Source organism: Microcaecilia unicolor, chromosome 3 (assembly GCF_901765095.1).
Source record: "Microcaecilia unicolor chromosome 3, aMicUni1.1, whole genome shotgun sequence".
Classification (NCBI taxonomy): Eukaryota; Metazoa; Chordata; class Amphibia; order Gymnophiona; family Siphonopidae; genus Microcaecilia; species Microcaecilia unicolor.
The window spans coordinates 19905518-20193875 of NC_044033.1; positions in this window are offsets into that span (position 1 = coordinate 19905518).

Sequence of the window (288358 nt, forward strand, 5' to 3'; positions counted from 1 at the left end):
AACTAGTTGAAGGATAGGAAACAGAGAGTGGGGTTAAATGGGCAGTATTCACAATGGAGAAGGGTAGTTAGTGGGGTTCCTCAGGGGTCCGTGCTAGGACCGCTGCTTTTTATATATTTATAAATGATTTAGAGATGGGAGTAACTAGCGAGGTAATTAAATTTGCTGATGACACAAAGTTATTCAAAGTCGTTAAATCGCGACAGGATTGTGAAAAATTACAAGAGGACCTTACGAGACTGGGGAGACTGGGCGGCTAAATGGCAGATGATGTTTAATGTGAGCAAGTGCAAGGTGATGCATGTGGGAAAAAAGAACCCGAATTATAGCTACGTCATGCAAGGTTCCACGTTAGGAGTTACGGACCAAGAAAGGGATCTGGGTGTCGTCGTCGATAACACACTGAAACCTTCTGCTCAGTGTGCTGCTGCGGCTAAGAAAGCGAATAGAATGTTGGGTATTATTAGGAAAGATATGGAAAACAGGTGTGAGGATGTTATAATGCCGTTGTATCGCTCCATGGTGCGACCGCACCTTGAGTATTGTGTTCAATTCTGGTCGCCGCATCTCAAGAAAGATATAGTAGAATTGGAAAAGGTGCAGCGAAGGGCGACTAAAATGATAGCGGGGATGGGACGACTTCCCTATGAAGAAAGACTAAGGAGGCTAGGGCTATACAGCTTGGAGAAGAGACGGCTGAGGGGAGACATGATAGAGGTATATAAAATAATGAGTGGAGTGGAACAGGTGGATGTGAAGTGTCTGTTCACGCTTTCCAAAAATACTAGGACTAGGGGGCATGCGATGAAACTACAGTGTAGTAAATTTAAAACAAATCGGAGAAAATTTTTCTTTACCCAACGTGTAATTAAACTCTGGAATTCGTGGTGAAGGCGGTTAGCTTAGCAGAGTTTAAAAAGGGGTTGGACGGTTTCCTAAAGGACAAGTCCATAAACCGCTACTAAACGAACTTGGAAAAATCCAAAATTCCAGGAATAACATGTATAGAATGTTTGTACGTTGGGAAGCTTGCCAGGTGCCCTTGGCCTGGATTGGCCGCTGTCGTGGACAGGATGCTGGGCTCGATGGACCCTTGGTCTTTTCCCAGTATGGCATTACTTATGTACTTATGTAAGTATGGCATGGTATACTACTTGCAATGTCAACACAATACGTAATAGAACATTTTAATTGACAGTGTAGGGTATTAGCAAAGATAGAACATATAGATGGGTGAGAGAGTAAGAGGAGTTAGAAAGTAAGGTGACTAATTTAAAAAAAGTTGCACATGAGGTCAGAGAGATAAGTACATAAGTACATAAGTAATGCCACACTGGGAAAAGACCAAGGGTCCATCGAGCCCAGCATCTTGTCCACGACAGCGGCCAATCCAAGATGGTTGACATATAGATAGGTAAGACCCCAATGTTATACTCAATCCCTCCTCTTCTTCCCTCCATCCTTTACCATTTCCCTCCCATTCTCCTTCCCTTTCACCTATCATATCCTTGTCTACCTTCCCTATTCTACTTCATTACGTCCTTTGTAATGCCTTTCATAATGTAAGTAGTTATGATCATCACAGTTTATAATACTGTTCCTACATTTCCTTGTTTTTACTGTATTCTTTACCATGTAAGATGCTTTCTTTTACTATGTAAGCCGCACTGGACCTGCTGTATGTGGGAAAGAGCGGGGTACGAATGTAATAAATAAATAAATAAGAGAGTAAGAAAAGTTAGAAAATAAAGTGACTAATTTATGCAAGGAACAATAGTCATCCAACGGAGCCCAAACCTTCCGGAATGCAGCCTCGCTCGACCGCAGCAACGTCTTCGTACTTGCGCTCAAAGACAGATTTTTGAAAGATGCTCGTTTCAGCTAGGCTACAGGGGCCATACACCAACCTCTATTTTGGCCAAAACAGCCTTAGCAACTCGAAACCTGTAGAACAGGGCATGGTTAGTTTGGCTCTGCCGACCAATCAGAAAGATGTTATCCTGCCCCCACAGTGAAAAGAGGGAAACAGTGTCGTGAATACCCTAGAGGGGGTTCAGAGATTTTGGATAAGGCGGCTGGAACCTTTCACTGGTTGTGGCTGGTGTGTGCCTTTTCCTATCAGCATATGAGGGAAATGAGCTCTCACTCTGGCAGCTTGGTAATAGATGAGACATGCTACTTGCTGCTGAAGTAAGAGCTGGGGCTGCTGTATTTGTATGGATCCACGTGACTAGAGCACTTGGTACTACATAATAACATAGTAGATGACGGCAGAAAAAAGACCTGCACGGTCCATCCAGTGTGCCCAAGAAATGTGCCACTTTTTTGTGTATACCTTACCTTGATTTGTACCTGTCTTTTTCAGGGCACAGACTATACAAGTCTGCCCAGCACTATCCCCGCCTCCCACCATCGGCTCTGGCACAGACCGTATAAGTCTGCCCAGCACTGTCCCCGCCTCCCAACCACCAGCCCCGCCTCCCACTATCCAATCTCGGCTAAGCTGCTTCGTCCTCCAATTCAGCCCAGACCTCCTCCAGCAAGTCCCATCAATACAGCTGCAGAAATCTGGCGCTGTTCTTCATATCTTCAATCTACGCAGAGAGGAAAAGGGGGGGGGGGGGGGAGAGAGAGTGATCATACCACTGAATGTAAGAGGTCCCTTTTGCCACCTTGCAAGGCCCATTGTAGACTCTGGTGAATGAATGGTGGCACGTCCCTTCAGAGCATGTGTGTATGCTCAGTATCATAATGATGGCTTCTGGGATTTCAATGTGCATATCAGACAGCAGGATGGCTCTGGTAGCTGGTACATGGGCCTTTCCCTTTGTGGTAGCACCATGAACTGCTACACATCATCCACTGGCATTTCCTTTTCCATCGCCTTCAGTGTGATGTTATCTGATCAGGGCCGCCGAGAGGGGGGGACAGGGGGGGGCAAACTTCCCCGGGCCTGGGCCTCCAGGGGGGGCCCGGCACCGCCGCCGCAGTCCGGCCGGCCGGCCCGCCCTCCGTCACTCCCTGGCATTGAACTTAAGCGCCTCACCTTCGAAAGTGCAGCAAGCAGCGGCAGACCACTCCTTCCTTCCGTGTCCCGCCCTCGCCTGATGTAACTTCCACGAGGGCGGGACACGGAAGGAAGGAGTGGTCTGCAGCTGCTTGTTGCTGTGCTTTCGAAGGTGAGGTGCTTAAGGTCAGTGCAGAGGGCCCGGGGGTGGAGAGAGGGCCCGGCGACCTTGGGTGGGGGGGGGGCCCGGGGGCGGCCTTGTCCCGGGCCTGGCCCAGTCTCTCGGCGGCCCTGGATGTGGTCCCTGGGTAAGACTCCTACATAGCGGTGGGCGCAGAGGGTCTGCCAATGCCTGATTCAGGTTGGCAGCTGGTCCCGTCATGGAGCAGCTGCATTGCTATTTTTAACTTGTTTCATTCCTGTGAACATGTGTGCCCCCCCCCCCCCCTTCACCTACCCTCCTCTGCATCTCCAGGATGCATTTCCTCAGAGTTGGAGAATGGCACTTATTAGAAGCTTAGTGACCTTCCTCCCACTCTTACCTATAGCTCTTTAATAGCGGGATCACAGACTATGAATGCACTAGTCTCACCATCGTTTCTTGGCATTACTATCCCTTCCACTCCTGAAATTGTCGGTGCTTGTCCCATGCTTTCTTGAATTGTGATAGTTTTGCTTCAGCCGCTTCCACGAGGAAGCCCTTCCATATATCCATCACCCTCCCTGTGAAGAAATATTTCCTTGCAGTCAGTTTTCAAAAGGTCCATGCCATGAACTTTGCACAAGTGTGCACAATGAGCCAGCGAGTTGGTACTGCCAATGAGCAGTGCCTGGGGCTCTATTCCATGGTTTAATAAATGCCACTCCAAAAACATCCCAAGCTGTTGCCAAGAATGGAATTCCAGGTCCAGAAATCAAACCTGGATGTCCTGCATGATAGCACACAGCACTGCCATTGGGCTATCAGGCCTCAGCAAGCCTACCCAAACGATCCAGATTAATTCCCACAAACCCATCTATTCATCACATATCCAGGAGACAATGACAACGACCTCGACTACATCTCCTGCCACATTATCCCCTGTTCTATCCCCTTTCGCCTCATCGACCCCTCCCCAATGCTCACCTACCCTTACTCACACCTCTCCTACTCCCTTCACTCTTGCCCATTCCCCTCCACCTCATCTACCCTCCAATTGCTCACTTACCATTGCTCATACTTCACCTACTCCCCTCATCCCTGCATTCCTACATTCCTATTTCTTGTATTACTCCGATAATACTCAACTTCTTTCTCTCCACCAATACTTTGTAATCCCAATTACTATGCAAGCCGCATCGAACCTGCTTTGAGTGGGAAAGCGCGGGGTACAAATGTAATAAATAATAAATAAATGTACATACGTCCCTTATTCCATTCCCCAAAGACAAAGCAGATTTTTTTTTGTTTTAGAAAAACAGGATTCAAAATTCAAAAGCTTTATTGTAGAGCAATCACACGGGCAAAACGTGGCCATGACAGGTGTCTGTGTGGTTACTCTGCAATAAAGTTTTTGAAACATGAATCCTGGTGCTTTGGCGTGCTTTAACTTTGGCCACTGCCGCTACGGATCATCGCCTCTGTTTCTTTGTCTCCTTATTCCTTCCCCAACATCTTCAACACGCTTTTGAAAGCTGGCTTCTCTAGCAAAGAACATTAGTTTCCGCTTGACCGGGGATGCCTGAAAGAAGGTTGCTAGAGGTCACTAGACAGGAAAAAGATGAGTTCTTCTGTTCAATGATTTTAGGGGGGAAAAGGCTACGAAACTTTGGCAATGGTATTGTGGCCTGTTGAAATGCCTCTTCATCCTTCAATGAACAAACACTGTACTGCTTTTGTGCAAATGTTTTCCTTTCCATTTTATCCTTTCCGCCTCTTATTCTTGCACTTTAATTTGATAAACCCACTCCAAAGCTTCATTACCTCAGACATAATTTATTTTAATCATCTACGGTCCCATAACCTTGCCTCACACCATATGGGCCACCGTGTAATTAATATTCCGGCTTTTGTTCAATTGGAGCTTGATTAAACGAAAGCTCCATCTGTGAGTTGAAACTGACAGTGTGACACCAGTTACATTTTGTGGGTTTTAGCAATGCTAATGTAATCCCCTGTTAGGCTGGGGATTACTAGGAGAGTAAGTCCCTGTGGAGAGTTACTGAGGGGGGGGGGGGGGGGGGGGGAGAGAGAGCCCTGGGTGGGTGGAAGCCCAGCCCAAGGGGAATAGTTTTGAAATAAAAAAGCAAAGAAATAGTGCCCTGGGACTGAAGAGGGACAGAGGAAAGGAGATTGGAATGAGATAATGAGGAGTGTTTACCCTTTAGGGGGTCTTTGGATGCCTGAAGGTCCCCTGTCACTGACCTGGAGGAGTAAAGGGGAATCCCAAGTAGGAGAAGTAAAAACCATTGGCTGTAAAGGGAAGTTGTAGATCAGCAAAGCGACAACTGTGAATCAGGAGAGCTACAGGTGGGCAGAGGAGAGACCCAGCCCAGGAGCGTGGGATCGGAGCCAGGGATCCAAAGTAATCCTTCCTGGAGAGGGGTCAAGTCAAAGGGGGTCTGGACCTGAAAAACTGAGAGGAGCACACTATTCTCTGGGATAGGCATGGACAAGAGTCTGTAAAAAGTATACATAGGCCTGCTGAAAAGTACCTCAGGATCTTGCCGGGTATTTGTGACCTGGATTGGCCACTGTTGGAAACAGGATGCTGGGCTTGATGGACCTTTGGTCTTTCCCAGTATGGCAATACTTATGTACTTATGTACCTTTAAATATATCCAAGGAAGGAGAATATAGGAATTCCCCTGCAGAACACCAGAAGGATTGGGGTTTCAGAAATGTTGGAGAGTTGGAATGGATTGATGTTCCTGCTGTTGCAGAGTTGAAGAATAAACAGTTTGAGTTTGCATGAGCTACCGAATCCAGTGTGTTCATTGGACTTGAGAGAATATAAGTGTCTACCAAGCTTCTAATTTTACAATCAGTTTTATTTCCTACAGTATTATATGGAGTTTGTATTTTTAGGAGGTTTTCCTGGGGGAGAAGCGGGTAATCCCACTCACTAATACTTCTTTCCCCAGGTGGAGGCACCAAGTGCCAAGCAGAGACCAACACAGACTGCCCTCAGGAGGCTCCAACCGGGTCGAGCCCCAAATCCAAGAGCACCCAGGTCAGGGACGTTATACTAATAAATTAGAGACGGGAAAAAATATTGAGGGGAGGGGAGCATACCAATGATGTAAAACATAGAAACAGAGAAAAACGTAAGCAAATAAAGACTATCAGGCTTATTTTCGAAAGAGAAGGACGCCCATCTTTCGAAACAAATCGCAAGATAGGTGTCCTTCTCACAGGGTTGCCCAAATCGGTACAATGGAAAGCCGATTTTGGGCGTCCCCAACTGCTTTCCGTCGCGGGGATGACCAAAGTTCCCGGGGGCATGTCGGAGGCGTAGCAAAGGCGGGACTTGGGCGTGCCTAACACATGGGCATCCTCGACCCATAATGGAAAAAAAAAGGGCGTCCCCGACGAACACTTGGATGACTTTACCTGGTTCTTTTTTTCTTACGACCAAGCCACAAAAATGTGCCCTAAATGACCAGATGACCACCGGAGGGAATCGGGGATTACCTCCCCTTACTCCCCCAGTGGTCATTAACCTTCTCCCACCCTAAAACATTTTTTTTTTATATTTTTTCCAGCCTCTATGCCAGCCTCAAATGTCATACCCAGCTCCATGACAGCAGTATGCAGGTCCCTGGAGCAGTTTTAGTGGGTGCAGTGCACTTCAGGCAGGCGGACCCAAGCCCATCCTCCCCTACTTGTTACACTGTGGTGGCAAATGGGAGCCCTCCAAACCCCACTCAAAACCCACTGTACCCACATGTAAGTGCCCCCCTTCACCCATAAGGGCTATGGTAGTGGTGTACAGTTGTGGGTAGTGGGGTTTGGGGGGGCTCAGCACACAAGGTAAGGGAGCTATGTACCTGGGAGCTTTCTCTGAAGTACACTGCAGTGCCCCCTAGGGTGCCCGGTTGGTGTCCTGGCATGTCAGGGGGACCAGTGCACTACGAATACTGGCTCCTCCCATGACCAGAGGCATTTGGTCACTTCTGAGATGGACGTCCTTAGTTTCCATTATTGCCGAAAATCAGAAACGTCCAAGTTTAAGGATGACCATCTCTAGGGATGACCTAAATGTCAAGATTTGGGCGTCCCCGACCGTATTATCGAAATGAAAGATGGACACCCATCTTGTTTCGATAATATGGGTTTCCCCGCCCCTTCGCTGGGATGTCCTGCGAGGACGTCATCAGGAAAACTTGGGCTCTCTTTTCGATTATGCCCCTCCACATGGCCTATCCAGTCTGCCCATCCATTCCATCTACTCTAACAAATAACGGCAACCCAGTGCCACAGCGACAAACCATCTTATCGACCCCAAGAACTGGTGAAACTGTCTCTAGAGGGTCAGAAGCAGAGTAGTGAGGGAGGGAGTTAGATCTCACCAACAGGAGCCCTGCGGTAGTTTTTGTTTTTGCCGTGCGCTGTTTCCCATGCCAAAAAATATTGTTCTATTTCTAGCGCGGGGCCACGATGTAGGCGTGCCCGGCAGTAATCGGGCAGTGCCACGTGCTGTCCAATTACCGCTGGGTTAGCAAGTGAGCCCTTACCACCTACTACATAGATTGTGATAAGGGCTCAGGCAGTAAAAGGCCAAGCGCCAATATTTTTTTATCAACACAGCCATTTACTGCTTCCATTTTAAAAAAAGGGGGGGGGGTTATGGCCGTTGTAAACAGTGGCCTCGGCGCCCAGCAATTCCACACGCCCACACTACCGCAGGCCACATTTTACCGCAGCTTTGTAAAAGGGCCCCTAAGTACACTGAAATTCATAGTTAGTGTCAAACGCAAAGCCTGCTACCTTGGGGGCAGAGTCAGCACTTAAGTGCTGATAATCGGCCCTTAAGCAACCAGGTTTACTGCATAAATGGAACCGCATAAAAGTGTGTTTTATTTTCATGCATTAACCCATAAGCTCTTAAGTAATGAATATCGACAAACAGCTGTATGTTAGCTGACCAGGGGCGTAGTTATGTGGGGCCACGGGGGCATGGGCCCCCATAGATTTGGCCCTGGCTCCCTCCACCGCCAACCCCTTCGACCCCCCCTCCTGCCACCAACCCTCCCCCACCACCGTCAGGTACCTTTGCTGGTGGGGGGGTCCCCAACCCCACGTGCAGGACGTCAGACTCACAGAAACAAAAGCCTGCCCTTGCAGATCAGCAACGCGGCCGCGCAGGCTTCTGTTTCTGTGAGTCTGATGTCCTGCACATCAGACTACATGATAAGCACTTTATGACCTTATATATCAGAGATGGCAGAGCTCTCTCTTAGCCAGTACATGCAGGACGTCAGACTCACGAAACAGAAGCCTACCCTTGCAGATCAGCAACGCGGCCACGCCGGAGAAGAGGACTTCGGCTGGCAGGGGTTGGGGAGGCGGGGGGGAAGGGGGGGGCAAAAGGGTTGGCGCCGGGGGGGTCAAAGGTGGTGGTGGCGGTCGGGGGGGGGGGTCAAAAATGGCAGCGGGGTAAAAATGGCGGGCGGGGGGGTCGGTGGCACCGAGGGGAGCTAAAATGTACCCCCTCACCTTGGGCTCTGGATCCCCCTCCCGCCGAAGTCTAGCTACGCCCCTGTAGCTGACATAAAAATAACTGGATATTCAAAGTAGAGAATAACATGGGGACAAAGTTTGTCCCCATCCCTGCCCGTCTCCATGGGTTCTGTCTCCGTTCCCACCCCATCCCCGCAGGCCCTGTCTCCGTCCCCGCAGGTTCTGTCTCCATCCCTGCCCTATCCCCACAGGCTCTGTCCTCATCTGTAGAAGCCTCGAACGCTTATGATTTTATATTTAAGTATAAAAAGGAACAATAGGCTGTGCAACTTGTTTATAAATCACAAATACATAGTAACATAGTAACATAGTAGATGACGGCAGAAAAAGACCTGCATGGTCCATCCAGTCTGCCCAAGACAAACTCATATGTGTATTCCTTACCTTGAATTTGTACCTGTCCTTTTCAGGGCACAGACCGTATAAGTCTGCCCAGCAGTATTTCCCGCCTCCCAACCACCAGTCCCGCCTCCCATCATCGGCTCTGGTGCAGTCCGTATAAGTCTGCCCTCCCCTATCCTAGCCTCCCAACCACCAACCCCTCTTCCCCCCACCTGCTCCGCCACCCAATTTCAGCTAAGCTCAAGCAGCTATAATAACCCTCCCACCACCACCCTCTACCCTTCCAACCCCAACACCAAGGAATCCTAATTCACACTGTTAAAATGTCCAGGGGTACAAAATACAACCCGTTCTGTATGCCTTAGCGGGGCAGAAACATGCCCTGTTACGATTTTTTAATCTGTAGATGAATAAGAAATCATCAACAATCTCAGGATTCAGTCTAGCTCTCCTGTCTTCCACAGTCCTTCCTGGAATAGAAGTTGTCTTCTTAGAAGATGTGCTGGTAGCAGGATGTACAGGATCCCCCATGCAAATTTTGCTAGTTGTGGCCAGTATGTTTGCTTGTTTTTCCCAAAAATCAAAATATCTTTGTAGGCATCAGTTAAACATAAATAACAGTCCAGTTCATTAACAGGCTTCAAAGTAGAAAATGACACGGGGACAAAGTTTGTCCCTGTCCCCATGGACTCTGTCCCCATCCCCGCGGGATCTGTCCCTGCCTCATCCCTGCAGGCTCTGTCCCTGTCCTAGCGGTTACTACGCATCCCCGTCCCCGTGTCACTCTCTAATTCAAAGCCAAAGCCCGAACGGGTCCTCACTTTGAATATCTGGGAATAAATGCCGTCGGTGGTGACCCCATCACTTTTAACACCAGCGGAAAGAACAGGCTGATTTTGATGAGGAATTATATGAACTTGCTAAAAATGCTGCTGGTTCACTGTCTACAGAGACTATTCCCCTGACTTGTTCACTGATCTCAGCCCGTAACCTTCGATCATAATGGGAGTCATTTTACAAAATATTTCCTGCAGGTTGAGTATGTTTGAGACATAGAAAATTGCTCTTATAAAACTGCATGGTCAAATACGCATGTATTTTGTGTGCTGGGCTGCTGAGAGGCGAGCAGGGGGACAAAATTTCCCAGGCCCGGCCTCCAAGGGGGCGGCCCGTAGCCGGCAAGGTTTCGTGGGAGCAGTTTCTTCCTGCCTACCTGCTTCTGGGTCTTTCTCTGTCCTGCTCCTGTATGCCAGAACCCGGATGACTGCGTTAACGTGATAACCCGGGTTCCGACACACAGGAGCAGGAGACGACAGACCATGGGAGGAACAGACACAGAAAGGTAAGGGGCAGGGGCAGCAGCCTAAGTGTGTGTGGGGAGGGGGGGGGTGGACTGTGCGGAGGGGTGCGCGGTGCAGTGACAGCCAAGGTGGGAGGAGGCGTTCCTGCCCCAGGCCCAGCTGTGTCTCTCGGCAACCCTGTCTTTGTGTGCCATGTTTAGGATTTACATACAGAGTAAATGACAGTAGACAAAGACCTGTACAGTCCATCCAGTCTGCCCAACAAGATAAACTCATTATACATGGTATGTGATACTTTATATGTATACCCGAGTTTGATTTGTCCTTGCCGTTCTCAGGGCACAGACCGTAGAAGTCTGCCCAGCACTCTTCTTGTACTAAACGTTCTGAAACTAATGTCAAAGCCCCTTAAAATTTACACTCCAGCCCAACCATATCTATTCAGTCACGATCTGGGCACAGACCACAGAAGTCTGCCCAGCACTGGTTTTGCTTCCCAATAACCAGTGTTGCCACCCAATCTCCGCTAGGATTCATTCCTTCTAAACAGGATTCCTTTGTGTCTATTCCATGCATATTTGAATTCTGGTACCGTTTTCCATCTCCACCACCTCCCGCGGGAGGGCGTTCCACGTATCCACTACCCTCTCCTTGAAAAAATACTTCCTGACATTAGTCCAGAGTCTTCCCCCCTTCAACTTCAAATTCATGTCCTCTAGTTCTACCGCCATCCCGTCTCCGGAAAAGGTTTGTTTGCGGATTAATACCTTTCAAATGTTTAAACATCTGTATCGTGTCACCCCTGTTTCTCCTTTCCTCCAAGGTATACATGTTCAGGTCGGCAAGCCTCTCCTCGTATGGTTTGCAACGCAAATCCCATACCATTTTTGTAGCTTTTCTTTGCACCTCTTCCAGTCTTTTTACATCTTTAGCAAGATACAGCCTCCAAAACTGAACACAATATACCGGGACGCAGAGCAGAGAGAGAGTTGCAGTACATGTGAATATTTTATAAACTACACCAGTACAGACATATAGCCAGATACTATAAATGGCGTTCAAAACTGGGTGCCAGAAAGATCAGCGCCAAGCATGATTCTACAAAGAGCAGACACCCTTTATAGTGTTAGAAAATTTGTTTATACCTTACTAGGCATTACCTGAATATCCTCTTAATACTATGCTTTATATAAGCGAGAGGTGCTCAGTGAATACAACTTTGCTTGGGAATTAAAGTATGTCTTTATTTGACTCAGATTAATAGATACACAGGTTAATTAACGATTTTAATTAAGGTCTGATTAAAGAAATATGTATCAACTTACAATCTCTGTGTTTCAATAAGATGTCATGTTTAATGTTCCACAAAGAGGCATTACCACATATTTACTCCAGCTTACTCCCTGTTTGCTCGAATGGGCTTAGACTGTGCTATCTGCTGTCAGGTTAGTACTGTTCCAGAAGGAGCCTGATTTAAAAATGGAATTTCACTGAAGCAGAATTTCTGATGTTTGTTTGATTTGTAGATTGTAAGCTCTTTGAGCAGGGACTGTCTTTCTTCTATGTTTGTGCAGCGCTGCGTACGCCTTGTAGCGCTATAGAAATGCTAATAGTAGTAGTAGTAGTAGATTTGAATAGGAATTTCTCACCTCTTTCCAGGGAGAGATCCCCCTTTGGTGAGACATCTTTCTCTGCTCTCTCTCTTCCCTCCCCCCTACCCAAGGACACATGCAGACATGCAGACACCAGGGGCGTAGCCAAGGGTGGGCCTGGACGGGCCCAGGCCCACCCATTTTCCCTCCAGGCCCGCCCATCCACAAGCTTCGCGCGCTGTCGCTGCCCTTTTGTCCCGCGGAGGCAGCGTTCAGTGTTTCCATCCTGCCCTGTCTTTTCCCCAAGCTCCGCTGCATCGTCCCTACAAGTGGAATCGTTTTCCTTTTCGGCCGTCGCGCTGCCATTCACTCAGGCAGCTTCGCTCCTCCCTGCCGCGTCCATACTGGCCCTCTATGATGCACTTCCTGTTTTGGGCCGGATGAACGCGGTGGGGGAGAGCGAAGCTGCCTGTGTGAATGGCAGCGCAGTGCGACGGCCGAAAAGGAAAAGGATTCCACTTGCAGGGACGATGCAGCGGAGCCTGGGGAGAAGACAGGGCAGGAAGGAAATGCTGAACGCTGTCTCCGCGGGACAAAAGGGCAGCAACAGCGTGCGAAGGATGGGCGGGCCTGGAGGGAAAAGTGGCTGAGCTGCTGGGACATGGGAGGGAGAGGAGGAAGGGACTTGAGGGAAGGGAGGGAGAGGAAGAAGGACTGGAGGGAAGGGAGAGAGCTGCTGGGACATGGGAAGGGAGAGGAAGAAGGGACTTGAGGGAAGGGAGAGAGAGCTACTGGACATGGGAAGGGAGAAGAAGAAGGGACTGGAGGGAAGGGAGAGAGAGCTACTGGACATGGGAAGGGAGAGGAAGAAGGGACTGGATGGAAGGGAGAGAGCTGCTGGGACATGGGAAGGGAGAGGAAGAAGGGACTTGAGGGAAGGGAGAGAGAGCTACTGGACATGGGAAGGGAGAGGAAGAAGGGGACTGGAGGAAGGGAGAGAGAGCTACTGGACATGGGAAAGGGGAGATGAAGAAGGTACTTGAGGAATGGGAGAGAGCTACTGGGACATGGGAGGGAGAGGAAGAAGGGACTGGATGGAAGGAGAGGGCTACTGGGACATGGAGGGAGAGGAAGAAGGGTAACTGGAGGGAATGGAGGGAGAGGATGAAGTGACTGGAAGGAAGGAAAGAGCTGCTGGACATTGGAGGGAGAGGAAGAAGTGACTGGCGGGAAGGGAGAGAGCTACTGGACATGGGAGGGAGAGGAGGAAGGGCTGGAGATCTGCTGGACAGGGAGAAAGAGGAAGAAGGGACTGGAGGGGAGAGAGCTGCTGTGACATGGAGGATAGGGAGAGAAAGAGGGGATATGGATGAAAGGATGCAGAGAGAAAGGGTAGAGACTGGAAGGATGTGGAGAGAGAGGGGAGACTGAACAGAAAAGGGTAGAAAGATAGAGAGACACTGGATATAAGGAGAGGGGAGATAGAGACACCAGATGGAAGGATCAGGAGAGAGGGTAGATGGGTGGAAGGATGAGGAGAGAAAGAGGGAAGACACTGGATGGAAGGGTAGGGAGAAAAAGGAGACGCTGGATGCAAAAGAAAGAGGGAGTTGCTGGATGGAAAGAGGGAGAGGACAGAGTAGGGAAAGACTGGAGAATAAGGAAGGGGCATGTGGCGAACAAGGTTGAGGAAAAGATGAAAAGCCATAGGTGATGAATGGACAGGAAACTCTGGCAAGAGAAAGACAAAGGAAAGCAGAATCTAGAGACTGGGAGCAACACAATGAGAAAAAGTAAATGGCCATACAAGAAAGGTAAAGAAAATAATTTTATTTTTAATTTAGGATAAAGTAATATGGTACCTGTGTTAATAAAGTTTCGGAGACCAATACTTCCTTCCTTAGGTCAGGAGAGGATACCATAACAGCATTATACTGACCTGAGGCAGGAGGTTTTGGCCTCTGAAAGCTCACTGAAAAGGATTAGGCTATTAAATAAATTGTCTGAATCTGATGCACTGAAAAGCAGCACTTTACCCCTGTGCAACAAATGCATCTGATTAGTGTGACTACATTTTGCTGGGGAAGGGGGGTAGAGAGAAAATTTTGTGCCCACCCACTTTGGGTTCAGGCCCATCCAAAATTGGCAGTCTGGCTACGCCACTGGCAGACACAGCCCCAGAATTACAACTCTCCCTTCCTCCTGGCCCCCCACCTTACCCCAGGTCCTCTGTCACAAAGATAAGAGGGTCTCTAGCTAACTCAGCCAATGCACATTGAGACGCAAAGAATGGAAAATCAGTGCCAGAGCAGATGAGGCTTCTGCAGGAGCCCTGTATAACAGGTAACCAACCCACCACCACATCCTATAGAAGGAAATTAAGGATGGAGTAATTGAAGAATCTGAAGAAGATACATAAGATCCAGACCTGAAAAGGAGGCGGGAACAAGAATCTGCCAAGATAAAAACAATTCAGCAGGGGTGACATGAAGGATGATGCAGAACAAACATGGTCCAATGGACTAAAAAATTCACATCAGGAATAGAAGCAAAATCGCGACTTTCAGGCTCATTTTCGAAAGAGAAGGATGCCCATCTTTCGACACAAATCGGCATAATCGAAAGCCGATTTTTCGGCGTCCCTAACTGCTTCTGTCGCAGGGACGACCAAAGTTCACGGGGGCATATCGGAGGCATAGCGAAGGCGGGACTTGGCATGCCTAACACATGGGCGTCCTCAACCCATAAGCCATAATGGAAAAAAAAAGGGCGTCCCCGACAAGCACTTGGACGACTTACCTGGACCTCCCCGAACTGACCAGATGGCCACCGGAGATAATCGGGGATGACCTCCCCTTACTCCCCAGTGGTCACTAACCCCCTCCCACCCTCAAAAAACATCTTAAAAATATTTTGTGCCAGCCTCTATTCCAGACTCAAATGTCATACTCAGTCCATCACAGCAGCATGCGGTCCCTGGAGCAGTTTTAGTGGGTGCAGTGCACTTCAGGCAGGCAGACCCAGGCCCATCCCCCCTACCTGTTACACTTGTGGTGGTAAATGTGAGCCTTCCAAAACCCACCACAAACCCACTGTACCCACATCTATGTACCCCCCTTCACCTGCAAGGGATATGGTAGTGGTGTACAGTTGTGGGTAGTGGGTTTGGGGAGGGTTTGGGGGGGGCTCAGCACACTAGGTAAGGGAGCTATGTACCTAGGAGCTTTTCTGAAGTACACTACAGTGCCCCCTAGGGTGCTGGGTTGGTATCCTAGCATGTGAGGGGGACCAGTGCACTACAAATGCTGGCTACTCCCACAACCAAAGGACTTGCATTTGGTCGTTTCTGAGATGGGCGTCCTTGGTTTCCATTATCGCCGAAAATCAGAAACGACCAAGTCTAGGGACGACCATCTCTAAGGACGACCTAAATGTAAAGATTTGGGCATCCCCAACCTTATTATCGAAACGAAAGATGGACGTCCATCTTGTTTCGATAATACGGGTTTCCCCACTCCTCCACCGGGACGTTTTGCGAGGACATCCTCAGCAAAACTTGGGTGTCCCTTTCAATTATGCCCCTCCACGTGTAACAGCGCTCCTGCATTTTTGTATACTTTGCTGAGGACTTTTGCTTTTGTGATTTACAGAACGCTGTCTAGCCATACAACTACAGTTTACAGGGAATCCTGAAGCAGGCCTTTGCGACCGAAACACGATTCGTGTCGAGTCCATTTTACTTTGAATCAAGCACCTGATATGAACTTTTAGTCCACTGGATGTGTTGGTTCTGCATCATCCTTCGTGTCACCCCCGCTGTGTTTGCCTACCTGGTGGATTTTGTGCGGAGGACTCTTGTTCTTCTGTGGTTGTCGTTTCGAAGATTAAAAAAATTCTACACAGAAGTTCCCTCTGGAGAAGGAGCAATCCTAAGAGAACGAGAACTGTACCTGGACTTTCATCAGGAGTCTCCACACAAGGCAAGAGGACCCTGAAGAACTTTTACAAGAGAATAAGTGTGGAAAACTGGTTTTCCTTACCTCCGCCTGCAAATAGAGCTGTTATTTAGAAGTTGTTCATCTTTGCTTAAATATTTCAGTAAACTCATTAGTTCAGAACACCAAATTCTGGCCTGCCTCTTGTTGTGTGATAGAAGAGTACAGTGCATATTTTCTATCAAAAAAGGTGCCGGTACTACAAATGCAAGGCCACCCTTCAGGGGGTGGGGTGATCACTAAGGGACCCACCCCACAATAGCCAGGCCCCCTGCAACCAGTCACAGAATCTATGACAAGGCAGAATTGGTGTGTTGAGCCTGAGCTCTTTCATTAAAACTTGTGGTCCATGGGTCAATTTTGGCAGGCAATGGAAAAGGTGCTGGTACTCCAGTACCCCCTGAAAAAAAGCCCTGGAAACGTATAAAGTGAATGGATTGGTAGTACCAATAGCCTCCCAGTGCAAATCAGTCCTGGTCCTGACTTCCCTATAAACTGTGAATCTTTATTAAAATAACCCACCTGATGCTTACCTGGGCAAAATAGAGTTATATTTATATAGCCTTATATTTACTGATACAATGGCTTTTCATTGGTCAAATCTCCCTCTCCACTCCAGTTTCCTGTTACAGCCATGTGGTTTAGGGCAGTGGTTCCCAAACCTGATCCTGGAGGCACCCGAGCCAGTCAGGTTTTCCGGATTCCCATAATGAATATTCAGGAGAGAGATTTGTATGCACTGCCTCCATTGCACACAAATCTATCTCATGAATATTCATTGCGGATATACAGAAAACCTGACTGGCTGGGGTGCCTCCAGGATCAGGTTTGGAAACTGCTGGTTTAGGATAAAGTGCAATCCCTTAAAGCCAAAAGTTTGAGTCTTTTTCCCAATTTTTAGTGGGTGGGTTTTTCTGTTCATTTCACTGATTTTTTATTTTGAATTTTTAAACTTGTGCTATAGATTTTTAAATGCATTCATCGACAGCAAAACAACACTCTCGGCATCACCTTAATTCATCAGTTAATACAAATTAAATCAAGTTACAGTGCACTAACATTTTTACGGCACACTAACAAGCCAAATGTACTCTAAAGAATATACAACCCTATGAAGGCCACAGCTGAATTAGTGCCACTTCTTACAAGCACTAGCTGTATCTTGATGATAGTACAAAAGCACAGAGTGACTGCCCAGAGCTCAGAGTTAGAGAGTGCTACATGTAAGTTACATCTGACCATCTCTGATTCCAGGAACATGGAGCCATCTCTCTAAAGGATGTGGAGCTATCATTAAAATGCTAGCAATCTGCTGACTGCTGGACTCCTTAGAACCAGCTATTCCTCACCAGCACCATCACTGAACTCTGGAGGCCACCCCTAACTCCACTCTTGTCTCCAGATGTCTCCTTGACTTCGTGTTCTGCTCGTTCAATCAATGCACTCTACCACTTCTATTTCATTGTACCCCTAATGGATCAACTCTCCTTATTGTGTTTCTGGGAGCTATGAGAAAGTGGTAGCACACACACACACACACACACATAATGCAAACAGAAAGCCAATGCAAGAGAAGAGAGCTGAACTACTATGAATATTGTCCATGCATATGTTGGGCTTTGTTTTATTTATTTATTTGTTATATTTGTATCCCACATTTTCCCACCTATTTGCAGGCTGAATGTGGCTTACATAGTACCGTATTGGCGTTCCCTCTGCCCCGGAACAAATACAAGGTGATATTGTGATGGAATAAGGTTTATGTGTGATAGACACATTGGGGGATCTTAGAGAGGAAGAGTTAAGTATGTCCATTATGAGCTTTGGTTTCGTTGTGTTGCAGGTATTCAGGCTTTTATGTTGGGTCGGTGGGATATGCCTTTTTGAACAGGTTTGTTTTTAGTGATTTCCGGAAATTTAGGTGATCATACGTTGTTTTTACGACTTTTGGTAGTGCGTTCCATAGTTGTGCGCTTAAATAGGAAAAGCTGGCTGCATAAGTTGATTTGTATTTCAGTCCTTTGCAGCTTGGGTAATGGAGATTTAGGTATGTTCCATACTTACTCACATCTTGACAACATTCTCTCCTAATTGTCAAGTCATGCTAGGGAGAGAACTGGGTTGTGTTGTGGCAGAATCCAACGTTCAGGTAGGAGGTACAAGGTGGGTGCAAAGGGATGAGAAGCAAGTTGAAGGAACCAACAACCATGGGAGAGGTGTTTAAAAAAGACCAACATATGTGGTGGTGTTTGAGGGAGACAGGAGACCAATATTTTTTATGGCCTCAAATTTGCAACTCAGCATCATTTGCAGTCTTTCTCTAGACTGCCTGGGCCTTTCTCACCTTGGACTCATTTCCCGGGTAGGCAGGAAACCCAAAGAATTCACAGCATCACAGTTTCCACGCTGAACCTGTTTGTTGGACATTGGAGGCCACACACAGGTATAAATAGCAGCTTTTTCCAAAAACCTAGCTTAAGAACCTAAGGAGGCCATTTTAAAATGGCCTCCTTAGGTTCTTAAGCTAGGTGTCTAATGCTGAAAATCAGTGCCAGGTACCTAACTTTTTTCCCTTCCCTAACTTCACCCCCATGGCCTCACACTTAGTAATCTACCATAAATAGACATCTAAATTTAGGAATTCTTTCTTTAAGTTCTCCTTCTGTCTCATTAATCAACGGTGTTCTGGTCCCCTTTTCTAATGATTTTGAAATTGTATGTACACCACTTTGCTTTGCACTGCATGGAAGGCAATAAATTAAGTCACCACAAATGATACGTCATAAACAATTTAGCCTAAAATTAAGATAGGTCTCCACCTTTGAAAACGAATCACTACTCTACCCTCGCTCTGAATGTCTTCTTTCGATTACGATCTGCTTAACTCTTTTTTGTCATCCTTAATCTATTTGTAACACCAATTGTATCTTTTACCCTGTAATGGTGATGCCATAACAGATCTTTGTAAGCCACACAGTGGCGTTCCTAGGGGGGCTGACACCCGCGGCGGATCGCTGATGCGCCCCCCCCCCCGGTGCAGCGCGACCCCCCCCCCCCGGCGAAAGAACACCCCCCACACACACCGGCGAAAGAACCCCCCACCACGATGAAAGAACCCCCCCCCCCGGGTGCACGCCGCTTGGGGGTGCCGCGCGCCGCTCAGCTTCGTTTGTTTCCATGCTCCCTCTGCCCCGGAACAGGAAGTAACCTGTTCCGGGGCAGAGGGAGCATGGAAATGAACGAAGCTGACTGGCGCGCAGCACCCCCCCAGCGGCGTGCACCCGGGCGGACCGTCCCCACCGCCCCCCCCCCCTTGGTACGCCACTGAAGCCATTGAGCCTGCAAATAGGTGGGAAAATGTGGGATACAAGTGCAATAAATAAATAATAAATACAATAAATCCCTTAGAAACAGGATTGGGTCTATCTTTCAGAATGGTTTATCCTTCATGTACTGCTTAGATATTTTCTTGAGCAATGTATAGAAGGAAAGAATATCATTCTACAAACCATAACTACAAGACTCAGCCAAGGTAAACCTTACTCGTTGTACTATGACAGCTTTACCTGTCGTCTCTCGTTAATTAACTATCCCACTTTGAGAAATAATATGCACATATCAATGACTTCTACTTTATTGAAAACCCTTCCAACAAAACATGTCAAAGCATCCTTCACGTCTGTGTAATTGCTACCTACCGCGAAGACAATTATTCCATGGTAAGCTATCATTAATTATGAGTGTTGCACCTGGTTTAATACTAACGCTGCAATTTGCAACACTGTGTATAAAGGACCCCACCGGGAATAAAGAATGGAGCTTGTATGCGTCGTGCTGGGCCCCTGTTCAAATCCACAAACTTGGAAGCACCTCGGCATGCGTGTATTTGCTGTTATGTGTTTCATATAAAGAAATGTGTGTTCCACTGTTACTAAATCAGGTGTGGACGCTGTATTTGTATAAAACAGCTTTCAGATGGGAATATATTGTACCTGCTGAAGTTTGTCTGCAATCTCTTGGTTTGCAGCAGGGGTGTAGCCAGACTTCGGTGGGAGGGGGGTCCAGAGCCTGAGGTGAGGGGCACATTTTAGCCTCTCCCCCCCCCCCCCCCCGTCATTTTTAACCCCACCGCCACCACCACCTTTGACCCCCCCCGGTGCCAACCCCTTCGACCCCCCCCCTCCCGCCGCCAACCCTCCGCCGCTGCTGCCGTCGCTGTTGGTACCTTTGCAGAACTGCAAGGCTTCTGTTTCTGTGAGTCTGACGTCCTGCACTCACAGAAACAGAAGCCTTGCAGATCAGCAACGCGGCTCCACCGGAGAGGAAGACTTTAGCTGGCGGGGGTTGGGGACCCCTGCCAGCAAAGGTACCCGATGGCGACGGAGGCAGCAGGGGAGGGTTGGCAGCAGGAGGGGGGGGGTCAAAGGAGTTGGCGGCGGGGGGGGCAGGGCCAAATCTACGGGGACCCATGCCTCCGTGGCCCCACGTAGCTACGCCCCTGATTTGCAGTAGTCCACCGGAGGCTTGAGAAATCATTGGTAAATCTTAGATCTGAAATTAAAAAAAAAAAAAAAAACAATTGGGGGAGACCAATGTAATTCCAACTAGGGGAAACAATTTATTGATAATACTAAAAATATATATAAGATACAAAGACTTTTAATTCCAAAATATCAAGGAGACATTATGGACTTGACACAGCCCTGCGTTTTAGCATGGCAAGCAACTGGCTCAGGAGTCAAAGCTATTCCAGCCTAGTTGACAATGCAAAATTGTTAGCCAGTGAATGGCAGTACAGGGATATCAGCCAATAAGTCATAGAATAACACAAAGCTGTAACACCAACAACATGTAGAAATTAAATTACGTTATTGACACATCAATGATTTAATTTCTACATGCTGTTATTTTATCATTTTGATGGTGTTACAGTTTTTTTTTTTTTTTTGTTACATTTGTACCCCACACTTGCCCACTCAGGACAGGCTCAATGCAGCTTACATGGGGCAACGGAGGGTTAAGTGACTTGCCCAGAGTCACAAGGAGCTGCCTGTGCCTGAAGTGGGAATTGAACTCAGTTCCTCAGGACCAAAGTCCACCACCCTAACCACTAGGCTACTCCTCCACTGTTGCTACTATTTGAGATTCTACATGGAATGTTGCTATTCCACCAATGTGGCCACGCAGGCTTCTGCTTCTGTGAGTCTGATGTCCTGCACGTACATGCAGGACGTCAGACTCACAGAAACAGAAGCCTGCGCAGCCTTCTACATGGAATGTTGCTAGTGGAATAGCTGAAACCACTCAAAATCTCCTAAATAAGAATCTTTGGTAAATTCAACTTGTCATAACACCAAACCAAAGACAAAGAACTAATGATAAACACCCCCTATACCTATGGGAATTCTTCTATATTTTCTATTGGATCTAGAAGATCTCTATACTTTTAAAGTAACATAAGCCCAAACATCTGAAGATTCAATAACATGAATATGTTCTAGAATATGTTTGGGAGTCCTCAGAAGACACCACTTCCGGCACATTCAATAAAGATTTTTAGCCTAGTGGCATAGCGTCTCCTCATCGGACAATCCCTTAGGTAACTATTAATAGTGCTATTGCAAACACATATACTACAAAAGGTGCTCAAAGCTATATGTGCTCGATGCTATAAGTGCTCTAAATCAAAAATTGTTTAAAGGACTTATCTTAAGTTCCTCTCCGTGTATTATACTGTTGGAGTCCTCTTTGGCTTTCCCTAGATAACGCCCGACACCGCGGGTTTCAACATTTTCGTCAGGGACTCGGGTTAACACTTGCCCATCTCCCCTTCACAACAGTCTGTACTTCCGGACATCAATAATTCTCCCAGATGCACTCGATTGTTCTTTACTGGCGCTTTTTAAAGGCTGCACGATGCTGTCTCGTTATCATGACGTCACTGTGTCAACAAAAATACAGCCTTAGTAATGGTTTTTTTCAGAACCTGTTGGAAACCCCAGGAGTAACATTAAATAAATAAATAAATTCAGTTACGTCTTACTTAGTCTAACCTATCATGAACAAATTCAAAAAATACACAAAAAACCTAACAAATGCGGCAATGGAGGGTTAAGTGACTTGCCCAGAGTCACAAGGAGCTGCCTGTGCCTGAAGTGGGAATCGAACTCAGTTCCTCAGAACCAAAGTCCATCAGCCTAACCACTAGGCCACTCCATGTTATAGTGTGACTTATTGGCTGATATCCCTGTACTGCCATTCAATGGCTTACAATCTTTGGCTCCTGTGGCAGCCACTTGCCGCACCAAAACACAGGACTGGGTTGAGTCCATTCAGTCTCTTTGATATTTTGGAACTATTACTCTTTGTCTCTTATATATTTTTAGTATTATCATAGTAACATAGTAGATGACGGCAGAAAAAGACCTGCACGGTCCACCCAGTCTGCCCAACAAGAAAAACTCACATGTGCCATTTTTTGTGTATACCGTACCTTGATTTGTACCTGTCTTTTTCAGGGCACAGACCTTATAAGTCTGCCCAGCACTATCCCCGCCTCCCAACCACCAGCCCCGCCTCCCACCACCGGCTCTGGCACAGACCGTATAAGTCTGCCAGCACTATCCCCGCCCCCCCCCCCAACCACAAGACGTATGAGGAGAGACTTGCGGACCTGAACATGTATACCCTGGAGGAAAGGAGGAACAGGGGTGATATGATACAGACGTTCAAATATTTGAAAGGTATTAATCCGCAAACGAACCTTTTCCGGAGATGCGAAGGCGGTAGAACGAGAGGACATGAAATGAGATTGAAGGGGGGCAGACTCAAGAAAAATGCCAGGAAGTATTTTTTCACGGAGAGAGTAGTGGATGCTTGGAATGCCTTCCCGCGGGAGGTGGTGGAGAGGAAAACGGTAACGGAATTCAAGCATGCGTGGGATAAACATAAAGGAATCCTTCTCAGAAGGAATGGATCCTAAAGAGCATAGCCAAGATTGGGAGGCGGGGCTGGTGTTTGGGTGGTGGGGCTAGTTCTGGGCAAGACTTCTACGGTCTGTGTCCTGAAAATGGCAGACACAAATCAAGGTAAGGTATACAGAAGAGTAGCACATATGAGTTTATCTTGTTGGGCAGATTAGATGGACCGTGCAGGTCTTTTTCTGCCGTCATCTACTATGTTACTATTGTTTCCCCTGGTTGGAATTATATTGGTCTCTCCCCCCCCCCCCCCCCCCCCCCCCACGTGGGCTTGTTTTGTTTTTGTTCTTCTTCTTCTTCTTCTGTTGTGCTTTGGGAACAGTCTTGTTCTTTCTTTTTCCATTAAACCTTAGATCTGAACAAGGAAACCATGCATGCATGGACAATACATAAGAGCATAAGAGCAGCCATACTGGGTCAGACCAATGGTCCATCTAGCCCAATATCCTATATTTCAAACAATGGCCAAGCCAGGTCACAAGTACCTGGCAGAAACCCAAATCGTGGCAATACAAGATAGAGCCCTGGAAATCAACTGGCCAACAATCGGCCTCGAGATCCTTAAGAACTCGAACCAAATCTTGCTATTGAGACAGACATGGGGAAGCCACTGCTTGTTCTGGGATTGGTAGCATGGAATGTTGCTACTTATTACCTGGATTACCTCTCTGAGCACACCACCCGAACTCTCATCCACGCTCTCATTACATCTCGGCTTGACTACTGCAACCTACTCTTCACTGGCCTCCCACTTAACCATCTATCCCCCCTTCAATCCGTTCAGAACTCTGCTGCACGTCTTATATTCCGCCTGAACCGATATACTCATATCACCCCTCTCCTCAGGTCACTTCACTGGCTTCCAATCAAATACTGCATACAGTTCAAGCTTCTCCTTCTTACCTACAAATGCACTCAGTCTGCAGCCCCTCATTACCTCTCTACCCTCATTTCCCCTTACGTTCCCGCCCGAAACCTCCGCTCACAGGACAAATCCCTCCTCTCAGTACCCTTCTCCACCACCGCCAAATCCAGGCTCCGCCCATTCTGCCTCGTCTCACCCTATGCTTGGAATAAACTTCCTGAGCCCTTATGCCAAGCCCCCTCCCTACCCATCTTCAAATCCTTGCTCAAAGCCCACCTCTTCAATGTTGCTTTCGGCACCTAACCTTTATACATTTCAGGAAACCTGGACTGCCCCAATTTGACTGCCCCTATTTGACTGACTGTACATTTGTCCTTTAGATTGTAAGCTCTCTGAGCAGGGACTGTCCTTCTATGTTAAATTGTACAGCGCTGCGTAACCCTAGCTGTTTTGTCTACAAAGGCATTTTCTAAAGAAATGGGATCTATACATCTAGTATGGACTATACATTTACAAATAGCTATCTTCCTAGGAAGGAAGGCAGCGTCCAGCATATTCAGAAAATTAGAAACCAAACATTTTCCTGTATGTCTTGTCTATAGACAGACCAGTAGCATTTTAAAAATAAAACAACACATAGCTTATTATGTGAACAGAAACAATATCATACATGAAACAATCAATGGCTTCAGTAGTGTTAAAGCGGATGATGCTAACTAAATAAAGGAATCCACACAGTGGCGTAGGAAGGGGGGGCGGGAGGGGCGGTCCGCCCCGGGTGCACGCGCTTGGGGGGTGCCGGCCCCGCTGGTTCCCTGCTCCCTCTGCCCCGGAACAGGTTACTTCCTGTTCCAGGGCAGAGAGAGCAGGGAACCAGCGGGGCCGACGCAGCTCCGAGTGATGTGCACTCGGGGCGGAACGGCCCTCCCGCAGATAAGAATGCTGTCTGGGGGGGGGGGGGTTGCGCTCCGGGGGGGGGGGTTCACTCCGGAGGGGGGGGTGCGCCGCAGAGGGGGGGTTGCGCCATGCTGCACCCGGGGGGGGGGGTGCGCAGCGGCGACCCGCCCCGGGTGTCATTAGCCCTCGCTACGGCACTGAATCCACATATGAGTTGACACCTAGTAAGCAGGAAAAAAATCATTATAACTCAAAATTTATCATTATTTAAGATTATGCAAAAAGTAATATTCCTGCAACTATTCTGTTATTATTTATTTTTTTTTTTTAATTTAGGTGTATGGCAATTTCCTACATTTACCATCCTCTCCTGTTGTGTGCAGATGCACACCTTATGGCAATTGGCCAATTTTCCTATCAGTACTGCGTGCACCTTGCGTGCAGTTAGTCACATAACAACTAATACATATTACAATCTCTCTCCTGCACCTTGAAATATAAATGTAAATTTTATTTTTATTTGGAAGGCTTATATTAAGTACAGAAAACAAGTGCCATTGTGCGCTTACACTTTCAGGTTTACCTCTGACTCGTGCACACTTCTTTCTCAGTACTGGCACTTGCACGCTTCCACGGGCTTTCTTCCGCTTCAAAAAGAAATCAAAAATGGCAGATTTTAAACTGAAAATCAAGAGATACTCTTCAAACTCCCCTGCTCCCAGCAGTAAGACTGGAGTTTGTGCCTTGTTCTCCAATCATTACAAGCTAATCACCTCATTAACATCCGTCTGACTATATTTAAATACAATTTGCGGCCCTCTCTGGCACACATGTTGATTCCTGCATTAAAGCTCTCTGTATATTCTGTGAGATAAGAAATATGGTAGGATGGTGCTGACTTTTGAGGAAGGGTTGGCGCAATGTGAAGTTTGGGGCTTCGGCTCTGGATAAAGGAATTGTAGCCATTTTTGACCCGCTATATTTCTGAGGTCCGCCATAGTGAAAAAAAATAAGTAAAAGAAAAAGGAGTACAATGGATAAGACATATGGAATTTAGAATTATTTTATTATCAGTGACAGAAGTTGAATGGGAATCATAACTGACATTTGAGTGCGCTGGGCAGGCTACGTTACTCTGCAGCATGGAGCTTTCTTCTCCAAACGTACAGCAGAGAATATTGGGAGGGGTGCTCAGCTACCCACAGAGCGGGTGCCTAGGGTCAAACAGTGGACAGAATTGAGGTGGAGTCCGTTAATGAGAGTATAAGTGTTCCACTTCCTGCATGGCCTGAAAACATTAAAACACAGCAAATAGCGGCCAGATACCTCCTTTTACAACAGTGGAAGCTAAAGTTCAAGGTGAATAGACCCTTTATGGATGGTTCCCTAGAATGGGACGCATGCCTTAAAGAGATTTCACTGCAAAATTCATCTTACAGATTAAAAAAAAAAAAATCAGAAAAGCTGAGGGCTAGGTCTAGAGTAATGATGGCACAGAGGCAGCATTCTGACCTAGAACCTATGAGGTCATAGCTGTTGTCCAGGGAGACTCAGCTTGTCCTGCTGCTCATTCCATTTATTGGTTTCAGAGCGAGAGTAGGATCTGTATCTTTCTCTAGCTATAGTCGGCATTGAGTGCCTGTGATTTTTTACATTTTAGTCCAGCAGAGATAGTTCTCTGAGGACACCCTGGAAAGGGAATATTACCATATATAAGACCCGAATTCAATTGAATCTCTCTGGGTAAGTGAACGTTTGCTCTGTTCTTTGGTGACTTAAAACATTGGGATAGAAGATAATTTGTACATTTATTGAGAAAAACAGTTTGAATTTCTTAAAAAAAACAAACTTTATTAACTTGTTTAAATAATGTAAACCTCTTTTCCCCATAGTTTTAAACCTACTACTAGTACTACTACTACTTAGCATTTCTATAGCGCTGCCAGGGTTACGCAGCTCTGTACAAGTTTAACATGGGGAAGGACCGTCCCTGCTCAAAACAGCTTACAATCTAAAGGTTACAAACTATGTAGTCAGTGTAGGTATCATGAGTGGGGAAGATGGTTATGCGCCAAAAGCAAGGGAGAAGAGATGGGCTTTGAGTAAGGACTTGAAGATGGGCAGGGAGGGCGCATGACATATGGGCTCGGGAAGGCTGTTCCAGGCATATGGTGATGCGAGGCAGAAGGGGCGGAGTCTGGAGTTAGCGGTGGTGGAGAAGGGTACAGATAGGAGTGATTTGTCCTGAGAGCGGAGGTTACGGGTGGGAACATACGGGGAGAGGAGTGTAGAGAGGTACTGGGGGGCTGCAGATTGAGTGCATTTGAAGGTTAAAAGGAGAAGCTTGAACTGTATACGGTAGCGGATCGGGAGCCAGTGAAGTGACTTGAGAAGAGGGGTGATATGAGAGTATCGGTTCACGCGGTAGATAAGACGTGCGGCAGAATTTTGGACAGATTGAAGGGGGGATAGATGGTTAAGCGGGAGGCCAGTGAGAAGAAGGTTGCAATAGTCAAGACGAGAGGTGACAAGCGAGTGGACGAGGGTTCGGGTGGTCTGTTCAGAGAGGAATGGGCGAATTTTGCTAATATTATAGAGGAAGAAGCGACAGGTCTTAGCTGTCTGCTGGATATGGGCAGAGAAGGAGAGGGAGGAGTCGAAGATGACTCCGAGATTACGGGCTGAAGAGACGGGGAGGATGAGGGCGTTGTCAACAGAGACGGAAAGTGAGGGAAGAGGAGAGAGGGTTTGGGTGGAAAGACAAGGAGCTCAGTCTTTGCCATGTTCAGTTTCAGATTCCGGTTGGACATCCAGGCAGCGATGTCTGAAAGGCAGGCCGAAACTTTGGCCTGGGTTTCAACCATGATGTCGGGAGTGGAGAGATAGAGCTGGGTGTCATCAGCATAGAGATGGTACTGGAAACCATGTGATGAGATCAGCGAGCCCAGGGAAGAGGTGTAGATCGAGAAAAGAAGCGGTCCAAGGACAGAACCTTGAGGAACCCCAACAGAGAGCAGGATGGGGGTGGAAGAAGAGCCATTAGAATATACTCTGAAGGTGCGTTGGGAAAGATACGAAGAGAACCAGGAGAAGACGGAGCCCTGGAACTCGAATGAGGACAGTGTGTCAAGAAGTAAATTATGATTGACAGTGTCAAAGGCGGCAGATAGGTCGAGGAGGATGAGGATGGAATAGTGACCTTTGGATTTGGCAAGGAACAAGTCATTACAGACTTTAGAGAGTGCTGTTTCTGTCGAGTGTAGTGGGTGAAAGCCGGATTGGAACGGATCGAGGACGGCCTGAGAGGAGAGGAAATCAAGGCAGCGGCTGTGGACAGCGCGTTCAAGTAATTTGGAGAGGAAGGGTAGAAGAGAGATGGGATGGTAGTTGGAGGGACAGGTGGGGTCTAGTGATGGTTTTTGAGAAGTGGTGTGACTACAGCGTGCTTGAAGGTGTCAGGGACAGTAGCAGTGGAGAGAGAAAGGTTGAGGATGTGACAGATTGAGGGGTTGACTGTAGGAGAGATGTTGTTAAGCAGATTGGTGGGAATGGGATCAGAGGAACAGGTGGTGCACTTAGAGGAAGAGAGAAGGCGAGCAGTTTCCTCTTCGGTGATCTCAGGGAAGGAGGAGAAGGAGGAGGAGGCCAGGCTAGGTTGGTTGGGGGAGTGGGTTAAGAAGTCACAGGGAGGAGAAGGCTTGGAAGTGAATTCAAGGTTTATCTTCTGCACCTTATCGCGGAAGTAGTCAGCTAGTGTTTGAGGAGAGAGTAAGGGGGGGGTTGGGAGCGGAGGGTACTTTAAGTAGGGAGTTGAGGATGGCGAAGAGGCGATGAGGGTTGGAGCCAAGAGAATTAGTTAATTGAGAATAATATTCCTGTTTGGCAAGGAATAGGGAGGACTGGAAGGAGGATAGCATGAATTTGTAATGGGTGAAGTCTGACAGGGTGCGAGATTTCCTCCAGAGTCGTTCAGCAGATCAGGTGCAGGAGCGAAGGTAACGGATGCAAGGGGTTAACCAGGGCTGAGGATTAGTGCGCTTAGTGGGTCGAGAGAAAGATGGTGCTAGGGTATCCTAAGACTTTCTTTCTTCCAGAGGCTTGTGTTCTGTCCTCTTGACAGCCTCGCACTAGTTTATAACAAGGTCCTAAAATGTGTGTAATGTTTTTACTATTATTCTCATTACAGTAGCTTTGAACCATTTCTACCTGTTCAACTATCTTTCTCCGCTGCAATAAAGCTGCCTCTCCTCAGATCTCCACCTCCAACAGCTCCCAGAACTGCGGAGTCTCTGTGCCCTGAGGCAGCACATCTGACCATCTGACTGTGAGTAAATTATCTGTGATTTATTCAAATAAAAGAGGCTTCATAAAAAAAATAGAGACTCCAGGTGTGACTGGTGTACCAAGGTTATACTCTAAGACATCATGACTTTACAGTATGAGACTATGAGAGTCTTAACAGCTTACAGTCACTGGTCAGTTATCAGCAATCAATCTTCCACTACGAACTCACAGGTCACATTAGGAACAGAGATTCCAGAAACTTCCATATTATATCAAATAGGGCAAGGGTTTGGTGTTCTACTATCTAATACTTTCAGGTTCAGGGAGAATATATAAGCATAAATAAATACAATTATATCAATTATAGAAGATCAGGTATCTTATGTGATTTATTTAGCATTTGCTTCTCAGCAACTATAAAGCCAATCATTCAGAACTCCCTCTGGTTCTCTTAATTGGATTAATTTGCTACAAATTAAGTGTTTTGCAGACAAGTCCTAAACTTCTCTTTCCTTTTCAGGAGCAGAGGAAGCATAAGGCGTGGGTAATTATAATAAATTTTTAAATTACCGGAAAAGTTTTTTTTTTAAAACTGTGAGACTACTGCTAGGAGTTATCACTGGCATTTTTGAACCCCAAGCCAGAAGGGGGCAGGAGCCTAGGGGGACAACTCTCACCATAGCCCACTAGATACTAGGAATCACCTCTTCGGGGGGGTTGGGAAACAGAGTAGGGGGGGGTTAGCATCAGGGATCCAGGAGGATTAGAACTGGGGAGGTTGCAGCAGCAGGTACCCACAGAGATAAATCAGCCTTCTGTATAGTTCTATCTGGACACAAAGGTGCCAGCTTCTCCTCGACTCAGCTTGTACGATCTGAGCCGATATTCTGTAGCACTGCCCGGTTAACTGCTGCTAGATATCAGCAGCCAGCCTGCTCAGTGGAGTGTAAGTGAGTGCAAAATACATTTAACTGCTGTATAAAATCTCTCTAATATTTTATCCAGCAATATATATTTCTAACAAACATTTCATTTCCTGGGCTATATGTGACCATTTCTGGGAAAACATGATGAAAGACTGGTGACTTTACTCATTCATGTTATCCCAGAAGAGGTCACATATTTCATTTTAAAAGATGTAAGTACTTAAGGCTTCATCTACATCTATTTACCCGAAAAAGCTTGAAATAATGTTTGTAATCTGTTTTATTATATACAGAATAAGAAGATTATGCAGAGAAATACGCTCCTGCTTTAGATGTTGTTCTAGCGAGACATCCACTTAATGAGCCCTGCACCATCTGTTCCATTGAGACATCCTCTTCATGAGGCCTGCATCATCTGTTCCATCGAGACATCCTCTTCATGAGCCCTGCACCATCTATTCCATCGAGACATGATGAGCCCTGCACCATCTGTTCCATCGAGACATCCTCTTCATGAGCCCTGCACCATCTATTCCATCGAGACATGATGAGCCCTGCACTATCTGTTCCATCAAGACATCCTCTTCATGAGCCCTGCACCATCTGTTCCATCGAGACATCATGAGCCCTGCACCATCTGTTCCATCGAGACATCCTCTTCATGAGCCCTGCCCCATCTATTCCATCGAGACATCATGAGCCCTGCATCACCTGTTCCTTCAAGACATCCTCTTCGTTAGCCCTGCACCATCTGTTCCATCGAGACATCCTCTTCATGAGGTCTGCATCATCTGTTCCATCAAGACATCATGAGCCCTGCACCATCTGTTCCATCGAGACATCCTCTTCATGAGCCCTGCACCATCTGTTCCATCAAGACATCCTCTTCATGAGCCCTGCCCCATCTATTCCATCGAGACATCATGAGCCCTGCACCACCTGTTCCTTCAAGAGATCCTCTTCGTTAGCCCTGCACCATCTGTTCCATCGAGACATCCTCTACATGAGCCCTGCACCATCTGTTCCATCGAGACATCATGAGCCCTGCACCATCTGTTCCATCAACACATCCTCTTCATGAGCCCTGCACCATCTGTTTCATTGAGACATCATGAGCCCTGCACCACCTGTTCCTTCAAGACATCCTCTTCATGAGCCCTGCACCATCTGTTCCATCGAGACATCATGAGCCCTGCACCATCTGTTCCATCAAGATATCATGAGCCCTGCACCATCTGTTCAATCAAGACATCCTCTTTGTAAGCCCTGCACAATCTGTTCCATCCAGACATCCTCTTCATAAGCCCTGCACCATCTGTTCCATCGAGACATCATAAGCCCTGCACCATCTGTTCTATTGAGATATCATGACCCCTGCACCATCTGTTCCATCAAGACATCCTCTTCATGAGCCCTGCACCATCTGTTCCATCGAGACATCCTCTACATGAGCCCTGCACCATCTGTTCCATCGAGACATCCTCTTCATGAGCCCTGCACCATCTGTTCCATCGAGACATCCTCTTCATGAGCCCTGCACCATCTGTTCCATCGAGACATCCTCTTCATGAGCCCTGCCCCATCTATTCCATCGAGACATCATGAGCCCTGCACCACCTGTTCCTTCAAGAGATCCTCTTCGTTAGCCCTGCACCATCTGTTCCATCGAGACATCCTCTACATGAGCCCTGCACCATCTGTTCCATCGAGACATCATGAGCCCTGCACCATCTGTTCCATCAACACATCCTCTTCATGAGCCCTGCACCATCTGTTTCATTGAGACATCATGAGCCCTGCACCACCTGTTCCTTCAAGACATCCTCTTCATGAGCCCTGCACCATCTGTTCCATCGAGACATCATGAGCCCTGCACCATCTGTTCCATCAAGATATCATGAGCCCTGCACCATCTGTTCAATCAAGACATCCTCTTTGTAAGCCCTGCACAATCTGTTCCATCCAGACATCCTCTTCATAAGCCCTGCACCATCTGTTCCATCGAGACATCATAAGCCCTGCACCATCTGTTCTATTGAGATATCATGACCCCTGCACCATCTGTTCCATCAAGACATCCTCTTCATGAGCCCTGCACCATCTGTTCCATCGAGACATGGTCAGGGTCAGGGTTAGGGTCAGGGTTAGGGTTAGAGTCAGGGTCAGGGTTAGGGTTAGGGTTAAGGTTAGGGGTTAGGGTTAGGGTCAGGGTCGGGTTGGGGTAGGGGTAGGGTATAGGGTTAGGGTTTAGGGTTTGGGTTAGGGTTAGGGGTGGGGGTAGGGTTAGGGGTTAGGGATTAGGGGTAGGGTTGGGGTTAGGGTCAGGGTTAGGGTTAAGGTTAGGGTTAAGGTTAGGGGTAGGGTTAGAGGTAGGGTTAGGTGTAGGGTTAGGGGTGGGGGTAGGGTTAGGGTTAGGGTTAGGGTTGGGGTTTAGTAGGTTAGGGGTTAGGGTTAGGGGTTAAGGTTAGGGTAGGGGTTAGGGTAAGGGGTTAGGGGTAGGGTTAGGGTTTAAGGTTTGGGTTAGGGTTAGGGTTAGGGTTAGGGTTAGGGTTAGGGTTAGGGTTAGGGTTAGGGTTAGGGTTAGGGTTAGGGTTAGGGTTAGGGTTAGGGTTAGGGTTAGGGTTAGGGTTAGGGTTAGGGTTAGGGTTAGGGTTAGGGTTAGGGTTAGGGTTAGGGTTAGGGTTAGGGTTAGGGTTAGGGTTAGGGTTAGGGTTAGGGTTAGGGTTAGGGTTAGGGTTAGGGTTAGGGTTAGGGTTAGGGTTAGGGTTAGGGTTAGGGTTAGGGTTAGGGTTAGGGTTAGGGTTAGGGTTAGGGTTAGGGTTAGGGTTAGGGTTAGGGTTAGGGTTAGGGTTAGGGTTAGGGTTAGGGTTAGGGTTAGGGTTAGGGTTAGGGTTAGGGTTAGGGTTAGGGTTAGGGTTAGGGTTAGGGTTAGGGTTAGGGTTAGGGTTAGGGTTAGGGTTAGGGTTAGGGTTAGGGTTAGGGTTAGGGTTAGGGTTAGGGTTAGGGTTAGGGTTAGGTTTATGGGTTAAGGGTTAGTGTTAGATTTAGGGGTAGGGGTTAGGGTTATGGGTTAGGGTTAGAGGGCAAGGGTTAGGGTTAGAGGGTTAGGTTTAGAGGGTTATGGTCAGGGCTAGGGGTTAGTGGTTAGGGGTAGGGTTAGAGGTAGGGTTAGGGTCAGGGTTAGGGTTAGTGTTAGGGTCAGGGTTTAGGTTTTGGGTTTAGGGGTAGGGTTAGGAGTAGGAGTAGGGTTAGCAGTAGGGTTAGGGGTGGGGGTAGGGTTAGGGGTTAGGGTTAGGGTTAGGGTAGGGGTTCGTGTTAGGGGTTAGGGTTCGGGGTAGGGTTAGGGTTTGGGTTAGGGTTAAGGTTAGGGGTGGGGGTAGGGTTAGGGGTTAGGGTTAGAGGGTTAGGTTTAGAGGGTTAGGGATTAGGGGTAGGGTTAGGGTTAGGGTTGGGGTAGTAGGTTAGGGTTAGGGGTAGGGTTAGAGGTAGGGTAAGGTCAGGGTTAGGGTCAGGGTTAGGGTTTAGGGTTTCGGTTAGGGTTAGGGGTAGGGTTAGTGGTGGGGTAGGGTTAGGGTTAGGGGTGGGGGTAGGGTTAGGGGGTAAGGGTTAGGGTTAGAGGGTTAGGTTTAGAGGGTTAGGGATTAGGGGTAGGGTTAGGGTTGGGGGGTTAGTAGGTTAGGGTTAGGGGTTAGGGCTAGGGTTAGGGGTTAAGGTTAGGGTTAGGGTAGGGTTTAGTGTTAGGTTTAGTGTTAGATTTAGGGGTTAGAGGTAGGGGTTAGGGTAAGGGTTAGGGTTATGGGTTAGGGTTAGAGGGCAAGGGTTAGGGTTAGAGGGTTAGGTTTAGAGGGTTATGGTCAGGGTTAGGGGTTAGTGGTTAGGGGTAGGGTTAGAGGTAGGGTTAGTGTCAGGGTTAGGGTCAGGGTTAGTGTTAGGGTCAGGGTTAGGGTTAGGTTCAGGGTTAGGGTCAGGGTCAGGCCCCATTCCCCCTCTGCGACCCCCCCCCCCCCCTCTGTGACCCCCCCTCCCCCAAATTGCAGTGCTGGCTATAGCCGGGGAGAGAGCCTGGGGGGTGGCGGCAATGCATTAGTCCTGGGGAAAAAAATTAAATGATCCCAGGTTCCAATCTAATTCATGTTTAATGTGCCATAAAATGCCATATATAAGTAAATAAATATAAACTTTTAATGTTGAGCACCTGATTCTCAAAGTGAACATATTCCAAACACTATAATTAAAATAAAATGATTTTTTTTCTACCTTTGTTTTCTGGTGACTGTTTTTCTGATCATGCTGGCCCAGTATCCGATTCTGCTGCTATCTGTCCTCTTTAACTACGTTTCCTTTCCATTTATTTCTTTCCTTTCCTCCTTTCTTCTTCATTTCTGGTCCTCAGCTTCTGCCTATTTTCTTCATCCATGTGCAGTTTTTCTCCTTTCTTCCTTTTCCCTAATCTCATCTCCTTCCTCACTCTTCCCTCCCCTCCATCCATGTCCAGCATTTCTTCTCTCTCCCCTCCTCTCCCCTGCCCTGCATGCACCCATGTCCAGCGACCCTTCTCTCCCCCTGCCCTCCATCCACCCATGTCCAGCGACCCTTCTCTCCCCCTGCCCTGCATGCACCCATACCCAGCAACTCTCCTCTCCCCTGCCCTCCTTGCACCCATACCCAGCGATCCTCCTCTCCCCTGCCCTGCATGCACCCATACCCAGTGACCCTCCTCTCCCCTGCATGCACCCATACCCAGTGACCCTCCTCTCCCCTGCTGATCATGCACCCAAACCCAGCGACTCTCCTCTCCCCTGCCCTGCATGCACCCATACCCAGTGACCGTCCTTTCCCTTGTCCTCCATCCACCCATGTCCAGCAGTGACCCTCCTCTCCCCTGCCCTGCATGCACCCATACCCAGTAACCCTCCTCGCCCCTGCCCTGCATTCACCCATACCCAGTGACCCTCCTTTCCCCTGCCCTCCATCCACCCATGTCCAGCGACCCTTCTCTCCCCCTGCCCTCCATCCACCCATGTCCAGCGACGCTTCTCTCCCCCTGCCCTGCTTGCACCCATACCCAGCGACCTCCTCTCCCCTGCCCTGCATGCACCCATACCCAGTGACCCTCCTTTCCCCTGCCCTCCATCCACCCATGTCCAGCGACCCTTCTCTCCCGCTGCCCTCCATCTACCCATGTCCAGCGACCCTTCTCTCCCTCTGCCCTGCATGCACCCATACCCAGTGACCCTCCTCTCCCCTGCATGTACCCATACCCAGTGATCCTCCTCTCCCCTGCCCTGCATGCACCTATACCCAGTGACCCTCCTTTCACCTGCCCTCCATCCACCCATGTCCAGTGACCCTCCTCTCCCCTGCCCTGCATGCACCCATACCCAGCAACCCTCCTCTCCCCTGCCCTGCATGCCCTGCCCTCCATCTCCCCTGCCCTGTATGCACCCATACCCAGTGACCCTCCTTTCCCCAGCCCTCCATCCACCCATGTCCAGCGACCCTTCTCTCCCCCTGCCCTACATGCACCCATACCCAGCGACCATCCTCTCCCCTGCCCTCCATGCACCCATACCCAACAACCCTCCTCTCCCCTGCCCTGCATGCACCCATACCCAGTGACCCTACTCTCCCCTGCCCTCCATGCACCCATACCCAGCGACCCTCCTCTCCCCTGCCCTCCATCCACCCATGTCCAGTGACCCTCCTCTCCCCTGCCCTGCGTGCACCCAAACCCAGCGACCCTTCTCTCCCCTCCCTCCATCCACCCATGCCCAGTGACTCCCTTCTCTCCCCTGCCACCCCCTCCTGAGTTGTTCAGCAAATTCTCCCTCCCTCCTTCCTCCAGATCCGGTCCCTCACCAACCTGACTCTGTCACCCTGCCTTGTCCTCCGAATTCTTCGGGGCAGGCTTTCTTGCCTGCCTGCTGCCAGCGCTGACTCTCTCCCACCGCCAGATCGCACTTCAAAATGGCCGCCGAGACTTACAAGGGCGGCCTCCAAGACTTCAGCAGAAGTCTCGTGAGACTGCCTCTAGAAGTCTCGGTGGCCATTTTTAAAGCACGAACCGGCAGCAGGGGAGAGAATTTTACCTGATAGCCCTACCAAGCTCTGCAAGAGATGGCTGTGCAAACTGATTCATAATGCTGCACAAAACAGATGAACATGGTGAACCAATACCAATAGGAGATATTTAGTCCTTAAGGGAGGCTTGTCCATCGTCCTCATCATCATGCTCTTCATGCTGGTGCATAGTCTTAGTCAGGGTTGCATCATTAGTCTTTGGAGTAGGCCACGAATCCAAAGAATGCAGCAACATTCACATGTTACCAACATGTCCACAGCAACAGAGGTCAATGTTGAAGTAATCAGGCCGCTCCAACTTCCAAACCAATCTTCCATCCATTTAGTGAATGGGTCGTTAAGCCAGAATTTTCCACCAGTTCCTTTGACAAGGCTGTCAGTCTGTCCAATGCCTTGGTGATACTTCCATCGAGAGCAGTACAACAAAACTCTCCGAACATCTGGCAGACTCCGTCCTTCGTCAGAGGCATATCCAGTGCCAGTTGATTCTGCCATGCCATCATGGAAGTGGCATCAAGTTGCTCAGCGATTCCTCTCATGGCATTTTGGGTGTAGTTGACAAATCTCTGCTGATTATAATAGATATAGTTGATTCAGTCTACATTCTCATTAATTGTTACCCACCAGAAGAGCAATGACTCAAATCCAGCAGTAACCTGGTTCCATCCTCCAGGTGTCACTGCCTTCTTCATTCTATGTGGACTTGATTGTAGTAATTCCAGTGTTTATATGGGCAACATATTAAAAGCATGACAACTTGAATTAGTGCACACTCCCCATGCCATACTTGCGGGAGATGGGGTTAAAGAAGGAGATCCCCACACATCCACCAGACATCAGCTCTTCCTTGGTCCCGATTCTAGAACCAGTTGAGATGATATTTATGGTTCTGTTTTCCCGTCAACCCGATGATTGCAGTATGAGTCTGGGAGTGGCTTTAGATTTTGTTGCTTTCCCCTTTTCCAGTTGTCCAAGGGGACTCCAACTGTAGTCTCAATCAATTGCTCACTGGGTTTAAAGTGAGGGTTCCTATTGAAGCACCCCCTTTTGCATCCAGGCTTACCCTTGCAAGAAGTTGGTTGTACAAGCAGAATAAGAGAAACCGGACTGGAACTAAAGCTGTAGACGAACAGGCAGAAATAAGCAGAACTGGAAACCCCCTCCTTCACCTGCGCTGACCACCGTTCCCCAGAGGTTGAGCCCCTAGGTGCGGGCGGCCTGCAGGACTTACTGGACGGAGCTGGTAGACAAGTAATGCTGGAACAGACAGACTGGAACAACGGGATACAGTCACAACCATGACATTGGTCTACTCTGGTTGCCTAATCTCAGCTCCGGGTTCTGCTACCTTCTTGCAGTGTGATAGGTGTACCCAGGTACTTGGTTCAGCTATTTTACAGCTGTGGGGGGTACTCAGGAGCATTTGGTATGGACCTTCCCAGCGGGGTGAAGCCCAATTTTTATTTTTTTCTTGATGACCTTGATTAGGTCTCCTGCTTGAACCTTTCCAGTTCAGTATGTTCAGGATCTTTAAAATGATCTGGAATCACATTAGACTGAGAAACATCTTTGTTAGTTAACATTTTTTTCATATGTGTCACCAGTGATTCCTCAGCCTCCTCATGACTTTTCTCCGATGAGGCAAACTGAGGGATCACATACTGACTTTCAAACAAAATTTCAAAAGGAGTCTATCCTGTCTTCCCTGCCGGTGTTATATGCATATACAAGGTGGCTAAGGGAAGGCAGTATATCCAATCTTTTTCAATTTGCTTTTGAAGATTCCATTGTCTTTCCACCAGTCCTGCCGATGGGGGGGGGGGGGGGGGGTGGTAGGCACAATGGTTCCTCAGATCAATGGCCAATTGTTTCTCTAACAGAGAAATGATGGAGTTTACAAAATGGGGTTTATTGTCACTATAAATTCTTTCTGGAATGTATGGCATAACTTCTTTTACCAAGGCCTTAGCCACTGTCAGGACCTCTGCTGTTTTCCATGGGAACGTTCCTACCCATTTAGAAAACATATCAATGATTATTAAGCAATATTTCTTGTTTTCACATTTATTAAATTCAATAAAATCCATGCATAAGTACTAAAATGGGTTTTGCTTAGCACAGAACATGCATTGGGAACAGAAACGTTTACAGTATTGTGAAAACCCGTATGCTGTGAATATTCTTGTTACTATAGTTACCATACCCCCCTCCTGTTGAGACATGGCTTGGCCCATGGCTCACTACTATATTTATGTTTAGTAGATAGGTAGATGTCATCTACAAGGGTGACTCCTTTATCTATCCAAGCTGAAAAGAATGTCACATAAAGGAGCAAATAGTACAGCTTCTTTGGCTGTTTTAACATAGTAACATAGTAGATGACGGCAGAAAAAGACCTGCACGGTCCACCCAGTCTGCCCAACAAGATAAACTCACGTGTCATTTTTTGTGTATACCTTACCTTGATTTGTACCTGTCTTTTTCAGGGCACAGAGCGTATAAGTCTGCCCAGCACTATTTCCACCTCCCAACCACCCGCCCCGCCTCCCACCACCGGCTCTGGCACAGACCATATAAGTCTGCCCAGCACTATCCCCACCTCCCAACCACCAGCCCTGCCTCCCACCGCTGGCTAAACTTCTGGGGATCCCTTCCTTCTGAGGAGGATTCCTTTATGTTTATCCCACGCGTTTGAATTCCGTTACCGTTTTCCTCTCCACCACCTCCCGCAGGAGGGCATTCCAAGCATCCACCATTCTCTCTGTGAAAAAATACTTCCTGACATTTTTCTTGAGTCTGCCCCCCCCTTCAATCTCATTTCATGTCCTCTAGTTCTACCGCCTTCCCCTCTCCGGAAAAGGTTCGTTTGCAGATTAATACCTTTCAAATATTTGAACGTCTGTATCATATCACCCCTGTTTCTCCTTTCCTCCAGGGTATACATGTTCAGGTCCGCAAGTCTCTCCTCATACATTTTGTAACGCAAATCCCATACCATTCTCATAGCTTTTCTTTGCACCCCTTCCATTTTTTTCACATCCTTCACAAGATACGGCCTCCAAAACTGAACACAATACTCCAGGTGGGGCCTCACCAACGTCTTATACAGGGGTATTAAAACCTCTTTTCTTCTGCTGGTCACACCTCTCTCTATACAGCCTAGCAATCTTCTAGCTATGGCCACCGCCTTGTCACACTGTTTCGTCGCCTTCAGGTCCTCAGATACTATCACCCCAAGATCCCTCTCCTCGTCCGTACCTATCAGACTCTCACCACCTAACGCATACATCTCTCATGGATTTCTACTCCCTAAGTGCATCACTTTGCATTTCTTCGCATTGAATTTTAATTGCCAAACGTTAGACCATTCTTCTACCTTCCGCAGATCTTTTCTCATGCTTTCCACCCTCCTGGGTGTCCACTCTGTTGCAAATCTTAGTGTCATCCGAAAAAAGGCAAACTTTACCTTCTAACCTCCTCCGAGCAAACTCCATTTACCACCACCCTCTGGCGATGAGCCCGTCAACCAGTTCCTAATCCAGTTCACCACTTCGGGTCCTATCTTCAGCCCTTCTAGTTTATTCAAGAGCCTCCTGTGGGGAACCGTGTCAAAAGCTTTGCTGAAATCTAAGTAGATTACGTCCATAGCACGTCCTTGATTTAATTCTCCGGTCACCCAGTCAAAGAATTCAATGAGATTCGTTTGGCACGATTTCCCTTTGGTAAAACCATGTTGTCTCGGATCTTGCAACTTATTTGTTTCCAGGAAATTCACTATCCTTTCCTTCAGCATGGCTTCCATTACTTTTCCAATAATCAAAGTGAGGCTTACCGGCCTGTAGTTTCCAGCTTCTTCCCTATCACCACTTTTGTGAAGAGGGACCACCTCCGCCGTTCTCTAATCCCATGGAACCTGTCCCATCTCCAAGGATTTATTAAACAAATCTTTAAGAGGACCCACCAGAACCTCTCTGAGTTCCCTCAATATCCTGGGGTGGATCCCATCCGGTCCCACTGCTTTGTCCACCTTTAGATTTTTAAGTTGTTCATACACACTGTCTTCCGTGAACGGTGCTATATCCATTCCATTCTCACATGTACTTTTGCCAGTCCATCGCGGTCCTGCTCCAGGATTTTCTTCTGTGAAAACAGAACAAAAGTATCTATTTAGCATATTAGCTTTTTCTTCATCATTATCTATATATCGGTTCTCAGCATCTTTCAGTCTCACAATTCACTTTTTAGTCATTCTCCTTTCACTAATATACCCGAAGAAATTTTTGTCACCCCTCCTTACATTTCTAGCCATTTGTTCTTCCGCTCGCGCTTTCGCCAGACGTATCTCTCTCTTGGCTTTTTTCAGTTTCATCCGGTATTCCTCCCCTTCTTCCTCTTCTTGAGTCTTTCTGCATTTCAGGAATGCCAACTCTTTAGCCTTTATTTTCTCAGCCACTTGTTTGGAGAACCATATCGGTTTCCTTTTTCTCTTGCTTTTATTTACTCTCTTTACATAAAGGTTTGTGGCCCTATTTATAGCTTCTTTCAGCTTGGACCACTGTCATAAGTACATAAGCACTGCCACTCTGGGAAAAGACCAAAGGTCCTTCAAGCCCAGCACTCTGTCTCCGACAGCGGCCAATCCACTTCTCGTTCATCCTCCCATCCCATCAGCTCCTTCCTCAGGTATTCCCCCATTTTACTAAACTCAGCATGCTTGAAATCCAGGACTTTGAGTTTTGAGTGGCCGCCTTCCACTTCAGCAGTCATATCAAACCAAACCGTTTGATGGTCACTGCCGCCCAGGTGGGCACCCACTCGGACATATGACAAACTATCCCCATTTGTGAGCACCAGATCCAGCGTCGCTCCCTCCCTCGTGGGTTCCGTCACCATTTGTCTGAGCAGAGCACTTTGAAAAGCATCCACGATCTCTCTACTTCTTTCCGATTCCGCAGACGGAACTTTCCAATCTACATCTGGCAGATTGAAATCTCCCAGCAACAGCACCTCTCTCTTCTTTCCCAACTTATGGATATCTGCGACCAGATCTTTATCTAGATCCTCCAATTGTGTCGGAGATCTGTAGACAACACCCATGTGTACAAAGGTTTTATCATCTCTTTTTAAGGTGATCCATATCACTTCTTCCTTTCCCCAGGTCCCTGACATTTCAGTTGCCTCGATATCATTTCTCACATACAGAGCTACCCCTCCACCTTTTCGACCCTCTCTATCCTTCCTAAATAGATTATAGCCCGGTATGTTTGCATCCCATTCATGGGAACCATTTAGCCACGTCTCCGTGATTGCAACAATGTCTAAGTCTGCCTCCAACATCAGGGCTTGAAGGTCATGAACTTTATTGCTTAGACTGCGAGCATTTGTGGTCATCGCTTTCCATCTACATTTTCTGGTATGTGTTTTAACATTTGTGATTTGGTGTTGTTTTTTGTCTTTGGGTACCTTCATATCTTTTTGTTTCACCTCCATTGCTTGTTCTTCCGCGTCAGTTCTATTATGAGGAACATCACAGTGCTGTAATGGAGCAAAAGAATTCTGTAGGGGCAACACTTGTGAGGGTGTCACATAACGAAGTCTGCCTGAGCCTACGGTGAACCATCTATTCTTAGGTGGTTTTATCCTTTGAGGTAGTGGTGTGAATTTGGGTTGATTCTGTGCATTATGATGTTGTGCAGTCTTAGAAGTTGCTTTAAGTGCATCTAATTCCTGCTTTACTTTACTGAGCTCCTGTTTTAAACTAGTGAGCTGATGACAGATAGGACAAGCCTTAAGGCTCCAGATGATTGGCCTTGAAACTAAAGCACCACGATTGACATTTCGTACTTTAGATTGTAAGCTCTTTTGAGCAGGGACTGTCCTTCGTTGTTAAATTGTACAGCGCTGCGTAACCCTAGTAGCGCTTTAGAAATGTTAAGTAGTAGTAATTATTACAGAGAATAAAAGTCATCCTGATTTGTTGGAATGGGTATGGGTATGAACAGGTATGCTATGATGGGGTTTAACTGTGTGCAAGATTAATTTTGCTCCTCAGCAATCTGAGATAGTTGTAATTAGGGTGGAGTTAAATTTGTGATAAGTAGTTATTCAGAAAAGCTATTTAGGAAGTGTCAGTCTTGGGGTGGGTGGGATGAGGGGAAGGGGAAGGTGTTTGGGTGGTGGAGCAAGTTCTGGGCAACACTTCTACGGTCTGTGTCCTGAAAATGGCAGATACAAATCAAGGTAAGGTATACACAAGAAGTAGCACATATGAGTTTATCTTGTTGGGCAGACTAGATGGACCGTGCAGGTCTTTTTCTGCCATCATCTACTATGTTACTATGTTAAATAGTAGTAGTAGTAGTGGATTGGCCACTGTTGGAAACAGGATACTGGGCTAGACGGACCATTGGTCTGACCAAGTATACCTATTCTTATGTTATGTTCTGAGATCCATCCCAATGCCCACAGATAAACGCACAAAATGAGGCCTCTTGATTCCAGCCGTAGCTAAGGCAAGTCACTGAGTGAAGGCTCTGTCCATCGGAATAAGTCTGCATGCAAAATGTAGGCTACCCAAAAGAGATTGGACAGTATTATAAGAAGGCTTTCTTAACACTAAGAATGGATATAATTAGTTCTGTAACTGCATCACCTTGTCCCTCAGCAATCTTGTAAACATCCGTACTAAATCAATCTCAGTGTCCCATTAGGGTTGCCGACCAGCTCCAGATTTGCCCTATAGACCAATCCAAGGGCACAGTCAAAGGAAGTACACTGCACTGTCACAGTTCCTTCTGTATTCCATCACTGACCAACTGAACAGACGGATGAGAGAGGTTATGAATCAATATAAACTATCCAGGCTCTTTCTTAGGGTCACTGCCAAAGAAGACAGCACGAGCACCAGTAAAGGCCTATAATCAAAACGGCCAACAATCCGGCCCAAAAGAAGCTCTTCTCCTAATTTTTTCATCACCACCTCCCTCAACCGCTTAGTGAATGGTGAATTGCAAACCACATTTATGCTTATCCCACGCATGAATGAAAACGGTAACGGAATTCAAACATGCGTGGGATAAGCATAAAGGAATCCTGTGCCGAAGGAATGGATCCTCAGGAGCTTAGTCAAGATCGGGAGGCGGGGCTGGAGGTTGGGAGGCGGGGATAGGGCTGGGCAGACTTATACGGTCTGTGCCAGAGCCGGTGGTGGGAAGCGGGACTGGTGGTTGGGATGCGGGGATAATGCTGGACAGACTTGTACGGTCTGTGCCAGAGCCTGGGTTGGGAGGCAGGGCTGGGGAGGTGAGGATAGTGCTGGGCAGACTTATACGGTCTGTGCCTGTGCCAGAGCCGGTGGTTGGGAGGTGGGACTGGTGGTTGGGAGGCGGGGGTAGTGCTGGGCAGACTTATACTGTCTGTGCCCTGAAGAGCACAGGTACAAATCAAAGTAGCTCAATTATGAAAGGTCACCTTATACAACTATCCTTATCACTACCTTCCTTGTCCCTCTTCCCGTCCTTGATTGTCACACATCACTAATTGTATCTGATATATTGTTACGATAATGTCAACAAATCTATGTAAGCCACATTGAGCCTGCAAATAGGTGGGGTGATGTGGGATGCAAATGCAATAAATAAATAAATGGCCTACGGTGGTGTAGGCTCGGGTTTTGGCAACTTGCAGGTCCATTTTTCAGCGTGCACCTAAAAAAGGCCTTTTTAAAATTTTTGCCGAAAATGGATGCGCGGCAAAAAGAAAATTGCTGCGCGTCTATTTTGGGTCTGAAACCTTACCGCCAGCCATTGACGTAGCGGTAAATTCTCACGCCGTAACCTTGCGGTAATGACCTACGCGTGTCAAATGCCACTTGGCGCACGTCCGAAAATAAAAATTATTTTTCGGATGCGTGTGTCGGACGCGCACCAAAATTGAAATTACCGCAAGAGCCACACGGTAGCCGGGTGGTAACTCCATTTTGGCGCACATTGGGTGCGCTTAGACGCTTACGCAGCTTAGTAAAAGGGCTGCTCAATACCTGAAGAACGATAGCAGAAAAAGAGAACCAGCAATCCTTCATCAAAACTGAAGGAATGCTATCAACCAATGACAGTTTCACTGGTTGAACTTGAAAAAGCTTACACAGCTGAAACTCTTGACAGCGGTGTAAAACAAGAGAAGGAGCTTTTTTTTGTGTCCCTGTCACTGGAAAAGCATGCGAAACCAGCAAAGGAAGCGGAAAGAAATCTACCTTAACTGCTCGTGAGAGACCATGTAGATTTAAAACCTGTGCTGTGGAGATAATGAATTGATCTGGTACCATATCTGTAGAGTAAACTGATGTTCTTTAGAGGAGAATTTAAAAAGCACACTAAATGGTTGTTTAGGGTAATTCTCCCCGGAATGTATTAACTGTGAAATATGCTTTCATTTTGCCTGTTTTATAGCTGATAAGTACAATAAAAATGATAAGTAGTGGTTACTTGGCTAGATCCATGTGAATCTTATTCTCAGACTGACCTTTAGCAGAGTCTGATAGAAAAGTCACAATGGAGGACTGGCCTAATGGTTAGTGTAGTGGGTTGTGGAACCGGGGTTCAATTCCTGCTGCTACCTACGGTCTGCAGTGGGTTGAAATCCTGCGTTCAATTCCCTTTGCAGCTCCGTGCGACCTTGGTCAAGTTACTTAGCCCTTCGTTGCCCCAGGTACAATAAATAACTTACATAAGTACATAAGTAATGCCACACTGGGAAAAGACCAAGGGTCCATCGAGCCCAGCATCCTGTCCACGACACCGGCCAATCCAGGCCAAGGGCACCTGGCAAGCTACCCAAATGTACAAACATTTTATACAAGTTATTCCCGAAATTGTGGATTTTTCCCAAGTCCATTTACTAGCGGTTTATGGACTTGTCCTTTAGGAAACCGTCTAACCCCTTTTTAAACTCTGCTAAGCTAACCGCCTTCACTACATTCTCCGGCAACGAATTCCAGAGTTTAATTATGCGTTGGGTGAAAAAAACTTTTCTCTGATTTGTTTTAAATTTACTACACTGTAGTTTCATCGCATGCCCCCTAGTCCTAGTATTTTTGGAAAGCGAGAACAGACGCTTCACATCCACCTGTTCCATTCCACTCATTATTTTATATACCTCTATCATGTCTCCCCTCAGCCGTCTCTTCTCCAAGCTGAATAGCCCTAGCCTCCTTAGTCTTTCTTCATAGGGAAGTCGTCCCATCCCCGCTATCATTTTAGTCGCCCTTCGCTGCACCTTTTCCAATTCTACTATATCTTTCTTGAGATGCGGCGACCAGAATTGAACACAGTACTCAAGCTGTGGTTGCACCATGGAGCGATACAACGGCATTATAACATCCTCACACCTGTTTTCCATACCTTTCCTAATAATACCCAACATTCTATTCGCTTTCCTAGCCGCAGCAGCACACTGAGCAGAAGGTTTCAGTGTGTTATCGATCAGTGGTTCCCAAACCTGGTCCTGGAGGCACCCCAGCCAGTCAGGTTTTCAGGATATTCACCATGAATATTCATTGTGGGCATCCTGAAAACCTGACTGGCTGGGGTACCTCCAGAACCAGGTCTGGGAACCACCGACTAAGACTGTGAGTCCATTAGAGACAGTGCAAAACACCTGTAATAGAAATTGTAAACTGCAGAGTCCCCTCAGGGATCACTTGCAGTATATCAAGTGCTGAAAATAAATAAATTAAATCTGTAGATAAATCTTTTTATATCATACTATAAGGGCTGGGGTGGGGTGGGGTGGGGGTGGGGGTGGGGATCGATTCTCAGTTGTATTTTTCTTCTTCCAATGTAGATGGTCATATCGGAATTAGGTAATTGAACCTTTACAAATTTCAGTCAATAACAACTGTAATCCTGTTATTCAGGATCCCTCGGAAGATTTCCTTTGACATTAAAGGCTGATCTGAGTACCCTGATATTTCTCAGTTTATTACTAAAAGTCTTGCTCTGTTTCTGTAAAAGGATATTTTCCCAAATTAAAGAATTAAAGAAGCCAAGAGAGAGGTACGTCTGGCAAAGGCGCAAGCGGAAGAACAAATGGCTAGAAATGTAAGAAGGGGAGACAAAAACTTCTTCAGGTATATTAGTGAAAGGAGAAAGACAAAAAAGGGAATTGTAAGACTAAAAGATACAGTGACACGCTATGTAGATAATGATGAAGAAAAGGCCAATTTGCTAAATAGATACTTTTGTTCTGTTTTCACTGAAGAAAATCCTGGAGAAGGACCGTGAGGGACTGGCAAAAGTACACCTGAGAATGGAGTGGATAAAGCACCGTTCACGGAAGAGAGTGTGTATCAACAACTTGGAAAGCTAAAGGTGGATAAAGCCATGGGACCGGACGGGATCCACCCCAGAATACTGAGGGAGCTCAGAGAGGTTCTGGCGGGTCCTCTAAAAGATTTGTTTAATAAATCCTTGGAGACAGGAGAGGTTCCGAGGGATTGGAGAATGGCGGAGGTGGTCCCTCTTCACACTACTACTACTACTATTTAGCATTTCTATAGCGCTACAAGGCATACGCAGCGCTGCACAAACATAGAAGAAAGACAGTCCCTGCTCAAAGAGCTTACAATCTAATAGACAAAAAATAAAAAATAAGCAAATCAAATCAATTAATGTGAACGGGAAGGAAGAGAGGAGGGTAGGTGGAGGCGAGTGGTTACAAGTGGTTACGAGTCAAAGGCAATGTTAAAGAGGTGGGCTTTCAGTCTAGATTTAAAGGTGGCCAAGGATGGGGCAAGACGTAGGGGCTCAGGAAGTTTATTCCAGGCGTAGGGTGCAGCGAGACAGAAGGCGCGAAGTCTGGAGTTGGCAGTAGTGGAGAAGGGAACAGATAAGAAGGATTTATCCATGGAGCGGAGTGCACGGGAAGGGGTGTAGGGAAGGACGAGTGTGGAGAGATACTGGGGAGCAGCAGAGTGAATACATTTATAGGTTAGTAGAAGAAGTTTGAACAGGATGCGAAAATGGATAGGGAGCCAGTGAAGGGTCTTGAGGAGAGGGGTAGTATGAGTAAAGCGACCCTGGCGGAAGATGAGACGGGCAGCAGAGTTTTGAACCGACTGGAGAGGGGAGAGGTGACTAAGTGGGAGGCCAGTAAGAAGCAGATTGCAGTAGTCTAAACGAGAGGTGACAAGGGTGTGGATGAGGGTTTTGGTAGAGTGCTCGGAAAGAAAGGGGCGGATTTTACGGATGTTGTAAAGAAAGAAACGACAGGTCTTGGCGGTCTGCTGGATATGAGCAGAGAAGGAGAGAGAAGAGTCAAAGATGACCCCAAGGTTTCGAGCTGAGGAGACAGGGAGAATGAGAGAGCCATCAACAGAAATAGAAAACGGGGGGAGCGGGGAGGTGGGTTTGGGGGGGAAAATGAGAAGCTCGGTTTTGGTCATATTTAATTTCAGGTGGCGTTGAGACATCCAGGCAGCAATGTCAGACAAGCACGCTGAAACTTTGGTTTGGATGCAAGGTGAGATATCAGGGGTAGAAAGGTAGATTTGGGAGTCATCAGCATAGAGATGGTAGGAAAAGCCATGGGATGAGATTAATGAACCAAGGGAAGAAGTGTAGATAGAAAAGAGGAGGGGACCAAGAACAGAACCCTGAGGTACGCCGACAGGCAGAGGGATAGAAGTAGAAGAGGATCCACCAGAGTGAACACTAAAGGTGCGGAGGGAGAGGTAGGAAGAGAACCAGGAAAGGACAGAGCCAAGTGAGGACACGGTATCGAGAAGTATGCTGTGATCGACAGTGTCAAAAGCAGCGGAAAGATCAAGAAGAATGAGGATGGAATATTGACCACAAAAGTGGTGATAGGGAAGAAGCTGGAAACTACAGGCCGGTAAGCCTCACTTCGGTTATTGGAAAAGTAATGGAAGCGATGCTGAAGGAAAGGATAGTGAATTTCCTGGAAGCCAATAAGTTGCAAGATCCGAGACAACATGGTTTCACCAAAGGGAAATCGTGCCAAACGAATCTCATTGAATTCTTTGACTGGGTGACAGGAGAATTAAATCAAGGACATGCTATGGACGTAATCTACCTAGATTTCAGCAAGGCTTTTGACACAGTTCCCCACAGGAGGCTCTTGAATAAACTAGATGGGCTGAAGATAGGACCCGAAGTGGTAAACTGGATTAGGAACTGGTTGACGGGCAGACGCCAGAGGGTGGTGGTGAATGGAGTTTGCTCGGAGGAGGGAAAGGTGAGTAGTGGAGTGCCTCAGGGATCGGTGCTGGGGCCGATTCTGTTCAATATATTTGTGAGTGACATTACCGAAGGGTTACAAGGTAAAGTTTGCCTTTTTGTGGATGACACCAAGATTTGCAACAGAGTGGACACCCAGGAGGGAGTGGAAAACATGAAAAAAGATCTGAAGAAGCTAGAAGAATGGTCTAACGTTTGGCAATTAAAATTCAATGCGAAGAAATGCAAAGTGATGCACTTAGGGAGTAGAAATCCAAGGGAGACGTATGTGTTAGGCGAGGAGAGTCTGATAGGCATGGACGGGGAGAGGGATCTTGGGGTGATAGTATCTGAGGACCTGAAGGCGACGAAACAGAGCGACAAGGCGGTGGCCGTAGCTAGAAGATTGCTAGGCTGTATAGAGAGAAGTGTGACCAGCAGAAAAAAGGAGGTTTTAATGCCCCTGTATAAGACGTTGGTGAGGCCCCACCTGGAGTATTGTGTTCAGTTTTGGAGGCCGTACCTTGCGAAGGATGTTAAAAAAATGGAAGTGGTGCAAAGAAAGCAAAGAAAGCTTGATCTATGAGCTGGTGTTCTGTTTCTTCTAAAGCAACGATTAGTGAAACAGGGGGCCCCTGTCAGGAAAGCTTAAACTTTTAATCTTGAGAAAGAGTATTATTATATTTTCAGATAAGTTGCAAATTTACTTTTTCGACTTAATTCTGCTATATAAGAGACTGTTGGCTCACCTTTCCTTCATCATTTTACAAGTTGTTTTGATTTCTATTCACTTTTCAAAACTGTAATGTAACAGTGGAGTTTTTTTTTCTGACCAGTGATTATCTAAAGGAGCTACTTTGGACGTCATTGGCATATTTGAAGCTCCATTTCTGAGGTCTTTTTCTCCATTGTGTTTTTTTGATAATTATTATGAATATTTGAGTTGATCAAGGGGAACAAAATCTTGCAATTTATATCACAGAAGATTTAATTAGATTTTCCAGTGTACACACATAGTTTTGGCCCCATTCTTCCACCTGTACAAATAATAGATATAAAGGGGGGAATGAGGCTTGATATACTGGTGTTCTGTGGTTACAATCAAAGCAGTGTACATATTACATACAGGTACTTACTTTGTACCTGGGGCAATGGAGGGTTGACTTGCCCAGAGTCACAATGAACTGCAGTGGAAATTGAACCCACCTCCCCTGGTTCTTAGGCTACTGCACTAGCCCATTAGGCTACTCCTCCACTTGGGTAGGCATTTTTTTTTGTTTGCTTTTTTTTTTACTACTACTACTACTTAACATTTCTAAAGCACTACTAGGGTTACGCAGCGCTGTACAATTTAACATAGAAAGACAGTCCCTGCTTAAAGAGCTTACAATCTAAAGGACACGTGAACAGTCAGTCTGATAGGGGCAGTCAAATTGGGGCAGTCTGGATTTCCTGAAAGGTAAGAGTTAGGTGCCGAACGCAGCATTGAAGAGGTGGGCTTTAAGCAAAGACTTGAAGATGGGCAGGGAGGGGGCTTGGCGTAAGGGCTCAGGAAGGTTGTTCCAAGCATAGGGTGAGGTGAGGCAGAATGGGCGGAGCCTGGAGTAGGCGGTGGTGGAGATTTGTCCTGTGAACGGAGGTTTCGGGTGGGAACGTAAGGGGAGATGAGGGTAGAGAGGTAGTGAGGGGCAGCAGACTGAGTGCATTTGTAGGTAAGAAGGAGAAGCTTGAACTGAATGCGGTATCTGATTGGAAGCCAGTGAAATTGAACCCACCTTCCCTGGTTCTTAGGCTACTGCACTAGCCCATTAGGCTACTCCTCCACTTGGGTAGGCATTTTTTTGTTTGCTTTTTTTTTTACCCCCCGTTATCATGAAGTTCGTTTTCAAAAATTTCACTTCCCACAATTTCATCTCATGATCCTTTGTTTCTATACTGCATAAATTACAAATCAAAAATTAAAATGGATTATGCACAAGATTCACTGATCCAGACGTAGTCTCACATATGGCTCCCAGGCCTTAGGTTGACTTCCACAGACTTAAGTTAACAATTTAGTGAAATCATTGATAGAATAGCTGCTGCATGCATGAGTTTCCATGTGAAAAAATATGCTGGAAAATGTCTTTTATTTACAGTTTGATTCATTGTCTAGACGATAACCTTGGCACTTACAAGTCATTCCGGCAGTGCTCAATCATCTACAAATACTGGAGTACAAAATTCTCTTTTCCTACTGAACTTTCTTTAGTGAGCTTTGTCTCTGTGCTTTCAACGTTACTCTGGTGTCCTTGCAACAGCAATGGGAAGGACTACGGTCGTTGGCTGATCATGATAAACACTTTTTTACAAGAACAAAACGACCAACTAGAACCTGGTGACCTCCGAGCGTTCTTGCAAACAGGGCACTCATAGGTTCTGTCGATACTTTAAGAATGAACCACTTATTCTCTCAAGTTAATGCTTGAGAACAAAAATTGCTACTTCCCTTCAACAAATCCAATCACTTAACTGAAAGCTGCTATTAAAAAAAAAAGCTTAAGGTAACCGTAGCAAAATTGTGCAAATTACACTTATTCTCTGCTTTCTGTATTTTAATTTAGATTTTCTTTTTCTCTCCAGTCTATTGGCTTCAGAGAGAGTCGGCTTGGTAATAAAGGACATAATTTTTGGTATACAATGCTTCAGTTATTGCAGAGCAACCTCAGTCCTCGCGGACTGCAATCCAGTCAGGCTTTCCGGATTTCTTCATTGAATATGCATGAGATCAATGTCCATGCACTGCCTCCATTATATGCAAATATATCTCCTGTATATTTATTGCATCACAAAGTAGTAACTCTTCATTATATTGTCTTTGCAAACTTCGTTTTATTAATCAATTCTCTGAACTTTTAAAACTTCTTCTCACAATCTACTCATGAACTCCCCTCATTCACACCTAAAATGTGGAGGAGTGGCCTAGTGGTTAGGGTGGTGGACTTTGGTCCTGAGGAACTGAGTTTGATTTTCACTTCAAGCACAGGCAGCTCCTTGTAACTCTGGGCAAGTCACTTAACCCTCCATTGCCCCATGTAAGCCGCATTGAGCCTGCCATGAGTGGGAAAGCGCAGGGTACAAATGTAACAAAAATAAAATAGATACTATTGGACATTCTACATGGAATGTTGCTACTATTGGAGATTCTACATGGAATGTTGCCATACCACTAGCCTGAAACCACTTCAGATCTCCTTCATGCACGAAACTCTTTGGTGACTTAAATACTCTTCACATATCCAAAGATAAGAACTATGTGAATGTCCACAGCCTACTTGCAGGGAATAAATTTGCCTTAATTATTGCAAAACCCAAACATCCGTGTATCTTGTTTCAATACATGTATAAATTAACTCGTTTTTGGGAACCCTCGGACGATACCACTAAAAGGCAACCTCATAAATTTCTGCCTAGTGGCTCAGCATCTCTTCATAGGGTCTTCCCTCAATTAACTATTAGTGCTGTTTATAATGCTGTGACAAACAAACTCAAAAAGTGCCAAAATTATATACGTGTTATAAATAAAGAACTCATAAAAAACTTATCTTGAGTTCTAGTCCGTGTCTCTCGCTGTTGTAATCCACTTAGGCTTCCCCTAAATTACGCCCGACGCCGCGGGTTTCAAAACTTGCATCAGGGACTCGGGTTAAAAACCGCCTTAGATTCACAACAGTATATGAGCGCAGACATCCGGAAACCATACTGCACTCGAATGTTCTTAGAAGGCGCTATTTGAAGGCTGTAAAATGATGACGCATCATAGTGACGTCTCTGTGAAAGAAGTAAGAGCAAAAATCTGGCGCTAGTTAATAAGTTCACTTCAATGCCCTTAACAAATGGAAAAAACAGTTTGTGTCCTAGGTTTTTCTACCCTGGCTTCTGAGGTATCCCACTTAATTTTTAAACATTGGCAAGTGCTCACTTTTCATCCAGTGTTCCAGGAACAACCCTGTATTGCTTATACCAGGGGTAGAAACCTCAGAGACCAGTTAGTGCATACACATTTTCCCCCGCGGCTCCCAATAAAGGGAACAGGGTGCCATCGACCGTGCTGTCAATGTCAGTTTTGTACAATGACCAGCACGATGACTCAATGGTTCTATGCTAGTACTCAACACATGTACAATATGGAACAACAGACTACTTGTCTTTCATCCTATGTGGTATATATTATATATTGTCCATGTTCCCTATATTATGTAGGGCGCACGATTAGAACTATGAGAGTATGGCTGATTGAACATAAAAGCAGGCTGAACACAAAAACGCTATCGGCTCCTCTAGTACCGCACTGTTTGCAACATCACCACATATTTACGGACCTTAGATGGTTTATAATAGAACAGGTTTCAGAATCTAGAGGAGGATGGGATCACACTACAGCCCTGATTAGGAGAGAACAGTGGTGGATACATAAGTTACACACAACTAACCCTCATGGGTTGAATGAATCGGTGGAATGGAATTCTATGATTTAATCCACTTTTTCCTTTTTTCCTTTTTTCCTTTGTTTTATACTTTTTTCAATTTACAATATGAAGACATCACTATCATTAATGTGTAGCTGAATTTACATATGAATTGGGAAATATGTATATTTTCAGTATATCTCTTCTTCCTGCAAAAATGTTTTGTTAAGGGCATTGAAGTGAACGTATTAACTAGCGCCAGATTTTTGCTCTTACTTCTTTCACAGAGACGTCACTATGATGCGTCATCATTTTACAGCCTTCAAATAGCGCCTTCTAAGAACATTCGAGTGCAGTATGGTTTCCGGATGTCTGCGCTCATATACTGTTGTGAATCTAAGGCGGTTTTTAACCCGAGTCCCTGATGCAAGTTTTGAAACCCGCGGCGTCGGGCGTAATTTAGGGGAAGCCTAAGTGGATTACAACAGCGAGAGACACGGACTAGAACTCAAGATAAGTTTTTTATGAGTTCTTTATTTATAACACGTATATAATTTTGGCACTTTTTGAGTTTGTTTGTCACAGCATTATAAACAGCACTAATAGTTAATTGAGGGAAGACCCTATGAAGAGATGCTGAGCCACTAGGCAGAAATTTATGAGGTTGCCTTTTAGTGGTATCGTCCGAGGGTTCCCAAAAACGAGTTAATTTATACATGTATTGAAACAAGATACACGGATGTTTGGGTTTTGCAATAATTAAGGCAAATTTATTCCCTGCAAGTAGGCTGTGGACATTCACATAGCTATACCACTAGCAACATTCCATGTAGAAGGCTGCGCAGGCTTCTGTTTCTGTGAGTCTGACGTCCTGCACGTATGTGCAGGACGTCAGACTCACAGAAGCAGAAGCCTGCGTGGCCACATTGGTGATCTGCAAGGGCCGACTTCTACATGGAATGTTGCTAGTGGAATAGCAACATTCTATGTAGAATCTCAAATAGTAGCAACAGTGGAGGAGGAGTGGTCTAGTGGTTAGGGTGGTGGACTTTGGTCCTGAGGAATTGAGTTCAATTCCCACTTCAGGCACAGGCAGGTCCTTGTGACTCTGGGCAAGTCACTTAACCCTCCAAAGCCGCATTGAGCCTGCCATGAGTGGGAAAGTGCAGGGTACAAATGTAACAAAAAATAATATTTTTGAAAAATAATACAGTCTCTCTATCCCCAGAGTTTTCATACTCTGTCTTGATGACCTGATCATATAACAGCTATAACCGCTCTCTGAATATTTTTTTCAAATTAATTTATCCATATAGAAGATTATTATCCACGATTCCTCTTCCTCTTAATGTTCTGTACCAACAACTTCCATACTATATATTCTCATGGCTCCTCATCATCAACTCCAGCTGATGACAGTGTACTATCTCACAGTTACAACATCATCCATAGGATCCTTGAAGCTCCTCCACTTATGTTGAAACGTTTTTCATAAATCCACTTAACCGCAGAAACATCAATGTTCTCGTTTGGCAGTTTCTCTTCTCTCCACGAAAGCCGACAGAGTTACCGCATTTCTCAAAAGCGTTGTCAGGGGTTCAACTACAAACAATTGCACTTTTTTTATCAACTGTCTAACCAGCATGGACTTCCCGGTGCTGGGAGAAAAATGGCGTCTGTCTTCTTGAGACGCCTGTCCCAGCATTCAGAAACCTGGTGAGCACTTATAAATACTTATAAAAATATGGAAAAAATATTGTCAAAGTTTTTGTGGTCTAATAAACCTCCTCGTATTGCACTGAAATATCTTAAATTCCCCAAACACAATGGTGGTGTTAATTTTCCTAATTTTTTGGACTACCATAAGGCTTTCTTACTAAGACAAAGTTCTTTATGGATAACTTCAAAAGAAGAACATACTGACCCACTTTGGATAAAATGGGAAGCAAAGATCTTTAAACCAACCCCAACACCTCTCTTACCATGGTCTTCAGTACACAATTCGGATTATAATCCCATCATATTCGCTTCTCAATCATCTTTCAACACATTGGACTCATGTGTTAAAATCTCTATCCATTCGACCACTAAGATACAACTTTGGAATAATCCAAAACTAAAAATTAATGGAATGTGTTTTGCTTGGCCTAAATGGATTGAAGCAAAAATATGGTTTCTACATCAACTATTGGATAATCACAAGTGGCTACCTTTTTCTACACTACAGGCAAAGTATAATTTACATAATCACTGCTACAACTAAAACACTGCATTTCTGCAAACTTCGATATTAACTCATTAAAGGATGAAACTCCAAGTTGTCTAACATTATGTCATCAGTTGTCTAATGGGAAGAAAACGGCATCTAAATGGTACAAAATCTTCCAAGAACACTCTTCTCACTCTCCTTCAGCCTTACAAAACATTTGGAACAAAGAACTCAATTCTCAAATAACTGCAGAACAATGGGAAAAAATCTGGACATTTACTATATAAATCCTCAAAATCATCTGCTCTTACCCAATCATCATTCTACATCTTGCATAGAGCTATGTGGACACCTTACAAACTTTCCAAAATATCTAAAGAAGTCTCAAATAGATGCTGGTCTTGTAACAACCATGTAGGTACTTTAGACCACCTAATTTACCATTGTCCTATACTGGATGAGTATTGGTCTCGTATAGAGGACACTATTTCCCATATTCTAGATTTTAAGATCTCTCTAACATACAAAATCATAATCACAGGAGAATTTGGTTTAAACACGGTAATACAACCTCAAATAGCCAAATTATTACGTATATTGATTCAAGTCATTTTAAAACTGATATGTCAAAATTGGAAGGTCTTTACGAAGTTATCTTATGATATGTGGTGGAATACAGTATGTCTTTACGCTAAATATGAAAAAGCTGCTGCAGAGAAATGCGGCTCCCTTTTAGCATTAAATAAAACCTGGTCTCCTATACTCGATTACTCATCCAGTTAATATTAATTATTATAATCTATGCAAATATAAATGGGTACTAATTACATATATATGTATAATTTCTTATCTCCACCTCTAACATTTAGTAATATGCTTATTCCTATAGATATACAATACCTGTAATGAAACAGAATCAGGGATCCTAGAGTTGATATAAACACTGTCTATAATTCTTCTACAAGTCAGTGTACATAATCAAACTTGTTAAACTATTATTAAGTCTCTGGTACTTAATTTCCTTTCTTTTTGTTATTTAAAAATTAATAAAAATGATTGAACAAAAAAAAAAAGAAACCTGGTGAGCATTAGAACAACCACTTAAAACCAACGTCATAAAGCAACGTCATTTGCATCTTCGAACCCAGGAAATTATCCAGAACATACCCTGCCATGTAGCCACATATGCAGACACACAGGGGGAAATTCCATAAATGGCACTCACAATTAGTTGCCAGGAAAATCTGTGCTAAACTGGTATTCTGCAAAGGGAGCTGAGTCACACGCGAAGACAGTGTGAAGCGCCGCTCGCCTTCACTATGGACGCCGCACCCCAAGGTAAGAATTTTTAAAATACAGCCAGCACTTAGGAAGGCGAGGGGCTGCCGGAGGACAGGTTGTGCTTGGAGGGCAGAACTTGAAGGGGAGTTCAATCACAGACATCTCTTAAATATAAATGTAGATAAATTATACGTTTGCAAATCCTGTGATTTAATTTATCTTATTTTCATTTATGTTGTAAATTTTTTTTTGCATTCATGTCACTACATATTTTTTAATGTATTTATGTCACATGTATTTTATATAAAATTTCATATTTTATATAAAATTTCTTCTTTTATATAAAATTTCTTCTTTTAAATGTTTTTTTAGACTCCTGAGGCAGGCCTGTGGCTGAAACACAGTACTGTGTTGCGTCTACAATAAAGTTTATTCTACTTCATATCACTTTAGTCTCGGCGTCCTGAAGTCATTGTTCCACTTCCCACTTTGTTTTTCTGTATCTGTACCCCGTGGGATTTTGTGTTCATCCACTCTGTGGAGAGCCTTCTTCGATACAGAGTGTAGGCAGAGTCACAAAGTTATGTGTGTACTTTATGAAAATACGGACTCATGCAGATTGTATGCATGTTAAATGTCCATGGCTTCAATCTAGCCACAATTATACAGTAACATAGTAGATGATGGCAGATAAATGGCAGATAATGACCTGTACGGTACATCAAGTCTGCCCAACAAGTTAAACTCATAGCATAAGTTGAGTCTTCACTTGTTGTATAACACATCAAAAATTTGAAAGAGTAAATGGGTACAACTTATCACACTTGCCACTACTTGAAGGAAAAATCGCATATGGGGAAACTACCACCAGCGTTCTCACCAACAAACTCAGCAGTTGACTCCTGATGAAGAAGGCTTTTTTAGCAGAAACACAGACTGTGTTGAGTTGACATGACTGGGACTTGTTGATTAAACTGTATACTTCTGGAATTGAGGTCTCTTGATACTTCATTTTCTTCCAGTCTTGTGGTTGTTTCATACTACATATGTATACTTGATCTCGATTTGCCCTTGCCATTTTCCGGGCACAGACTGTAGACGTTTTCCCGGCACTGGCCATGTTCTCCAGCTAATGAAGCTGAACCTGTCCAGCCATGATCAGAGCACAGACCACAGAAGTCTGCCTGGCACTGGCCTTGTTCTGCAACTACTGAAACTGTCATAGAAGCCCCACTCCAGCCCATCCAAATATGTCCAACCATGATCAGGGCACAGACAGTAGAAGTCTACTCCGGCACTGGCTTTACTTCCCAATTCCTGGAATTTGCCATCTAAACACTGCTAAATTTGTTTGGTTCCATTCTTTCCATATAATAATCACTTGTATTGAGTCATTTGGACTATTGTAACTCCATCTATGCCGGATGTAAAGCCCAAATTATTAAGAGACTCCAGACAGCCCAAAATACTGCAGCCAGACTCGTATTTGAAAAAGCGAAATATGAAAGTGCCAGACCCCTCAGGAAAAAATTACATTGGCTCCCACTAACAGACCGCATTACATTCAAGATTTGCACCTTGGCTCATAAAATCATCCCCATTTATATGTCAGACCTTATAGACCTACCAGCAAGAAACACAAAAAGGTTCTTCACGTACTTTCTTAACCCTCCATTACCCTATTTGTAAAGGATTTAAATACAAATCATTATATGCATCCAGCTTCTCCTACATCTGCGCGCAACGTTGGAATGCACTGCCAAATGCCTTGAAAACAACACATGATCTGACAGCCTTTCGGAGGTCACTGAAAACAAACTTATTCAATGAGACTTATAATAATAATTCTTCATAAAAGACTCATTTCACATCTGTATCAGAACTCATCAGTACTGAATTCCTTAAATTGGTTACTTTCATCACACTGTTATTAATTATTCGCTATACTCTACCCTACTTTTTGCATATCTGGAATGTATTAATTATTTCTTTACTCTAATTTTCTTGTTATCTCATGTACCTTAATTGAAATTATGCTCTGTTCTTCTCATTCCGTTAATGACGATTGTCATGGCGGCATAACGTAAGCCACATTGAGCCTTCAAAGAGGTGGGAAAATGTGGGATACAAATGCAGCAAATAAATAAATAAATAAATATAGGATTCCTTTGTGTTTATCTCATGCATTTTTGAATGTATTAATCCGCAAACAAACCTTTTCCGGAGATGGGAAGGCGGTAGAACGAGAGGGCATGAAATGAGATTGAAGGTGGCCAGACTCAGGAAGAATGTCAGGAAGTATTTTTTCACGGAGAGGGTGGTGGATGCTTGGAATGCCCTCCCGCGGGAGGTGGTGGAGATGACAACGGTAACGGAATTCAAACATGCGTGGGATAAACATAAAGGAATCCTGTGCAGAAGGAAGGGATCCTCAGGAGCTTAGCCTAGAATCGGTGGCAGAGCTGGTGGTTGGGAGGCGGGGCTAGTGCTTTGCAGACTTATACAGTCTGTGCTTGGGCTGGTGGTTGGGAGGCGGGGCTAGTGCTGGGCAGACTTATACGGTCTGTGCTAGGGCTGGTGGTTGGGAGGCGGGACTAGTGCTGGGCAGACATACGGTCTGTGCCGGGGCTGGTGGTTGGGCGGCGGGGATAGTGCTGGGCAGACTTATACGGTCTGTGCCAGAGCCGGTGGTGGGAGGCAGGGATAGTGCTGGGCAGACTTATACGGTCTGTGCCAGAGCTGGTGGTGGGAGGTGGGACTGGTAGTTGGGAGGCGGGGATAGTGCTGGGCAGACTTATAGGGTCTGGGCCAGAGCTGGTGGTGGGAGGTGGGACTGGTAGTTGGGAGGCGGGGATAGTGCTGGGCAGACTTATAGGGTCTGTGCCAGAGCTGGTGGTTGGGTTGCGGGGATAGGGCTGGCCAGACTTATATGGTCTGTGCACTGAAGAGGACAGTACAAATAAAAAAGTAGCACATATGAATTTATCTTCTTGGGCAGACTGGATGGACCATGCAGGTCTTTTTCTGCCGTCATCTACTATGGTTACTATGTTTATTTTCATCTCAACCATCTCCCATGGAAGGACATTCCAGGTATCTGCCACACTCTCTGTGAAAATGTAGTTCCTGATGTTATTCCTGAGTCCACCCCCCCCCCCCCAACCTAAATTCAGCGCTGTGTGCGTCTGGTAGCACTATACAAATGCTAATAATAATAATAATAATGTCCTTTAGTTCTACTGCCTTCCTGTCTCTGGAAAAGGTTTGTTTGTATACTAATGCCTTTCAAATATTTGAATTTCTAAGGCACATATTTGTACACCTGTGTGACTGCATAAAATAGGCTAAAAATATGCTCCTTCACTGCCAAACCTAGGCAACTTTTATGAACTTACCCTCTTAATGCATTGCTGCTTTCCTTTTTACTAAAAGGGCGTGGCTATGTCTGTGTCACTCAGGGGCCAACGTAACAAGCAATTATTAGAATTAGCTGTTGAGCTTCCTAAAACATGTTCTAAAAAAGTTTTATTCCTGATGCTGGAAACTAATAGCATGCAGGTTTATTGCAGCCAGAGGCATAGCTACGTGGGGGCATGGGCCCCCACAGATTACGCCCTGGCCCCCTCTATATTTGACACACACACCCCCTGCTGTCGCCGCCCGTCCCGCCGCCGCATCAGGTACCTTGTTTGCTGGCAGGGGTCCCCAATCCCCGCCAGGCAAAGAGTTTTCTTCAGCGCCAGTCAACTCCGGCTTCTTCGTTATGAGATCATCTGTTTCCAACGCCTTACGTCCTGCACCGTGCATGTAGCCCCATGCAGGACGTAAGGCGTCAGAAACAGATGATCCCACAACGAAGGCGCCAGAGTCAACCGGCGCTGAAGAAAATTCTTCGGCTGGTGGGGATTGGGGACCCCTGCCAGCAGACAAGGTACCTGATGCGGCGGCGGGGCAGGCGGCGGCGGGGGGGTTGTGGTTGCGGCGGCAGTCCAAAGTGGCGGGGGGGGGTTGCGGTTGCAGCGGCGGGGGGCCCAAAGTGGCGGGGGGTCAGCGGTGGCAAGGGGGGGTCGGTGGCGGGGGGAGGCGGCTAAACAGTGCTCCCCACCTCGGGCTCTATCCTCCCCTCCCGCCAAAGTCTGGCTACGCTCCTGATTGCTGCATTTAAAAAAATGTGTACAAACAAAAAACTGCAATAACATTTTTCTTTCTCCTTTCTTCTCAGTGTATAAGCCACTCCCCCTCCAGTGCATTATGGAGCCCACAGCACTGAATTCTGTAGGTTCAGGAAGAAACTACCAAGGAGGTTTAATTGACAGGAGACGGTTTCACGTGATAAGTCAACCTTCGAAAGCTAATCAAGAAATGTATTAAGCTATGTCCAATAAAAAAGGTATCATCTTATTTTCTTTTCCATGTTTTATTTTGTTTGATTTCTATTGATAACCTTTAAGAGTGGACTAACATGGCTACCACACCTCTCTACGTGATAAGTCTGAAGCCATAGTCACCATCTTGATACACTCAAAGCAAAGCGAACTATTGGTCCACGCCAAGTCACTTATAAGCAGTCATTTCTAATAAGCAGTTGCTATTGTTTTGGATGACTCAGTATGGTGGCAAGCTCCGCCTACTGGCTTCAGGCCAGATAATGGGCCAAGCACGCTCCTGCTGTCTCCTGTCAATTAAAACTCATTGGGAACTACAAATCCCACAGTGCTTTGAGATGTAAGTTTAAAACTAGCCCTGGAGCTGAATAACTTGGCAGCTTTATGCTGCTAGGTCCATCTATTTAGCAACAGTAGAAGAGTTCATGATAGCTACACATCTCCCATTTGCCACCAGGGGTCAGGGATTGCTGACATCAGTGCCCTGCTACTACATAATAATATGGGTCTTCCCACCAGCAGGGGCAGTCAGAGCTCTTCTAGACAAGAAAAATCAAAACCTGGTTGAATCAAAAACATAAAAGGCAATTCTATAAGTGGGTGCATGAAAGTGCATGTGCCTTGCATTTGCAACTGTGCCAATTCATGCTATATATGTATCCAAATGCATTACACAATATTCTATAGGGTAGGGCATAACTGCCATGGCTTGTAGATTTGAGGGGAGTGTACATGTTGGTGGAGCATGGAAGGGCTGTGGACACAGTGCCAACTTTTTCACATACGGTAGCTATAGAATACTATGCTATACATACTGCATGGTGCACCATGGATCTGGTGGCACCTGGTCAAAAGAAACCAGACAAAAAAGTTCCAAACAAAAAAAGTTCCCGACATAAAAGTCCCTGACAAAATAGACTCCCGACAAAAGGGCCTGATGAAATAGATTTATTTTTGAATGGTACAAAGAAGTGGAGGAGCCATAAATTACTGAGAAAGTCCACGGCTTGTCACTTGAAAGTCTTGGCACCTGCCTACGGCTTGACTTCACTATCCACACTTGGTATCTAGTGAGAATCATAAATCTGCTTGAAAACATAATCCAGCTTGATTAAGAGTCTAATTTGTTTTGTTACATTTGTACCCCGCGCTTTCCCACTCATGACAGGCTCAATGCGGCTTACATGGGGCAATGGAGGGTTAAGTGACTTGCCCAGAGTCACAAGGAGCTGCCTGTGCCTGAAGTGGGAATTGAACTCAGTTCCTCAGGGCCAAAGTCCACCACCCTAACCACTAGGCCACTCCTCCACTGTTGCTACTATTTGAGATTCCACTAGCACCATTCCATGTAGAGGTCGGCCCTTGCAGATCACCAATGTGGCCGCGCAGGCTTCTGCTTCTGTGAGTCTGACGTCCTGCACGTACGTGCAGGACGTCAGACTCACAGAAACAGAAGCCTGCGCAGCCTTCTACATGGAATGTTGCTGCTAGTGGAATAGCAACATTCCATATAGAATCTCCAATAGTAGCAACATTCCATGTAGAATCTCCAATAGTATCTATTTTATTTTTGTTACATTTGTACCCTGTTTCCCACTCATGACAGGCTCAATGCGGCTTACATGGGGCAATGGAGGGTTAAGTGACTTGTCCAGAGTCACAAGTTGCTGCCTGTGCCTGAAGTGGGAATCGAACTCAGTTCCGCAGTTCCCCAGGACCAAAGTCCACCACCCTAACCACTAGGAGGTTGTTTTGTTGTGGGGGGGGGGGGGGGGGTTTGGGAGGGTTTTTTTGTCATGGTCTGTTTTGGTTTTAGTCTGTTATGTTGGGGGGGGGGGGGGGGGTTGTTGGTTGTTTTTTTTGTATGGTCTATTATGTCGGGGTGCCGGATCTGGTATACCTGGTTGCACCTAAATATAGGTGGTGAAGGGATCTTTAGAGGTACTTATATCTTAGAACACTGCTAAACAGTTATCCTGAACTCGTGTCTAGGGGTGTACCTCTGAAGCCCAGTGAAAAGCTAGCTGTTAGAGAAAAATGAAACCATAGGCACAGCTGGAATATATTATTATATTAGATAAAGAAATATATATATAAATAATTCTGAAGCAAAGTGCCAAGCAAAATTCAAAAATAACTTGCTATAAAAATAGATTATCACCACAATAGATAATACAGTCTGATTATCCTAAGACTAACTAAAGAGTGATTACACAACCTAGTACAATCATGAATTCCTAATGATTGTTATAAGAACATATCACACGTCTTATGCAAATACAGTTATCAGCTGAATACACAGACCAAAAGTCCTGCCTTAAACCTATCTTTCTCAGACAACTAAGGACTAATTTTCCCCGTCTATAGGTAATAAATCCTGATCTCACCTTGCCGTCTGTGACAGACTCCCAATGGTAGAGAAGCAGATTTTTCCTCTGACTCAAGCTGAGGTCTCAGCGAGTCTCAGTTCAGAGATAAGTCCCAGGGTATATCTGAATGTAGATTACACAGTCTTAGATAAGGCCTGAGGTTGTAGCTGAGCAGACACTGTGAGTTTGTTACGAGGCACACAGTTCACTGGTGTTAGGAAAATCAGTTTCTGGTTCTTCCGAGCATTCTGTTCACCTGCAAATCTTCCGGTGTGTCTCTTTTCTGGTGAACTTCTTCCAACCCTTTCTTCAGTCCAAACCTTTGGTATCCAAGCGTCAGATGATATCTGTGGACCAATCACATACGATGACCTAATGTCCAGCCAGCTGCATGGTCAAGGACAGAGCCTTCGTTATAGATGGTATGCAAACTCCCTGCCTGGCTATACTCTTCAAAAGTTCCCAGGAGATAACGGCTAGTTTGCACCAAAGTATATGTCCTTGGGTGAAGTAATCTTGAAATGCTCAGCAGTAACTGGTCTTGGCAAGAAAGCCGGATTCTGGTAGTTACTGATGTATTCAGGGCACAGGCTGAAGAATCCATATTGTTATAAGAATGGTTCAGGCTTGTATAGGCCCAGACCAGCAAAGGTGAGATCTCAGGTAAATACCCCTACAGTGGGTAGGAGTGTGCTTGGCCCATTATCAGGCCTGAAGCCAGTGGGCAGAGCTTGCCGCCATATTGAGTCACCCAAAACTATAGCAAACGCTTATTAGAAATAAGGACTGCCTTGGCATGGACCAATAGTTTGCTTTGGTTTCAGTGTATTAAGATGGCGGCTACGGCTTCAGCCTTATCATGTGATGCCATCTCCTGTCAATTAAACCTCCTTGGTCCATGCTGTCAACACTGGGGCCAGCAGTGCAGACATGCTCACGTTCTCATGTATGCTCAACTCATGCTTAAGAACCAAGCTTGTGTTAAGGTGACAGCATTGGTGGATCAGATCGCCAGTGCTGACTGCCATGGTTTTCTGATGGGAGTTCAGCACTTTGGTGGACTGTGGATATCTTCAGCTGGTGGGGCCTGGAGATACCAGCGAAGGTATTTAATTTATAAGTTTGGTGTGGGAGTGGAGGGGATGTGAGTGAGTAGAGGAAATGTAAGCCTACCCATTCTACCCCTTGGTCGACATAAAAATTGTCTTCTGGTTCTGGTTTATAGTTCACTTTTTTCTATTCATTTCTTTGTTTGTTTGTTTGTGACATTTATATCCCACATTATCTCAAACAAGTTTGAGTTCAATGTGGCTTACAATAAACAGTACAGGATACATAACAAAGAATTATGCATAAGAAAGTAATTTGTTGTAAGAATCCAATTTTACAATACATGGAGGGGCATAATTGAACGAAAACGCCTATCTCCATGGGCGTTTATCTCCAAGAACGGGTCCGTGAAGGGGCGGACCGAACCGTATTTTTGGAAAAAATAGACGCCCATGTTTTATTCAACAATGTGTGAGCTGGGCGTTTTTGTTTTTCAGCGATAATGGAAAATGAAAGCGCCCAGCTCAAAAACGAATAAATCCAAGGCATTTGTTCGTGGGAGGGGCCAGGATTCGTAGTGCACTGGTCCCCCTCACATGCCAGGACATCAACCGGGCACCCTAGGGGGCACTTTTACAAAAACAAAAAAAAAGGTAAAAGAGCTCCCAGGTGCATAGCACCCTTCCCTTGTGTGTTGAGCCCCCCAAATCCCCCTCAAAACCCACTGCCCACAAGTCTACACCATTACTATAGCCCTAAGGGGTGAAGGGGGGCACCTTCATGTGGGTACAGTGGGTTTGGGGGGGTTGGACGACTAAGCATTAAGCAGCACAATTGTAACAGGTAGGGGGGATGGGCCTGGGTCCACCTGCCTGAAGTCCACTGCACCCCCTAACAACTCCTCCAGTGACCTGCATACTGCTGTCAGGGAGCTGGGTATGACATTTGAGGGTGAAAATAAAAAGTTGAGAAACTTCATTTTTTGTGCTGGGAGGGGGTTAGTGACCACTGGGGGAGTCAGGGGAGATCATCCCCGATTCCCTCCAGTGGTCATCTGGTCATTTAGGGCACTTTTTGGGGCCTTATTCGTGAAAAAACAGGGTCCAGGAAAAGTGTCCTAAATTCTAGCTAAAAACGCATACTTTTTTCCCATTATCAGTGAAATGCGCCCATCTCTGTTCGGCAGATAACCACGCCCCAGTTCCGCCTTTGCCACACCTCTGACACGCCCCCATCAACTTTGTCCGCATCCGCGACGGATTGCAGTTGAAAACGTCCAAAAATCGGCTTTCGATTATACCGCTTTATTCGTTTTTGTGAGATAAACGTCCATCTCCCGATTTAGGTCGGAACTTGGGCGTTTTTCTCGTTCGATTATAAGCAGGATAGTAACATAGTAGATGACAGCAGAAAAAGACCTGCAAGATAAACTCATATGTGCTACTGTTTGTGTAAACCCTACCTTGATTTGTACCTGTCCTCTTCAGGGCACAGACCGTATAAGTCTGCCCAGCACCATCCCCGCCTCCCAACCATCAGCCCCACCTCCCAACCACCGGCTCTGGCACAGGCACAGACCGTATAAGTCTGCCCAGCACTGTCCCCGCCTCCCAACCACCAGTCCCGCCCCCCACCACCAGCTCTGGCACAGACCGTATAAGTCTGCCCAGCATTATCCCCGCCTCCCAACCACCAGCCCCGCCTCCCACCACCACCGGCTCTGCCACCCAATCTCGGCTAAGCTCCTGAGTATCATAAACATACTGGGATAGCTATGGATATGGATATGGATAGCTATGGATGTTTAACATTTAGAAAATCTATTATGAATGAGAAATTGTACATAAGGTAAAGTACATTTCTGATTTGATACACAGATCATTTCTTTCTTTTTGTTTTTTTTTTTAGGTTTTTATTCTCAAAATTCAGACTGCAGTAATGGTTTGCCAATCAATAAACTAACATTTCATTTTTTTTTAAATGTCAAGTTTTATTAGATATAAAAACATTTATAGTAGCTAAAATAATGGCCCTTCTAATAGGTCTGTATATTTTTATACATGATCTTATGGCTAAAGGACCATAAAGCGCAGGCATTCTTTTCAGAAGAGAAATAAAGACCATTAAAAAACATGATTGTGCTTGGGAGGGGGGGGGGGGGGGTTGGCCTCACAGTTTTCTCATGCTCCTATTTTGCACATCCAGTTGAATCAGAACCTACCTTGCATGGATTGCGGCACAATGAAGAGTTTTACTGAATTTTTCTACCTTCCCCCTCCCATAATTCAGCCCATGCCCTTAGCCAGCGACCATAGACCATTGCTTTCTCTGAAAGTGGCCAGCAAGCACAAACCGCTTTGAGTTGAACTTTATTGAGTGGAAGGCAGTATATACATGTAACATAGCATAGCATGAACTCTGGTTGGCCATACTACACCATTTGCACCAGCTCAGCTTTTACGTTCGATGAATAATCATCGCCTGGTTATCCCCTCCTTGTCTAGAGCCCACTGGGAATCCACCCGGTCGAGTGCTTTTTTGGCCCCCCACTATCTGTGAGTTGAATTGTCCCTTAAGAATTTTAAAAGTGGTCTTAAGACCCATCTCTTCTCAAAGGCTTTTGATAAATCTCTTGATCACTGGGAAATGGGATGAGAGCTGCGATCTCTTACATCATTGGTTGTTTGCTTTGGCTTCGAGTGTGTTTGTGACACCTTTTCCTATCTGAAAATGGAGTTCCTTTCTCTTAAAATGTTTTATTTTGATTTTAAATTGTACATCACTTGGTTTTGGCAGGTCCACGTTTTTGCAATAAACATAAACATTAGGGCCACTGGGGGGGGGGGGAGGGGGGTAATTCTATAACTGAGCACCCGATGGTGTACAATAGAAGCCTATTCTATAATGGAACCAAAGTACCTAGGTCCATTATGGAATATAGGTGTAACTGGCTATCAATGTGCCAAAAATTTTATTTATTTATTTATTTAAAATTTTTATTTATAAGATTTTCATTAAACATTCAAGTATTCAACTTGTACAGAAAAGTAAAGTTCTGGTACATCATAAAGAGGAAAAGAGGAAAACAAAGAGAAAAGGAAAAAACTTTTCCACCATCTTTACTCAAGTCCACAATTGGGGGATCAAGATTAACTAAAAGGAATTTTCTAAATAACAACAATTTTGTAAGGAATTACTTGGTTTAACCTATCACAGTGCCAGTAAATATTTTTTCCTAGCTGTTATAAAGGCTGTTAGTTGGGACGGTTCAAAGAAGACAAATTTATTAGACTGATAATTAACCAGACACTTACAGGGGTACCTTAAAAAAAAAGGTAACCCCTAATTGTAAAACCCCCGGTTTCATCATTAAAAACTACTGACGTCTCTTCTGAGTTTCTTTGGAGACGTCAGGGAAAATTTGTATACGCTGACCCAAAAAGGTCTTATCTTTATTTTTGAAAAAGAGTTTCATTAACCGTTCTTTGTCAGGTAATAAAGTTACCGTTGCTATTACAGTTGCTGGTATCATATCACTAATATCAGAAGTTTCAAGTTGAAACATTTATGTCCACTACGGATCAAAGTCCACCTATAAGTTGGAGCCCCGCCTATATCCCACCATGCTGTGTCCCTGTATACGCCCCTCTTAAAAATATGTTCTATGTAAGTTTAGTAGTGATTTGCAGAGTAGCACTTAAGCCCCGTTCAATTTTGAAGTTGAATTGCTTGGTGTTCTTAATTCTAGATGGCCAAGCTCCACGGTATATGGCAACTTTAGGGCCCCTTTCGCCAAGCTGTGGCAAAAGGAGGCCAGCGCTACCGTCGGCTCGTGTTTTACAAACGTGCCGAGGCCCCCTTTTACCCCGCAGCTGGTAAAAGGGAAGTCTCGCTTTCCTACAGGAAATGATTGGGTGGCAAGTAAAGCACTTGCAGGGCAGGCCATTCCGGAGGGGAATTGAGGTTGCGGTAAGGGCTCCCATGTTAACCCGGCGGTAACCGGGCAGTGAGCAGCACTGCCCAATTACCGCCGGGTACACTCCGGCGCTGCAAAAATAAATACAGCTAGGTGTGGGAAGTACCACCGGGCTGCTGCAGTAGCTCGGAAGAAGTACCCGGCGGTACTTGCTGTATAGCGAGCGGTAAGCCTGTGTTGGGCTTCCGCCACTTAGTAAAAGGAGCCCTTAATTATCATGCACAGGAAGAACTATGTAAGCAGTTCGAGACACTATCCAGCTTATTTTAGAAGGAGATGGCCGGCCATCTTCCGACACAAATTGGGAGATGGCCGGCCATCTCTTGAAGCCAGCGAAATCGGTATAATGGAAAGCCGAATTTGGCCGGCTCCAACTGCTTTCAGTCGCAGAGCCGGCCAAAGTTCCCAGGGGCATGTCGGAAGGGTAGCGAAGGCAGGACAGGGGCTTGCTGGGGCGTGATTAAGAGATGGGCACCCTCGGCCAATAATGGCAAAAAGAAAGGCATCCCTGGTGAGAATTTGGTCCACTTTATTTGGTCCCTTTTTTTTCAGGTCCAAGTCCCAAAAAAGTGCCCGAACTGACCAGATGACCACTGGAGGGAATCGGGAATCACCTCCCCTGACTCCCCCAGTAGTCACTAACCCCCTCCCACCCTCAAAAAACAACTTTAAAAACTTTTTTTGCCAGCCTCTATGCCAGCCTCAAATGTCATACCCAGGTCCATCGCAGCAGTATACAGGTCCCTGGAGCAGTTTTAGTGGGTGCAGTGCACTTCAGGCAGGCGGACCCAGGCCCATCCCCCCCCCCCTACCTGTTACACTTGTGGTGGAAAATGGGAGCCCTTCAAAACCCACCAGAAACCCACTGTACCCACATGTAGGTGCCCCCTTCACCCCTTAGGGCTTTGGTAGTGGTGTATAGTTGTGGGGAGTGGATGTGGGGGTTGGGGGGCTCAGCACCCAAGGTAAGGAAGCTATGCACCTGGGACCAATTTGCGAAGTCCACTGTAGTGCCCCCTAGGGTGCCCGGTTGGTGCCCTGGCATGTGACGGGGACCAGTGCACTATGAACCCTGGCTCCTCCCACGACCAAATGCCTTGGATTTGTTCGTTTTTGAGATGGGCGCCATTGGTTTCTGTTATCGGCGAAAAACGAGGGCGCCCATCTCTACTACTACTACTACTTATCATTTCTATAGCGCTATTAAATCTGGCGATCTCAGCATTTAGGTTGACCATCTTTAATGTTGACTTAAATGTTGAGATTTGGGCGCCCCCAACCGTATTATCAAAACGAAAGATGGACGCCCATCTCGTTCGATAATACGGTCGGCCCCGCCCCTTCGCAGCGCCGTCCTCGGAGATGGGCACCCTTAGAGATGGCCGTCCCCGGTCGAAAATGCCCCTCCACTTGTCACTTCAATTTCCTTCACCCCAGGGTATTATTTCTTGCTTGTTTTCTTGCTTGTATTCATATTAGACAGCAAAATGGTGGAATAACCTACCTTTGAATGTACATTTCAAAGTATTATGAATAAGGCTTAACGTTTGTGTCAGTATGTTGTATGATCTAGGGTTTCCCTATTCTTGGTATGTAAGCCACATTGAACTCATTTTTTGAAGTGCGGCCTACAAATGTTAACAGTAATGTAACATAATATTGGCTTTTGCATGCTTATGTCCACTTGTACGCATGTATATGTCTTAGTCTACTCGTTTATGCACGCAGGCTTGGTTTATAGAGCTGCCCTTCACATGTCAAACGTTGAATCTCTCAGGGGTGAGAGTCTTTGGCGTGTGGCCTCCTCAGGAGTATCATCCTCCTGCCAGTCTGTGGCCTCTGACGGGTTTTCTGGGATCACGTTCCCAATCATTTCAACCATCTCTTCCAGTACAATGTCGTACTCTACTTAAGTCACGTCTACCACTGAGCTACTTTCACTTGTGTTCTCATGCTTGACAAGAGAGTCAGCAATATATATTTTTGGTATGGCCAGGGCAACAACTTTACACGACTTCTGTGAACAACTTTTAAGGTCATTTGATTTGGACTTTACTTTGACTCTATTTGGATAGAATTTTTCTACCCAGGGATCGCGAATGCTTCTTCCACACCATCCTCATTCCCAGCTAGCCCGGGAAGGGAAAAGAAGACCTGGAAATCGAACTAAGGTCTTCTACATGGCAGTACACGGCCGTGCTGCTGTCCCACTGGGCCAGCCTCTGCTGACGGTATTCTAAGAATTCAAGACCTAGGGTCCTGGGGATGGATGGCAACCTGCATGAATTGACAGTTACCACCCTTAACATTTCTAGCGGGCAAACTAGAAGGCCACTTTTATCTGTTGTTTTGTATTGTTATTGTTATCAAGAGCCAGGAAACAAGGCATCCTATATACTGTTTCAGGTATGCATTATTTATCTGGTCCACTCATTTTTCATACATAAATGATATAGTCTGCAGATGCAGGCTTAAACACAATAATAGCTTATGAATAATTATAGATGAACACCTGGACTTTATTTGGCAATGAATATTCATTAAGAAGCCTCCATTTGCCTGAAACCAGATGAGCTGTACTGACGGGTACCACTGCAGTCATTAGGGAATAGAGTAGGATATTTAATGTTAGTAATAACTAATTTCTTGCTGTAAGCAGTGGTGCAAGACCATTATAAATGCATAATTAACAGATCTGCATCATTCAGTGCGGTTTTATTTTCCTGGAAAATTTACTGCTTATGTAACCCTCCACTTATCCTAAGATAGATGCCTCATGGGAACAGCAGTGAAAATGGCTCCCACTCTACTCTGCCTATGTAATGTGTTTCCACCCTGTTTCGGAGATTATCATCTCGGTGTGCAGAAGAATTTAATTTTCTTTGCTCCTTTGATCTTCAGATCTTCCTGCTCCATTTTCCAATTGGTGTTAAATCGTCAGTTGAGAGAAACAGAGAAAATGAAGGCAGATAAAGACAATGGTAACATGGTAGATGATGGCAGATAAAGACCTGAGCGTCTGCCCAACAGTCACACTCGTTATCAATTCATGATTAAACCAACAATGAATGTAATATAAAATACTTGATCCTGATCTTTCTCTGGTATTTCTGGGACACAGATTTGAAAAGTCCACCCTGCACTAACCTTACATTCCAACCACTGCAGCTACCGTCAAAGCCCAATCCAGCTCATCCCAAACTGTCTTGCCATATACGGGACACAAACTGTACAAGTGTGCCTGGCACTGAAGTCACCATCGAAGCACCATTTTCTAATTAACGATTCTCTACATTGATACCCCAACCTTTTTGAATTTCATCAGTGTTTTTGTCTCCACTACCTCCCTCGGGAGTGCATTCCAGGTATCAATTACCGTCTCCATGAAAAAGAATTTCCTGATATTACTCCTACCAGGGGCGTATCTGGACTCCGGCGGTAGGGGGGGCCAGAGCCAGAGGGAGGGGGCACATTTTAGCACCCCCCCCCCCGCCGCCGCCGCCACCGCCACCAATGACTCTCTCCACCCCCTCCCGCCGCCAACCCTCCCCCGCTGCCGTTCTTACTTTTGCTGGCGGGGGACCCCAACCCCCGCCAGCCGAGGTCTGCTTCCACCTGCCGCTGCCGTAAAAACTTCTTCTTCAGCCGGCGGGGGACCCCAAACCCCCGCCAGCCGCCCCGCGGTGTTTAAAATTCATCTTCGGCCTCCGTGGCCGTGCTGCTGTGATAGGCGCTGTTGAAATCCACTTCGGAGTCTGACGTCGCAGCACGTACAACGTACAACGACGTCAGACTCCGAAGTGGATTTCAACAGCGCCTATCACAGCAGCATGGCCACGGAGGCCGAAGATGAATTTTAAACACCGCGGGGCGGCTGGCAGGGGTTTGGGGTCCCCCGCCGGCTGAAGAAGAAGTTTTTACGGCAGCGGCAGGTGGAAGCAGACCTCGGCTGGCGGGGGTTGGGGTCCCCCGCCAGCAAAAGTAAGAACGGCAGCGGGGGAGGGTTGGTGGCGGTAGGGGGGTCCAGGGCAAAATCTGCGGGGGCCCAGGCCCCTGAGGCCCCACGCAGATACGCCCCTGACTCCTACGTCTACCACCCCACAACCTCAATTCATGTCCTCCAGTTTTACCATTTCTCCTTCTATGAAAATTATTTATTTCTATATTAATACCTTTCAATTTTTATTTTTTTTTTAGTTCAATCAGTTTTTTATTGATTTTATAACATATTGTAAATTTAGTACCAATGACAATAACAGTTAACAGAAAGGTCAATGTACTCTGACTATATATATTGTGATAAGTAAGAGGGTGTCCTATGCGGTGTAGGCCACTAGAGGGCGCTAGAAGAAGATGGAGGTCGCTAGGACCGGGGAGAGCCCTGGGAGGTCCACAGGTGCAGGCGGTTATGGGCGGGGTCCTGTGTAGCTAATTAACCACTGTCTACCCCACCTGAGTTGTGAAATGAAGGGAAGTGAGCTAGTAAGAGAAGAGATAGCCCCTGAAAGATACTGGCTAACCTTATGGACTTGGGGTGGACTGGGTGTCCAAAGGAGATCAGCAGGCTGAAAATCCTGGGGTAAGAAGTCCCTAAAGCATTAGTGTTTGACTGGGTGTCATCAGTACTTATAGGAACTGGGTGTTCAGTGGAGGGCCTGTGTGTCCAAAGAAGAAAAGACTGTATGTCCGGAACTGTGTGTTCAAAAAGGGGACTGTGTGTCCAAAGAAGAAAAGACTGTGTGTCCAGAACTGTGGGTTCAAAGGGGGGGGGCTGTGTGTCCAAAGTACTGAGAGAAGCAGGCTGCAAAGCCTGGGGTTGAGAGTCCCCAAAGTATTGGTGTAGTACTGAGCCCATGTATCTGCGTATGCTTTGTAGCGCTATAGAAATGCTAAATAGTAGTAGTAGTAGTAGTAGGCTCAGTGTGAAGACCTATAAATGTATAAAGTATTAAGCTAGAAGAAGTGTGCCCAGGGGCTGGAATAAAGAGTTGCCTGAGAAATATGCAGTTGGTAAGACCTGTTTAATTTGCTTAGTGGGAACCAGGTCACCCTGATCGAGAAGGGGTAGCACACTAATTTGCATATGATCTGCATATTGAGAACCAGGTCACCCTGAGTGAGAAGAGCGATATCACAATATATATACATATATGTATATTTGTATGAAGTATGCATGCATATCAGATGTTATAGTATTAATGCCAATGTTTAAATATTCATCCAGCTAAGTAATTAATTTACAGGTACTTTTCAATCACCGGAGACCAAATTTTATTATATGCCATAAAGGAACCACATTTCTCTGCTGCTACTTTTTCGTATTTAGCTGTTAGACATACTGAGTTCCACCACATTTCGTAGGTTAACTTTGTAAAATCTTTCCAGTTTTAACATATCAATTTTATAGCCACTTGGATCAATATACGTAGTAGTTTAATTACATGTGGTGGTAATGTATTGTTAATGCCGAAATCTCCTGCTATTATCGTTTTGTAAGTTAAAGAAATCTTTAAATTTAGTATAAGAGAAATTGTTTTCTCTATTTGAGACCAATATTCATCCAGTAATGGGCAATGATATATTAAATGGTCCAAGGTTCCTATATTGTTGCAGCAGGACCAGCAACGATTGGAAGCATCTTTTGATATCTTAGATAGTTTATATGGTGTCCACATAGCTCTATGTAATATATAAAATGACGATTGTGTAAGAGCTGATGATTTTGACGATTTATATAGAGATGACCAAATTTCTTCCCATTGATCTTCTGATAGTTGAGAGTTGATTTCTCTGTTCCAAATGTTTAAATGTCTGTACCATATCTCCCCTAGCCCTCCTTTTCTCTAGGTCAGTGGTTGCCAAACCTGGTCCTAGAGGCACCCCAGCCAGTCAGGTTTTCAGGATATCCGCAATGAATATTCATTAGAAAGAGTTGCATGCACTGCCTCCACTGCATGCAAATCTCTTTCATATCCTTTCTGAGCACACTACCAGAACTTATTACCTCTCGCTTAGACTATTGCAACTCTTCAATCTGTTCAAAATTCTGCTGCACAACTTATATTCCGCCAGTGTCGTTATGCTCATATTAGCCCTCTCCTCAAGTCACTTCACTGGTTCCCTATCCATTTCCGGATACAGTTCAAACTCCTCTTATTGACTTATAAGCAGTGCTTTTTTTGTGCCGGTACGCAACGGTACGGCGTACCGGCACCTTTTTTTTTTCCTCCCCCCCCCCCCCTGCCCCGTGAGTCCATGTCCCACACGCAGTGCCAGCCCCCATTTCCGGCCGCTGCTGCTTCTCCTGTTGAGCAGCAGCGGCCGCTACACAAAGAAAAAGATTTTTTTAAAAAACTTCAAACCTGGCTGAAACGCGGCACCCCGGCACTGTAGACAGCCATTAGGCATTGGCTGTTGCCCCGCAGCCGCTCCTCCTCTTGCCTCTACGTCACTGCCCCTGGAGGAAGACCCCGGAGGAGCGCAGTGACGTAGAGGCAAGAGGAGGAGCGGCTGCGGGGCAACAGCCAATGCCTAATGGCTGTCTACAGTGCCGGGGTGCCGCGTTTCAGCCAGGTTTCAAATTTTTTTTGTTAATCTTCTTTTTCTTTGTGTAAGCGGCCGCTGCTGCTCAACAGGAGAAGCAGCAGCGGCCGGAAATAGGGGCCTGGTGCCGCGTGCGTCGCGACTTCGCGCCGTTCGCGCCAAACTTGGCAGGGAGAGGGAATCCAACAGAGGGAAGTTTTGGGGAGAGAGAGAAAGAGGGAAAACAACAGAGGGAAGGATTCGGGAGAGAGAAAGAGGGAAAACAACAGAGGGAAGGATTGGGGAGAGAGAGAGAGAGAGGGAAAACAACAGAGGGAAGGATTGGGGGGGGGGGGGGGAGAGAGAGAGAGGGAAACCAACAGAGGGAAGGATCCGGGAGAGAGAAAGAGGGAAATCAACAGAGGGAAGGATCCGGGAGAGAGAAAGAGGGAAATCAACAGAGGGAAGGATTGGGGAGAGAGAGAAAGAGGGAAGGATTGGGGAGAGAGAGAGAGGGAATCCAACAGAGGGAAGGATTGAGGAAAGAGAAAAAGAGGGAAACCAACAGAGGGAAGGATTGCGGAAAGAGAAAAAGAGGGAAACCAACAGAGGGAAGGATTAGGGAGAGAGAGAAAGAGGGAAACCAACAGAGGGAAGGATTGTGGAGAGAGAGAAAGAGGGAAACCAACAGAGGGAAGGATTAGGGAGAGAGAGAAAGAGGGAAACCAACAGAGGGAAGGATTGGGGAGAGAGAGAAAGAGGGAAACCAACAGAGGGAAGGATTAGGGAGAGAGAGAAAGAGGGAAACCAACAGAGGGAAGGATTGTGGAGAGAGAGAAAGAGGGAAACCAACAGAGGGAAGGATTAGGGAGAGAGAGAAAGAGGGAAACCAAGAGAGGGAAGGATTGGGGAGAGAGAGAAAGCGGGAAGGATTGGGGAGAGAGAGAAAGAGGGAAAACAACAGAGGGAAGGATTGGGGAGAGAGGGAAAAACAGATGGAAGGATGGGGAAAGAGAGAGAGAGAGGGAAGGATTGGGGAGAGAGAGAAAGAGGGAAACCAACAGATGGAAGGATTGGGGAGAGAGAGAAAGAGGGAAACCAACAGAGGGAAGGATTGGGGAAAGAGAAAAAGAGGGAAACCAACAGAGGGAAGGATTGGGGAAAGAGAAAAAGAGGGAAACCAACAGAGAGAAGGATTGGGGAGTGAGAGAAAGAGGGAAAACAACAGAGGGAAGGATTGGGGAGAGAGGGAAAAACAGATGGAAGGATGGGGAAAGAGAGAGAGAGGGAAGGATTGGGAAGAGAGAGAAAGAGGGAAACCAACAGAGGGAAGGATTGCGGAAAGAGAAAAAGAGGGAAACCAACAGAGGGAAGGATTGGGGAGTGAGAGAAAGAGGGAAACCAACAGAGGGAAGGATTGGGGAGAGAGAGAAAGAGGGAAACCAACAGATGGAAGGATTGGGGAGAGAGGAGAAAAACAGATGGAAGGATTGGGGAGAGAGAGAAAGAGGGAAAACAACAGAGGGAAAGATTGGGGAGAGAGAGAAAGAGGGAAAACAACAGAGGGAAGGATTGGGGAGAGAGAGAGAGGGAAAAACAGATGGAAGGATGGGGAGAGAGAGAGGGAAGACGCTGGATGGAAGAATGCAGAAATAGGGGAGACACTGGAAGGATGGGGAGAGAAAGCAGAGCTGCTGGATGGAAAAGGGGAATAGAGAAAGACTGGAGAATAAGAGGAAGGGGCATGGGGAGAACAAGGGTGAGGAAAAGATGAAAAGCCACAGGTAGATGAAGGAAATTAATGAATGGATAGTAAGAATGAATTAAATCTGGACAGAGAGAGAGCCTGAAAAATATTGAAGAAAGCAAAGAAAAAGGAGACAAAAATGACAAATGGCACAGAAGAGTTAAGCGAAAACAAAGGAAAGGAGAATCACAGACTGGGACCAATATGGAAAGAAAAACAGTCACCAGACAACAAAGGTAGAAAAAAATCATTTTATTTTCATTTTAGTGTTTGTAATATGTCCAATTTGAGAATTTACATTGGCTGTCTTATTTTGCACTGGGTATACTACTACTACTACTTAGCAAATCACGTTATTTTTGTCTCCTATAGTACTGTAATATTTTCAATGATGTCTGTTTATATGCGCCATGGCTGGTATAGGGGGTGTGGTTAATGTGGGTGTGGCTATCATAGGGGTGGAGCCATATGTGGTGACCCCGCCCATAATGAGTACCGGCACCTTTTTTTCTACAAAAAAAGCACTGCTTATAAGTGCCTTCACTCAGCAGCTCCTCAGTACCTCTCCACTCTTATCTCTCCCTACATTCCTCCCCGGGAACTCCATTCACTGTGTAGATCTCTCTTATCTGTACCTTTCTCCTCTACTGCTAACTCCAGACTCTGTTCCTTTTATCTTGCTGCACCATATGCCTGGAATAGACTTCCTGAGCTGGTATGTCAAGCTCCATCTCTGGCCGTCTTCAGATCTAGGCTAAAAGCCCACCTTTTTGATGCTGCTTATAACTCCTAACCCTTACTCACTTATTCAGTACCCATGTTTTATCATTCCCACCTTAGTAATTTCCTTATCTCTTATTTGTCCTAATTAGATTGTAAACTCTGTCAAGCTGGGACTGTCACTTTATGTCCAGTGTACAGTGCTGCGTATGTCTAGTAGTGCTATAGAAATGATAAGTAGTAGTATATCCTGTAGTATATCCTGAAAACCTGACTGGCTGGGGTGCCTCCAGGACCAGTTTTGGGAGCCACTGCTCTAGCGTGTACATATTTAGGTCTTCCAGTCAGTTCTCGTATGTCTTTTGGCAAAAGACCCATACTATATTTGTCGCCTTCCTCTGGACCACTTTTTACACTCTTAGCAAGATACAGCCTCCAAAAGTGAACACAATACTCCAGGTGGGGCCTCACCAACAACTTGTATAGGGGCATCATCACCGCCTTTCTTCTGCTGGTTACGCCTCTCTATGCAGCTTAGAACCCTTCTGGCTACAGCCACAACCTCCTCACACATTTTCATTGCCTTCAGATCCTCTGACACTGTCATCCTAAGGTCCCTCGCCCTGTCTGTGCATATCAGCCTCTCACCTCCTAGCACATTGCATCACATTTTATGCTTGTGCAAGAGGGGGGCTTTTCCTGCCTGCCCTCACTAGCACAGCCATAAAATGTGTTTCTGGAATGATGTGAAATTATAGTCTTGTTTTATTTATTTATTTATTTATTTGTTTGTTTGTTTGTTGCATTTGTATCCCACATTTTCCCACCTATTTGCAGGCTCAATGTGGCTTACTATATTCCGCCCTGGTTATTGCCATAGCAATCCTTGTTCTACTGAGGATGCGAGGAAAGCGAAACATGGAGCCATGTCAAAGGGATCAAGACTTACAATTGGTTTGAAGGAAACAAAGAAGTTCGGATAATCTTGACTTTGTACTTAACAGGGGACACTCACTGGTGGTTTGGAGTTTGGACTTTTAGAGTGCCCATCGAGGAATTTATCTGCAAATATATCTGAAAACTTGACTCGTTTGCAACCCTTCCGGATTGCAGTTCGACGCTCCTGTCCTATCCTCTATCCCTCTAATGAATTTTAAATGCTTTTGCTTTGGGGTTTCCAGATTATTGTATCTTAGGCAGCCTACAGAAAAAAGCTGAAATAGCTCCCTGCTACTTTCCTGGGTTCCCGCTGAATGCCTTAGAAAGGCTACCAGAAATGCACTTTGGGTTCATTTAAGGCAAAGTGTCACGAGCAGGGTTTTAAGTCACCCTCCTGCTTCAAATTCACTTTGCTAAGAAAGGAAGGAAAGGGGACTTGATATACCACCTTTCTGTACTCCTCCACTAGCAACATTCCATGTAGAATCTCAAATAGTAGCAACCACTAGGCTACTCTTCCACTCCTTGGGATTCCGGAATCTTGCTATTCTTTGGGGTTCTACATGGAATGTTGCTACTCTTTGAGACTATGCATGGAATCTTGTTAATGGCACTTGATATACTGCCTTTCTGTGGTTTTTGCAACTACATTCAAAGCAGTTTACATAGTATATACAGGTACTTATTTGTACTTGGGGGAGGGGGGAACAATGGAGGGTTTAGTGAGTTGCCCAGAGTCACAAGGAGCTGCAGTGGGAATCAAACCCAGTTCCCCTGGATCAAAGTCTACTGCACTAACCACTAGGCTACTCCTCCACTTGCAACATTCCATGTAGAATCTGAAATAGGGAAATGGGACTTGATATACCGCCTTTCTGTAGTTTTTGTAACTACACTCAAAGCAGTTTACATAGTATATACAGGTACTTATTTGTACTTATTTGTACCCAATTTGACTGCCCCTATCAGACCGACCGTTCACTTATCTATTAGATTGTAAGCTCTTTGAGCAGGGACTGTCTCTTTTTGTTAAATTGTACAGCGCTGCGTAACCCTAGTAGTGCTCTAGAAATGTTAAGTAGTAGTAGTAGTAGTAGTAGTAGTACCTGGGGCAATGGAAGCTTAAGTGATTTACCCAGAGTCACAAGAAGCTGCAGTGGGAATTGAATCCAGCTCCCCAGGATCAATCCACTGCACTTAATCACTAAGCTACTCTTCCACTGGCAATATTCTATGTAGAATTTCAAATAGGGAAAAGAGACTTACATAAGCATATACATCGCCTTGCTGGGACAGCCCAAGGGTCCATCGAGCCCATCACCCTGTCACCGACAGCGGCCAAAAGAACAAGCAATTTGTCCCGCCCATCCTAGAAATAGTGTATTATTCCCTCGTCCATTCAATAACATTCTATGGCCTTATCCTCCAGGAAGCCGTTCAACCTTTTTTTGAAGTCCGCAAGTTAACTGGCTTAAGCACTTTTTCCGGCAGCGAATTCCACAGTTTAACTACGCGTTGAGTGAAGAAAATTTCCTCCGATTCGTTTTAAATTTACCACACTCCAGCTTCATCGCATGCCCCCTTGTCCTAGTATTTTTGGAAAGTGTAAACAGACCCACCATGTCGACCCGTTCCGTTTCACTCATTATCTTATAGACCTCTATCATATCTCCCCTTGATTATACTGCCTTTCTGTGGTTTTTTGCAACTACATTCTAAGCAGTTTACATAGTATATGCAGGTACTTATTTGTACCTGGGGAAATGGAGAGTTAGGTGACTTGCCTGGAGTCACAAGGAGCTGCTGTGGGAATTGAACTCAGTTCCCCAGGATCAAAATCCACTGCCACTAGGCTACTCCTCCACTAGCAACATTCCATGTAGAATCTCAAATAGTAGTAACCACTAGGCTACTCTTCCACTCCTTGGGATTCCGGAATCTTGCTATTCTTTGGGGTTCTACATGGAATGTTGCTACTCTTTGAGATTGTGCATGGAATCTTGTTAATGGCACTTGATATACTGCCTTTCTGTGGTTTTTGCAACTACATTCAAAGCAGTTTACATAGTATATACAGGTACTTATTTGTACCAGGGGCAAGGGAGGGTTAAGTGACTTTCCAGAGTCACAAGGAGCTGCAGTGGGAATTGAACTTGCAGGCTTTGTTTCCTGCTCTACCTTTTGCTTATAACAAAACAAGCCAATGGGTGAAACCAGAATTAATTAAAAGCAAACAGGTCCACACAGTTTAATAAGTGCGCTGAAATGATATATATTTCCTTCTAAATACTTTGATCTCTGTTGCATTATATCACCATCTTGCCCTGTTATGGATTTACTGTCTGCTAGGTGTAAGATCCCTCGTTGCTGCTTAATTCTTTTAACCTTTTGTTCTGTTTAGGCCTGATGCGGGTTTACGGGTGGTATAAATTCTACCCACGCTGAACCGTCTTTGGAAATTATGTCTATAATCATTTTTTTTTACATCAAGAAGCTTCCTACAATTACATTTTGAGTTAAGTTACTCATAATTTTTTTAAGTAATTTTAATTAAATACGAGCCTGGAAAGGAGATTATGACATTTGAAACTTTTCTATTTATTGCCAGCAAAAGCCATTTCACCTGCCTCCCACGTCTTCAAGCAGCTCTGTAATGAGGGAAGCTACGTGTTTTGGCTGTGTATCTCAGAGGTCGTCTGGGCTCAAAGACCTCTGTCCACATTAGCAGCATGCAGTCTCTTCCAAGGCATTTTGAAAAAAAAATCTCTCCTTTAGATGTTATGCCCTCTCTTTGATTAAAACAGAGCATGAAGTTGACCTTGTACCTAATTTTCACGGAGGAATATACATAAAGGATTAGATTCTATATATATGGCAACTGAACAATCTGCGTGGAAAAAAATATGCTTAGGTGTATTCTCTAAAAGTGGATCCAAAAAAATTCCTCTCTCAAATGGTGTTTCTTCAGTTACTACTACTACTACTACTACTATTTAGCATTTCTATAGCGCTACAAGGCGTACGCAGCACTGCACAAACATAGAAGAAAGACAGTCCCTGCTCAAAGAGCTTACAATCTAATAGACAAAAAATAAAGTAAGCAAATCAAATCACTTAATGTGTACAGGAAGGAGGAGAAGGTAGGTGGAGGCGAGTGGTTACAAGTGGTTACGAGTCAAAAACAATGTTAAAGAGGTGGGCTTTCAGTCTAGATTTAAAGGTGGCCAAGGATGGGGCAAGACGTAGGGGCTCAGGAAGTTTATTCCAGGCGTAGGGTGCAGCGAGACAGAAGGCGCGAAGTCTGGAGTTGGCAGTAGTGGAGAAGGGAACAGATAAGAAGGATTTATCCATGGAGCGGAGTGCACGGGAAGGGGTGTAGGGAAGGACGAGTGTGGAGAGATACTGGGGAGCAGCAGAGTGAGTACATTTATAGGTTAGTAGAAGACGTTTGAACAGGATGCGAAAACGGATAGGGAGCCAGTGAAGCGACTTGAGGAGAGGGGTAGTATGAGTAAAGCGACCCTGGCGGAAGACGAGACGGGCAGCAGAGTTTTGAACCGATTGGAGAGGGGAGAGGTGACTACGTGGGAGTCCAGCAAGAAGCAGATTGCAGTAGTCTAAATGAGAGGTGACAAGGGTGTAGTTACCTATGTGGTGAACTACGTTTGACAGGAAGGCTGCGAGTTGCAGCACATCGGATGTGATACCTCATATAGTCAACAAACGACTGAGAGACATTAGTTTTTATCAGTTTTTCATTGTATCAAAAATCAATAGACCCCTGACGCAGGCCTTTTCAGGCCGAAACACGACTCGTGTCGGGTCGTTTTTATCGATTTGAATAAAGACTGTTCAAGAAACATCATTTGAGAGAGGAATTTTTTTGGATCCACTGTTCGTTTTTTGGCTTTCGTTTCTCTTCTGGTCACCTTCTGTAGGTGTTGGCTTAGGTGTATTCTCTAAAATACGCCTAAATTTTATAGAATAGGCTTACATTTCTGCATGGTATATAGAATACAGCGAGCACCCAGGGGCGTAGCCAGACTTTGGCGGGAGGGGGGTCCAGAGCTCGAGGTGAGGGGGCACATTTTAGACCCCCCGGCGCCTCCGACCCCCTCCCCTGCCATTTTTGACCCCCCCCCCCCCCACCGCCGCCGCCACCACCACCTTTGAATCCCCCAGTGCCAACCCTTTTGACCCCCTCATTCCCGCCGCCACCAACACTCCCCTGCCACCGCCGTCGGGTACCTTTGCTGGCGGGGGTTCCCAACCCCCGCCAGCCGGTCTTCTTCTCCAGCGCGGCCGCATTGCTGATCTGCAAGGGCAGGCTTCTGTTTCTGTGAGTCTGACGCCCTAGTCTGACGTCCTGCACGTTGTATGTGCAGGACGTCAGACTCACAGAAACCAAAGCCTGCCCTTGCAGATCAGCAACACGGCCGCGCAGGCTTCTGTTTCTGTGAGTCTGACGTCCCCAACCCCTCTTCAGCACCGGTCTCTGGGCTGGCGCATTGCTGCAGCTGAACTAGAAGGATTCTGTTTCTGTGTCCTCCTGGTGTCCTGCACGTTCCTAAGTAGGAACATGCAGGATGTCAGGACGACTCACACAGAAAAAGAATCCTTCCAGACCAGCTGCAGCAACGTGCCGGCCCGGAGACCGGCACTGAAGAGGGGTTGGGGACCCCCGCCAGCACAAGTACCTGATGGCGGCGAGAAGGGGGGGGGTCGAAAGGGTCAGTGGCAGGGGGGGAGCCGATGCCCCCGTGGCCCCAAGTAGCTACACCCCTGCATTGAAAGCAATGGAAGTAAAACCCAGACTGGATCAATCTGTCCTCCTTTTTCTGAAGCCATATGGTAACCCTTTGGACTGCAGAGGGGCCGCCGAGAGACTAGGCCGGGCCCGAGGCAAGGCCACCCCGCCGCCCCCCGTCACTGCCCCTGCCACTCCCCCCGACGCTGCAGTCCACGGTCTCACCTGCCTGCCTCAACGGCTCCGGGCCCCCTGCATTCAAAGTGGCAGTCGCAGATCACCTCTCTTCTGGCCTTCCCTCCCTGTGTCCCGGTTTCCGCGAGGGCGGGACACAGGGAGGGAAGGCATGAAGGGAGGCGATCTGTGACTGCTGCTTCAAATGCAGGGGGCCCGGAGCCGAGGAGGCAGGCAGGTGAGAGCGTAGACTGCAGCACAGGCAGCCTGACCCTGGCCCCCCCTTGGAGGCCCGGGCCCGGGGAATTTTGCCCCCACCCCCCTCTCGGCGGCCCTGGACTGCAGTACAACCTGGGACCAATTTTTATTCTTTCTCTGTATATCAGACAGCAGAGAGAGATACAGGTTCCTGTTTGCCCACCTCACACAAGGGGACCACAACAGCTCCCAAAACTTGCCTCTTTTAGAGACTCTTACTAAAGCGAGGCAAGCCCATTGCGGGCTTGTTGAACGGCAATCCGGGACTACTGCCGGCCCAACACAGAATGCAACGGTTCCATCCCCATTGCCCGGCATTTCCGGCGCTAGCGGAAATACTTACTCGAAAAATATTTTCACAACGGGTTACCCGGCGGTAATCGGACAGCGCCACACGCTGCCTGGTTACCACCGGGTTAATACGAGAGTCTTTACTGTCACCTCAGTGTCTCTGAAATGGCTGCGTGGCAACCAGTGGCATAGCTACGTGGGGCCTGGGCCCCCATAGATTTGGCCCTGGACCCCCTCTGCCGACAACCCGCCATTGCCTACCTTTGCTGGAAGGGGACCCCAACCCCCGCCAGCAAAGGTAGGCGACGGCGGGTTGGCGGCGGGAGGGGGGGTTCGAGAAGGTCGTCGGGGGGGGGCAAAGTTGGTGGTGGCAGCAGCGGTGGGGTCGGCAATGGTGGGGGGAGGGTGTCGGCAATGGCGACAGGCGGCGCCGGGGGGTAGGCTAAAATGTGCCCCCTCTCCTCGGGCTCTGGACCCCCCTCCCGCCAAAGTCTGGCTATGCCCCTGGTGGCAACTGTGAACTTACTGCATGGCCACTTCTTTTTTGGGCCTTTTTACCCACTGTGTAAAAAAGGGGGCCGTGACGCTTGACTAAAACCGCTGCCACCACTAGCCCAGGGCCCCCCCCTTTACCGCAGCTTAGTAAAAGGGCCCCTTAGGGATCCTTTTACTAAGCTGCAGTAAGCTTAGCAGACCCCTTACACGGTTCTTTCCCACGCACTAAGGCCATTTTACCCGCAGCCAGAAAACGACCGATTTTCCATTTTACCCGATAATGGCCATTCAGCGTTTCAATTATGCAGAAGAACTGGAGTTGGTAACAGCAAAAAGAAATTTTCCTTGACTCAGCGGCAGGAGCCACGTAATGCCAGCTGCATCGGACCTGTTTGATGAAGACTGCGTGGTATCATATGAATATTTGCTTTCAGATTAAGGTAAGTGGATCTTTATAAAAGTGATATGAACGAGTAAATATTCCTGTGTGAAAACGCTCTGTGATAGTTATTTAAGAAGAATATTGAAAAAGACTTAAAAAGACTTTGAAAAATTGGGGGGGGGGGGGGGGGGATGTGATCACTATTGTGCATGTTAAAGGAATTTGGGGGGGGGGGGGGTTGTTTAGCCAATGGAGGAGTGGCCTAGTGGTTAGGGTGGCGGACTTTGGTCCTGGGGAACTGAGGAACTGAGTTTGATTCCCACTTCAGGCACAGGCAGCTCCTTGTGACTCTGGGCAAGTCACTTAACCCTCCATTGCCCCATGTAAGCCACATTGAGCCTGCCTTGAGTAGGAAAGCGCAGGGTACAAATGTAACAAAAATAAAATAGTTACTATTGGAGATTCTACATGGAATGTTGCTACCATTGGAGATTCTACATGGAATGTTGCTACTATTGGAGATTCTACATGGAATGTTAATGTTGCTATTCCACTAGCAACATTCCATGTAGAAGGCTGTGCAGGCTTCTGTTTCTGTGAGTCTGACGTCCTGCACGTACGTGCAGGACGTCAGACTCACAGAAGCAGAAGCCTGCGCGGCCACATTGGTGATCTGCAAGGGCCGACTTCTACATGGAATGTTGCTAGTGGAATAGCAACATTCCATGTAGAATCTCAAATAGCAGCAACAGTGGAGGAGTGGCCTAATGGTTATGGTTAGGGTGGGTGGTGGACTTTGGTCCTGGGGAACTGAGGAACTGAGTTCAATTCCCACTTCAAGCACAGGCAGCTCCTTGTGACTCTGGGCAAGTCACTTAACCCTCCATTGCCCCATGTAAGCCGCATTGAGCCTGCCATGAGTGGGAAAGCGCGGGGTACAAATATAACAAAAAAAATAATAATTACAGGAAGGAGAGCAGTTTCGATGCAGCTACTCCAATACTCTGAGACTTTTTCCTACCCTTGAGGTTGACGATTATAGCTAAAGAGATTTTTGAAGGAATTATTTATATGGAAATTAATGGGATACATAATTGGATTGTGGTGGGAATTATTGTATGTTTTTCACCACTGTTCTCAAACATTTATGTCAGTGTGGCATGCACTAATGTTGAGTGCATGAGCCAGTGGCGTAGCTGCGTGGGGCCACGGGGGCCTGGGCCCCCGTAGATTTGGCCCTGGACCCCCCTGCCGACGATCCTCTCGACCCCCCCCCCCCTCCCGCCGCCAACCCACCGTCGCCTACCTTTGCTGGCGGGGGACCCCAACCCCCGGCAGCCGAGGTCCTCTTCTTCTGGTGTAAGGCTTCATTCTGTTTCTGTGAGTCTGACGTCCTGCACGTTCTGGCTGCCGCAGGACAACTGGTGGGGCTTGAGGATCCGAATTTTCCGGTGGACCTGAGCCAAGACTGCTGGGTGGCCACCCGTGGCTACGCCCATGGTCCCTTGTGGCAGCTTCCTGAAACGGCAGCCTCACGGTATTGGAACTGGAAGTAGTCGTGCGAACCACTGCTGGGTGTGACAGGTTGAAGTTAGCAGGTCTGTATACCCAAAGCCATAATAAAGTAACTGTGCTCTGAAATGATTGAATTTCTGCAGAATACGTAGAAGGTGCAACCCATCTGAAATTGTCCACATTAAGGATTCTCCTTGCTTTGTATTTTAATTTCTCTCTCTTGTGTCCACGCTAGGTAGAAAAGTAGCATATTCATAGTGTAGCATGACTCCTGCTAAATAATTTATGAGCTGTATTAACAGAAAGTGCTCTACGATAATATATCAGGCTGCCTAAAAACCAATTATATTTTCATAGGAAAGTAATTCAATAAACCTGCTATATCTAGGAGCGTAGGGACCATTCTATAACTTGGTGCCAAGATGTAGGTGAAGGGTACGTCTACTAAAGGGCATTAAGCCCTAATGCGAGCTTAGAGCACGTTAAAACGTTCTATTTATTTATTTATTTATTTCGCACATTTATACCCCACTTTTTCCCGCATTTTTGCAGGCTCAAAGTGGCTTACAATGTACTGATCAGGCTATCGCCAGACCAGTGGTTATACAAATACAACTAAATTAGATAGGATAGAAGGAACGGGGTAAGAAGGAAAAAGGGAAAGAGTAAAGAGACAAAGATGGTCCATGGATCTGTTATTAGGAAGGACGTTTGGCTATATGTTGAATCCTGGGAGTAGGCTTTCCGAGATAGGCTGGTCTTGGGTTGATTCCTGATGCTGAGATGGTTCTGAGAGGTTTGAGCAGCTATCGGCAAGGCATTCCATAATTGGGTGCTGTCCAGTTGAAATAAGCATGCCGCCATTAGAACCTTTTTTTGGCAGGAAGAGATGTGAATCGTCCAGGCAGGCCATGTTTCTTTTTTTGCATTTGTACCCCGCGCTTTCCCACTCACGGCAGGCTCAATGCGGCGTACATGGGGCAATGGAGGGTTAAGTGACTTGCCCAGAGTCACAAGGAGCTGCCTGTGCCTGAAGTGGGAATCAAACTCAGTTCCTCAGTTCTCCAGGACCAAAGTCCACCACCCTAACCACTAGGCCACTCCTCCACTGTTGCTACTATTTGAGATTCTACATGGAATGTTGCTATTCCACTAGCAACATTTAGAAGTCGGCCCTTGCAGATCACCAATATGGCCGCACAGGCTTCTGCTTCTGTGAGTCTGACGTCCTGCACATACGTGCAGAACGTCAGACTCACAGAAACAGAAGCCTGCACAGCCTTCTACATGGAACGTTGCTAGTGGAATAGCAACATTCCATGTAGAATCTCCAATAGTAGCAACATTCCATGTAGAATCTCCAATAGTATCTATTTTATTTTTGTTACATTTGTACCCCGCGCTTTCCCACTCATGGCAGGCTCAATGCAGCTTACATGGGGCAATGGAGGGTTAAGTGATTGCCCAGAGTCACAAGGAGCTGCCTGTGCCTGAAGTGGGAATCGAACTCAGTTCCTCAGTTCCCCAGGACCAAAATCCACCACCCTAACCACTAGGCCACTCCTATGGTGGAAATGGAGTTGAAATCTGCTCTTATATCCGTCTACTCCAACCCCCAAGACGAGTGGTGCAGCGATCCGTTCACTCTATGGTGTTTTTAACGATAGACGGCTGATTGTAAAGTGGAAGCCAGGGAACAGTAGGCAGTTATTTTGCAGTAACTTATGTTCTTATGTTATGTTCTTAACTTATTTGCGTGTGTAAAGTGTACAGTATTTTTTTTTTTGTACTGTATGTTCTAGAGGGGGCAGGTCAAGGGCAGAGAATGGGCAAGGACACGCTATCCAGCCAGTGTGTTTCAATTACCTCATGCTAAATGATTAGCATATCCATAACAGGGGAGCTCACAGTGCTTCCTAAATAGTAGGTGGCAAGTGCTCCCCCATCAATTTTTTTCAGGTTACGCACGCCAATGCCAACATTCGCGCCTGACTCGAAAGAGAAATACTGGAAATTGCCCTGCTTCCTGGGCGTCCTGGAAATGAGCTTAGTGCACCAGTAAATCCCACATTAGCACACTTTAGGAGACATACTCCTAAGTGTCAATTCTATAACAGCTTCAAGCCAGTAGCACCCCTCTGTCACACCCGGCCACCTGCACCAACCTTAAAATCCTCTCTGCTGAAGTCTTCACCCGGGCAGTGGCAACGACACTCATAGGCTGCCTGTTGCCTGCAGTGGGACTTTCTCCCTGAACCGTCCCACCCCTTCTGATGTAACTTCCTGTTTTGTGAAGGGCGGGACAGTTCAGGGAGGAAGTCGCAGGCAGCCTATGAATGTCGGTGCTGCTGCCCCAGTGAAGACTGCAGCAGAGAAGATTTTAAGGTACGGGGGAGAAGGGGAAGACCAGAGCGGTGGTAGAGGGGGCAGCGCAGGGTGGGGCGGGGGGAGACGCACCCCCTGCAAAACATTCCTGACTACACCACTGGTCCAAGCCATTATAGAATACTAGCACCGTAATTTAGACGCATTCACTGGTCGGAGAGTGCCATGGCAGTCAAACAAGATATTCAGCAGCAATATCTGGTTATATGTCTCTGAACATCCTGTCAACCGGCTAGGAGTCATTCCTCCCCAATTAACTAGCGCTGAATGTTGCCCCCCCCCCCACCCCATATATTTTTCTTTTCTGAACTAATAATTACTATTACAGGTTTCCACCACTGCACGTTTTTCAGTGGAACGAACCCAGGGTTTTTCCTCTCTGCCTCTCTGGTCTCTGCACCTACTGGCAAGTGACAGCTGCTCCGCCTTACACTTTATAGAGAAGAGGGTTAATGGGTGCGATGACAGATATCCTCTGGAGCAGACTGTGTTCATTCACAGACTCCCCACCCTTTACTCCATCGCCGCCCCTATCTAAGCATATAAGTAATAACACTTTAAATGCCCTTTCTACAAATGGAAAACAAATCTTTAAAATAGCTGCTCTGCAAATTCCCAACACCTACGCAGCTCAGCGTAGCCCTAATTTTGTGGAGCTTCCACTGGCAGCTCTTGATCAGCCTCTACTTCTCTTACTGTGTTATCGCCATGGGATATCTTACCGCACGAAACACATTCTCTGACTACTGAGTGCTCATTATTTGTATTATCTAACAGATAAATTGTTTAAGCTGATCCTTCAAGCACTTTCCTGTCTGAATCACTCGGTGTGAAATTCAAGGAATGGGTTTTGGCTTAGGCTAACTTACTGTTGTCTTATACAGCTTTCAGTTCTTCCCTGTGATTGCTCATCTCATTAACTGGGCAGATCAGAAGTGAAAAAAGCATTTGGACTGTAACCTACTGTTCGCATTTTATTCTTTCCGACCCAATGGAATTTGGAAAGAATTATATAAAAGGAGTCGAGAATGTCTGTCTGTCTGTCTGGGGGGTGTGAGGGAGTCTATAGGAAGTTACGGCTCCCCCTTAAAAGCACTCCCTCACGGTTGCAGAGCCACCTTAAAAGGCAGGCCATAGATCAGGGAAGAGATGACTCAGCAGGTGCAGAGCAGGGAGGGCGTGGTCAAGGCAGGATAAAAACCCTCAGCACAGATCAGTCAGGGAGACCCAGAGGAGAAAAGAGAAGCCTTCCATCCTGCTTGCCACCGCAGAGGTGTAAGCTGCAAAAGCTCAACTCAGGTAGGCCAAGTTTATCTTGGAGCCAGGGGCGTCGCTGCTATGGGACCACTGGGGCCAGGGCCCCTGTAGATTTGGCCCTGGACCCCCCTACCATTGACCCCCCCCGCCCACTCGCTCGCCGTCGCCTACCTGGGCTGGCGGGGACCCCATCCCCCGCCAGCCGAAGTCTTCTTCCTTCCTTTCAGGTTTCTGAGTCTGACGTCCTGGAAGTACAACGTGCAGGACGTCAGACAGAAACATGAAAGGAAGGCAGAAGACTTCGGCTGGCGGGGGATGAGGTCCCTGCCAGCCCAGGTAGGTGACGGACGGCGAGCGGGGGGGGGTCGAGAGGGTCGGCAGCGGCGGGGGGGGGGTGTAGGCGATGATGATGGCGGCGGCGGGGGGGCGATGATGATGATGGCGGAGGGTGGCGGCGGCGCCGGGAGGGCTAAAATGTGTCCCCTCACCTTGGCTCTGGCCCCCCCCTACCGCTGAAAGTCAGATACACCCCTGCTTGGAACCCTGCTAAAACAGTATCTTTGGAACAAAGGGCCAAGCCTGGCAGAGACAAAAAAGAGGATACAAAAAATAAAATGCTGTCTTGCCCCCAGCCCTGCTGCACAGTCACCTTGACCCCCAAGAAAGTCAGATTCTAAAAGCAATACTGGTAAAAGTAACAGAAATGCATGTTCTTCCATACTCTGCTAAATACAAATGTAGAAAAGGTGTACATTTCCAACAAAGTAAGCATCCATGAGCAGCTTGTTCCCCTTTCCTTTCCCTTCCATCCATGAGCAGCATGTCACGCTCTCCTCTCCATCCCCTTCTATCCATGTGCTGTATTTCCCGATTTCCCTTCCCCCTCTCTATGTACGTCCTCCTCACCCAATCTTTTTTCCAGTTCCCTCCCTCCCTGCACTCACAATCCATTCACCTTTTTTACAGCCTCCTCCCTCCCTCCATACATGACTCCATCTATCCATCCATCTACCCCCTCTCCAGGCCTGAGTCAGGGTGCCTTCCCTGAACCTACCTTAACATAAGAAGTCCACTCTTTTTTGTCCACTGCCGCTGAGCTGCTCGCTGCAGCCGCATCTTCAAAATGGCTGCCAAGACTTCAAGCAGTGGCCTCACAACTTCTATGGAAGTCTCGGCAGCCATTTTGAAGAGATGACAGCAGTGAAGTCACCAGCAGCAGATGTCACGTTTTCATGGCAGAAACTAGGTTTGTGAGCCCTTGGGCCGCTGCCAAGGAGTGGCAGTGGCAGGCAAAACCACCCTAAACAGCATTGGGCTAACACACACACAAAGCAAGGACTGCAGACAGGGATAAGCAAAGCAGGAACACACTGGACAAGAACACTTGGACTGGAACACAGGACTGGAGCAAGGCTTCACCTGCACTTGACCACCCTTCCCCAGGAGTTGAGCCCCTGGGTGCAGGCGGCCGGCAGGACTTACCGGACTGAGCAGGAACTGGATACCAGCAGGAAACACACAACAGAGTCAGGACTACAAGCTGCCAGGCAGCCACTAAGACAGAAACACAGACAGGAGGGAGTCAGGACTAAAAGCTGCCAAGCAGCCACTAATAAAGAACACAGACACAAGACAAGGAAATGCAGACCAGAAACAAGACTAGGAACTAAACAATAAAACCAACGCTAACTACACACAAACAAACAAGAACCAGGCAAGAACTCAGAATAAAACTGGACTAGGCAGACGTGCACAGAGCACACCCACATACCAGGGACCTTAGATGATGCAAAGGCAAACACAGAAGTTTCTAGGTGATTAATAAAGCCCATCAGCTGCTAAAGCTCAGCTGCAGCAATCACAAGGCAACTACGGGTGCTGTTCAGGTACAAACAAGGAAAGCAATTCTGGCAGCCTGGAAGAGCTGGACTGAACTGGGCTGAAGTCTGGAACGGGTGACAGTAAACAGACAGTCCATTGCAGCCACCAGTTCTGGCCACCAGAGGGCAAGGTGAGCACAGACAAGGAAATGGTCAAAAATGTGACAGCAGGCAGGAAAAAGTGTCATTCTTTCCTGCCCCGTAAAGGCTACTAGACTACCAGGGTGTGTTAAGGTAGATTCAGAGAAGGCACCCTAAGGTTCAGGGGGGTGGGAAGGCCAGCCAGCCAGTCAGTCCAGCCCAGAAACCCAGGCAAACGGGCAGGTTTGAAAACACCACCTGGATTCCTGACAGTCCCCTGAAAAGAAGGGCATGTCTGGAGAAACCCGGACATATGGTAACCCTACATAGGAGCTGACATTTCAAAATGATTTAGGGTGCTCAACTCAGCATATATTCTATAAGGAACCCAGATGCAGAACTAGGTGGGCACAAGAGACCAGGTGCTCCCCCAAATGGATTTTGAATGAAACAGTGCCTATGTGGATCAGCCCTTCAGCCTCACACCAGCTCCTATTTTACAAAAGGTCTGCTGCCCCTGATGTCAAAACCTGAGTACGTCTCTGAAGGAACCACCTAATTTTAGGTGGAAGGAATGTGCATAAATCACCTCTTATAGGATATCAACTAGCAGAAAATTATGCATCATGTTTTGATGCATGTACTTACCCAGTAGGCATGTGCATGGGTGGAGAATGGGCAGAGCATGGGTGTAACATGCAAATACACATATAGGGGGGATTCTATATATATATATACCTCCTTATGATAACATAAGTTAACTTGCTGCTTACAGAAGCCAAATAAATACTTCACAATTACTACTACTACTACTTAACATTTCTAGAGCGCTACTAGGGTTACGCAGCGCTGTACAATTTAACAAAGAGAGACAGTCCCTGCTCAAAGAGCTTACAATCTAATAGACAAGTGAACGGTCGGTCCGATAGGGGCAGTCAAATTGGGGCAGTCTGGATTCACTGAACGGTAAGGGTTAGGTGCCGAACGCAGCATTTCTAGAGCGCTACTAGGGTTACGCAGCGCTGTACAATTTAACAAAGAGAGACAGTCCCTGCTCAAAGAGCTTACAATCTAATAGACAAGTGAACGGTCGGTCCGATAGGGGCAGTCAAATTGGGGCAGTCTGGATTCACTGAACGGTAAGGGTTAGGTGCCGAACGCAGCATTTCTAGAGCGCTACTAGGGTTACGCAGCGCTGTACAATTTAACAAAGAGAGACAGTCCCTGCTCAAAGAGCTTACAATCTAATAGACAAGTGAACGGTCGGTCCGATAGGGGCAGTCAAATTGGGGCAGTCTGGATTCAATTACTATCAGATAAGTAATAATTCACTATAATTGTACCCCCTTCCCTGTTCTTAAACCAGTTCAATGTTTTATTTCCAAGAATTGATTCTTCATGTCTATTTCAGGTCAACTAATGACAATCTTAAAACCCAGAATCTTACTCCTTCTTTGGTAAGTATAATTTTAATATACTAACTCCAGTGGTGTACCAAGGGCAGGGTGGTGGGGGTGGCCCACCCCATGTGCAAATCATAAGGGGGTGCTGCATCGTTCCCTCTTAACTCTATTGTGCAGCCCCAGCCCCCAAGCCTTCCATTCGGCACCTTCCTCCAGCCCCCACTCCCACCGCTGTTACTTCTCCTCCTCCAGACTAGTAGCAATGGCAAAACAAATTAAAGATATTATTTATATGTTTATTAGTAGTATTTACATCCCACATTAGCCAAAAGAGAATCAGTTCAATGTGGCCTACAAACGTTAAATAACAGAATTACATTGTACAAGATATTATGATTGCGGCATCTGCACTCTACCTACCCACATCCCGTGGCTGCTGACCCCACCCTCTTTGACATCACTTCCTGATCTGGAGCAGAGCCGGCAGCCACAGGTAGCTAGAATGTAGGCCCCACGATCATGATATGTTTAACTTTTTTTTGCCACTAGTTTGGAGCTGGAGCAGCAGAATAGGGAGAAGGACAGAGAGGAGAGATAACGATAGAGAGAGGGGAGATGCTGGAATGCATCACGTAAAAACGAGAGAATGGCACAGGCTGGATGGAAGAGGAGTAGACACTGGATGGAAGGGAGAGAGAGGGCAGAATGTAGATGGAAGGGGCAGAGAGAGAGGGCAGACAGTGGATGGAAGGTTAATATGCTCACTGTTTGTGCTTAACAATGTCACGCCTTGGTCTCTTTCTGAGAGTCACCTATAACATTTGCCGCTTCTCCTTTTGACTTCTGTGTTGATTTGAAGAAACTTGAGTTCTGAATCACCATCACCTTTCTGAAAACTATCCTTCACAGTTATGCACAGACTGACGAGTAGCACTGTTCCCATTCCTCACAAAAATTACAAATATTATTACTCCATTATATCCCACAGGAGGGAGAAATGGTGGGGGCACTGGGCTCGAAACGTAGCCAGGTTGTGATGCCAGGGGGTGCAGAGAGGCATGCGTAGTACGTAGGCGCGCGCGCGCACTGCATAGGTGCGACAGACTGCCTGGAAAATAGGCGCCGGCACCGTCTAAAGTCTGTTTTGGGGGAGCAGATACTACCCTGGCGCCCCACCTAGCTGTGCCACGGACTGGGTTATATGAGCCTAAAGAAGTAGCACAGCAGCAGGAGGAAGAAGTGGCAGGAGACCATTGACAAACTTGGAGGGAGGGGGGAGAAGGGACATATGATCTGAATTTTTATGGGGATAAACTATCCCGGGGATCTCCTCTGGTATGTTGGTCAGAGAATTTCCCTAGAAGGCTGACTTTGACCATCTGACCCTGTGTTAGAGGGGGAGAATATAGGCACCTGCCTATACCCATTTCTAACCCAGAGATTTAATTACCACCTTAAATATTGTATAAAAAGGAGAGAGAAGACAGATTGCAAAGATATATGGTTATATTTCTTACCAAAGCAATACAGGGCAATCAGGAACATCAATCGGACTGGCAGCATCTCTGGATGGCATCTGGGACTTCTCCAACCCCACCCAAATTTGCCGCCCTTTTATACTCGTTTTCTTCCATTCAACTTAATGGGTTTCCATAGGCTTCAATATTAAAGTTGTTTACACCAAACTTGCCTGACCGCAAACATGCTCACCGGAAAATGCCTCCTCCTTTATCTCAACTGTTACTTCCCTTTTTTCCTTGCACCTGGCATTATCTTCAGATAAACAAGTTTTTTTCTAACTCAGATACAGAAATAAGAGAATCCATTTTGTAACGGACAGGTTCCATTTTGATTTCAGATTTCTTGACCTACCTTTTCCAATTTAGGTCGTCTAGGCCTCAGTCCGGGCTCAAAGCCAGGCCGTGCTTTTCCATAAGTACATAAGTACATAAGTAGTGCCATACTGGGAAAGACCAAAGGTCCATCTAGCCCAGCATCCTGTCACCGACAGTGGCCAATCCAGGTCAAGGGCACCTGGCACGCTCCCCAAACGTAAAAACATTCCAGACAAGTTATACCTAAAAATGCGGAATTTTTCCAAGTCCATTTAATAGCGGTCTATGGACTTGTCCTTTAGGAATCTATCTAACCCCTTTTTAAACTCCGTCAAGCTAACCGCCCGTACCACGTTCTCCGGCAATGAATTCCAGAGTCTAATTACACGTTGGGTGAAGAAAAATTTTCTCCGATTCGTTTTAAATTTACCACACTGTAGCTTCAACTCATGCCCTCTAGTCCTAGTATTTTTGGATAGCGTGAACAGTCGCTTCACATCCACCCGATCCATTCCACTCATTATTTTATACACTTCTATCATATCTCCCCTCAGCCGTCTCTTCTCCAAGCTGAAAAGCCCTAGCCTTCTCAGCCTCTCTTCATAGGAAAGTCGTCCCATCCCCACTATCATTTTCGTCGCCCTTCGCTGTACCTTTTCCAATTCTACTATATCTTTTTTGAGATACGGAGACCAGTACTGAACACAATACTCCAGGTGCGGTCGCACCATGGAGCGATACAACGGCATTATAACATCCGCACACCTGGACTCCATACCCTTCCTAATAACAAGCTCCTAGCCATACTAGCCATCAGATTTTTGACTTGGCCAGAGTTTCTAATAGCCTGAGCTCTAAGGTTTGGCCTTCTATGTGTTTCTTGTTTTGGCTCCCAAGGCAAACATGTATTACTAGTAAAAAAGGCCTGTTTCCTTATGAAATGAAACGGGCGCTAGCAAGGCAATCCCCACCCTCCCTCGCTGTCTCGCTCTGTCCCCTCCGAGTTCCAGACCCCCCTCCCACCCAGTTCAAAGCCACCCTCCCTCCCTCCCAGTTCAAGGCCTCCTTCCCTCCCAGTTCAAGGCCCCACTCCCTCCCACCCACCCATTTCAAGGCCCCCTCACGCCCCTCCCACCGAGTTCAAGACTCCCCCCTCCCTCCGATTTCAACACCCCCCCTCCGCGTTACGGACCCCTGGACCCCCCTACCCCAACCCCCTCGACCCCCCCTTCCCGACGAAAACACTCCCCCGCCGCCGTCGCGTACCTGTGCTGACGGGGGACCCCAACCCCCGACAGCCGAAGTTCTGTTTTCATCTGTGCCGGCATGTTGCTTGCTGAATGATCATCTGTTGAAGTTTCTGTGCATGCGTCTGATGCATATCAGTTCAGTTGGAAGTAGCAGATAAGTGGAACTAGATTTTTGGAATAACGGTTCTCGTCCCACTATTAGTGTATATGATATATTTATATACACTTTTGATAGTTTGTATCCCTGACGCAGCCTGAGGGCGAAACGTGGCCAGGTCGGGTATTGTTCCAATAAATGCATTTGATTCTACTGCTTTGTTGTTTTTTATATACTGTTTTGTAAGCAGTTGTGTGCCTTTTTGTTATGTTGTTATCTATGCATTTGTATGAATTGCTTTGTGTTTATTTTATTTATATTGTACATAAGTACATAAGTATTGGGAAAGACCAAAGGTCCATCAAGCCCAGCATCCTGTTTCCAACAGTGGCCAATCCAGGTCACAAATACCTGGCAAGATCCCAAAAATGTACAAAACATTTTATACTGCTTATCCCAGAAATAGTGGATTTTCCCCAAGACCATTTAATAACGGTCTATGGACTTTTCCTTTAGGAAGCTATCCAAACCTTTTTTAAACTCCGCTAAGCTAACCGACTTTACCACATTCTCTGGCAACGAATTCCAGAGTTTAATTACACAAACACACGCTCCTTCTGTGGGAGTGTTCTGTATTCTCTATTGGATTGGTCGGAATCTTTATGTAAACCCTGAAGGCCCAGTTCTATAATAACAGACTTCGTATTCCCCAACAATGGAGCTGTCCTTTTTGAAGTAACGTCTCCTTCGGTCCTTTGGAAGAGCCTATCTACCCTATTCCTTGGACTCTCTCCCGCTTTCTTTCTTAGAACATGCCATACAAAAATATTCAGGGGTCCTTTCACTAAGGTGCCCTGAAAAATGGCCTGCGGTAGTGTAGACGCGTGTTTTGGGCGCGCACAGAATCATTTTCCAGCGCACCTGCAAAAAATGCCTTTTTTAAATTTTTGACGAAAACGGACAAAATGAAAATTGACGCGCGTCCATTTTGGGTCTGAGACCTTACCGGCAGCCATTGACCTAGCGGTAAAGTCTCACGGGTTGACCTGGCGGTAATCATGCGCACCAGAAAAGAGACATTATTTTTCCGACGTGCGTAGCGGATGTGCGCCAAAAATGAATTTACTGCAAGGGCCATGCGGTAGCTGGGTGGTAACTCGGAATTGGCGCGCATTGGGTGAGCGTAGATGCTGACGCGGCTTAGTAAAAGGGCCCCTTAAATTGTGATTATCACGTCATGAACAGCACAAGTTCCTTCCACTGCCAGATACTTTGTTTAAAGCAGACTAGTTTGTGTGGTGTCTCTATGGGATGCAGAGACCACTAGTCGTTTGCATTTTGATTTTCGCAGCCCTTGCCCCAGAGCCTGCTTTCAAACAGGCCAGACACTTTGCAAAAATAACACAAAACCCTAGAAAAAGACACTCAAAGCCTACACAGGAAAAACTTACCAAACCATATCAGCCCTGACCCACCTATGAAAAAACAGTGTTATAAATATTAGACTGGGCCCTGGAACACCAGTATACCTGCTAGTGGGAAACTGGAACAAGCTGGTCTACAAAATCCCGAGTGGTGTAGAATGGGTAAAAGTACAAAGACTAGGGAACACTCAATGAAATTACATGGAAATACTTTTAAAACAAATAGGAGGAAATATTTTTTTCACTCAAAGAATAGTTGTGCCCTGGAACTCGTTGCCGGAGGATGTGGTAACAACAGTTAGCGTACCTGAGTTTAAAAAGGTTTGGACCAGTTCCTGGAGGAAAAGTACATAGTCTGTTATTGAGGTGGACATGGGAGAAGCCACTGCTTGCCCTAAGATTGGTAGGATGGAATGTTGCTACTATTGGGTTTCTGCCAGGTACTTGTCACCTGAATCCACCCATTTGACACCACTCAGGATTTTGTAGACCTTAGTCATATCCCCTCCCCTCTTCCTTTCTATGTGCAGCATGTCCCCCTCTCCCTTCTCTTCAACCATGTTCAGTATGTCCCTGTCTTCCCTTCCATGTGCAACAGGTCCCCTCCCTTTTCTCTTCTATCCATATGCAGCATGTGCCCCTCTCCCTTCCCTTTTATTCATGTGTAGCATGTTCCCCCTCCGCTCTCCCATCCATCCATATGCAGCATGTTTCCTCTCCTCTTCCCTTTATCCATATGGCATGTCCCCCTCTCCTCTCCCTTCCCTTCTATCCATGGGCAACGTTTCCCCTCTCCTTTCCCTTCTTTTCCCTTCATGCAAGTGCAGTTTCTTCCCCTGCCCCTGCAGGTCCAGCATCATCTCCTTACCTCCCCGCCTGTCTTCCCTCCCTTCTCCTCACGGGTCCTACAAACTTACAGAATTTGCCAGCAGTGATTGGAACAGCCTCCCTCCAGTGGCTCCGAGCTTTCTCTCTGCCACAGTTGCGACAGAAGGAAGGACCCTGGGGTTGGCTGGAGAGAGCCTGTTGTTATTGTTGCCAGGCCGGCAATGCCGGTGAACTCTGCAAGTTTCTAGGGCCCATGGGGAGAGAGGGAGGAAGAAAAGGAGATGTGCAGCTTTGGCACTAGCATTCACTGAGGGTGCAAATAAGATTTTTTTTTTTTTTGGGGGGGGGCATTTACACCCCCCCCATAATAATAATGTCTATGTCTTCAGGATCAATATGGCTCCTTGCAGTGTGCCCTGTAACGTAGAGTGGAAGAATCAGTCTACTTCACCTTGGCTGCTAGGTTAATGGAATGCAAAGCTACCACAATATTTTAGGATTCAAACGTGTGTCTACCATGGGATCGAAATTCAAAGCAATTTTACCAGCCAGAAACAGCTCCTGGCCAATTAAATCGCTTGTTCCGGACTGCCCACTGATATTAACTGGTTATTGTCGCTGAATTTCACCACAGACCTCTAAACTCAAAGCTGGCTATTTTGAGGGTAGTCCATAGGCAGAGACGGCACTTACGTAATTAAATGCCAATATTCAGTACTTAACCACCTAAGTTTATGGGTCAAATCGGACCACATAAAAGTCAGTCCTATCTTTACGCGGTGTCGCTTATGTAGTTAAGTTCTGAATATCGCACTTAACTGCAGATGAGATAACGGCATAAACCCGGACATGGCCCGGCATTGAATATTCAGGAATAGGTCTGTTGATGGCTAAAAAAATGCTTACGGCTGCCGGATGACTATCGACCCCTGTATGGTTTGAATACGTTAATATAGTGAAAGGCAGGCACTATCTTGGGATGTGAGGATAACAAAGCCTTCCTTGGGAGTTTTTGATTATCAGAAAAGAGCCTTGAATGAGCTGGATTCCATGTCTTCTCAGGGTTCTAGGTCAGTTCCCACCTGGACAGTTCCCACCGGACAGTTCCCCACCCACCAATTCCCACCTAGGACAATTCCCACTTGACCAATTCCCACCACACCAGGGAGGACAATTCCCACCCATAACCCCAAAAATACAAAACACCCTAGGACAAGTAATCTCCCTCCCTTTCCTCTTCCAGATCGTTTGAGGGGGCCAGTACCCCCTCACCCCCCAACATTATCTTTTATATAACTATTTCCCCTTCCAGACATTGAGTTCGTGGGGGGGAGGCAATGCCCCCCAAACTAGGTTTCAACCTAATACATGTTTAATCTGTGATCTAAATGTCATAAATAAATACATAAATACAAACTGCAGTTCATATGGTGTTGGGGGGCAATGCCCCCCCCCCCACAAAACTAGGTTTCAACCTAATTCAGCCCCTCAAAATGACACACTGATTATGATTTATAACAAATTACCAGGACTTTTGTGATCCAATACAAAAAAAAAAGGCTAGGAAGGCTGGGAAATGGCCGGGGGAGGGAAGAGTTCTTGGTGGGAATTGTCCCCGTTAAGTGGGAATTGTCCCGGGGGGGGGGGGGAGGGGGGAATTGTCCTATGTGGGAATTGGTGGGTGGGAACTGTCTGGGTGGGAACTCGCCTGATCCCATCCATTCCTTCTTGCCCATATAATTATTCTTTTCTTCTTTACTTACTTTACTGTACTTATCATAAAACCATTTTTAAGATAGATACCGGCAGCTGGGAACAGCATCAGATAAGCTGAAATGGTGCTAAGTTACAATGGCTTTATCAGCATCTTTTTGCACTCTGCTTTGTGAATTTCCTATATATATATATATATATATATATATATATAAATATATATATTTTAATTTGTAATCAAAGTGAGGAAGGAGATGGTCGAGTTGTTTAATTACTACTGCTGCCAGTTAGTCTGATTGGAATAACACAACATTAATTTGCCCTGCTGATGGGTGCTAATTGGGCATAATTACCAAAGAGGTTCTCATTCAAACGCAGGCATTGATTTGGCGATTAAAGACACTGAAGGCTCATAATTGTATAATTGGGCCTGATGAAGAAGTTCGCAAACCAAATTCTGTGAGTAGGTTTCGTAATTGTAGCTGATTACTTCTGCATGCGAATTAAATCAATTTTATTTACTTGGCTTCACTTTGACGGGACCTTCAAGTTCTTTGGCAAAGTTATGGATATTTTATGGTGCACTAGTAAAAGAGGCCCGTTTCCAACAGAAATGAAACGGGCGCTAGCAAGGTTCCAGGGCCCCCTCCCTCCATCTCTCTCTCTTCCGAGTTCCATGCCCCCCTACCTGCCTCCCTCCCTCTGAGTTCCATGCCCCTCTACCTCCCTCCCTCCCTCCGAGTTCCATGCCCCCCTACCTGCCTCCCTCCCTGTCTGAGTTCCAGGCACCCCTCTCCTTTGAGTTCCAGGACCCCCTCCCCTCCCCCCCTTCAAGTTCCAGGACCCCACCCCCTCCCCTTCAAGTTCCAGAACCGGCTCTCCACTTCCTGTTCCAGGCCCCCCCCTCCCGGTCGAGTTCCAGGACCCCCCTCCCGTGCCAGTTCCAGGACCCCCTCCCCCTCCCTCTCCTCCCCCGCCGTCTGAGTTCCATGCACCCCCCGTGCCTCCATCCCTCTCTCTCTGTGGCCTCCAAGTGGAAGAAGAACGTGTGTGGCTGCCCCTACCGTTCATAAGTGCCGGCTGTTCTTGAAAACGTTTTACCTCGTGGTCCGGCGGCAACAGCGAAGTCGAGCAGGCACGGCGCTTCAGACTGCCTTCGCTTCTGTTTCAGCTGTGCCTCTGGTCCTGCCCTCATTTCCTGTTTGCGGAATGAGAGCGGGACCAGAGGCAGAGCTGAAACAGAAGCGAAGGCAGTCTGAAGCGTCGCGCCGCGCCTGCTCGACTTCGCTGTTGCCGCCGGACCACGAGGTAAAAAGAGGTATAAAGATATGCCACATGGTGGAGGCGGGACTACCACCAGCAGCGGCGTTGGGTCAGTGGTAATTCGGGTTGCCACATGGCAACCCTTTAGTAAAAGGGCCCCTCAATCCTCTATTGTTCTAGGATGGTTGCAACAGCACCAACAACCCACCCCACTCATGACCCACCAAGGAAACCATTACACCCACAGCAGCCCACATAAGTCATTCACAGCTCGGTACTTGGGTGCAGGGATAGGATTACCATAGGTCTGGATTTACCCAGATATGTCCTCTTTTGCCAATCTGCCCATTTGTCTGGATTTCTGGACAAACGGGCGCTGATTCAAAATGGCCGCCGAGAGTTGAAGTGACCTTGCGAGACTTCAACTCTCAGCGGCCATTTTGAATCGGTGCCGAGATCACCAACAGGAAGGATGAATGCAGGGCAGCGCTCCAGGCAGGAAAGAGGGGGCTCTTTCCTGCCCCGAAGAGGTCACTAGACCACCAGGGCAGTAGTAAGGTAAGGGGAGGGGGGTGACGGGGAGGGGGGTGACGGGGTGTGTGACAGGGGGGAGGGGAAAATGTGACAGGGGGCGGAGCGAGGGCGTGAAAGGGGGCAGGGCGGGATGTGTGGTGGGGCGGGGCATGTGTCCTCCTTTTTGGGGGACAAAATATGGTAACCCTATGCAGGGAGAACTGTGATACCATAGGACACCCCCCACCCCATTCAAGCAAAATTATTAGGGCTGTTGAATGATTAAAAATTTAATCACGATTAATCTCGCTGTACTTGCCTGGATCATGGGTAGCATCTGCAATGCAAGCAGGCTTCCTCCACCAGCCCCGAGAGCCTTCCTACAGCCATGTTGCATCCTCTGATACAACTTCCTGTTTCCACGACTGCAGAAAGGTTTCTTGAGGCTGGCGGAGAAAGCCTGTTTGCACTGCAGATGTTGCACGTGACCCATGCAAGTACAGCAACGCCAGACCAAGATTAATCGTGATTCTTTTTTTTTTAATTGCATAAAAAATTAATTAGTTAATAGCATTAGTTAACTCGATGAATCCACAGCCCTAAAAATGTTACACCTGGGGAAAAAACAGGCAGACTTAGATGAAGAGAAGCAAATGTTTGTGTGGTGATTTCAGCGTGGAATCTCTTTGCCTGCTTCCATTGCAGAAACAAGATACCTGGGGACATTAAACTTCTCGTACTGACCTTTAAATGCATCCACTCTGCAGCCCCCCATTATTTCTCCACTCTCATCTCTCTCTACATTCCTGTCGCGTCCGCTGCTCCCTCCGGCGCCTCCGCCGCGGGGGGCGGGAACCGGCGTCCACCACGGCGAGGGGCGGCGATTCGGGGGCTGCGGCAGGGAGCTGAGGCCCGCCGTGGTGATGGCCGCTCGGCCCGGGGCCGAGGCCTGAGGCCGGCGATTGCGGCCGCCGGTCTCTCGGTCGCCGGCTGTGGGGGCAGTGTTTGCGCTGGAGGAGGAGGTGGTGCCCGGGCGCTTTGGCCGGCGTCCTTGTCTCTCCTGGGCGCAGAGGTTTGGAGCTCCGCCTCTGAGGTGCTGGATTGGGCAGACAGAGCCAATCAGAAGGGCTCTGTCAATAGCCAGGCTCGGGTTGGTTGGCTATACCTGCGGGGGCGGGGTGGCTGATGCTGTGCAGTACTTAAGGAAGAGACTGAATTAGAACCTTGCTTCAGGTTCTGTTCCCGAGGCCTGTTTCCTGTGGTTCCTGTGTTTCTCTGCGTTCCTTGTTCTTCTGGTTTTGACCTTTGGACTGTTCCTGGTTTTCCCTGCTCGTTGCCTGCCTCGACCTCTTGCCGGATCTTGACTTCGTTGTCTGCTGCCTGCCCTGAACTTTACCCGTTATCGGATGTTCTCTTTCTCCATCTGCCCTCTGCTCTCCTGGTCCCTGTCAGGGTCAGCTCGGCACCCCGCGGTTCCTGAAGTCCCGTTGACCGCCTGCAGCTGGGGGCTCAACCCTTGGTGAACGGCGGTCGCCGCAGGTGAAGACTTGGGGTTGCACGGCTGTTCCTTAAGGTCCCTCGGGGCCTTACGGGACCTAAGGGCTCACCGTCCTTGCACACAAGACAATTCCTCCCCGTGAACTCCACTCATTGGACAAATCTCTCTTGTCGTCCCCCTTCTCCTCCATTGCTAACTCCAGGCTTTGCTCCTTTACTCTTGCGGCACCTTATGTCTGGAATAGACTTCCTGGACCTATACGTCTAGCTCCATCTCTACCTGTTTTCAAATCTATGCTGAAAACCCACCTTTTCACTGCTGCTTTTTAGCTCCTAGCCACTACTCAATTGCCCTCCCCTTGTCCCTTCCTTCCTTCTCACCCATTACTTCCCTCACCCGTAACTGTCTTGTCTGTCTGTATTATTTAGATTGTAAGCTCTTTTGAGCAGGGACTGTCTCTTTGTATCAGGTGTTCAGCGCTGCGTGCGTCTGGTAGCGCTATACAAATGCTGCTAATAATAATAATAATTTGTGTCCATATTTACAAGCCAGTAAATGTAAGCTGGTGGCATGTGGTTTTTATTGCCTGCTGCTTGAAAATAAGGGGAGCTGTCAGATGTCACAAAAGGTAAACACCCACCCCAGTGTGCTTTTTCTAGCAAAAGAGGTTCCGGTACTCAAATGCTAAGCTACCCTTGAGGAGTGGGGTGATCACTGAGGGACCCACCCCACAATAACCAGGCCCCCTGCAACTAGTCACAGAATCTATGACAAGGCAGAATTGGTGTGTAGAGCCTGAGCTCTTTCATTAAAACTTGGGGTCCTTGGGTCAATTTTAGCGGACGATGGAAAATGTGCCGATACTCAATGCTAGACCACCCTTCAGAGGTGGGGTGATCACTGAGGGACCCACCCCACAACAGCCAGGCCCCCTGACACCAGTCACAGAATCTATGACAAGGCAGAATTGGTGTGTTGAGCCTGAGCTCTTTCATTAAAACTTGGGGACCATGGGTCAATTTTAGCGGACAATGGAAAATGTGCCGATACTCAATGCTAGACCACCCTTCAGAGGTGAGGTGATCACTGAGGGACCCACCCCACAAAACCAGGGCCCCCTGACACCAGTCACAGAATCTATGACAAGGCAGAATTGGTGTGTAGAGCCTGAGCTCTTTCATTAAAACTTGGGGTCCTTGGGTCAATTTTAGCAGACAATGGAAAAAGTGCCAGTACTCAGTACCCCCAAGTACCCCCTCAAAAAAAGCCCTTCTAAAGAGTGACAAGATTCCATGCAGAATCTCAGATAGTAGCAACATTCCATGTAGAACCCCAAGGAATAGCAAGATTCTGGAATCCTAAAGAGCAGTGTGTTTTTTCTAGTGAAAAAGGTGCTGGTATTCAAATGCTAGGCCACCTTTCAGGGGGTGGGGTGATCACTGAGGGACCCACCCCACAATAACCAGGCCCCCTGCAACCAGTCACAGAATCTATGACAAGGCAGAATTGGTGTGTAGAGCCTGAGCTCTTCATTGAAACTTGGGGTCCTTGGGTCAATGTTAGCAGACAATGGAAAAGGTGCCGGTACTCAGTACCCCCAAGTACCCCCTCAAAAAAAGCCCTGACACACCCACATCCCACACTTACACTCACCCACCCCCACACACATACACTAATAGTCGAGCTCCTTCCTTGTCAGCTTCTGGAGGATAAATATGAAGGGAAATATTTCGCAACCTGATACAGTCAATGGCACTACGTGATGCAGACTACTGTAATGGAATCTATGCGGGATGTAAAGAACAAATTATAAAGAAACTTCAGACCACCCAAAACATAGCAGCTAGACTTCTATTTGGAAAAATGCGTTCTGACAGCGCCAAACCACTCTGAGAAAAATTGCACTGGCTTCCAATTAAGGAACGCATCGCTTTAAAATCTGCACGACAGTTCACAAAATCATCTATGGCGAAGCACCAGGGTACATGACAGACCTCATCGACCTGCCAACCAGAAACACCATAAAATCAGCACAATCATACCTAAACCTCCACTACCCAAGCATCACAGGACTCAAATACAAATCCACTTATGCATCTACCTTTTCCTACTTAAGCGCACAACTATGGAACGCACTACCAAAAGTAGTAAAAACTACATTCGATCACCTAAATTTCCGGAAACGACTAAAGACAGACCTGTTCAGAAAAGCATACGTTCAGCGCTGCGTGCATCTGGTAGCGCTATACAAATGTTAATAATAATAATAACCAAAGACCGTAATGGACATACCCTAACTCTTCCTCGCCCTCTCTAGTTCCCCCAGTTGTATTTATCATACATGCAAACCATTCTACCACAATTTCATCTTCTATTTTTCAAACCTGTATTTGTTCATACTGGAATCGGCTAACGCCGTTTAAGGTACTATAGTAAGCCACATTGAGCCTGCAAAAAGGTGGGAAAATGTGGGATACAAATGTAACAAATAATAATAATAAATAAATAAATAATAAACACCCACCCACACCCCACATTTACACTCGCCCACCCACACACACACATACACTAATAGTCGAGCTCCTTCCTTGTCAGCTTCTGGAGGATAAATATGAAGGGTGCACAGGGGAACACCGCAATAGTAGGCAAAGCATTCCTCACTTGTGTGGAATGGGTTAAGTGTGATTGTATTTAGCTGACACGGTAAAAGCTGTTACCCAGGAAAAATCCAAACTCACTAGCTTCTCTCAGATTTCCAGCAGCGCCTCAGTGACGTCAACTTTGCTCTGCTGTAGACACTTTACATCCAATTTTAAAACCATTTAACAGGCCAGGAACATCTCCTGGCCTGTTAAATGGCAGTTAATCGCCTATCCAGCGTTATTCAGTGGCATATCGCCGGTTATCTCCTGGTGAATATTGCCAGATAGCGCTTAGTGGATAACCCGTTATATCGCACGATATAAACGGATATCCGCTAATATTCAGCGCATCGCCAGCTAAGTTTGGAAATCAAATTCGGCCACCAAAATAGCAGCAATATCTTTGGCCAGTTTCAACTTAACCAGCCAGCGCTGAATCTTGGCTTGGCCGGTTAAGGTGAGACCAGCCAAAAAACACCCGGATGTTCAAGCCCTGCGCCAACCGCGGGAGTCAGCTTGGCTAACTCCCGCAGTCTGAATATCAGGCCCCTTTGTTTAGTTTTGTCGTCTTCTGCATGAACAATCTACTCACGTTAGCAGTTTTCATTTTCCCCAGAGTTCAGAAGTTGCCGATTTGCACAGAGCTATCCCTTGAACAGCGTGTAGACTGCAGATTGCATTCCTCTGGTAACGGAATTCAAACATGCGTGGCATGTGCATAAAGGAATCCTGTGCAGAAGGAATGGATCCTCAGAAGCTCAGCTACAATTGGGTGGCAGAGCAGGTGGGGGGAAGAGGGGTTGGTGGTTGGGAGGCGAGGATAGGGGAGGGCAGACTTTTATACGGTCTGTGCCAGAGCCGGTGATGGAAGGCGGGACAGGTGGTTGTGAGGCAGGAAAAACTGCTGGGCAGACTTATACGGTCTGTGCCCTGAGAAAGACAGGTGCAAATCAAGGTAAGGTATACACATGAGTTTATCTTGGGCAGACTGGATGGACCGTACAGGTCTTTTTCTGCCGTCATCTACTATGTTACTATGTAACCCGACGTGTATAATGGCACGGAGCTTAAGAAGAGGTGCCCTGCCTTTTTTTCCCATCACGCTCAAGCAGTTGTCCCTCATAGACGCGTCCCTCTACAAGCACATTAAAGTAAATCCATTTATTATGTAGTCATCTGGAGTCTGCCAGCTCTTGCGAGTCGCTAAGATAGGGAATTTCGTTTTCAGAAGCAATCTAAATGATCAATATGATTATGTATTTTTAGGCAAAGGCAATTTGAAGGCCTTTAATTACTTTTCTACAGAGATATGAGAGTCAAATTTTTCAAATGTATAACTAATGAACAAGAACCAAGCCAGCAAGGGACCACAGTACTCAACCGGTAGAGGGTAGACTCAGGAATAACATAGCACTTCTTCACAAGAAAAGCTGGTACAGGCATGGAACTGCTTTCCAGTAGTGACCTGAAGGGAGAAAAATAGCTTTGGAATTCAAGAAAGCTTGACGTAGGTACAGAATTAGACAGAAACCAGGGTTTGAGTCTTGTTTGTCATGTAGGTAACTAGCAAGGTAATTAAATTTGCTGATGACACAAAGTTATTCAAAGTTGTTAAATCGCGACAGGATTGTGAAAAATTACAAGAGGACCTTACGAAACTAGGAGACTGGGTGGCTAAATGGCAGATGGCGTTTAATGTGAGCAAGTGCAAGGTGATGCATGTGGGAAAAAAGAACCCGAATTATAGCTACGTCATGCAAGGTTCCACGGTAGGAGTTACGGACCAAGAAAGGGATCTGGGTGTCGTCATCGATAATACACTGAAACTTTCTGCTCAGTGTGCTGCTGCAGCTAGGAAAGCGAATAGAATGTTGGGTATTATTAGGAAAGGTATGGAAAACAGGTGTGAGGATGTTATAATGCCGTATCGCTCCATGGTGCGACCGCACCTTGAGTATTGTGTTCAATTCTGGTCGCCGCATCTCAAGAAAGATATAGTAGAATTGGAAAAGGTGCAGAGAAGAGCGACTAAAATGATAGCGGGGATGGGACGACTTCCCTATGAAGAAAGATTAAGGAGGCTAGGGCTATTCAGCTTGGAGAAGAGACGGCTGAGGGGAGACATGATAGAGGTATATAAAATAATGAGTGGAGTGGAACAGGTGGATGTGAAGTGTCTGTTCACGCTTTCCAAAAATACTAGGACTAGGGGGCATGCGATGAAACTACAGTGTAGTAAATTTAAAACAAATCGGAGAAAATGTTTCTTCACCCAACGTATAATTAAACTCTGGAATTCGTTGCCGGAGGCGGTTAGCTTAGCAGAGTTTAAAAAGGGGTTGGACGGTTTCCTAAAGGACAAGTCCATAAACCGCTACTAAATAGACTTGGGAAAAATCCACAATTCCAGGAATAACATGTATAGAATGTTTGTACGTTTGGGAATATTGCCAGGTGCCCTTGGTCTGGATTGGCCGCTGTCGTGGACAGGATGCTGGGCTCGATGGACCCTTGGTCTTTCCCAGTATGGCATTACTTATGTAGGTTTATCTTGACTAGACTGTCAGCTCAGTGGATCAGGGACTTGCTTTTTAGTGCAGCCACGTAGCCAGACCTTGGGTCTTGGGGGGAGGGCCTCAGCACAAAGTGGGGGGGGGGGGGATAAAATTTCTCCCACCACATACCTGAGCTGGTGGGGGTCCCCATGTCCCGCCAGCACAGGTGCTCCTCTACATGCCACCACTTCACCAGGCCTCCTCCACAGCGCACTCTGGAGGAGGGGGAGACCCGGTGTGGAATCCCCCTATTCTCCTGCAGACTTTACTCGATAAAGCCCATTTATAAAGGTGTTTATTAGAAGGGCTATTCATGTTTTACATGGGCATAAACTGGCATTTAGACACATCTACCCCCTAATTCCGTAAAAGTTGCTAAAAATTGTACATGTCAAATTTGTTTGTGGTGCTAGTTAACTGAATAACGAACTAACTAGGGCTGATAATTAGCTTTTTTTAAAAAAAAATTTATTTATATTTTACATCTTTTAACCAAGCAAATTTACACTTGTACAGAAAAGTGTTATATAAGAAAAGTATTACTTCTAATAAAGAATAAGGAAACAAAAATATATATATAAACACTGAAGTTCACATTATTAGGATCCAAGACTAATGAAAAAGGAGATATTAGAGAAAATTAAATTTTTTTAGGCAATATTGGACCTGAGGAATATGGGCTAGCAATTACATAGTAGATGATGACGGCAGAAAAAGACCTGCATGGTCCATCCAGTCTGCCCAACAAGATAACTCATATGTGCTACTTTTTGGGTATACCTTACCTTGATTTGTATCTGTCTTTTTCAGGGCACAGACCGTATAAGTCTGTCCAGCACTAACCCCGCCTCCCAACCACCAGCCCCACCTCTGCCATCCAACCTCCGCTAAGCTCCTGAGGATCCCTTCCTTCCGAACAGGATTCCTTTATGTTTATCCCACGCGTGTTTGAATTCTGTTACCGTTTTCATCTCCACCACCTCCCGCGGGAGGGCATTCCAAGCATCCACCACTCTCTCCATGAAAAAATACTTCCTGACATTTTTCTTGAGTCTGCCCCCCCTTCAATCTCATTTCATGTCCTCTCGTTCTACCATCTTCCTATCTCCGGAAAAGGTTTGTTTGCGGATTAATACCTTTCAAATATTTGAACGTCTGTATCATATCACCCCTGTTTTTCCTTTCCTCCAGAGTATACATGTTTAGTTCAGCAAGTCTCTCCTCATACGTCTTGTAACGCAAATCCCATACCATCCTCGTAGCTTTTCTTTGCACCGCTTCAATTCTTTTTACATCCTTAGCAAGATATGGCCTCCAAAACTGAACACAATACTCCAGGTGGGGCCTCACCAACGACTTATACAGGGGCATCAACACCCCCTTTCTTCTACTGGTCACACCTCTCTCTATACAGCCTAACAACCTCCTAGCTACGGCCACCACCTTGTCACACTGTTTCGTCACCTTCAGATCCTCAGATACTATCACCCCAAGGTCCCTCTTGGGGTGATAGTAAAGAGCTTACTTAATCTCCTGAAGGTCTTTTAGTTGCTATAAAAGCTGACAAGTGGGAAGACTCAGTAAACACATATTTAACAGCATTGTATCTAATAATACATTTACACGGGTATTTTAAGAAAAACGTTCCACCTATTTGCAGAACTCCAGGTTTCAATCTTTTTTGAAAATGACCTTCTTTGCTATTCAGATTTTGGACATTTTTTGCAAAACTTCCAAAGTCAGACTTAGATGTCAAATCGAAAATGCCCCTCCACATCACCTGACGCCCACTGGCTTAGCCACAGGTGGGCCTGGGTGGGCCAGGGCCCATCCACTTAGGGTTCAGGCCCACCCAACAGTAGCACATGTTTAATGGTAGCTGGTGGGGATCCCAAGCTCCACCAGCTAAAGACTTTCCCCTGATGGTAACGAAAACGCTACCGGCACCTGCGCATGTTCAGTTTTCAGCGCATGCCTGCTGCAGACTGCCAAGGTGGATAGAAGCATTTTCCCACCAGCTGAGATATTTTTTTTGGGGGGGGGGAGGGGAGAAGACTCGGTGCCCACCCACTTCTTGCCTAGGCCCACCCAAAATCTGTTGTCTGGCTATGCCCCTGCCTGACGCCTAGTCACATGACACTTCTTTATGTGGACATTTTATCACGTGACTGGAGTGGCCTAGTGGTTAGGGTGGTGGACTTTGGTCCTGGAGAACCGAGGAACTGACTTCGATTCCCACTTCAGGCACAGGCAGCTCCTTGTGACTCTGGGCAAGTCACTTAACCCTCCATTGAGCCTGCCATGAGTGGGAAAGCGTGGGGTACAAATGTAACAAAAATAAAATAAATATTCAAGCTAAATGTAATCAAATCATATGCACGGAAAACTTGTTGCAAATGGGGGAAGGGGTGTTCCAGCACACTTCGCTCCAACGGACTGCTCATAGAGCGTGCCAAAGTCCGCTGGAGTGACGCCTTGGGGCAGCGTTCATTTGATGCAGTTCTGAACGAAGTTTGGCACAGTGGTTCTCATTAGCTTTTTAAAAAATTAACCAGACCCCTGATGCAGGCATAGTTGCCGAAACATGGCCCGTGTCGGGTCTCATAATAAAGATCTTCTTGCTATCCCAGTTCTGGAGGCCCCTAGTGCAGGTAGGGTAGTTTAGGCGGGGTAGTTTGGAGGCAGTTATGAGGTAGAAGTTTAAGGATGGGACAATTTAAGAGGCAGGGAAGTTATGATGGGTAACATTTTGAGGGTGGGTCAGTTTGGAGGGTGCAGGCAATTGTGGGAGATAGTGGGGCAATTGCACATGGCAGTTTTTTTTGGGGGGGGGGGCAATTTGGGGCATAACGGTGTTGGGCAGACTTCTATGGTCTGTGCCCTGAGAATGGCAAGGACAAATCAAACTCAGGTATACATATAAAGTATCACTTACCATGTAAAATGAGTGTATGTTGTTGAACAGACTGGATGGACCTATCTGCCGTCATTTACTATGTTCCCAGATGTTACTATGTTACTCATTGGGGTTCTACATGGAATGTTGCTACTAATTGGGATTCCGGAATCTTTAGGATTCCAGAATCTTCCGAACTTTTAGTACAAGAACAGTGTTGGGCAGACTTCTACGGTCTGTGCCCTGAGAAAGGCAGGGACAAATCAAACTGGGGTATATATATAAAGTATCACATACCATGTAAAATGAGTGTATCTTGTTGAACAGACTGGATGGACCTTACAGGTCTTTATCTGCCGTCATTTACTATGTTAATAGGACAGTTGTGCGGGGTAGATTTTGAAGGCATGGCAGTTAGGGCGATGGTGGGGAATTTGCAGGGGTAGTCTTTTGGGGGGCTGTGGGGTCATTGCAGGGGTAGTTTTTGAGGTGGGGCAGTTGGCGGGAGTAATCATAGAGGTAGGGGTTGTCTATGGAATGGGGCAGTTTGGGGGGTACAGTTCTGAGGAGTGAAGGGAGCAGTTGCAGGATGAATTGTGCACAGAAACGCAGATTTTGGAGGGTACCTCTGATTGCAGAAGTAGCAGCCAGGGAAGGCAACAGTTGTGTTGTAGGTGCAGGACCATTCTTCTTATGGTCCCTCCAGTATTCATCAGTTTTTGTAGCTCTTGTAGGGCTGTCTGATACAGAATTATTATTTGGGTTTTGGATTTTTACATCTGGTATCTGGGATATAGTTTGACCTCGTGATCTGGATGTCATTTCAGCATTAAGAAAAAGAAATCCAATGGTCTAAACAGCTCCAGCCTTTTGTCCATTTAGGAAGATGGGGAAATATGCAAAACAGAGGCACCTGAGGGGTCAAATTTTCAGCACCAGTTTGCTAACAGCTACCCTGAACTTCATCACAGAAGCGAACAAAGGAAATGAAGGAGTTCTAACTTTTAATGGAATCCCAGTGGTGTTCCTATTACTCTTAGTCATATCAATGTCTCCTTAATTAATGTTCCGTATAATGAAAAGTAAAGAACCTTGACTCTTTGCTGTAACAATTTCGGCAAAGTTAAATTGCATCCCGTGCCTAAGGAAATAGAGGGTTAGTGGCACCCACACGGATGCTAAGCAATTAATAATGATGACAATCACTCTCAAAGAAACCAAAAGATGCACTTAAATGAAAACCCCACAGAGGCAGCTGAACTCCTTTTTGTTTGGGTGTGTCCAAGCTCCGCCTTCAACCCCAACCCCATCTTCACCGCTAGCTTTTCCTGCCATCCCATAGTCCCCCATCCCATGATACCCAGCATCTAGCTCCTTCCTTCCCTCTCAGCCCCTCCCCCATGACGCCTAGCATGTCTCTCCTTGCCTACTCCTTTCCCTTCCCCCCCCCCCCCCCACCATGGTTTCCAGCATTTCTCTCCTTCCCTACTGTCTTCCTGTCTCCCCCTACCATAGTCTCCACTATCTCTCTTCCTCCCTTCCCCCAATGGTCTCAAGCATTTCTCTCTTCCCTTCCTCTTCAGCATCTCTTTCTCTCCTGTCCATGGTGTCCAGTATCTCTCTCCCCCCCCCCTTCTTCCCTCCCCCACCCATGGTGTACATCATTTCTGTCAGCTCTCTCCCTCTTCAGAAATTCTCTCCTGCTGTCCTGTCGCTACCGCTTGGCATTTATTTGTATACCTCATTTCCCCGTGGCAGCGATTCTACCATCTTAAGAAGAAGAGGTATCGCATAGCTGCCTGGCACAGGGACTTGAGCATTTGCACATGCCAAAGGCCGGCCAGCTCCCTTCCCTAAGTTCAGAGTGGGCAGGAGCTGGTCAGCCTCGAACATGCTCAGATGCTCATGGTCCACACTATCCAGCCTACCTGCCTCGTTATGCCTCTTCTGCAGATGGTAGATTCATTGCCCCAGGGGAATGAGGTGCGCAAATAAATGCCTCACAGGGAGAGAGGCAGGGAAGGAAGATTTGGGGGAAGGCACTGCACCTGTGGCTACCCCATTCTGATGCCTGTGACCCCACATTTGGTAGGTGATAGGCAGTTCTATAACAGAGCGCCTATGATTAGACACCGGAAAGGTGCCTGGTGGAAGTCTATTCTATACTGGAAAGTGCCCAGAATTTAGGCGTGAGCACTTAAACCAGCCGTAGAGCTGGTGTAACTGCGGGCCGGCACCTACAAGTCGATGATAATCACATACTTTACTTTAAAATATCTTTTATTGATGCACTCATTGAGAAAACAAACTTTCGAGGAGAAGGCTCACAGAAAACTTCCATAGAGCAAACAGAACGAAGTATAATAAGCACTAGTAAAAAAGCCCCGTTTCTGATGCAAATGAAACGGGGGCTAGCAAGGTTTTCTTCAGAGTGTGCATGTGGGAGTGTGTGTGTCCCTGCCCTCTGCCCTCTCTCCCTTCCCCTGTGCTATCTGTCCCCTCCCCCCTCCGAGTGGAGTCCTTCAGTGTTAAGTTTCCTGCTGTGCTGTGTTTGTGTTACAGAGAGAGTGAGGGCGTCTCTCCCCCCTCCCCCCTCTGAGTCCTTCACTGTTACAGAGAGAGCGATTTCGTGCTGTGCTGTTTTCCTTCACTGTTTGTGTTACAGAGAGAGCGAGGGTGGGGCAGACACTCATGGGGAAACCGGATATCTCTGGCGCTTCACACTTCCGGCTGGAGGCTTCATTAGAACATTGGTGGTGCCTTTTATATATAGAGATTAGGAACTTCAGTACTGCCAATTTATGTATAAACTCCCACCCCTCCGAAACCCACTCCCCCTCCCTCTGCACAATCCCCCAACTAAATTTCTAAATCGTTTAACAAAACAGTAAGAACTCTCATGGTCAGCGTGCCTAAAAAGCAGGACAGTGGAGTCGTTACACCACACCATCAACTCCAACTCCTCTATTTTTCTGCTGTTCGACTCTGACTCCGATTCCTACTGAGATTAGGCTTTAAATTTTTTTGTTCTGGATCTAAAATATTGGTAAATATAACTTTAGATCCAGGACAAAGATATATAAATAAATATAAAATGATCAATTTACCATATGCTGTCATTTAAGTTTTTATTTTGAAACTGGAGTCGTAGTCTGCGCATTTTTACTGACTCCAACTCCGACTCTACCCAAAATTAACTTCCAAGTCCACAACTCCAACTCCACAGCCCTGCTAAAAAAAAGCGCCCACATTTTAAGAAACCTCTCTTTAGCTTGTTTCCCTACCGGAACCGGCGCAGTACTGAGATGGAACAGGCGCGGAACTGAAAAGAGAATATGACAAGATAAGTGAACGGCTATGCTTTTTTTTCTAATAAGTGAACAATGTATTTTTAGCTTCACTTAGATATCACAGTCATTCAATTCAGAGGAGATTATATTTTTAAAAAAAATTTTCAATAAAAAGTATAGGAATAAAAAATAAATATTTGAGGGTTTTTTAGTCGGTGATGACTTTTTTCTACATGCTATAAAATTAACACCAATGTGTGAATATAGCTGTAGTAGTTGAGACTTTTCCCTCATTCATACAATAATCACTGCTATTGTAGTTATTAGATTCCCTACCTATTCCATCATCAATCTCTCCATTCCGAGCAACTCGTGCATTTGATTCTGCCATTTCATTAATGTTGGAGGTTGTGACAGAACAGTGTGTTTTAAACCTGTAAAATTTCCTTTGTTAACTCTTGAAGTGCATTTCTCTAGTTTGGCCAGCAAGTGGTGCATTTTTTATATTAAAGCTGTTATAGAAAAGTAGATGCCCTCTTTTAATATATCTTAATGAAGAAGTGAACCTACAGAGCAGTATAGTTTTAAAACTTGTTGACTGGGCTCTGATTGGCCTTGAGTTTGAAATTACCCAGCAGTTGTTGCTGGCTTTGCTTCAGTTTCAGCCTGGGAGAAGAGAGAGAGAGAGAGAGAGAGAGAGAGAGTGCTTTGCTGAAGCCCTGTAAAAAAACCAGTTATATTTGATAACTGGTGAACAGCTATATATATCCTGATCACCCTAGGTACTTTCTGGGAAGTATGCAAATATTTAATTAGTGTTATAATTGATCTATATTTCAGTTACCTGCTATTGTTTGCTAATTGCACTATTTTGTTCCACTGTTCGATTTTTAAGACAATGAACAACATATAGTTTATTGCCTCTCTGTCTGGACTGATAAAGAATCTTGGTCGTTTTTGTGTTGGGTCTGTGAGTGCTTTCTGGGAACTGTGAGACCACTGGGAGTATGGCTCCAGTAACCTAGAAATCACTGGGAATAATTTGAGAGCAGGAGACTCACCCAGAGGCGGTTGTGATCCAGTCGATAGGAGGAGGGTGCTAATGTAGAGCACGAGTGGAGGATGCAGGCGGACCTGAGCTGTGCTGGGGATAGACCCTTTAAGTGGCCATGGAGTAACCCCAGGCAGGTGGTTAGGCGTTTTGTGACAGAAGTTGTTCTTCTATCCATTGCAACAAGATAGAACAAGCCTTATGAACTCAACAATGCAAGAACTTGCATACTTTCATGTAACTCCTCCATTCAATCCAGCAAACAAATTTTCACATTCACAGGCAAAGTAATATGGTTTATGGTTTATTCAGCTTGATATACCACCTTCCGTATAAATATCAGGGCGGTTTATGCACATACTTTATATTATTTATATTATATATTACAGTAACGGAATTCAAACATGCGTGGGATAAACATAAAGGAATCCTGTTCAGAAGGAAAGGATCCTCGGGAGCTTAACCGAGATTGGATAGCAGAGCCGGTAGTGGGAGGCGGGGCTGGAGGTTGGGAGGCGGGGATAGTGCGGGGCACACTTATACGGTCTGTGCCAGAGCCAGTGGTGGGAGGCGGGGCTGGAGGTTGGGAGGCGGGGATAGCGCTGGGCAGACTTATACGGTCTGTGTCAGAGCCGGTGGTGGGAGGCGGGGATAGTGCTGGGCAGACTTATACGGTCTATGCCAGAGCCGGTGGTTGGGAGGCGGGGCTAGTGCTGGGCAGACTTATACGGTCTGTGCCCTGAAGAGCACAGGTACAAATCAAAGTAGGGTATACAAAAAAGTAGCACACATGAGTTGTCTTGTTGGGCAGACTGGATGGACCGTGCAGGTCTTTTTCTGCCGTCATCTACTATGTTACTATGTTATCCTATAAGTTACGTGCATATGCCCAAGCTTTACCCATGTGTACACCCCCTTGCAAATATGCGCAATGCAAAATATGCACATAATGATAGAATAGCTCTTAGGCAGCATTATATCATGCGTCTGTGTATATACACCTATATTTATTTATTTATTGCATTTGTATCCCACATTTTCCCACCTATTTGCAGGCTCAATGTGACTTACAATATGATCATATATGCTAGTATTCTCAACATTTATGCATGTAATGTATGTATTTAATGTTAGCAGCTAGTATTGCCAGGGGACAGACCGAAGGTCCATTAAGCCCAGCATCTTGTTTCCAACAGTGGCCAATCCAGGTCACAAGTACCTGGCAAGATCCCAAAACGGTACAATACATTTTATGCTGCTTATATTAGAAATAAGCAATGGATTTTCCCCAAGTCCATCTTAATAATGGCTTATGGACTTTTCCTTTAGGAAGCTAACCAAATCTTTTTTAAACCCCACTAAGCTAACTTCTTTTACTACATTCTCTGGCTACGAATTCCAGAGTTTAATTACACGTTGAGTGAAGAAATGTTTTCTCTGATTCATTTTAAATGTACTCATTTGTAGCTTCATTGCGTGCCCCCTAGTCCTAATATTTTTGGAAAGAGTAAACAAGCGATTCACATCTACCCATTCCATTCTACTCATTATTGTATAGACCTCTATATTATCTCCCCTCAGCTGTCTCTTCTCCAAGCTGAAGAGCCCTAGCCATTTCAGCCTTTCCTCATAGGAAAGTCGTCCCATCCCCTTTATCATTTTTGTCACCCTTCTCTGTACCTTTTTCTAATTCTACTATCAGGCTTATTTTTGAAAGGCCGCTCATCTTTCAACACAAATTGTGACATTGGCGTCCTTCTCTCAGGGTCGCTCAAATCAGCATAATCGGATGCTGATTTTGGGTGTCTTCAACTGCTTTCCGTCGCGGGGACGACCAAAGTTCACGGGGGCGTGTCGCAAGTGCAGTGAAGGCGGGACTAGAGCGTGCCTAACACATGGGCGTCCTTGACTGATAATGGAAAAAAGAAGGGCATCCCTGACAAGCACTTGGGCGACTTTACTTGGTCCTTTATTTGTTACGACTAAGCCTCAAAAAGGTGCCTGAATTGACCAGATGACTACCGGAGGGAATCAGGGATGACCTCCCCTTTCTCCCCCAGTGGTCACTAACCCCCTCCCACCCTCAAAAAAAAACCTTTTAAAAATATTTTTTTCCAGCCTCTATGCCAGCCTCAAATGTCATACCCAGCTCCATGACAGCAGTATGCAGGTCCCTGGAGCAGTTTTAGTGGGTGCAGTGCACTTCAGGCAGGCGGACCCAGGCCCATCCCCCCGTTACACTTGTGGTAATAAATGTGAGCCCTTCAAATCCCACCAGAAACCCACTGTACCCATATCTAGGCGCCGCCCCTTCACCCCTTAGGGCTATGGTAGTGGTGTACAGTTGTGGGGAGTGGGTTTTGGGGGGGGGGGTTGGGGGCTCAGCACACAAGGTAAGGGAGCTATGTACCTGGGAGCAATTTATGAAGTCCACTGCAGTGCCCCCTGGTGTCTTGGCATGTCAGGGGGACCAGTGCACTACGACTGCTGGCTCCTCCCACGACCAAAGGGCTTGCATTTGGTCGTTTCAGAGATGGGCGTCCTCGGTTTCCATTATCGACGAAAATCAGGGACGACCATCTCTAAGATCCCCGACCATATTAGCGTGAGGTGGGGGGCACATTTTAGTCTGCCGCCCTGCTGCTGCCCCTCCCCACCACCCCCACTCCCCCCACCACCACCTCATGCCCCCCCCCCCCCCCCGCTGCCCTGCCGCACCCCACTGCAGCAAATACCTTGGCTGGTGGGGGTCCCCAACCCCCGCCAGCTGAAGCCTTATCCAGCGCGGGTCTCCAGCACCACCATGTTCCCTGCCATGCTCTCTCTTCCTCCTGACATCCTGTATGCTCCTTTAAGTGAAACTGAGCATGCTGAGGACGTCAGGAGGAAGCGAGAGCAGGGAAGGGAATGCGGCGGTGCCCCAGACCAGCGCTGGATAAGGCTTCAGCTGGCGGGGGTTGGGGACCCCTGCCAGCAAAACCAGGGGCCCAGATGAAATTTTGGGGGGAGCCCAGACTCCCACGGCCCCAGCTAGCTACGGCACTGGCAGACACTGGATTAAGTGAGTTTGAGCCTTTCATACGTTGCTAGCTTTAAGTCCCGCATTCTTAAATAATCCTTAGGCAATGTCATTCTGCTTTTCTACGCCCAACAGGGATTTCATCTGTTTATGATGTTAACATACATGAGATGTTCAAATATTCATCTTTTTGAAGCCTACAAGAAGTGCAGGCAGCATGTCTCGTAATTGCAGTATCACTAGGAAAGTGGCTGACTCTCTGGAGAGTTCTTTAACTTCATGGCGTCTCCAGGAGAATGTGTGTGCTTATTTAAACTGGAGTCCTGGGTTACGAACGAAATATGAATTGCGACATCTTGCATATGAAAGGAAAATAAACCCAGATATGCAAAAGGTAATAGCATTACAAATGAGTGAATCGCATCAAAGGCTATGTCCTGGATGCTGTTGTGTGCTAGCTAGGGTTTATCTATTCAAATGCACAAGCTGTAGTGCTGATCTGTGCTGTGCACCGCCTGCTGCAATAAGAGGCTGTCATATACCTACAGGTGCCTGGTCCTGTGAGTTTTGCAAAAGCTGACCTTACTGGTCAGATCCTGAGATTTGAGGCATATATGGCCTGAAAAAAAAAATCAAGGTGAATCTTTTTGGCCCTGAAACAGCGTCAGGCTCAATGTGCGTGTACATTCTAATTATTACCAACTAGAGCTCATTCTTCCTTCTTAAGTGCTGTTAACAATGCTGATTGGCTTGTTAACCCAATTAAGTTGCGTGTATTGTTATACAGATTGCTTGGATTTTGGCACAGAATGCTAGATGCCACATCACACCATTTTTGCAAAAACTGCATTGGCTACCAGTACAATACAGGGCTAAATTTAAAACTCTATGTCTGATCTTCAAGGCCCTGAAAGGAAATGGCCCCGAGTATCTGAAGAATAGGATGATACGCCACACACCGCCAAGGACACTAAGGCCCAGATGATCAAAAGCCCCACGCTGTTCCAAACAGCGCCCTAAAAATAGCGCCGGGACAGCGCAGGGCTTTTCTGCATCGATGACCAAAGATAATGCATGCAAATCTAAGCAGCGCTATTATCTTTGATTATCGTGTTTTAGTGCGGGAGAATTGTGCCGAGCATGCGCTCAGCACAGTCCTCCCGCACTTGTTTGACAGGTCTGGGCTGTCAAAAGCCCAACCCTGTCAAACAGCCTGCCGAGGCCCGAACAACGAGGCCGCTGGGCAAACCATCTCCCACCCAGCGATGGGGGGTGGAGGCCGGAGGTCCGGTGGACCTCCGGTCCCCCCCACGATCCCCCCCCCCCCATGTTCACGGAGGGCTGGAGATCTAGTGGGTCTCCAGCACCCCCACCCCCTGAACCCACAGAAATCCAAGTGGCCACCTCCCGAAAAACGCTGTCCTACCCTCCCACCCAGCGACGGGGGGGGGGGGGGCTGGAGGATCGGTGGGTCTCCAGCCCCCAAACCCCCACAAATCGTTGATTGGCCGCCTCCGGCCAAAGGATCGCCCACACGGTGATGTATCGATGGGGGTGGACCTCCAGCACACCCCAACTCCTCCCCCCCAGCATTCTACTTAGATTCCCTGGTGGTCCGTGGTGTGGTGTGGTGAACCCCCCCCCGACCCCCCTACCTTTTGTTGGAGGAGGGACACAGCCTGCCTGCCTCCCTCCTCTTCTAGTCAGTCGAGGCCCAAAATGGCGGCGCCCAGCCCCGCCCATTGCATCCTGGGATGTGCTGGGCGGGGCTACAAACCATGTAAGGTCTGTAGCCCCGCCCAGCGCACCCCAGGATGCCCCCACCCCCGTCGATACATCACTGTGTGGGCGATCCTTTGGCCGTAGGCGGCCAATCAACGATTTGTGGGGGTTTGGGGAGCTGGAGACCCACCGATCCTCCAGCCCCCCCCCCACCCCCCGTCGCTGGGTGGGAGGGTAGGACAGCGTTTTCAGGAGGTGGCCACTTGGATTTCTGTGGGTTCAGGGGGTGGGGGTGCTGAAGACCCACCGGATCTCCAGCCCTCTGTGAACATGGGAGGAGGGATCATTGGGGGGACCAGAGGTCCACCGAACCTCCAGCCCCCCGTTCGCGTTTGCTTTGGGGGGGAAGGGAGGCCTGCCAGCATGCAACTGCATGCTGGACAGGGCTCACCATTCCTCCCCAATGATCCGCAAAATGTAACGCCAGCTCGGAGCTGATGTTGATTTTGCTGCGGCCAGCGACCCAATCTTTGGCGCGCTGGTCGCTGATCATTGAGGATGAATGCGTTAAGCGCCGATTAGCATGCATTTGCAAGCTAATTGCGCTAGAAGCCCTGTTTAGCTTGCATTTGCATGCTACTTGCGCTGAGAGCCCTCGAGTGCGCTGTTTCAGGCGCTCAAGGGCTCTGATCATGGGTCAGCTGCAAACTCTGGCGCTAGTATAGCGTTTAAACCCTATAGCGCCGGAGTTTGCTTTTGATCATGAGGGCCTAAGTCCTCCCAAGGACTTTCACTAACCACACCCTCTCCAAAAGACATTACAGGAAGCGAGCCTTCTCCGGAGTACCCCCTGCACTGCCTGAAAGGCTCCGCTTAACACAAGACTTATCTCTACTTCAGGAAGCAGGTGAAAGCTTAGCTCTTCAACCAGGCCTTTACTGGAAGAAGTAACTAACTTGTTAGTCTCACTCAAACACACAAGGAGTGACTCGGGCTACACACACTGAAGCAGGACATGTTTATCCACTCCTACCCTAGCCGAGATAATATTTAACCATCTCTGACCTCATATGCAACTTTCTTTAAATTAGTCACTTTATTTTCTAACTCCTGTTACTCTCTTACTTATCTGTATGTTCCATCTTTGATTATACCCTACGCTATTAAAATGTTCTATTACGTATTGTGTTGACATTGCAAGTAGTATACCATGCCATACTTTGTATTGTTATTTGAATATTTTTACTGCTGTAATTGCCTATTGCTCATGTTTGATCTATTCTTACTGTACACCGCCTTGAGTGAATTCCTTCAAAAAGGTGGTAAATCCTAATAAATAAATAAATATAGAATCCGGGGGTTAGTGCCTCATAAATATGGGACACTGTAGCCTCTTTGTGTTTTCCCTCATTTGAGGCTGTCCATGCAGTGTTTTGCGGATAATGAATTGTCCCAGGCTTCTGGTGGTATGTCTTCCCATGTAACTACTTTGTGCGTAATGGCTCAGGCTGGATGATATATCAAACAGAAACAGAGAAGCTAATGGCAGATAACAAACCTTAATGTACTTCCTAGATTGATGCCGTAGACCCCAGTCGCTCCTTTCCTTTCACGTGTTGATTCCAGGTATTCTTGCATTTTGCTTTTTCCACCCTCACTTCCCTCGAGAGACTGTTCCATGCATTCAATTCTGGTCGCCGCATCTCAAAAAAGATATAGTGGGATTAGAAAAGGTACAGAGAAGGGCAACGAAAATGATAAAGGGGATGGGACGACTTCCCTGTGAGGAAAGGCTGACGTGTCTAGGGCTCTTCAGCTTGGAGAAGAGACGGCTGAGGGGAGATATGATAAAGGTCTATAAAATAATGAGTGGAGTGGAACAGGTAGACTTGAATCGTTTGTTAACTCTTTCCAAAAATACTAGGACTAGGGGCATGCGATGAAGCTACAAAGTAGTAAATTTAATATGAATCGGAGAAACCTTTTCTTCACTCAACGTGTAATTAAACTCTGGAATTCGTTGCCAGAGAATGTGGTACAGATGGTTAGCTTAGCGGAGTTTAAAAAGGGTCTGGACAGCTTCCTAAAGGAAAAGTCCATAGACCATTATTAAATTGACTTGGGAAAATCCACTCCTTATTTCTGGGATAAGCAGCATAAAATGTATCGAGCGTTTCTGGGATCTTTCCAGGTATTTGTGACCTGGATTGGGCACTGTTGGAAACAGGATGCAGGGCTTGATGGACCTTTGGTCTGTCCCAGTGTGGCAATACTTATGTACTTGGGATTCTGAATGGAATCTTGCTACTCTTTAGGGTTCTAAATGGAATGTTGCTATACACTTTGAAATTCTGCATGGAATCTTGTTATTCTTTAGAATTCTAGAATCTTGCTACTCTTTGGGGTTCTACATGGAATGTTGCTATTCTTTGTTTTCCTGCCAGGTATTTGTGACCTGGATTGGGCACTGTGGGAAACAGGATGCAGGGCTTGATGGACCTTTGGCCTGTCCCAGTGTGGCAATACTTATGTATACCTTTTCCATGAAGAAGCATTTTCTGATGTCGCTCTTGAACAACCCCCTTCCTTTGAGTGAGATTTTGTGTGCCGTTGCTGAAATGTTGGCTTCTTTTCAGCTTGAAATACAAATACATTGGGGGAACTAGCCAAACACAGCCCACAAATTAATAATTTGCACAAGTGGCATCATAACTGTCTCCTCCTTCAGCCAATCACGGTGCCCTCGTTACATTAGCTTTCACCAATGATTTCAAACCTCTGCATTAACTAGAAAAATCCTTCTGTCGAAAATCATGCACAGCTTATTTATCACTATTACTGAAGCAAGGAATTTTCTTTTCTGGTACCTTAGACCTTAAATTAAATGTCACATATAATCTGAGGTATCTAAGAATGGCCTGGCAGCAAAGGCCACAATATCATAATTACGTTTCCAAAGCACTTTTGTGATGTGTCCATCCTTTTTATTGAGCTGTAGGCTTTGAGCCACAAGCACTAGATGACTCAGGAGGCACGCCAAGGTCCCAGGCAACAAAAGGGATTTCAAATTGTTCACTCATTCAAAGATTTGTTGTACGTTTCTCAACGGAAAGTGCACCATCAAAATTCATAAGAAAAAGAAGGGACTTTGCCCTGCCATGTTATTCCCAGACCAAAACTCCACTGGGAATGGGAATGCTGTGGAAGAACAGTTCTCATCCCTTGGAGGAAGAGGTTCCAGTCATCACTCAATGGCGACACCTGGTGGTCAGATTTAGAACCAACGATTGCAAGATTCCAGAAGGAGCCTCAGTGGGGTGACCTCCAACTGAGGACTGTCATTGTGATGGTTGAATACAAGAGCTGGGAGAGTACAAAACAGGTGGAAAATCCCTAGGCAGTGATGAATGAAGGCTCCTGGGACAGTAGCTTAACAGAGGTTTTGACTACCCTGGAAGCACAACAGAGCAAGAGAAAATGGCCAAAACAAAAGAGAATTGTAAGGAAATAAATAGTGGTCTTTTGTGAGAGGTGATTTGAGACTACATGTTTAGATTGTGAACCCAGATAATTTATTTGATGCATATTCATTAGAGATATCCTGAAAACCCGAATGGCTGGTGGTCTCCCAGGACAGGTTTGAGAAACACTGCTCTAGATTACACCAGCTGCTACTCCACCTAGTGCCCCAAATTTCAACTAGAAACTGTATTATATCAAAATCCATGTCCACCCCCTTAAAGATGCAGGTGCTCCTGAGCCACTGCTACAAGGAGTAGGGTTACCATATGGCTCCAGAAAAAGGAGGACGGATTGAGCCAGCCGGGTTTTACTTCCATTGCTGAAAGCAATGGAAGTAAAACCCGGCTGGCTCAATTACTTCCATTGCTTTCCATTGAAAGCAATGGAAGTAAAACCCGGCTGGCTCAATCCGTCCTCCTTTTTCTGGAGCCATATGGTAACCCTAACAAGGAGGCTTGATTATAGCAGATGGCAGGAGGGTGCTTGGACCATTATCTGGCCTGAAGCCAGTAGATGGAGCTTGTCACCCTGTTTTAGGTGTACCAAGATGGCGGCGGCTGCATTGAGGAGAATTAAAGTCTCCTTGGGTGGACTGGCTTCAGCCATGTGATGTCACGCTGTCTCCTGTAATCAGACCTCCTTGCACTGGTAATTCCAATGCCAATGGCCCACAGACCCCTGTGCCTTTAAGGAAGCAGACTCAGATAGGAAGGGACACCACTGCTGCAACAGCTTTGACTTGCCCGCCACTACACCAGCAAGCACTGCTTCCATGGCTGGCCCTGCCACTAGGTAGACTAGGCATCAGCCTAGGGCAGTGGTTCCCAAACCTGTCCTCTGGGGGGGGGGGGGGGGGGACCCCAGCCAGTCAGGTTTCAGGATATCTGCAATGAATATTCATGAGTTATATTTGCATGCAAATTCAACTCATGAATATTCAGAAGCCCCAGGACAGGTTTGGAAAACACTGGCCTAGGGTGACAGCATTTGGGAGACAGCAGTGCAAGAGAGCAGCATCTCATTTTTCCATTTCCTGCCCCCACCACTGCTTCCCTACCTCATTCTGGACGTGGGCCAGTGTTGCAATTAGACTCGATGCCAGTGCAGGGACATTAAACACAGGGCAATGCTCAAGCACTGCAATGTCTCCCCTTGACATGACCTCTAGTACACAGTATGATAGTCCCATTTTCTGACAAGGCACGATACTGTTGGGTCATGCATGTTATTTGTATGTCTCCAATCAAGACAGCCCATAAAAGAAGCATTGAAATGCCTCACTTATGCCTCCAACCTGCAGGCAGGATGCATGTAGGTTGTTGAATGCACATGCTGGCCAGAGTCTTCCTACACACGGCTGTTCTCCCAGTGAACGTCAGGGGTACCCAAGTGTCAGAGGGGGTAGAAGGCAGCAGCTCTTGAGTGCATACCTGTTTAATGGTCCTGCGCCACCACTGAGTCTTACTGCAAATTTTCCTCGGGTCTGGGAACAGGTAGGGCATTGGTAGCAGAGGCAGGGAAGAAAAAAGAAATGCTAGACGTGGAGCAGCAGTAGGGAAAGGGAGAGGAGATGCTGAATGAGTGAACAGGGAGTGGAAAGAGGAATGTTAGCCACATGGGGGGAGGGTATGGTGAAGAAGAGGGGACATTTGTCATCTAGAGGGGAGAGGATGGAAGGGGATCCTGGCTACCTGGGGGGGGGGGAGGAGGTAGAAGAAGAGGATGCTGGCCACATGGGGAAGGGCTACAGTAAGGAATGAGGAATGCTGACCAACAGAGGGAGGGGAAGCAGGGGAAGTGAATGGGCTGGCAACCTGGGGGAGGGTAGAGAGAGGAATGGGGATGCTGATCACCTAGGGATGGGACAAGGAGAGGAACAGGGACACCAAAGGGGGGCAGGGGGCAAGACTCCCCTGACCTGGCCTCCAAGGGGGGCACAGCGCCAGTTTGCCAAACCAGTTCTCATTTCAGAATCGTACCTCCCTTCTTCTACCCGCTGCTTCCTCTGCCACTGCTGTTTTCTGTGATATGCAGCAGTAGCAATAAAACAGAGAGAAGCCACGGGGCCTTCCATAATGCTGGCGCTGCTACACACTCTGTTTCCTTCAGAAAATAGAAGAAGGATCCAACAGAAAGTAATAAGAAACAACCTAAGGAATGGCAAGTCAAATGCAAAGAGCTAATAAGGAAGGCAAAGAGGGACTTTGAAAAAATGATTGCATTGGAGGCAAAAACACATATTAAAATTTGTTTAGGTATATTAAAAGCAAGAAGCTGGCAAAAGAACCAGTTGGACCGCTAGATGACTGAGGGGTAAAGGGGGCACTCAGGGAAGACAAAACCATAGCAGAGAGGAAGATTTGGGAGAGATACTGGTGCCAGAAATGGTATTCAAAGCTGACGAGTCAGAGAAAATGGCACAATTTGACACATTGAAGAGTAGCAAATCTCCTAGACCGGATGGTATTCATCCCAGAATACTGATAGAATTGAAAAAAGAACTTGCATAAGTACATAAGTACATAAGTAAGTACATAAGTAATGCCATACTGGGAAAAGACCAAGGGTCCATCGAGCCCAGCATCTTGTCCACGACAGCAGCCAATCCAGGCCAAGGGCACCTGGCAAGCTTCCCAAATGTACAAACATTCTATACATGTTATTCCTGGGATTTTGGATTTTTCCAAGTCCGTTTAGTAGCGGTTTATGGACTTGTCCTTTAGGAAACCGTCCAACCCCTTTTTAAACTCTGCTAAGCTAACCGCCTTCACCACATTTTCCGGCAATGAATTCCAGAGTTTAATTACACGTTGGATGAAGAAATATTTTCTCCGATTTGTTTTAAATTTACTACACTGTAGTTTAATCGCATGCCCCCTAGTCCTAGTATTTTTGGAAAGCGTGAACAGACGCTTCACATCCACCTGTTCTACTCCACTCATTATTTTATATACCTCTATCATGTCTCCCCTCAGCCGTCTCTTCTCCAAGCTGAATAGCCCTAGCCTCCTTAGTCTTTCTTCATAGGGAAGTCGTCCCATCCCCGCTATCATTTTAGTCGCCCTTCGCTGCACCTTTTCCAATTCTACTATATCTTTCTTGAGATGCGGCGACCAGAATTGAACACAATACTCAAGGTGCGGTCGCACCATGGAGCGATACAACGGCATTATAACATCCTCACCCCTGTTTTCCATACCTTTTCTAATAATACCCAACATTCTATTCGCTTTCCTAGCCGCAGCAGCACACTGAGCAGAAGGTTTCAGTGTATTATCGACGAAGACACCCAGAACTATTGTTAGTAATATGTATTTTATCTTTAAAATCAAGCACGATTCCAGATGTGATCTGGAAAAATTATAGACCGCTGAGCCTGACATCGGTGCCGGGCAAAATGGTAGAGACTATTATAAAGAACAAAATTACAAAGCATGTTCAAAAGCATAGATTAATGAGACAAAGCCAACATGGATTTAGTGAAGAGAAATCTTGCCTCACCAATCTATTACATTTCTTTGAAGGGTGTGTATCTGGATTTTCAAAAGGCATTTGACAAAGTACTTCATGAACGACTCCAAAGGAAATTGGAGTGTCATAGGATAGGAGGTAGTGTTCTATTGTGGATTAAAAACTGGTTAAAAGATAGAAAACAGAGAGTAAGGTTAAATGGTCAGTATTCTCAATGGAGAATGGTAGATAGTGGGGTTTCCTAGGGGTCTGTGCTGGGACTGCTGCTTTTTAACATATTTGTAAATGATCTACAGATGGGAGTAATTAGTGAGGTAATTAAATTTGCTGAGACACAAAGTTATTCAAAGTTGCTAAATCGCAAGGGGACTGTGAAAAATTGCAATAGGACCTTAAGAGACTGGTAGATTGGGCATCCAAATGGCAGATGACTTTAATGTGAGCAAGTGCAAAGTGATGCATGTGGGAAAGAGGAACCCAAATTATAGCTACGTGATGCAAGGTTCCACGTTAGGAGTCACCGACCAGGAAAGTGATCTAGGCATCATCGTTGACGATATGTTGAAACCCTCTGCTCAGTGTATGGTGGCGATTAAGAAAGCAAATAGAATGTTAGGTATTATTAGGAAAGGAATGGAAAACAAAAATGAGGGCGTTATAATGCCTTTGTATCGCTCCATGGTGCAACCGCACCTCGAATATTGTGTGCAATTCTGGTCACCGTGTCTCAAAACAGATTTAGTGAAATTAGAAAAGGTACAGAGAAGGGCAACGAAATCAATAAAGGGGATGGGACGACTTCCCTATGAGGAAAGGCTAAAGCAACTAGAGCTCTTTGTCTTGGAGAAAATTTGGCTGAGGGGAGATATGATAGAGGTCTATAAAATAATGAGTGGACTGGAACAGGTAGACGTGAATCGCTTATTTACTCTTTCCAAAAATACTACGACTAGGGGGCACGCAATGAAGCTACAAAGTAGTAAATTTAAAACGCATCAGAGAAAATATTTCTTCACTCAACATGTAATTAAACTCTGGTATTCGTTGCCAGTGAATGTAATAAAAGCAGTTAGCTTAGCGGGGTTTAAAAAAGATTTGGATAGGTTCCTGAAAGAAAAGTCCATAAGCCATTATTAAAATGGACTTGGGAAAATCCACTTCTTATTTCTAGGATAAGCAGCATAAAATGTATTGTACTGTTTTGGGATCTGACCAGCTACTTGTAACCTGGATTAGCCACTTTTGGAAACAGGATGCTGGGCTTGATGGACCTTCAGTCTGTCCCAGTATGGCAATACCTATGTACTTAAGTTAGACACTGTTTATAGAACAGCACATGGAGTCGATTTCCGCACCAAACTTTGGGCACAAAGATTTACACCAGCTGAAATCTGGTGGAAATCTTGGCATGTAGGCACAGATCCCCAGTATTCATTTATTTATTTACCAGGAAAAAAGGCTCATTTCTGACACAAATTAAACGGGCGCTAGCAAGGTTTTCCTCAGAGTGTGTGTGTTCTACAGAGTGTGTGTGAGAGTGAGTGTGTGATAGAGAGTGAATGTGTGAGTGTGTGTGACAGAGAGAGAGAGAGTGTGTGTGTGTGTGTGTGTGTGTGTGTGTGTGTGTGTGTGTGTGTGTGTGTGTGTGTGTGTGTGTGAGAATGAGAGTGTGTGCCAGGGGCCCCCTCCCTCCCAGTTTCAGGGTCCGGCTGCCCCCCCCCTCCAAGTTCCAGGGTCTGCCCCCCCTCCCACCAACCTAGTTCCAGGGTCGTTTCCACCCCTCTCCCCCTCCCTCCCAGTTTCTGGGTCCGCCTGGCCCCCCTCCAAGTTCCAGGGTCCACTCTCCCTCCCACCCACCCAGTTCCAGGGTCGTTGCCCCCCCTCCCTCCCTCCCAGTTCCAGGGTAGTTGCCCCCTCTCTTTCAACCCCTTCCCCTCCAGCCACCCACCTGCAACGTTGTGAAGCTGACTCCGTGGCTTCATTGAAGTGAAGGGTTCGTAAGGTTTGTCAGATTCGTCAGTCTGTTACCATCTCTCGGCCCCGCCCTCGCGCCTCTGATAGGTCCGTTGCCCTCGACGTCAAAACGTGATGACGTTGAGGGCGGCGGACCTATCAGAGGCACGAGGGCGGGGCCGAGAGATGGTAACAGACTGACGAATCTGACGAACCTTACGAACCCTTCACTTCAATGAAGCCACGGAGTCAGCTTCATAACGTTGGAGGTGCCTTTTATTATAGTAGAGATTAGGATTTATTTACCGCGGTGTACAGTAAGAATAGATCAGAGATGAGCAATTCAGTAATACTGCACACATCTTTAGTGAACATCCCTGACCTGCCAATGCCCCTCCCATGGCCACGCCCCCTTTTGAGTGGTGCGCCATAAGATTTGTGTACGGATCTTTATAGAATAGCGCTTAGCACGATGCAGTCACAAATCTGAACTGCTGCCAATTAACGTCAATAATGGATTGTCAGCACCCAATTATTGGCGCTAATTTATTTATTTATTAATTAAACACACATATTTTGTTGCACACACATCTCAGAATACTCTGCAGTTTTGCATGTAGAAATTTGCATACCATTTATAGAAATAGGGGTTGGTACATAAGTACATAAGTAATGCCACACTGGGAAAAGACCAAGGGTCCATCGAGCCCAGCATCCTGTCCATGACAGCGGCCAATCCAGGCCAAGGGCACCTGGCGAGCTTCCCAAACGTACAAACATTCTATACATGTTATTCCTGGAATTTTGGATTTTTCCCAAGTCCATTTAGTAGTGGTTTATGGACTTGTCCTTTAGGAAACCGTCTAACCCCTTTTTAAACTCTGCCAAGCTAACCACCTTCACCACGTTCTCCGGCAACAAATTCCAGAGTTTAATTACGCGTTGGGTGAAGAAACATTTTCTCCAATTTGTTTTAAATTTACTACACTGTAGTTTCATCGCATGCCCCCTAGTCCTAGTATTTTTGGAAAGCGTGAACAGACGCTTCACATCCACCTGTTCCACTCCACTCATTATTTTATATACCTCTAACATGTCTCCCCTCAGCCGTCTCTTCTCCAAGCTGAAAAGCCCTAGCCTCCTTAGTCTTTCTTCATAGGGAGGTCGTCCCATCCCCGCTGTGATTTTAGTCGCCCTTCTCTGCACTAAAGGTGTTCAAGGTGTGAGAGATATTGAGAGACTAGTAAAAATGGCCCGTTTCTGGCGCCGATGAAACGGGCGCTAGCGGGCATGGGACTCTCTTCCCCTCCCCTTACGGTACCTGTTCCGTCAGCCCAGGAAAGAAAGAGCCCCCTCTTTCCTCCCGTAGCGGTGGCTTCCTTGCTGCATGGTGTGGGAGTCCGGCTCTCGGCGTTTCAAAATGGCCGCTGAGAGTTGAAGTCTCGCGAGGCAGCTTGAACTCTCGGCGGCCATTTTGAAACGCCGAGAGCCGGACTCCCACACCATGCAGCAAGGAAGCCACCGCTACGGGAGGAAAGAGGGGGCTCTTTCTTTCCTGGGCCGACGGAACAGGTACCTCTAGACCACCAGGGAGACACGCGTAAGGGGAGGGGAGGTGACAGGGAGGGAGGGAGGTTGGTGAGGTTAAGCGTGTGCTACCGTGAGCGGGGCTATGTGGCGAAAGGGGCGGGGTTCATGTGCACGTCAGCGGCGGCTGGGATTTGTTGGAAGGGGAGGAGTAGGGAAACACGCGTTAATTTGTTTTCATGTTCCGCCCTCGACGTCATCACGTGTGACGCGAGGGCGGGGCATGAAGATGTTGTGGTGGCTTCACCACCATGAAACCACGAACCGGTGTGTGAGTGACTTCAGTGACGTCAGTGTCCTCAGAACGTTGAGGCTGCGTTTTATTATAGTAGATACAGAGAACAGCTCTGAGGAAAAATGAGAGAGAGAGAGAGAGGCATGTCCTACTCATGGTTACAACACTGCGTTATTTTTTCATGTTGCCGCTGTGGAAAATTAACAGGCACTTGCAGTAAAAAGAGAAATAAGTGCTGGTGTAATTGTAAAACACTCGAGCAGCTGTGGTCCGTGAAATCAATACTTCTGTCTGAGAGGCGGTGTCCTGCTGGGCACAGTACATGTGTTTGCAGCACGCCTCGGTACCCTGCGGGTACAGCAGAAGCACGGGGTCATTTGTCTCCATTTCAATCAGGGCGACTGCACGTTTAAAACAACAAAAATGAAATTTACTGTAGTGTTTCACTGATGAGCAGCATCCTGGGGAAAAAAATAGACACATTAGCTGGCCTGCTATTTGGTTTACATAACGCTGCACAAGGTAGAGCAAAAGAGCTTCTGAGAGACGTCAGAGGTTTGCTGAAAGCCCCCACCATCCTTTGCAGCTAGCTCTAATGATGCCATCGGAGGGGGGGGGGGGGGTTGTTGTTAAGATTCAGTAAGAGTCGGGCTTTTACCGTACCTAAATTTACTATGGGAGCGACTAACCTACTGTAGCACAGTGTTGTAGTTAAGTTACTCCCGTGGTAAAAGAATAATGCTCCTTGCGATCAAGCTCACAAGCAGCGATTTATTTTCCCAAGAGCGATGGCCCGGTATTTTTCCAGGAAAAGCACAGCCGCGTTACTCAATTTCCATAGGGATGAGACGTTTCGCATACATTTAAATGCTTTGCATCTCATTACTGTGCAACCCCTGATACCAGGACTTTAGCAAGTTACGTACAGCCGGTGTTGGCCACACAGGTCGAAAGGGAAGCGGGGGCACCAAAATTGCACCCCGTCCAGTACCTCCCTCGTTTGTAGATTGACAACTAAAACCATTACTGCACCAATGGTTATGCATTGTGAACAACTCCAACATAAATTTTCGGAGCTTCAGTGGTGTATTATTGATCGTGTTTCTCAGTCAGCGGTAATCGGGCAGCAGTTTTAGCCCGTCGCGAACAATGGTGGATTTTTACTCTAGGAACTGTTAGCCCAGGAGGTCTCAATGAGAATATTGAGTGGAACACTATTATTTAACAGTATTTTATAGTATTTGCTGTTTAACACATTTCTAATTTTGATTTGAAAGTATTTTGTGTTCATGTTTATACACATAAAGTTTGTTGTTGCAGTGACATCACGACCAAGATACTTCCGGCTCTGACCTTGAATGGAGCGCCTACATAAGCTACTCATATACATCTTTGGTGGTCTCGTAGCGCTTCCGAAGGATTTATATGGAGAGAGATCATGGCCTTAACCCTTGTCCCTGATGAAAGTGCTTGAAACCCGCGGAGTCGGGTGGTTTCAGGGGAAGGCACTTGCTGGAAATCCTTAGTTTGGATTTATTCTCGTCGAGACTACATAGTAACATAGTAGATGAGGGCAGAAAAAGACCTGCACGGTCCATCCAGTCTGCCCAACATGATAAACTCACATGTGCTACTTTTTGTGTATACCTTACCTTGATTTGTACCTGTCCTTTTCCGGGCACAGACCGTATAAGTCTGCCCAGCACTATCCCAGCCTCCCAACCACCAGCCCCGCCTCCCACCACCGGATCTGGCACAGACCGTATAAGTCTGCCCACCACTATCCCCGCCTCACAACCACCAGTCCCGCCTCCCACAACCAGCTCTGGCACAGACCGTATAAGTCTGCCCAGTACCATCTCCGCTTCCCGCCACCGGCTCTGCCACCCAATCTCGGCTAAGCTCCTTAAGATCCATTCCTTCTAAACAGGATTCCTTTATGTTTATCCCACACATGTTTGAATTCCGTTACCGTTTTCGTTTCCACCACCTCCCGCGGGAGGGCATTCCAAGCATCCACTACGTGAAAAAATACTTCCTGACATTTTTCTTGAGTCTGCCCCCCTTCAATCTCATTTCATGTCCTCTCGTTCTACTGCCTTCCCATCTCCGGAAAAGGTTCGTTTGCAGATTAATACCTTTCAAATATTTGAACGTCTGTATCATATCATCCCTGTTTCTCCTTTCCTCCAGAGTATACATGTTCAGGTCTGCAAGTCTCTCCTCATACGTCTTGTAACGCAAATCCCATACCATTCTCGTAGCTTTTCTTTGCACCGCTTCAATTCTTTGTACATCCTTAACAAGATACGGCCTCCAAAACTGAACACAATACTCCAGGTGGGGCCTCACCAACGACTTATACAGGGGCATCAACACCCCCTTTCTTCTGCTGGTCACACCTCTCTCTATACAGCCTACCAACCTTCTAGGTACGGCCACCGCCTTGTCACACTGTTTCGTCGCCTTCAAATCCTCAGATACCATCACCCCAAGATTAGGGTTACCATATGGCTCCAGAAAAAGGAGGACGGATTGAGCCAGCCGGGTTTTACTTCCATTGCTTTCAATGGAAAGGAATTGCTTTCAATGGAAGTAATTGAGCCAGCTGGGTTTTACTTCCATTGCTTTCAATGGAAAGCAATGGAAGTAAAACCCGGCTGGCTCAATCCGTCCTCCTTTTCCTGGAGCCATATGGTAACCCTACCCAAGATCCCTATCCCCATCCGTACCTATCAGACTCTCCCCGCCTAACACATACATCTCCCGTGGATTTCTACTCCCTAAGTGCATCACTTTGCATTTCTTCGCATTGAATTTTAATTGCCAAACCTTAGACCATTCTTCTAGCTTCCGTAGGTCCTGTTTCATGTTTTCCACTCCCTCCGGGGTGTCCACTCTGTTACAGATCTTAGTATCATCAGCAAATAGGCAAACTTTACCTTCTAACCCTTCGGCAATGTCACTCACAAATATATTGAACAGAATCGGCCCCAGCACCGATCCTTGAGGCACTCCACTACTCACCTTTCCCTCATCCGAGCAAATTCCATTCACCACCACCCTCTGGCGTCTGTCCATCAACCAGTTCCTAATCCAGTTCACCACTTCGAGTCCTATCTTCAGCCCATCCAGTTTATTTAAGAGCCTCCTGTGGGGAACCGTGTCAAAAGCTTTGCTAAAATCTAAGTAGATTACGTCTATAGCACGTCGATGATTCAATTCTCCAGTTACCCAATCAAAGAACTCAATGAGATTTGTTTGGCACGATTTCCCTCTGGTAAAACCATGTTGTCTCGGATCTTGCAACTTATTGGCTTCCAGGAAATTCACTATCCTTTCCTTCAGCATGGCTTCCATTACTTTTCCAATAACCGAAGTGAGGCTTACCGGCCTGTAGTTTCCAGCTTCTTCCCTATCACCACTTTTGTGAAGAGGGACCACATCCGCCGACTAAGCTAAGTACACTGTGTTTCACGACATTTATTATTGCAAAGTAGTTAAACAATATTTGTAGCACTTGGGTGATGGTGTACGAGTTATACACAAAAAACACCCTCCCAATAAAAATTAAATGAGTAACCCGATGAAAGAAGTGCCATACCACTGATTAGCAGCTTGATTGTCTGCACTGAATAGTGGGTTATATCTGAGGGTACTGAAAAAAATATTACGATGTCATTTTTTGTAAATGGTGCTAGTATGTGGGACACACAGTAGAGACATATATGCTTTTGTGGCTAAACAGTCCTGGTTTGTGCAGTGGATCCCCTGTTTGTCCAGCATCTCTAATTGCTCTGCCTATGCTGCCTCTCCCACACAAACACACCCACTCAACTTCCCGTAGGCTCCACTCCTAGCCCACCTGACCGATGCCCTGGTGGTCTTGCATAGGGCAGGCAGCAGCAATCCCCACTCGCTGCTGTTCATGCTGGCTCTAGATTCAAAATGGTGGCCGCAACCTCTAGAGTTTTGAATCCAGAGCCTGTGCAGGCAGCAGCAAGTGGGGTCCGCTGCTGCCCGCCCTACCAAGACTGCCAGGTCATTGGTCAGGTAGGGCCACGGGGTGAGAGATCCTCATGAGGGAGTGGAAATTCTGCTGGGGGGGAGGGAGCACTTATGGGGGAATGATCTAGGGGAAGGGGTTTGGGAGGGCAGGGGTGGTGGATGAGTCATTCAGGGTGCATTTGTAGCTTGCTATGGTCCTGTGTGATACCTCATATTAATGGGAAGGTGGTAGAACGAGAGGACATGAAATGAGATTGAAGGGGGGCAGACTCAAGAAAAATGTCAGGAAGTATTTTTTCACGGAGAGAGTAGTGGATGCTTGGAATGCCCTCCCGCGGGAGGTGGTGGAAATGAAAACGGTAACGGAATTCAAACATGCGTGGGATAAGCATAAAGGAATCCTTTGCTGAAGGAATGGATCCTCAGGAGCTTAGTCAAGATCGGGAGGCGGGGCTGGTGGTTGGGAGGCGGGGATAGTGCTGGACAGACTTGTACGGTCTGTGCCAGAGCCGAGGTTGGGAGGCAGGGCTGGTGGTTGGGAGGCGGGGATAGTGCTGGACAGACTTGTACGGTCTGTGCCAGAGCCAGTGGTTGGGAGGCAGGGCTGGTGCTGGGGAGGTGAGGATAGTGCTGGGCAGACTTATACGGTCTGTGCCTGTGCCAGAGCCGGTGGTTGGGAGGTGGGGCTGGTGGTTGGGAGGCGGGGATAGTGCTGGGCAGACTTATACGGTCTGTGCCAGAGCCGGTGGCAGGAGGCAGGGCTGGTGGTTGGGAGGGGGGATAATGCTGGGCAGACTTATATGGTCTGTGCCAGAGCCGGTGGTGGGAGGCGGGGCTGGTGGTTGGGAGGCGGGGATAGTGCTGGGCAGACTTATATGGTCTGTGCCAGAACCGGTGGTGGGAGGCGGGGCTGGTGGTTGGGAGGCGGGGATAGTGCTGGGCAGACTTATACGGTCTGTGCCCTGAAGAACACAGGTAAAAATCAAAGTAGGGTATACACAAAAAGCAGCAAATATGAGTTATCTTGTTGGGCAGACTGGATGGACCGTGCAGGTCTTTTTCTGCCATCATCTACTATGTAATGTGCATCAGGATCCAGGATCCAGAAGAAAGAAATGGATATGAGTTCTGACCCATAGTAAAACAAAACACACAGTGGATCCAAAAAGAGTCCTCTCACAATGAGTGTCTTCCTGAACAAGGTCTTTATTAACAATAGCAGAATTGACCCGACACGTGACGTGTTTCGGCCGTAAGGCCTGCGTCAGGGGTCTATAAAATAATATAATATACATAGACATGAATAAAAATACAAATATAATTAAAAACATGACTAAAAACATGGACATACATCTAAACTTTCTTATACAAGTTTAAACCATTAAAACATCAGAATGAAAAATGAAAGGTATATATAATAAAAATATAAATTTAAATCAATGAAGAAGTAAAATTATGAAATTACCCACACAGAGATAATGAGGACAGGGAATAGAATAAAATACACAACATAATATGATATCGATATAGAGAACATACCTAATATTATCTGTAGAAAAAAGTGCCTTGTGGATCAGATGGAAAATTAGCACTAAAGCTGCTAAAAGCGATATCTATAATAAATATGTAAAGCAGTGGAATAAATAAATACATACTATCCATACAGACATATAACAGAATAAAGTGGAAATAAAAATACAAATGAGTAGGACTCAAAAATATGAACAGGGATCTCAAAGGAAAATATGTATGGAGTAATGGAAAATAATGAAGAAGACCACATGGGTGTAAAATTGAAAAATGGAAAATGCATTTGAAAAAGGGAGAAAAGAAAGATCAGGCCCGGCTGACAAATAAATCAGCAAATGCCAAAGGATATGTAAATGTCACAAGAAAAAATCATAATGATGAAACATAAATCATAAAACACAGAAGAAACTCAGAAAAAATAGCCTGATATTTCTTTGAAAAATAGCACTTAAAGTAATAATAAAATATAAAAAGAACAAACCAAAATAAAAATAAAAATGAAAAAGCAAAAATCAAAAATAGAAAAATCTGTAACATATACTAAAGAGGGAACACCTTAAACTACGGAGAAAAACAAAACGTAACTTAGGGGAAACCGCCTAACTGGCATATACATATACCCTTACAGGTGTGCTGTTGAATAATAAATACTGGCGTGAGGGGCTAGTACATATGAGATCACATAAATAACATTTAAACGATGCTGTAAACACAAAAAATACAAAATAAGAATCGAAAAAATGTATATGGCATCTAAAAACATAGCGCTGTGCCGAAAGAAATGATGACGTAACTCCCCTCCGTGTGAATCAAAAACGAGGCAGATTTAATAATGAAAAAATACCAATTGAAATGAGAAGTATAGTGGGTATGGAGCATGCTAATCGCTGCTACAGCAGACAGCATGGCTGTCGGCATTGCGACAAGATCAAGCCCTGAAAGCGCCAAAATAAATGCTGAGTTCCGAAAAAAGCGCTGGTGTATGTAAAGGCACAATACTAAACTTTGTATCTTCACAGAATCGACGCTAGATTGTGTGAAGAATAATACAAGCTGGCAAGACTAAGGAATAACCAATGAAGATACTTACCATACACAAGAGTACGCTGAGCTGCTTAGTAATACGCGATATATAGCAAAACGTGGAAACGCCCGCGGAGGAGAGATTTATACCGGAAGTGAAGGTGACATCACTTCCCCAGTAAGAGAAAAAATGCCGTTGCTAGGGAGATATAGCACATACAGCTAGGGTCGGCACTTAATAGTATGAACCAGTAAGAAAGACCCCACTGTTCAGAAGATTAGTGAAAACAATGGGGCAAATAATGAATTGATAGTGGAATCTGACCACGTTAAAACACAAAATTTGAATATTTAAAGACGATGTGTGATCCCATATGTGGTTCCAACTAAGTATTAAAAAATAATGCTGATGATCAACATGAAAAACATGTGAGCAAATACAAAATATCTTATAACAAGTGACTAAACACATATTAGGTCCTTGTATACAATATATATGCTGTAAAAAATGATGGATAAAATAGTAATAAATACGGAATAATGACACTGCGCAGAAAAAATGAGAAATGCAAAAAGATAAAAAATAATAGTAATAATAAAATAAAAAATGAAAAATAAAAATGAAAATAAATGTGAAAACAACAAAAATGAAAAAGGAAAAAGGAAAACACAAGAATCTGGGAACATTAAATGAAATAAAAAGAAAAAAATAATCATAAAAAGGAACTGAAATCCATATCCATCTTGTCGCAATGCCGACAGCCATGCTGTCTGCTGTAGCAGCGATTAGCATGCTCCATACCCACTATACTTCTCATTTCAATCGGTATTTTTTCATTATTAAATCTGCCTCGTTTTGATTCACACGGAGGGGAGTTACGTCATCATTTCTTTCGGCACAGCGCTATGTTTTTAGATGCCATATACATTTTTTCGATTCTTATTTTGTATTTTTTGTGTTTACAGCATCGTTTAAATGTTATTTATGTGATCTCATATGTACTAGCCCCTCACGCCAGTATTTATTATTCAACAGCACACCTGTAAAATCGAGTGTAGTACCGGAAGACTGGAGGGTAGCCAATGTTACTCCGATTTTTAAGAAGGGTTCCAGAGGAGATCCGGGAAATTATAGACCGGTGAGTCTGACGTCGGTGCCGGGCAAGATGGTGGAGGCTATTATTAAGAATAAAATTGCAGAGCATATACAAAAACATGGACTGATGAGACAAAGTCAGCACGGATTTAGTGAAGGGAAGTCTTGCCTCACCAATCTAATGCATTTTTTTGAGGGGGTAAGCAAACATGTGGACAATGGGGAGCCGGTTGATATTGTATATCTGGATTTTCAGAAGGCGTTTGACAAAGTGCCGCACGAAAGACTCCTGAAGAAATTGCAGAGTCATGGAATCGGAGGTAGGGTATTATTATGGATTAAGAACTGGTTGAAAGATAGGAAGCAGAGAGTAGGATTGCGTGGCCAGTATTCTCAGTGGAGGAGGGTAGTTAGTGGGGTCCCGCAGGGCTCTGTGCTGGGTCCGTTGCTTTTTAATGTATTTATAAATGACCTAGAGATGGGAATAACTAGTGAGGTAATTAATTCGCCGATGACACAAAATTATTCAGGGTCGTCAAGTCGCAGGAGGAATGTGAACGATTACAGGAGGACCTTGCGAGACTGGGAGAATGGGCGTGCAAGTGGCAGATGAAGTTCAATGTTGACAAGTGCAAAGTGATGCATGTGGGTAAGAGGAACCCGAATTATAGCTACATCTTGCAAGGTTCCGCGTTAGGAGTTACGGATCAAGAAAGGGATCTGGGTGTCGTCGTCGATGATACGCTGAAACCTTCTGCTCAGTGTGCTGCTGCGGCTAGGAAAGCGAATAGAATGTTGGGTGTTATTAGGAAGGGTATGGAGTCCAGGTGTGCGGATGTTATAATGCCGTTGTATCGCTCCATGGTGCGACCACACCTGGAGTATTGTGTTCAGTACTGGTCTCCGTATCTCAAAAAAGATATAGTAGAATTGGAAAAGGTACAGCGAAGGGCGACGAAAATGATAGTGGGGATGGGACGACTTTCCTACGAAGAGAGGCTGAGAAGGCTATGGCTTTTCAGCTTGGAGAAGAGACGGCTGAGGGGAGATATGATAGAAGTGTATAAAATAATGAGTGGAATGGATCGGGTGGATGTGAAGCGACTGTTCACGCTATCCAAAAATACTAGGACTAGAGGGCATGAGTTGAAGCTACAGTGTGGTAAATTTAAAACGAATCGGAGAAAATTTTTCTTCACCCAACGTGTAATTAGACTCTGGAATTCGTTGCCGGAGAACGTGGTACGGGCGGTTAGCTTGACGGAGTTTAAAAAGGGGTTAGATAGATTCCTAAAGGACAAGTCCATAGACCGCTATTAAATGGACTTGGAAAAATTCCGCATTTTTAGGTATAACTTGTCTGGAATGTTTTTACGTTTGGGGAGCGTGCCAGGTGCCCTTGACCTGGATTGGCCACTGTCGGTGACAGGATGCTGGGCTAGATGGACCTTTGGTCTTTCCCAGTATGGCACTACTTATGTACTTATATATGCCAGTTAGGCGGTTTCCCCTAAGTTACGTTTTGTTTTTCTCCGTAGTTTAAGGTGTTCCCTCTTTAGTATATGTTACAGATTTTTCTATTTTTGATTTTTGCTTTTTCATTTTTATTTTTATTTTGGTTTGTTCTTTTTATATTTTATTATTACTTTAAGTGCTATTTTTCAAAGAAATATCAGGCTATTTTTTCTGAGTTTCTTCTGTGTTTTATGATTTATGTTTCATCATTATGATTTTTTCTTGTGACATTTACATATCCTTTGGCATTTGCTGATTTATTTGTCAGCCGGGCCTTATCTTTCTTTTCTCCCTTTTTCAAATGCATTTTCCATTTTTCATTTTTACACCCATGTGGTCTTCTTCATTATTTTCCATTACTCCATACATATTTTCCTTTGAGATCCCTGTTCATATTTTTGAGTCCTACTCATTTGTATTTTTATTTCCACTTTATTCTGTTATATGTCTGTATGGATGGTATGTATTTATTTATTCCACTGCTTTACATATTTATTATAGATATCGCTTTTAGCAGCTTTAGTGCTAATTTTTCATCTGATCCACAAGGCACTTTTTTCTACAGATAATATTAGGTATGTTCTCTATATCGATATCATATTATGTTGTGTATTTTATTCTATTCCCTGTCCTCATTATCTCTGTGTGGGTAATTTCATAATTTTACTTCTTCATTGATTTAAATTTATATTTTTATTATATATACCTTTCATTTTTCATTCTGATGTTTTAATGGTTTTAAACTTGTATAAGAAAGTTTAGATGTATGTCCATGTTTTTAGTCATGTTTTTAATTATATTTGTATTTTTATTCATGTCTATGTATATTATATTATTTTATAGACCCCTGACGCAGGCCTTACGGCCGAAACACGTCACGTGTCGGGTCAATTCTGCTATTGTTAATAAAGACCTTGTTCAGGAAGACACTCATTGTGAGAGGACTCTTTTTGGATCCACTGTGTGTTTTGACTTTCGTTGGTTTTCCTGTGGAGAGCTCACCTTCTGTGGGTGTTTGCTCCATAGTAAAACAAAACAGTACCCACTCACTTTGGCCACATTGACCACCCTTCAATCTTCTGGAACCATTTTAAAGATAAATTACTAACAATAGTTCCATAAGTTCATTTTTCAATTCTATCAGTACTCAGGGATGAATACTATCTGGTCCAGGAGATTTGCTCTACTCTTCAGTTTGTCAAATTGCACCCACTGCCATAGCGAGGGCTAATGACACCCGGGGCGGGTCGCCGCTGCGCACCCCCCCCCCCCGGGTGCAGCACAGCGCAACCCCCCCTCTGCGGCTCACCCCCCCCCCCGGACCGCATTCTTACCTGCGGGAGGGCCGATTCGCCCCGAGTGCACGTCACTCGGAGCTGCGTCGGCCCCGCTGGTTCCCTGCTCTCTCTGCTCTGGAACAGGAAGTAACCTGTTCCAGAGCAGAGGGAGCAGGGAACCAGCGGGGCCAGCACCCCCCGAGCGCGTGCACCCGGGGCGGACCGCCCCTCCCGCCCCCCCCCCCCCTTCCTACGCCACTGATTGCACCATTACATCTTCCAGGTTTATAGAGATTACTAGTAAAAAAGGCCCGTTTCTGACACAAATGAAACGGGCGCTAGCAAGGTTTTCCTTGGAGTGTGTATGTTTGGGAGAGTGTATGTGAGAGTGACTGTTTGAGAGTCAGAGTGAAAGTGTGAGTGTGTGAGAGAGAGAGTGAGTCTGGGTGTGAGTGTGTTTGTGAGAGAGTGTGTGTGAGAATGAGAGTGTGTGCAAGTGTGTATGTGAGACACAGTGTGAGAGAGAGTGTGTGTGTGTGGGCAAGAGAGAGAGTGTGTGTGAGACACAGATTCTCTGTGAGAGTGAGTGTATGACACCAAGCGAGTGTGTGAGTGACTGTGTGGCACATAGAGAGTGAATGTGATACAGTGTGAGACAGAGTGTGTGAGAGTGAGAGTCAGAAAGACATTGTATATGAGAGAGAGAGTGTGAGCCGTGCCCTCCAATCCATGGCCATCTGTCCCCTGCCCCCTCCATTCATCCTTTTCCAGCAATTCCCCTCTGTCCCTGAGCCCTGCCCTCCCAATCCATGGCCATCCATGTTTGTCTGTCACCTGCCCCCTCCATTCATCCCTATCCAGCATTTCCCCTCTCTGCCTGAGGCCTGCCCTGCAATCCATATCCATCCATGCCCATCTGTCCCCTCCATTCATCCCTATGCAGCAATTCCCCTCTCCCTGAGTCCTGCCCTTCCAATCCATGCTCCTCTGTCACCTGGCCCCTCCATTTTTCCCTATCCAGCATTTCCCCTCTCTGCCTGAGGCCTGCTCTGCAATCCATATCCATCCATGCCCATCTGTCCCCTCCATTCATCCCTATCCAGCAATTCCCCTCTCCCTGACTCCTGCCCTTCCAATCCATGCCCATCCATGCTCATCTGTCACCTGGCCCCTCCATTTTTCCCTATCCAGCATTTCCCCTCTCTGCCTGAGGCCTGCTCTGCAATCCATATCCATCCATGCCCATCTGTCCCCTCCATTCATCCCTATGCAGCAATTCCCCTCTCCCTGAGTCCTGCCCTTCCAATCCATGCCCATCCATGCTCCTCTGTCACCTGGCCCCTCCATTTTTCCCTATCCAGCATTTCCCCTCTCTGCCTGAGGCCTGCTCTGCAATCCATATCCATCCATGCCCATCTGTCCCCTCCATTCATCCCTATCCAGCAATTCCCCTCTCCCTGAGTCCTGCCCTTCCAATCCATGCCCATCCATGCTCCTCTGTCACCTGGCCCCTCCATTCATCCCTATCCAGCAATTGCCCTCTCTGCCTGAGGCCTGCCCTGCAATCCATATCCATCCATGCCCATCTGTCCCCTCCATTCATCCCTATCCAGCAATTCCCCTCTCCCTGAGTCCTGCCCTTCCAATCCATGCTCATCTGTCACCTGGCCCCTCCATTTTTCCCTATCCAGCAATTTCCCTCTCTCCCTGTGCCCTGTCCTCCTAATCCATACCCATCCATGCTCCTCTGTCCCCTGCCACCTCCATTCATCCTTTTCCAGCAAGTCCCCTCTCGCCCTTCCATGCCCCCCCCCCCCTCGCATCCATGCTACTCTCTCTCCCATGTCCCAGCCTGGCCCGCCCTCTTCTCCCCCACCCCTTCACATCCATGCATCCCTTTTTTTTTTTTTATTCTTTTTAACTTTACCTCCGTGGCGGTTCGTGCAGCGAAGCGTCAGGGAAGGAGGCGGCGCTCCCGACGTCTAGCTTTCCCTTCGCTGTGTTCCGCCTTGTTTTGAAGGCGGAACACAGCGAAGGGAAGGCTAGACGTCGGGAGCGCCACCTCCTTCCCTGACGTTTCGCTTCCCGATTTGTTTGTTTTTTTCGCGAGGGCGGGGCAGAGACGGCTGGCTGGCTTGAAGGCTTCACACCACGAATCCACGAACCCTTCAGCCTCAGTGACGTCAGATGGCTTCATGGCTTCACAGAACGTTGTCCTCAGAACGTTGAGGGTGCGTTTTATTATATTAGATATTCAGTTTCTCTGACTTGTCAGCTTTGAATGCCATTTCTGGCACCGGTATCTCTCCCAAATCTTCCTCGGTGAAGACCAAAGCAAAGATTTAATTTAATCTCTCCGCCATGGCTTTGTCTTCCCTGAGTGCCCCTTTTACCCTTTGGTCATCTAGCGTTTATAGAATAGCGCTCCATGCAGATTTTTTTTCGACACCGTTTTTTGAGCACTATTTACTGAATCTACTCCTGGATCCCAAAAAGCACACAGGCAAGCCTCAAGATCCAGAACAGCAGAAAAGCAGACCCTCATGGTGACATAAATCAAAATGTGTTCAATACATAAAATCAGCATATAACTTTCCTCGAACTGCCCAACATGGCCGTGTTTCACCTTCTCAAGGGCTGCATCAGGGGCTTAACATGAAACCAGAAGGAACAGTCCAATGTTTTTCCTGTCTGGTTAGTGCAGTGAAGCACAAAGAATAAGGCTCACAGCAGTGAGTAATTTGCATTTGTGAGAAGCCTGTGTGTCAGGCTGCAGCTCAGGGGCATAGCTACGTGGGGCCACAGGGGCCTGGGCCCCCGTAGATTTAGTACTGGACCCCCCTGCTGACGACCCTCTCGACCCCCCCTCCCACCACCAACCCGCCGTCGCCTACCTTTGCTGGCGGGGGACCCCAACCCCCGCCAGCTGAGGCCCTCTTCTTCCTTCGTTCTGTTTCTGAGTCTGACATCCTGTACGTACAAAGTCAGACTCACAGAAACAGAAGCTTGTACGGCCGCGTTGCTGATCTGCAAGGGCAGGCTTCTACATGGAATGTTGCTAGTGGAATAGCAACATTAACATTTCATGTAGAATCTCAAATAGTAGCAACAGAATCTCAATAGTAGCAACATTCCATGTAGAATCTCAAATAGTAGCAACAGAATCTCAATAGTAGCCACATTCCATGTAGAATCTCAAATAGGGAAAGGAAAATGAGACTTGATATACTGCCTTTCTGAGGTTTTTGCAACCACATTCAAAGCGGTTTACATATATTCAGGTACTTATTTTGTACCAGGGGCAATGGAGGGTTAAGTGACTTGCCCAGAGTCTCAAGGAGCTGCAGTGGGAATCAAACTCAGTTCCCCAGGATCAAAGTCCACTGCACTAACCACTAGGCTACTCCTCCACTCCTGAATGGTCCATCCAGTCTGCCTAACAGTCACACTCATTATCAAGTCATGATTAAATCAACAATGAATGTGATATAGAATACTTGATCATTGTCGCTCTGCCATTTTTGGGACATAAACCGTAGAAGTCCACTGGGCTCTGTCCTTAGGTTCTAACTACTGAAGTGGATTAGAAGTGTAGCCTAGTGGTTAGTGCTGCAGACTTTGGTCCTGGAGAAGTGGGTTCAATTCCCACTGCAGCTATCGGGGGGAAGGCTGACAGTCGCTCAAAAAGCGCATGGTTCGGGATAAGGTATCTTTCAAAGATATCACCAAAACAGGGAAGATAGGGTATCCTGATAGTGAGGTTGCAAAAGAGACCGTAGTAGATCAGGTGACCTTAAATAAAAATAAAAATCAGACAAAAGATTGCAAATTAATACTGTCAAGTACTAACCACGATGTAAATAGGAACAACAAACATAGTTTGAAATGTCTATATGCGAATGCCAGGAGCCTAAGAAATAAGATGGGAGAGTTAGAATATATTGCACTAAATGAAAAATTAGATATAAAGGGCATCTCTGAGACCTGGTGGAAGGAGGATAACCAGTGGGACACTGTCATACCGGGGTACAAATTATATCGTAGTGAAAGGGTGGATCAAATTGGTGGAGGGGTAGCATTGTATATTAAGGACAGTCCTGAATCAAATTGAAAATTCTGCAGGAAATAAAACACTTCTTGGAATCACTATGGATTGAAATTCCATGTGTAAAAGGGAAAAGGATAGTGATAGGAGTGTACTACCGTCCGTCCGCCTTGCCAGGATGAACAGATGGATGCAGAAATGTTAAAGGAAATTAGGGATGCAAAGAAACTGGGTAACACAATAATAATGGGTGATTTCAATTACCCCGATATCGACTGGGTAAATGTAATATCGGGGAATGCTAGGGAGGTAAAATTACTTGATGAAATCAAGGACAGCTTTATGGAGCAGCTGGTACAGGAGCCAACGAAAAAAGGAAAAATTCTAGACCTAGTCCTTAGTGGTGCGCATGATCTGGTGCGAGAGATAATGGTGCTGGGGCCGCTTGATAACAGTGATCATAATATGATCGGATTTGATATTAGCTTTGAAGTAAGTATACATAGGAAATCAAATACATTAGCGTTTAACTTTAAAAAAGGAGACTATGATAAAATGAGAGCGGTGAAAAAAAAACTTAGAGGAACGGCTGCGAGGGTCAAAAATTTACATCAGGTGTGGATGCTGTTCAAAAACACCATCCTGGAAGCCCAGACTAAATATATTCCACGTATTAAAAAAGGAGGACAGAAGACCAAACGACAGCCGGCGTGGTTAAAAAGTGAGGTGAAGGAAGCCGACTGAAAGTAATAAGAAACAGCATAAGGAATGTCAAGTCAAAAGCAAAGCGCTGATAAGGAAGGCTAAGAGGGACTTCGAAAAAAAAGATTGCATTGGAGGCAAAAACACACAGTAAAAATTCTTTTAGACATATTAAAAGCAGGAAGCCGGCAAAAGAATCGGTTGGACCGCTAGATGACCGAGGAGTAAAAGGGGCAATCAGGGAAGACAAAGCCGTAGCAGAGAGATTAAATTAATTCTTTGCTTCGGTCTTCACCGAGGAAGTTTTGGGTGGGATACCGGTGCTGGAAATGGTATTCGAAGCTGACGAGTCGGAGAAACTTAATGAATTCTCTGTAAACCTGGAGGATGTAATGGGGCAGTTCTACAAACTGAAGAGTAGCAAATCTCCTGGACCGGATGGTATTCATCCCAGAGTACTGATAGAACTAAAAAATGAGCTTGCGGAGCTATTGTTAGTAATATGTAATTTATCCTTATCAATAGAAATCAAACAAAATAAAACATGGAAAAGAAAATAAGATGATACCTTTTTTATTGGACATAACTTAATATATTTCTTGATTAGCTTTCGAAGGTTGCCCTTCTTCCTCAGATTGGAAATAAGCAAATGTGCTAGCTGACAGTGTATATAAGTGAAAACATTCAAGCATTACTATGACAGTCTGACAGGGTGGGAGGAGGGGGGTGGGTAGGAAGTATGCATGGGGACATCAAAGCATATCATTGATATTCTAACAGGGTGGGTGTGGATAGGTGAGGGGAGGGTGATCAACAGAGACATACAGCTTTATGGTTTATAATGGGCTAGGAACCCCAGATCCTTGTTAAGTCCTTTCTGTTGGGTGTTAAAATATTCAATCATTCAATTGACCACCCCCCTCCTCCCACCCTGTCAGATTGTCATAGTAATGCTTGAATGTTTTCACTTATATACACTGTCAGCTAGCACATGTCAGACTCACAGAAACAGAAGCCTGCGCAGCCTTCTACATGGAATGTTGCTAGTGGAATAGCAACATTCCATGTAGAATCTCCAATAGTATCTATTTTATTTTTGTTACATTTGTACCCTGCGCTTTCCCACTCATGGCAGGCTCAATGCGGCTTACATGGGGCAATGGAGGGTTAAGTGAGTTGCCCAGAGTCACAAGGAGCTGCCTGTGCCTGAAGTGGGAATCAAACTCAGTTCCTCAGTCCCCCAGGACCAAAGTCCACCACCCTAACCACTAGGCCACTCCTCCACTGTCTTTCCCAGGATGGCAATACTTATGTACTTAAGTTGCCGTCGAAGCTCACTCCAGCCTATCGAAATGCATCTTGTCACTTGCGGGATACAGACTGTAAAAGTCTGCCCGGCACTGTCCTCACATTTCAAAAACCCAGAGTAAAACCCGGAATATCACCAGTAAATACTCCTCTTACTGTGAAATATACCACCAGTGAGAGGAGGCCACAGGATCCTCAGGGGAGGACAGTAAGTTCTGGACAAATTCTGCTGTTACTAGTGGGAAAGTCCAAGCAGCCAAGCAAGGGGGCTCAGTTTTTGAGAGGGATGTCCCCAGCACCACTCCACTTCCAGCCCCACCCACATTGCCTCCTGCCTCCAACCCCTGTCTTATCAAAATTCCATAGGTGCGGCACCAACAGACCACCTCCGCTTCCAGCAGCAGGAGACACCTTAATAAAACGCCATCTCCTGCTACCACAGCACTAGGCTCATGATAAGAACTGTGCGATTTTTCAGCTCTTATCGCCAGACTGTTTCCGCAGCAACAGATAGCGTCTTAATATTTCCTACCGCTGATGGAAGGTGAGGCTGCTGAGCGGTGGCTTCTTCGCGGCCCCTCCGTACCTCTCTACCCTCATCTCCCCTTACGTCCCTACCCGTAACCTCCGCTCTCAAGACAAATCCCTCCTGTCAGTACCCTTCTCCACCACCTCCAACTCCAGGCTCTGCCCTTTCTGTCTCGCCTCACCCCATGCCTGGAACAAACTCCCTGAGCCCACACGCCGTGCCCCCTCCCTGCCCATCTTCAAATCAATGCTCAAAGCCCACCTCTTCAATGTCGCCTTCGGCACCTAATCACTACACCTCTTCTCAGGAAATCTTAACTACCCCAACTTGACATTTCGTCCTTTAGATTGTAAGCTCTTCCGAGCAGGGACCGTCCTTAATTGTTAATTTGTACAGCACTGCGTAACCCTAGTAGCGCTCTAGAAATGTTAAGTAGTAGTAGTAGTAGTAGTAATACGAAAGATGAACTGCTCCTGGCCGGTTAAATAGCTGGGGGGGGGGGGGGAGAAGGCAAGTCCAGCTGCCCGATCACCAACCTGCCAGCCCAGAAACCCGGACAAATGGGCTGGCTGTAAAAAAATGTCTGGACCCCTGGAACAGTCCTAGACTCCACCACCTCCACCAGGAGGCCGTTCCACGTCTCCACCACCCTTTCAGTGAAATCTTTCTTAGGTTACTCCTAAGCCTATTCCCTCTTTCCAGAGCTCTCATTCATTTGGAAAAGGCTCTCTTCCTGTACATAAATGCCCTTGGGATATTTAAACCATTTCTATCACGTCTCCTCTCTCCCAGCGGATACATGTTGAGGTTCATAAGCCTGTCCCTGTAATTTTTGCATTCAAGACCGCTTACTAATTTCATAGCCGCCCTCTGGACCGACTCCATCCTGTTTATATCTTTCCTAAGGTGTGGTCTCCAGAACTGCACGCAATACTCCAAATGAGGCCTCACCAGAGACTTATACAACGGCACTATCACCTCCTTTTTCCTGCTGGTCATGCCTCTCTTTATGCACCCAAGCATCCTTCTGGCTTTGGCCGTCGCTTTTTCTACCTGTTTGAAAGCTTTAAGGTCGTCAGACACAACCACCCCCAATGTTAGCACTTAGCACATAGCAGCTAACCGGCTATATCTGTCACGTCTGTGGAATATCGCCCTACATAACCGAGTAGCCACAAACATTCAGCGCTTCGCTGGCTAAGTTTAGAAGTGAAATTGGACTGCAAAAATAGCAGTCCTATCTTTGGCCGGTATAAACTTAAGCAGCCCGCACTGAATTTATTATTTATTTATTTATTTATTGCATTTGTATCCCACATTTTCCCACCTATTTGCAGGCTCAATGTGGCTTACAGAGTTTGGTTATGACATAATCATTCCATGATATCAGATACAATTAGTAATGTACAAAGATTAAGTGAAGGAGGAGAGAAGGAAGGTGTTAGGCAAGATATAAGGTAGACTGTAATAACTGGGTGAGTTGGTGAGGTGGTTTTGTAAGGCTATGGGTTCTCTTTGTAGGCCTTGTTGAATAGATATTCTTCAGAGATTTGCGGAAGTTCGTTATATCATCAATGGCTTTCAGGGGTGCAGGTATTGCATTCCACACTTGCATGCTCATGTAAGAGAAGGTGGTGGCGTGTATCAGCTTGTATTTTAATCCTTTACAGCTGGGGAAGTGCAGATTGAGAAATTTGCGGGATGATCTTGTGGCGTTTCTGGGAGGCAAGTCCACAAGGTTTAGCATGTAGATTGGGGCATCTGCGTGAATGATTTTGTGTACAATCGTGCAGATTTTGAATGCAATTCGTTCCTTGAGTGGGAGCCAGTGAAGTTTCTCTCTTAGGGGTTTTGCATTTTCATATTTGGTTTTTCCAAATAGGAGTCTGGCAGCGGTATTCTGGGCTGTTTGGAGTTTTTTGATGGTTTGTTCTTTGCAGCCAGCATATAGTGCATTACAGTAGTCCAGATGACTTATTACCATTGACTGTACCAAGGTGCGGAAAATATATCTCGGAAAGAAAGGTTTTACTCTCCTGAGTTTCCACATGGCGTGGAACATCTTTTTCGTTGTGTTCTTCACGTGAGTATCGAGTGTGAGGTTGCGGTCGATGGTGACTCCAAGAATTTTTAGATTTTGTGCAACGGGGAAAGAACAGTATGGTGTGGTTATTGTGGAGCAGTTGTTTTTGTTGTGTTGTGAGGTGAGTACGAGACATTGTGTTTTCTCTGCGTTGAGTTTTAACTGAAATGCATCCGCTCAGGAGTGCTTGATTTGTAGGCTTTGGTTGATCTCATTGGTGATTTCGTTTAGACCATGTTTGAATGGGATGTAAATCGTGACGTCATCTGCATATATATAGGGATTAAGGTTTTGATTGGCTAGAAGTTTGGCTAAAGGTATCATCATTAGGTTGAAGAGAGTAAGTGATAGTGGGGATCCTTGGGGAACTCCACATTCAGGTATCCATGGGGGTGATATGTCCGCCGCTTCTTGAAAATGGCTGCTGAGAATTCAAGCGGAGGCTTCTTTTCTAATTTTGTATTTTGACTATGGAAGAAAATGCATTTCTGTTACTTTTACCACTACTTTCACTGCTTATAGAATCTGGTGGTCTTGGGAGGGGGATCAAGGTAGGGTTACCATATTTTGTTCCCCAAAAAGGACACATGCCCCGCCCCCACCACACACCCCACCATGCCCCCTTTTGTGCCCTAGCTCAGCCCCCTCACATTTTCCCCTCCCCCCTGTCACACACTCCGTCACTCCCCCTCCCCATCACCCCCCTCCCCTTACCTTACTACTGCCCTGGTGGTCTAGTGACCTCTTCGGGGCAGGAAAGATCCCCCTCTTTCCTGCCTGGAGCACTGCCCTGCATGCATCCTTCCTGTTCCTGATCTTGGCGCCAATTCAAAATGGCCGCCGAGAGTTGAAGTCTCGCGAGGTCACGTCAACTCTCGGCGGCCATTTTGAATCAGCGCCGCGCTCAGGAACAGGAAGGATGCATGCAGGGAAGCGCTCCAGGCAGGAAAGAGGGGGCTCTTTCCTGCCCCGAAGGTGGAAGAGGTCACTAGACCACCAGGGCAGTAGTAAGTAAGGGGAGGGGAGGCTAGCAATCTGCCCGTTTGTCCGGATTTCTGGACAAACGGGCAGACTGGCAAAACTGTCCGGTTGCCCGGACATGTCCTCAAAAAGAGGACATGTCCGAGTAAATCCGGACATATGGTAACCCTAGATCAAGGTGACTGTTGGGCTGGGGTGGAACCAGGGGTAGGGCGAGGGGGTGGGCTGGGGCGAGGCGTCATTTTTTTTTTTTTTATGACCTCTTTTTTGTCTCTGCAGGAAAATACGGATATTCAATGCTGGTCATCAGAAACAACCTGGTATTGATTATACGGGCTCAGCTCCGATCACACAACTTAGCCGGCCTACCTCCCGTGGGCTGAATATTTATTAGCTAGTGTATATTTTCCCTTACTGTTACAAGTGGGAGAGTTCTGAACAAATATTAGAGTTCCAAGAATTTGTATATATCCTGTCTCCGATCTGAATATATTATCATCGGAGGAATTAAGACTGTCTGTGATGCAGTGAAGGAACTGCAACTTTCCCTCTGATCTACTATGTACCTCAGAAAATAAAGCAAACACCTGGAAAGAGCAGTAATTGTGTGGATGTAGACCATTTGCCCTGTCTTCCACTGCAGGGTCAGGAGAATAAAACCTGATGTGTTCAAAGAAGTAATATGTAGTCCCTGGTAGGGCTTTGAATCCAGCTTAGTAAAACAGAGCTACACACATTCAATCATGCCGTTTTCTTTCATTTGTTCCTCTAGTTCTACTGCTCCAGCTGGTCCATGGCGCCACCAAGTGGCTGCCAAGGTCAGTGGCAGGCTGGCTGGTGTTGCATCTGTTTTGAGGATACGCTGTGCAAACTTCACACACTCAGACAGCGGACTCTGCTGGTTTCATGCACAGAACTGTATTCTCCTTCCTTGCTCAGTTACAATTACTCACATTAGCATTCAGCTGCCTCCTGTCTTCCCTGAAATCATAAAATGGATCCCTCTGGCTTTGCTGGTCAGCACATTAACTTCAAGATGTTAACACAGAGCTACATCGTTTGCTTCTATGTTAGTCTGTGGCAGCTTTGTTTGAGGCTGCTGCCAAGTGGGACGTCAGCAAGTGCCCTGTTCGAGCAGTGCGGAGTGGTATCAAAGTCATGGAGAAACCAGTATAATTCCCGTTGCATGTCAGCTCCCTCTGCTGTAGCAATGCACAGTCAGGAGTGGAAGGTGCCGTAGTGGTTAATTACTCCAGGGGGCTGAGAACCAGCGAACCCAGGGTGTGAATCTCACTACTGGCACTGACAGTCCTTTATCTCCCTTAGCCTCAGGGGAGATATGATAGAGGTCTATAAAATAATGAGTGGAGTTGAACGGGTAGATGTGAAGCGTCTGTTTACGCTTTCCAAAAATACTAGGACTAGGGGGCATGCGATGAAGCTACAATGTAGTAAATTTAAAACGAATCGGAGAAAGTTTTTCTTCACTCAACGTGTAATTAAACTCTGGAATTCGTTGCCAGAGAATGTGGTAAAGGCGGTTAGCTTAGCGGAGTTTAAACGAGGTTTGGACGACTTCCTAAAGGAAAAGTCCATAGACCGTTATTAAATGGACTTAGGGAAAATCCACTATTTCTGGGGTAAGCAGTATAAAATGTTTTGTACATTTTTGGGATCTTGCGGGGTAGTTGTGACCTGGATTGGCCGCTGTTGGAAACAAGATGCTGGGCTCGATGGACCTTTGGTCTTTCCCAGTATGGCAATACTTATGTACCTTCTTTGAATATAAGGTCCATGAGATAGGAGCATGTTGTACTGTGTACTTATCACCATTGTACAGTGCTGTGTACATCCAGTAGCACTATAAAAATAATGCAGTCGATAGCAATTTTTTTTACCACCATCAACACTATTCCTGGATATTCAATGCCAGGCCTTGTTTGGGCACTGTCATTGAATATCTGGGTTTATATATCTCAGGGGTGTAGTCATGGGTGGGCCTAAGCCCACCCAGAAGCACTACACCCCAGCCATGCACAATCTAGCATCTCTCGCTTCCCTCTCCCCCCCCCCCCCCCCTTGCAGGTCCATCAGCTCCGTGTCTTCCTATCTCTCTCTCTCACCCCAGCCATGGTGCTTGCTGTTTACACTATTGGCACCATCAGCAGCAATTCACACAGCCCTGCTCTCAGGCCTTCCCTCTGCCACATCCCACCCTGTGTAAACAGGAAGTTGCATCACAGCAAGTAGGACGCAGCAGAGGGAAGGCCCTGGAGCTGGCCTGTGTGAATTTCTGATGAGTGGCATTGATAACATAAAAGGTAAGCACCATGGTGGGGGTGAGGGAGGGAATGGAAGATGCAGAGGTGCTGGACCTGTGGGGGGGGGGCTGGAGGGAAGGGAGAGAGCTACTGGACCTGTGGGGGGGGGGGGCGGGGGTTGGATGGAGGAGAGAGAGGTGCAGACCTTGCAGGGTTGTAGGGAAGACTGGAGGCTGGGAGACAGAGGTGTTGGACCTGTGGGGGGGAGGGCTAGAGGTAATGGAGAGAGATACTGGACTGCGGGGTGAATAGAGGTTGGAGGGAAGGTAGAGAGATGCTGATCATGTGAGGGGAGGTTGGAGGGAAAGAAGTGAGGTGCTGGAGCTGTGGCGGGAGGCTGGAGGGAAGGGAGTGAGGTGCTGGACATGCAAGGGGGGATGGAGGGAAGGGATAGAGGAGTGAACTTGCAAGGGGGGCTGGAGAGAAGGGAGAGAGATGCTGGGCCTCTGGGAGGTGACAGGGATTAGAGGGAAGGGAGAGAGATGCCAGACACATGCAAGGAGAGGGGTTAGAGGGAAGGGAGAGAGATGCTGGACCAAGGGAATAAAGGAAGGGGGGGGGGGGTCAAATGCTGAACCCACAGTGGAAGAAAGAGCCAGATGCAGAAGGGGAAGGGGAGAGATAGGGAAAGAAACTAGACGAGGTAGGGTCAGAAAGGAGAGGGTTTCAGTTTAATTTATCAACTCCTACCCTAGCCAAGATAATGTTCAAGCACCTTTCTGACCTTATTTGCAACTCTCTTTAAATAGTCCCTTGTTTTCTTACTCCTGTTACTCTCTTATTTGTCTGTATGTTCCATCTTTGCTTACACCCTCTATGCTGTCTATTTAAATGTTTTATTGTGTATTGTGTTGACATTGAGGGGCATAATCGAACGTGAACGCCCATCTCCATGGGCATCTATCTCCGAGGACGGGTCCGCGAAGGGGCGGGCCAAACCGTATTTTCGAAAAAGATGGGCGTCCATCTTTTGTTTCAATAATACTGTTGGTGCTGGGCAAACGCATCGGATTTGAGCTGGGCGGTATCGGTTTTCAGCGATAATGGAAACCGAAGGCGCCCAGCTCAAAAACGAACAACTCCAAGGCATTTGGTCGTGGGAGGGGCCAGAATTCGTAGTGCACTGGTCCCCCTCACATGCCAGGACACCAACCGGGCACCCTAGGGGGCACTTGTAACAATTAAAAAAATTTTAAAATACCTCCCAAGTCCATAGCTCCCTTACCTGGGTGCTAAGCCCCCAAAATCCTCCCCCCTCAAAACCCACTCCCCAGAACTCTACACCATTACCATAGCACTTATGGCTGAAGGGGGGCACCTAGATGTGGGTACAGTGGGTTTTGGGGGTGGTTTGGAGGGCTCCAATTTACCAGCACAAGTGTAACGGGTGGGGGGGGGATGGGCCTGGGTCCACCTGCCTGAAGTCCACTGCACCCACTAACAACTGCTCCAGGGACCTACATACTGCTGTGATGGAGCTGGATATGACATTTGAGGCTGGCATACAGGTGGGAAAAAAAAGTTTTTAAAGTTCTTTTTTTTTGGTGGGAGGGGGTTAGTGACCACTGGGGGAGTCAGGGGAGGTCATCCCCGATTCCCTCCGGTGGTCATCTGGGCAGTTGGGGCACTTTTGGGGGACATGTTCGTGAAAAAAAAGGGTCTAAAAAAAGTGACCCAAATTCTCGCTTCTGGTGCCCTTCTTTTTTCCATTATTGGCCGAGCGCGCCCATTTCTCCTTGGCAGATAAACACGCCCCAGTCCCGCCTTCACCACGCCCCCATCAAATTTGTCTGTTTGTTCCCGCGACAGACTGCAGTTGGAGGCGCCCAAAATCGGCTTTCGATTATACCGATTTGGGCGCTCATGAGAGAAAGGCGCCCATCTCCCGATTTGGGTCGAAATATGGGCGTCTTTCTCTTTCGAAAATAAGCCTGATTGTAATGTAGCATACTATGCCATACTTTGTATTATTGCTTGAATATTTTTACTGCTATAATTGGCTATTGCTTATGTTTGACGTGGAGGGGCATTTTCGAAAGAAACGTCCAAGTTACAATTTGGACGTCTTTGTAAAACGTCCAAATCCGGGAGCAGGGAAAACCGTATTTTTGAAACAAGATGGACATCCATCTTTCGTTTTGAAAATACTGTCAGAGACGTCCAAATCCAAGGAAGCCCTTAAATTTGGACATCCCTAGATTTGGACATCCTTGGATTTGGACGTCTTTGATTTTCAGCGATTTTTGAAACCAAAGACGTCCAAGTCAAAAATGTCCAAATGCAAGCCATTTGGACGTGGGAGGAGTCAGCATTTGTAGTGCACTGGTCCCCCTGACATGCCAGGACACCAGCCGGGCACCCTAGGGGGCACTGCAGTGGACTTCATAAAGTGCTCCCAGGAACATAGCTCCCTTACCTTGTGTGCTGAGCCCTCCCAACCCCCCCCCAAAAAAACTACCCCCAACTGTACACCACTACCATAGCCCTTATGGGTGAACGAGGGCACCTACATGTGGGTACAGTGGATTTATGGTGGGTTTTGGAGAGCTCGTTGTTTCCTCCACAAATGTAAGATGGGGGGGGGGGGGGTATGGCCTATGTCCACCTGTCTGAAGTGCACTGATGTACCCAGTAAAACTGTTCCTGGGACCTTCATGCGCTGTCATGGACCTGAGTATGATATCTGAGGCTGGCATAGAGGCTGGCACAAAATATTTTAAAACATGTTTTTTGAGGGTGGGAGGGGGTTAGTAACCACTGGGGGAGTAACGGGAGGTCATCCCTGATTCCCTCCGGTGGTCATCTGGTCATTTTGGGCACCCTTTTGTGCCTTACTCATTAAAACAACATGTCCGGATGAAAACGTCCAAGTGTTCGTCATGGACGTCCTTGCTTTTTTCGATTATATGTCAAAGGCGTCCAAGTGTTAGGCACGCCCAAGTCCTGCCTTCGCTATGCCTCCGATACACCCCCTTGAAATTTGGACATCCTTGCGACGGACTGCAATTGGAAACGTCCAAAATCAGGTTTCGATTATACCGATTTGGATGTCTCTGGGAGATGGACGTCCATGTTCCGATTTATGTCGAAAGATGGACATCCTTCTCTTTCGAAAATGAGCCTGTTATTCTTGCTGTTCACCGTCTTGAGTGAATTCCTTCAAAAAGGCGGTAAATAAAACAATATAAGTAATTAATTAAATGATATGACATTTAAAGTTTGTGGTCATTTATTCTGTGTTTGGCATTTGTGTTCATGTGTGTGACTGAGGTATTCTGTTAGCATGAATTTTTGATGTCGCATTTGTACTAAGTTGGCTTGTTCATTTTTCCCCTGTATTTTAGGGCCCCACTGTAATATTTAGGGCACTTCCTTTTCTTAGGAAGGATCCTTGTTTTGGACGTTACTGCTGGCATTTACTTAATTAGTTACAATGGCATTTATACTGCACACTATCCAAAGAAATCTGGTTCAATGTGGCTTACAGCGATAGTTACAAAGGAAGAATCTGTCGATGAAGATAGTCATAATTGGGCTCGATGAGCCGATGAGGGTGGAGGCATAGAGAGAGATATAAATAGGACAAGGGTTGGGTGGGTGGCGTGGTAGATTTGCTCTAGGTTCTGAGGGACTTCTTGCTTTATAGATTTTTTTAAAATTACTTTACAATATGTCTGTTAATGAGATTACACTAGAAACCAAAATTTATTTGTACTATATGGGGAAATGTCCTAGCTCTGTTCTACATCCAGTGTTGGGGGAGGGTCAGGGAGTTCTGTGGATTTTTTTTTTTGTTATATTTGTACCCCGCGCTTTCCCACTCATGACAGGCTCAATGTGGCAGGCAATGGAGGGTTAAGTGACTTACCCAGAGTCACAAGGAGCTGCCTGTGCCAGGAATCGAACTCAGTTTCTCAGGACCAAAGTCCACCACCCTAACCACTAGGCCACTCCTCCACTCATGCAGAATATATTTGGCTTCAATACCATATGTGTGTTGGGGGACCATGGCTCAATGGGGGCTGAAGAGTGTAGCCTCTTGTACTTCCCCTAGTCACCAATTGGCTTGCAGCCACTAAAGCCTACACTACTACCCTCATTGACGCTATTGGGAGTGGGGAGTGCCATCTGGTGGCAGGTTTTTATTTATTTATTTATTACATTTGTATCCCACATTTTCCCACCCATTTGCAGGCTCAATGTGGCTTACAATGTTCCGTCCTGGCATTCGCCATTCCAGAGTAAAAGTTACAATTGGTAATACATAAAGAGCATGGATGACATAATAGAATTGAGTAATCAGGTATATAGAGGAAAAACATTCAGATTATCAAGTAAGTGGTGATGCGTTACAGTTCCTATTAAGGATCATTACGGTATGCCTTGTTGAAGAGATAAGTCTTCAGTGATTTACGAAAGTTGATTAGGCTGTTAGTCTGTATTTAAGGGCCAGATGCATCAACCAAACGTAAAAAAATCTAAAACGTAAAAGTCCTTAACGAATTTGAAAAAATGAAGAATGCACCAAAAAAACAAGCCGCACATGTTCGGTGCGGTATTGTAAAGTACAATGCATTAGACTGGTGAAATCCCCGTCAGTAATCGGCCCCTAAAGCATGCGCAGAGCAGCCAAGCGTTATGCTGGCTGCTCTGCGCATGCCACAAACGTAAAAAAAAAAAAAAAAAAACCATAAACACGTGTGTTTTGGGAGGGGGCAAAGGCGCTCGTCAGGAGCGTCCTGTATGGATGGCCTTGCCCCCCCCCCCGCCCGAGGTCACCATTGCTCCCCGCTTCCCCCTGCAGCATAGAAATCCAAACTTTAGCAGCCCCGGCCCCCTCCCTTCCTCTCTTCCTTTCTTTCTCCCACAGCTCCGCCTCCCGCCATCCTCTGCCCTGTGCCCTGCCCCCGCCGCCACCCTGAGGTTGTCACCACCGCTCCCCCCCCCCACCGGACCCCCTTCCGCCTTACCGCTGTGATTGGCTCAGAGACTTCCATGTGTCTCAGCTGAGTGAAGCACTGCCAAAAAAGGCGTTTTTATTATTGCGGGGGGGGGGGGGGGAATGATGGCCAAAATGGACGGTTTTTTTGGATGGGCGTCCTCAAGTGCACTGTCCTCTGGATCGAGCCACATCGGAGGGGGTGAGCAGTGCGGCGTCTTGGGGGGGGGGGGGAATGACGGCCAAAATGGACAGGTTTTTTTGATGGTCATCCCCAACTGCACTGTCCTCTGGATCAAGCCACATTGGAGGGGGTGATCTATTCTTACTGTACACTGCCTTGAGTGAATTCCTTCAAAAAGGCGGCACATAAATCCTAATAAATAAGTACTTTGGTGCAGATGTACATAAGTATTGTCATACTGGGAAAGACCAAAGGTCCATCAAGCCCAGCATCCTGTTTCCAACAGTGGCCAATCCAGGTCACTAATACCTGGCAAGATCCCCAAAAGTACAAAACATTTTACACTGCTTATCCCAGAAATAGTGGATTTTCCCCAAGTCCATTTAATAACGTTCTATGGACTTTTCCTTTAGGAAGTCATCCAAACCTTTTTTAAACTCCGCTAAGCTAACTGCCTTTACCACATTCTCTGGCAACGAATTCCAGAGTTTAATTACACGTTGAGTGAAGAAAAAGTTTCTCCGATTCATTTTAAATTTACTACATTGTAGCTTCTTCGCATGCCCCCTAGTCCTAGTATTTTTGGAAAGTGTGAACAGACGCTTCACAGCTACCCGTTCAACTCCACTCATTATTTTATAGACCTCTATCATATCTCCCCTCAGCCGCCTTTTCTCCAAGCTGAAGAGCCCTATAATAGCCTGATGCACAGAACAAAGAACTTTAAACTATATTCTACTCTGTACTGGCTACCAGTGTAACTGTCTCAAAATTGGAGTAATATGTGTTACCTGAGTTACACTTGATACCTACCTAGCAGCAGCATTTTGGACTAATTGCAATGCCCTAACCCTGGTCTTCGTCATTCCAAGGTCAAGTGCATTGCAGTAGTCCAATCATGTTAGCAGCATAGTCTGGATAACCCCGTGAAAATCATAGGGCACCAGCATTAGTTTAAGTCTGAACAAAAATCAAAACTGAGAAAAACAAGGCTGAATGACATTTTATTTATTGGTATTTGTTACCTGATCTTTCATTGACAGCCCGGAATCTAATAAAACACCTAATAACTTCATAATATGCTTTCTGTGTCAGCCCCTGAACTAGCACCCATGCACATTCTGAGCAAGAAAAAAGGTGACCCCACACAATGGATTAAATTATTACCACCCAGCCCTCCTCCATCCCATATCAGTTTGACATTATATTTAATTAGGATTTCTTCAGAATGCTAGCGCAAGGTTTTGAAATGTTGGCAGATCAGGACCTCTGTAAATATATTCTGGTTTATTTGTGGTGTACGGGAGGATGGGGGATTGTGATTGCTGAAATTCATAGGGCCTGATATTCAGCTGGCAGTGAACAGATTTTTAAATAATTAATTAATGTATTGGTGCTTATAGCTCACATTTATTTATTTATTGCATTTGTATCCCACATTTTCCCACCTATTTGCGGGTTCAGTGTGGCTTACAATACATTGTGAATGATGGAAATACGATTTGTTACAACTCGGTTATGGATTACATTGTGAGGAGTTATGCGAAAACAAAGTCAAAGTATCGTTAAGGGAACAGAACAATGGAAAAGAACAATGGAACAATGGAAAGAAACAACGGTAAACTGACAGGGCAACTAAACAATAGTAGGAGAACATTCGGTGTAACATTTTTCTGGGAGTGGAGGTATAAATGTGGTAAAATTACGGGGGATGGGGATTCAGAAGAGAATGTATTGTTGCATTACTAACAGTGTGTGTGGACTTCATGTGTTTTGATCCTTTCAATAAATGTTATCAAAGAGATGGGTTTTCAATGATTTGCGGAAGTTGGTTAGCTCGTAGTTCGTTTTCAGGTTGCGTGGTAGTGTATTCCAGAATTGCGTGCTCATGTAAGAAAAGGTTGATGCGTGCAGCGTTTTGTATTTTATGCCTTTGCAAATAGGGAAGTGGAGGTTGAGGAAAGTTCGGGATGATCTTTTAGCGTTTCTGGGTGGTAGGTCTATTAAATCAGACATGTAAGCTGAATGTTAATTATTCAGTTTTATGTGGTTTACAATAATGAAAACTAGAAATGCATACAATATATTTTTACAAGTATGAAGAAAACATAAAACAGTGAGATTTTGAAAAGAGCAAACAAAGGTATTTTATTTATTTATTGCATTTGTATCCCACATTTTCCCACCTCATTGCAGGCTCAATGTGGCTTACAATACATCATGGATAGTGGTAATGATAGAAGAATAGACATTTGATGTTACAGAAGGATTTGGGGTTGATTTTGGATATCATAATCCAGCTTCTCCTATATAAGCACGCAACTAGTAGAGGAGTAGCCTAGTGGTTAGGGTGGTGGACTTTGGTCCTGGGGAACTGAGGAACTGAGTTCGATTCCCACTTCAGGCACAGGCAGCTCCTTGTGACTCTGGGCAAGTCACTTAACCCTCCATTGCCCCATGTAAGCCGCATTGAGCCTGCCATGAGTGGGAAAGCGCAGGGTACAAATGTAACAAAAAGAAAATAGATACTATTGGACATTCCACATGGAATGTTGCTACTATTGGACATTCTACATGGAATGTTGCTATTCCACTAGCAACATTCCATGTAGAAGGCTGCGCAGGCTTCTGTTTCTGTGAGTCTGACATCCTGCACGTAGGACGTCAGACTCACAGAAGCAGAAGCCTGCGCGGCCACATTGGTGATCTGCAAGGGCCGACTTCTACATGGAATGTTGCTAGTGGAATAGCAACATTCCTTGTAGAATCTCAAATAGTAGCAACAGTGGAGGAGTGGCCTAGTGGTTGGGGTGGAGGACTTTGGTCCTGAGGAACTGAGTTCGATTCCCACTTCAGGCACAGGCAGCTCCTTGTGACTCTGGGCAAGTCACTTAACCCTCCACTGCCCCATGTAAGCCACATTGAACCTGCCATGAGAGTGGGAAAGCGCGGGGTACAAATGTAACAAAAAAAAAAACTATGGAACGCATTACTGAAAGCCATAAAGACAATGCAGGATCACCTCAATTTCCAGAAATTACTAAAGACCGATCTATTCGAAAAGGCATACACTACTGATCCAACTTAAGTAACTGAACTCAGCAACACAACGAAGCCACAACCTGCAATGAACAATATATCACTTCTTCTCTTGATTCTCTAATGTTCTGTAACATCACTCTGTATTTGTTTCATCACCGGAGGTGGTTAACACCTCACGATACTATGTAAGCCACACTGAGCCTGCAAAGAGGTGGGAAAACGTGGGGTACAAATGCAACAAATAAATAAATAACATTTGCTGTTTAATTAATTGTCCAACAATGCAAAAATTTGTTAAAAAGGAATGTCTTGAGAAATCTGTAAAATATTAGATAGTTCGTGATCATTTTTTTATCTCACGATGGTGCTCCACCATTTTGAACCTGTATGTGAGAAATCTCTGTTCAATATGGATTTATATCTGATGTTTTTATATCTAGTAAAATGTAGTATGAAATAGTTTCTTGATCTAGTAGAGGTATTGAAGGTAGCTAAATCTATCAACTTTATCATATAATCTGGGCTCATGCCATACATAATTTTGTACATAAGTACATAAGTAATGCCACACTGGGAAAAGACCCATTACTCTCTCCTCAAGGGTCCATCGAGCCCAGCATCCTGTCCACAACAGTGGCCAATCCAGGCCGAGGGCACCTGGCAAGCTTCCCAAATGTACAAACATTCTATACATGTTATTCCTGGAATTGTGGATTTTTCCCAAGTCCATTTAGTAGCGGTTTATGGAGTTGTCCTTTAGGAAACCATCTAACCCCTTTTTAAACTCTGCCAAGCTAACCGCCTTCACCAGATTCTCCGGCAAGGAATTCCAGAGTTTAATTACGCGTTGGGTGAAGAAAACCTTTCTCCGATTTGTTTTAAATTTACTACACTGTAGTTTCATCGCATGAAATATACATGTTTTAAAGATGATTCTGGCTTTCATCGGTAGCCAATGTAATTTAGATATTGCTGACTGCCAGCCGGAAATTCAATGCCAGACCATGTCCGGACTGGACATTGTAAAAAGATGTTCTATCCTACCTGTGCTGTACTGCCTCCCATCCCCCCCCCCCCTTCTGTCTTTTCTGTACCTGGCCACTAGTCACTGCTGGTAGCCATAGACAGGAATGCAGACATTCCTGGCTTTCCTTACTATGGCAGCCCAGTATCTGGAATACACATCTTTTCTTCAGTTACAAGATGGTAAGGTCAAATGTACCAATAGGTTGTTGGCAGGACACCTCTGCTACCTTCAATTGGTGTAGGAGGGGGGAGAGGTGACGACATCACTTTTTCTATAAGAATACCTGCACACAAAGAAATCTTCAGAATTAGCCATATTTTGCAGGAGACTTTTCTCTGTCCTGATTCAGGGCATCCTTGCTAATTGGCTATTCTCCAGGAAATATATTTTCCCTTCTTTATTTCTGCATTGCTTCTGGTAAGAACTATTTCTTTATAACAGAACTATCCTCTCCTTTCTTTATATTTTACCTCACTTCAGAACCACTGATATATTTCCTGCTTGAACCCCTGATATATTTCTCTCTCTCTCTCTCTCTCTCTCTCCATACTTTCAGATAACATGTGCTGATCCCTATATGTTTTCAGATAACATGTGACCCCTCTCTCTCTCTCTCTAAGAAAGCCTGGTCTCAGGAAACACCTGTGATCTCTCTGTTTCTCTCTCTCTCTCCATGCTTCCAGATAACATGTGCTGATCTCTCTCTCTCTCATTTTCTTTGTCCGCCTTACAACTGTTCCTTATCAAATTAGTCTGATTGCAAGAGGTAATATAAAGGGAATTCCATATGCACAAATAATATATCACCTGAGAATGAAGTTTCCTGTCTTGCACCATACCTTCTAGCAATTTTTAAGACCAAAACTCCCCCTCTAGTTTGATAGCTTGCCACCTTCTGGAATGGATGATGACAAGCTTGACGAGCTTTGTGTCACCCCTCCTCAGAGGGGGTGACAAGTGGGGAATGTATAATTATACTACAGCAAGAGGCCCTCACTGGATGCCCACCGGAAGGGTGGAAGGCCAGATTTTAGGACTCAGGCTGTAAAAATACCAGCTAGGTTTAAAAATCTATGACTGGCTGAGCAAGGACTTGCTTTTCCTGCAAGTTAATATGCGTTCTAGTTTAAGATCTATCCACTGGAATAGTGGTGGGCCAAGCTACATAGCTTTGTACAGCTGAAAAGCACTGACTAGGCCTGATAACCTACTAATGGCCTTATAGATGAGTCTTAACAAAATCAGGTACAAATTGAATGTAGCACTTATTAAAATGGAGTTTGTCTTTCTATAAGATGAAACTTAGATCATAAGATGATAAAAAAAAAGAGGAAGTGAAACTGATATGCTAAAAATAAGATGTTCTGGCAGAAGAGAAAACATGTTGACAAAAGAGGAAATTGCACAATAACTTGCAATAGTTAGAACGGAAAAGTGAGGGTACAGATGGGCACCTGGCCGGATGTAAAGGAAGGATGATTCATAGGTTGGGCAATAATAGAAAAAAAGTGTCCTGCCATAGACTTGTATTGAGACCAACTACTATAAAAGGGATGAGATTTAGACAGAAAGTTGGAACATTTCCCCAACGCTTTTGAAGGAGCAGGGCTCTGTCCAATTGAACCCAGAACCTGTCTGATGAATGTATCTGATTAAATTCTGATTTGCAAATAAACTCTTCATTCCAAATGATGATTTGTGGGTTTCACTTAATGATGAAAGGCTGTAAGTATAAATGCTTTTGCTACATCAGGCTATCATTCGCTACATTGTATAACCTGTAGTCTAAATCCCTTAGAGGCAATAACTCCTTGAGTACCCCAGTACTAGTGCTATTTAGAGATGGAGTCAGATTTAAGGTCACTCCAGCCTTCTTGGGGGGCTGGGGACCCCTAAATTCTCAACATTACCTAAGCTATTGATATTAGATTCTGTACATGTGATATTTTCCCAAGACTTTCAAACTGATATCTGAAGCTGAGCTGGTAAGAATAAAAACCACTTCTAACTCTCTGATTCCTTTAAACTTATTCTATGATATTTTTCTTTAGTTTGGTACAAAGTGAATAGCATAAACGCAGCCAGTACAACATTGAATTTCCGAGTACATAGCTGGTTAATTACGAATTCGGCACTTGACCGGCTAAGTGATGACTCTGCCCCTGGAAAGCCCACAGAATAGCCAGTTTCAACTATCCAGTTGTGCCGCTGAAAATGCCTGGTTAGCCCAGGACAGGTCATTTAAACGGCCAGGAGCCTCTTCTGGCCATTTAAGTCATTTTGAATATCGGGCCCATAGGTATGATTTCTCTGGGCTCTTATTGGTAAACTCAGCTTTGTGGTGTGTCTTTACCATATGACGCTACGCTGAGTTGATGCAGGCTAGAAGAGCTTCCTGTGTGCCCGTCAAATATTTTCAATCCCTTTATTAAGTTTTCAGTAATGCAAGACAGATTCTAATGTTGAACTATAAAAGAAAAGGTGCTGAACAGGCAGACATATTAATTATATCATTATAACACTCTGTAAGCCACATTGAGCCTGCAAAAAGGTGGGATAATGTGGGGTACAAATGCAATAAATAAATAAATTATGTGCAGAAAAAGGAATACAATAGTAATTGCTTGCGTCGCCTAAGATTTAAAAAAAGAATTGCTCCCTTAACGGGGGGCAGAATTAATTAATCCAGAGAATAAACAAGAAAAGAGTTGCAGTCAAACACCACATGTATTAACAGCAATTCAGTTTTCAGATAGATACAATATACCCCTGTAATTCTGTCTATGCCGATAGTGTTGATCACCAACGTAAACGTCTTCAAACATTACACGATTCTGTTCCTCGGCTTCTTTGTCTTCATAAGCACTAGTTTCCCATTCATCTGCGTGTCTCATTTAAGATACTATCAGGGGCATTTTCGAAAGAGAAGGGCACCCATATTTCGACACAAATCGGGAGATGGGCGTCCTTCTCTCAGGGTCGCCAAATTGGCATAATCGAAAGCCAATTTTGGGCGCCCTCAACTGCACTCCGTCGCGGGGACGACCAAAGTTCACGGGGGGGGGGGGGGGGGGGTGTCGGAGACGTAGTGAAGGCGGGACTGGGGCGTGATTAAGAGATGGGCGTCCTTGGCCGATAATGGAAAAAAGAAGGGCGTCCTTGACGAGCATTTGGTCAACTTCGTCCATTTTTGTTCACAACCAAGCCTCAAAAAGGTGCCCAAACTGACCAGATGACCACCGGAGGGGATCGGGGATGACCTCCCCTTACTCCTCCAGTGGTCACTAACCCCCTCCCACCCTCAAAAAAAACACCATTTTAAATATTTTTCAGCCTCTATGCCAGCCTCAAATGTCATACCCAGCTCCATGACAGCAGTATGCAGGTCCCTGGAGCAGTTTTACTGGGTGCAGTGCACTTCAGGCAGGCGGACCCAGGCCCATCCCCCCATATCTGTTACACTTGTGGTGGTAAATTTGAGCCCTTCAAAACCCACCCGAAACCCACTGTACCCACATGTAGTTGCCCCCTTCACCCCTTAGGGCTATGGTAGTGGTGTACAGTTGTGGGAGTGGGTTTTGGGGGGCTCAGCACCGAAGGTAAGGGAGCTATGCACCTACGAGCAATTTGTGAAAGTGCCTTGTTGCTTTGTAGCTTTTACTATATGAGACGTGGGGTAAGGAATAATATATTGTAGAGGAATATATTTGAGTTATTCCTCAAGTTTTCCACGTCATCACTGTGACCCCTGACGCAGGTGCTAGTCACCGAAACACGGCCCGTGTCGGGTCTTTTTGTCAAGGCTCATTCATTAAAGAACTGTGTTCCATTTTTAAAGGCCCGTGGTGCTGTTTTTTTTTGTTTATAAAAACAATGCACGACCTAACAACCTTCCGAAAATTACTAAAGACCAACCTGTTCAAAAGGACATACCACAATGATCCATCCTAAATACCAGACAACAAAACTCTACCAGAACCTAACAAAACCGAACTCTCTATACCTGACCTCTTCAATCACTCTGTCACTAATAGACGTTAACGCACTACCACCTTATTTCTCACGCCAGAAATGAACTGATTATCTAACTTATTCTATAACTTACTCTATCATTTATGAACTTTAATGCAATACCCAGTGGTGTGCTGGCGCAGGCTCTCACAGGCTCGCAAGAGCCGGTTGTTAAGTTTTTAAGAATTTTGGGAGCCGGTTGTTAAAGTAGGGCCCTCCATGGCTACTTTAACAACTGGCTCCCAAAATGTGGGCTTGGGCCCCCTGCTGAATTCTCTTTTACTTTGCTGGTGGGGATGCTGAGCCCTGCCAGCCAAGTAAATAGACTACTGCTGCTCCCCACTCCTTGTTTCCAGCTCTGGGCAGCAGGCTGGGACTTCTCGAGCATGTGTGAGAAGTTCCAGCATGCTGCTCAGAGCAAGACGTTGGGAGTGGTGGCAGTCCATTTATTGGCTGCCAGCAAAGGTATGCCTAGTGTGCCCGCACGAAGGGAGGGAGGAGAGAGAGGCAAGTGTTGCTCCCTCCCCCCTCCCGGCCACCCCTGGCCCTTCCAACTGCAGAGCTGGCTACGTCCGGAGAAAGAGCCTGTTGTTAAAAATTTACCAGCACACCCCTGGCAATACCACTTTGTATTTCTTATTCCAGAAATGGCAATCGCCATTACGGCACCATGTAAGCCACATTAAGCCTGCAAAAAGGTGGGAAAATGTGGGATACAAATAATAATAACAATAAATAAAAGTAATAAGGCACATTAGCAAACTGATAGCACATCCTTAATTTCTTGAAAAGCTCAGGCACTAAAACCCAGTCACTTATGGAAAATTCACAGGCCTTACGATCCTAACTTTTTAAGATATTCTCCATAGTGTCTAACATTTTTCTAATAATAGGGGCACCTTTCAAGCAAACTGCGTATGTTCTAAAGTTCACTGGTTCCTTTTCCCCTGCCATCTTTACATCAGTTTACAAAGAGAAAAAAAAAACTTTGAAAATTGACTTTAAAAAAAAGTATATGTACAAATTCCATGGGAGTCATGCCTTTGCCAGGGATTTATGTAGAGGCATAATGATATTCTCAATTTTATTCATTCATTCAGCCTTTGCATTTCTTACAGCTGTAACAGGTTCGGCTGAAAATGTCTATTTATTATCTACAGCAACTTCTTTCTGGGTAGTGACTCCTAACTCTGAAAACCTGCATTTTGTACCTTTTAGTGGAGATTATTTTTGCACTTGTCCACATTTAATTTTCATATTTATTTTTTTTTGTTACATTTGTACCCCACGCTTTCCCACTCATGGCAGGCTCAATGCAGCTTACATGGGGCAATGGAGGGTTAAGTGACTTGCCCAGAGTCACAAGGAGCTGCCTGTGCCTGAAGTGGGAATTGAACTCAGTTCCTCAGGACCAAAGTCCACCACCCTAACCACTAGGCCACTCCTCCACTGTTGCTACTATTGGAGATTCTACATGGAATGTTGCTATTCCACTAGCAACATTCCATGTAGAAGTCGGCCCTTGCAGATCACCAATGTGGCCGCGCAGGCTTCTGCTTCTGTGAGTCTGACGTCGAAACAGAAGCCTGCGCAGCCTTCTACATGGAATGTTGCTAGTGGAATAGCAACATTCCATGTAGAATCTCCAATAGTATCTATTTTATGTTTGTTACATTTGTTCCCTGCGCTTTCCCACTCATGGCAGGCTCAATGCGGCTTACATGGGGCAATGGAGGGTTAAGTGACTTGCCCAGAGTCACAAGGAGCTGCCTGTGCCTGAAGTGGGAATCGAACTCAGTTCCCCAGGACCAAAGTCCACCACCCTAACCACTAGACCACTTCTCCACTCCACTAATATGCCATTTAGATGCACAGTCTTCTATGTTCAGAGTTTTAAAGATTTAATTTCACCATTCACTGTATTTCATTTTTCAATTTGCACTCATTGGACAGCTTTCCAGGTAACGCAGTATGCGTGGACACAGGTGAAGCAGGAGAGGGCTTTGACATTGTGGAGATGAGAAAGATAGAAGCTGTGGTCCTAGGACAGTGGGATTAGATGCTGTGAGCTGTTGAGTGTTGGGGATGGGTTTCCAGACATGTTTTCTTGGTAGAGGTGGTAATATGTGAAGGGTGAGGGTTGGGCGTAGAATGGCCAACACAACATCAGTAACTAAACAGCTTTGGAATCAGGCAGGAGATTGATGTGTTTGGCTCCTTCAGCCCAAAAAGTTGTTCCCCTGTTCCTTGAGCAAGGGGAGAGAAACAGTGATAATATGCTACAAGGGGGTTCAGAGGTTTTTAATGAGGTGGCTAGAACATGCCTCTAGTTGTGACTGGTATGTGCATTATCCTTTCAGTTAGCATCACAGTTGGGGAGGTAGGAGGGAGGGGAGTATTAGACAGGTCAGGAGGGGGTTCAGGAGGGTTTTAGAAAAAAAATTAATTATGAACGTGCTGGCCTTATATTCAATGCTGGCACCTGCATAGCTAAGTAGCTTAATTTAGGACAGCTTTTCCGCTGTCCTAAATTAAGCTGCTTAGCTATGCGGGTGATGGAACTGAATATTACCGGCACCTGCATAACCCCAGGTTCCTCCCCAGTGCTGCCCCCAGCGCTGTCCCTGACCTGCCCGTATTTTGATTGGTTAAGTGCTGCTGAATATCCCCACTTAGACAGCGGAAAGCGATTTAAGGACTTTACCATGCCTTTGTGTCGCTCAATGGTGCGACCAAACCTCGAATACTGTGTGCAATTCTGGTCACAGCATCTCAAAACAGATGTGGAGGGGCATAATCGAATGGGGCGCTCATGTTTTCGTGAGGACATCCTCGCAGGATGTCCCTTGGAAGGGGTGGGGAAACCCGTATTATCGAAACAAGATGGGCGGCCATCTTTCGTTTCGATAATACGGTTGGGGAATCCCAAATCTCAACATTTAGGTCGACCTTAGAGATAGTCGTCCTTAGAGATGGTCGTCCTCGGTTTTTGCTGATAATGGAAACCGAGGACGCCCATCTCAGAAACGACCAATTCCAAGCCATTTGGTCGTGGGAGGAGCCAGCATTCATAGTGCACTGGTCCCCCTGACATGCCAGGACACCAACCGGGCACCCTAGGGGGCACTGCAGTGGACTTCATAAAAAGCTCCCAGGTGCATAGCTCCCTTACCTTGTGTGCTGAGCCCCCCCAAAATCCACTCCCCACAACTGTACACCACTACCATAGCCTTTAGGGATGAAGGGGGGCACCTAGATGTGGGTATAGTGGGTTTGTGGTGGGTTTTGGAGGGCTCACATTTACCACCACAAGTGTAACAGGTAGGGGGGAATGGGCCTGGGTCCGCCTGCCTGAAGTGCACTTCAGTACCCACAAAAACTGCTTCAGGGACCTGCATACTGCTGTCAAGGAGCTGGGTATAATATTTGAGGCTGGAAAAAATATTTTAAAATTTTTTTAGGGTGGGAGGGGGTTAGTGACCACTGGGGGAGTAAGAGGAGGTCATCCCCGATTCCCTCCAGTGGTCATCTGGTCATTTAGGGCACATTTTTGTGGCTTGGTCATAAAAAAATGACCAAGTAAAGTCGGCCAAGTGTTTGTCAGGGACGCCCTTCTTTTTTCTATTATCGGCCGAGGACGCCCATGTGTTAAGCATGCCCCAGTCCCGCCTTCGCTATGCTTCCAGCACGCCCCCGTGAACTTTGGTCATCCTCGCGACAGAAAGTAGTTGAGGACGCCCAAAATCGGCTTTAGATTATGCCGATTTGGGCGACCCTGTGAGAAGGACGCCCATCTCCCAATTTGTGTCAAAAGATGGGTGCCCTTCTCTTTCGAAAATAAGCCTTAGTGGAATAAGAAAAAGTACAGAGAAGGGCAACAAGGAGAAAAGACAGCTGAGGGGAGATCTGATAGAGGTCTATAAAATAATGAGTGGAGTGTAATGGGTAGATGTGAATTGCTTTTTTTTACTTTTTCCAAAAATATTAGGACTAGGAGGCACACAATGAAACTACAAAGTTATCAATTTAAAACAAATTGGAGAAAATATTTCTTCACTCAATGTGTAATTAAATTCTAGAATTCGTTGCCAGAGAATGTGGTGAAAGCAGTTAGCTTAGTGGGGTTTAAAAAAGGTTTGCATAACTTCCTAAAAGAAAAGTTCATAAGCCATTATTAAGATGGCCTTGGGGAAAATCCACTGGTTATTTCTAGGATAAACAGTATAAAATGTATTGTGCTGTTTTGGGATCTTACCAGGTACTTGTAACCTGGATTGGCCACTGTTGGAAACAGGATGCTGGGCTTGATGGACCTTCAGTCTGTCCCAGTTTGGCAACTCTTATGTTCTTATGTAGTCAAACCTCCTGCCTGCTTGAATCGCTTTGAAAATTGGCCAGCATTTGTCCACTGGGGACAAAGCCAAGACTTGATTAGCCTATTCCTTTTGTCATGGAGTCAGGAAGCAACCCTATCTATAGAATGAAACCTGGACTGGAGTTTGACTCTCCGATAAAAATGTTCTAGGGTAAGATGCGTTTTCCAGGCAGGTCTTTTAATGGGTTTTAGTTTGGCCGTAACTCATATTTTCACAGGGTGCATCCTGGGTGTTCTGAGCAACTGGTAGTGCAGGGCACTCAAGAACGGATGAGCGACACTTCCTGTCCAGTTGTAGAAATGGAACAAACTTCATTTTTTGTTTCAGTGTTCTGGGTGGGCTGTGCTTTACTGCAAATTGAATTTCGAGCGCTGGTGTAGAGAAGCAGGTGAAGCTGTCGGCTGCATGCCTTGCTTAGCAGGAACTGAGTTTCAGAGATGGAAGGAGATGTGCTCAGATATTGTATTCCGTCCCTGCTCTGTGTGAGTGACATGCCATTATCAAACACTCCGAGGAAGGCGGATGGGGGGAAAATTGCATTCTCTGTGAGAGACAAAGGCACAGTAATCCCCAGCAGCACCGGTGAGGGACATTCAGGGAGGTTTTGGTATTCTGCAGCGTTTGCCAAATATTTTATTACTTTTTATGAAAGCTTTATTACCTGAACCGCATACAAATATGCCTCTAATTTAAACCGCAAAGAAATATATCACAACATTTTAGTAAGGGAGAACCGCAGTGACTCCAGTACAGGAAAGGAGCACAAAGGGAAAGGCAGAATAGATGCCCGTCATACATAAGAATGGGAGAAGGGTAAACATCAAACATGGAGAGGAGATGTAGCCAAGCGGTTAAAGGCATAGCCTGAGAACCAAATCCCACTGAAGCCTCTCGTAGCCTTCAGCATGTCACCGGACCTTAAATTGCCTCAGTTGCGAACTTAGGGGCAAATGAATAACTTGACACCTGAATGGTAAGTCCAATTCTATAACAGCATCAAGCATAAGTTGGCATCCATTATAGAATACTACTGGAAGCTGGCATTGACACACCACCCGAACTCTCATCCACTCACTCATTACCTCTCGCCTTGACTACTGCAACCTACTCCTCACTGGCCTCCCACTTTGCCACCTATCCCCCCTTCAGTCCGTTCAGAACTCTGCCGCACGTCTTATCTTCCGCCTGGACCGATATGCTCATATCACACCTCTCCTCAAGTCACGTCACTGGCTTCCGATCAGGTACCGCATACAGTTCAAGCTTCTACTACTAACCTACAAATGCACTCGATCTGCAGCCCCTGATTACCTCTCTACCCTCATCTCCCCTTATGCTCCTACCCGTAACCTCCACTCACAGGACAAATCCCTCCTCTCAGTACCCTTCTCCACCACCGCCAACTCCGGAATCCGCCCTTTCTGCCTCGCCTCACCCTATGCTTGGAATAAACTCCCTGAGCCCATACGCCAAGCCCCCTCCCTACCCATCTTCAAATCCTTGCTCAAAGCCCACCTCTTCAATGTCGCTTTCAGCACCTAACCATTGTACCTCTATCCAGGAAATCTAGACTGCACCAACTTGTCATTTCGTCCTTTAGATTGTAAGCTCCTTTGAGCAGGGACTGTCCTTTTTGTTAAACTGTACAGCGCTGCGTAACCCTAGTAGCACTCTAGAAATGTCAAGTAGTAGTAGTAGTACCTACATTTAGGCGCGTCCACTCACACCGGGTCTATGGTTGTCTTAAGCTGGAGCACCTCAGTGAACCATGCAGTGCATGAGGTTGATAATATTGCGAGACTAGGAGACTGGGCGTCTAAATGGCAGATGACGTTCAATGTGAGCAAGTGCAAAGTGATGCATGTGGGAAAGAGGAACCCAAACTATAGCTACGTGATGCAAGGTTCAGCGGTAGGAGCCACGGAACGAGAAAGGGACCTGGGAGTCATCATTGATGATACGTTGAAATCTTCTGCTCAGTGTGCTGCTGCGGCTAAGAAAGCAAATAGAATGTTAGGTATTATTAGGAAAGGAATGGAAAACAAAAATGAGGATGTTATAATGCCTTTGTATCGCTCCATGGTGTGACCACACCTCGAATATTGTGTTCAATTCTGGTCGCCGCATCTCAAAAAAGATATAGTGGAATTAGAAAAGGTGCAGAGAAGGGCAACAAAGATGATTAAGGGGATGGGATGACTTTCCTATGAGGAAAGGCTAAAGCGGCTAGGGCTCTTCAGCTTGGAGAAAAGGCGGCTGAGGGGAGATATGATAGAGGTCTATAAAATAATGAGTGGAGTGGAAAAGATAGATATGGAGCCTCTGTTTACACGTTCCAAAAATACTAGGACAAGGGGGCATGCGATGAAGCTGGAGTGCAGTAAGTTTAAAACAAATAAGAGAACATTTTTCTTTACTCAGTGCGTAATTCGACTCTGGAATTCGTTGCCAGAGAATGTGGTTAAGGCGGTTAGATTAGCAGAGTTTAAGAAAGGTTTGGACGGCTTCCTGAAGGAAAAGGCCATAGAATGTTATTAAATGGACGTAGGGAAAAATCCACTATTCCTGGGACAAGCAGTACAAAATGCTTTGCTCCGTGGATCTTGTCAGGTGATTGTGACCTGGATGGGCCACTGTCAGAGACAGGGTGCTGGGCTAGATGGACCTTTGGTCTGTCCCAGTGTGGCGATGCTTATGTCTTATGTCTTATTTGATAAGAAGGAGATACACCCATGTCTTGTTCGTGCTCCACGCACATTACACAGCCTTGCATTAAATGCTATTGCACTTGTGATTGCTTAATAGCGCTTAGTGAACTTGCATGTAAGTATCAATTAAAGAGCCACATACAAATGCAAAAATCAAAAATAGTCAATCCCGATGCATAAAAGGTATATCAGATACCTAGAGAATTGCACAATCCTGTGATACTTAATTAAACACTTGTTGACAAAGAGAACAAAGGAGAATTCAGGATAGGCTGTTCTCACAGCCGAAATTTGAACAGTGAGTTTAGCCGAAAACGGCTCACTTGAAAGCTCTATACATTATACAAGAAAGCACCAGAATAGTCAAGAACAGGAAGAGGCAAATTTATCTCGACTCATATTTTGACGCTGAATCACTAACTGTTCCCAATGGCGACAAAATATGAGTCAAGGTAATCTAACCCATCCCCACTGGAATCTCCTCCATCCCCGCCTGTCCCCTGTACTAAAATAAGCCGACTTGTGGTAAAACTACTAGCCAATCAAAACCTCAACCCTTACATTTATGCAGATGACGTCACAATTTACATCCCATTCAAACATGATCTAAATGAAATCACCAACGAGATCAACCAGAGCCTCCAAATAATGCGCACTTGGGCAGATGCATTCCAACTAAAACTTAACGCAGAAAAAACACAATGTCTTGTACTTACCTCACAACATAACACAAAAAACTTCACCACCATAATCACACCATACTGCTCCCTCCCTGTCTCACAAAACTTGAAAATTCTTGGAGTCACCCTTGATCGAAACCTCACTCTTGATACCCAAGTGAAAAACACGACGAAAAAGATGTTCTACACCATGTGGAAACTCAAAAGAGTAAAACCTTTCTTCCCGAGATACATCTTCCGTACCCTGGTACAGTCAATGGTAATAAGTCATCTGGACTACTGCAATGCACTCTACGCCAGGTGCAAAGAACAGACAATCAAAAAAATCCAAACTGCCCAGAATACGGCCGCCAGACTCATATTTGGAAAAACTAAACATGAAAGTGCAAAACCCCTAAGACAGAAACTTCACTGGCTCCCACTTAAGGAATGCATTGCGTTCGAGATCTGCACGATTGTACACAAAATCATCCACGCAGATGCCCCAATCTACATGCTAAACCTCGTAGACCTACCTCCCAGAAACGCCACAAGATCATCCCGCAAATTTCGCAACTTGCACTACCCCAGCTGCAAAGGGCTTAAATACAAGCTGATGCATGCCACTACCTTCTCTTACGTGAGCACGCAGTTATGGAATGCATTACCAACAGACCTGAAAGCAATCAACGAAACAACTATCTTTCGAAAATCTCTGAAGACATTCTTCTTCAACAAGGCCTACAATGAGAACCTAGAGCCTCACTAAGTCACCTCACCAACCCACTCAATTATGAACGCTTACCTTTTACAACTACCCTAATCACTCTCTTCCTTCGTCTTTTTTCCCTTCCTAATCGCTACACATTACTAACTGTATCTGATCTGGTATCCTGAAATGACAATGTTAACAAATCTATGTAAGCCACATAATTGAGCCTGCAAATAGGTGGGGGAATGTGGGATACAAATGCAATAAATAAATAAATAAAATAACCCAACTCAAAAGTAGCCCATATTGATAACTTCCCCTCTCAGTGCTTAAGGGGATTTCAATGCTATCAACCATATCCAATCGTTTTTTTAGTGCTATTATAATTGCTAAGCTAGCTTAGAAACAAACTAATACAAACTACTAGTCATTACCCCAGGGCTTTTTCTGAGGGGGTACTTGGGGGTAGTGAATACCGGCACCTTTTCCATTGTCTGCTAAAATTGACCCATGGTCCCCAAGTTTTAATGAAAGAGCTCAGGCTCTACACACCAATTCTGCCTTGTCATAGATTCTGTGACTGGTTGCAGGCGATCTGGCTGTTGTGGGGTGAGTCCTCAGTGATCACCCCACCCCTGAAGGGTGGCCGAGCATTTGAGTACCGGCACCTTTTTTGCTAGAAAAAACACACTGCATTACCAACACAGTAAAATCCAAATACCTATAAGAACCATCCAAAGCAGATATAAGAAATATATAAATGACACAATTTGCAATCACATGCAATTACCAAGAGCAAGACTTGTGGTTTATCCAGATGTAAGCAGTAAAAATAAATAAATAAATAAATAAATAAAAAGGCATCTGATATATCGGACAGAGAATGAAACTGACTCATTTCTTCAGCATTTGGAAGCAATAAGCATGAACTATGGCTATATATCACTTACAGAAAGATAAATGCTTGAGCCCGGTACCAAGAAATGCAGTCTCTTCTTGACTTCCAACTGAGTCTGTCAATTAAGAATTAAAATGTCTTCTGCTGGTGCTAGAAAAAAACAGGAAAACAAACCACATTTTCACACTGGAATCTCCACACAACCCACAACATTCTGTTTCAGTAAACAACCTAAACGGTAATGGGGCTAGCGCCAGAGAGACAAAAAGAGGGAGAGATACAAATATACAGCATTATTTCTTGTCTGCTTACATGACGGTCAGTGCCTCTTTTTTCGGCAAGTCCAACGGCAGTAGTAGTGCTGTTGTGCTGAGTTTAACCAGTACTGTGTATGTACCTGGAGACACACTGCTGGAGAAGAAAGATGGTGCAGGAATAGAAATGGAAGATGGTGCTGCATCAGGGGGTGAGGCTGGGAGGTCGCACTCACCGATTGCCACATGCTGTCACGGTCGTCGACGTTCATGCTTGCTTCCTATTCCATCTACACCCACTAGTTTTACCTGCAGTTCTAGCCAGTGACCTGTGGGGTCACTGTAGAGTGGTGAAAGCCAAGCTGGTGATGTCATCAGTGCTGAGCCCTTCTCAAGCTGGCTTTTGTGTGCACTTAGTGTTCTGGAAATAATCCCTGATTGAGCTCAGGCCTGTCTAAGACTCTGCTAGTTTCATCGTCAGGCCATGGCCTGAAGCATTGCTGCAGTTTTCTCCTTCTTGCTCTGTTCCAATGAAGCCTACTTCCAAGCCTTGGAGTCCTGAGAGTTTCTTGCCCTTCAGCTGAGTCCTCAGTCGTCCACAGTGAGTTCCTGGTCGCTGGCTGCAGTGAGTAGGCTCTGTGCTGTGTTGTGGACTGTCTGTGCCTGGAGCACGGAGGGTTCCGTGTGAGCTGTTCCTGGTTCCTGTTTGCTGTGCTGTACCGGTGTGTCTTTCGCCTTGGGAGCATTCAGCTCAGGCATTTGAGAGACTGTTTGTTTCTACAAGAGATTATTTTGAGTTCCTTTGCTTTGCTGCTGCTGATCTCCTGCTTTTTTAATTTTATTTAACACTAGTAGTAAGCTCAATGTGGTCTGTAAAATTGGGGATTCTCGCTAGGAACCTTTACCATTCAGCTGAATCAATCAATCATAAGTTGGCGAATGTATAGACTGAGATTAATATGAGGGAACTCTTGAGGTAGCACAGTCCTTCTTAGGTGGAGACCTGTCACTGTAGGTAGAACTGGTAGATTTAATGGATTTTGATTCATTAGAGAAGTGTATTGTGGAGAAGACTGGGAGTCTTAGGGAGGAATCACTGAAGAAGATTCAGTTGGGTCTGCAGTGGGTGAATCAGGACGAGATAGATCCATCATGTTTGATGAGACGTTTGCTCCTGTTCGTCTCCCTGTCTTTATATTGGTTGAAAGGCCTGAGGGAAATGTGTTGCCTACTAAATGTCTGTCCAGCCAAGCTGGTGAAGTCCCTGGCTAATAATATGTTACACTGGATTCTAGCTATTGTGAATACCTCACTGAGGGAAGCCAGATTGTCTGACTGAAACAGTCAATTGTTACACCTATTTTGAAGAAACCTACTTTTGATGCAACATAGAGCAATAACTATTGGCCAATCATAAATGCCTTTTTTGGCTAAGATTTTTGAAAACTGTGGTTTTTAATCAAACTTTCCTGACAAAAAGATGTGTTGCCCTTAAAATAGCTCCTTTCAGTTCATCCACTGTTTTTCCACTTTCCCCAGATGTACCCATCCAGCTAATGACTCCTTCAGGTAGTCCCTCAACTTGACAAAGTTAGTTTTCCTGAAGTCTAAGACCCTCGCTTTTAAATTAATACTCTCTACCTGTGTCTTAATATTGAGCAACACCATCTAGTGATTATTAGATACCAGATGATCACCCATTATAACATTATTATTATTACATTTGTACCCCGCGCTTTCCCACTCAAAGCAGGTTCAATGCAGCTTACATAGTAATAGGGAATACAGAGTATAGATAGGGAAAATATAAGTTAAGTATGGCAGACTAATAAAAGAGATAAGTAGGTGGAGATGGACAATGGTGATGGACAAGGGTGAAGCACAAGGTCCAGTATGGCCCCCATCTAGAGCAGGTTCCGTTACCGTTACTGGAGCAGAGTTTCCTATAGAGAATTGGGATGACCCAATCAACATCTGGCACATTAAAATCACCTCTTTTTAAAAAGGTCTTTTGGAGATGTTATAAGCAATTGAGGAAAATTTAACAACCTCAATTTCAACTACCTAGTATAATTATCCAAATTTTCTATCTAACGATGTAACAGAAACTTGTAACAAAAGCTTGAAATTGTTGTATTTGGGTTTCAAAAAGTCTGAGGTGTCGATATTCAAAGACCAGAAAAAGTATGAGCAGAATCCAAGCTATATGAGGGCAGATTACAAGCTGCACAAAAGAATTTCTGGACAAACAGAAAACAATTAAGGTCCAGGGATCAAAAAATGGAACTGAAAAGGCTTCAGCACAAGATATGTGCAGCACACAGATCACTGCTGCTTACTTTTCTTGGCATTCTCTACACCCTTGTGGAACTGTATTGAAGTAAAGGGCATATTACGTTCAAAAGAACTGGATTTTGTCATTTGGATTGGTGACATTTGAAAACATCTTGACTCATTCCAAGATTCTGTCAGATACGTTAGTCTCCTACACTTGACTTTGCATGTGCTTTGCACTTAATTGCATCTGCCCTAGAACAGCTTAAGAACTCTTTCAGTGACGTGCTGGAATAGATCAGGGGCGTACCAAAGGAGGGGTGGTGGGTGTGGTCCACCCCAGGCAGTAAGGCGGTGGATTGAGCAGTTGTAGAGCCACAGTCTACATGCACGCAGCTGCTGGCTCAGGTAGTCCCCTGCCCCGGAACAGGAAGTTGACATCAGAGGGGGCAGGGGAATGACAGAGCTGACAGCCATCTGCATATTATTATTATTATTTATTACATTTGTATCCCACATTTTCCCACCTATTTGCATGTTCAATGTGGCTTACATGGTACCGTAGAGGCATTCGCCAGTCCGGTAAAGAAACAAATACAGGTGGTATTATGGTTGAGTAAGGAACATACGCTTCAGTTATAATCGAATAAAGGAGAGGAAAGATTATTTAGTGTCCAGTACAAGCTTTGGTTATGTGGTGTTGCAGAGTGCAGGCATTTAAGTTGGGTCGAGGAGGTATGCCTTTTTGAACAGGTGGGTTTTTAATGATTTCCTGAAGTTTAGGTGGTCGTAGGTTGTCTTCACAATTTTTGGCAGTGCGTTCCATAATTGTGTACTTGTATAAGAGAAGCTGGACGCATAGGTTGTTTTGTATTTAATTAGTGGAGGTTTAGGTATGTTCGAGATGATCTGGTTATGTACCCTTGGACTTGGTCATAGATAATTTTGTGGACCAGGGTGCAGATTTTGAAAGTAATACGTTCTTTGATTGGTAGCCAGTGCAGTTTTTCATGGAGGGGCTTGGCACTGTCGAATCTCGTTTTGCCAAATATTAGTCCGGCTGTCGTATTCTGAGCGGTCTGGAGTTTCTTTGTAAGTTATTCTTTGCATCCAGCATAAATTCCATTGCAATAGTCTGCGCGACTTAGCACCATGGATTGTATAAGGTTACGAAATATTTCCCTCAGGAAGAAAGGTTTTATGTGTTTGAGTTTCCACATCGAGTAGAACATTTTCTTTGTTGTAGCGTTCACTTGGCTCTCGAGAGTCGTTGGTCCCACTTTATGGAATGTCCTACCTCTTCATCTCGGACTGCAGAACTCCTTAGCAAAATATAGTCTGCAACTGCTCAATGCACCCCCTTACTGCTTGGAGGAGGGGGATTATGCTCCTGGAGGAGAGGGTGCTCTGCCCCAGGTGGCTAGGTATGCCACTGGAATGGTTTACTGATAAAAATTGAAGCAATATGCGAGAAAAAAATATTACTAGATTAGAAATAAATTAGTTTTCCAAGCAGTTTCAGAAGATATCAACTGATGTGATCAACAGATAATATAGTTCTGGAGACTTCTGGTCAAAGACATTAGCACTGATTTTCGCCCATTATTATGTAAAGACCCTGGGGTTTTGTTCCACTCAAGAATGCAGATGCCTCTACAGAATAATGAACGTTTACATACCCCCACTGCTTCGGGAACAAGGGACTAGCTCTATTGGCCAGAACTGATAGTGCTAGCAGGAGATACCCCTTACAGGTTTATATACCCAGCCCAGTTTGACTTCTTTTGCCCTGACCACTGTACCTTTTCACTGAGGGAAGAGGGTCTCTGGTTAATCCAGCCAGTGTACCTGAAGACAGAAGGAGTAGAAAGCAGTAACAAAGCCATGTAGGCTGCTGCACTTGCCCGAGTGGAGACTGGGACAGGGAATCAGCCTACCACCACATCCATCCAAAGAGGCGAAGGAAGATACAGATACCATCCAGCCTGAGGAAAAGAGCCGGCAAAAACATAACTGGTTAAAGTGCGATATTCAGCTCTTAACCAGCTATGGTGAACCTCATAAAGATGCGGTCCTATTTATGTGGTTGCCTTGGTTGGTCACTTATAAGTGTCTTCTAGTTTATAAAATTAAGAGCGCTGGCTCCCCTTCCTTCTTGGCACATGTCCTGACTCCTTATTCTCCATCACGTGCTCTTCGTTCATCTGAACAGCATCTCCTGGTTATACCCTCATTCCACCAAATTAGATATGATACCACACGTAATTCTATTTTCACAGTCGTTGGTCCCACTTTATGGAATGTCCTACCTCTTCATCTCAGACTGCAGACCTCCTTAGCAAAATTTAAATGTGATCTTAAAACATCTCTTTGAAGACACTTTTGTCTTCTCCCAAGCCTCTATGGTAAAATATCTTGATTGTCATCTCATGTATTCAACACAGCACATATCAACCCAAATGCTTCGTGAAAGAAAACGTACAGAAGGATAGGGTGTGTAAACAAAGCAATGACAAAGAATTTTATAAGATTCTTTCCCCTATATCCATCCCCCCCCCCCCAAAAAAAACCCTACCTCTGTACCCCCGCCCCTTCCGGGTGATAACACTTGGTAGTATAAGCTGATAGACCTGGATACCTGGATAAAGTTAAGATGGGCTGAATATTACTGGTACCTATATGAATACGCAGCTGTGGATTGCACTTCCAACCCACTTGAAAACGATCAACGAACTAAGTGACTTCCGCAAATCTCTGAAAACCTATCTCTTTAACAAGGCCTACCACGAAAACCCATAACTAACTAAAACACAAAACCTATCCTCCTCTTTCAGAATGTATCTTTCCACAACTGCTTGACCAACTCCTTTTGTTTCCTTGACTTCTTTGTAACACCAATTGTATTCTCTACCCTGGTATGGCGATGCCATATCAGGTCTTTGTAAGCCACATAGGTGGGAAAATGTGGGATACAAGTGCAATAAATAATAATAAATACTGGTACCATATTATACCCAAATATTTGGTGCCAGTACCCAGGTAGAGCCCAGCGCTGAATATCTGAGTATGAAACAGTCCATGGAGGCCAGTGACTTAAAAATACTCTGACTGCTGTGGGCTGAATATTTCCTCCAAGATTTCTAGAGGTCAATATTTAGTTGAGTGTATTTTAGTGGAGGAGCAGCCTGAAAACCTGGGGAAATGCGTTCAGTTCGCACTACAGCTCCTTCTGACTCTGGGCAAGTGACTTAACCCTCCATTGCCCAGATACAAAATAAGTACCTATATACAGCGGCGTACCTACTTTATATGGTACCTGGGGTGGAGCATACACCCCTGGGCTGAGCATGTGTATATACCCCCGGCAGCACACACCCCCTCCTCAAAACAAAATATCCCAGCGTTTACCCCACGCTGGGATATTGTGAACAAGTGTTGAGACAAGGCTCCTATTTTTTGCCTTCAGCTGAGATGCTGAGTATGTTCATATTGGACTTTTGACATCAAATGACCCCGACGCGGGCGCTGAACACGGCCTGTGTCTCGTCGCTGATGTACAAGATTGAGTCTTTGATGTAGAAGATTGATCTAGGCTGTGGATGTAATAGGATTTGTCCCATTTTTGAAGGTTCTTGGTACATTTTCTGTGCTTTGGACTGTGTTCTGTGCTTTGAACCCACTCTTTGGTAACTGCGGAGATGGGGGCGGGGACAGCCTGGGTCGGGGACACAGCCTGTGGAGATGGGACGGGGACAGATCCCATGGGGACAGAGCCTGTGGCGACGGGAACAAACTTTATCCACGTGTCATTTTCTACCTTGAAGCCTGTTAATGAACTGGACTGTTATTTATGTTTGAGTGATACAGGCCATGATATTTTGATTTTTTTTTTTTTTGGAAAAACAAGCAAACAGGCTGGCCGCAACTAGCTAAATTTGCATGGGGGATCCTGTACTTTCCTGCTACCAGCACATCTTCTAAGAAGACAAGTTGCTCATTTTTTTAAATTCTTTATTTATTGTACTTTTTAACAACATTTTTACAAGTCATTCACTTGTTAACAGAAACACAGCTGTAGATAAATATCAGTAAGAAAAAATTATTATCACAGAAATTGACTGACTGACTGTACATTTGTCCATTAGATTGTAAGCTCTTGAGCAGGGACTGTCCTTCTATGTTAAATTGTACAGCGCTGCGTAACCCTAGTAGCGCTTTAGAAATGTTAAATAGTAGTAGTAGTAGTAGTAGAAATTAAGTTACATCAGCTTTCTTAGACCACATACAGTGGGGGACGTGAAATAGAAAATAATATAGGAGTATTGTAGGAAAAATTAAATAGCTTTAAAGGCTACATTTGGTGCCTCTAATTTTACTTTATCCAACATTATTTTAACTTTTTCAAATCTAGAAATGCTTTCAATTGTTCGGGTGTGTAAAATATGTACTTTGTCTCTCCAAATCGTATCAAACATTTACATGGATAGGCAAGGAAGGATGTACCCCCGAGTTCCAATACTTCATGCTTCATAGACAAGAAAATCTTTCTCCTTTCTTGAGTTGTTTTAGTAACGTCTGGGTAGACCCAAATTTTCCCACCCCCAAAAAGTCCTTTGGAGTGTTTAAAATAGAGTCTTAAAATAGCATTAAGGTCTTGTTCGAATACTACTACTATAAATCACTTTTATAGCGCTACCAGTCGTATGCAGCGCTTTACAATTGAACATGAAGAAGAAAGACAGTCCCTGCTCAAAAGAGCTTACAATCAGGACAGACAGGACCAAAAAGGATAAGGGAAGGACAGACAGAAGGACACATAAGGATGAGATAAAAGTTACAAGTCAGGAGTCGAAAGCAGCATCAAACAGGTAGGCCTTTAGCCCGGATTTGAAGGCTGCGAGGGATGGAGCTAGACGTAATGGCTCAGGAAGCCTATTCCAGGCATAAGGTGCGGCGAGATAGAAGGAGCGGAGTCTGGAGTTAGCGATGGAGGAGAAGGGTGCAATTAGGAAAGATTTGCCCAGTGAATGGAGTTTTAAGGAAGGGGTGTAGGGAGAGATAAGGGTGGAGAGGTAGTGAGGGGCTGCAGAGTGAATGCACTTGTAGGTCAACAAGAGGAGCTTGAATTGTATACGGAAACGGATAAGGAGCCAGTGAAGTGATTTCAGGAGAGGGGTGATATGGGCATAACGACTTTGGCGAAATATTAGTCGTGCAGCAGAGTTTTGAACAGATTGAAAAGGAGAGAGATGGCTGAGTGGAAGACGTGTGAGAAGCAAGTTGCAGTAGTCTAATACAAAGGAGACTAGTAACGTGGCTCTCTCCGTAGCGTTTTCTATCGATAGTTCCAAAATAGCAGATATACTATTCAGGTCAATAGTTTCTGCCCCACCTCTGAAGTCCCCTTCATTTTTCCCAGGCTTTTTAGGAAGATAATAAATCTTGTTGATCGGGGGAATAGCATCTTGAGGTATTTTCAAATTTTCAAGCAAATACCTTTTAAATAAGTCAATAGGCAAAGACCCCGGTACTTTTGGGAAATTCAGGAGGGTACAGATTCAAACGCCTATTTGCTCACTTTTATTATTGCTTTCTATTTGTGGTTTATAAACAACAGTTACACAGCATATTGTTTCTTTTTATACTTTAATAGAAAGATTTAAATATAAAATCGTAAGTGTTTGAGGCTTCTGCAGATGAGGACAGAGCCCATGGGGCTGGGACAGGGACAGAACCGGTGGGGATGGAGACAAGGCCCATGGAGATGGGATGGGGACGGAGACAGAACCCACAGGGACTGGGCAGGGACATTTTAACCACTAGGGTAAAATAGCCGAAATTCCTATTTTTGGTATTAATGGCTACACCCTATTATTGCCATTAGCACTTGGCCATTAAAACAGATTAGTGTGTGAGTCCTTACCACACCCGTTTTGTAGGTGGTAAAGTCTCACACACTGATCAGTTGAGGGAAATTTAGCAATGTAAATCCACACGATTAGCCTGATTCTATAAACTACGCCTAAAGTTAGACGTAGTTTATAGAATACATTCATGTGCTGTTTCTTGCACCTAAAATTTAAGCACACCCATTTAGGCCACCTAAACCCAGGCCTAGAAAGTTGTTCGCAGAAATTCTAATTAAATCCAATTAGTGCTGCTAATTGGTTAACAAGCAATTATTGGACTTGGGTGGATGGAGGGGAGCGGATGGAAGGGGAGAGAGGATGGTTACTGGACATGGGGGGAGGGCAGGGGAGAGAGGACGGTTGCTGGGCATGGGGGAGGGCAGAGGAGGGCGGGGAGAGAGGGCGGTTGCTGGACATGGGGGGAGGGCAGGGGAGAGAGGACGGTTGCTGGGCATGGGGGAGGGCAGGGGAGAGAGGACGGTTGCTGGGCATGGGTGGATGGAGGGGAGGGCAGGGGAGAGAGGACGGTTGCTGGACATGGGGGGAGGGGAGAGAGGACAGTTGGTGGACATGGGTGGGTGGATGGAGGGGAGGCCAGGAGAGAGAAGAGGGTTGCTGGATATGGATGGATGGATGGAGGGGAGGGCAGGTCAGGGGAGAGAAGAGGGTTGCTGCACGTGGATGGATGGAGGGGAGGGCAGCTCAGGGGAGAGAAGAGGGTTGCTGCACATGGATGGATGGAGGGGAGGGCAGGGAGAGAGGAGAATTGTTGAATATGGATGGAGGGAAGGGAAGGGAAGACAGGAAGGAGATGCACATGGATGGAGGGGAGACAGAAGAAATTCTGGACATGGATGAAGGGGAGGGAACACAGAGGAAGGAGATGCACATAGATGGATGGGAAGGGAGAGAGAAGAAATGCTGGACATCCAACTCTCATTTTTCTTCGGCTGTTCCACTACATTGTTAAAAACAAAAATCTCGCCCGTTTTAACGGACTTAACGGCTAATGAGATTATATTTAAACACGGTGAAGTTGCAGTCCTTTTATCATGACCACCCTGAGATTTTTGTGCATTCAAGAGTGTCTGCACTGTATACCATTATTTGGAAAAAAAAAGGGATACCAGCTTACTATTAATGATGTCACAGTAATGTAGACTTTTTTATTGGGCGGGGGAGGGCAATGTTGGAGGCCTATCACAAGCTCCATCCAAAGCCGCAAACAATTGCCAAAGTCAAGGAAGCGCTGCAGATGATCTGGGACAGCCCGACACAGGGACCCCTCGACAAGGCTGTTAAGAAGTTCCCAAAGTGACTGAAGGCCTGTGTTAAAACTGGGGGTGGAGACTTTGAGCTTTCATAGTGACAGCAAAATTCTGACACTCTGTTAATTGTTTCATTTGAATAACACTATTTTACTGTGTTTTAGCCTGAACATTTTTAACACGCAAAAATCGCTAGTAGTAACACTAAAATGTTAGTAACATCAGCATAGGTTAAGATAATTAAATGTTGTTTAATAGTAATACATAAGTATGATAACTAAGTACGTAAAATTTCTCGTTGAAATTCGAAGCAGTACGGCAGAAAGTTCGCCTAAATATCAGCTCCTTAGGTTTATTAACTTTCTAAAGTTACCATCTACTTTTCCTCTGAAACTGTTTAATTTATAGTGGACTAGCCATTGAGCCCGTAAATTCGGGCTAGTATAGGAAAGGGGGGGGTTGAAAGCCCCTTCCCATCGCCGCTGCAAGGCCCCCCCGCCGCCGAGCTCGCCCCCCCTCCCGAGTCGCCGCCACCCCTCCATCCGGCCCAGGCCCTCGCTCCGCTATTGAAACAGCGAGAGAACACAACACACAGCTCTGCTGTGCTGAGCTGCCATCGGCCTTCCTTCTTCTCTGCCTGTGTCCCGCCCTCGTGTGATGTAACGTCGTCGAGGGCGGGACACAGGCAGAGAAGAAGAAGGAAGGACGGCAGCTCAGCAGAGCTGTGTGCTGCGTTCCCTCGCTGTTTCAATAGCGGAGCGAGGGCCCGGCTGGGTGGAGGGTGGGGGGGGTGTTAGCGACGGCGGTTTCGTCCCTCGCAAATGCGCAGTACAGACCCTCTCTGATCTGCCCCCATCATCACGTATTGACGCGAGGGCGGGGCACAGAGGGTCTGTACTGCGCATTTGCGAGTGAGTACGACACTCGCCATTTATATGTTTGATGTTCTAAAACTGGCTTCTGATACTTAACAAATCCCCAGGCAAGGAGGCATCTTCTCTCGCCCTCCCAGACTGCTGCATTTTCTATACAGAGTAATCTGTCATTAAACCAAAGCTCGTGAGAACGGCATGACTGGAAGTACTAATGACACGACGAAAAGAATTCTAGAAATATTTAAGACATTGTGAGACTTGCTGAAACTATCACGCACAACATCATAACTTCAGTCACTAAGCATTTTGCCCTTTCAACTTTAACAAAATTGGTTTTGTTGACCTTTCAACAGACAAAGACGGATGACCTGGAAAGCTGGAAAGAAAAAGTTATATATTTTTTTTATTATTATAAAAGGGCACAAGGTGGTTTTCAAAAACCAAATTATAAATTGATTTTATAGCATTCATCCAGAAAGTACCAAATGAAAACCTGTAAAAAAAAAAAAATCAACCATGCTGCTAGAGAAATACATTTTCTCTCAGACTTTTATAGACGAAACATAGAAACATGACAGCAGATAAAGGCCAAATGGCCCATCCAGTCTGTCCATCCTCAGTAACCACTAACTCTTCCTTTTACATAGTAACATAGTAACATAGTAGATGACGGCAGAAAAAGACCTGGACGGTCCATCCAGTCTGCCCAACAAGATAAACTCATATGTGTATACCTTACCTTGATTTGTACCTGTCTTTTCCAGGGCACAGACCGTATAAGTCTGCCCAGCAGTATTTCCCGCCTCCCAACCACCAGTCCCGCCTCCCATCACCGGCTCTGGCACAGACCGTATAAGTCTGCCCTCCACTATCCTCGCCTCCCAACCACCAACCTCTCTTCCCCCACCTGCTCCGCCACCCAATTTTGGCTAAGCTTCTGAGGATCCATTCCTACTGCACAGGATTCCTTTATGCATATCCCACGCATGTTTGAATTCCGTTACCGTTTTCATCTCCACCACCTCCCGCGGGAGGGCATTCCAAGCATCTACCACCCTCTCCTTTTCCTAAGAGATCCCACGTGCCTGTCCCACGAGTTCTTAAATTTTGACCCAGTCCTTGTCTACACGACCTCCACCGGGAGGCCATTCCACGCATCCATCACCCTTTCTGTGAAAGAGTATTTTCTTAGATTTCTCCTAAGCATATTTCTTTTTAACTTCATCCTATTCCAGAGTTTTCCTTCATTTGAAAAAGGCTCACCTCCTGTACATTAATTCCACCAAAGTATTTAAATGTCTCTATTATATCCTCTCTCTCCCGCCTTTCTTCCTAAGTATACATGTTGAGGTTCATGATCATGTTCCTATATGTTTGATGACAGAGACCACTGACCAATTTTGTAGCCGCCCTCTGGACCGACTCCATCCTGTTTATATCTTTCCTTAGGTGCGGTCTCCAGAATTGCACTCCGTACTCTAAATGGGGCTTCAGCAGAGACTTATACAAGGGCACTATCACCTCTTTTTTTCTGCTGGTCACCCCTCTCCTTATGCACATGAGCATCCTTCTGGCTTTGACCATCGCCTTTTCTACCTGTTTGGCCACCTTAAGATCATCAGACACAATCACCCCCAAGTCCCGCTCTTCTTTCATACACAAAAAGCACTTCACCCCCTATATTGTACCGTTCCCTTGGATTTATGTAACCCAAGTGCATGACCCTGCATTTCTTAGCATTAAATCTTAGTTGCCAATTATTGGATCATTCTCCAAGCTTCGCTAGATCCTTCCTCATGCCATCCACACTCTCCAGTATGTCCACCCTATTACAAAGTTTGGCATCAGTCGCAAAGAGACAAACCTTACCAGACAGCCCTTCCGCAATATCACTCACAAAGATGTTAAAAAGAGATGGCCTGAGGACTGATTCCTGTGGTAGACCACTGATAACATCCCTTTCCTTTGAGCAAGCTCCATTTACCACTACCCTCTGTCTCCTTCCATTTAACCAGTTTTTAACCCAGTCAGCCACTTTAGGGCCCATACCGAGGGCACTCAGTTGCCTGTGCGGAACTGTGTCAAAGGCTTTGCTAAAATCCAAGTAGACCGCATCTAGCGCCTCTCTCACATCCAACTATTTGGTCACGTAGTCAAAGAACTCAATCAGATTTGTCTGACATGATCTGCCTCTAGTGAAACCATGCTGCCTCATGTCCTGCAGTCCATTCGATTCAAGAAACCTCGCAATCCTCCATTTTAGAAACGTTTCCATTAGTTTACTCACCATTGAGGTCAGACTGATAGGTCTGTAATTCCCAACCTCCTCCTTACTTCCGCTCTTTGGCAGATGGACCACATCCACCCTTTTCCAGTCCTCCGGGACCATTCCAGACTCTAAGGAAGCATTGAAGAGCCTCCAGAACTTGAGCACCCTTGTATGTATCCTTTCAGGCCCCATTGCTTTGTCTACTTTTAGTTTAGCTACATCCTCATGAACACAGTCTTCTGAGAATCGGTCTTTCTCTACCATACGTCCATCTCCATTAGCATTTGTTTTCTGCGGTCCTACCCCGACCTTTTATGTTGTTTATTGGGTTACCACTACTTTTATTACACATAAGAGATTTTTGTTAGAGGTAGTTGATCAGTTTGATCCTACCGTACATCTCTTTGCTTACTTTATGCCATAGGACAGTGGTTCTCAAACCTGGTCCTGGAGGCACCCCAGCCAGTCAGGTTTTAAGGATAGCCATAATGAATATTCATGATGAGAGAGATCTGCATGCAGTGGATGCATGCAAATCTCCCTTATTGAATAGTCATTGTGGATATCCTGAAAACTTGACTGGCTGGGATATCTCTAGGACCAGGTTTGGGAACCACTGCCGTGGGAGCCCCTGATTCTATAAAGATTGCCAAAAATTATGTGCACAAATGTAGGCGCATTCCCAATTTATGTGCGCAATTTAATAGAATAATGAGCTAATTAATGCCAATCATTGGCTTTTTAACATGCAATTATTGGCACTAATTAGATTTAATTGGGACTAATGCACCCAAAATTTATGTGCAGTCCAAAAAAGAGGCATGGAAATGGGAGGGTCATGAATGTTTTGGGGCAGATAGGAGGCGTGGTTTTGTTTGATGAGCAATTACACAATAATGATGCTCCGTGCCTAAATTTAGGTGTGATAAATCCAATTTAAAAGGTCAAACTTAAAGGTTTGCACTTTACACAAAAGACGGGGGGGGGGGGGCAAATTAAGCAATAACAATCCTAAAAAGAGCCCAGTGTCTAATGGTTTCATTCAAAGTTATATTAGTGAAACAGTTTTCTATCTATGATGGACCTCGGTGGCGACTTATCTCATAAGAATATGTCTTAGCTCACCTTACCTCTTCACTGGTCCAGACTTTTCATCAATTCCTTATCTTGACTTTATTTATTTTTCATTTATGTACATTTCTTACAAATTTAAACAAAAGAACTGAACTTTAGTTATGATTATAAACAGCGGGACCACTGGCCGACATGTGGTATGTTTTGCTAAAGCTACATCAGGGTCAGGTCCACACGTTGTCAGCCAGTAGATTGAATAGCTCGAAGAAGGAAAGCAAGTCCAAGAGCTTCCAAGTTGAAATCAAGGAGTGGAAGGAGTTAAATAGTCTGTAAGTCAAAATTGACCATTTGGGAAATCAGTGATGATATGATTCCCAGCGCAGTGATTGGTGCTGGTGTTAAGCAAGGACAGGGGATAGCAGGAACTAAGAATAAATTACGCTGGACTGTTTAGTTGCTATGTAATACTGGTTGTGGGAAAAGAAGAAGAAATGCATTCAAGATTGTTTAGAAGAGGTTCCGGACTGATTCAAGGTAGAGATGGTCACGTGAGTTCCAGAACATGCCAGATCCATGATGACTGGAATAGAAATATGGCTGCAGGGGGCTCAAAAATGTCTTGGCAGTGCACAAGAGACGGTGACCCGTCTCAAGGACATACTAAGTGCTGCTGAATGAGAGAAGGTCAAGGTGCCTATTAAACCATTTGAAAGGGATGATGGTTCCTGCACTAGGGTCTGTGAAGATGCCCACTTCACAGCCCCAAAGACTTGGGTGGCCCTAGCAGAGTCATGTGATTAATTCATGAATGTTAAGCTGAGGAGCAGGATATGTGAGCAAGTGACTAGGTGAAGCCTAGTTCTCCTTAAGACAATCCTCCGTAAGCCATCTTAACAGAGCTAGGATGGGGAAGTCTAGTCAGAACAGTGTGACCCAGATCAGGAATGATAAAACCTCTAAGTTAGGGAAAATCAGGGCGGACTTGGGAGGAGCTAAGGAGGGGCATAATCGAAAGAGGCGCCCAAGTTTTCCTGAGGACATCCTCGCAAAATGTCCCGGCGAAGGGGCGGGGAAACCCGTATTATCGAAACAAGATGGACGTCCATCTTTTGTTTCGATAATACGGTCAGGGACACCCAAATCGCGAAATTTAGGTCGACCTTAGGGTTGGTCATCCTTAGAGATGGTCGTCCCCAATTTTCAGCAATAATTGAAACCAAGGACGCCCATCTCAGAAATAACCAAATCCAAGCCATTTAGTCATAGGAGGAGCCAGCATTAGTAGTGCACTGGTCCCCCTCACATGCCAGGACACCAACCGGGCACCCTAGGGGGCACTGCAGTGGACTTCAGAAATTGCTCCCAGGTGTATAGCCCCCTTACCTTGTGTGCTGAACCCCCCAACACCCCCCCAAACCCACTCCTCACAACTGTACACCACTACCATAGCCCTAAGGGGTGAAGCGGGGCACCTACATGTGAGTACAGTGGGTTTCTGTTAGAGTTTGAAGGGCTCACATTTACCACCACAAGTGTAACAGGTAGGGAGGATGGGCCTGGGTCCGCCTGCCTGAAGTGCACTGCACTCTCTAAAACTGCTCCAGGGACTTGCATACTGCTGTCATGGAGCTGGGCGATAACATTTGAGGCTGACATAGAGGCTGGCAAAAAATATTTAAAATGGGTTTTTTTGAGGGTGGGAGGGGGTTGGTGACCACTGGGGGAGTAAGGGGAGGTCATCCCCGATTCCCTCCGGTGGTCATCTGGTCAGTTCGGGCACCTTTTTGAGGCTTGGTCGTAACAAAAAATGGACCAAGTAAAGTCGCCCAAGTGCTCGTCAGGGATGCCCTTCTTTTTTCCATTATCGGTCGAGGACGCCCATGTGTTAAGCACGCACCAGTCCCGCCTTTGCTACGCTTCCGACACGCCCCCATGAACTTTGGTCACAGGGAACGCAGTTGAGGACGCCCAAAATCGGCTTTCGATTATGCCGATTTGGGCGACCCTGGGAGAAGGACACCCGTCTCCTGATTTGTGTCGAAGATGGGCGCCCTTCCCTTTCGAAAATAAGACTGAAGGGAAGCCTCCGAGACCCTGCCAGTAATAGCTGAGAGACTACCAGTATGCCATATCCTAAAAGGTAGACTGGCTCTATAAATGTTTTGTATTATTATCCTGAATAAAGAGTTTTTGTTTGTTTTTGAAGCGACCTCAGTTTTTGTTTATAGGCCTCCAAGAGCCTTGAGCACTCGGCCTACGCTATCACAAACCACAAATGTGTGTGATTTTTATAGCCCTATTACAGAGTGGTTCTGATTGAACTGGCAAACCAAATGAGCAGAAGCAAGCTAATAAAACTGCATACAAAGCTATAAAAAAAATAAGTATACAAATGACTGTGATAAGTGCTCAGATCAGCCAATTCCTGGAGCATTTGATTTATTCACATTTGACAACACAGCCCTAAATCTCAACCTATATTGGAAAACACTCTTTTCTGTAAAAGGGTCTCAGTTTTCTTTCTGTTCTCTTCTTGCAAAGGGAAATTTTCAATTAAATTCAATCTGATGTTCAAGTAGTTCAATCTTGGCCTGCTTCTGGAAAGAAGCTCCACGCCTCCTCTTGCTTTGAAGAGTCCTGTATCCTGCAGCTCCCAGATTTCATCAAGTAGGACTTAGGCAGGGTTCAGGAAATGAGAGACATGGGGAGGGGTGGATTCCAGGCAGCCCACAATACAAACCGCAGAGGTATCGGACAGCGATGGGGAAAACTGGCAGGCCTTGTTTGTAAAGAATTTCCTGAATGAAAATCCAGAAACCCCAGTTTTAATTTGCAACAAATTAAACTCCAGTTTTTGTGCAATAGGGTGCTATAAGGTATGGAGGAGTAGCCTAGTGGTTAGTGGAGTAGTCTTGGAACCAGAGGAACTGGGTTTGATTCCCACTGCAGCTCCTTGTGACTCTGGGCAAATCACTTAACCCTCCATTGTCCCAGGTGCAAATAAGTACCTGTATATATAAAAGAAGGCCAGCGAGCTGCATAGCGAGCAGCCGCAAATAACATGGCGGCTGCCTAGCGGTAGTTCCTCCCGGGCTCACACAGCACTCCGGCTTCCCCGCCTAAGATGGAGTGATGTCACAGGAGACACCAGCATGGATTGGTGGGGAAGCCGGGAAGGGGGTGGGATCATGGCCTGGCGGCGAGAAAATTTCAAATAAAGGGCTGCCAAGGAGGCAGGGAGGCCTCTTTGGCGGCAAGCAGCAGAACTTTCCCTCCCCTCTCTCCCTTAACACTAGGTGGGGGGTGTCATGATCACATGATTTATCGCTAGGTAGGTCTAACTGTTAGATAGTCCTCCCACTCATATACTGCTATGTCTTATAGTAGGTGTAGATGACAGCCTGTTAATTTTCCTAGCAATATTCTGTAATTTTCCTAGCAATATTCTGTAACATTAATCTCTGTCGCTCTTATGTCGCAATAGGGGACGAAGTTACTTCTGTTTGTTATCTTCTCACAGGATTGCTGTACATGGTTTCTATATTGTCGCAGCTGCGGAGGCACCCGAGCCCAGGAATTGCTGGAGGTGCTGGAACACCAACTGAAAGGGAGTGTGGGCGCTTGAGGCAAGGACATGAGCACTCACGGGTGGCAGGCTAAGCACCTCGCTGGCTCAAAATGGCAGGTGCAATGCCGGGCGGGGAGCGCAGTACAAAGCGGACGGACATGTGGCCACGCTGGAGGCAGGCATACGGCTGGCCGACACATGGAATGTGCTCCCCAGCTGGAAAGGCATGTGGCCACGCTGGAGGCGGACTTATGGCTGGCCGACACATGGAATGTGCTCCCCAGCTGGAAAGGCATGGCGGGGAAGGAAAGCCTCTACGGCATAGAACTTAGGGCTCGGGTGATGTATTTTAATAAAGCTGCGGCCATTTATTCCCAAAAGAAAATGTGTTTGACTTAGTCATTGTGTGTAGTATGCGTGTGAGACGGGGACGAGAGCGTGTGCAGCCTACCCATGTTATGTAAACCACTTTGAAAGTAGTTGCAAAAACCACAGAAAGGCAGTATATCAAGTCCCATTTTCCTTTCACTCATCCCATTCCTAAAGGGTTTACTGGCTTTGTTCGACGAGCCCTTCTACAGTGGCTGGTGCCTGATTGTCCTATTTTATCACGCTGGCAAAACTTGATGATCATTCAAGCCGCTTATGAGCGCAAGGAGATGCGTGACTTGAATGCCCCGGTAGCCGCTGCTGCACTAGTATTTGGGAACTTCTGTGGACTTCAATAACTTCAGTGACTCGTAGTCACATCTTAAATGCCTAATTAACTCGTGCTCCTAATTGTGGCACCTACTGTTTTACCTGATCCCCAGCATCACACCCACTGTTGTGTCTAGAATTGGGGTGGGCGGGAAGGGTTGGGGGGGGGAGGTTGGGTGGGGTGGTAATTTATGCATCTGAGATTTGGGTTTGTTTGACTGCGACTTTGGTTAAGAGAATTGTTGTATTTTGTATACGTCATTGTATTTTGCAGTCTTGTGTTGCTCTTGTACCCTTTGCCTTTCCTAATAAAGATGATTTAAAATATAATACAAAAATAGTCCAGCTGTAAGAAAAATAGAATGTGGATTACAGCAAAGCAAGCTAATTTTACAATGAACACTCATTCAAATCCTATATAATAAAAAGCACCTCCAACATTCTGAAGCTGACTCTGTGGCACTGTGGCAGTGTAGGGTTCGTAAGTCTGTAGTTCAGCGTTTCATTGGCTCTCGCTGTCCCCGCCCTCACGTCGAGGAAACGGAATGCTGCGTAGTTGCCAAGCAAACAAACGCGATGTCACAGGAACGAAGAACCAATCAGACAGAACGGAACTTGGAGGAGGGAAGTGGAGTGGATTGAATCTCTAACAAACAATCATATACAGGGAGGTACGAACATCAGTGGAGGCAAGTGCACAGAACGGAAGGGAAGACAAACAATCACTTTGTCACACACATACACATAGACATCACACACACACACACTCAATCACGCTGTGTATCTCTCTCTTACACTGTAAAACACACTGTCACTCTCAGTCTCTCACATGGGCAACTGTATGTTGCATTCTCACGAGTAAGGAGCTCTTCTGATGTGATTGTTAAACTGATTGAAGGGCCTGAACAAGGAAAACGTTTACCACATTGTAACACAGTTTACACAAAAAATATTGTATATAAAGAAATCTTCCACATGTAAACAACAATTATATTCAGAATACAACCGTGGAAACATTCATGGCAGGAACTCATTATATTGCTAGCGCCCGTTTCATTGCGTTAAGAAACGGGCCTTTTTTTACTAGTTGTCAATATTTCCTTCAGATGTAAAGTTTGAGTCTGTAATGACTTCAGGTTTTTACTAGGGAATGTTTAGTACCAGAAGAGGTGCTGAGAAGACGTCCAGAGCAGGATAGAACTTCATTGCAAGTTATTTGCTGGGAAATTGCTTTTAAACTTGGGGAAAGGTAAACAGAGTTAAATGAATAATCTCAGTGTCTTTATTTTTAAGTTTACTCTACTTATTTAGCAAAAGCAGTTTAAGGAATATGGGGGGGGGGGGTTTGGTTTGTTTGGCATTTAAAGTGTCTATTACAGTTTCGTAGGGTAGCAGTTAAGAGATTATTCTACAGTTTACCATAGCATCACCATCAGCAAAGCTGATAAACACGAAACCTCAGTTTAATTCCCTCCCATCCAACCCTGGCCTGATCTCTGATTTATAGGCCCTTGAACCAATTAGAAGGCTAGAACGTTAATAGCCTACTTAGGTCTATAAAGGGGAACCTACAAATAAAATACAAATAATTTTTACAAACCTTAAATGTTAGCGTAGCCTAGAATATAACTAACAATTGTAGGGGACTTCAGTCTACAAATTCCTACTCCATTAGCAACTTAATTAAGAAATTATCAATAATTATTATTATTATTATTAACATTTGTATAGCGCTACCAGACGCACGCAGCGCTGAACACCTGACACAGAGAGACAGTCCCTGCTCGATAGAGCTTACAATCTAAAAATACAGACAGACAAGACAATTAAGGGTGAGGAAAGTACTGGGTGAGAAGGAACAAGGATAGGGGAATTGAGTAGTAGCTAGGAGCCAAAAGCAGTGGTGAAAAGGTGGGTTTTCAGCATAGATTTGAAAACAGGTAGAGATGGAGCTAGGCGTACAGGCTCAGGAAGACCATTCCAGTCATAATGTGCAGCGAGGGAAAAGGAACGAAGCCTGCAATTAGCAGTGGAGGAGACGGGGTTTAATAAGATACAGAGAGCAGTCCAGCAGTGAGATGGCAGCTAGCCAGTCTTTTGTACTGAGTGTCACATGTTTGATTATCTCTCAGTTGATGAGAGGTCATATGTGTATGCTTGATTCAAAGAGCTCCTAGCATTCAGAGAATGGGACAATCCCTGGAGTCTACAATAGCAGACTTGGAGAAGCTGAGGCAGACAGAGCGGTATATAGAAGAGGCCTAAAAGAACATTGCTATGTAGTCACTTGCATAGTCCCACCTTCAGTCTAGCAACTCCTGTACTTCCATGGAGGAGATAGGTCACCTGAAGGGAGAGCATCATCTTAGAGAGGCAGGAAGCAATCCTATAGCCAGGACCTGCCCCCCAGTGGATGCAATATCCTCTCACACTGAGGATATTTCTCCAGGGGCTTCTACTGGGGGGAAGGGTTAGGATGGCTGTATTAGGTGGAAATTCAATCATTAGGCACAGACCTGTGGAGTACCACACGGATCAATACTGTCACCTATTCTGTTCAATATCTACCTCAAACCACTAGCTGAGATGATTTGGACAATAGACATCTATGTAGATGACATGCAGTTGTCATTGAACTTTACTTACCCACAGCCTTGAATAAATTGATTACCTGTCTAACATCAATTCAAGAATGGGCTTAAAACAAACAAATTCTGCCTGAACCCAAGTAAAACTGAGCTTCTTTGGATCCCTAACACAAGTGGTCACATTTGGGGAAATACAAACTCCCCCTCAAATGACAAGTCAGGAACCTTGGAATACAGCTAGATTCAACACCTACTTTGATCCCCCAAATCCACACAACCTTCAAGAACTGCTTCTATCATTTTCAACAGCTATGCTGCCTTAACATTGAGAAGGCAAGTCTTACCTCAGTTATGCATGCCATGATAACATCAAAAGTGGATTACTGTAATGCACACTACACTGTTCTGACTGCAAAGGTCCTGTACCAGCTCCAATTGATTCAGAATGCTACAGCAAGACTAATAGAAGTTAATAAGCAACAGGGCTAAATTTAAAACTCTGATCTTCAAGGAAATGGCCCCAAGTATTTGAAGAACAGGATCTCCCTCTACACTCCTCCAAGGTCACTAAGGTCCTCCCAAGGAGTATCCCTAACTACACTCTCTCCAAAGGACATCACATGATGTGATACCCATCTCCAGAGTAGCCCCCACACTCAGGAATTCACACCCTGAAAGCTTCGCTTAACACAAGACTGAAAGCTTGACTCTTCAACCAAGTCTTTAATGGAATAAGTAACTAGCTTGCTAGTCACACACGCAGGGAGTGACTCCAGCTACACATACTATAGCAGGACATGGATTATTTTGCATATCACCAGCTTTATCTTTGCAGTGGACAGACCTCACCGAGGACGTACAGGAGACTCTTGCAGAGGCACTCACTTTGGGATCCCAATTACGGGTTCCTCTGGTTTTTCACCACAGATTTCTTCAGGATACCATGGAGGAGGTGGATTATCATCACCTGGCAGCCAAATGGTCAGAGGACCATCACATGTCACTATTGGCTGACCAACTGAGAGCATTTTTAGAAGATATCCAGAGACATGTGGTCCACCTTTTACAAAGAGAAATGCTACATAAGTTTGCACTAAGACTCTTTAAATCTTATCACAGGGCCAAGAAAGCCGGACTAACCACGAGGGGCTCTTGTCCCAAATGTTCGACTGATGCTGCTATTTGGCACTGTCCCTCCATGGAAGCCTTTTGGACTTGCTTATTGCCCTTTAGTTGCCAAATATGGTCCCGTCAGGTATTAAGCAACCCTTGCTTGCTGTTTGAGAGTTCTGTGGCAGCTACTCATGCCCCAGTTGGATTTAAATACGTCTGCGTACGTCTAGTAGCGCTATAGAAATGATAAGTAGTAGTAGTAGTAGATATTAAGTAAAGCTCCAAAGTTGCCCTGTTCAATCTGTGGGTAATTCATGAGCAGTCTCTAAGGTAGGAAATTTGCATCTCTTTACATATTCATGAATTGGAATTGCTGTTGATTGTGAAGGACTTTGGCTTAATACATTCCATTATTCTAATTTCATTTTGCATCCATGCTCGGTTTTAAAAACTGCACGCATAATGAAGGTCGTGGAAAGGAGATTTAAATTAAAAAGCATCCTGTTCCCACACAGCTCTCATTTAAATTTGCAATGGCTTTTGGCAGGAGTTTCAGGTACACTGGCTGGGCAGCAGTGCAGATCACCAAGGCTCAGACCTCTGTGGCTGTCTATTCGTGCTTCTTTCATAAACATTCAGAGTTCAATCATGTTTCTTTTTTAATGTATCATGTTTATTTCAGCATACAGTTAGAAAACATGAAAAGATATAAACAGGATGGAGTCGGTCCAGAGGGTGGCTACAAAATTAGTAAGCGGTCTTGAAGACAAAAAATATAGGGACAGGCCCTATATTATGAACCTCAACATGTATACGCTGGAAGAGAGGAGACATGATAGAGACGTTTAATTTTCTCAAGGGCATTAATGTACAGGAATTGAGCCTTTTTCAACTGACGGAAAGCTCTGGAACAAGGGGGCATACGATGAAGTTAAGAGGGAATAGGCTTAGGAGGAATCTAAGAAAGTATTATTTCACGGAAAGGGTGGTGGAAGCGTGGAATGGCCTCCCGGTGGAGGTTGTGGCGTCAAGGACTGTGTCAGAATTTAAGAAGGCATGGGATAAGCATGTGGGATCGCTTAGGAAGAGTTAGGGGTTACAGAGGATGGGCCGACTGGATGGGCCATTTGGCCTTTATCTGCCGTCATGTTTGTATGTGACCGACAGAGGAACTCTTATAACGGAGAGCAATAAAAGGGAAAAAAACAAGTATAAACAATGATGGTATTAAGAAACATTCTTTCCCTTCGACTTACAGATTATTGTGTCAATGTACATTATATTTATATCAAAGTACCACCCCAAACAGGTAGAGGTACCCTATGCTGCTCTGCTTTTTCATTCCCCACCCCCACCTCAGCCACTCATGCTCCTAATCACTATAAACCCAAGCACCTATCACCACTCACTCTCCCATCAATCACACTTCCTCCGCTGAAGAAAAAAACTACAGGAAAGTTATCCATTTCACTAGCCTGGTAGCAATGACCCCAATTAGATTAAGGCTAAATGAATTCTAAAGTGTACCCCTACTGGTTCTGCTGACAGAACCCTTCCTACAATCCCTTTTAACAAAGCCATTCCCTTCCCTTTTCTCTTTCATCCTGTGAATGCGCAATTTAAAGCAGACTATCCCATGAATCCGTGACCTCCACCCATCAAATGGAACTTCCTTAGTCAACCCCCAAAATTGCAGTACCACATTTTTAAATAATCAAATCTCTATTTATAGGAATTGCTGTATAGGCCAAGATATCTTCCTAACCCCCTCCAAAAATTATACAAAATTATTACTATATATATATATATACAGTGGGGGAAATAAGTATTTGATCCCTTGCTGATTTTGTAAGTTTGCCCACTGACAAAGACATGAGCAGCCCATAATTGAAGGGTAGGTTATTGGTAACAGTGAGAGATAGCACATCACAAATTAAATCCGGAAAATCACATTGTGGAAAGTATATGAATTTATTTGCATTCTGCAGAGGGAAATAAGTATTTGATCCCCCACCAACCAGTAAGAGATCTGGCCCCTACAGACCAGGTAGATGCTCCAAATCAACTCGTTACCTGCATGACAGACAGCTGTCGGCAATGGTCACCTGTATGAAAGACACCTGTCCACAGACTCAGTGAATCAGTCAGACTCTAACCTCTACAAAATGGCCAAGAGCAAGGAGCTGTCTAAGGATGTCAGGGACAAGATCATACACCTGCACAAGGCTGGAATGGGCTACAAAACCATCAGTAAGACGCTGGGCGAGAAGGAGACAACTGTTGGTGCCATAGTAAGAAAATGGAAGAAGTACAAAATGACTGTCAATCGACAAAGATCTGGGGCTCCACGCAAAATCTCACCTCGTGGGGTATCCTTGATCATGAGGAAGGTTAGAAATCAGCCTACAACTACAAGGGGGGAACTTGTCAATGATCTCAAGGCAGCTGGGACCACTGTCACCACGAAAACCATTGGTAACACATTACGACATAACGGATTGCAATCCTGCAGTGCCCGCAAGGTCCCCCTGCTCCGGAAGGCACATGTGACGGCCCGTCTGAAGTTTGCCAGTGAACACCTGGATGATGCCGAGAGTGATTGGGAGAAGGTGCTGTGGTCAGATGAGACAAAAATTGAGCTCTTTGGCATGAACTCAACTCGCCGTGTTTGGAGGAAGAGAAATGCTGCCTATGACCCAAAGAACACCGTCCCCACTGTCAAGCATGGAGGTGGAAATGTTATGTTTTGGGGGTGTTTCTCTGCTAAGGGCACAGGACTACTTCACCGCATCAATGGGAGAATGGATGGGGCCATGTACCGTACAATTCTGAGTGACAACCTCCTTCCCTCCGCCAGGGCCTTAAAAATGGGTCGTGGCTGGGTCTTCCAGCACGACAATGACCCAAAACATACAGCCAATGCAACAAAGGAGTGGCTCAGGAAGAAGCACATTAGGGTCATGGAGTGGCCTAGCCAGTCACCAGACCTTAATCCCATTGAAAACTTATGGAGGGAGCTGAAGCTGCGAGTTGCCAAGCGACAGCCCAGAACTCTTAATGATTTAGAGATGATCTGCAAAGAGGAGTGGACCAAAATTCCTCCTGACGTGTGCAAACCTCATCATCAACTACAGAAGACGTCTGACCGCTTTGCTTGCCAACAAGGGTTTTGCCACCAAGTATTAGGTCTTGTTTGCCAGAGGGATCAAATACTTATTTCCCTCTGCAGAATGCAAATAAATTCATATACTTTCCATAATGTGATTTTCCGGATTTAATTTGTGATGTGCTATCTCTCACTGTTACCAATAACCTACCCTTCAATTATGGGCTGCTCATGTCTTTGTCAGTGGGCAAACTTACAAAATCAGCAAGGGATCAAATACTTATTTCCCCCACTGTATATATATATATATATATATATATATATATATATATATATATATATATATATATATTGTAATAACTGTATCCCGGTAGCAAACCTTCCGGGGGTGGTAGGCTCCCTTCAGCAGTCCACAAACAAAGTCCTTCCAGACAACACAGCTTTTAGTTCCAAGCAGTTTATTTCCCCTCCTCCACAAATCTCAGTTCAAGGGGTTAAAGTCCCATTCAGTTTCAAAACAAAGCAACAAGAAAAAAAACTTCCCTTTAAATCCAAGTTCTCCCCCCAGTTCAACAGCCTGGGTTTCAGTTTTAAAAGTCTTTCCGCTTGGGTGGTTGCAGAATGGCAGTACACCGCCCACAACACAGCTAATTGACTCCTGTGACCACCCACTGCCTTCAGTCCCTGCAACTCTGCCCCAAAGTACAATTACAGTCCATGTCAACCGGTTCCTCCAAACCTGGTGTGCTGGTCCCTCCAGACTCTCCTTCCTCCAAGCACTCCATTAACTCTGCTTCTCTGCTAGGCTGTTGGTTGGAGACCTCCTCCCCCTCCCAGGTGGAAGGAATCTTGTACTGATTTCTAACCCAAGGGAATTCAGCTTTGTCATCCCGGCTCCCCCTTCTGTTCCTCGTCTGCCATAGCAGGTGCTCTTTCCAGTCCTTTTCCCCCTCCCTTCCACGTGGGGGGCCATACCGGGTTTTGGGACCTACCACCCCGATCCCTTCTCTCAGGGCCTTGTGGGGAATGTAGTCTGGCCCCATACCTCCTCCTGACCTGCTTAGACCCTCCAACCTCCTTACAATATATCCACCCCAAACTCAGAGCTCTTTTTTGCCAATTACTGCACCAAAGGTTTTTCTGCAGTTTGCTCCTTCTCGCCCGCAAGCAGTCTGACCTGCCAGCTCTCGCACAGAACAGCAGAAGAGCGTGATCTATGGCGAGTCTCTTCACAAGCCCGAATTCTTTCACTTCACTTCCTGTTCAACAACATCGGACCTGTGAAGAGAGATGCCCTAGAGCACGTTGCTTCCGCTGTTCTGTGTGAGAGCTGGCAGGTCGGGCTGTCCGCAGGTGAGAAGAGAGCAAATTGCAGAAAAGCCTCGAACAGCGCCCAGAGATTAAGTTGCAGTGATACTCCTCAGATCCCATGACCGGAACTGTTCAGGTTTGGAAAGGGTGCATTGCTGTCTTGAGACAGTAGTACTAAGGGATAAGAAAGTGGCAGATGGGAGAGGTGGAGGACAGAGAGAAAGAGGTGAAAGAGAGGGATCAGTGGAAGGAGAAAGTAAAGGATGGAGGGAAAACATGATGGACAGAAGATGGCGTGCAAAATAAAAGGAGGAAGAAATGAAGAAGAAAATTAGAAAGTCATGGGATAGGAGGCAATGTCCTATTGTGGATTAAGAACTGGTTAAAAGATTGAAAACAGAGAGTAGGGTTAAATGGTCAGTATTCTCAATGGAGAAGGGTAGATAGTGGGGGTCTGTGCTGGGACCGCTGCTTTTTAACATATTTATAAATGATCTAGAGATGGGAGTAACTAGTGAGGTAATTAAATTTGCTGATGATACAGCGTTATTCAAAGTTGTTAAATTGCAAGAGGATTGTGAAAAATTACAAGAGGACCTTAAGAGACTGGGCATCCAAATAACAGATGACATTTAATGTGAGCAAAAGCAAAGTGATGCATGTGGGAAAGAGGAACTCAAACCATAGCTACGTGATGCAAGGTTCCAAGTTAGGAGTCACTGACCAGGAAAAGGATCTAGGGGGCATTGATGATATATTGACACCCTCTGCTCAGTGTGAAGTGGCGGCTAAGGAAGCAAATGGAATGTTAGGAATTATGAATGTTATAATGCCTTTGCATTGCTCCATACTGCAACCGCACCTCGAATACTGTGTGCAGTTCTGGTTGTCGTATCTCAAAAAGGATATAGTGGAATAGAAAAGGTACAGAGAAGGGCAATGAAAATGATAAAGGGGATGGGATGACTTCCCTATGAGGAAAGGCTGAAGCATCTAAGGCTCTTCAGCTTGGAGAAGAGACGGCTGAGGGGAGATATGATAGAGATTTATAAAATAATGAGTGGAGTGGAACAGGTAGATGTGAATCCATTGGTTACTCTTTCCAAAATTACTTGGTTTAAGAGGGAATTGGGTCAATATGACCAAAGTTGATCTGGCACCCTGCCAGTCTTAGGAAGTATCACCACATATGCCCTGTTTTGGCCCTGCCCAAAGTTCCCATTCAACAACACCCTATTACAATTGACTTGCATAGGACTGGGGATGAAGGTCAACAAAAGTTTATAAAATTCAGTGCCTAAGACATCCAGACCAGGTGTTTTTGCCAACTTCAATCTTTTAATTGCTGTCACAATTTCCTCAGAGGAAATGGGCTTATTAAGTGCCCTGAGTTGTTGTTCCTTCGTTAGTCATGGAAAGGACAGTTGTTGGAAAAAATAGCTCTGGCTGTCTCATTCCCAGGTTGGCTGGTATACAGTATTTTGTATAAGCCCATCTTAAAGGGAGAGGTGTGGTAGCCGTGTTAGTCCACTCTTAAAGGTTATCAATAGAAATCAAACAAAATAAAACATGGAAAAGAAAATAAGATGATACCTTTTTTATTGGACATAACGTAATACATTTCTTGATTAGCTTTCAAAGGTTGCCCTTCTTCGTCAGATTGGAAATAAGCAAATGTGGTAGCAGATAGTATATATAAGAGAAACATCAAAGCATTACTTTGACAGTCTGACAGAGTGGGAGGGTGGGGGTATGCATGGGGACATCAAAGCATTTCATTGATATTCTAACAGGATGGGTGTTGGTAGGTGAGAGGAGGGTGATAAACAGAGAAATACAGCTTTATGTTTTATAATGGGCTAGAAAACCCAGATCCTTATTAAGTCCTGTCTGTTGGGTGTCAAAATATTCAATCATTCTTACTTCAAAGGTCTTACGTACCTGTATTGTTTTTAAATTACCTTTCAGTATTCTTACTGTGAAATCACTGGTGCAGTGTTCTGGTCTTGTAAAGTGTTGGCCCACAGGGGTGGGGGCTTGACTGGCACCGGCTATTTTCATGTGATGTCTGTGCAGATTGAATCTTGTCTTAAGTATCTGGCCTGTTTCTCCAATATAGCATCCTTCGTTACATTTTTTACACTGAATGATATATACCACATTGGAAGATGAGCATGTAAAAGATTCCTTTATGTTGAATATTTTTCCCTTGTGAATGACTGTAGGGTCCTGTGAAATGTTTTGGCATAGCTTGCAGCTGGATATGTTACAGGGAAATGTGCCCTTTTCTTTTTCAGTCTGTGTTGGGAGTTTATTTCTGATCAGCTTGTGTTTTAAGTTTGGTGGCTGTCGGAAGGCCAGCACTGGTGGGGATGGGAATATCTCTTTCAGTAATTCATCTTCCTGGAGTAGGGGCTGTAGGTCTCTTATGATTTTCCTCAGTTTCTCCAGCTCTGGGTTGTATGTCACTACAAGGGGAATTCTGTATGTCCCTCAAAATACCCAGGGAAAATCTGCTACAGTACAAAGAAAAAAAAGCCACAGACAGAATTCCCCTTATGTACTTATGTACTTTCCCTCCCCAGCAGCACTTGGAGACAGCACTTGGAGAAATATGCTTGATGTGAGAGGATGGTACATCCCCTGGTGGGCAGGTCCTGGCTACAGGAGTACTTCCTACTTCACCAGGTTGATGCTCTCCTTCTAGGAGACCTCCCTCCTCCAAGGTAGCACAGGGGCTACCAGACAGGAGGTGGGACTTCTCTACAACATCCCTGTAGGTCTACTCTATGTACCTCTCTGTCTCCCTCAGCTCCACCAAGTCTGCTACTCTAGCCTCAAGAGAATGGACACATTCTCTGAGAGCTAGGAGCTCTTTGCATTGGGCACACACATATGACATCTCACCAAATGGGAGATAATCATACATGTGACACTCAATGCAAAAGACTGGATAGCACCTCTCTCGCTGCTGGACTGCTGACTCCATCTTAGTGTTTTTGAGTTTTTCAATAATTTAAAACTTGCTACAGTATTAAATATATTAGCCTAATATAAAAGTGTCTTTTAGTTTATATAGTATATTGTATGATTTATTTAGTGTTTCCTTCTTAGATGGTAATGAAACGTATTTAAACTCTATAAGAGCACTCCTTGCTTGTTACTCTAATTACAATAACTGACTATAAATGAAGAGTTGTACTAGTGGTGGGTGGGTGTTGGAGAGGGTGGGTGGGAAGACTAAACTAGATCCTGCAGTGCCTGCTAGATTCTACCTGTTAATGCTATGGTACAAAGTTTTTAGAGCTAAGTGGAAAAGACTATGGAGATTAGTTGATAAAATTTGCTTTTATATTTTTATTTTGCCTAACACTAACCTACAATTCCTCCTTTAAACCCCAAGCTTTAAGTTTCCAAAGCACAAAGCAAAATAGTGTTCACTTACCAGAGAAATGTTGTCTCTCGGAACTTCTCAGAAAGAAAGTTCAGTGGGACCTTTCCTCTTTATATAGTTTTGAATCTAAGGGGCCTTTTTTAAACAGGCTCTTTGAACCTGACTCAGCAACCTATGCAAGTGTTCTACTTCTCCACACCTTAATTAACACTTAATTGAGGTCGCTGGATGAGCTACCTCTCCAGCAGCCAAGGAACAGAAAATAACTGCCAGAGAAATGTCCTCTTCTCTCGGAACTTCTCAGAAATAAAAGTCATGCATATGCCTAAAGCTTAATGGAAGTTTACCTCTAGTGGTCCATTTGCATGGAGGCAGGGAATTGGATTGTGCCCTTGAACTACAAATCCCTGTAATCCTGTAGTCCCCCTGTAATAGGCTCTTTCAGAGCACAAGTCCAGTTCCCTGTGTCTTATAGAACTCTTTCTATTAGTCTGCCTTGTTCTCTGTGCATGCTGGGCTAGTTCCCCCCCCCCCCTTTCTCTCTCTATCGGGTCTGTAATAAGTTCATCTGTAGTATGTTTGCTCTGTGAATTGAACCTGCTTATGCTGTGTGCTGTTTTATGATCCCTTCAAGCTACTGTGACTCTATCAAGATTTCAACAATATAAAATATAAACAGCATTACTACTCAGCATGTGGCTGAATCCCCCCAGTTTTTCTTGCATGGAGAGAGAGCTGGTTGAGAACAGACTCCCAGGTTGCAAGGCTGTCCAGCACATCTGAACTGTAAGTTATTTTTCCTTGTTTATTGTATTAAAGAAGATTTTGGTTCAAGAGTTCTGAGTCTTCTCATAGTGATATTCTGGTTTAAACTGACTGTCAAGCACAGTGTTAGAAATACTTTGCAAGGACAGAATAATGTCAGTACAGTACAATACAAACAATACTATAATATACAGCATGGAAGAATATTCAAATAACAGATATAATACGATGTCAGCATAATACCAATGAAACACCTAATAAGCAACGATGAATTGTAAGCCACGTTGAGCCTGCAAAAAGGTGGGATAATGTGGGATACAAATGTAATAATAATAACACAATTGAGTATTCAAACTGCATATGTCAGGTCTCAAAGCAGCAACTAGGTTTGTGAGCCCTTGGGCCGCTGCCAAGGAGCGGCAGTGGCAGGCAAAACCACCCCAACAAGCACTGAGCTAACACACACACAAAGCAGGGATTGCAGACAGGGATAAGCAAAGCAGGAACACACTGAACAAGAAGAACACTGGGACTGGAACACAGGACTGGAGCAAGGCTTCACCTGCACTTGACCACCCTTCCCCAGGAGTTGAGCCCCTGGGTGCAGGTGGCCGGCAGGACTTACCGGACTGGGCAGGAACTGGATACCAGCAGGAAACACACAACAGAGTCAAGACTACAAGCTGCCAGACAGCCACTAAGACAGAAACACAGACAGGAGGGAGTCAGGACTAAAAGCTGCCAAGCAGCCACTAATAAAGAACACAGACACAAGACAAGGAAATGCAGACCAGAAACAAGACTAGGAACTAAACAATAAAACCCAAGCTAACTACACACAAACAAACAAGAACCAGGCAAGAACTCAGAATAAAACTGGACTAGGCAGAAGTGCACAGAGCACACCCACATACCAGGGACCTTAGACGATGCAAAGGCAAACACAGAAGTTTCTAGGTGATTAATAAAGCCCATCAGCTGCTAAAGCTCAGCTGCAGCAATCACAAGGCAACTATGGGTGCTGTTCAGGTACAAACAAAGAAAGCAATTTGGGCAGCCCGGAAGATCTGGACTGAACTGGGCTGAAGTCTGGAACGGGTGACAGTAAACAGACAAGTCCATTGCAGCCACCAGGTCTGGCCATCAGAGGGCGAGGTGAGCACAGACAAGGAAACGGACACAAACGTGACAGCATAGGTATGATACTATTGCTTTTCTGTGTAGCTGAGGGGCCAAGTTCAAATATATAGATGGGGACATGATGGGTAATATGGAGTCAATTGGGATAAATAGTTGGGTGACTAAACTCAAGGCTAAATCTTTGCAGTGTTAAACAAGATATGAGGAACTGGTCTAAGTTACAGAATATAACATATTAAATGCCACAGTTCACCATAAGGCGTATTTTCAAAGCACTTAGACTTACACAGTTACATAGTATCCTATGGAACTTTGTAGGTCTAAGTGCTTTGAAAATGAGCCCCCATGTCTCCATTCTTCTTGAAAAAATTCCTTTTCCCTCACCGCCTGGGTCTCTGAAAAGTAAATGGGAATCCAGTGTTCTCTGAACACCCATCAGATACCTCTAAGTTATTTGAGAAGGCTGTAGCAAGCAGTTCTTTCCTATAGAAGTTTAGTCCACCTGGAGGCATATTTTCAAAGCACTTAGCCTCCCAAAGTTCCATAGAAACCTATGGAACTTAGCCTCCCAAAGTGCTTTGAAAATATGCCTCCTGATCTCCTAGGGTCATCCTCTGAATCCCCTCCTCCAGGATCGGTGGTAACCCATAATTGTTTTTCAGAGGCTGCCTCCTGTCCCTGGCTCCTTTATTGCATTTCTGTATAGTTGGGTCAAGGCTATGTATTTTTAGTCCAGTTCAAGGTCTCCTCCTACTATTGTTAAGCGGTAAGAAAAACCTTCCCAATTCTGGAGAATACTGGTTGGCGTATAAAGGTCATCTTCCACCCTTGGTCTTCCACTAGTGGTCTCTACATGTAATTATACAAATAATAGGGAGGAAGGGGATCCTTTACTAAAGCTTAGCTCGAGTTATCTGCAGCAGGGCCTGTTTTATTCCTATGGAGGCTGCTGCAGATAAGCTAAGCTTTACTAAAAGACCCCCTAACTTTTTAAAAAATGCTATTAACCATGCTAGGCAATTAAACCAACCATAGTCAGTTTCATTGATAAAAGGTGACACTGTCTTAGGAGCTTTAATATTATAGACTTATGGTTTGTGGTCGCCCATACATATAAATTGCAAAGGGCTTTTGGTTTTAAAATGATTTAGGATGCCTTTGAATTTAAAGCCTTGGGTTGTAAGAACTAATGACTCTTTTTAACACTAGGGAAGTGTAAAAAAAACTGCTAAAATATTTATGTGTTAAAGTGAAGAAAATGCAGATGGTTTAAAGAAAAATATAGCAGGATGTTAATGTTACAAAATTAAACCGTCACCTACTATGTTACTATCTATGTATGCCGGGCTCTGTTGACATGACATCAATTGGCCAAAAGGAGGCATTATACAATAGCAGCTAGGCTGACCAAGAGTGAAAGGAAATTTGCAAAGACTGTTCCAGAACACTACCCTACAAGTGAAGGAAAACGAGTGTGACCTCTGAACTGCTAAAGGTTCAACATACTTTGAAAACAGGTGACACACAGCACATACAGCACGGTTCCTTAAGAAGTATTAACCCTCAGGACTCAAATACGAAACATTTTTTTTTAAATCTGATGAATAAAATTAATTTAGCAATAATCAGCTACCCTAAGGGATAGATCAAATAATTCAACTTAAATTTTATCTCCGGTCTGCCATAGAAAATTGAAGAATCTGAAACCTGTCGCTAAACCCAGGAGCAAATTTCAGTTTTGTTGTCCCTTCTTTCTTCTTCTCCTCATGTCTCTGACTTCAGACTCCACCCTTCTAGCTCCACATCAGTCCTGTCTCCCTTCATCATTTCTCCCTTCTCCACTTCCCTATTAATTCACTTACATATATACCATTAGCAAAACCTTTCACAAGGATCCATTATGCAAAGCTACATCTTTTATATTGCATTCATCATTATATTGCTCATTTATAATAGCCTCACGTACAAATGTTACTGGGTTACTATAATGTCTACTAGTGCAAGGTAACCAGCAGCTCTTGCTGAAAGCACAACCAGTGCCGCATAATGCTGGCGGGAAATATGGTTACCCTTCCCATCGGCGTCCTCTTTGCTTGCACTCAGTCATTCTTACAGTCCTTTCATAGTGACAGCAGCACAGAAGAACATGAAAATAGTGGTGTGGAAGCTGGACAGATGTTTGTGAGCTTGACAACTGACTATTTCTTTATTCCCTTCTCTCCTTCCTGCATCCCCCCCCCCCCCCACACACACACACACTATTGTGAGAATGACATCTGCATAATAAAACTGCCTAGCACTATAGATTTAATTTGCCCAAACCCTGCAAATGTCACAAGGAAAACCAAAAGCCACAGAATTCATTAGTGGCTCCAGAGGTTGAAAATAAAGTGAGTGGCACACCTCTGGATTTAGAACAGACCATCTCTCCACCTCCCCCCCCCCCCCCCCCCCCCCAATACCTTTCCTGTCTCTTTTCTCTAGAAGTCGGATAACTGAGGGCAGTGCTATCCAGCCCAATTGTATTCCACCTCAGTTAGCTCATTCCCATGAAATATTGAAAAGCAGGCAGACAAATGCTTTTAGCAGATGAAGCTTCCCAGTACGTTTGCGAGGCTCTCTCCCCACGGCAAGCCGTGAGGCATTAGCAACGCTGTTAGTAAGATGTAATGGAATTGTCAAAGCTCACTGATGCTAGCATAATAGGTAATTCTTCATCATTAACAGGAGCTGGCAGAGGTGATGCTTCCACCACTATCCTGCGTTGCAATCTTCAGCCCAGAGGATCATCTCTCAGCCAGCCATTCTGCAGGGCTCCGACATCTTATAACACAGAAACATGACAGAATCGAGGAGTTGGAGCTACATCCAATATTCTCAGTCTCTAGGGGGCACTGGGCAAGTTTCAGGAGTGAACTGGTGAAGAACGTGGCCATTTTATTCTGTGTAAAAATCAGACAGCACTATCATTTGGGCTCCCTCCCCCTCCCACCACACCAACTGAGTGGATATTGTGCCAGGGCACAGAGCCATTGGTTCCTGTGATTTGTACTATGCAAAAGGGACTCGCAAGACAATGACAAAAATGGATGGAAGGAGCCATTGTGTCTAGGAGGAGTGGCCTAGTGGTTAGAGTGGTGGACTTTGGTCCTGGGGAACTGGGTTTGATTCCCACTGCAGGCACAGGCAGCTCCTTGTGACTCTGGGCAAGTCACTTAACCCTCCATTGCCCCAGGTACAAATAAGTACCTAAGCCGCATTGAGCCTGCCATGAGTGGGAAAGTGCGGGGTACAAATTTAAAAAAAAAAACTGGCAGGAAAAACTGAGCTCCCAAATTCAGACACTGGGTGAAAATATACTAATTGGCTGATATTTAACCCCTCCAAGAACCGGCTATCCACGAATATTCAGCAAGAAATAGCCGGTTATCTCCCGCTGAATATTTGCAGTAAGCACATTGCAGCTGACCTGTTGTATCACGTGATATAACCGGCTCTCTGCGAATATTCAGTGCTTTGCTAGCTATGTTAAGTGGCCAAATTGGGCTGCAGAAATAGCAGGTCTTTCTTTGGCTGCTATAAACTTAACTGACCAGCGCTAAATATTCACTTAGCTGGTTAAGTTTATAGCAGACACGTGCAAAGTGATGCATGTGGGAAGGAGGAACCCGAATTACAGCTATGTCGTGCAAGGTTCCGCTTTAGGAGTTACGGACCAAGAAAGGGATCTGGGAGTCATCGTGGATAGGATGTTGCAATCTTCAGCTCAATGTGCTGCTGCGGCGGCTAAGAAGGCGAACAGAATGTTGAGTATTATTAGAAAAGGGATGGAAAACAAGCACAAGGATGTTATAATGCCGTTATATCGCTCCATGGTGCGACCGCACCTGGAGTATTGTGTTCAGTTCTGGTCGCCACAGCTCAAAAAAGATATAAAGGAATTGGAGAAGGTGCAGAGAAGGGCGACAAAAATGATAAAAGGGATGGGACGACTACCCTATGAGGAGAGGTTAAGACGGCTAGGACTCTTTAGCCTGGAGAAAAGGCGGCTGAGGGGTGATATGATAGAGGTCTACAAGATAATGAGTGGGATAGAGCGGACAGATGTGAAGCTTTTGTTTACGCTTTCTAGCAATAATAGAACCAGGGGGCACAAGATAAAATTAGAATGTGGTAGGTTTAAAACGAATCGGAGAAGGTTTTTCTTTACTCAGCGCATAGTTAGACTCTGGAACTCACTGCTGGAGAAGGTAGTGATGGCAGCTGGCCTTGCTGAGTTTAAAGGGGGTCTGGATAGATTTCTGAAGGAAAAGTCCATTGATCGTTATTAAATTTTGGGGTTTTGCCAGGTTCTACTGCCCTGGGTCACATATTCCCCTCCCCTGCCCCCGTCACCTCCCCTCCCCTTACTTACTATCTACTGCCCTGGTGGTCTAGTGACCTCTTCGGGGCAGGAAAGAGCTCCCTCTTTCCTGCCTGGAGCGCTACCTTGCCCTGTATTCTGTTGCTGTGACGGTCTCGGGATTCAAAATGGCCGCCGAGAGTTGAAGCGGCCTCGCGAGACTTCAACTCTCGGCGGCCATTTTGAATCCCGAGACCGTCACAGCAACAGGATGCAGGGCAAGGACAGAGCCCGAAGAGGTCACTAGACCACCAGGGCAGTAAATAGTAAGTAAGGGGAGGGGAGGGGAATATGTGACCCGGGGGATGGGAATATGTGACAGGGGGCGGGGCATGTGTCCTCTTTTTCAGAGGACAAAATATGGTAACCCTATCTCTGCCCCCCAGACACTGCCCCCCAGACACAACCCCTCTGCACTAAAAAATAAAATATTTTTAGCACATGGTTTATGCGCACAGATCCACTAAATGAATGCACATCCCTAGTATTTTCCCCAGATCCCAGCTAGCTCGGAACACCTGCGAAAACTCTGAGCCCGGATGAAGCTGCATGAATCAGCATTCAGTTCCAATCACAGCTGAATCAATCGTCCATCTTCTTTTTATATTTCTGAGTTCATTAGAGAATGTCATTTGCAAGTGTATTGATTTTTACTTATTTTTTTGCGTTGTTAATTGACACTCTCCTCCTGTATTTTCTATTGTGCATACAGACTGCCAAGTTGTAGCCGGTAGCTGCCAGCTAAACCACACAGCAGCTGTTGAAGAGCTTAGAGGGCTTATGAAATGAACTCTAACAGGCACCAAAAGGCCCCTGTTTTGCACATTTATTAAAAAAAAGCTGTGAGTTATGCAATCTGGCCTTAATATGCATACTCCAGAGAATGCTAGAATCTGCAAGCCTACGCACGTAAATAAAGGAACGTATTTTGAATTTGAGCAGTTCAGATTATTAGCACAGGCGATGCTTTTGTCCAAGTTGGACTATTGTAATCTTATCTATTTGGGCGCGCCTAGACATGTTATCCAGCGACTGCAAAACAATCCAGAATATTGCAATCCGATTAAAATGTCTTCATATGTTGTTGAATTACATTGGCTGCTTATAGAGGTGAGAATTATATTCAAATTCTTTTGCTTTCTATATGAGATCCTCAATGGTGAACGCCCAATTTATATAATGGATCATATGGAATTTATTTCCAATAATAGTTATAGAAGATTATTTCACAATTCACTTTTTATGCTTCCATTTATTAAGGGAGTAAAGAGATTTAAAATGTTTGATTGGCTTCTTGCAGTTCAAGCATCGAGGTCGTGATTTTTGCTGCTCAGTTATCTTTTTCCTTATTTATTTATTTATTTATTTATTTGTAACCCACATTTTCCCACCCATTAGCAGGCTCAATGTGGCTTACATAATAACGTCAAGTTTAAAATAAGGGTCAGGTAAGGTTAGGGTCTACAAGTACAACAAGGGTCAAGGAACTAAGGAATATACAATGTCCATTACAATGTGAGGTACCATCCAGAAACGCAAAAAAATCCTCCCGCACATTGCTCAACCTTCATCCTCCCAATTGTAAAGGCTTGAAATACAAATCAATGCATGCATCAACCTTTTCCTATACAAGCACACAGCTCTGGAACACACTGCCACGTAACCTGAAAACGGTCTACGAAATGACCAATTTCCGCAAACTCCTGAAAACTTATCTCTTCGACAAAATATATCATAAAGAACAACACGCGTAACTCTACATTCTTTAAGATATCCAGGAATGTTCATTAATGTCTTTTGTTTTCTTACTATCATGTACCTAACGTCTATGGCTTTAACACTATCACGCATCTCACCACCATGTACCCAAAACTTCTGCTAAACCAAATGTATACTCTTTTCTATTTCCAGTATCTACAATGAATTGTAAGCCACATTGAGCCTGCAAAAAGGTGGGATAATGTGGGATACAAATGTAATAATAATGCATTACGGAGTTAAGGCATTTAAGTTGGATCAGTAGAGTAGGCCTTGCAAAACAGATAGGTTTTTAATGATCGCCTGAAGTTTAGATGGTCATGGATCGTTTTCACACTCTTTGGTAGTGCATTCCACATTTGTGTACCTAAGTAGGAGAAATTGGATGCAGAGGTTGATTTGCATCTGAGTCCAATGCAGCTTGGATAGTGGAGGTTCAGATAGGAATGTGACGCTCTGGTTCTGTTTCTGGTCGGAAGATCTATCAAGTCAACATGTATCCATGTATTCAACAAAAAATGTAAAAACCTATCTTTTTAAGAAGTTTGTTAAAATTAGTTCTTGGATAAGACTCTCTGTTATTTTGCTTCCCACGAGACTGTCTTGGTTACTTTTAATTATTGTAAACCGCTAAGAACCTGAAGGTATAAACGGTACAAAAGTATATTGTAATGTAATGTAACATTATATGCAAATAAGGGTTTAGGTACCATGTCCACGGTAGATTACATAGTACACATGGCTGTTTAGCAAGGGCTTCCTGATTGCATAAGCCCCTAAATTCTATAAATGGCACCCAAAGTTAGGGGTGTAATAGAGCACGCAGTTAAAGAATAGGGGCAGTTATGTATGTAACTAACAGGGGCATTTTCGAAAGAGAAGGGCACCCATCTTTTGACACAAATCGGGAGATGGGCGTCCTCTCAGGGTCGCCCAAATCAGCATAATCGAAAGCCGATTTGGGGCATCCTCAACTGCTTTCCATCGCGGGGACGACCAAAGTTCACAGGGGCGTGTCGGCAGTGTACTGAAGGCAGGACAGGGGCGTGCTTAAGAGATGGGCGTCCTCGGCCAATAATGGAAAAAAGAAGGGGGTCCCTGACGAGCATTTGGCCGACTTTACTTGGTCCCTTTTTTTTCACAACCAAGCCTGGAAAAGGTGTCCAAACTGACCAGATGACCACCGGAGGGAAACGGGGATGACCTCCCCTTACTCCCCCAGTGATCACCAACCCTCTCCCACCCTAAAAAAGAAAATTAAAAAAAAAAAACATTTTTCCAGCCTCTATGCCAGCCTCAGATGTCATACCCAGCTCCATCACAGCAGTATGCAGGTGCCTGGAGCAGTTTTTAGTGGGTGCAGTGCACTTCAGGCAGGCGGACCCAGGCCCATCCCCCCCTACCTGTTACACTTGTGGTGGTAAATGTGAGCCCTCCAAAACCCACCACAAACCCACTGTACCCACATGTAGGTGCCCTCCTTCACCCATAAGGGCTATGGTAGTGTTGTACAGTTGTGAGGAGTGGGGTTGTGAAGTCCACTGCAGTGCCCCCTGGGGTGCCCGGTTGGTGTCCTGGCATGTCAGGGGGACCAGTGCACTATGAATGCTGGCTCCTCCCACGACCAAATGGCTTGGATTTGGTTGTTTTTGAGATGGGCGTCCTTGGTTTCCATTATCGCTGAAAACCGAGGTCGCCCATCTCTAAGGTCGACCATCTCAACGTTTAGGTCGGCCATCTCTTAGGTCGATCTAAATGCTGAGATTTGGGCATCCCCGACCGTATTATCAAACTGATAATACGGGATGCCCCGCCCCTTTGCGGGGACGTCCTCAGAGATGGGCGCCCTTAGAGATGGTCTTCCCCGTTCGATTATGCCCTTCCAAAGGTCCTTATATTAAGGTGTGCTAACGATTAGCATGCACTAAGGGGGTCTGCAGTAAAAGGGGGCCTGCGTTAGCATCGGTGCGTGTTTTTGACATGAGCTAAGTCCCACTTTTACCGCAGCAGGTAAGGCCGGGGTTTTTTTTGTTCTTTTTTTAAGAAATGGCTGTGCGGTAAGTGAACCACTTGCCATACAGCCATTTCGGGGGGTAGCACTTACCCCCATCCATTGAGGCGGCGGTAACAGCTCCCATGCTAACTCAGCGGTAACTGGGCAGCGATTACCACTGGCTAAGCCCCGGCGCTACAAAAAATAGAAAATATTTTTGTAGCATCAGAAATGGCGTGCGCTGAGGGTGGGAAGTACCGCCGGGCTGCTGAAATAGTACAGCTACAACAGTAGTAAAGAAAGCAAGGAAAACAACATTCGTTGCCGGAGAACGTGGTGAAGGCGGTTAGCCTGGCAGAGTTTAAAAAGGGGTTAGACGGTTTCCTAACGGACACGTCCATAAACCGCTACTAAATGGACTTGGGAAAAATCCACAATTCCAGGAATAACATGTATAGAATGTTTGTACGTTTGGGAAGCTCGCCAGGTGGCCTTGGCCTGGATTGGCCGCTGTCATGGACAGGATGCTGGGCTCAATGGACCCTTGGTCTTTTCCCAGTGTGGTATTACTTTTGTACTTATGTAACAATCTTAGCGCTTCACTTCTTAGCAATACAACAAAAAAACTACACAGAAGGTGAGACTTCCGCCGAAATGTAGCTGGAAAGCAATGACCTCAAATGTTTGCAGTCTAAGCAACGAAGTTCATGATCTGCAAGCTGTGATGATAGATTTTTCAGGTATATTAGTGAAATAAGGAATGGTGAGACTGAAAGATGTTGTGCATGGCTATTGTTGTGAATTGAGGGGTCCCGAGCCCCCCTAGAAGGCTGGAGTGACCTTAATCTGACTCCATCTCTAAATAACACTAGTACTGGGGTAATCGGGGAGTTATGAAGTTCTAAAAGGAATTGCCACTGAGAGAGACGTTAGATTGTAAGCTCTTTGAGCAGGGACTGTCTTTCTTCTATGTTTGTACAGCGCTGCGTATGCCTTGTAGCGCTATAGAAATGCTAAATAGTAGTAGTAGTAGTAGTAGTCCGCCTCTCAGCACTGGCAAGGAATAGATACCAGCCTTATGACAAACTGGATTTAGGCTACAGGTTATACAATGCAGCGAATGATAGCCTGATACAGCAAAAGCATTTATACTTACAGCCTTTCATCATTAAGTGAAGCCCACAAATCATCATTTGGAATGAGGAGTTTATTTGCTAAGGTATAAGTCAAATCAGTGATTGACAACAGGCACGTACAATCAATTAATTATAGGAATATAATAATCCAGCTGCAAACAGGTGTTAATTATTTGCTAATCTTTTATAATTTCTTTTACCAATTAGAGGTTTTACAAGGGAAAGCAATTAGGTAATTTGTCAATTCTGCTGGACACATTGGTTTCCCTTGGAGAGAGAGTGGCAACCCTTTTCTCTCTAGCTTAAACCAGGAAAAACCCTGATTTTTATAGGTGCCCTCAGGATATGGGTAATATGACAGTAGATATACCTGATTGGATCTATGCTAATGTCATGGTTGTCACTGATTGGCTCATGCTAATGAGTAGCTTCTATCTTGCTAACATGGTTTTGTCTTTAGCTCGCTTGACCACAAATCTTAAGCAAGACCCTGCATCCTGCTCACAGGAAAGTCTCCCTCCTCTCTTGGACAGCTAGTTCCCTATTTTCTCTGCACCTGGCATGACTCACTCATTTCTCAACTTGTTTTTCTAACTTACATTAGAGAAAATTCCACTTTGTAACAGATACGGGCTCCCATTTTGTGTTGAAATCCTCCATTTTGTTTCCATATCTATTCCTAACTTTTCCTAATTTAGCTTATTTAGGCCTCAATCTGGGCTCCAAACTAGGCCATACTTTTCCAGTAAGCTCCCAGTTATGTCAGCCATCAGATTTCTGACTCAGCCAAGTTCTGTAATGGCCTGAGCTCTATGCCTGGGCCCTCCACCATTCCAGTGGGGGGGTCTCTGGCTATACCATAATTATACATACCTACTGGCGATAGATTGCAGAGGGAGCATGAAAACGAAGAGCCGGCAGGCGCGCGGCACCCCCCCCCCCCCCGAGCGGCGTGCACCCGGGGGGAGGTTCTTTCACCGGGGGATCGGGGGTTCTTTCACCGGGGGGGCCATCGCGCTGTTCCAGGGGGGCGCTGCACCCAGGGGGCGGGGCGCATCAGCGATCCGCCCCAGGTGTCAGCCCCCCTAGGAACGCCACTGGTTCTGTGTTCACCGAAGAAAATCCTGGAGAAGGCCCACGATCGGCTGGAAGGCCGGAAATGGTCAAGAACTCAAAAGAGAAGCAAGACCGGTCCATCGAAGGACGTACTCAATATGTGCTGACTGCAGGCCCCCAAAGGAACATGTGACTGCTCTTTTTAAGTTAGGAAATACATTGAAATCTGTATTAATTGGAGGCTTTTAGGTTACAGTTCTGTAAAAGAAGGATGTTAGCAATGGCAGCGGAGTCAGTGTAAAGGTTTCTGGCTGTTCTGTGTAAACGTGGGTTGCCATTTAAACTCCGTGGTCAGCATTTTTTTTTTAAAACTCTGACTGCGGAATTTAAATAAATCACAAAATCCTGAAAACCCGACTGACTAGGTATGCCCTCAGGGCTGGGTTGAGAAGCATTGTTCTAAATGATTTTATATGATTGAACTGCTTGTTTGTGTCAGTTGTTCTGGATCGAGATGTAGTGACGTATCCTTCCTTACAGCCTACGCCAGGGCTGGGAACTCTGAATTTTATGTCTGGCATGTCATCAGACTAATTCATGCTGCTAGTCTTTAATGCGAATGCCATAACGATACATTGTAAGCCGCATTGAGCCTGCCATGAGTGGGAAAGCGTGGGGTACAAATGTAACAAAAATAAAATAGATACTATTGGAGATTCTACATGGAATGTTGCTACTATTGGACATTCTACATGGAATGTTGCTATTCCACTAGCAACATTCCATGTAGAAGGCTGCGCAGGCTTCTGTTTCTGTGAGTCTGACGTCCTGCACGTACATGCAGGACGTCAGACTCGCAGAAGCCTGCGCGGCCACATTGGTGAGGCCATTTTGGTGATCTGCAAGGGCTGACTTCTACATGGAATGTTGCTAGTGGAATAGCAACATTCCGTGTAGAATCTCAAATAGTAGCAACAGTGGAGGAGTGGCCTAGTGGTTAGGGTGGTGGACTTTGGTCCTGGGGAACTGAGGAACTGAGTTCGATTCCTACTTCAGGCACAGGCAGCTCCTTGTGACTCTGGGCAAGTCACTTAACCCTCCATTGCCCCATGTAAGCCGCATTGAGCCTGCCATGAGTGGGAAAGCGCAGGGTACAAATGTAACAAAAATAAAATAGGTGGGAAAATGTAGAATACAAATGCAACAAATAAATAAATAAAACTGGTTAGGCCAGTTCAGACCTCATTGTGCTTTGATAAACAATCAATAAAGTCTCTTTAAAAATAAAGGACATTTCTATATTTTCAGTACAAAAGCAATCTATGAGAACTTAAATGTAGCATGTACTACATTGCCTGCCCTACACTACAGTCCAGAGCAGCGAAGTGCTATGGCTGCTCTCCAGGTCTGCCGTGGGAGTTTGGGAATCCCCGCGACAGTGCCTGATTTTTTTTTTGCTTGTTTTTTGTTTGCATCTGCATCTTTTTTCCCTCCCTCCTCCCCGAGTGCGAGTTAGCAGCTCTCCTGACACTCCTCCTCTCCCCCCCCCCCCCCCCACCGGTCCAAACACCTCTCCCTCTTCTTCCTATACCTCCCTACCTCGGACAGTTTGAAAATACTCATTGTCACACTCGATCGCAACCTTACCCTCGAGAGCCAAGTAAACTCTGTAACAAAGAAAATGTTCTATTCAATGTGGAAGCTCAAACGATTAAAACCTTTCTTCCCAAGAGAACTTTTCGATACCTAACACAATCAATGGTCCTAAACCATGCAGATTATTGCAACGGAATCTACGAGGGCTACAAAGAACAACTCATAAAAAAACTCCAGACCACCCAAAATACAGCAGCCAGGCTGATATTCAGCAAAACACGCTTCAAAAGTGCCAAACCCCTCCGAGAAAAGTTGCATTGGCTCCCAATCAAAGAACGGATCATCTTCAAAACCTGCACCTTAGTCCACAAAATCATATAGGGCGTAGTCCCAGAATACATGACAGACCTCATAGACTTACCAATAAGAAACAAAGTCAGATCGTCAAGATCCTACCTAAACCTACACTACCCAAATTGCAAAGGACTGAAATGCAAAACAACTTACGCAGCCGGCTTCTCCTACATAAGCGCACAACTATGGAATGGGCTCCCAAAAGCTGTGAAAACAGTCCACGACCACTTGAACTTCAGGAAATCACTAAAAACCAACCTCTTCAAAAAGGCCTACCCCAACGACCCCACGTAACCCTCTGCACCTACCAACACAGCATGACTATGATCAAACAGGATAACACGCAATCTTCATCCATTCCGACCCCAATGACCCCACGTAACCCTCTTCACCTACCAACACAGCATGACTATGAACGAACAGGACAACACGCAATCTTCATCCGTTCCGACCCTCCACTTATACCTCATACGATCACTATACAACTTTGTATTTGTTATCCACCGACCGGGCAAACGCCTTTGACGGTACTATGTAAGCTACATTGAGCCTGCAAATAGGTGGGAAAATGTGGGGTACAAATAAATAAATAAATAAAATACCTGCGGCGCTTCAAACCTTTCTCCAGCAGCGATCAACACACACTGTCTGCAGTGGGAGAGGTTTTTGGACCCGCAGGGGGCATCATGAGAGCTGCTGACTTGCACTTGGGGAGGAGGGAGCAAGGAAACAGGTTAGAAGTGCCACGGGGCTAGGTGGGGGAGAGACAGCTGCTAGATTTGCGAGAGAGAGAGACACAGAAGGAAGCCTATGGTCAGGGAAAAGGGTGATGCTAGACATGGGGGGATAGGGCCATAGAGGGTTGATGCTAAAAAAAGGGGGTAGGGATACAGAATGGAGATGTGCAGGGGAAGTGAGATGCTGAACATGGGTAATGGATATGGAAGAAAAGAGGGGAGATGGCCTGCACATATAGGGGAGGAGAGCGAAGAGGGGAGACAGGCTGCACAAAGGGAAGAAAAGACAAAAAGGGAGACAGGCTGCACATGAAGGGAAGGGAAGAGGGGAGACAAGATAAATTTGAGAAGGAGGCAGAGAAATTGGAAGAAAGCTGAACGTGAAAGATCAGTGCCAAACAGACACAGGGCAGGAGGTAAGAAAATAAATTGCAAATGGAAAGGAGGCCCTGGAAACAGAGTTAAGAAGCAAAGATCGGGAGCAAGATGATTAGAACAATAAAATCACCAGTCTACAATGGTAGAAAAAATTATGTTATTTTCAGTTCAGTCATCGAATTATGTCAATATTGAGAATTTCCATGTGTTGGTTTTATTTTGCACTGTACAGGAGGACACACATTTCTTTGTTTCTCTGGTGTTGCACAACAGGTCTGTATTTTGTATCAGGTGAGATTCACGTTCTCTACTTGCAGCTGAGGTAAATGATTCTGCTGGCGTGTGGTGTCAGTGTAGGGATCTGTAACAGTTGTGATAAAGTCACATCCAGGACAGTTGGGCTAAGGCAGTGTCAGTTTGAAATACAAGTCCCAGAAGGCATTGCAGGCAAGGTGCCAGGGGGTGAGATGAAGAACCCGGACTGGACTCCTAGCTGCAATAGGGGAAGACATGGGTGTAAGCTGGCAGGATGTGTAGATTGGCTGCCACTAAGGGGAAAGAGAGATAGGAAACCCTGTTTGCAGGAGCTCACCATTAGTCTAATGCTTAACTCAGCTGGTATGGGTGTGGGGGAAGCTAATGGAAGGAGAATGATTGGTTGTGAGAGCAGAAGCCAGGGATTGATTAGGCAGGTGGGAAGGAGTCCCAAGGGAGAGAAGCAGTTGCAGGCTGAAAACCCTTGGGTAAGAGAGGTCCCTAAAGTACTGAAGCAGGCTGAAATCCCTTGGGTGTGAGGAAGTCCCAAAAATATTTGCAGGCTGAAAATCCTTGGGTAAGGGAGGTCCCTAAAGTATTGAATTTACCAGTGAAGCTGATGCAGGGTGAAATCCCTTGGGTATGAGGAGTCCCTAAAGTACTGAACTCTCCTGAAGGTAGAGTAGAAGGTAGAAACTGCTGCTTTGTGATGAACTGAAAGAACTGCTTTTATTTGGAATTGAACTACTATTTATTGTGCACTGGATAAAGAGCCCAGACTGGAGCTGACTGTGAGCCTGTATTGAATCCTGGTATGTGCTGATAGCCTACTGCTTAAAGGGGACTATTTGCCACACACTTTCAGGTGGCTTATATGTGCTTAAGGTTGAAGGTGAATGCTGCTGTTGGAACTGTGTATCAGGTCTACAAGAAACCTGCATGGAATAAAGTCCTTAAGATTGAAGTTGCTGGTAGACATTTATTTCTTGACTGTACCGGGAGCCTGTGGCTGGAGGAGATTGTTCTATCCTTGGCTGCACTTAGAGTTACCTGCTTACACAGCCCATCTTGTTTCAGTTTCCCAGTAACAGGTATATTGGTGCTGTAATGTATTTCAATAGCATATTTAAATGAAATAACTACTTCTGAAGGTTACAGGCATGGGTGGGCATGGAATGGATCTTAGCGGGGACAGGCGGGTATGGGTTAGATTACAGTGGTGTGCCTCGACAATGTTTGCACCTTGTAAGTGTGCCACGAGATGAAAAAGATTGAAAATTACTGGTCCCAGGCAGGGGAACATAGCCTAGGAGTTAAGTATTCTCCTCCACACAAAGCGGCAGTACCGCCAAACCGCTGGGGTTGACCCCCCAGTGGCTTTTAATTTCATACCAGCAAAACAAGAAGCAAAAACACTGTGACATGGCCCATGTTGAACTTGATCACAAAATAGCTTGGCATTAAATTGGAAATTTTCTTCACACAGCAGAGATCAATAAATGTAATTATTTGGACTTTTAAACCTCATGAATTCTAAAGAGCTTCTTGGGTTACGTGGAGAATAAATGCTATTTTATATTATGTCAAAGCTGATCAGAATAAGGAGGCTCACAATTAGGGTTCTAGTGATGGAAGCAAAACCTCTTCGTGAGAAGGAGGCTCGTGTTAGGGCTGGGAAAAAGGTCTGATGTCGAGTCTTATTTTTCTACTATTAAAGGACATCTTTACTACTTATTCTTCATCTCTTTGGTTTTTTTGGAAGCGTCCTGTTGATCACGCTACTCCTCCTGTTTCTAAGTATCAAAAGAGATCATTTGTTCAGTCCCATCTCGCTAAAATTTCTCAACAGTCCGAATACCTTTGTCTGCCCAGGCTCAAAAGCCAAAGCCTCCACTCAAGCCCGGGAGAAAATCTCCATTACCCAATAAAGATAGATAAGGAGAGCATGTAGAAGGTAACCCAAAACTTTTCCTATTCAGTTTCCATGCTCACTTCACTGAAGCAATCGAATTAGAGAAGGGCGACGAAAATGATAAAGGGAATGGAACGACTGCCCTATGAGGAATGGCTGAGAAGGTTAGGACTCTTCAGCTTGGAGAAAAGGCGGCTGAGGGGTGATATGATAGACGTCTACAAAATAATGAGCGGAGTAGAGCGGATAGATGTGAAGCCTTTGTTTACACTTTCAAACAACAACAAAACCAGGGGACCCAAGATGAAGCTAGAATATGGTAGATTTAAAACAAATAGGAGAAAGTTTACTCAGTGTGTAGTTAGACTCTGGAACTCGTTGCCGGAGAATGTAGTGACAGCAGCTGGCCTTACGGAGTTTAAAGGTGGTTTGGACAGATTCCTGAGGGAAAAGTCCATTGAACATTATTAATTTTTTTTTTTTTTTTGGGGGGGGTGGGGGTTGCCGGGTTCTTGAAGCCTGGAATTGCCGCTGTCGGAGACAGGATGCTGGGCTTGATGGAACCTTGGTCTTTTCCCAGTATGGCGGTGCTTATTTACTTATGTCAAAGGAAATTTCAATGTACAAGTATAGTGAGCATGGAGTATATATGATAATTTATAGGGGTGTTACATCTGGTATTCCAGTTACAATAGGCGCTAGTACCTAAGACCTAGTCATGTATAGGCCTCATTAGACTAACTACATTATAAATTTTAATATCTGAAAGGCCCAGGCCTCCTCCCCGCTTGGGTATCTTTAGTAGTGGTATACGCATATGTGATTTTTTTTCCCACCCCTAAGAATTTTGCTAAAATTTGGTTCCAAAATCTCAAATCCTAATTAGAAACTCTAAGAGGGAGGTGTTAAAAAACACAGAGCCATTTAGGTAAAAGTACCATTTTTATCAATCGTATTCTGCCTATAAGCGACAATGGCACATCTTTCTAGCATTCCAGCAAAGTTGTTATATGATCTAAGAAAGGCTTAATATTAAGATCTCATATCTACTATCTACTTATCATTTCTATAGCGCTACTAGACGTACGCAGCGCTGTACACTTGAACATGAAGAGACAGTCCCTGCTCGACAGAGCTTACAATCTAATTAGGACAGACAAACAGGACAAACAAGAAATAAGGGAATATTAAAGTGAGAATGATAAAATAAGGGTTCTGAACAAGTGAATAAGGGTTAGGAGTTAAAAGCAGCATCAAAAAGGTGAGCTTTTAGCTTAGATTTGAAGACGGCCAGAGATGGAGCTTGACGTACCGACTCAGGAAGTCTATTCCAGACATAAGGTGCAGCAAGATAACAGGAACAGTGTCTGGAGTTAGCGGTGGAGGAGAAGGGTGCAGATAAGAGAGATTTACCCAGTGAACGGAGTTCCCGAGGAGGAATGTAGGGAGAGATGAGAGTGGAGAGGTACTGAGGAGCTGCAGAGTGAATGCACTTATAAGTCAATAAGAGGAGTTTGAACTGTATGCGGAAACGGATAGTGCCCAAATATTTAAATTGTCCCTTAGCCCCCTATAATGGGAAGACCCAGCCAATGACCATCGTTGTCAGCCTGTAGTCTCATCATAGTGGATTTAGCAAGATTTACTCTCAAGCCAGTAAACTGACTAAAGGCACTAAAATGCTCTAAACCTCTGGGCAAGGTGCAAGTGGGATGACCTAGAAAGAGGAGAAGGTCATCTGCAAAGACCGTTGTTATAAGCTCATAGGACCCTATGCTAATACCCTCCATATCCATATCTTGACGCAACGCTCTAAATGGAGGTTCCATACATAGAACAAATAAGGAAGGGGACAGTGGGCGTTCCTTGCTAGTGCTACGCTCAATCAAAACTGGGACAGATAACAAGCCATTAACAAGCATTTGTGCTCTCAGTTCTGAGTACAGCAATTGAATCCACTGTAAGTTGCTCCCAGTAATAAGCATCGCCAGTGCATCTTTTCTAGCAAAATAGGTGCCGGTACTCAAATGCTAGGCCGATAATCGGAAAAAGAAAGGCGTTTTTACCGCGAATTTGGGTCACTTTTTTTGGACCCTTTTTTTTCACGGACAAGTCCCAAAAAAGTGCCCTAAATGACCAGATGACCACCGGAGGGAATTGGGGATCACCACCCCGGACTCCCCCAGTGGTCACTAACCCCCTCCCACCCAAAAAAAAATAACTTTAACAACTTTTTCTTCCAGCCTCTATGCCACCCTCAAATGCCCTACCCAGCTCCATCACAGCAGTATGCAGGTCCCTGGAGCAGTTGTTAGTGGATACAGTGGACTTCACCCAGGTGGATCCAGGCCCATCCCCCCCACCTATTACACTTGTGATGGTAAATGGGAGCCCTCCAAACCGCCCCCAAAACCCACTGTACCCACATGTAGGTGCCCCCCTTCAGCCATAAGGGCTATGGTAATGGTGTAGAGTTGTGGGCAGTGGGTTTTGGGGGGGATTTGAGGGGCTCAGCACCCAAAGGAAGGGAGCTATGGACTTGGTAGGTATTTTACTTTTTTTTTTTTAATTGTTACAAGTGCCCCCTAGGGTGCCCGGTTGGTGTCCTGGCATGTGAGGGGGACCAGTGCACTATGAATCCTGGCCCCTCCCACGACCAAATGCCTTGGATTTGTTCGTTTTTGAGCTGGGCGCCTTCGGTTTCCATTATCGCTGAAAAACGATTACGCCCAGCTCAAATCCGCACAAATCCGATGCATTTGCCGGGCACAAACCGTATTATCGGGGAAAAAAAGATGGACGCCCATTTTTTTTCAAAAATACGGTCTGTCCCGCCCCTTCACGTACCCGTTCTCGGACATAGACGCCCATGGAGATGGGCGTTCACGTTCGATTATGCCCCTCCACATGTGTGGGTTGCATTCTGCTCTGTAAATGCAATAAAGTATATGTAGGAAAGACTGTAAGATCTTTGCGTGCGGATCTGATTGAACATAAGTCTTGCATTTCTAGGTTGAAACAGGAAGCACCTTTGGTAAGCCACTGTGTCAGTGCATCACATAGTTTAGACTAGTGTTTCCCAAACTGTACGCCATGGCATTCCGGTGCGCCACAGCGAACTCTCTGGTGTGCCGTGGCAAATCCTGAACTCCCTCCCACCTGCCACCAACCAAACCGCTACTGCAGACAGCAGCAGTGGGGAAAATAAAAAGCAATCCGACCTCCTTCCTGCCCGCCACCACCCGAACTGCTACTGCAGACAGCAGCAGAAAAACAAACAAAAAAAAAGCAAGCACAGGGCTGCAGCAGCCTTCAAGTATGTGCTGTCAGCTCTGCCGGTCCTCAGCCCCCCGGAACTGGAAGTTGATGTCAGTGGGGGCAGAGGGCCGGCAGAGCCGACAGCGCATGCCTGAAGGCTGCTGCGGCCCCAAGCTTGCTTTTTTTGTTGTTGTTGTTGTTGCAGCCACTGGGGCACGGAGCGGACGGCCTTCGGGACACGCAGAGGCAACTGCCAAGGAGGTTGGATGAAAACATGAGACGGGATGAAGAGTCAAAAGGTTGAAGCCAATAGGTCAGTCTGTCTTTCCCTTCCCATTCGCCAGGCCTTTACTATGTTTACTATAGTCTGTAATATTTCTCCTGACAAGAACTTTGTAATTCTATTTACTATGCAAGCCGCATTGAATCTGCTATGTGTGGGAAAGCGCGGGGTACAAATGTAATAAATAATAATAATTCAATACAAAGCAAGCAAACCTATGAGCTGCTGCATCCGAGTTGTCATTCTTTGTTGGTAGCATTTTTTATTAAATCTCACATATATTCTTAAACATGCTGGCTTGCAAAGAGAAAGTATAATAACGGAATACCTTTTCATAGGTAGTGTAGTCATTTCTTGTAAATCACAATCAGTGTGTCATTTGGAGGACCTGTTTATAAGGACACCCTAACACTATTATATTTGTGCAGAGAAAAAGATGGAGACCTATATGGCCTGGGGGACGAAGATTGGTGTGGTCAGGGGGGGAGGGTAGCCATGAAAAATTGCTCAGACACGAAGGGTGCTGTGAACCGAAAAGGTTTGGAAACCGCTGGTTTAGACAATTTTCAGTGCTGCATAGTGAACCATATACCATTGTCCAGCAGAGGAGGTGACATAAATTCCAAGCTTTTACAGCATGAGCAACGTTAGACATATCGTTTGAAATCTTTAGAACCCGATGGCCTGAATACAGCAGTAGAATGGAACTGTTTCTTATGAAATGTTTTGTGCTTTTTTGCAAGTTATTGCTATGACCTTTTGTCCAATCAGATGTCCACTTTTTATATGTTACTAGTAAAAAAGGCCCGTTTCTGACACAAATGAAACGGGCGCTAGCAAAGTTTTCCTCTGCGTGTGTATGTTTGAGAGAATGTATGTGAGAGTGACTGTGTGAGAGACAGAGAGTGAATGTGTGAGTGTGTGTGTGAGAGAGAGAGAGTCTGGGTGCGAGTGTGTGTGTGAGAATGAAAGTGTGTGCAAGTGCATATGTGAGACACAGTGTGAGAGAGAGAGAGTGTGTTTCACACAGATACAGTGTGTGCGAGAGAGTGTGCGTGAGACACAGACTCTCTGTGAGACTGAGTGTATGAGACCAAGAGAGTGTGTGAGTGACTGTGACACATAGAGAGTGAATGTGATACAGTGTGAGACATAGAGTGTGTGAGAGACAGTGTGTGAGAGTGAGAGAGAAAGACATTGAGTGTGTGTGTGAGACAGAGATACCTCCCCCCCCCCTCTCTGGTGTCAGCCCCCCCCCTCCCTCCCTCTCTCTGGTGTCAGGCCCCCCATCTCTCTCTCTCTCTGGTGTCTGAGCGTTACTGTGCAGGACGCTGAGCTCTGGCTATGCTTCAAGGAACTGACTAATCCTATTTAATAGAATGCACCTCCAACATTCTGAAGCCGAGAAACCTCGTGTGGTTGGTCACTTCTGCTTGTGACGAACCCGGAAGTACGTGATGTCAATTCACGTGATGGATACAGAGAGCAGGAATTCCTCAGCCATGCGGTCAGCTTCAGAATGTTGGAGGTGCGTTTTATTATATAGGATGATTGGTACACAATTAAAGGACTCCAAGGAGTAGCCTAGTGGTTAGTGCAGTGGACTTTGATTCTGGGGAACTGGGTTCAATTCCCACTGCAGCTCCTTGTGACGCTGGGCAAGTCACTTAACCCTCCATTGCCCCTGGTACAAAATAAGTACCTGTATATATGTAAACCGCTTTGAATGTAGTTGCAAAAACCTCAGAAAGGCAGTATAACAAGTCCCATTTCCCTTCCCCTTTTAAAATCGGGCACCATTTTTGACTCTGTAAGCATGGGAGGAAAGCAGTACTGGTTTATGGTCTCGCAGTAAGTCTGATGCCCATTTATAATTATCTCACACAGTTCCATATAGCATGAGGATGTTGATCTGTTACTTTTTATTTTTAGATTAGTGCTACAGAAGATCCTCTGAAGAAGCTGTGTTAGCGAAACGGGTGCCTGTCAGGATCTTCCCTTTCAACTAAGTATTATAGTTTCATTCTCACGATGCTTTTAAACATTAAAAAGAAAAGATAAAAACAAGTGACAGTAAAAGAAAAATTGACATGACTCAAAGATTGGATTAAGTTTTAAATAAAGATTTTTGGTGGGGGGTTTTGGACCAGTGACTGAGTTGCCGCTTTAGATGTGTTTAAGAGCCACAAACAAAGTGGCAGTTTTAACATCTAGTGTCGTCTGAGGTCCTTTTTTTCCCCCCTTTGATAGCGAACTTACAAAGTGGACCTGGGAGGCTCTCTGTGTATTATAGTCATGCGCTAATGTTGCTGTTAGCATATGGCTATTGAAAATAATTAGCATGAGGGGCATAATCAAATGGGGACGACCACCTCTAAGGGCGCCCATCTCTAAGGACATCCCGGCGAAGGGGTGGGGCATCCCGTATTATCAAAACAAGATGGGCATCCATCTTTCGTTTCGAAAATACGGTCGGGGATGCCTAAATCTCCACATTTAGGTCGACCTAAGAGATGGGCGACCTCAGTTTTCGCCGATAGTGGAAACCAAGGACGCCCATCTCAAAAATGACCAAATCCAAGGCATTTGGTCATGGGAGGAGCCAGCATTCGTAGTGCACTGGTCTCCCTCACATGCCAGGACACCAACCGAGCACCCTAGAGGGCACTGCACAAATTGCTGCCAGGTGAATAGCTCCCTTACCTTGGGTGCTGAGCCCCCCAACCCCCCCCCCAAACCTACTCCTCACAAGTCACTACCATAGCCCTAAGGGGTGAAGGGGGGCACCTACATATGGGTACAGTGGGTTTTGGAGGGCTCACATTTACCACCACAAGTGTAACAGGTGGGGGGGGGGGCCTGGGTCCGCCTGCCTGAAGTGCACTGCACCCACTAAAAACTGCTCCAGGGACCAAGGCCTTCTTCAGGGGTCTTCAAATTGGCATATATGAATAATCCTTCCAAAAAGTATTTATGAAATGAGACGATCTGGACAAAACACACGCGCTAGTGCTATCCAAATGCAGCATTTATTTATTTATTTTATTGCATTTGTATCCCACATTTCCCCACCTTTTTGAGGGCTCAGTGTGGCTTACAATACATTATGAATGATGGAAATACAGTTTGTTACAATTCGGTTATGGATTACATTGTGAAGAGTTATACGAGACAAAATCAAAGTATCGTTAAGGAATATATCAATGGAAAAGAACATTGAAACATTGGAAAGGAAAACAACGGGAAACTAGAGGGTCTGAGGACAATATATAATAACGAAAAACATATGGTATACATTTTCTGTGATTAAAGGTATGAGTGTGGTGAGATTTCAGGATTGAGAATTCATAAGTGGATGTGTTGATGTATAACTGAGCAGTGAGTGTGGATTTTATATGTTTTGGTTCTTTCCGTAGATTTTATCAAAAAGATGTGTCTTCAGTAATTTGCGGAAGTTGGTTTGTTCGTAGATCGTTTTCAGGTTGCACATAGTCTCTCAAGGCCTTTTTCGGCTGAAACACGGACCGTGTAGGGTCCTAATAAATCATTTTGGCTTTTAACATCTATGACTTCAGTCTGGTCTTTCTGGATATCTTCCGCTTGATTTGTTGTTTTCTTGTGTGTTTCTGCGGGAGATTTGGACTCTCCTTGTTGTTTTTGGAGCCTCAGCAGCAACTCATTTCGCACAGGAATAAACCCTGTGGCTTGCCTGCATCATCTTCGGCTTCCCCATACAAACTTTTACACTTTATATATCTTTAATGCAAAATACTATAAACTTTAAAACCTATCGGGTGCGGGTCCGAAGTTGCTAATTTGAAATTATAAGATGATTTTTAAAATTTATACTATTTTGCATTAATGTATACATTTTAAAAGTTTTGTAACGGAAGCCGATGATGATGCAGGCAAGCCACGGGGTTTATTCCTGTGCGAAATGAGTTATAAGTACATAAGTACATAAGTAATGCCACACTGGGAAAAGACCAAGGGTCCATTGAGCCCAGCATCCTGTCCACGACAGCGGCCAATCCAGGCCAAGGGCACCTGGCAAGCTTCCCAAACGTACAAACATTCTATACAATCAAGCCATTGTGACATCACTAATGAGGTTGGCTCTTATTGGTGGAATGAGCCACTATGACATCACAATAGGTTAAATCACTGCTCTATGTAATAAAAGTGAGCCAAGTAGAGGACATAAGTACATAAGTAATGCCACACTGGGAAAAGACCAAAGGTCCATCGAGCCCAGCATCCTGTCCACGACAGCGGCCAATCCAGGCCAAGGGCACCTGGCGAGCTTCCCAAACGTACAAACATTCTATACATGTTATTCCTGGAATTTTGCTGCTGAGGCTCCTAAATTATTATTATTATTATTATTATTTATTGCATTTGTATCCCACATTTTCCCACCTATTTGCAGGCTCAATGTGGCTTGCATAGTTTTGTTAACAATGTCATTCCAAGATATCAGATACAGTTAGTATTGTGCAGAGATTAAGTAGGGAAGAGAGAAGAAGGAAGGGAGTGATTAGGGTAATTATAGAAGGTGAGGTTTCAGAACTGAGTGGGTTGGTGAGGTGGATTAGTGAGGCTATCGGTTCTCATTGTAGGCTTTGTTGAAGAAATATGTCTTCAGAGATTTGCGAAAGATAGTTGTTTCGTTGATTGCTTTCAAGTCTGTAGGTAGTGCGTTCCATAACTGCGTGCTCATGCAAGAGAAGGTAGTGGCATGCATCAGCTTGTATTTTAGTCCTTTACAGCTGGGGAAGTGCAGGTTGAGAAATTTGCGGGATGATCTTGTGGCGTTTCTGGGAGGTAGGTCTATGAGGTTTAGCATGTATAGTGGAGCGTCTGCGTGAATGATTTTGTGTAGAATCGTGCAGATTTTGAATGCAATGCGTTCCTTAAATGGGAGCCAGTGAAGTTTCTCTCTTAAGGGTTTTGCACTTTCATATTTAGTTTTTCCAAATATGAGTCTGGCGGCAGTATTCTGGGCAGTTTGGAGTTTTTTGATAGTCTGTTCTTTACAGCCAGCGTACAGTGCGTTGCAGTAGTCCAGATGACTTATTACCATTGACTGTACCAGGGTATGGAAGATGTATCTCGGGAAGAACGGTTTTATTCTTTTGAGTTTCCACATGGAGTAGAACATCTTTTTCGTCATGTTTTTCACGTGGGCATCAAGAGTGAGGTTTTGATCAATGGTGACTCCAGGAATTTTCAAGTTTTGAGAGATAGGAAGAGAACAGTATAGTGTGATTATGGTGGAGAAAATTTTGTGTTATGTTGCGAGGTGAGTACAAGACATTGTGTTTTTTCTGCGTTACATAATTGGATTTTCCCACAATTTAAAAATCAGCTGGAGTATTTAAGTGCGTAGGATTGAATATATTACATTACCCCCCACAGTATATAAAATTATTGGACTTTTGAATAGTAATTAGAATGTGAATGCCTACTGTGGAGGCAGGGAGCAAGCTAAACCTTCGACCTTCCAACTCTCTCATCCCCTTACCTATTGCTTACAAAGACAATCCGTGTGCCAGAGAGATGCTGGGATGTATGGCAAAACCCTTGCACCTAGGAAGGACTGCTGCAAAGTACAGGTAGAGGGGAGCGGAGCTCTCCTAAAGCACTGCCAGGAACTCTTCAGCAGGGAGAGACTGGCTAATACACATCCTGAAATTCATCTTTCATTGCTAGGGCTACACTGAAAAAACACATTACAAAAAAAATTGCATTCATCTATGCTCATTCTCTACAAATAAAAAATAAATATGAAGCAGTAAATTGAGTTTGTGAGGCTAAATAATGAGAGAGGGTCTGTTGGGTATAGGTGCCAGATGCACGAATGCATGTCACCCTCTCGATTTTGCTATTCCACCGTTACATTTTCTATTTCGGCTGTCTGGGTTACAGACATGTATTGCTGTCTGCTCTGTGGGGATCATTACATTTGTAATGGAAGCCTGGAGCAATTTTTCTTCCCAGATCCCACAGTACCATCAGCCACAGGAAATCCTGCATCAACCTCCAATTCCAAAAATGTCCTTGAGGTTGCCAGCCAAGGAGCTACATATGCAGTTTAGTTCCCCTCCCCCTTCATTCCCAACATACTCACACTCTTCACGGGCATACACATGCACACACACACATGTACACTCATGCACAGATAAACAGACATACACACTCACACACAAACATACACATACACTCGTGCACGTACAGACATATATATACACACACATGCACACACACATACACATGGACACACACATGCACACATCACTCTGCAGCTCCTCAGTACCTCTCCACTCTTATCTCTCCCTACACTCCTCTCCGGGAACTCCATTCAGTGGGTAAATCTCTCTTATCTGCACCCTTCTCCTCCACCACTAACTCCAGACTCCGTTCCTTTTATCTTGCTGCGCCATATGCCTGGAATAGACTTCCTGAGCCGGTTCGTCAAGCTCCATCTCTGGCCGCCTTCAAATCTAGGCTAAAAGCCCAACTTTTTGATGCTGCTTTTAACTCCTAACCCTTATTCACTTGTTCAGAACCCTTATTTTATCATCCTCATTTTAATATTCCCTTATCTCTTGTTTTATCATTCCCACCTTAGTAATTCCCTTATCCTTTATTTGTCCTGTTTGTCCTAATTAGATTGTCGAGCAGGGACCGTCTCTTCATGTCCAGTGTACAGCGCTGTGAACGTCTAGTAGTGTTGTAGAAATGATAAGTAGTAATAGTAGTAGGAGGAGGAGTAGTCAGGGCCTCAGAGAGGGGGGCAAAATTTCTCAGGCCCGGGCCTCCAAGGAGGGTCTGGCGCTGGGGTCTCTCACCCTCTCCTGCTCCCAGGCCGCCAGTGCCGCAGTCCTCAGTCTCCACCTGCCTACCCTCAGCTCCCTTCTATCCGGGATCCGACCCCCTCCTATCTTCAATTCTTTGAAGGAGTAATCAAACACGTGGACAAAGGGGAGCCGGTTGATATTGTGTATCTGGATTTTCAAAAGGCGTTTGACAATGTACCTCATGAAAGGCTACAGAGGAAATTGGAGGGTCATGGGATAGGAGGAAAAGTCCTATTGTGGATTAAAAACTGGTTGAAGGATAGGAAACAGAGAGTGGGGTTAAATGGGCAGTATTCACAATGGAGAAGGGTAGTTAGTGGGGTTCCTCAGGGGTCTGTGCTAGGACCGCTGCTTTTTAATATATTTATAAATGATTTAGAGATGGGAGTAACTAGCAAGGTAATTAAATTTGCTGATGACACAAAGTTATTCAAAGTTGTTAAATCGCGAAAGGATTGTGAAAAATTACAAGAGGACCTTACGAGACTGGGCGGCTAAGTGGTAGATGACGTTTAATGTGAGCAAGTGCAAGGTGATGCATGTGGGAAAAAAGAACCCGAATTATAGCTACGTCATGCAAGGTTCCACGTTAGGAGTTACGGACCAAGAAAGGGATCTGGGTGTCGTCGTCGATAATACACTGAAACCTTCTGCTCAGTGTGCTGCTGCGGCTAGGAAAACGAATAGAATGTTGGGTATTATTAGGAAAGGTATGGAAAACAGGTGTGAGGATGTTATAATGCCGTTGTATTGCTCCATGGTGTGACCGCACCTTGAGTATTGTGTTCAATTCTGGTCGCCGCATCTCAAGAAAGATATAGTAGAATTGGAAAAGGTGCAGCGAAGGGCGACTAAAATGATAGCGGGGATGGGACGACTTCCCTATGAAGAAAGATTAAGGAGGTTAGGGCTATTCAGCTTGGAGAAGAGACAGCTGAGGGGAGACATGATAGAGGTATATAAAATAATGAGTGGAGTGGAACAGGTGGATGTGAAGCGTCTGTTCACGCTTTCCAAATATACTAGGACTAGGAGGCATGCAATGAAACTACAGTGTAGTAAATTTAAAACAAATTGGAGAAAATGTTTCTTCACCCAACGCATAATTAAACTCTGGAATTCATTGCCGGAGAACGTGGTGAAGGCGGTTAGCTTGGCAGAGTTTAAAAAGGGGTTAGACGGTTTCCTAACGGACAAGTCCATAAACCGCTACTAAATGGACTTGGGTAAAATCCACAATTCCAGGAATAACATGTATAGAATGTTTGTACGTTTGGGAAGCTCGCCAGGTGCCCTTGGCCTTTATTGGCCGCTGTCGTGGACAGGATGCTGGGCTCGATGGACCCTTAGTCTTTTCCCAGTGTGGCATTACTTATGTACTTATATCTTCTCAGTATAATAAGTATAAACCTACAACTTTAAATATTCCCAACTACTCTCTTCCTATTTCAGATAGCCTAAAACTACTTGGCGTCATAATTGATCGGAACATGACCCTGGAAACCCAAGTAAATTGCACCACAAAGAAAATGTTTTACTCGATGTGGAAACTTAAACGTATAAAACCTTTCTTTCCTCGAGATGTCTTCCGCAACTTAATACAATTAATGGTATTAAGTCATTTAGATTACTGCAACGGAATTTATGCAGGATGCAAAGAACAACTAATCAAGATACTTCAGACCATCCAGAACATAGCAGCGAGATTGATCTTTGGTAAATCAAAATTCGAATCTGCCAAGCCCCTTCTTGAAAAATTACACTGGCTTCCGATTAAGGAGCGTATTGCCTTTAAGGTTTGCACCTTGATTCATAGGATTATTTACAGAGAAGTTCCTGGATACATGTTAAATCTAATAGATCTACCACCCAGAAACTGTTTCTGCTTTTCCCGATCCTTCCTAAATTTACATTATCCAGACTGCAACGGCCTTAAATACAAATCTACCTACGCATCCAGCTTCTCCTTCATAGGCACACAGCTACGGAATGCACTACCCAAAATCTTAAAATCAATTCAGAACCATCTAAATTTCAGGAAATGACTGAAGACCACCCTGTTCAAGAAGGCTTACCTTCCAGACTCAACCTAACTTACTTCTTCTTTGTTACTGTAAAATTCATGGACTCTATTATCTTTAATTATATTTTATTATCTCTGTTGTTTTATACGTTGCATATACGATTACTATGTTATTATCACATTGTTTAATTGTATTTTACTAACTGTAGCCTGCACTACGGTATAGTGTAAGCCACATTGAGCCTACAACTAGTGGGAAAATGTGGGGTATAAATGTGTTAAATAAATAAATATGAAATTCAAGTTGGATAATAGGTGTGGCAGATAGCAGTGACAGAGTTAGGGGCATAATTACTAGGGGAAAATACTCTGTGTTGCCCCCTTCTCCCAGTGCCCTAAGCACATGCTTATTTTACTTAATGGTTAATCCAAGGCTGTGCACAATTATAGAATAGTCCCCCAAACGTCCTGAATAAGATTTTGTTTCCCCATTGTTTTACCCCAAGGAGTAATATGAAAATGGTCAGTTTCACTCAGTGCCGTAGCGAGGGCGGCTGACACCCGGGGTGGATCGCGGCTGCGCACCCCCCCCCCAGGTGCAGCACGGCACCCCTCCCTTGGCGCGCATTACTTTGATTAGGAAGCGAGGGGCATTCGAGAGGGCCGATCTGCCCCCGAGTGCACGTTGCTGGGAGCTGCGTCGGCTCTGCTGGTTCCCTGCTCTCTCTGCCCTGGAACAGGAACTAACCTGTTCCGGGGCAGAGAGAGCAGTGAACCAGCGGAGCCGACACCCCCCCAGCGGCGTGCACCCGGGGTGGACCACACAACCGCCCCCCCCCCCCCCCTCCTACACCACTGGTTTCACTTCTACCAATTTACATGGAAATATTTCCACTAAAATATATGCCAAAGAGTTAGGGTTACCATATGTCCAGATTTACCCGGACATGTCCTCTTTTTGAGGACATGTCCGGGCAACCGGGCAGATTGCTAGCCTTCCCTCCCCTTAGTTACTACTGCCCTGGTGGTCTAGTGACCTCTTCCGCCTTTGGGGCAGGAAAGAGCCCCCTCTTTCCTGCCCAGCGCGCTGCCCTGCATGCATCCTTCCTGTTAGTGATCTCGGCGCTGATTCAAAATGGCCACCGAGAGTTGAAGTGACCTCGCGAGACTTCAACTCTCGGCAGCCATTTTGAATCGGTGCCGAGATCACCAACAGGAAAGGTGCATGCAGGGCAGCGCTCCGGGCAGGAAAGAGGGGGCTCTTTCCTGCCCCGAAGAGGTCACTAGACCACCAGCGCAGTAGTAAGGTAAGGGGAGGGGGGTGACGGGGTGTGTGTTAGGGGGGAGGGGAAAATGTGACGGGCGGAGCGAGGGCGTGAAAGGGGCGGGGTGTGAAAGGGGGCAGGGCAGGGCGGGGTGTGTGGTGGGGGCGGGGCATATGTCCTTTTTGGGGGACAAAATATGGTAACCCTACAAAGAGTGGCACTCACTGGTCCTATGACTCAGTCCCTAGCACTGCAAATCTGTCTCCTTACATTGAGAAGGCAAATCTTGCCTCAGTTGTGCATGCCATGATAACATTGACTGGATTACTGTAATACACTCTGCACTGGTCTCACTACAAAGGGTCTCCCCCAGCTCCAATTGATTCAGAATGCTGTAACAAGACTAACAGAAGGTTGTAAGCAATGTGACCGTATCACACCATTTTTACAAACACTTCACTGGCTACCAGTACAACACAGGGCCAAATTTAAAACTCTATGGGCCCTGTTTACTAAGCCATGTTATAGGCAGGTTAGCATCTTTTATGGTTAACCATGTACCTGCGTTAACCATATACGCACCTACAATATCCCTATAGGTGCCTATATGGTTAGCACACGCGCTAATTATAGCCGCATTAAAAATGCTAACGCGAATTAGTAAACAGGGCCCCATGTTTGATCTTCAAGGCCCTTAAAAGAAATGACTCAGAGTACTTGAAGAACAGAGTCTCCCTCTATACTCCTCCAAGGTCACTAAGGTCCTCCCAAAGAGTAACCCTCTCCAAAGGATATTGCATGATGTGATACCTGCAAGCAAGCCTTCTCCAGAGTAGCCCCCAACACTCTGGAATGCACTCCCTGAAATGCTTCACTTAACATAAGACTATCTCCACTTCAGGAAGCAGGTGAAAGCTTGGATCTTCAACCAGGCCTTTAATGGAAGAAGTAATTAAATTACTACTACTACAAATCATTTCTATAGCGCTACTAGTCGTACGCAGCGCTTCACAATTGAACATGAAGAAGAGACAGTCCCTGCTCAAGAGAGCTTACAATCCTATTCAGGACAGACAGACAGGACAAATAAGGGATAAGGGTAGGACAGACAGATAGGACACATAAAGTAACATAGTAACATAGTGGATGACGGCAGAAAAAGACCTGCACGGTCCATCCAGTCTGCCCAAGAAGATAAATTCATATGTGCTACTTTTTTTATTTGTACTGTCCTCTTCAGTGCACAGACCGTATAAGTCTGGCCAGCCCTATCCCCGCCTCCCAACCACCAACCCCGGCTCCCAACCACCAGCTCTGGCACAGACCGTATAAGTCTGCCCAGCACTATCCCCGCCTCCCAACTACCAGTCCTGCCTCCCACCACCAGCTCTGGCACAGACCGTATAAGTCTGCCCAGCACTAAATTGAACGGCGCCGGCGAAATACATGGCCGGCGATGTATTTTGGTGGCGCCGCAAACAGCTGGCCAGAACCGTATTTTCAAAAAAGATGGCCGGCCATCTTTTGTTTCGACAATACGGTTCCGGCCAGCCAAATGCCTTGGATTTGGCCGGGGTTTGAGATGGCCGGCTTCGTTTTTTAGCAATAATGGAAAGTTATGTCGGCCATCTCAAACCCCGGCCAAATCCAAGGCATTTGGCTGTGGGAGGAGCCAGCATTTTTAGTGCACTGGCCCCCCTGACATGCCAGGACACCAACCAGCCACCCTAGGCGTCACTGCGGTGGACTTCAGAAAAGCTCCCTTGTGCATAGCTCCCTTACTTTGGGAGCTGAGCCCCCTAAACCCCCCCCCCCCCAAAACCCACTACCCACAAATGTACTGCACCCACTAAAATTGCTCCAGGGACCTGCATACAGCCTCTAGGACTTATTGCTGCTGTATAACTTTGGCTCACCAGTTCACACCTGAAGACTAATCTCTCTGAAAAAGTCCTTTCTTGAAATAACCACATTTACTCACAGTTAACTGCAGATCAGAGGTTGTGCCCCACTGGCAAAGAGTCCCCTGGTACTAAGATTAGCAGTAGGTCAGAGCTGGCACAATGGTGTACAATGCCCTCTTTCAGCATCATTCAAGGTAAGAACTACATTCTCTAACGTGGGTAACACAGGAAAGGGAACTAAAACTGGCTTACAAAAATGGCCACTGCCGCATGGACTACAACAGGAAACAAAACAGGGCACACTCTGACCCAGTAAGCAGGGGGAAAGCACCAGGGGAGTAGAGCCTACCAACTACCAATACCTACACCCACCACAATGCATTGCTGATGTGACTCTGCAGGGCACCTAACAGAAAAGGTGTCACGCTCACCCAAGAGCCACATCGCAACCAGTAGGGTTACCATATGGCTCCAGAAAAAGGAGGACGGATTGAGCCAGCCGGGTTTTACTTCCATTGCTTTCCATTGAAAGCAATGGAAGTAAAACCCGGCTGGCTCAATTACTTCCATTGAAAGCAATGGAAGTAAAACCCGGCTGGCTCAATCCGTCCTCCTTTTTCTGGAGCCATATGGTAACCCTAGCAACCAGGGAAAGGCTGTCGGAGGATACAACACATTCTGCTGTCATGGAGGTGGGTACGGCATTTGAGGCTGGCATACAGGCTGGCAAAAAAGGTTTTTAGTTTTATTTTTTTAGTTTGGAAGGGGATTGGTGACCACTGGGGGAGTATGGGTAGGTAATCCCCCTTTCCCTCCAGTGGTCATCTGGTCAGTTGGGGCACCTTTTTGAGGCTTGGTCATGAAAATAAAAGGACCAAGTAAAGCCGGCAAAATACTGCTTAACGCCGCTTTTTTTTTTTCCATTATCGTCGAAAGCCGGCCATCTGGTAGCCACGCCCATGCCCGCCCATGTCCCGCCTTCGCTAATCTACTGACACGCCCCCTTGAACTTTCGCCGGCGAAGCGACGGGAAAGCGGCGATGCTGTCAAAAATGCCGCTTTCCATTATACCAATTTCGCTGCTTTTAAGAAATCGCCGGCCATCTCCCGATTTGTGTCGGAAGATGGCCGGCGATCACTTTCGATTATAAGCTGGATAGGGTGGGAAAATGTGGGATACAAATGCAATAAATTAATAAATAAATAAGAAGACAAGATAAAGGTTACGAACAAGTGAAAAGTTAGGAGTCAAAAGCCTTTAGCCCGGATTTGAAGGCGGCCAGAGATGGAGCTTGACGTAGCGGCTCAGGAATACTAGTCAGCATACTATAGCATAAAATGTTTATTCATTCCTAGCCTAGTTAAGATAATATTCAAGCACCTTTCTGACCTCTTGTGCAACTTTCTTTAAATTAGCTCTGTATTTTCTTACTCCTGTTACTCTATCGTATCTATCTATATGTTTCCATCTTTGTTTACACCTATGCTGTCTATTAAAATGTTTTATTGCACATTGTTTTGATATTGTAATGTAGCATACTCTGCCATACTTTGTATTGTTGTTTGAAAGTTTTTACTGCTGTAATTGTCTGTTGCGTATGTTTGATTTATTCTTGCTGTACAGCTCCTTAAGTGAATTCCTTCAAGAAGGAATAAATAAATATCCATTGGGAGGCATAGATATGTCAAGGAGGTTGTGTGCAAAGGGAAATGGGAGTTGATATACTACCTTTCTGAGGTTTTTGCAACTACATTCAAAGCGGTTTACATATGTTCAGGTACTTATTTTGTACCAGGGGCAATGGAGGGTTAAGTGACTTGCCCAGAGTCACAAGGAGCTGCAGTGGGAATTGAACCCAGTTCCCCAGGATCAAAGTCCACTGCACTAACCACTAGGCTACTCCTCCACTCATTCTACCAATAAGAGCCAACCTCATCAGTGATGTCACAATGGCTTGATTGCCCGATACTTGGCTCACTTCTGATATTGTGATGTCATAAGGGAAAGGGGGAAAGGGAAATGGGACTTGATATACCGCCTTTCTCAGGTTTTTGCAACTACATTCAAAGCGGTTTACATATGTTCAGGTACTGTACCAGGGGCAATGGAGGGTTAAGTGACTTGCCCAGAGTCACAAGGAGCTGCAGTGGGAATCGAACCTAGTTCTCCAGGATCAAAGTCCACTGCACTAACCACTAGGCCACTCCTCCACTAGCAACATTCCATGTAGAAGTCTGCCCTTGCAGATCAGCAATGTGGCCGCGCAGGCTTCTGTTTCTGTGAGTCTGACGTCCTGCACATACGTGCAGGACGTCAGACTCACAGAAACAGAAGCCTGCGCGGCCACATTGCTGATCTGCAAGGGCAGGCTTCTGCATGGAATGTTGCTAGTGGAATAGCTACATTAACATTCCATGTAGAATCTCAAACAGTAGCAACAGAATCTCAATAGTAGCAACATTCCATCTAGAATCTCCAATAGTAGCAACATTCCATGTAGAATCTCAAATAGGGAAAGGGAAGTGGAACTTGATATACCGCCTTTCTGAGGTTTTTGCTACTACATTCAAAGCGGTTTACATATATTCAGGTACTTATTTTGTACCAGGGGCAATGGAGGGTTAAGTAACTTGCCCAGAGTCACAAGGAGCTGCAGTGGGAATTGAACCCAGTTCCCCAGGATCAAGGTCCACTGCACTAACCACTAGGCTACTCCTCCACTCCACAGAGGCCTACAGAAGGAAGAAAGATGGCTCCTATTACTCTGTGAGTTCATGCCAGCCAAGGAATGGCACCAAGGGTACACCTAGATTACAAGGCGGTTCCCCCTCCCACACTCTGATTACAAAGAGTTCTGTAGCCATCTAGGGAGGGAAAAGCAAAGGGGATAGGATTAAAGGTGAGAAAATATTTTTTAAATGCTAATTTTGCAGAGGTTATGCAAATGTAGTCATAGATTGAAAAATTTATTTCTTCCACATGCTTGGTTGTGAGGTTTCTGGCTTACAGACCTTTATTTGAATCTCACGAATGTACGTAATGCCACTCAGAGTCAGAATGAGAATTATTTCAATTCATTACCATGTATTCTCCAGATACCCACTTTAAATCATTTGAAACAGACTGTTATCCGATAAATTAGTCACATAGGCACGTTTAAAAAATGATTCATGAGTCACAAAGCTGGACTTATGAACCCATGATCCACAAATCGCAGTTTGCAACTCACAGTAGGCAGGAGTGTAATGAAGAAAAGAAAGAAGTCATCAGTCATTATCTGAACATTACAATTCACGATTTCTGAATCACAAAATTTCAATGAACTTCTCTCCCTAGTTACCAGTGTACCGAACAGTTCTGATTGGTAGGTGCTCCATGCAAGCATTTGCCATTTCTTTGTTCATATAAAGCAGAACTCCAAATTTATTTAAGAAGAAAGTCCTGCATTTATCATACCTGTCCCCCTCTTATTTTGGCAGAGCAGTGTCATATTCAGAACACCTGTAACAACAGGCACAAAAATGTCTATTTGGTGGACAGTGGCACAGATGTTCACAGTACCTACAAAACTCTCACAGTTGAGGAAATGGGATAAAATGGATGATATTTAGCTGTTGAGATTTAGGTCTGTAAACTAGAAAAAGCAAGTGAGTGCATGTTCTAGCTCGATATCCCCTTATGTATAAAAGTCAGTTTGTACACTTGATGTTTGTCTAATTCACATAACATGAGTGCAGGGCGGGACAAGGCCGCCCCCCGGGCCCCGCCCACCCGAGATTGCTGCCCACCCGAGATCGCCAGGCCCCGCCCACCCAAGATCGCTGCCCACCCGAGATCACCGGGCCCCCTGCCACCGCCCACCCACCCAAGGTCGCCGGGCCCCCCTCCACCCGCTATCGGGCCGGGCCCTCGGAACTAACCTTAAGCCTCCTTTCACTTCGCAGCAAGCAGCGGCAGGGCAGACCTCTCCTCCTTCCTTCCGTGCCCCGCTGGCGCGGATGTTACGCAGGCGAGGGCGGGACATGGAAGGAAGGAGTGGCCTGACCTGCTGCTGCTTGCTGCGAAGTGAAAGGAGGCTTAAGGTTAGTTCTGGGAGTGACGGAGGGCGGGCCAGGTGGCGACAGAGGGCGGGCCAGGCGGCGGCGGCGCCAGGCCCCAGGACTTTTTTCCTCCCTGAAATTCAATAAGTGGCATGAGTCTTGGTGTAAAGAAAAAGCTTTTAGATACATAGGAGAATGGGGTAATACGTGGAAAAATAACAGGCTGTACTGTAATGATGGGCTACATCTTTCTGTGATGGGAAAAAGGATCCTTGGGGAGAAATTCAGACAGTATGTTTCTAGACATTTAAACTAGAGGGTGGGGGTGACAAAAGGAAACAGGGGATTTCGGAAAGTCACCCCCAGAATAAACATGATGACAGAGGGAAAGGTCATGTAAATATAGAAAACCACCCAAACTCACTAAGTGCATGGAAAGCTATGTCTAAGTAAAAAGGTTCAAGACTTGCAAGCCCTGATGTTTGAAGAAAACTTGGATAGTGTTGCTCTTACGGAGACGTGGTTCAACGATTCCCATGAATGAGATGTGACTGTACCGGGCTATAATCGTTTTAGGAAGGATAGAGAGGGCCGAAGAGGTGGAGGAGTGGCTCTGTATGTGAGAGACAACATCAGAGCGACTGAAATGTGGGAACCTGGGGAAAGGAAGAAGCTTTATGGATCATCCTGGAAAGAGAAGACGGAATCTGTATCTACACGGGGATATCTACAGACCTCCTGTGCAAACGGAGAAGTTAGACAAGGATCTGATAGATGATATTCAACAGATTGGTATGAAATGGGAGGTGCTACTGCTGGGAGATTTCAATTTGTCTAACGTGGATTGGAATGTCCCGTCTGTGGAATCGGAAAGAAGTAGGGAGATTGTGGATGCCTGTCAAAGTGCCTTGCTCAGACAAATGGTGACAGAACCCACGAGGGAAGGGTCGATGCTGGATCTAGTGTTCACTAATGGAGGTAGTATTTCCAATATTCAGGTAGGTGCCCACCTATGTAATAGTGATCATCACACCATATGGTTTGATATAAGGAAGAAGGCAGAGTGCGGACGCACAAAACTCAAAGTACTGGATTTTAGACGTACTGATTTTGATAAAATGTGGGAATACCTGAAGAAGGAGCTACTGGGGTGGGAAGGTGTAGGAAAAGTTGAAAAACAGTGGTCCAAGCTAAAGGCTGCTATAAATATGGCGACTGATCTTTTTGTGAGGAAAGTAAACAAAAACAAGAGAAGCAGGAAGCCTATATGGTTCTCCAAACAAGTAGCTGACAAAATAAGAGCAAAAGAGGCTTTGTTCAAGAATTACAAACGAACACAACGAGAGGATCACGGAAAAGATTATCGGATTAAACTCAAAGAAGCGAAAGCGTGAGCGGAAGAAAAAATGGCTAAAGATGTAAAGAGAGGTGACAAGACCTTTTTCAGACATTTTGGAGAAAGGAGAAAAGATAGGAATGGAATTGCGAGACTGAAAGGTAATGAGAATGGCTATGTGGAGAGTGATGAAGATAAAGTGAACGTGCTAAAGAATTATTTCTCTTCGGTGCTCACAGAGGAAAATCCTACAGAAGGACCGCGGTCAGCTGCCGAAAGAACGTCTGGGAATGGAGTGGATACTGCGCCGTTTACGGAAGAAAGAGTTTATAAACAGCTGGAGAATCTGAAGGTGGACAAAGCTATGGGGCCGGATGGGATAAATCCCAGGATACTGAAGGAGCTCACAGAGGTCCTGGCAGGACCTCAAAGATCTATTTAATAGATCTTTAGAGACGGGAGAGGTTCCACGAGATTGGAGACGCGCAGATGTGGTCCCTCTTCACAAAAGTGGGGACAGGGAAGAAGTGGGAAACTACAGACTGGTAAGTCTCTCGTCGGTGGTAGGAAAAATAATGGAGTCGCTGCTGAAAGAAAGGATAGTTAACTTTCTAGAAGCCGACAGGTTACAGGACCCGAGGCAACATGGCTTTACCAAAGGAAAATCCTGCCAAACGAATCTTATTGACTTTTTTGACTGGGTGACCAAAGAACTGGATGAGGGATGTGCGCTAGATGTAATCTACTTGGACTTTAGCAAATCCTTTGATAGGGTCCCCCACAGAAGACTCGTGAATAAGCTGAAAGGGTTGAACTTAGGACCGAAAGTGGTGAACTGGATAAGAAACTGGTTGACCGACATTGGCATAGGGTGGTGGTAAATGGAATCCACATGGAGGAAAGGAAGGTGAGCAGTGGAATTCAGCAATAATACAAAAAACAGTATGGGCTGTTAATCCTCCTTAGTAATCTAATACCTCAAAAAACAAAAAACAGCCAACCACAATCTCAAAGGGTTGTATAAAGTGAACAATAACAAACAAGTGAGAATTACCCTCAGAAACCAAGGACTTCACCAAGGTCTGATCATCAAGACACTGACATCTATATTAGATTTTTGTGTCCGTGATCTCATCTCTTTCATGGGGTAAAATCTCTCACCTGTTCACAATCAAACTGTTCAAAATAGAACCAATACGCCAAAGCATTTAAGAGTATAAAACATTTTCCAAGCTACAACATGGCTTAAGTAAACTTAGCTTTCTCATTGTTGGCTTGGAAACCCCACATTCCAACTGTTATTCAACGGGGCCCAGATCGTTTCACCCACTTCCTCAGGTGTCGGTGCTGGGGCCTATTCTGTTTAATATATTTTTGGGAGATATTGCTGAAGGGTTGGAAGGAAAGGTGTGCCTTTTTGCGGATGACACGAAAATAGCCAATAGAGTGGATACCCTGGAGGGAGTAGAAACGATGAGAAGGGATCTTCGAATTAGAAGAATGGTCGAGGGTCTGGAAGTTAAAATTTAATAATATCAACAATTCCACCAGTAGATATTTCTATATTATGACTCTTAGTATTTTTTTGTTTTTTAATATGCAGTGCTCAGACCTTGCTCGTGTGCCATATACCATATATTATGGAGTCGGCCCGCAGCGTTCACCATCATAGCACCAGTCCTGCCTACCTGCTAACATTCAAGGCCATTATATTAGATCACTGATGTTAAAATATTAATAATATGTAGATAGAATCACTTATCTGTAGATGGCTAAAAGTTGCCAACGGTAGGACCGATGTCGACGCTGCTAGACCTTCACCCTTGTGTGGTAGTGAAATTTAAAAATAAGAATCCATCGTTATTCCCAAGGTGGGGCCACGTTTCACCATCTTGGCGTTCTCAAGGGAATATATTTCGACTATCTATAAAGCTAAAAACATATGGTTGTTAGTATGCTATCATTGTCAACTTATATCTTATATAGTTTTAACCATTCAAAAAAATGTTAAACTTTTTCATTAAATTGTCTTTCTCGGCTTACCAAGAGTGATCTCGATTCAGGCTCGTCCCTGCTAACACAAACCTCGTGCCAACCAGTGGCGCTCTTTATATACATCAGTCCACAGCTGACAGCAGTAATTAAGCTTATTATGTGATGAGGTTGCAATTATGTTATTAACCATTCTATTTCTTTATTGAGTCCCTTCGGTTGTACTGTATTCCGTAGGTATATAAATCTTTGTTCATGTTTCATTAGTATAGCTTGTGAAGATGAGGGTACTGTGAAGATTAAGCTCCCACCTCAGGATCCCACGTCCCTCTTTCACTCAGGGTGAGCTGGTTCTCAGTATGCAGATTTTACGCAAATTATTCTACTACCCCTTTCTGCTCAGGGTGACCTGCTTCTCAAAGGCAAACACAGTCAGGTCTCACCAACAGGATATTCTCTTACAAATCTTTTATTCCCCCTTCCTGGGGCACACTTCTTCCAGCTTAAAACACTTTTACAAGCTTAAACAGTCCTTCCAGCTTAAACATTTCTTTTTACTCAGTTCAATCTTCCCGCTTAAGCACCTGGACACTCAGTCCTTCCTTGTAACATGGACACCCCAGTCCTTCCTTGTAACCCGGACACCCAGTCCGACCTTACACAGTTCTTATACCTGGCACTCTAGGGCCTTCTTACCCCAGCCAGCTTCCTTACTTTGCACACAGTTCACCACCAGTCCAAAGGGCTCAGCCAGTACTTCACATGGGGACCTCCTGCTTCAGCTACCAGCTCTCTTCTTCCGCTGCTAGCTCTCCTCCTCCCCTCACCACTCAGGTGGGGTATTAAGTGTTTAATGGCCAAACAGGACCCAGCCCATAACCTGCTGCACCTGTTTCCACCTCCAGGACTCTCCCCGGTCCTAGCGACCTCCAGCTATACCTCCCCTTACTGGCTCCCTTCAGCGACTCACCCAGCCCCTCTCCCTGGACATTTTAGGGGAACAGCGCCCTCTAGGGGCCTAACCAGGGTAGGACAGCCTCTTCCATCTCACATACCCCCACCCTTAAGATAATTGCTGCTCAACCTCAGCAACTCTGTAAGCCTTTTCCACTGAGGAGCAGCAATTCTTCACAGAGGGCTTACTCCTTTCTAGGCTCATCCCTGTTCTATCCCTGGGTCTTACCAACCCCCCCATCTAGGCTCCTCCCCCCCCCCCCCCCTCTTAGCACATCCCATGGCCCCGGGCCCTTCCCATTCACCAGGCCTTGAGGGGCTCCCACTGCAGCGGGCCCTACCTGACCCTCTTCTCCTGCAGCCCCCTCCTACCTCTTGGGCACCCGACGCTACCATGAGCCCTCCGAGGGAGGGGTCACCTAGCTCGCCCCAGGTTCCTTATCTTTCTCTTAGCACCTCACATGGCTCGGGCCCTACCCTTTCCCTGGGTGCCCACCTATACCATGATCCCTCCGAGAAAGGGGTCACCTGGTGACTGTTTTGGGCTTTTTTACAGCTGGTTCTATCTGACCCTTATCCCCTGCAAGTCCCCAAAACCTGGTTCTTAATGTCCAGCTTTCATAGATCCTCTCCAGCGGTAATTGACTCAGGTGAGTGCTCCTGCCTTCTCCTCTCCAGCTTGAACTTTTCTCCGGCTTCTCAGGCCTCCATCCTTCCTGGCCGTCCGATGAGGTGCAGCCTGCAATCACACAAAACAAGATCCAAGTGTGGCCTGTTTACTCTCCTGGCCCCCTCACTTGTGCTGCACCTCCCTGTGTGTCCGCCTCCCCCTCCTGGGAAGGGGCTTGTGGCCTCCTCCATCCCCTACAGCCACTCCCAAGCCTCCAGTTATCACTTACATATCCATTCTCACTTCCCCCCTAGGTACCCTTTACCTGGGATAGGTGAGCAAAGCACTTTTGCTAGTGTTGGCCCCCTCGACGAGCACCGCCTCTGGAACCTCCAAGGACACCTCCATCTCACGCCAACCCCTCATCTGGTCTGATCTGGAATCTGACTGCTCCCACGTGGATGTTCAGTGCAGATCCCACCACTGCCACCAATTGTGAAGATGAAGCTCCCACCTCAGGATCCCACGTCCCTCTTTCACTCAGGGTGAGCTGGTTCTCAGTATGCAGATTTTACGCAAATTATTCTACTACCCCTTTCTGCTCAGGGTGACCTGCTTCTCAAAGGCAAACACAGTCAGGTCTCTCACCAACAGGATATTCTCTTACAAATCTTTTATTCCCCCTTCCTGGGGCACACTTCTTCCAGCTTAAAACACTTTTACAAGCTTAAACAGTCCTTCTAGCTTAAACATTTCTTCTTACTCAGTTCAATCTTCCCGCTTAAGCACCTGGACACTCAGTCCTTCCTTGTAACATGGACACCCCAGTCCTTCCTTGTAACCCGGACACCCAGTCCGTCCTTATAACACACAGTTCTTATACCTGGCACTCTAGGGCCTTCTTACCCCAGCCAGCTTCCTTACTTTGCACACAGTTCACCACCAGTCCAAAGGGCTCAGCCAGTACTTCACATGGGGACCTCCTGCTTCAGCTACCAGCTCTCTTCTTCCGCTGCTAGCTCTCCTCCTCCCCTCACCACTCAGGTGGGGTATTAAGTGTTTAATGGCCAAACAGGACCCAGCCCATAACCTGCTGCACCTGTTTCCACCTCCAGGACTCTCCCCGGTCCTAGCGACCTCCAGCTATACCTCCCCTTACTGGCTCCCTTCAGCGACTCACCCAGCCCCTCTCCCTGGACATTTTAGGGGAACAGCGCCCTCTAGGGGCCTAACCAGGGTAGGACAGCCTCTTCCATCTCACAAGCTGTAATATCACCCCACCCCATCGTAGTTGTATATGCATGAGAACTACGTATTTGAGGTCTGATTCCCGGTGGCCAGTAGCCTGCCAATGTGCAACTAACGGGGTTTCTATTTTATTCAGCCTAATGTTACTGAGATGTTCGCCTATCCGTTGTTTGATCTTCCGCTTTGTCTGTCCTATATACCATTTTGAGCATGGGCAGCAGATGGCATATATTACTTGGCAGTGTTGCAATCCGTCTTCGATCTTAAGTCAAAGCGTTTGCCTGTAGCTGGATTGTTAACAAAATTAATCTCCATAGCATAAGGACAGTACTTGCATTTTTGACAGCATGTATATACCTTTATACCCCTAAAACACCACTGGAAAAATCTCACTCGTTAGCCTTCAATATCACTCGACAGTAAGTCTCATTCTTTGGGTTGGGCTATCTTTCATATCTCTGCTAGAGGGTGTTCCCTGTGTGAGCTGTGAATGGAACAATAGAAGACCCTGATAATCTGGGTCTTGGAAGATTTGCCAGAATTGATTAAGCCAGCTGTTATTGCCCAAGGAGCTCAGAGATGTTGAAAAACAGTGGAGAGCCTCCTCTTTTCATGGACAGGCTGGTCTAACCAGGAAATGGAGAGTTAAGAGAAATTTCAAACTGGAGGATCTGGAAGAGACTTCTTTTTTTGTTTTGATTGGCAGCTGGGCATCAGCAACTATGGTTTGTGGTTTACTTAGGGGTCCTTTTTTCAAAGGTGTGCTGAAAAATGGCTTGTGGTAGCATAGGCGTGGGTTTTGGTCGTGGGCCGACCCATTTTTTTAGCGGGTCTGTAAAAAAAGGCCCTTTATAAATTTTTGCTGAAAATGGACGTGCAGCAAAATGAAAATTGCCGCACGTCCATTTTGGGTCTGAGACCTTACCGCCAGCCATTGACCTAGCGGTAAAGACTTACGTAGTAACTGGGCGGTAATGACCTACGTGCACCCGAAAATAAACAATATTTTTCAGACGCGCGTATCGGAAGCGCACCAAAAATGAAATTACCGTAAGAGCCATGCGGTAGTTGGGCGGTAACTCCATTTTGGAACGCGTTGGGCACGCATAGACACTTACGCGGCTTAATAAAGGGGCCCCTTAATTTGCTACAAGGTGCTGGAGCAAGAGGGTTGGAGGAATGCAGCCTGGGTTCTGCCTGAAATCAGCCCTCACAGAGATGCCAAGGGCAAAGCATCCTAAAGAATGAGATCGAAGGCCAAAGAGTGAGAATGTTCAGATAGTGTGTCTGGTGTATAAATCTAGAAAGATTTGTCATATCACTTTGCAGATAATTAAAGCAGCATAAAAAATATAATTGCTTTTCACTGGTGCCTCTAAAAGGCTTTAGATAAAGTGGGGTAATATGAAGATAATTTTCAAAGGAATTTGCCCGCTGGCAAAGAGCGTGTGCGTAGCTTTCACAGAACAGCAAGGAAAAGGGATGTAACGGGAGAGGTGAATTATGCAGGCAGGTGTGCTCAGATTTCTTCTTACTGGTAGGGCCCACTTGGTTTTTCTTTGCTTAAGCTCACTTCTCATGAAGGTAGTGAACAGGATCAATGCACTGGCACTGAGGCTGTAACGAAAGAAGGGGCTCCGAGAGTGAGAGACTCTTCAAATGTTTGTGACCAGTGTCATCTCTAGACACAAATAGTTGGCATGGCAACAGGGGGGCAAGCTAGGTAAGAGGCGGGCAAGCCAAAGCGACATTTCTGCACATCATGCCCACTACCACATCATAAGTACATAAGTAATGCCACACTGGGAAAAGACCTAGGGTCCATCGAGCCCAGTATCCTGTCCACGACAGCGGCCAATCCAGGCCAAAGGCACCTGGCAAGCTACCCAAACATACAAACATCTTATACAAGTTATTCCCGAAACTGTGGATTTTTCCCAAGTCCATTTAGTAGTAGTTTATGGACTTGTCCTTTAGGAAACCGTCTAACCCCTTTTTAAACTCTGCCAAGCTAACCGCCTTCACCACGTTCTCCGGCAACGAATTCCAGAGTTTAATTACGCGTTGGGTGAAGAAAGATTTTCTCAGATTTGTTTTAAATTTGCTACACTGTAGTTTCATCGCATGCCCCCTAGTCCTAGTATTTTTGGAAAGCGTGAACAGACGTTTCACATCCACCTGTTCCACTCCACTCATTATTTTATATACCTCTATCATGTCTCCCCTCAGCCGTCTCTTCTCCAAGCTGTATAGCCCTAGCCTCCTTAGTCTTTCTTCATAGGGAAGTCGTCCCATCCCCGCTATCATTTTAGTCGCCCTTCGCTGCACCGCCTCCCAATCCCATTTTTAAAATTAGCAATATAAGACACTATGAACACCTATGCATTTAAAAAAAAGCCCCTACCCCTCCTTCTAGTTTCAGCTACTTGGTAAAACCGCCATTATAAATGATAGCATCATTCAACAAATTCTTCTGTGTGGGAGTCAGTTCTGGATTCTCTACAGAACTGGTCAGAATCTGTATCACCAGTGGCGTTCCGATGGGCGCTGACACCCGAGGCAGATCGCCGATGCGCCCCGCCCCCCCGGGTGCAGTGCCCCCCCATGCAGCGCGCCCCCCCCCCGGCGAAGGGACACCCACCCTGGCGAAAGAACCCCCCCGGGTGCACGCCGCTGGGGGGGGGTGCCGCGCGCCGGTCAGCGTCGTTCGTTTCCATGCTCCCTCTGCCCCGGAACAGGTTACTTCCTGTTCTAGGGCAGAGGGAGCATGGAAACGAACGATGCTGACCGGCGTGCGGCACCCCCCCAGCGGCGTGCACCCGGGGCGGATTGCCCCCCCCCCCCCTTGGTACGCCACTGTGTATCACAAATGCCCTATTCACCCAACAATGGAGCTGTTCCTCTTACAACTTACTGTACAAAAAATTGTTCAAATTGTGATTATCGTCTCAGGAATAGCACATGCCTCCACTGTCAGACACTTTGATCAAATCAGAGGGTTTTTTGTTTTCTGTGGTAACACCATAGATGTGGAGACCATTAGTCTTAAGCATCGTTATTTCGTGTGACAAGGGCCTGCTTTCAAATAAGGCCAGACACTTTGCAAAATAACACAAAACCCTGCAAAAAACCCCATTCAAACCTATATAGCAAACTTACCAAACCATAACAGCCCTAACCCAACAGACAGTACTGTAAATGTTACACTGGGCCCTACAGCACCAATAAACCTGCTACTGGATAACTAAAACCAGCTGTGCTGTTAAAAATTCCTACACAGATACTACATGTCCTAATTCGATTGTAAGCTCTGTCGAGCAGGGACTGTCTCTTGATGTTCAAATGTACAGCGCTGTGTACATCTAGTAGCACTATAGAAATGATAACTACTAATAGTAGTAGTAGTAATTAATAGTAGTAGTAGTAGTAGTAGTCTTTGGGATTCCGGAATCTAGCTACTCTTTGTCCTTATCCCTTATTTGTCCTGTTTGTCTGTTTTGTTTAGATTGCAAGCTCTGTCAAACAGGGACTGTCTATTACATGTTCAGTGTACAGCACTGCGTACGTCTAGTAGTGCTATAGAAAAGATAAGTAGTAGTAGTAGTAGTATTAGTAGTCTTTGGGATTCTGGAATCTTGCTAGTCTTTGGGATTATGCAGAGAATGTTGCTACTCTTTGGGATTCCAGAATCTTGCTACTCTCTGTCCTTATCCCTCACTTACCTGTTTGTCTGTCCTGATTAGATTGTAAGCTCTGTCAAGCAGGGACCGTCTCTTCATGTTCAAGTGTACAGCACTGTGTAAGTCTAGTAGCACTATAGAAATGATAACTAGTAGTAGTAGTCTTTGGGATTCCAAAATCTAGCTAATCTTTGTCCTTATCCCTTATTTGTCCTGTTTGTCTGTCTTGTTTAGATTGCAAGCTCTGTCAAACAGGGACTGTCTCTTATATGGTCAAGTGTACAGCACTGTGTACGTCTAGTAGTGCTATAGAAATGTTAAGTAGTAGTAGTAGTCTTTGGGATTCTGGAATCTTGCTAGTCTTTGGAATTCCGGAATCTTGCTACTCTCTGTCCTTGTCCCTCATTTACCTGTTTGTCTGTCCTGATTAGATTGTAAGCTCTGTCGAGCAGGGACTGTCTCTTCATGTTCAAGTGTACAGCGCTGCGTACGTCTAGTAGAGCTATAGAAATGATAGGTAGTAGTAGTGAAGTACATGCTAGTAGAATCTTCCACCTCAGTTGCACACGGACAACATAGACAGACCCTCACCTAATATAAATAGGGTGCCACAAAAGACATGCAGATAAAAACTGAAATGGAGACCCCCCAAGAAAGCCAGACTCTATACGCAGTGAAAATCCCGGTAAAAGAGAAACAGAATTGAATTTTCTCCTGTACGCTACAATATACAAAATAGAAAAGATGTACTTTTTCCAAAGCAGACACATCCCAATTCTTAAAAAGTATTTGTAAATATTTTTATTTTCTACCTTTGTTGTCTGATATTTTATATCTAACTGTGTAGGTCCCAGTCTCTTTTCCACTTTCCTTGTGTCAGTCTTCTAAATTATTTTCCACGTTTGCTTTTCCATTTCTTCTCTCTCCTCTTCTCATATTCTTTTCCTTTTCTACATCTGTCTGCCACTGATCTTTCTCTGTTTTTCCCACTTTTATTACCGCCCATTTAATATTACTGCAATTCTCCCTTTCTCGTACCCTCTTCTTGGTCTCCTCCTTTTCACCTCTCATCTACCTACCAGCTTTCGCCAACTCTCTCTCTTATCCTCTCTTCAGCACTCTCCTTGTTCCCTCTATCTCTCCATTTCCTCAGTCTCATATCCCCCATCTTTCACCCTCTCTCTAGTCTTCCATTTTCATCCTTTGTACTGATCCTTTCAGCCCTCAACTACCCTTCACTGTCTCTCATCCCCTCACCAGCCCTTGCTCCATCCCTCTCTCCTTCTTTCTCTTGCCTCCAGGCTATTCTTCTAATCTCCTACTTTCTTCTCCATCTCCTATTACTTCTCTGTCACCGTTCTTCTAACCCCATTTCTACCTTCACTCAATCCCTTCAGGGACCCATCCACTTCCTCTCATACCTTCCCAGTATCCTCATCTCTTTTCAATGCCTCTCATCCTCTCTCTAGTCCTCCAGGTCATTCGCATTATGTCTCAGCCTTCCAACACACTTTCATCCCCTTTCTCTTACACGCCATTTCAGATCCTCACTCATTCTCCCACCCCCTTCAACACACCCCTACTCATACCTACCAATTGCCAGGTCCTAACTATCCCCTCAAAAGTCTTTCTGCATTTCTCTCTTCCATAGTTTCCCAAAACACTTCCCAACTCAGTCATAGTCATCTTCTGCTTTGTTTCCCTACCTCTGAATCCTATCCTCCGCTCTTTCCAAGGTCTCCAGTCTATTTGACATTTCTTCTCTCTCCATGTCCACTATCATTCCCTCTGAATTTGTCTGTCCTGCCTAGCACCTCCCCTCTGTCCCCATCCCTACTCCCCCCCCCCTCAGGTTTGGCACCTGCCCTCTATATGCCCATCCCTCCCCCTGTGTTCAGCATCACACCTCTATTTCCTTGTCCCTCCTCTTGTCCAGCTTTTCCCCGGTCTCTTCCCTTTCTCCTCCTGCACACCCCTCCCCCCCCCCATCCCAGGGCCAGCATCTCTCTTTTTTTTAAATATCTCTCTATCAGTGTCTCTCCCGCTCTCCCCCCTCCCCCAATCTGGTCTCTCTTTTTCCTCTGCTCCCCCCTCCCCCTAGTCCTAGTATCTGTCTTTCTCTCCCCTTCCCTCCCTGGCTCCATTGTCTCTCCCGCTCTCTTCCTCACCACCTTATTTGATCTCTAATCTATCCATGCCAACTCACATCAACTCCCCGGTTTAGCATCTGTCTCCCTCCCTGCCAGCCCTGTGGTCAAGCATCTTCGTTTCCCTTCCTCTACTTGTGGATGCGACATCTCCCCCACTCCCCACAGTCCAGTGTCTCTATTCCTCAACCCCCACCCCCAATACTCCTCCCACCTTTCTGTTCATCACTGCCAGTGTCAGCGATCAAGGCAGGTTGGCTCCAGAAGCTTTTTTTTTTCTACTGCATCCCACCTACATGGGAACAGCAAGTTGTATCAGAGGAAGTGAAACATGACAGCAGTGGCGTAGCCAAGGGTGGGCCTGGATGGGCCCAGGCCCACCCACTTTGGGTTCAGGCCCACCCAGTAGCAGCAGACCTATGATGTGGCTGGCAGGGATCCCTAAGCCTCACCAGCCAAAAACTCCCAACAACTGTCCCTCCTCCATACCTTGTAAATAGCAGATCTTTGCCTGCAGCGAGCAGCGACTGACACATACTATTCGCACCAGTCCCACAGCCTTCCCTCTGATGTAGTCCCACCTATGCGGAAACAGGAAGTTGCATCAGAGGGAAGGCTGTAAGGCCAACATGAGCAGTGTGTATTAGTTGCTGCATGCGAGGGAGGGAAGATGTTTGAGAGACCAAACGGCATGCAGGCAAGAGAGGGAGAGACCAAATCACTTGTGGGACAGGGCAAAGTTCTTCTGCCCACCCATCCTGGGCCCAGGCCCACCCAGAATTGGGTGTCTGGCTACGCCCCATGATGACAGAAAGCTTCCAGACCAGCCTGCTTTGATTGCTGACATTGGCAACGATGAGAATGGGAAGGTGAAAGGAGCACCAGGAGGGGGAAGAGGAAGGGAATAGAAAGAGGTACTAGACCATGGGGGAGGGGGAAGAAGGAGAAGTAGACATGCTGGTCATTGAGTAGGGGGAAGAGTTTGAAAGATACCAAAGAGGGAGTGAGGCACCCTGTCCTGCTGCTTTAGGCGCAGCTTATAGAATAGCGCTTAAGCATTGCACTGATTTTGTAGGCAGGATTTATAGAATTCACCCCATAGTGCACAAATGCACACACTATGAACTAGATTCAGTAAATGGCGCCCAAACGTAGGCACCGTTAAGATCCCCAGTAAGCACCAGTTCTATAAAGGTCATTTAGTGCTAAGCAACCTTTATAGAATAGTGCTTATATATTTATTTATATTCAAAATGTGTGTCCTGCTTAATAAACAATATGGCTTACAATAAAAACATATCCTCATGCCCAAATGATGGCAATTGGGCACATAAATCCATGTAATATCCTACAACATCGCGTGTAATTTCTGGGGACACCCCTGACCCACCCATGCCCCTCCTGTAGTCATGCCCCCTTTGGAGTTACTTGAGCGTGCTGTTCACCACCGCTACCTTGATTTTCTCTCCTCACATGCTATTCTTGACCCACTACAATCTGGTTTTCGCCCTCTCCACTCAACCGAAACTGTGCTTACTAAAGACTCCAATGACCTATTACTGGCTAAATCCAGAGGTCTCTATTCCATCCTCATTCTTCTTGATCTTTCCACTGCTTTTGACACTGTCGATCACAGCATACTCCTCGATACCCTGTCCTCACTTGGATTCCAGGGCTCTGTCCTTTCCTGGTTCTCTTCCTTCCTTTCCCTCCGCACCTTCAGTGTTAACTCTGGTGGATCCTTTTCTACTTCTATCCCTCTGCCTGTCGGCGTACCTCAGGGTTCTGTTCTTGGTCCCCTCCTCTTTTCTATCTACACTTCTTCCCTTGGTTCATTAATCTCATCCCATGGCTTTTTCTACCGTCTCTATGCTGATGACTCCCAAATCTACCTTTCTACCCCTGATATCTCATCTTGCATCCAAACCAAAGTTTCAGCGTGCTTGTCTGACATTGCTGTCTGGATGTCTCAACGCCACCTGAAATTAAACATGACCAAAACTGAGCTTCTCATTTTTCCCCCAAACCCACCTCCTCACTCCCCCCGTTTTCTATTTCTGTTGATGGCTCTCTCATTCTCCCTGTCTCCTCAGCTCAAAACCTTGGGGTCATCTTTGACTCTTCTCTCTCCTTCTCTGCTCATATCCAGCAGATCGCCAAGACCTGTCGTTTCTTTCTTTACAATATACGTAAAATCTGCCCCTTTCTTTCTGAGCACTCTACCAAAACCCCTATCCACACCCTTGTCACCTCTCGTTTAGACTACTGCAATCTGCTTCTTGCTGGCCTCCCACTTAGTCACCTCTCCCCTCTCCAATCGGTTCAAAACTCTGCTTCCCGTCTCGTCTTCTGCCAGGGTCACTTTATTCATACTACCCCTCTCCTCAAGTCGCTTCACTGGCTCCCTATCCGTTTTCACATCCTGTTCAAACTTCTTCTACTAACCTATAAATGTACTCACTCTGCTGCTCCCTAGTATCTCTCCACACTCGTCCTTCCCTACACCCCTTCCCGTGCACTCCGATCCATGGATAAATCTTTCTTATCTGTTCCCTTCTCCATTACTGCCAACTCCAGACTTCGCGCCTTCTGTCTCGCTGCACCCTACGCAGACAGATGCAGCTACCTCCACAACTCCAGCTTCCACCCTTCACATACAAAAAGATCCATTATTTACAGCCAAGCCACAAGATACCACCGTATCTGCTCGGACCCAGAGGATAGAGACAGACACCTTGAAACCCTGACTGCATCCTTCAAACAGAAAGGCTACAACCCCAAAATAATCTCCAAGAATATTGCCTCCTCCCTCAAAACACCCAAGAAGAATCTGCTACAGTACAAGGAGAAAAAATCCACAGACAGAATTCCCCTTGTAGTGACATACAACCCAGACCTGGAGAAACTGAGGAAAATCATAAGAGACCTAAAGCCACTACTTCAGGAAGATGAATTACTGAAAGAGATATTCCCATCCCCACCAGTGCTGGCCTTCCGACAGCCACCAAATTTAAAACACAAGCTGATCAGAAGTAAACTTCCAACACAGATGAAAAAAGAAAAGGGCACGTTCCCGTGTAACACAGCCAGCTGCAAACTATGCCAAAACATTTCACAAGACACCACAGTCATTCACAAAGGAAAAATATTCAACATAAAGGACTATTTTACATGCTCATCTTCCAATGTGGTATATATCATTCAATGTAAAAAATGTAACGAAGGATGCTATATTGGAGAAACAGGCCAGATGCTTAAGACAAGATTCAATCTGCACAGACATCACATGAAAATAGCCGGTACCAGTCAGGCCCCCACCCCTGTGGGCCAACACTTACAAGACCAGAACACTGCACCTGTGATTTCACAGTAAGAATACTGAAAGGTAATTTTAAAACAATACAGGAACGTAAAACCTTTGAAATAAGAATGATTGAATATTTTGACACCCAACAAACAGGACTTAATAAGGATCTGGGTTTTCTAACTCATTATAAAACATAAGCTGTATTTCTCTGTTTATTAACCTCCTCTCACCTACCAACACCCATTCTGTTAGAATATCAATGAAATGCTTTGATGTCCCCATGCATACCCCCACCCTCCCACTCTGTCAGACAGTCAAAGTAATACTTTGATGTTTCTCTTATATATACTATCTGCTACCTCATTTGCTTATTTCCGATCTGAGGAAGAAGGGCAACCTTCGAAAGCTAATCAAGAAATGTATTAAATTATGTCCAATAAAAAAGGTATCATCTTATTTTCTTTTCCATGTTTTATTTTGTTTGATTTCTATTGATAACACACAAATTTAAAAATCATAAAGACATATACATATCGCATATTACATGGACACACGTCCCTTGGTTGGACCACAGAAAACTTACCTTTACCCTTAACTGGAGAAAGGAAGGTACACACAAGAAATCAAAACCATGACCTTCTAATTTCCCCACAAGGAGATCAATAGAAATCAAACAAAATAAAACATGGAAAAGAAAATAAGATGATACCTTTTTTATTGGACATAACTTAATACATTTCTTGATTAGCTTTCGAAGGTCGCCCTTCTTCCTCAGATCAGAAATAAGCAAATGTGCTAGCTGACAGTGTATATAAGTGAAAACATTCAAGCATTACTATGATAGTCTGACAGGGTGGGAGGATGGGGGTGGGTCAGAGGTATGCATGGGGACATCAAAGCATATCATTGATATTCTAACAGGATGGGTGTGGGTAGGTGAGGGGAGGGTGATCAACAGAGACATACAGTTTTATGGTTTATAATGGGCTAGGAACCCCAGGTCCTTGTTAAGTCATTTCTGTTGGGTGTTAAAATATTCAATCATTCTGACTTCAAAGGTCTTACGTTCTTGTATGGTTTTAAAGTTACCTTTCAGTATTCTCACTGTGAAATCACTGATACAGTGTCCTGGTTCTGTGAAGTGCTGTCCCACCGGGGTGGGGGCCCTACTGGCTGTATTGTTCATGTGATGTCTATGTAAATTGAATCTTGTCTTAAGCATCTGGCCTGTTTCTCCAATATAGCATCCTTCGTTACATTTTTTACACTGAATGATATATACCACATTGGAAGATGAGCAAGTGAAAGATCCCGTTATGTTGAATATCTTTCCTTTGTGGATGACTTTGGGGTCCTGTGAAATATTTTGGCATAGTTTGCAACTGGATAAATTACAGGGAAGTGTGCCCTTCTGTTCCTTTTCAGTCTGTGATGGAAGTTTACTTCTGATTAGCTTGTGTTTTAAATTGGGTGGCTGTCGGAAGGCTACCACACTCTTCCCCACAAGGAGAAAAATAACAGCCACTGATTATTTCTGGACCAAAATCTCGGCCTGTCACCCAACACTAGAACCCGACACAGCAGACTTCCTCAGCATGGTGGGACCTAAAAAGTAAAGACATCTTAGATGACGTGGAGGCGTATTTTCAAAGCACTTAGACTTACAAAGTTACATAGGGGCTCATTTTCAAAGCACTTAGGCTTACATAGTAACCTATGGAACTTGTAAGTCTAAGTACTTTGAAAATATGCCTCGTGGAGGGGCATAATCGAAAGGGACGCCCAAGTTCTCCTGAGGACATCCTCACAGGACGTTCCGGTGAAGGGGCAGGGAAACCCGTATTATCAAAACAAGATGGGCGTCCATCTTTCGTTTCGATAATAAGGTCAGGGACGCCCAAATCTGGAAATTTAGGTCGACGTTAGAGATAGTCGTCCTTAGAGATGGTCGTCCCCGATTTTCGGTGATAATGGAAACCGAGGACGCCCATCTTAGAAATGATCATATCCAAGCCATTTGGTCGTAGGAGGAGCCAGCATTCATAGTGCATTGGTCCCCCTCACATGCCAGGACACCAACCGGGCACCCTAGGGGGCACTGCAGTGGAAGGGGTGAAGGGGGCACCTACATGTGGGTACAATGGGTTTCTGGTGGGTTTTCAAGGGCTCACATTTAACACCACAAGTATAACAGGTAGGGGGGATGGGCCTGGGTCCACCTGCCTGAAGTGCACTGCACCCACTAAAACTGCTCCAGGGACCTGCATACTGCTGTCATGGAGCTGGGTATGACATTTGAGGCTGGCATAGAGGCTGGCAAAAAATATTTTAAAAAGTTTTTTTGAGGGTGGGAGGGGGTTGGTGACCACTGGGGGGGAGTAAGGGGAGGTCATCCCCAATTCCCTCCGGTGATCATCTGGTCAGTTCAGGCACCTTTTTGAGGCTTGATCGTAAGAAAAAATGGACCAAGTAAAGTCGCCCAAGTGCTCATCAGGGGCGCCCTTCTTTTTTTCATTATCGGTCGAGGATGCCCATGTGTTAGGCACGCCCCAGTCCCGCCTTTGCTACGCTTCCGACACGCCCCCGTAAACTTTGGTCATCCCTGCAACGGAAAGCAGTTGAGGACGCCCAAAATTGGCTTTCGATTATGCCGATTTGGGCGACCCTGAGAGAAGGACGCCCATCTCCCGATTTGTGTCGAAAGATGGGCACCCTTCTCTTTCGAAAACAAGCCTAATAGTGACCTATGGAACTTTGTAGGTCTAAGTGCTTTGAAAATGAGACCCAAAGCGCCCGTAAGAATGAAAAACAAACATCCAAATAGATTCTCTCCCTGGTTCAATAACGAGGTACTCACCGCCAATAGACAAAGCAGGCAACATGAAAGGCAATTGAGCAAAGAACGAACACTAGAAAACAAAACCATCTGAAAATAAACGGCCAGAACCTATAAAAACACCATCCAACAGGCAAAATCGAAATTCTATGAAACCTATATCACAGCAGATCAACCCAACATCAAAAAACTATATGGGGTAGTAGACAACCTTCTGAACATACACAACTTTTGCCCTCAAATAGCGTGAGCCACCTTAAAACCACTAGTCCCACCCAGATTAACCTTATAAAGAGGTCTACAGAGCAGCTTCTCTCTGGGGGAGGAACCCAGAGAGTGAAACCTACCAAACCAACCCTCCTTTCAGTACCCTTCTCCACCACCGCCAACTCTAGGCTCCGCCCTTTCTGCCTCGCCTCACCCCATGCGTGGAACAAACTCCCTGAGCCCATACGCCAAGCCCCCTCCCTGCCCATCTTCAAATCATTGCTCAAAGCCCACCTCTTCAATGTCGCCTTCGGCACCTAACCACCACACCTCTACTCAAGAAATCTAGACTGCACCAACTTGACATTTCGTCCTTTAGATTGTAAGCTCCTTTGAGCAGGGACCATCCTTCTTTGTTAATTTGTACAGCGCTGCGTAACCCTAGTAGCGCTTTAGAAATGTTAAGTAGTAGTAAACCAAACCAAGGAAACCTTCTAGGGTGTAAATGATTGAAACTACTTTTATTTCTACCTCTGCCTGTATATAGTTGATACTGAGCTTTTGCCCATGCTTTTGCCTGAAGAATCAAAGTATAAGTAAAGTCTTTGGTTCAGAGCTTAATTTCTGGCTTGGATTAACTTATTGGATGAAAAGAGAGTGCTGAGACAATGGCCAATCGGCCTCCCAGCTCAAGCTGGCCCCGGACCTGGCTGACCTCCCTACAAACACTACTAAAATGCTTACCTGGGAAAATAGTTAAACACCCCAATAATGCTGACATTGGAGTCCAGGATATTTGACTGCATTATAAGGGAATCCATGTTATATAAGTGTAATATGTAATAGAAAAAATACCCCAGGATTTAATGCTACTACTACTACTACTTAACATTTCTAAAGCGCTACTAGGGTTACGCAGCGCTGTACAATTTAACATAGAGGGACGGTCCCTGCTCAAAGAGCTTACAATCTAAAGGACACGTGAACAGTCAGTCTGATAGTTGGGTCTGCAGACTGGAACAGTCAAATTGGGGCAGTCTGGATTTCCTGAAAGGTAAGAGTTAGGTGCCGAATGCAGCATTGAAGAGGTGGGCTTTAAGCAAAGACCTGAAGATGGGCAGGGAGGGGGCTTGGCGTAAGGGCTCGGGAAGGTTGTTCCAAGCATAGGGTGAGGCGAGGCAGAATGAGCGGAGCCTGGAGTTGGCGGTGGTGGAGAAGGGTAATGAGAGGAGGGATTTGTCCTGTGAACGGAGGTTTCGGGCGGGAACGTAAGGGGAGATGAGGGTAGAGAAGTAATGAGGGGCTGCAGACTGAGTGCATTTGTAGGTAAGAAGGAGAAGCTTGAACTGAATGTGGTATCTGATTGGAAGCCAGTGAAGTGACCTGAGGAGAGGGGTGATATGAGTATATCGGTTCTGGCGGAATATGCTTAGCTGCATTATAAATAATCCTGCATTATGGCATCTACAGAGTATTTAACAACTGTGGGCTATTTGTCCCCTCTATGTCTATTCTATCTATTCATCTCTAATCATCTATTTATATAAATATATAAAACATGCCTACGTTCCTACAAAAACCATTTCTATTTTTGTAATTGAAATGATAAGAGACATCTAATTTGTAGCTGATACAGCCACTGCTCCTTAGCTGATGTGTGTCATGAAATGTAATTAGAATTTTGGAAGGCGATTGCAGCGGTTTGGGTTTTTTTTAATTTGCGGGACAGCTGAGGGGAAGATGTGGAATGAAAGCAAACAGGATGCATTGCCCTCTACTGTGTCAGCCCTGCATAATTTCCCCCTGTTTTCTGAGATCTGCGTTACACCTCCCTGCCGCCTTGCATTATTCTGAAAATCATAGCCCTTTGAAGTGCTGGGATATTAGCATTCCCACGCGGAAGGAGAAAGAATAATGAGGTGTCACTTTTCTTTTCTTTTTACAACCTCATACCAGCTTTACGAAACACAAATTTCACTAAAGAGCGTTATGCGTAACCAACGCACACACTCGCTCCGAAGCTGGCCGTGTTTCTTTCTATTGAATGTGACAACACATGACACTGTGTTTTTTCTCCATTGTTAACCCTAGTTCCCTATCTGAACACTTTCCCCTTAAAAAGGTTTTCCAAACCAGCCAATTCAAAAATATTGACTAGATTGAACTGCTGTCACTGGATGACTAGCATCCTAGGATCTCCAAGGGAGAAAATTACTTCTGCACGGAAAGTTATTTCTTCTTAATTTTGGTTGTGTTATATATATATATATATACAGCGAAACAGAGCATTTGGGCAGATTAACTAATGCAAGGCCCCTCTCATCCAGGCTTGTTACCTAAGCTGCCAAATTATGAAGATCTCAAACACCTAGGCTAAAATAAGACCTGATTCTACTACTACTTATCATTTCTATAGCGCTACAAGGCATACGCAGCGCTGTACACCATACACAAAAAGACAGTACCTGCTCAAAGAGCTTACAATCTAGATAAGACAGGTAAACAGACAGAACAATAAGGGTAAGGGAATAAAGAGGTGAGGATAAAAGGACAGGGCAAGTGAGTAGCGGTTAGGAGTCAAAAGCAGTGGTAAAGAGGTAGGCTTTAAGTTTGGACTTGAAAACGGCCAAAGACGGGGCTAGACGTACAGGCTCGGGTAGTCTATTCCAGGCGAGAGGTGCAGCAAGATAAAAGGAACAGAGTCTGGAATTAGCAGTAGAGGAGAAGGGGACAGATAAGAGAGATTTATCTATAGAACGGAGTACCCGAGAGGGGGCGTAGGGAGAGACAAGAGTGGAGAGGTACTGGGGAGCGGCAGAGTGAATGCACTTATAGGTCAACAAGAGAAGCTTGAATTGAATGCGGAAATGGATAGGGAGCTAAAGTGATTCTGCTTGCTAATCAGGGGCGTAGCTACGGGTGGGCCTGGGTGGGCCCAGGCCCACCCAATTTCAGCTCAGGCCCGCCCGCCCGGCAGCCCGCCCACCCAAGCGCACACACACTGCAGCAGAAACGGTACCCGCTCTGGCTCATCTGATCGCTCCAGACTCGCGGCGGCGCCAGTAAAAGCATAAAGTAGCCAGGCTCTTCGACTCCGTCCGTCCTTCGCTTCCCTGCTCTCTCAGCGCGTCCCGCCTTCCTCTGATGTCATTTCCTTTCGGTGGGCAGGACGCGCTGAGAGAGCAGGGAAGCGAAGGACGGACGGAGTCGAAGAGCCTGGCTACTTTATGCTTTTACTGGCCGCCCGCGCCAGTTCGCCGCTGTGACTAGAGAAGGAGGGAAGGAACTGGAAGCCGTTTAGAAAATCTTTTTCTACTCCCCCGCGCAGCCGTCGCCGTTCACTCAAATCACAGGAAGCAAACCTGTGAGCTGCTGCCTGCGTCCACATTGTCGTTCTTTATTGTTGGTGAGCAGAGGGAAGGATGGGATTGGGAGGGGTGGTGAGTACAGAGTATGGGGAATGGGGGACTAATGAAGTGGGTGAAAGATGGGGGGAGGAATTTAGGAGACTGGGTAAGGGAGAGACAGAGGGGGAACTAGGAGTGCTGGAAAGGGAATGAGAGGGAGATGGTCAAAGGGGAGAGAAGAGCCTCGATGGACATGGATGGGAGGACAGGGCCCAGGGAGAGAGGAGAAATTGCCGGACATGGAGGGGAGGGCAGGGGAGAGAGGAGGGTTGCTGGACATGGGTGGATGGAGGAGAGGGCAGGGAGAGAATTGTTGATCTGGGATGGACATGAAGGAAGGGAAGACAGGAAGGAGATGCACATGGATGGAGGGGAGAAAGAAGAAATTCTGGACATGGATGGAGGGGAGGGAAGACAGAGAAAGGAGATGCACATGGATGGAGCGGAAGGGAGAGAGAAGAAATGCTGACATGGATGGAGGGGAGGGAAGAGAGAGGAAGGAGATGATATGAGGGGAAAAGAAGAGAGGAGAAAAACTGCACATTGATGGAGAAAATAGGCAGAAGCTGGATCCACTGGACAGTCAAGTCTGCGGAGGACCAGAAATGAAGAAGAAAGGAGGAAAGGAAAGAAATAAATGGAAAGGAAGCCCTGGAAACGGAGTTAAGAGGACATATAGCAGCAGAATCGGATACTGGGCCAGCATGATCAGAAAAACAAAGTCACCAGACAACAAAGGTAGAAAAAAATCATTTTATTTTCATTATAGTGTTTGGAATATGTCCACTTTGAGAATCAGGTGCTCAACATTAAAAGTTTATATTTATTTACTTATTTATGGCATTTTATCCCACATTAAACATGAATTAGATTGGTACCTGGGATCATTTAATTTTTTTTCCTGGAGAGAGTAATGCATTGCCTCCCCTCCCCCCAGGCTCTCTCCCCGGCTATAGCCAGCTCTGCAATTTTGAGGGGAGGTGGAACGGGGGGGGGGGGGGCGCAGAGGTGGACCGGGGAGAAAGCCTGTTGTTAAACATTTACCAGCAAACCACTGTCTAGTGCCCACCCATCCAACCTGTTGGCCCACCCAAAAATTGACTTCTGGCTACGCCACTGGCTTGCTTTAGGCTGGTGCTCTGTGATTTCTTGAGAAAAAACCTTCATGCTCACTGCTCTTAGGTCCCTGCCTATGGATAAATGCAGCCCTGCTCTCACCTGCTCATTCTCCCTTTCTGCTGTCTGATTTCTGACTTTATTTTGTCTTTTGCCTCACTAAAAGGCAATTCTATAACTAGGCATCTACAGTTATGCATCCTTTTGTGTCAACACATGTTAAAAAGCTACCACAGCGCTGCGTATGCCTTGTAGCGCTATAGAAATGCTAAATAGTAGTAGTAGTACCACATTAGGGGCATTAGGGACACAAGCAATTAGGGCTAGATTCTATATGTGGAGCCTGAAAAATCCACATGGAAAAAAAATACGCCTAGGCGTATTCTTTATAGTAAGCCTAAATTTTATATAATATGTTTACATTTCCGTGCAGTATATAGAATTACGCAGAGGGCTCTCCACGTGAAAAAATTTGGTCAAGTCCACTGAGGCCATGTTTTGCTTGGACCTAAATTGGGCACAGAGGGGGTGTATTCTATAATAAGGAGCATAGATTATAGAAATGCCCTGCGCATGGCCATACCCCCTTTTCAACTATGCAACTCAGAATTTTCGCCCACCATGTTACAGAATACACTTAGCCAGTTGTGCGCATACATTTTAATTGATGCCAATTAGTGCTAATTGCTTGTTAACATCTAATTAACAGCGTGGATTAGCTAGTTAACCAATTAAGTTATGTGCCTTGATATAGAACACGCTTTGATTACCACACAGAAATTAAGGCGCAATATATAGAATTTTGGGGTTAATCTATAAGGGAGGGCAGAACTACTATAGCATGCAAATGCAAGGGGGGGGGATTACATGTGGCCGTAGGTTAGCAGAATAAAATATTATTATCCCCCAACATATGCTTTAAAGGCATCTCAAGTTGTAATCAAGTGTAAGTTGTAATCGAGTGTCTTCAATCTTGTTTGTCCAAAAATACTAGGACTAGGGGGCATGTGATGAAGCTACAATGTAGTAAATTTAAAATGAATCAGAGAAAATGTTTCTTCACTCATCGTGTAATTAAACTCTGGAATTTGTTGCCAAAGAATGTGGTAAAGGCGGTTAGCTTAGCAGAATTGAAAAAAAGGTTTGGACAGCTTCCTAAAGGAAAAGTCCATAGACCGTTATTGAATGGACTTGGGGAAGATCCACTATTTCTGGGATAAACAGTATAAAATGTTTTGTACTTTTTTGGGATCTTGCCAGGTATATTGTGACCTGGACTGGCCACTGTTGGAAACAGGATGCTGGGCTTGATGGACCTTTGGTCTTTCCCAGTATGGCAATACTTATGTACTTATGTAGATCAAAGTAGTCAGCAGTAGCAGTTGCAATACGCTCAAGAGAGTCTGGTTCATCCAAGAGGGAGGGATTAAGTCACCATGTTCTTCGTTTATCAAGGCCAAGCACATTTGCTAACTGTAAAGTAATGAGTGCGTGGTCCCACAAAATTCCTTCACAGGCTTTCTGCTTCTGATGTACCTAAAAAGTTGTTCCTGTGAGTTTTTGCCTCTGCGGCAAGTTTCTCTTCATATTCTCTTTTAGCCTTCTTTATCAATGCTTTGCATGTAACTTGCCAGTGCTTATGTTGCTTCTTATTTTCTTCATTTTGGTCCTTAACAATTCTTTGAAGGATGTCTTTTGACTCTGATAGCCTCTTTCACTTCACCTTTTAAACATGCTGGCTGTCATTTGCTCTTCTTTCCACCTATGTGGAATACATCTGGTCTGGGCTTCCAAGATGCTATTTTTAAACATGCTTCAAGTTTGTACAGTACTGGGGGAGATACATAGATGACATTTTTATATTATCGAACGGTACTGTGGAAGAACTGGGATGTTTTTTGATAGAATTGAATGGTTGCCATCCCTCCATACAGTTTGTTTATAGTTATCATGAGAAACATTTGATTTTTTTGGATACATGGATTATCAAGGAGGAGACTGAGTTATTTACTGATGTGTACGTTAAAGCTACTGATCAAGATTCCTTGCTTAGGTATGATAATATGCATCCTCGGTATTTGACATACAGTCTGCCTTTGTCTCAATTTTTGAGATACAGATGAATTTCTGCTACTGTACAAACACTTTAAAGTCTCTTAAAGATAAATTTGCAGGATGGGGTTACCCTTCAAAAGTTATCAAGTCTGCATATAAACGTGCTTTGTATAACAATAGAGACTTGCTATTGGAAAGTGACAAGAGGTAAATATAGTAACATAGTAGATGACGGCAGAAAAAGACCTGCTCGGTCCATCCAGTCTGCCCAACAAGATAAACTCATATGTGCTACTTTTTGTGTATACCCTACCTTGATTTGTACTTCTCCTCTTCAGGGCACAAACCGTATAAGTCTGCCCAGCACTATCCCCGCCTCCCAACCACCAGCCCCACCTCCCACCATTGGCTCTGGCACAGACTGTATAAGTCTGCCCAGCACTATCCCCGCCTCCCAACCACCAGCCCCGCCTCCCACCACCGGCTCTGGCACAGACCGTATAAGTCTGCTCAGCACTATCTCCGCCTCCCAACCACCAGCCCCGCCTCCCACCACCGGCTCTGCCACCCAATCTCGGCTATGCTCCTGAGGATCCAAGATTACCCCTTCTGTACTGAAGTATACTAATATGTCATATAAGATCACAGTTATACTTAAAAAAACATTGGAAAATTCTTCAGACTCATGATGTGTTTAAAGAAAATAGACTGATGGTATCGTATACACACAATTGGGATGGGAGAGATAAACTCAGTAAATCCCAAAGTATACATCAGAAATGTGGTCATTGTTCCATTTGTCGAGTTTCTTTGGAGGGCTCTAGTTTTATGGAACCTCATGGGGGCAGAGGTATACAGTTGAAGCACAAAAGTACACGTGACTCTACAAATGTAATCTATTGTATAAAATGTCCATGTGATCTGATAGCATGGAGGAGTGGCCTAGTGGGTAGCGCACCAGTCCTGACATCCAGAGGTGGTTGGTTGAAATCCCCCCTGTTGATTGTTTACTAAGGTGTGCTAGCGTGAAAGGAGAGAGAGAGAGAGAGAGAGAGAGAGTTCCCATGAAGGGGATGCAAACATACCAGGCTATAATCTATTTAGGAAGGATAGAGATGGTTGTAAAGGTGGAGGAGTAGCTCTGTATGTGAGAAATGATATCGCAGCAACTGAAATGACAGGGATCTGGGGAAAGGAAGAAGCGATATGGATCACCTTAAAAAGAGATGATAGAACCTCTGTCCACGTGGGTGTGGTCTACAGACCTCTGACACAATTGGAGGAACTAGATAAAGATCTGATCGCGGATATTCAAAAGTTGGGAAAGAAGAGAGAGGTGCTGTTGCTGGGAGATTTCAATCTGCCGGATGTAGATTGGAAGGTTTCATCTGCGGAATCGGAAAGAAGTAGAGAGACCGTGGATGCTTTTCAAAGTGCTCTGCTCAGACAAATGGTGACGGAACCCACGAGGGAGGGAGCGACGCTGGATCTGGTGCTCACAAATGGGGGTAGTGTGTCAAATGTCCGAGTGGGCAGCAGTGACCATCAAACAGTCTGACAGCTGAAGTGGAGGGCGGCCACTCAAAACTCAAAGTCCTGGATTTCAAGCATGCTGACTTTAGTAAAATGGGGGAATACCTGAGGAAGGAGCTGATGGACTGGGAGGACGTATGAGAAGTGGAAGGATAGTGGTCCAGGCTGAAAGAAGCTATAAATATGGCCACAAACCTTTATGTAACGAGAGTAAATAAAAGCAAGAGAAAAAGGAAACCGATATGGTTCTCCAAGCAAGTGGCTGAGAAAATAAAGGCTAAAGAGTTGGCATTCCAGAAATACAGAAAAAACTCAAGAAGAGGAACACAGAGAGGAATACCGGATGAAACTGAAAGAAGCCAAGAGAGAGATACGTCTGGCGAAAGCACAAGCGGAAGAACAAATGGCTAGAAATGTAAGGAGGGGTGACAAAAATTTCTTCTGGTATATTAGTGAAAGGAGGAAGACTAAAAAGGGAATTGTGAGACTGAAAGGTGCTGCGAACCACTATGTAGATAATGATGAAGAAAAAGCAAATTTGCTAAATAGATACTTTTGTTCTGTTTTCACAGAAGAAAATCCTGGAGCAGGATCACGATGGACTGGCAAAAGTACATGTGAGAATGGAGTGGATATAGCACCGTTAACGGAAGAGAGTGTGTATGAACAACTTAAAAATCTAAAGGTGGACAAAGCAGTGGGACCGGACGAGATCAACCCCAGGATATTGAGGGAGCTCAGAGAGGTTCTGGCGGGTCCTCTTAAAGATTTGTTTAATAAATCCTTGGAGACGGGAGAGGTTCCGTACGACTGGAGAACAGCGGATGTGGTCCCTCTTCACAAAAGTGGTGATAGGGAAGAAGCTGGAAACTACAGGTCGGTAAGCCTAACTTCGGTTATTGGAAAAGTAATGGAAGCGATGCTGAAGGAAAGGATAGTGAATTTCCTGGAAGCCAATAAGTTGCAAGATCCAAGATAACAAGGATTTATCCAAAGGGAAATCGTGCCAAATGAATCTCATTGAATTCTTTGACTGGGTGACGAGAGAATTGAATCTACTTAGATTTCAGCAAAGCTTTTGACGCAGTTCCCCACAGGAGGCTCTTAAATAAACTGGACAGGCTGAAAATAGGACCCAACGTGGTAAACTGGATTAGGAACTGGTTGACAGACAGATGCCAGAGGGTGGTGGTTAATGGAATTCGCTCAGATGAGGGAAAGGTGAGTAGTGGAGTGCCTCAGGGATCAGTGCTGGGGCCGATTCTGTTCAATATATTTGTGAGTGACATTGCCGAAGGGTTAGAAGGTAAAGTTTGCCTATTTGCGGATGATACTAAGATCATTAACAGAGTGGACACCCCGGAGGGAGTGGAAAACATGAAAAAGGATCTGCAGAAACTAGAAGAATGGTCTAAGGTTTGGCAATTAAAATTCAATGCAAAGAAATGCAAAGTGATGCACTTAGGGAATAGAAATCCACGGGAGACGTATGTATTAGGCGGGGAGAGTCTGATAAGTACGAACGGGGAGAGGGATCTTGGGGTGATAGTATCTGAGGATCTGAAGGCAACGAAACAGTGTGACAAGGCGGTGGCCATAGCTAGAAGGTTGCTAGGCTGTATAGAGAGAGGTGTGACCAGCAGAAGAAAGGAGGTGTTGATGCCCCTGTATAAGTCGTTGGTGAGGCCCCACCTGGAGTATTGTGTTCAGTTTTGGAGGCCGTATCTTGCTAAGGATGTAAAAAGAATTGAAGCAGTGCAAAGAAAAGCTACAAGAATGGTATGAGATTTGAGTTACAAGACATATGAGGAGAGACTTGCTGACCTGAACATGTATACCCTGGAGGAAAGGAGAAACAGGGGTGATATGATACAGACATTCAAATATTTGAAAGGTATTATTCTGCAAACGAACCTTTTCCGGAGATGGGAAGGCGGTAGAACTAGAGGACATGAAATGAGATTGAAGGGGGGCAGAGTCAAGAAAAATGTCAGGAAGCATTTTTTCACAGAGAGAGTGGTGGAATGCCCTCCCGCGGGAGGTGGTGGAGATGAAAACGGTAAAGGAATTCAAAAATGTGTGGGATAAACATAAAGGAATCCTGTTCAGAAGGAATGGATCCTCAGAAGCTTAGCGGAGATTGGGTGGCAGAGCCGGTGGTGGGGGCGGGGCTAGTGCTGGGCAGACTTCTACGGTCTGTGCCGTGAAAATGGCAGATACTAATCAAGGTCAGGTATACACAAAAAGTAGCACATATGAGTTATCTTGTTTCCGCCACCTCTGTATACCCAGAAATGCAATGCCAGACCCTGGATATAGCCTGGCATTGAACTTCTGGGGCTGACCGCCAAGAGCTGAATATTGAGCCCCATGTGAACTATTGGTGCCTAAATTTAGGTGCCTGTTTTTAGAGTTGCTTGTATTGTGTTTGCGATGTGACCTCTTCTTCTCTATTAGATTGTACCAGTTCGGCCAGTTTCTCTATCGATGAAACTAAAAGTGCGCAGGACTCCTTTGATGAGAGAGGAAATTTCCCGGCAGCCGTGGGATCACATTTGCAATCTGTCACACACAATGCAAATCTGGAAGAGAATTTGGGACTGTGAGTAATAGGCTGGAGACAATTAGTCACTGAGTATCTTTTATAGGAAGATAATGGCTGATATGGCTGCTGTTCAATGGCTATGATGTAGTATTAATTGAATTTTAAATACTCCTATTATGCATTTTTTTTTGTTCCACATTGGAAATTCATTCACAAAGTTCTTATTAATAAAAGAACAATATTGCAAGAAAGAGGTAGACATGGACATGATAGAACAGGGCTTACCAAACCTGCTCCCTGATGACCCCGCAGCCAGACAGATTTCTGAGAAAGCATGAATATGCATGAAATGTATTTGCATATATAGAGGTGCAGTTAATGGGGGAATCTAGCAGATGTAGACTGGAGAGCACCAGCTGCTGAATTAACTAGATGTGAAGGAACACTGAGATCCTCATCCAGCTTAGTTTCGAAAGAGAAGGACGTCCATCTTCCGACCCAAATCGGGAGATGGCCGCCCTTCTCTCGCGGGCGCCCAAATCGGTGTAATGGAAAGCCGATTTTGGGCGCCCCCCAACTGCAATCCGTCGCGGGGATGAACAAAGTTCCCGGGGGCGTGTCGGAAGGGTAGCGAAGGCGGGACAGGGGCGTGCCGGGGCGTGCTTAAGGGACGAGCGCCCTCGGCCGATAATGGAAAAAAGAGGGGCGGCCCTAGCGAGAATGTGATCCGCTTTTTTTGGACCCTTTTTGTTTTTTTTAGGTCCGAGTCCCAAAAAAGTGCCCAAACTGCCCAGATGACCACCGGAGGGAATCGGGGATGACCTCCCCTGACTCCCCCAGTGGTCACCAACCCCCTCCCACCAAAAAAAAAATGAACTTTAAAAACATTTTTTTACCAGCCTCTATGCCAGCCTGAAATGTCACACCCAGCTCCATCACAGCAGTATGCAGGTCCCTGGAGCAGTTTTTAGTGGGTGCAGTGCACTTCAAGCAGGTGGACCCAGGCCCATCCCCCCCCATCTGTTCCACTTGTGCTGGTAAATGGGAGCCCTCCAAACCCCCCCCCCAAAGCCCACTGCACCCACATCTAGGTGGTCCCCTTCACCCATAAGTGCTATGGTAATGGTGTAGAGTTGTGGGGAGTGGGTTTTGGGGGGATTTGGGGGGCTCAGCACCCAAGGTAAGGGAGCTATGCACCTGGGAGGTATTTTAATGTTTTTTTAAAGTTTTAAAAGTGCTCCCTAGGGTGCCTGGTTGGTGTCCTGGTATGTGAGGGGGACCAGTATACTACGAATCCTGGCCCCTCCCACAACCAAAGGGCTTGGATTTGGTCGTTTTTGAGATGGCCGGCTTCGGTTTCCATTATCGCTGAAAACCGATGCCGACCATCTCAAATCCGGCCAAATCCTAGGCATTCGGCTGGCACAAAACGTATTATTGAAAGAAAAGATGGCCGCCCACCTTTTTCGATAATACGGTCTGTCCCGCCCCTTCGCGCCCCCGTCTTCGGAGATGGGCGGCCATGGAGATGGGTGTCCCCGTTCGATTATCCCCCTCATAAGTACATAAGTACATAAGTAATGCCATACTGGGAAAAGACCAAGAGTCCATCGAGCCCAGCATCCTGTCCACGACAGCGGCCAATCCAGGCCAAGGGCACCTGGCGAGCTTCCCAAACGTACAAACATTCTATACATGTTATTCCTGGAATTTTGGATTTTTCCAAGTCCTCCTCCTTGTGCTAACTCTGTGCAGAGCCCTGAGACAATGTTTTTCCAATTGGGGGGGGGGGGGGGGGGGGGATGTCTAAGGAGATCAGTTCTCAGTCACTCGAAAAACAGTCCTCATGCAAAAGCTTGGTGTACTAAAATAAAAATAAAGCTTACTAACACAAAAACAGATAAATAACAGCTACAGTAAAAAAAAAAAAAAAATCCTTTAGGCTTTCAGTAGACAAAAAAAAAAGAACAAAGTTCTTTAAGCTTGTTCTTATAGGCAGTGGTGTGCTGGAGCAGGCTGTCACAGGCTCTCGAGAGCCGTTTGTTAAGTTTTTAAGAATTTTGGGAGCCGGTTCTCCATGGCTACTTTAACAAATGGATCCCAAAATGTGGGCTTGGGCCCCTCCTGAATTCTCTTTTACTTTGCTGGCGAGAGAGAGCCCCCTGTTAACAATTTACCAGCACACCCCTGCAATAGGTCTCCTTTCTCTTCAGGAGCCTTGTCAAAAAAAATGTAATCCTTTATTCCTCCTTAAATTGGGTTACACCCTATTTTGTTGATACTGCAGATTCTTAGCAAGGTCTCCTAATCCTCAGAATTGGGTTAGTTATCTGGGACCAGGGCCGCCGAGAAGGGGGGGACAGGGGGGACAAAAGTCCCCGGGCCCGGGCCTCCGGAGGGGGCCCAGCGACACCGCAGTCCGACCCACCCTCCCTCCGTCGCTCCCAGCACTAACCTTAAATGCCTCCTTTCACCACGTTCGCAGCAAGCAGCAGCAGGGCAGGCCACTCTTTCCTTCCGCGTCCTGCCCTCGCCTGACGTAACGTCTGCGAGAGCGGGGCACGGAAGGAAGGAGAGGTCTGCCCTGCTGCTCCTTGCTGCAAACGTGCTGAAAGGAGGCGTTTAAGGTTAGTGCAGGGCCCGGCCCGGTAGCGGGTGGAGGGGGGCCGGCGACCTCAGGTTGGGGGGCCCGGCGGCGACTACGATGACCTCGGGTGGTGGGGGGGGGGGGCCCTGGGGCGGCCTTGTCCGGGGCCCGGCTCTGGCTCTTGGCGGCCCTGTCTGGGACTGCTTTCCGGTTCTTTTCTTGAGCTCCAGAGCAGCGCTTGAATATACCAGTACAAGAACTACTATTTGTTTTCCCAATGGAAGAAGAGGGAACTCTCCCCCCCTCCCCCCAACCTCTCCAGTCTTTCCTCTCATGGATACTGCCAGCAGACCTTTTATTACTTCTTGTTTTCATGCCATTAATATTCAACTCCACCCAGGGGTGTGCTGGTAAATTTTTAACAACAGGCTCTTTCTCCAGACGGAGCCAGCTCTGCAGTTGGAAGGGCAAGGGGTGGCCGGGTGGGGGGGGGGGGGAAGCAACGCTTGCCTCTCTCCCCTCCCTGCCTTCGTGCGGGCACGGCTAGGCATACCTTTGCTGGCAACCAATAAATGGACTGCCACCACTCCCAACGTCTTGCTCTGAGCAGCATGCTGGAACTTCTCACACATGCTGGAGAAGTCCCAGCCTGCTGCTCAGAGCTGGAAACAAGGAGCTGGGAGCAGCAGTAGTCTATTTACTTGGCTGGCAGGGCTCAGCATCCTCACCAGCAAAGTAACAGATAATTCAGCAGGGGGCCCAAGCCCACATTTTGGGAGCCAGTTGTTAAAGTAGCCATGGAGGGCCCTACTTTAACAACCGGCTCCCAAAATTCTTAAAAACTTAACAACCGGCTCTTGCGAGCCTGTGAGAACCTGCTCCAGCACACCACTGACTCCACCTACTGATTCTTTGAATAGTTATAAAATTGACATGAAGAACCCTTCAGGTAGGGATGAGTCATAAACACAGATTCGTTCCTGTTACTCCACCTCAGAGCTGTACAGTCACCATGGGCCTTATGCGTTCACGAATTAAAACTGAGCATGCATGGGGTCCACCGGCTGTTGAGCTTGGAAGGAATTCTGGATGCCAGAGGAGGAGGTCTTCAGCTGGCACAGCTTGGCCAAACTATGCCACTGGAAGACACTAAACTGGTCAGGGGTTGCCAGTCTGATCCTCAGCTGTTCCCTGAGGCACAGAGTATCAAAGAGAAAAGGAGTGATAGGTCATCAGGAAGGTCTAGTCCACAGAAGAGAGTAACAAAGTGAAGAAGCTGCTGGTTTACAGTCCTTCTCAGGGAAAGCACTGGATCCTGAGGCGTAGAGAAAACAGTAAGTGTTGATACCCCAAGAGAGATAAAAATGTAACCCAGGTCTTCCCTCAACTAGGTCGAGGCCCACATACACCCCTCGACTCGGATCACTACTACTACTACTACTTGACATTTCTAAAGCGCTACTAGGGTTACGCAGCGCTGTACAATTTAACAAAGAGAGACAGTCCCTGCTCAAAGAGCTTACAATGTAATAGATAAGAGTGAGACAAATATAGGACAATCAAGCCATTGTGACATCACTGATGAGGTTGGCTCTTAGGCATTGGTGGAATGAGGCATTATGACATCACAATCTCAGCTCTGGTTAAATCACTGCTATATGTAATACTACTACTACTTAACATTTCTAGAGCGCTACTAGGGTTATGCAGCGCTGTACAATTTAACAAAGAGAGACAGTCCCTGCTCAAGAGCTTACAATCTAAAGGACAAATGTACAGTCAGTCAAATAGGGGCAGTCTAGATTTCTTGAATAAAGGTAAAGTGGTTAGGTGCCGAAGGCAACATTGAAGAGGTGGGCTTTGAGCAAGGATTTGAAGATGGGTAGGGAGGGGGCTTGGCGTAAGGGCTCAGGAAGTTTATTCCAAGCATAGGGTGAGGCGAGGCAGAATGAGCGGAGCCTGGATCACAGGGAGAACAGTTATATTATTCTCTCTCTTCTCTCCGGTCATAGCGTCAACAGAGGATCATTCACATACACTGCACTCACAGTCCCAATTCACCTTCAGTTGAGCTTGGGAGTGGGTCAGCGGTCTGGAATAGAGATCCGGGTGTTTGGAGCTTGAGAAAGCCTCGGCGGTGATTTTTTTGCTTAGACTAAGAGCAACCGTTCTCACTCTTGCGGCACAAACCGTTCTGCATTCCAGGAGTCTTTTATTCAATGCAAAACAATTTTACTGTAACAGCAGTTATACTCTTCAGAACCCTTTATGTACATTATACATCCAAGACCATCCGTAGAAATCTCAGCCACTTCCTTTTACTCTTTGATTAAGTCAATGCAGTAGCTGTCCTTCACCCATCCTGTTGTGTCAGGAATAAATCAAAGGCTGTTTCTATTAAACCTGATACCAATCCAGACTCTCTTTTTTTTTTTTGTTACATTTGTACCCCGCGCTTTCCCACTCATGGCAGGCTCAATGCGGCTTACATGGGGCAATGGAGGGTTAAGTGACTTGCCCAGAGTCACAAGGAGCTGCCTGTGCCTGAAGTGGGAATCAAACTCAGTTCCTCAGTTCCCCAGGACCAAAGTCCACCACCCTAACCACTAGGCCACTCCTCCACTGTTGCTACTATTGGAGATTCTACATGGAATGTTGCTATTCCACTAGCAACATTCCATGTAGAAGTCGGCCCTTGCAGATCACCAATGTGGCTGCGCAGGCTTCTACGTGGAATGTTGCTAGTGGAATAGCAACATTCCATGTAGAATCTCCAATAGTATCTATTTTATTTTTGTTACATTTGTACCCTGCGCTTTCCCACTCAAGGCAGGCTCAATGCGGCTTACATGGGGCAATGGAGGGTTAAGTGACTTGCCCAGAGTCACAAGGAGCTGCCTGTGCCTGAAGTGGGAATTGAACTCAGTTCCTCAGGACAAAGTCCACCACCCTAACCACTAGGCCACTCCTCCACTGTTGCTACTATTGGAGATTCTACATGGAATGTTGCTATTCCAACATTCCATGTAGAAGTCGGCCCTTGCAGATCACCAATGTGGCCACGCAGGCTTCTGCTTCTGTGAGTCTGACGTCCTGCACGTACGTGCAGGACATCAGACTCACAGAAACAGAAGCCTGCGCAGCCTTCTACATGGAATGTTGCTAGTGGAATAGCAACATTCCATGTAGAATGTCCAATAGTAGCAACATTCCATGTAGAATCTCCAATAGTATCTATTTTATTTTTGTTACATTTGTACCCCGCGCTTTCCCACTCATGGCAGGCTCAATGCGGCTTACATGGGGCAATGGAGGGTTAAGTGACTTGCCCAGAGTCCCACTAGCAACATTCCATGTAGAAGTCGGCCCTTGCAGATCACCAATGTGGCCGCGCAGGCTTCTGCTTCTGTGAGTCTGACGTCCTGCACGTACGTGCAGGACGTCAGACTCACAGAAACAGAAGCCTGCGCAGCCTTCTACATGGAATGTTGCTAGTGGAATAGCAACATTCCATGTAGAATCTCCAATAGTATCTATTTTATTTTTGTTACATTTGTACCCTGCGCTTTCCCACTCATGGCAGGCTCAATGCGGCTTACATGGGGCAATGGAGGGTTAAGTGACTTGCCCAGAGTCACAAGGAGCTGCCTGTGCCTGAAGTGGGAATTGAACTCAGTTCCTCAGGACAAAGTCCACCACCCTAACCACTAGGCCACTCCTCCACTGTTGCTACTATTGGAGATTCTACATGGAATGTTGCCTGTGCCTGAAGTGGGAATCAAACTCAGTTCCTCAGTTCCCCAGGACCAGAGTCCACCACCCTAACCACTAGGCCACTCCTTTCAGGCACAGACCCTCTATGCTTTCCTTCTTCCAGCGATGCACCTCGCAGGGCTGCACCCCGGCCTTGAACAGGCTTCCCCTGCTCTACTTCCTGCTTCCAGGCTGGATTCCCCTTATCCACCTGAAGCTCTGTCTCCTTTCTCAGTTGCCACTTATAGGGGCAGCAACCACTCCTTTAATCAGACTGTATTTATTTCTATCACGGAAACACCGGAAGAGGAACAAAGTGTTCTGCAGTGCAGAAAGCAGTCCAAAGAAGAGCAGAACACACATCTAATATTTTATTTTATTTTATTTATTTATTTGTTGCATTTGTATCCCACATTTTCCCACCTATTTGCAGGCTCAATGTGGCTTACAATTTTCCGTCATGACTTATGTCATTTCAGAATACATATACAATTGGTAATATATATAGAAACATGGATGATGTAATGAACAGTCAGGTAAAAAAAGGGGAAAACACGCAATTGGTATCATATATTGAACATGGATTACATAATAAATTAGACAGTACGATATAGGGAGAAAATAATCCGATTGTTAAGTAGATGATGGATAATTGCGGTTCCAATTATGAGTCATTATGGTATGTTATGTTAAAGAGATGTGTCTTCAGTGCCTTACGGAAGTTAATTAGGTTGGGAATTATTTTCAGGTCAAGTGGTAAAGCATTCCACATTTGCGAACTCAAGTATGAAAAGCTGGACGCATGTATTGCTCTATATTCAAGACCTTTACAGCTGGGAAAATGAAGATTTAGGAATGTGCGAGCTGATCTTATAGCATTCCTTGGTGGTAGGTCAATGAGGTCTAACATGTCGGTCGTGAATTACTTTATGCACCAGAATGCATAATACATCTCTTCAATAAAGCCTACAAAAGTCACCCTCAATGAAACAAATCATTCCTTAAACCACCCAAGTACACCAAAAAACACCTCTCACACGACCTTACCTAACACCTTCCGTCTAAATCTTCTTTCACCTCTGCTTGTGATCGACTGTTTTTAAATCATGTAACGACGTTATCATATCTATACTCTGTAAGCCACATTGAGCCTGCAAAAAGGGGGGAAAATGTGGGGTACAAATACAATAAATAAAAATAAAATAAATAAAAATAATAAATATGATAAAAAGGCTTTATTTGTACCACTCTGTAAAATGTCCCAACATGGCCATGTTTCGCCTCACTAGAGGTTGCCTCAGGGGCTAAAATAGCTATTGTGGTCCCAAAGGGCACATGCACGCCATAGAGCTAAAATCCAACGAAAGTTACAACAGTCAGCTTGATAGAAACACAGCAACTGTCTCAAGGCTGAAAATACAAAAATTACATTGAACCTCCAAAAAGCCCCTCTGCTGTGCAAAATTAAAAACAGCAGATGTAAATTTCAAATGCTGACATATTCTATATTCCAATTGCTACATTACAAATAACAAATAAAACAAACACAGAAAATAAAGTGATGTCATTTTTAATGGACTAACATAATACAAATTTTAACTAGCTTTCAAAGGCTAAAACCTCTTTCTTGGGTCAGGACAGGATACAACAACAGCCACAGGAGCCAACTTTTCAAAATTATTGGGGGTGCTAAGCCCAGTGGAAATAACCCGGCCCTGGACACATACAAGGAATTTTCTCAATATTAGGGGTGCTCAAGCACCCACAGTACCCACAGAGTTGGCTCCTATGACAACAGCAGTATACTGTCCCAACCTAAGGAAGGAGGCTCTGACCTCCAAAACTAGAAAAGTAGTCAAAATGTATTTAGTCCAATCAAAAGGCATCATCTTATTCTCGATTTTTTTTTTCTTTTTATTTAACCTAAATAAAAAAATAAAATTATTTTTCTGCTTTTGTTATCTGGCCACTTAAAATTGTGTTGACCCCAGTCTTTGGTTACTGACTTGTGTCTTCTTTTCATTCTCTTTCCAAAGGTCTCCTGTCCAGTTGTTATTTTTTCTCTCTCCATCTGTCTTCTCCTCCTCTACTACATCCAGCGAGTGACTCCACTGAAAGTTCTTCAACAGAGAAGAACAAGGATATCCAAAGAATACGGAAAAATCTAAACCCAGTTCAGACCAGGGTTTTTTTTTGTCCCTACAACAAAACTCAGACCTAATAAGTTATGAGAGCTGACAAAGAGGGAGCTGCAGTGGTACAAACGATACAATACTACAATCAAAAAGCAGCACGTCAATTGTCCGACACTACAACTTATCCAAAGGGGGAACTTTTACAAACTATTAAAAGCATAGTACAACCAGCGTATGTCAGGCATGTTAGCATCGAAAGAGGCTACATTTTTAATGGAGCTTCAACCTAAATCTCCAAAAATATATTTTGTTCCCAAAATACATATAAAAGTTTGGAATGTCCACCAGGGAGACCTATTGTGTCCACTACTAGGGGATCCATATTTGAGCCGTTGTCAAAATTTCTGAATAAAGTTTTGCAATTAGAAGTTCCTAAAATTCCTTCATATTTAAAAGATACTACACACGTTTTGACTATTATACAGTCATTATCAAGAACTATGAAAGATGTCTGGTTGGGTACACTGGATGTTACCTCTTTATATATGATTATTCCACAGTCAGGAGCTTTGGAGGTAATAAAGGAAACACTGGAAAAACGTCCACAATCAGCAAGATTATCAACTACTTTTTGATGCAGCTAGCTTCTTTGGTGGTAGAGGAAAACTACTTTTGGTATGAGCAGTTTTACAAACAAATCAAAGGGGTGGCCATGGGTGCCACCCTAGCCCCGGCGGTAGCCACCTTTTATATGACCCGTTTTGAACAACACAATTTATATTTAAAAGACCAATTCAAGCCTGTAGTAATATGGAAAAGATTCTTGGATGATATATTTTTTCTCTGGAGAGGCACAGAAGAAACCTTAAAATCCTTTGGTCACTGGATCAATACTATAGATTCAAATTTGAAACTTTAATCTAAAATACCATTTCGGAGAAATGGAATTTTTAGATGTAAAAATTGTGAAATGTGAAGATAGTCTCCGTACTACCTTGTATCGAAAACCTGTTGAAAGAAACAATCTACTTCAATTTTCAAGCTAGCATCCATACAAGTTGAAATACAATCTACCAATAAGCCAATAATTACAGGTGAGAAGGATTTGTATGGCGCTGGAGGACTTTAAACGAGAGTCCCAAATTCTGACAGAACGTTTTGTTGAAAAGGGGCACAGAAGCTTTTTTTAATTTTTGAAGCATTGAGTGATTGCTTTTGGGGCAAAATTGTTTCCTAAATTTCCTTCTAAATGTTTAATTTCTTTATCTGCTAGAACATATATATGTATTCGTTCATTCTTGATCCTGCACAACTTCAGAGGTTCTTGTTAGACAAGAGAATAATATTTCTGTTTCAGATGTCACTTGATTCAGATATTATTGCTGTTAAATATTGTGGGGGGATATTTTATTGTTCTCCATTTGATTTTCTTTGTTGTTTTTGACTTTATCTGTATTTCCCTTTGACATGGGTTAGTTTGTAAATACCATTTATTTTCTTTTTGGACTCCTATTGTATTATTTGGTTGATACTATTTTCTTTTCTGTGTGGAATGTAACTGTAGTAAAAATGAAAAAATAAAACTATGTGTGAGTGATATTGTGGAAGGGATGTCTGGTAAGGTTTGTCTCTTTGCGGATGGTACCAAACTCCCTAATAGAGTGGACACCACAGAGGGTGTGGATGACATGAGAAAAGATCTAGTGAAGCTTGAAGAATGGTCCAATAATTGGCAACTAACATTTAATGTTAAGAAATGCAGGGTCATGCACTTGGGTTACATAAATCCAAGGGAACGGTACAATATAGGGGGCGAAGTGCTTCTGTGTATGAAAGAAGAGCGGGACTTGGGAGTGATTGGGTCTGATGACCTTATGGTGGCCAAACAGGTAGAAAAAGCGACGGTCAAAGCCAGAAGGATACGTGGGTGCATAAGGAGAGGGATGTCCAGCGGGAAAAGGGAGGTGCTAGTGCCCTTGTATAGGCCTCTGGTGAGGCCCCATTTGGAGTACTGTGTGCAATTCTGGAGACTGCACCTACAGAAAGATATAAACAGGATGGAGTCGGTCCAGAGGGCGGCTACTAAATTGATAGGCGGTCTCTGTCATAAAATACATAAGGATAGGCTCATGAACCTCAACATGTATAAGCTGGAAGAGCGACAAGGGAGTGGGGATATGATAGAGATGTTTAAATACCTCAGTGGCATTACTGTACAGAAGGTGAGCCTTTATCAAATGAAGAAAAACTCTGGAATGAGAGGGCATAGGATGAAGTTAAAAGGAAATAGGCTTAGGAGGCATCTAAGAAAATACTCTTTCACTGAAAGAGTGGTGGATGCATGAAACGGCCTCCTGGTGAAGGTCGTGGAGACGAAGACTGTGTCAGAGTTTAACAAAGCGTGGGACAGGCACGTCTGATCCGTGAGGAAAAGGAAGAGTTATGGTTGCTGAGGAATGGCAGACTGGATGGGTCATTTGGCCCTTATCTGCCGTCATCTTTCTATGTTTCTAAAATAAAAAAAAAGAAAGCTGCTCCCGGGTTTAAGAGGGGAGAGGCGGGAATATGTTTTCTTTTCCTGCTGCTGCCTCTGGACGTGGAGGGGCTTCGACATGCAGCCCTGCTCCTGTTTTAACAAGGGGCCTTACGTTTGAGAATTCTACATGTCCTGACGTGGATATTTGAATTCCCCTGTACAAGTCTTGTTCTAAAAGCTGCCTCTAAATGATCGGGCCATGGTCACATACAGAACCAGTGGCAAAGCTGGAACTGGAACTGAGGCACAGTGAGATTAAATGACTTGGCCAGGGTTATACACAAAGAATCAGTGGCAGAGGAGAGAGGCAACTGGAAATGTGGATGAACCCCCCCCCCCCCTCCCCAACATACACACATACATGCACGCTGACAAGTCAGCTGTCACAAAACTGCCCATCACAGAGAGTGAGTCTAGACCAGCAGTACCAGAAGACTGAGCAAACAAGAACCCAGCAGGGTCTTTTGACAATTACTGTGTGTGTGCCCAGTTATGGGAAGTAACCTAATTTCAACTTATTGATTTGTGAACTGCTGCGATCGTTTGTAAGAAGTGGTGGTATATTAAGCATCATGATAAACATAAACCTACATGGAGCAACAGTTACATCCCTAAGTACCTTACTGAGCAGACCTATACAGAGCAGTGCCATTATATTTATTAGATCATTCTGTTTTTATTAGGAAAATTAGAACTACAAGATCATTAACCTTATTTACTTTTCATTCTCTTAAAAATATGAAAAGATTTTAGATTGTTCGACACTTTATTCTCATGTGGAGCAGCCCATCTTGAAAAAGAAGTTTTAACCCTACTGCTCTCTGCAACAAACTATTTACGATTTGTTTCAGATATTTGTCACTCCATCTAGTATTTAGGTAGGAGTTATTTTATTTTATGACCAGCTTCTTTTATTGTGAGCCGCCTCGAACCGTGAGGTATAGGCGGACTATCCTATATAATAATTCTCACCTCCAACGTTCTAATGTGCCTGGTACCGTGGCTCCCTCGGAGGTGGTCTGCTAGGCAGTTTAGAATGCACTGACGTCAATGATGTCACTGACAGCTGATTCCAAGGCAAGGGGAGGAGTAGGGAAACAGCTGACAGTGCCCCCCCCCCTCGACGCAACACCCAAGCCCCTCCGCCCCGGCGCAGCACCCAAGCCCCTCCCCCTGGCGCATCACCAAAGCCCCTACCCTCCCCCCCTCTCGGGCACATCAACTCCCTCGCCACCCGCAGCCACCAATACTAACGCTGTCCAGCCGCTGCTGCTTCTCCTGTGGAGCAGCAACGGCCGGTACAAAAAGAAAAAGGCCAAAAAAAGATTTTTAACCTGAAACGCGGCTCCGTAGACAGCCATCTGGCATTGGCTGTTGTCACTGCTGCCGCTCCTCCTCTCCCCTCCACGTCACTGCCCCTGCAGGAAGACCCCGGAGGAGCGCAGCGACGTCAGAGGGGAGAGGAGGAGCGGCTGCAGAGATGACAGCCAATGCCAGATGGCTGTCTACGGAGCCGTGTTTCAGGTTTAAAATCTTTTTTTGGCTTTTTTCTTTTTGTACCGGCTGCTGCTACTCAACAGGAGACACAGCAGCGGCCGGACAGCGTTAGTATTGGCGGCTGCGGGTGGCGAGGGGGTTGATGTGCCCAAGGGGGGGGTAGGGGCTTGGGTGATGCGCCGAGGGGGGAAGGGAGGGTTGCTGGACATGGGTGGCTGGAGGGGGGCAGGGGGAGGGGAGGGTCGCTGGACATGGGTGGCTGCAGGGGGAGAGGAGGGTCGCTGGACATGGATGGCTGCAGGGGGGGGCAGGGAAGAGGGAGGTGGGGAGGGGGTCCTGAGACCAGATGGGTGGCTGCAGGGGGGACAGGGGAGACAGGAAGGACGCTGCATGGGGGGGTGGGATTACCTTGCTAGCGCCCGTTTCATTGCCTACCGAAACGGGCCTTTTATACTAGTAAGTTATATATTAGTATTATTATTATTATTACTAGATTGATCATTTCAGTCCTTATCTGTCATCATCTGTTATATTGTTATTAAACTATTATTCCCCATATCTAAACTGAAATGAAAGAGGTTTCTTCCCATCATCCCTGAATTTGAATTTAATTACACACCTTTCCAATCCAAGCTTAAGGCAATTTATAAATTCACATGCAGGGGGCATTGCCCTGCTTTTTCTTTTCAGTAATAGCCCAAGGTGAACTACATTTCTCTGTCTCCGGAGAGCTCACAGTCTAAGGGGCACTTTTACTAACTTTGCAACCAGTAGCGCCCCTCGTGTGGGTTTTCCCCATATGCTCAGGTCATATTTTCTGCAGCCATAAAATGGCCAATTTTCCATTTGTTGTTCTAATGGCCAACTAGCTTATTTTCGAAAGGAAGGACTTCCATCTTCCGACACAAATCAGGAGATGGGCATCCTTCTCCCGAGGTCGCCCAAATCGGCATAATCGAAAGCCGATTTTTTTTGCGTCCTGAACTGCTCTCCGTCGCAGAGACGACTAAAGTTCAATGGGGCGTGTCGGCAGTGTACCGAAGGCAGGATGGGGACGTGGTTAAGAGATGGGCGTCCTCGGCCGATAATGGAAAAAAGAAGGGTGTCCCTCACGAGCATTTGGTCGACTTTACTTGGTCCTTTTCTTTTCACGACCAAGCCTCGAAAAGGTGCTCGAACTGACCAGATGACCACTGGAGGGAATCGGGGATCACCTCCCCTTACTCTCCCAGTGGTCACCAACCCCCTCCCACCCAAAAAAAATGTTTTGCCAGCCTCTATGCCAGCCTCAAATGTCATACCCAGCTTCATGACAGCACTATGCAGGTCCTTGGGGCAGTTTTTAGTGGGTACTGCAGTGCACTTCATGCAGGCGGACCCAGGCCCATCCCCCCCCCACCTGTTACACTTGTGGTGGTAAATGGGAGCCCTCCAAAACCCACCAGAAACCCACTGTACCCACATGTAGGTGCCACCCTTTACCATTTACCCTTTAAGGGCTATGGTAGTGTTGTACATTTGTGGGTAGTGGGGATTGGGGGGCTCAGCACCCAAGGTAAGGGAGCTATGCACCTGGGAGCAATTTCTGAAGTCCACTGCAGTGCCCCCTAGGGTGCCCAGTTGGTGTCCTGGCATATGAGGGGGGATCAGTGCACTAAGAATGCTGGATCCTCCCACGACCAAATGGCTTGGATTTGGTCATTTTTGAGATGGCCGGCCTCGGTTTCCATTATCGGCGAAAACCGAGGTCGGCAATCTCAACATTTAGGTCGACCATCTCTAAGGTTGACCTAAATGTTGAGATTTGGCCGGCTCCGACCGTATTATCAAAACGAAAGATGGACGCCCATCTTGTTCGATAATACGGTTGGCTCCGCCCCTTCCCGGGGCCGTCCCCAGAGATGGGCACCCCTGTTCGATTATGCCCCTCCACATTACCCGAAGAGCCCAGCCGAGTCATTGTTTGAGATCTATTAACAAAGTACTTTTGGAAGGACCTTCGTTTGAACAAATTAGGCTTGATGTTTATCAGACCTCTATGGCCTGTGTTGAAGGTGCATGCCTATGGAAAGTGTTGCCTTTTGATCTTCGAAATGTTGATTCTGTTCTACACTTTAAGAAATTGTTGAAGGTTCCTTTATTTAATCTGGCTTATTGTAATTAGGCATAGTACGGCCTTTGGTTTCTTTCATTTCTGTGCAAGTGACACATTGTCATGCAAGCTGTGTGTTTTCTGGTGTTCGTATTTAGTAACACAGTAACATAGTAAATGACAGCAGATATAGACCGGTACAGTCCATTCATTTTATGTTTATTACGGTCTGTTTGTTTTTCTGACAGTTTATTATGCAAGTTGTTATGTACACCGCCTAGAACTGTGGATAGTGCGGTTAATAAATGTTTTAGATAAATAAAATAGCCCCACTAGTTGTTTTAAAAGCAGTTCTTATCATTATATGATCCAACACCCCCACCACCAGGCAATTAAATGTGTTGATAAAATTCATTCAGAATTCATGTTCTGTACAGCAGGAACCACTGTGAAGGAAAGTCACAGGCAGAACTAGAAAAAAGGGTAAAGCGGTTAGGGCTTTTCAGCTTGAAGAAAAGACAGCTGAGGGGAGATATGATAGAGGTCTATAAAATAATGAGAGGAGTGGAACGGAGAGACGAGAATCACTTGTTTACTCTTTCCAAAAATGCTAGGACTAGGGGGGCACGCAATAAAGCTACAAAGTAGTAAATTTAAAACAAATTGGAGAAAATATTTCTTCACAACGTGTAATTAATCTGTGGAACTCGTTGCCAGAGAATGTAGTAAAAGTTAGCTTAGCGGGGTTTAAAAAAGGTTTGGATAGCTTCCTTTAAAAAGAAGTCCATAAGCCATTATTAGATGGACTTGGGGAAAATCCACTGCTTAGGATAAGCAGCATAAAATGTATTGCACTGTTTTGGGATCTTGCCAGGTACTTGTAACCTGGATCGGCCACTGCTGGAAACAGGATGCTGGGCTTGATGGACCTTCGGTCTGTCCCAGTACGGCAATACTTGTGTATTTATGTAAAGAAACCCTGTGGTCTAGAGACAGCCCCTTAGCCAATGACAGATCTTAATACTGATCAAGCATCAAAGGCTGTTCCCTCTCCACTAGAGAGGGCACCTTAAACCAGCAGACAGTGTTTCCACCCCCAGGCCGCTCATTAACACACACTGAAGCCTTGCATCCAGGTGATTCATGTGCTGCACTTTCAGCTCTGGTGGGGTGGTGAAGGTGTGGGGTGGGCAGTGGGCTAGAAATGACTTTATCACAGATCTGCTGCTCCCTATCCTGCTTGCTGTACAGAGGGTAGCAGTAGCACATTTTTTCTTTCTTTTTGGCATTTCCATAGAAACAAATGTACCTGCTTCAAATCTTCAGTAGAAAATCCCCAGTGGAAATGACACTTTCCTGTTAAAAGAAGGACTGCGGATACAGTGATGTGCTGTAAACCGGGCAGCTAGCACCACCTTCTGAGGGCATTCAGTACTGCACAATGCTCGCTGGGCTAAATTAAACTCCTTCCCCAAAAAAGGATTGGGGAATAGGGCAGAGAGATAAGAACAGACTGCCTTTAAATTAAACATTATTCATATTTTAAACAGGGTGACGTGCTGGCCATGGACACAAGTACTTCCAGATGAGCTGTCGTTTCCTGTATTTCCAGGGTACCAGGTCAAGGATAGTTCATGGTCTCCTCACTGTTTCTTATAAGGCCGAGGCTGTGAGTTCAAATCCCAGTAATGGCCGCTGCTGGGAACTACTTGACAGCTCTATCACGGAGCTCAGTCATTGGCAACAACTGATTTATTAACTATTTAAGCAAGTTTGCTGTAATAAATATATTTCCTGAAACCTGGCCGCCGAGCGAGAAACATAGTGAAAGGCTCCAACCCAGCGATCCTTCCCGGACCGACCTGCTGGGCCCCGACCGAGTGATCTCTC